General features: G+C 37.3%; 1 protein-coding gene, 1 long non-coding RNA gene and 1 other non-coding gene across 3 annotated transcripts; 2 read left to right on the top strand and 1 right to left on the bottom strand.

Moving 5' to 3' along the window:
* Window positions 1–1037: 1037 nt before the first annotated feature.
* Window positions 1038–128526, bottom strand: ASXL3 (ASXL transcriptional regulator 3). Its single transcript, XM_054058533.1, is given in 16 exon segments — window positions 1038–9713; window positions 12430–14380; window positions 19566–19671; window positions 20139–20235; window positions 42591–42754; window positions 47198–47317; window positions 48244–48361; window positions 60802–60923; window positions 71168–71279; window positions 72621–72729; window positions 104188–104270; window positions 106078–106141; window positions 128175–128226; window positions 128229–128298; window positions 128301–128421; window positions 128423–128526. Coding segments are annotated over 16 exon segments (7071 nt in total). The 3' UTR covers window positions 1038–6035.
* A 30285-nt stretch (window positions 128527–158811) lies between these two features.
* LOC128851229 (uncharacterized) lies at window positions 158812–174958 on the top strand. Its single transcript, XR_008448499.1, has 4 exons — window positions 158812–158947; window positions 168732–168876; window positions 170558–170732; window positions 173467–174958. It is a non-coding gene; the product is annotated as an uncharacterized LOC128851229 (long non-coding RNA).
* Window positions 174959–189303: 14345 nt separating this feature from the next.
* TRNAG-CCC (transfer RNA glycine (anticodon CCC)) lies at window positions 189304–189374 on the top strand. The gene has a single exon. It is a non-coding gene; the product is annotated as a tRNA-Gly (tRNA).
* The last annotated feature ends 21028 nt before the right edge of the window (window positions 189375–210402 follow it).

Here is a 210402-nt window from a genome sequence, read left to right on the forward strand (position 1 = left end):
AAAAAAAAAAGAAGGAGAAGGACTAACATTAATACTCAGCTAGTATAGATTTAACATTGTTTTGAGTTCCATTGCTTAGATGAAATATTGTGAAATCAGCTTGGAAAGCTGTTGCTTCAAGCAGAGCTGGTTCCTGATTTTGTACAGCCCCATGCAAAGACAAATATCTTTAAGTTAAGCAGAACTTAACGAGTTAAAATGATCTGCTCAGGGAGTTTGCCAGGTACGTATTGGCTATGAAAAAAAAAGTCACTGGATTATAAACTACATAGGGTGGCAGCATCTTCCTTCTGGATTTGCACAGATTTTGGCAGAAGGGGCTGCCATTTGCTGCTAACAAGACCCTCAGATGGTACCACATCTGAAATTATAATGACAGGAGGCAGGACAAAAGACAGTGTTTAGGATGTGTGGTTCTGGTATGTCTGAGCAGATCTATGAAAAAGCTATTTGTTGCTCACCCTCTAACAATTGCACCGTAACCACCAGTAGTCAAAGCTCTCTTTGCAGGTAAAATGATGTTTGCTTGTTTGTTTGTTTGTTTGTTTTAAATTTTTAATGTGATGGCTACTGAAATCCCATCTCAGGAAGGCCTTTCACTCTTCAAAAGATAACTGGTTAGAGGAATATAACTTATACTGGTTGCCTTTCATGTACCACGGATGTTAAATTTCCTCTGTTGTGAGGAGGAGAAGTAAAGAAGGTGTATCTTGCTATCGTTAATGGTGTTCCAGATGGGGCCGGAGATGGAGGCAAAGTACTAAAATACACCCAGCATTACCAAAAGCAATATAATCACTTTCTTCCACAAACTAGTCTACTTACGACAACTTATAATACAACACCTAGTTTTATTTTAATAGTATAAGATGATTGTGATACTTCGAGTTACACCAGAAGTCATTCAGACTCTCTTAAATCATTGTAATTTAAAAATCCTTTACAAAGGACTAATTTTGCTCTCACATTTCTGTTTGCTCACCAAACTGTACATATAAAGGATGTGCACAAGCAGGATCTCCTGCCTAAGGCACTGAACACAAAATAAATAAACAAGTGACAAATATTATTTTATCTCTTTATTTTTTTCAGGATATTTTAATATTGAAGCCCAAGTTGTTATTCTTAAGGGACAGGGAAGGGGAAAAGGAAAGGGAGAAGACGGAAGTTACGAAGACAAATTATTTTATTTGATTTATGGTTTTGTGAATTGTCATTTCTGTAGGCAACAAAATGTTGTTTTCTTAAAAAAACCCAAACAAACAGCACCATTAAAGAAAGCATGATCCCTGAATTCTAAACAAAACACTGTCTTGAAAGAAAAAAAATGCTCAAATGCTTGTTTCACCCAGTCACCTCTGGTGGGGTAACAATGCAAAGCGTAACAGCATTGAACTGAAGCAATCCTGCTGAAACCAACCACACCCCCTTCTGAAGATTCAGAGAACCACTTTCTGAGCTTGTCCTATGGGAATAATATTTTCTTTGGTAGAGGACTGAAGGAGGGTATTTACTTCACTGAATGCAGAGAGAAAAAAATATTTATGCACTTTTGGGATCTCCCCAATAAATCTGTATTTCTCATGCTTGTTAGGTATGTGTGGATTTCACATTGCTGTTATACTGCAGGAGTAATACTGCCCTATAAAGGCATAGAATGGCTAATGTTGAACAGATGTAAACATTCAGAATACTGACAAAAAAAATACATACACACAAAAAACCCTGTACTGAAAATGTGAATCGAGTTAAGTTTCCGTAAAGCAGAAAAAATATTTTACAGCAGTACAAGAGAATTATGGCAACAAAGTAAAGCACTTTTCTTGTAACATTCATGAACAGTACAAATACACCAAAGTTAATCTACGGACTAAATTATTCTTTAACTATCAAATATAGTACAAAGCGAAATATTATGTGCTATAAAAGAAGCAGCTCCTTAAATTAGACTAAAAAATGTTTTTTTTTTCCCATTGGTTTTACAGTGACAAAGCATGATGACCGAAGACAACAGGATTTCATAGACTCAGAAACATTTAGCTACACAGGTCCATGATAAATCCACTGAATATTTTGTTCCTTCCCCCCCAGTGTTCTGCAGAGCCACAGAAGACGAACCGCTGCGCTGCTGCCAGGAGACCGCAGAAGTCATTCAGTGTTCAGAGCAGGGCCATTCATGTGTGTCAGCTAAAATGATCCCTTCCGGTGACACTTCTCAGCTCGAGAGTTTATCCTGGTACTTCACCACACCTTGGAGAAACTGCTAAACCAGAGGCTACAATAACGATTCTGAAATTGTGCGTGTGTTTATAAGGGGAAGGGGGTGCAGCATAAGGTAATTTTACTTCAGAAATTGCATTATAAAGCACCATATGCACCAGCTTAAAAACTGTGCAAGGAATTGCAGGGCCCTGAAAAACCATCTGCACGCTCTGTAGCTTACCCTGACAACATGCACAACCCTCAAGAAGAAAGTCTATAGTACAGAGAATATACCTTTTGCTTTATGGCTCAACCTTTATTTTAGTCTCTTAAATGCTATTTCATGTACTAGACCTCAGCAGATAAATAACATGCAAACAGGGAGCATCCAGTTCACCATTTCTTAATTATTATTTTTTAAAACATTATTTCAAAGGGAGTTTCTGCTTGGAAAATTAGTTCAGAACAGAAACCCACAAACACACATACTCGAAATGCCCTAACGATATCTCCATACCTCACAGGTACGGAATTAAAACAATAAAGAGGGAGGAAAGAAAAAAAAAAGTGTGTTTCTCCCTCTCACCCAAAAGTGCTGCTCCAGGGGTAGGAGTGGGGGAACAAGTTTGGAGATTTTTATTTTTTTTTTTAAAAAGGTAAATTATACATGCTGGACATTGGGACACATACGTACGTACACTCAAACACAGAGCAGTGTGTTCTTAAGCAACTCTTCCACCATTTTTCAGTGCATAAACTATTAACACCTCATGGTGCAAACAGCATGGTCATTAGAAAACAGAAGGACATTGGGCCCAGAACCTGGACAATTAAACAAAAAAAGAAGGCATTCAAAATTAACTTCTAAATGTGATTATGTTCTTATTGAAGACCAAGGGCCACTTTCCCCCAAGCATCTGTGTGATACCAGAATTCAAGTAAGCTTTTCAGTCACATTAGGATGCATTCGGGCAGGCTCCTATATCGCCACGGTTGCTTTTGAGTATTTTAATACCCTGGATCTATAATCTGTAACAACATTTCACCACTGTTGCTAACTAGTTGGTCAAGTTTAATCCTGGTGCAACTCCAATGACTCAAGAATAAAACGAGAGGAACTGCACTACAGAAAAATTTGGTTGGTTGTGTAATATAACATAGCACCATCCAGTCTAATGCCACTTTAAGTAACATTTTATCATGACCTCACACATGCAAGTTGCAATCCTGATACAAAAATGACAATATGACATGAATGAGTTATCTACCACATTAGTCACACTCCTCCTTCAAACATAGTAAAATTATTTTGTGGCCGGAATTAATTTCTGTATCATGTGAGTCAATACAATAAGTATTTCAAGATGCAAGTACAAACAAATATTGACTTATGTGCTGCGGACAGGAAAACCTGAGCTAGAAATAAAGATTCCCAGCAGGCTTATATGAACATAGGTTATTAGGAGTCTAAGACTGCTTGCTCTCTTTATTTCAAATAAAAGTATCCTACCTCTACGAAGTATAAATAGAATGCAATACAATTCTGATACAAAGGCTCCTCAAATATGAATTTGATATGAATTAACTAACTATACTCATGCTTACTCATGAGTATTTTCCAGTCACTGCCAGCAGCTGATGTAGCACTGGATGCTAATTTTCATGTGGTTACTTTTAGGTTTTTGCTTGGCTGGCCTATTATCCTACCAGAAGACCTGAAAGTGCTGAGAAGCCATTTCTTAACTCACATGCCATACTAAGGAGCACTTTTGTATAGAAAAAATATATTATTGTATCAGCAACAAATTCATTAGTGTAATTATAAATGGCCTTTGTACCACACAGTGTCAATATCGATATGTTGGTAATTACAATAAAAGAGAACATCAAGGTGCGCCATAGAGCTTCCTATGACAGGAATGCATGTTGTAGATATTCCAGCTCACTTTTAAGACAATAAATGGCATTTATCATGTCTGTGAAAATGGTCCCACAAGAAAATAAATGTGGTTCCTCCATTCAGCAGAACCTTACTAATACGCACCCATTTCAGGGAGATCAGCTACAGCTTATGAGTAAGTATGCAAACAAAGATTATATTAAAAATGTACAGTTTAAAATGTAGTATACTTTTCATTTCCAAAATGTAGTTTTACCATTCACATTAATATTTCAAAGTGTAACAGCAAATACATTAAGAAATCCAAGCAGTATTACATCTCACACACTCTTACATTGCTTTCTGAAAACAGCAGAAGGAAAAGCAGTTTTCTTGAGTACACTGTAAGGTCTTTGGATTAGTGAGGTTCTACTGTAATGGTAAAAATAACATTTGTCTCTGATGCTGACATTTGGACAGACCCAACCACATACTGGCAGATGGATGACTTGCACTCCACATTTTGTGTTCTTGAAGTGGGAGTAAAAAAAAAACCCAAGGTATTTTCATTTCCCCAGGGACTACACACACTTTATCCCTTTACAATATTTTCCTTTTAGGTGAATAGGGCCTCAAAATATTGTTTTTCTTCTCTGCTGTCATGGTGGCTAGCACATCTGGAATGCAGCTATAGTCCTAAATGCAAATACAGTACTGGATAAATACTGAAGATTACTTTAAAGATGCAGTATCCCTTTCAAGAATGCATTTTTTCTTCCAGATTTCTAAAAGGTAGAGTAAGGGGTCTGAATTCCTTTAAGGCAAAAAAAAAGTCACTGATGTAAGTAATTCTAAGAATTACTTTAAATGGCAAAACTCTGAGCTGTGTTTTAAATAGAGTAACTCACATAAGAGGAAAACCAATTGATAATCTGATATTCAACAAATAGGCAATTAAAGTCTTTCCTTATTCATTTATCACAAGAATGCTTCATTTTTAGGCCATGGAAAGGCTAAAACATCCAGAACCAATTACATAAGCCTGATCATATATAGATATACATATATATATATATAGAGAGAGAGAGAGAGAGAGTTGGGACTGACAAACTGAGTGGACAGAAAGACAAATACAAATAAGGAATATCTGAGTGGGAAACACAAACAGAAAACAGGTTTCAAATCCCCAGAAGTTACTCTGCTGAAGAAAATGTGATTCCAGTGTTGGTCCCACTAACCCATCACATATACAAAGCTTTCTCAAGGAATCAACAAGAAGAGATGATGAGTAAGATTGAGTTCCATAGTCTCTGGCAGGCATGTAAGGGAACTCCTCTAACAATCTAAACTCTTTTTTTTTTTTTTTTTAATAAGTGAAGAGAGTATATTTTAGCCCTAGATAGTGAAAGTTAATTGAAGAAAACCATCCTATCATCATCAAAACTGCAAACTGACTTCCAAGTCACGATGGCTGATAGCCCACACCTTGCTGCTACTCCACTCAAAACAGTCACTATTCAGTGTTATTCATTCTGCATAGTTACTCCACTTTTTGCAGTTATTCTTCCACTGATCTTTAACCTACAGCTTGTATCAACTATCAAAAAGTGGAGAAAAAAAACGTGCTGCACTTTGTGCAAATAAATAGAAGGTACGAATGACAAGCATTAATGCCTTTTTTTAACACAGCAAGAGAGCTCATAGAAGCTTCAGTAACAAGGCTATTTTTTTTTTAAACTTCTTCTACGGGTTTCCTCTTCTTCCCGGAAAATGGCACTCAGGCAGGAATAACTAAATTCTGACAGTACCACATGGAAGAAAAAAATTAAAAATAATAAAAAAAATACGAATCGACTAATTGCAAACCAGTAGTGGCCTAAACTGTATCACTTTCTCCGTTCCTTTGTCCTGCTTTCCCACACTGATAAGGGATACTGCATCTTTGATTGAGTTCCTACCGTACAACCAGACAAGCTACACACAGTTTGGAAGGCCCTATGCAGTCATCATGACAGAAGGCTCCGCAGCCTTTGCACACGATCATGGCTTTCAGCCTGCAAGAGCATTTCAGTTCCAGTTCATCGGCATTGCTACTGTCAGCAAATTTCTGAACCGGGATCTGCGCGTTCTGGTTAGATAGGCCTGTGGCAGCATTTGAGCCACTTCCTAAAATCCCAATCGATTTCTCAATTGCAGATGCTGCCCTTTTGAAGCTTGTGCTACCGAAGTGTATTGTTGGGTAATTTCCACAGAGCTGCTGCTGCTGCTGCTGCTGTGGGTGCTGCGTCTGTATTTTCTGAGCAGCAAGTTGGGTAAAAGGCTTCTGTGGCTCAGAAAGTAAATAGGAAGAGAAATCTGCATTTTTTAATGCAAATGCTTTTAACTGTTCTTTCACTTCGTTCTGTTCATAGGAAGCTTGTTTCATGCCCAGTTCGCAGCTGCTGCTTAAACCTTCCTCAAAAGAAATAGGTTCAGATTTTATATTGCTACAGATGCTTGCTGGCTGAGGCCAACTAAGTCTTTTAGTGGTTTCCATAGTAACTGTCGGTTGTTTTTGATCAGAGGGGACTTCTGCATTTGGGTGAGGAGGGGGAGGAGGTGGCAGGGGCGGAGGGGGAGGAGGGGGATGCACTAATGTTTTACTCTGCAGAGTTTGAGAGGCACTGGCAATGTCATCACTTTCCTTAATTTGAATATTAGGGGAAAACACACTTCCTAGCCTCAGCTGGTGAGCTGCTGTAGAAATATTCACGTCTCCCAAGCCCTTCTGTTCCAGGTGTCTGCTAAAAGCAAATGCGTTGCAGCCAGGTGGGCCTTTTGAAGTAGTTTGCAACAAAGCTGCCGTAGGAATAGGGCCTCTTGCAGCCATGGACATTTGGTAAAAATGCTGTCTGTGTGAGGTACTAGCTTCTGCATGAAAGCTGCCATTTTTATCAACGTGAAATAAGCTCTGCTGGAAACTGCATGAAGGCAACAGCCTCTTCTGCTGCTTGATCTCTGGGCTGTGAGCAATTCGGCTCTGAATGGCGTGTTTGTTCAGCCACTCCTGCTTGAATGGCTGACCATGCCCTAACTGGTTCATGCTGGAACTAATTACACAAGGAGCCACTTTAACATCTGTGTCCACTGACACCTTCCCAGGCTCACATTTAATTTGAGCATGTTCCCCTACAGTCCTGGCCATCCTCTTTTTTGGATGGTTTTCACGCTTTCTGATTTGTATCGGGGCTATGCTGCCTGCTGTAAATCCTTTACCATCTGGATTAGGAGAGTTGGAAGGATGTTCAACAATATTTCTCTCAGTCACTGCTGTTTTACATACTGAGGTAGTTTGCAAAGGCAAGGGAAGCCTGTTAATTTCTAGTTTGGCTCCTGATCTGGGCTGCGGCAGCACTTTCTCTAAAGGCAGATTGCCTTGCAATAACTGTGTCACTAAAGGATTGTTGGCCTCCACTGACGACAAGCGACAGCTAGAGCCCCCGGCACTGGTAACTCTCTTTAGGCTTTCTGTTGTCAGGGACAGGGATTCTTCCATTGAGTCCGCAATGGATGTCTTGGAGGTCTGTGGTGGCTGTGCACTCGTGGCTATTTCTCTAGCCTGGGCAGGCATTTCAGGTCCTGTAAAATCCTCAGTGTCCATCCTGAAGCATTTGTCAGAGTCATTAGTTTCCGATTTAACAGGAACGGCAATGCTTGTCACAAGACTCCTGCACTGCAGTTCTGACATTTGCGAGTAACTGGAAGGTTCGGTTTTAACATTTTTCAAGCAGTTTTGCTCTGCGTATTCCTTATGCTTACCAGAGTTAAGGTGGCTGACCACTGGCTGGTCTGTACTCATTGCCTCTTCATCATGCCAACAAATTCTGTTGTTAGTGCTATATTGATTGGCACAGACAGCATCTGCTTCATTTTTAAATGCTGAAGGACCTCTTAATTGCTCAGCAAAACCTTGGCTTGGAGTAACCACCTCAATTAATTTATCTTGAGGAACAAGAGGCACTTCTCGAAGACTTGAACAACCTGCCTGCAAGTTCTTGCTGTCTTGCTTTGCTGTAATGCTGATAAAGCTGGAACTGTGCTCAAGGCATTCATTAGAGACCACTTCAGGCCTGCTTATGACAGACACCTGGGGACAGGCTATACTTTGTAAGGCAGCTTCTGTCCGTACAGGTCTGCTCTGCAGGTCAATGCTGTTCTCTGCATTTTCAACAGAAGAAGAAAGTGACAGACTGGAATTCATATTTGTAGTGTGGTCAACAATGACTTTGCAAGGTATAGACCTATTCATGGCAGTTTGTGTAAAACTCAACAGCTGAGATTTACCAGACAGGTCCATTCGGTTTCGTGCTCCAGAGCTTTTTTCTGAGAGATCAGTATTTAATTTAGTAGCATTATCATAAGAGCTTATTGTCACCATGTTACCAGTAAACATTGAAATGGGTGGCCTTGCAACAGAATCTACTACTGCAAGGGCCTCGCTGCAACTTAAAGCTGACCTAACGGTAGTGTGAATGGCAACAGTGCTTTGCTCGTTACACCCAGTTATGGCTATCTTATCAGAAGAAAATCTGTTGGTAGTCCCCACTGGGGGAATCAGTACAGAACTACCAGAGAGATGATTTGGCAAATTATTTGCAATAGATGAAGCTGGCACAGTGGCATAATGACTGGAGACTGCGTTATTCGCATTGCTACTTGGTATCGGCAACCTTTTGTCATCGATGGCATTTGATAAGACCATGTTGTCTACGGAGACTGGTACATTACTGTTATCAATACATTTTGGTCCAACGGTTATGCATGGAGTATCAGCCCCTTGGATGGTTTTCCGCATATTTATATTACAAGCTGAAAATGCTGTGTTTGCACTGTCAACAGACATTAAAACAGAGGATTTATCAACAGAACTTGCAAAAGAAAGTTCTTTAATTGCTCCAGACATAGCAGTGCTGCAAACAGACACAGAGACTGAACTTTTATTATAAAGCACTGGCACACTGTTACTTTCAGTAGAGGTAGATGAAATAATTTTCTCACACAATTGTGGCATAGGTATATTTTCATCAGAACTGTGCACAGATAGCTCAGTAGCAGTTTCTGGTAATGTGGCTGTGTTAAGTGACTGCTGCAATAAAGTGGTAGTCTCACGGTGATGAGCAGACTTGTTGCTAGGGGACCGGCAGTTAGGATTAACTATAATGACACCAGTAGAACCTTCAACCTTTGTATCAGTAGAAGTTGGTATCTCCAGAGATGAGGTACTTTCCTTTGTAGAGCTGAACTGTGACTTTGATTCTTTATTAGTCTGGAGTAAATGAGCTCTGGCTTGGTGCTTTGCAAATAGCTTGGCCTTTGTTTGCTCCTTGATGTGTGCCAGGGTTCTTGTTTTCCCACCTTCACACGGAGTCCCCATTGCTCCGGAGACTATGCTCGCAGCTGCTGCCACGGCTGCTGCAGCTGCAGCTTCTCTTTGGGCTCTTGCTTGCTGAGCTCTTGCTTTGATATCTGCAAGAGTTCTAGCCCCAGTGTTTCTCCCACTGCTGACCGACGTACTTGGGGAAACTCGAGGTTCTGGTTTAGAAATAGGCTGGCTCTTGATGATGAATGGTGGTCCAATTTTTGAAAGCTGAATCTAAAGGAAGAAAAAACCCAATAATTTTCATGAGATCACTGACTCGCTAAAATCAGCAGCTCTTAAAAGGGTCAGAAAAAGGTAATGAATGGAATTACTGTCCAGTGCAGCTGGACAGAAAAACGCTGAAAAGTAATGATATTTACACTGCAGTATTTTATCATCCTCCAGCATGAATAAGAGACACCTGAATTAGCCTACTCACCTTGCTCCTTCTTGACAGGAAGAAAGATTGAACTGGATGACAACATCGTGCTTATCTGATAGAATTTGTCAGACTTGTTTTATCTGTAGTGTATCTAACCAAGAAGATCAACAAGCCCGGTGCAATGATACTGGAAAGAAGCCTATAACTAAGGACTTTCTGCAAACGTGTGAAAAAATAATGATCATGTAATGATTTTGGTCCTTGGTTTCCAATGACTAAGACATGAGGAACAGCCTGTCTTTCACTTATGTATCAGACAACAAATCTTGCCTTTAGAAAGGATGTAGTGTCTCCACTGAGCCTGTTTTTCATGTTATACCACAAAGCACTTCAGAGTAGTGGTATAAAAAAAGCGAATCCCCAAAGGATACTCCTTTCTCTTCTACACTCGCAATTTTAAGATATCTGCTTTAGTACATCACTGGGATGCCTCCCACACTATTGCATTTCCAAAAAGAAGTCCTTAAGCCTACAAATATTAAAAATATAAATATTCAAGCTGTAAATGCCTAAAATTTCAAGCAAAATAATAAGATGTAAAATCACTAAGATTATTAGTATGTTTTCATTTAGGCACATATGTTTTCAGAATTTGTGATTAAGAGTCCTGGGTCCCGTTTTATAATTCATACACCCTCCCAAAATGCCCAAAGTTTTGCAAAGGAACATTTCCATTTCTTAACAGGGACATATGTTTACCGGCTGTCCACAGCAACAGGACTTAGTGGTTAATGCTGTGACTTCTCTTCTGAAAGGAACTGAGAAGAAAATTAGGTAGTATTTGTAGAAAAAATAGTCGGAAGGTATGATAGGAAGCAGGAGCCATATAGCAGAATAATTCAGGAGAACTGAGGTTCTTTTTCTTCTTTTAACAACAAAGATAGGCGTTTGTTTGCAACATGACCCAAGAGACAAATATTTGCTAAAGAATAAATGAACCAGAATTGATTGTCCAAAATTATTTTTGAAATGCTTGCCAACTATTCAGTATTCTCATTCACTGTCTCTGGCTGGAGGCTTCAGGGACATTCAATTGATAAGACTGTGCAAGACTGACAGCATCTGATTTTCCACAAGACCTCAGTGGAAATCAATAATAAGATGTTATATATTTAGATGTTATAAGATGTATATGTATATGTATATATTTAAGATGTTCTAAGATATATAGCCATTTTATATAACCATACAATTCTATGCCCATCTGGAGGGCTAGAATACTTCACTTTTCCTAGTAGTTAAATTTTTGTCTTATAAATACAGACTCGTGCCTAATATTGTGAAGTTTTAACATTTACATGAACATATTTTATAGAATATTACAGGCTTGCAATTACTGCAAAACATTTTGCTTTCTGCTTCAGTAGCAACTTTTTTCAGTTCGCACCTTGCATCACCAGAACTGCTAAAGCTCTAAGCATTTGATTATTTTTATTATTATAGTCATGACCTTTTTTATTCCTTAGTGATCTATTTTCCTTTGTGCTTAGAGAATGATTAGAATTTACTATGCTAGACAGAGACCTTCCAAATATGAAAGAATATCACTAAATTCAGAATGGGCTAACTTCCAATTGCATCACTGCTCATAAAAATAAATTAGTTGAAATACGCTGCTGCAGTAGTGATTAAAACAGTTAGCCTATTTGCCCTCCTGGCCATATTAACAATGTTCAGTGATTGCGGCAGTTAAAAATAAATGCAGAAAAGGGCATTTCTGAATAATCAGGAACTAGTATTACAAAGTCAATGGCTTAAGTTCAGCAAACTGGATCTCAAATTTGGCTGATGTCATCATGTACAAATTTAAAAGGGTCAAAATGCTGAGCCTATATATAACTAAATCTATAGATCCCTCTTTTTTTTTTTTTTTTAAGAATGCTTTCAAATGGAGTTTACTTTCTTACATAGCAGAATGATACACATAAATACGTTTGCTTAGCTGGTGTATCTTTTTTACCTCTTGCTTTGCCATTAACAAAGATACCTATACATATATCAGTAAGACACTTCCCCATGATAGCCAGGCCTCTGTTTCCAATTAATTCTACAGGGAAATCTTATGCTTCACCCTACCCCAAGCCCCGTGCTTGCAAAGTTATCTCCTACTATTCTGATTCTAGGTTCTCTTGCTGGATTAAAGCACTGCTTGTTTTCCTTAGTATTGATTATGGTAACATTTATTATTCATGCTTGTTGGAGAAGTCATCCACAGGAGAACAAGTAGATAATACAGTTGGGCAATTAGAAAAACAAGTAGCACTGTGTAAACTATGGGGAAGCTCTTGAATTAGATTAAACCATAGATCCTGGAAAACTCTGCCTCACACAAAAGCATTTTTGTAGCAAAGCCCTTGACTGAACAACTATAGGTATATTTTCATCAGAAGTAATTTGGCATGGTAGGAATGTAGTAGCGAAACCATCAGTATGTGACTGTATGCATGCAGTAGGGGGGAGACACTAAACCTTTCATTTCCAAATCATCCTATTTATTCATTACTTTACCTTAAGAGGTGGAACTCGGGGTTCTTCTCTGGGTGGCTGATCTTTATCAGATGGACTCGTTGATAAAGCACTACGGTTAGGCTGATCGTCGTCTATTCTAGCTCTCTTCTCTTTGCAGATTCCAAAACTGTGCTGTTCTGCTGTTTTCCTCTTCGGGATCTCTGGGTCTCTAATTTCAGTCCTTGGTTCAGGTGATTTTGTGGGTTCTAATGACTTGGAAGAATGTGAACTCTCTAGACGGCTTTGGATGCTGCCTGTTAGCTTGTGAGATTTACTTCTGCACACTTCAGAGAATGTAGCTTTCTCCAGAGATGAGGTATATAGTTTATCATGTGGCTTTGATGGAAGCAGTTCGATATTTTTGCCACCTGATCCTTCTGATAAGACAGCTACTTCTGATGGCAAGAGAGTAACTTTCTTGTCACCTCTATGCTGAACATTGTGATTTTTTATTTTGATCACCTCTGGAGGAGAGTGTTCTGGGATGGAAGCAACGTAGGATTTCTCAGTTTCAGATTGTGACTTACATGGCTGATGACTGAGGTTTTTGCTTTGGGGCTCTTCCAGTACTGAAGTATCAGGTATAATTGTTAGTGGAGCAACTTTTATATTTTCAGGGGCGGTCTGAAGTTGCTTTGGCTGAAGAAGATTCTCTTCTTGAACCACCTTAGGAATGGCAGAGCTTTCTTCCTTCAAAGTGGAAAGGGAGTCTTCCAACAAACATGGTGATTTCCTCTGTTGCAAAATAAGTCTTTCATTGCTTGGGGAACTAGAAACTGGAGATGTCTCCGGTGGATGAGACAAACTATTTGCCATGGACGTTTCACAAGGTAGAAGAACAGAAGATACTGAAGATGTTTCTGATGTTAAAGGCAAATCAGACATTGGGGATGTTTCTGATGTTAAAGGTAAATTAGAAGCTGGTGATGCCTCTGATGTTAAAGGTAAATTTGACATCATAGATGCTTCTGAAGTTACAGGTGAGGTGGACATTTGAGAGATTTCTGACATTAATGGTGTGTGCGAGTTTTCATCACTGGCCTTTTGCTGAATATCACCGTCAATGTTTTCAGTACTAGACACTTCAGATGAGCAAGCTGTTTCAAGAGATGCTGGAGTACAGGGTTCCTCTGAAGTCGACTGAGTGTCTCCTCCAGGAGAGGCAATACAAACACATGGTCCTTCTGGACTTTCAGAGGAAAAGGAAGTTTCAGAAACACAAGCATTCTCAGACAACTGTTCCTCAGGGTCACTTTGAAGCTCCATATCCACTGCAATGCCTCCACCAGTGAACAAGGAGCCCTCCAGAGCAGCATTTTGCATTTCAGGTGCAATTAGCTCTTTTGCAGACTCAGAATCCTTCTCCACTGTATCACCGACAGAATTTGTGGATGAAGCTGATCTTGCTGGTGATACGCAATCCTCCAGCTGATCTATCACAACTGACATCTCCTCCTGCGGGCATTCTGACTTCAACTCCACTTTAATTTCAGTATGAGCTACAGTATCAGTTACATCATTCATCATGACACAGGACTCAGTGCTGTCCGCAAGCTGCACTGCCTCTGTTTCTTCATTTGTGCCAGCTGGACTTAGTGACTCCTCCGAAAACTCGTGTTCTGTTTTATGGTTCCCTTCTTCGCATTCCAAAATACTTGTCTCAACCTCTTCAGCAACCTCCTCCTGAATGATTGACTCTTCAGGTACCAGTATATCCTCTGAGTCTGCCATTAGATCCTTGACAGGAACTTGTTCCATGTTAGAAAGAGATGGGCAATAACCTTTCTCTGGTAAAGGTGGAATTTTAGCACCTTTCTCTTCTTGGCCCTCAAAGGCTGCTTGCTTAGAAGGACCAGGTGTGCCAGAAGATCCACACAAAGAATTGCTTTCATCTTCATCATTGCTCTGCACTGCAGTGAGTTTCATCGATTCCCCCCTTGACATTCCCAATCTAAAAAAAAAAAAACACACAAATTTCCATCACAGATGCAATAAAGTCATAGGATTGTCTTTCTTGCTTGTATCTTTTATTTACAAAAAAGACATATTTTCTGATTTAGAATAGCAGTTTGGTTAAGTGGTGGCTGAAGAATTTATATGGTTATAGATATAGTTTTATATATTTTGGAAAGTAACTACCTAGACTTTCTTACCAGTGTTAAGAAACTTAAATATTTTAAAAAGTTAATCTATTACTTAGCTACTTGGCACTTCAGTGAAACAAAAAGTAAGCCACATACATTCACTACTACTCATGCTCTGTTTAAATGAGCATGCATTGCATAGGAAATGCACAACTATATCTTCTTCCATCACTAACAGTCCTAAAGGAAATCCCTTTTTTCCTCCTACACCTGCATTTAGGGTCAACAGAGCAATATGGCTTAAATGCTGCACTTTAAAGAAAAAGCTGCACCTGAAACTAATAAGGCAAACCACGTGTTTCAGTTTTGTAATTTGACAGTCATTTCAAATTTATGATGAAAATCAAAGTAACTCCACTTCAGGCTCACTTTACAGCTCAAAAGTTGACAGCTTGTGTGTTTTCACTCCATTCTTTCAGCAAACTAAATACTTCATTTAAGATAAAAAATATTGCTAAATAAATAGATCTATGTATATATTAGTCATTTGATTTGACTATAATTAAAAAGAAGTTTAACATTCTTAAGGAGCTAAAAAGACAAATAAAATCACAGAATGGTTTGAGTTGGAAGGGACCTTAAAGATCATCTAATTCCAACCCCCCTGCCATGGGCAGGGACACATCCTACTAGATCAGGCTGCTCAACGCCCCATCCACCCTGGCCTTAAACACTTCTAGGGATGGCGCACCCACAACTTCCCTGGGCAACCTGGGAAGTCAACCTATAACATATTTATAGACTATGCACTCATTCTCAGTGATAAAGTGCAAAGGAACCATTCCTACAAATACACCTCTTCTTAACATTTCTTTAACCTTTGGTCCTGAAAATATTAAACAAAATTTTGATTACTTGAACAGATTTTAAAAAACCAAACCAAACCAGACCAAAAGACAAGGGCTGTAAAAACATTTTTATCTTAAAAAACATGTGTTCTGATAGTCTCATTTATTCTAAGGACAGTGAGACTGCAGGTGTTCAGCATCTTCAGTAAGATTTTCCAAGCAGATTTTGTGCCTCAGCAATTCCATAATAGCAGAAAATACACAAAGCCTTCATTGAAAAAAATTTCATGGTCTTAAGGATTTTCAAATATAATTAACAGAAGTTTGATCTCTGTTCTCACTTCAATCAGAAAACAAAGAATAATATGGAAATAAGCGAGCATGAAACATACTCAGAAATTATGGAAGCAAGAGAACTTGTCAATGTGCAGCAAGAGGATACAGAGATCAAAAAGACAAGTACAGAATTCTGGAAGTACAGAATAAACATGTAAAAACCCAAAATCTATGGTTGCACATTTTAAAAATTGTGAACAGATGCATTACAGTGATAGCTGTAAACACACACACATAAAACCAGCCTGGCATCGGTAACTAAAAAAAAAAAAGCACTCAGGGTAATTATTAATATTGCCTACTACTAATACGCACAAAGTGCATATATGCACAAAGTGCCTACACTTAATATGCAGAAAGTCTCCCTATGGCATCAATATGCTGAGGAAGGATCCTTTACAGATTCAGAACAGTAGATTTATATCTGCCACACCGAATCCATTTCAGAAGATGTGTGTTTCTTCTAGGTATACTATAGGCTCCCTATCTCACCTAGGTTATAAGTTTAGGTGAGTAAAGTTCAGTTTACCAAGGTTTAGGTGAGTAACTTCATTCCTCTAAAATTCCTTGAGTAAACAAGCTAAGGTTACCTCAGGAAAATGAGGAGGGTAAAAGACATCCATTGCATTGGTGAAAACTAAGTCAGTGGTCTATTTTCTCTAGCTGGCTTATATCATCAAAAGATATTGCCTGATAGTTATCTTTATGGAATGAAAATCAGCAAAGGAATGAGAGACAGGCTAAAGGTGAATGCAACTGTCACAGGAACACCCCACAAACATACATATTCTAGTAACATATTGCAGAGGAAGAACTGTAAGAAAAATAACATGATGCATGATTAAAGCCAGCTGAACATGTACTGAATCTTAATTGACTTTCTGCAGTATTGGAAACACTATATTGAAGAAGATACTGCAGTGAAGAAAAATGCTTTCAAAAAGAAAAGGCTCAAGATCAGCATGTTTAAGGCAATCTCAGATTGCAAGATAAGCAGCTGATCTGTGTTCTCCCTTACAGAACCAGATACCCAAAGTTTGTAAAACAGCACAGAAACAGGAGGACATCAGTAAAGAGCCGTCAGTGAAAGTGCTGATAAGGACAGGATTAACTGATAAAGTAAGGGCAGTCAGTCATCAGATATAAAACCCCTAAAAGGCTACTCAAGGATATATGGATGCTGGTATTCTAGTGCTCTGATAAGTAGTACAAGGGGAAATAAATTAAAAAACAATAACGAATAATATGAAGGATTAAATCAGTAATGAAATTTAGAGAAGGTCTACGCAAAATTAAAGTTTTGATTTAGTGAGCTGACAGCACTATCCTAATGCATAACTCTCTCAAGAGTGGGGAAAAAAAAATATATTGAGACAATAGAGTACAATCCTTGAAATCCTGGGGCAACAAGCCAGAAGAATATGAATTCCTGGCAACATGCATCACCTGATTCTGGATAAATGACTGCAGAATGAAGTTTTCTCATTTTTAAAGAAAGTCAGAGAGAGGCAAAATGAACAACCATGAGAAAGTGGAAAGAGAGCACAAATGGATGGAAGTAAACGACAACCCGCCATCCTATGATAAATGGCCTGAGTAAAGATAAGAGCAAACACAAGAAACATAATTTGTAAAAGCCTACATGGAAGAAGCATTCTAAATCCTTTGAACACCATGAAATGGGGAAGTATGTAAAATGTTTACAAACATTCTGCATCTATGAATGGTCCCTCTCTAACTATAAGGTGGTACTTGAATTTACTTATGGAATATTAGAAGATCAAATTAACTAAAGTCAGAGGAAAAATGCCTGACTGTTAGTTAAGTAAGTTAGATTGCAAGAGAGATCTATTTTGCAGACAGCACACATGAGAAATAGCTCAGGGAACTTTCAAAATCTGCAACTAAAGTGAGAAAGGTGAGAGAACTTATACAAGGTAGAAACTAAAGCAAAAGCTACCATTCAGTCAGTAAATAATGAGAAAAAGTACTTGATGGGAAAAAGTACTTAAATCTGGCCAAGCAGCTCAGTAGTAGAATCTGCCTACAGAACTGTCAAGAAGAAGAATGCAATTGAAACAAAGCAAGCTGGGGAAAGGACAGGGGGAGACCAGATTCAGTACTGTAGTCAAAATGGAAATTATGTGCAATATGACATTTTGCACAATAATGTTGATGTCAGGAACCTATCATTGCAAATGACATGTACCACTGCAGATCGAGTAATTATCTGCCAACCATTATAGTGTCCAGCATTAAGCAAGCATGGCAGGACTGCTGGCTCTGTAAAATTATAAGTAGCATTCTCTGTGCATGTGACAATCATTTGTGACTGAGGAATTGGCTTCAGCTAGAGTGAGATGCTCATGCTTTGTTGGTACTAAACAACTTCTCGCGGAAGGCCCTCAGCCAATACCTTATATAACCCTTTCCTTCATGAAAGGTTGGTAACTGACTCTTCTCTTGACATGCATAATAAAAAGCCTTTATGTTCTTTATCTAGAAACCTAATTAATATTGTTTAATATTAAAAGGATTAACATCTAGACTATACTGAGGTCTCAAAGCTGTTAAGTAAGAATTTAAGCACTGGACAATAAGACAATCTGCTATATTAAGTCCCTAGAATTTCCATTAAGCATAAGGATAATGTGGCGTAGAAGTAGTTTTCACACTGAAAGAAAACACCTAACACGGATGTGCAAAATAAAATATTAAAATGGATCTGTCCATTTGCTGCCTTGTTTTCAGTACATTTCCCAGTGGTCTAAGGCAGTAAGTAGCAGCATTACTTCAGAATCCCTTTAGCTTCTCTCTTAATCTTTATGTTATTCACTTACATATGGAGGGTCCCCTGTGCTCTGGATTTCTTAAGTAAAAAACATGTAAAAACTAAGACATTTCACGTGATGATGGTTCCCTTGGCACCTTTTTGTCTGTTAAGTATTACCTATAATTTCCACTAAAACAGAGTTGAAAATAATAACAACGATAAAGTAATACTAAAAGAATTATTTGTAATTTATAATAATTAATACTTCTACTAAATATTTTTAAAAACAAACATGTAATTCTGAGTATTGATGGATTAACTTTTAAAACAAATTTTTATGAGGAAAATCCTTCAATTTTTCAAAGATAAGAATCTCCATAAAATTTTGATTTTTAAATAAACAGCATACAAGAACTGAAAGTTCAGCTGCTGCAGAATGACGTCTCTGTATGATCATCAATGAAATTGTGCTGACTCGCCCCAATCGTGCACCTGGAGTGATACTATTTCATTTTAGTCAGGTAAGGGCATTTATTTAGTCTGCATCTCACTTCTAAAAGTAGCCTAGTCATTGTCACTTTCAATTGTCTCTAGCCAACATGTCTTCAATTTCATGTATTCTACTCCAGCTACTGGCCATCTCAGTCAAAAAATAAAAAGCACTATTTGATTTTAGAAGCTTTGCAATGAGCTTAAAAAAATAAAATAAATATAAAGATGCTACAGAAACGTCTGTTCTGGTCTTCCAGTCTGCACAAGTTGTATTTATATTTTGCATGAGAGGAGAATTATTTTAATGCTCTCTTCTGAAAAGATAATTAGAAAACACTTGCATGCTTGGGCCTTGTGTCTTAACGTCTCCTTGGAATGAATTTTAATGATTGAGTTATGAACCTTTAAAAATGCAATTGTAAAGCAAGTGCAGACATGCACTATAATTCTACCCACAACTTCTTGTACTGAGGAATGACTGTCTTTGATAACTGCTTTATTAAGTTTTACAGCATATGATCGTGCTATGTGAAGCAGAGAATTATATTTTCATTTCTTCCTAAAAGAAAATGAAAAAAAGGTTTTATTTCCTTCAGTACTTACTTTTCACCATAAAACCTTTCAAAGAATTTTTCTTTCCAAGGTTCTGTTTTCTTTTCCTTTTCAATCTCTTGTCTGATGCGCAACTGCATTTCTGGTGTAAATTCTCCTAAAAAACAAATACTAGCATGTTGAATAAAAGTTGTCAAGCTTTAGCTTAATATGGATAATTACAAATTAAAGATACAAAGACGACAAACAGTGATTTCTGTTAGAGTCTTCCAACCATTCCAAATGAAAATAATGAAAAACAAAAGTGAGCATGACATAGCAAGGTTTAATTTACCATATAACAGCAGTATTTCAAAAGTATATTGGTGGGATTTAGTTGCATGCATTTATGTTTCCAAGGCTAACAGTGATGAAAATGGTTGGGTTTTTTTAAACTGTTGAAACAAGCTACCACAGCAACTCTAAGAATGTACACTAAATTCAAAATGGAACCAGCAATTTTTCTTTTGCTGAATTACTGGTGTTTTACATTTTCTATTCTGAAAGTATTTTTCAAAAGTAGAAACAGAGGCATTCTTCATAAAAAACATTAACTTTTGGTAAATCTGAGAAGTAGGGAGTTACCTTCTGCCAATCGCTGTTTCCACCCTTGTGCTGCATATGCAAAGAATTCATTATTTAGAGCAGAAGTACTGAGGCGCAAAACTCCATCACTTCCCATCTAGAAAACAAGCGGATAGTAGCAGAAGACAGTGTCAGAAACACTGATAACAAAGATTACATAAGAACAGAGTTCCAATTAAGGGAAGTGGGGTGAGATAGGGAGTGGGAATAACAAAGAAAATTATCTACTATTACTAAAACAGCATTGCCATTATAGTCATTCCTGTAAATGCAAGTGGGTTAATCCAGCATCAGTGTGCTCTCTTCAATAGTAACCAGTCAATGGTATTACTGATAACTCACTTTACAACTGATTGATGTGTTTTAATCACCACCTGCTATCTTGAGCCTTTGTCTAGAGCTATTGTACACAATCAAAAGTGAAGACTGTACTTGTGCATCTGCCTGGAATATAGTACAAAAAAAATTAATTAAATGTAATGAAGACAGTAACTGCTGTTTCTAAATAAACCTAACACTCATGTTAGCTAATATGCTGTACTGGCAGAAGACTGGATGACAAGTAACCTTAACAAAATAACAGTGCGAACTCAGCACTAAAACTAGCTTTTAAAACATGTAATTCTATAAGCATCAAGAATGAAAACTGTGGAACGACATGATAATTATTTTTACTTTCTACATCTGTCAAACGTTTAATCATAAAACATCATTAGAAGTCTCAATCACAATATTTTCTGCAATAATATTGAAAAGCAACCCAATTATTGAGCTTTCTTTTACTATAAAATTTAATGCTTATTTTCAGTTTGAAAGGATATGTCTGACTATTGAAGGAATTCCAATAACTGAAAATAGTAATTACAGAAAACAAATTAGCACTGTCTATCACCTCTAGCATAATAAGTAAACAGGCAATAAAATCAAATTAACAAATAAATAGACAAAGGAAGGCAATGCTGGAGGAGGTAACATTGCTAGAACAAACACTCTCGCTGCAGTTCATTTTACATTCTTTAAGGTAACTAAGAGATAAATATTTGACAACATAATTTGTGATCTAGCAGTAAAAAACAACACATTTTCCAACATATTAACCATTTTAGCTATGTAATATACCCTAATTCTCAGTTCTTGTTTTAAACTGGGGCCAGAAAGAAGCAGAGTTGTCAGAAACATTAAGTAATATTTAGCTGTATCTCCCTCTCTGAGCTACACATTTCACTGGTGATACTGGCCCTATTTTCAGAACAGATTTACTCTTTGCCTAGCTGCCCCACAATGGTCTTATAGGAGTAAACCAGAGAGATGTGAAGCTGTAAAATAAGAAATAGAATGATAAGCATGGATTCTGAAAAACAGGAAATGCTAAAGGCATTTGATTACAGCAAGAAAACTGCATGTGCATGGTACTAGGGTCCCTCAGCAGGATGCAAACCTACAGTACTGCTGCCTGTGATTTCCTGCTACGTGGCATTGTTTTGCCAACAAGTTATAGGATTTGCATTCAAGTAGAGTGCGTACGTCATGCTCTATGCTGCTCATGATGTGAGCTGTGGAACACAGGGTTATTGGTTACAGATATGCTATGACTAATACTGAAACTGGATAAAAACTGGAAAGGAACAGTGAAACGTGCAGCTGAAGCAACAAGAAAATAAAATCTTGAGACAAGAGGAAGGCCACAAAGAGAATGTATTTATTGTATAAAACAAGTTGGTATGACATATTGTCTTCTTTCTGCACAAATTAAGTTTCCCAGAAATATTTAAATTCCAGAGTTGGTTCGTTAAAGTGCTTCTTACATCCGGACAAACAAAGCAGCAGATGGTCAAAAACAGTACTCACACAATTTCCTAAAAGGTAAGATGAGAAGTCAAAAAGAAAATAATGCCAAGTTCCTAAATAAACAAGCATTTGCTTCCCACAGAAAGGTGCTGAAGCTACCTTCAGTTTTAACATAAAAGGAGATGAAATAATAACATCTACTCATGTGAACATAGGTTGACAGGTTAGATCTCATGCAAAGTTGGAATGCAGCACAAGAGGCAGAAAGAGAATGTCATTTTTCAGCAGCACTTTCAGGTTGCATTAAACATAATATGAAATTGTAGCCAAGTGTGGTTGAGCTATTTCACTAGGCTGCATAAATTAAGAGCATTATGAAGACTGCCAGGTTAGTTTACCATGTGAATACAAGAATAACAGTATCATCATCGTAACCCTGTTGTTGTAAAGAGGTGAGAAAAGCAAGCTTTGTAGGAGAAATTACTGCACCTTTTATTTTATTGGCTAATAATACTTGGAAAAAGTGCCAATTTTGGGCATGCAAAATTTCTTATACGGTGTAAAAAAGGAACTGCAAACCCTGAGCTAAATGACAGAAACACGTTCAATCAAATTCAAATGCTAACTAGTCCCCCCGAGAGAAAAGGACAGGCTACAACTTCAGTACAGAAAGTAAATGTTAGGAAGGTCATACGTAAAATTCATTATTTCTTGCAGACCAGAAAAACTGCCAAGTAGTAACTACCGGTGGAAGAAAAAAGAAGTTCAAAAATAGAAAAAAGAAGAGCAGAAATGGAGAATGGGAAGACTGCGCGGGCTACCTAAGACAAAAAATTAGTATAGGTCAACTAGAAGCAATGGAACAACAGATCATTTATGGACTGCATCGGAAAACAGATGCAGGCTTCACTGACAACTTTGGAATTAACTGTTAAAGCTTAAAAATATTAGGAAACTATGCTCACAAGATTGAAAATATCATGTTAAAAATGCTGAAGTTAAGAAAAGTAAGAACAACAAACTCAAAAAGAAGTCACTGCCTTTGATGAACTGGCAGAGGAGAGGTGGAGTTTTCCGGACATCTAAGCTCAAGGGACCACACAGCTTGTGGAAGACTTTAGCTGAAACAGCTGAAATCTAGACAGAAGAGCATATAATGATATGGAGGTGGAAACAGACTAATTAATTAGAAAGAAAGAAGCTTCCAGTGATCTGTTTTAACATGATATGAAAGAATAATTTCAGACTAAAACACTATGGAGGGGTACATGAAAGTAGTCATTATTATCTAGACTTGATACACATAATTTAGGGTAAGAGATACCAATGGAAAAAATGTAGGAAAGAAAGAGTTGTCCAGCCCCAGTGACTTCACCAAACTTGCTCAGAAATTTGAGATCAAAGAATACCTGTGCTAGGAATGGAACAGGAAAAATTTATTCAGTCAGTTAAAGCTCAAAGACAGAAGGATGACGACAAAAAAGCTAAAGGAACTCGTAATGGCCAAATTGCTGAAGTGATTGACAGAAATTTTCAGAATGTTACAAGAGAAAAAAGTACAAGGCAGAAAGCAGATCCACTAGCAAATCAGGAAAACAACCAAAACTAAACTAACAAGTTACATTGCTTCGCTATTTTTGATTCATTTAGAGGTTTCTACACGGGCAAAAAAAAGTTCTACATGGGGAAAACAAATTAGAACATAAACCGAGCAATTTTACATCTAGTTGCTTTGAAAAGAAAGAGGGAATGGAACACTTTTCCATCTACTGGAAAGGGTCTACTACAAACAACAACACTAAGACGATGTTTCAGTCCTTTTCTCAATACCCTAGTCATGTGAAATCAGGATGACATTTTTTCTGCTCTGTTAAATTTGAAAGGACTAAGAGGTCTTCCTCCTACAATATTAGCTAACAGCCTCTAATGAAATCTTCTTTTCTGATCTTGCCCAGAGAAAACATTTTCACCTAAGCCAAGAACTCAAAGTGGAAATGGAAAATTTGGAAGCCAAAGGGTGTATTAACTTCTCTACGCTCTGATGATAGAGACAGCACAATTAACCACTAGGTCTAAATTAGAATTTGAAGAAACATGCCAATAAAGCAGTTCTTAAATACACTATTAATTTTTATGGTATTTAAAATATGCTGTCCAACAGAGACAGTGTGTTAATGAATGGAAACAACAAACATTTCCTGGAAAGTTTATGTTTTATCCTGTTGAGCTTTAAATTTCTGGTTTTCTGATTAAGCACAATGGTAGAATTATGTTTTCTAATTAATACTTCTGTGCAGAATTCTCAAAGGCTTTTGAAAGTTCCTCTTTTTATTGAAAGCAACAAAAAACCGTTCCAAAACATACCTGCTAAAACACAATATCTGTTTGCGTTACAAAGCAAATGTCAAACACACTTATCAACAGAAATAGTATAATCTTTCTATGAACAACTACTTCAATTACTTTCTGCCAAGTTTGACTGAACATTCTCTTCTGACAATAAGGCAGAGATTCTTTCTTGTAGCTCACTCTGAAGATGTACACTGGTGGTTCAGTAGGGATGCAGCAAGTACTGCGTATGTCTGTATTGGTAGGTTATCTGATCTTAGCTAGAATGCCTCAAGACAAGGAATTAGCAAATCTAATATTTCTCTCTCTCTTTCAAATGGTTCAAAATTTATAAAACTAATAATGATCCACAATCTATAGCTGCTGTGAAGTGTAACATATTTCCTATGTGAAAGCTTATATATGAACATCATGCCATTTGACTATAATACCTCACAATACAACACCAAACAAAAAAATCAGCAAGAGAAGTGAAAATACATCCAAATTAAGCGCTCTGTATCACTCAAGTAATTATACACTTTCTAGGAATTGCTATTAACCCTCTTTTGTGGTTTTATACTTTAACTCAAGGGAAGAACAGTCCTATAATTGACACTTACTCAAGATGGAAAGCATGAGAAAATACATTTTGATACTTTCGTATTAAAGTGCCTAAAATATTAAAAATTTAGCAGCATTTTTAACACACAGATACAGGAAAAAAAAATTTATTTATGTATGTGAACAGACACCATTACTCTTTTGTAACACGGAACAAATGTCATTCTCCAGCACTAGGCACCAGGGTTAAACTGACCTGTGATGAATGTACAGTGCAAAATTGGCATAGGAGGATATGGAGCTGCTGGAACGGGTCCAGAGGAGGGCTACAAAGATGATCGGAGGGCTGGAGCACCTTCCCTACAAGGACAGGCTGAGGGAGTTGGGCTTGTTCAGCCTGGAGAAGAGAAGGCTCAGAGGAGACCTTCCAATACTTGAAAGGGGCCTACAGGAAAGCTGGAAAGGGGCTATTCATAAAGGCTTGTGGTGATAGGACCAGAGGGAATGGGTATGAACTGGAAGGGGGAAGTTTTAGACTAGACATTAGGAAGAATTTTTTCACTATGAGAGTGGTGAGGCACTGGCACAGGTTGCCCAGGGAGGCTGTGGATGCCCCATCCCTGAAGGTGTTCAAGGCCAGGCTGGATGGGGCCTTGGGCAGCCTTGTTTAGTGGGATGTCCCTGCCCATGGCAAGGGGTTGGAACTAGATGATCTTTAAGGTCCCTTCCAACCCTAACTATTCTATGATTCTAAATTTGTAACATATCAGAAACTGTCTTGCCCCACAAAATCCCCAACGGATTAGAAATTGTTATCAAATCTAGTAAAAAGTGACAGTAAGCTTCAGAACAGGTTGCAACAACAGAATGCGTCTCATCATGCACGAGTTTCTATGAATTCGACATCCTCTGAATGCAGATTACTGTAAACCGTGTTGACTACTTGGGAACACACACTTCAGCAACTAATTTTTGTGCTTTCCTTACACATCCATTATATTAGGTAGGCCAACCGTGTCCAAATTAATGTTTGTTCATCCTATACATTTTCAGTACTTCCTACTGGTGATCATGAAGTTTGATGCATTAATTGCTCTTTCATGCTACAGTGTCAGCAAAAACCAGATCTCACAGTACTTAATGTCCAGCATGGTTATTCATGTAATGAACTGCTTTCTCTTTTAAAAGCTTATTTAAAATAGGGTACCTACTCAGATTTCTTTAGCCACCCAAATACAGATGTAAACAATAACTATTTATAGCTCTTAACTGTCTTAATGGAAACACTGACTTTAGGTCCGACACTTTTTCAAGGCTTGTGAAGCATTATGTGGAGTGGAAGGCAGAAAGTGCAAAAAAAAGGTTTGGCACAGTTGTGCTAGTTTTGGCTGGGATAGAGCTAATTTTCTTCATAGCAGCTAGTATGGAGCTATGTTTTGGAACTGTATTCTGAATAGTGTTGCTAATACAGGGATAATTTTGTTACTGCTGAGCAGTGCTTACACAAAGTCAAGGCCTCTTCCGCTTCTCACAGCATCCCACCAGCGAGTAGGTTGAGGGTGTGCAAGAAGGTGGAAGAGGAAATAGCTGGGACATCTGACCCCAACTGACCAAAGGGATATTCTACACTTTGTAATGTCATGCTCAGCAATAAAAAGCTGGGGGAAGAAGAAGGAAGGCTGGGAGACATTCAGATTGATGGTCTTTGACTTCCCAAGTATGCGTGATGGAACCCTGCTTTCCTGGAGACGGCTGAACATATGCCTGCTGATGGGAATTAGTGAATAAATTCCTTGTTCTGCTTTGCTTGCGTGTGCAGCTTTTGCTTTAGCTATTAAATTGTCTTTATCTCAGCCCATGAGCTGTCTCACTTCTAACCTTCCAATTCTCTAACTGGACGCTTGCCACTTATCATCAGTGGCTTCAGGCCATTGCTTAAAGTGCTTTTGGGAATCTTTGAGAGTGTGAATAGAAGGAGCAACTCCTAGCAATCATAAAGCAAGCAATACCCAAACTCATACTTTACAAACATTATTTGATGACAAAGATTAACATTTGCTATTAATGCTTTCTATAATGTTAGTATCAAAGGTACACAAGCCTAGGCCCTACAGATCCATATGAGTGTAACTTAAAAAGTAATGGAGGGTGGTGGCATTCTTGGCTTGACTCTATCTTAAGATTAAAACAACTAATGTAAACGTCTAGATGTGGCCTAGGTTTCCAGTCTCTTGTTACAGCCAATGGAGATCTAGCTGAAGCAATGTTGCCTAGAGGACTATTCAGCTGACCTGCAAGTTGGCATCTACTTCACAGTGAGAAAAATAGCTCTCCAGGCTCTTTTTTCATATATTGACTCAATCTGCATCGTCTGTAATGGAAGTTTAGACACTTAGCACACTTTAGATGTCTTCATTTGGAGGTGAATCCTATCCTTCTCTGTGTCAAACAGCTCAGAAACTGGATACAGGAAAGCTACAAAGAGGTAAGGTACTGCAAACACCGAAAAGTGTAACAAGGAAAGCAAAGACCAAATTGATTCCTGTTAATGCTTACAAAGCAAAACATAAAAGGGGAGGCAATGCATTTCTGGAGGCGATCTACCTTGTCTCTTTAAAAAAGACACCCTTTGCCACACAGAGCAGAACTAGAGAAAAGGGCGGATACATTTGGACAAAACATTGCAGGTATGAGCAGTCACAAACATACTCCCCAGCACTAACAACAGACTGCTCCACTGGACACCAAAGATTATATTCCTGTTCCTCTAGAAACAGGAAGTTTAAAATGGGCACTGGTGACTAGTTTAGATGTGCAACTGTTTGGTGAGTTTGAAATTCAGATGTAACTGCACAAGACACTCAAGCACACAATCAGAGAATAAGAAGCTCTCTCCATGATAAACCTTCCAAACCTTCATATGATCTTTATATATACAGAAAGGTAATCTCCAGATTAGAACCTGTCCTGGAAACAGAAAGGAACCAATCTGCAAAATAGATTAAGAAAAGACAGTGCGCCCAGTGTCCAGCAGATTCCCCACCACTGAAGGAGATTCCAGGGGAAAAATGAAGGGGAATGAGGACAACAGAGACCACCCAAAGAACTTCAGGAAGGTCTTGGTAGGTACAATGACTGCAAAATCTACCCATTTCACTGGTTATTAAACTTTGATGTTCAGCTACCTTCACACTAAGAATACAGCCAGAAATGAGACTGAGTGGATCAGAAGTGACAAGGAGGCTCTAGAACTCATCAAGGAACCTAAGACTAAGCCAGCCTCAGAAGAACTCTGTGATCTACACATAGACAACCGATTGTTTTTTTGAGATGCCCTGGTGTGTCTTAAGACATTCCTACAGACAGATGCTGAATAGATACAACCCAGAACCCACGGGGGACCTATGTAACCTTTTGAAGAACAAGTTCGGTACTAGACTACAGACTGCAGTGTATCTCAGTTGACACAAGCATCTTATGTTTAAATATCATGCTTGCTCCCTCTGTCTTCAAGCTCTGGAAAATACGTGCAATGATTAAAGCACAAGATATTGCACTATACATAACGGCCTGGAAGCTGACAAGGAGCAGAGCAACAGCCAATACAGATTTGTCAAGAATAGGTCACATCAAGTCAGTTCATTTTCCTTGTGACAACATAAAAGGCCTTGTGATAGAAGAGACAGCACAAGTTTTACATCTTGGTTTTAACAACACTATGTCACAGACATTTTCTTCAGCAAAGATATATAAACTGTAATTAGGTGGCTACAGAACTACACAGAATTCTACTTAGGGAGCTACAGTTTATTTATTATCAACTGTGAAGCAGTATTTCAGCTGCATAATTAAAAAAACGGAAGGCATTTACAAATAACATCAGTCACAGAGGGACTGAGCACATGAAAATCTACAACTGAAACAAAAAAATTCTCTTGATGGATTTGAGAATTACTTTGGAAACAATAAGGATAAGTAGGGCATTGCAATAGTGTGAAATGCGAGCAAAGTTTCAAACTCTTGCAATACATAACCAGATAAATACAAAATGAAGAAACTGAGTAGCTATTCAATGCTTCTGTAGAAGAGCATTTGTGGCTTATGAGCACATGGGCTGATCACAAATTGAATATAAGTCAACTTTGCTATAAAATTGCAAAGAATCATAGAATCATTAAGGGCGAAAAAAACCTCCAAGATCATAAAATCCAACCTTCAACACAATACAAACATGTCTACTAAACCATGTCCCAAAGCGCCATATCTACACGTTTTTTTAACACCTCCAGGGATGGTGACTCCACCACTTCCCTGGGCAGCCTGTTCCAATGCTTCATCACTTTTTCAGTAAAGATTTTTTTCCTAATATCCAATCTTAACCTCCTCTGGTACAACTTGAGGCCAAGAAGGTGAGCACAACACTGAAGTTTTAAATGGGAATACTATGTAAAAATACAGAAATCAGTTCTGTTCTTGGTGTTACTTCTCCCTTGGGATGCAGTAATATGTCTGATTTTGATTGCTGCAACTATACAAAGTCCAAAGGAGAGAAATGAGAATGAGTGCAGATTTAAAGTCCTAGATCTACAAAGACTGCATTAATAAGGAATACTTCTCAAGAAAAAGAAACAGGGAAACGGGGAATGGGTTACTGCCTTCATGTTTGAAGGCTATTGCAAAATGAACACAGTAATCTCTATGCTGTTCATGGATATGCAGAGTAGTGAGACATATTTAGATTAGACACTGAGGAGAATACTTTCTAACAGTGAAAACAATGAAGCACTGGACTTATTCAGAAAATCTGTGAATTCTCCATCACTGACCAACCAAAAAACGTTTTGGTCAAAATCTATCAAAAAATGCAGACATTGTTGATCCTGCCTTAGCGTAGAGAAAACTGTATCCTGGGCTGCATCAAAAGAAGTGTGGCCAGCAGCTTGAAGGAGGTGATTCTGCCCCTCTATTCCTCTCTTGCGAGACCTCTTGTGGAGTTTCTGTCTAGTTCTGGAATCCTCAACATAAGAAGGATATGGAGCTGTTGGAACGGGTCCAGAGGAGGGCTACAAGGATGATCAGAGGGCTGGAGCACCTCCCATACAAGGACAGGCTGAGAGTTGAAGTTGTTCAGCCTGAAGAAGAGAAGGCCCAAAGGAGACCTTATAGTGACCCTCCAGTACCTGAAGAGGGCTACAAGAAAGCTAGGAAGGCACTGTTCACAAAGGCTTGTAGTGAGAGGACTACGGGGAATGGCTATAAAAATTGGAGAGGGGAACATTTAGACTAGACATAAGGAGGAGTTTTTTCACGATGAGAGCAGTGATGCACTGGAACAGGTTGCCCAGGGAAGTCGTGGCTGCCCCATCCCTGAAGGTGTTCAAGGCCAAGTTGGAGGTGTCCCTGCCCACGGTAGTGGGGCTGGAACTAGATGATCTCTAAAGTCCCTTCCAACTCAAACCGTTCTATGATTCTAACAATCCAGGAACCAACTATGTCAAGGAGTTCTCCACAGGTTGAGCTCTCCCTGTCCAGTAATAGTTGGCAATCATAAAACTAAACTTCCATCCACCTGAAAAATACTTTTAAGTGAACTTGCATGTATTTCACAGAATCACAGAACGATTAGGGTTGGAAGGGACCTTAAAGATCACCTGGTTGCAACCCTCCGCTGCGCAATTGCTGACCAAGTATGCCATTATCTATCTAAAAGTAGTTTTTCCACTTATGCAACTACCATTCAAAGAGACTGTGATAAATGGCACCAAACTAAAAGGATGCACTAACAGCTGGCAAGTTTATAATAGAGAATGAGCATGAATGTGCTTGGGTTAGAAAAGGAAAAGCAGCTGTAGTTGTCACAAAAATTCTGTAAGTTCTGTTAAACAACGGCTGCATTTCTGATGACAGTGTTTCTGCTACCCAACTCAATGTTAAGCAAAGATACTATATTTTTCAGCAGTCAGTAATATACGAGTGGTACCATATGGTAACTATCAGGTAAAACCAGAGGTTGATAATTGCAGGGAACAGATCATGTAGCTAAATCTTGCAAAAGATCACATAATAGCCAATTACTAGGAAAGCTGTCAAAGAAAAGATTTCTATTTCGCTTAGCTGGCATAAGACTGAAAAAAGGGATTTTTATTTTCTATAAATATTTCAGTATATTTGATATAACTATGGCTACTACTCATTTATAGGCATCCACCATTTTCTATTTATATCAGTTAAACTGTCAGCAACCAATGCTAACTTTTAGTATGCAAAAGACTTCTATGGGTTAGTTGCCTACTGCGTGAAATACACACGTTGATTGTTACCAAATCTTTGAAAACATATTTAATTTTGCTGTCAGATTAAAAATCCCCAAACCAGTAATTTTTTTTTTTTAGAATTTTTTTTTTTTTATGGCTCTTTCCAAAGCTTCTGAAGTGAACTGGTCATGCTTAATATTCAAGATGATGACTTCATACTATTAATTTATTGCAAGGTTATTTTCTGTAGGGCAGCTTCCCTGTTGCTGTTGCTTAAAGGTTGACCAAACATATGTTTCTGCTGAGCTGTCCATAATCATAACCATATCTTCTTTTGAAATCTGATTTAGAAACTAGCAATGAAATAACATACATCACTATTTCCAGATCAAAAAGGTGTATGCTTCCCTACACATCCCCTTTTTTTTTTTTTTTTCCTACAGTTTACCATTAACTAGCTGTGAATTACCATAAGATCCCCTTGCAGTTACTTCTTCTCCTGTGTGAACAAATCCAGCTCTCCCGTGCTACAGCCCCTTAAGCATCTTGGTAGTCCTCCACACTTGCTCCAATATGACAATGTCTTGAAAGAAAGGCTATCAATGATCACTTCTTTTGACCTGCTGGCTGTGTTCCTGTTCATTCAGCCCAAGATACTGCCAGCCTTCTTTACTGCCAGGGTGCTAAACTCAATCTTCGTTAATTTGCTGCCTACCAAGACCCCAAAGTTCTTCTGGCCATTTTTGAAGATGGGTGCAAGATCTCCTTTCTCTACTCATTGCAGATCTTTCCTCATCTCCAGGACCTTTCAAAGATGATAGAGAGTGGCCTTGCAAAGATATTACTCAGCACTCTCAGCACCCTTGGATGCAGTCTGTTGCATCCTATGGATTTCTATGGGTCAGGTTCTTGCAAGTAATCTTGACTTGGTCTTTATCTGCTGCTGGCAGTTCTCCTCTTTGAATGCTTTTACAAAGCTTAGGGGCTTGGGAGATTTTGTTGGTGAAAATGGAGGCAGAAAAGGCATTAAGTCAGCTGTATGTGTGTTCACAGTCATTAAATCACACACCCCCTTCAGCAATTGTCCCAAAGTTTCTTTTTTCAGTCTACTACCACTAATTCTTTGCTCCGTTCAGGATCTTGAACTCTGCTTCCCTGAGGAATGCGCTCAAAGTTGCGCCAGTGGAGTTTCAGCTTAGACATAAGGAAAAACTTCACCAAAAGGGTTATCAGGCACTGGAACAGGCTGCCCAAGGAGGTGACTGAGTCACCACCCCTGGAGGTATTTAAAAGATGGGTAGATGAAGTGCTTAGGGATATGATTTAATGGTGGACAGGTATGGTTGGACTTGATGTTCTCAAAGGCCTTTTCCTAGCAATTCTATGATTCACAGAAATAGCTATGACTAGCATGATAAGTTATTATTAATACCCAACCAGCTATTCCATGCTACTGAAAAGTAGATCTGCCTGTGCACCACCCTCATTTGCCTTCTGCATTACCAAAGTCAAGAAGTAAGTACTCTGACACTCTCCACAAATGTTCCTGTTCGCATTCAAGCAGGGTCACATACAACCAGTTCCCAAGACCACGTCCAGGCGGCTGTTAAATATCTTCAAGGATGGAGAATCCACAATCTCTCTAGGCAAACTGTGCCCTAACAAAAAAAATTTTAGCTGATGTTCACATAAGAGGCCCACTGCCTCTGGTCTTGTCACACCCTTCTTTCAGGTATTTATACACATTGGTAAAATACCCCCTTATCTTTCTCCTCTCTAGGCCCATCTGTAAAAGGAATTTCCTCATGAGAGGTGCTCCAGTTCCTTAATCCTCTCACTGGCCCTTCACTGTAGTGTCCAGTAGCTCCACCTCTCTCTACTGGTGAGCCCGTAACTGGACAGACTACTCTAGGTGTGGCCTTACCAGTGCTGAGTTAGATTGGATGGTCTAGCAAACTCCTGTAACAATGATGTCCATGACATTCAACTCTCTCCTGACCCCTAAAATTTGAACCAGACTGTAATCCACCATATAGAAGAGCTCCATACACATACACAGCCTGCCTTGAGGGCAACCACTCCCTTATCTTGTCTACCTATCCTTTCTCAAGGGAAGTAAATTTGCACCATGTTTTTCATATATATAAAAAGGAAAGAGAAACACGTACAGAGAAAGGTACAATATCATAATGGAAAGGAGGAAGAAAAGGGAGGGGAATGAATAGTAAAGGACTTGGTAATTACCAAGTTTAATACAAAACATTGATGATTCAGGTCTTGAAGACACAGATGGTAGGAATATGGAAGAAGTAATGTAGTTGGAAGCAACAAAACATTTAAAAAAGCAGATGAGGCTTGCCAAAAAATCCCAGAGACAAAAGTATAGTCACTGTTTCTTTGCCTGAAGATAAGAAATACTCATCTCAAACACAAAAAACCATGCACACATTTACACACAGTGCTATGACTTTGAAGAAAAATGTCTCCTTTCTTAAAACAGTTTCCATGTATTTAAAGCCAGGAAGTAAACAGGAATACAGGCAAATTGCTTTTGACAAGATGTAAAACAACTATCAGGACCTTTTCGCCATTGTGACCACAACATAGTTATAGTAAAACTGAGAATTACACAAATGATAAGACAGATAAAGGAATACAGTAGAGAGCAATACACGGATCTCACTTAAATGCTGCTCCCAGAAGAACAAGCTCCAGCACCCCAACTTCCTGTTCTAGGGAGCTGACATAGAAACATATGCTATTTCACTTTTCAGCAATTCTGATGCAATACAGGTTGAGTGCTAATTTTCACTGTCTATAATCTCTCTTCCACAGTCTCACCTTCTCACAGGAGAGTTTAGCCTGACCCAGAACACGGCTGAATTTTGTTTATTCCTGATTATGAAGTTATCAATCCTTATAAGAAAAACTCCTGTCATTGCCAACTAATCATTGACATAACATAAACTGTTTGTCCTCTAACACAAAATGAAAAGACAGATTCTGAAGACAGATGGTGAAAGTAAGACTGATTATTACTTTAGCCCTTTCAAAAATAACCAGACTAAACTTAGAAGTGAAACATCAAACGATGAAAAAGAAAATATCTACTACTATAGAAATAATTGCTTCAGACAAGAGGAGAAAAGGAAGAGGAGTCTTTTAAAGAAAGAAACAAAGACCTTTTCCATCTTCACTAAAGTGGAAAACATGCCGAGTAAGACTGAAGAATTGCAAACATATGTTTTCAAAATGAAATGTGACTTGTTAATTCAGACCTTGTCTAAATCAAGGAGACAAGTGGAATAGCTATATTCATTCCAATACACTGTAGTGTCAAAAAAGACAATAGAATCCAATCTGGCTGAGCTCAAATGCGAGAAATTAAATGAAGAATTTAAGGAGTATAGTAAATCTGACAAAATGAAAAGATAAAACATGCTTTAAAATGAAGCACAAAATGAGTAAAATATAAGAAAAAGTGTAATATGCAGCAAACAGTACATTCTAACTGCATTCAAATTATAGAAATTACAATTAAAATTTATTTTTCTGTTACATTCATCACACAAGTACCAACCCCAAGCATGTCAGAACACTCAACAAGCATCAAGTACTTCTAAAGGTACTAGAAGAGTCATATAAGCCTGGGGAAAAAAATATAAAATAGAAAACATATATAGACTGTGATCAAGGTACATCATGATCGTGGATGAAACATTGCAGGCTTTAAGAAAGTAAAACATTATTAAATTATCCAACAGTGCTCACATGTTGGTGAAGGTGCAGAAAAGAGATGTAAACAGACAGAATCTATTCATTTAGCTTTTGAAAAAAATAAATGACATATGCCTTTGACCCCAGGAAGCAGAGGGTGAGGGGATATTACGCACAGACATCTAAAATTAGTCATTTTTGACGAGTGTCATAAATGAAAACCCTGCATCTAATCCTGTTTATTTAGGCATTAGGGGAAAAAAAAAAAAAAAAAGTTGTATGTACTTAACACAAGAGAGAACAAGATAACGGAAATCTGAGTTTAAATAATTCAAAGATAAAGAATAGTAATGCTCTGGAATAATTATGGGAAAGCCCCTTCAACCTCTTTTCCCTTTTTCATCAGAGCAAAACAGATATACTGAATAAAGACAGTGAGAAAGAAAGAGACAGAGACAGATGAAGAGGGAGAAAGAAAGGGTGAAAAGAGAGACAGAGATTGCAGCAGAAGCATGGATGGATCACTTTGGCTTGCACCTCTTTTCACTGCACCTGCATCCAACATGCTGTTTCAAGTCCCTGGCCGTCTTCAGATTCAGAAGTGTAAGGAACATTCCTTTACCTAATTACAGTGCAGTCCTACAGTGACAACACTGGAGGCACTGCAGACCAACTCATATCACTTATTTATTAGCACTCTGCAAGGAAAGATCAGTTGAAACACTACACACTATAGTAGAGCAATGCATCCTTAATAGCCACCTAATTTGAAGCATGCCAGTCCCTTGTGTCCACATGTTACTATTTGTGTCCACATATTAGTACAGTCTCATAACAGAGCTCCTAGCACAAGGTCTTTTAAAAAGGCACTTGTGAGAGTAGTTTCATAATGGAAGGGAGCTGTTTTATCACTTCTTTTCTCTTTTTAAAGTACCAATCATTCTTTCAAACATAAATGGAAGTGGTCCTCTTTTTTTTTTTTTTTTTTTTAAGCACTAAAAGCTGCGCACTTTAATTTACAAAATTTGTTCAGGGGGGAAGGAGAAGGGAACAAAAAGTTTCACTAGTCTGCATCAAAAAGAAACCCATGAGCCCAGGGCTCCTTACACACCAGGACTTCTGAAAAAGGATGCTGCAAAGACAGCTGCAGCTCTCGTATTTTCAGCTTCCAGTGAGGACAGTGCCCTTGCCGTGTCCTGCTAGATATTCTGACGATGCTACAGACAAAAGCAATTGCAATAGTTCTGCTAACGCCTCCACAACTTGTTTGTAATGGTGAGACATGCTTTAAGTGTGACAGGAGCTTGTAGCTAGGGCTTAGAAACAAAACAAGAACTTCTACTACATGGATGCAGCATGGTGGAAAACATTGATTCACACTTCTGAAATGCAGTGATCAAGTCTGCAGATATATAAAACTATGACACAAAGAAAGATGTAAAGCTTCCTATTTACATATGTAGCAGCACTGTTATTGAGGAGGAATTCTAAGGATTATTGCAAACAAGAATCCCACTACCACATCAGTCAGAGCAGCCAGATTGTAATGCAATTGTAGTAGGGCTTACTGGACTGCACTAAGGAAGCCGAAGGAGTATTCCTTTAGCTAAAGCAACAGGGATTTTGAAGTGAAATCCTTCAGCCTTCAGGTCATGTAAAATGAAACTGATGTTTGTTGTTAATACATGACTGTGAAATGTGCAGATACACCATCCATACAGCTGCGTTTGGTAAAAAAGGTATTAAGTTGCAGCACAAGGACAAGGGGGCCAGCTGGGGGTACTAACCTTTCTGAATACCCCTAGTTAGCTGAGCTCAGGAGTCAGAGCCCAGGAATCCTACTGAAAAGGCAGCGTAAATGCTTTGGAATTTTTTCATCCATCTATAAGATAACCTGTATTAAAACTACCCTATAAGGCTGTTCAAATAAAGCACATTACAACAATGCCATGTTACCCACATTAAGCAATAAAACAACAACAAAAGTCAGTTAAAAGGAGAACTGTGACATAAAATGACCTTCAATTACTACACACACAGGGGTGCCAATTTAACAGCCTTTTAAATATGCTTAGGTGCAGAAGACATATGTTACATTTAACCTTCTACTGCAAATGTTCTCTTCTGGAGTAAGTGCTTTTGTCATAACCATAAAACTATTTCAGTGTAAAACCCAAACATTTGCAGGGACATAATAATAAATATTTGAAAGCTACTGATGAGAGAGAATTGAAAAAGGATGGCTAAAATATTGCAGTATTAGCAGAAAAGGCAGCTAAAAAGAGAAGGTAACCATTTAGCTACTACTACACCATAATTTAATGGAGAGAAACATAACACAAACATGGGAGCAAATAATACACACCAGACTAATTCCTGAAGTTTGATGTCTTATTAAGAAAATACTCAAAAACTCCAATTGCAAATACAGTCCTCAAGTATGGATAAAGTTAAGAAAGGAAACATAAAGATGGTTACACTGCTATCAAGAAGGAACTGTGAAAATAAGGCTTTGCTTACTCTCTTTTAATCTAAAACTACTAGTAAGTAAAATATACTAAATAGTGTTTATTTTATTCTTTTGATTACAAAGAACAAAAGAAACACTAAGTGTCAGAATGGCAGATATCAGACCTCTCTCCTTGTCTTTTACAGGTGTAAGAGTTTTGTGTATTATTCATTACCTGTTCCCCAATGCAGAACTCAAACTGATGTGCTTGGGAGTAGGAGTAATTTGTGCAAATCAAAAACAATGGTTACCTTTTGTTATCATTGCTCAAATGGTAGGAACAGATATTAAGCTGATTCATACTACATTAAAGCATAATGGTTTTGAAATAGAGTTTTGTGGATAACCTCCCCAAAATTACTTCCCACTATTTTAAACAGAAAAGAGATAATCAGTAGCTGACATCAACCTGTGTCTTTTTTCAAGGCAAGGTGAGAGGGAATCTTTGCAAGGTGATACAGTCAACCTGGAAATGCCAGCATCAACCTAAATTGAGTCGGCCAAGACAGAAACACAGAACCTGTGCTGACCTTAAAGGACAGGATGCTGCAGTGTTATTGCATAACAACAGTACTGGCACTGACTGAAGAGACAGTTATTATTTTGGGATTCACTGATTCAGAAATTATTTAAAAAGAGTTAAGATAGGGTTTGACCCATTTTAGAATCTTTTGATTCATAAATCATGTTTTTCTTTCTACTAGACTGGCTTGCTATAAACCTGAAATATTCACAGGCACTTCTACAACATTACATGGCTTAAGTATTTCCTTAATAATATTTAAGTTTAGGATTTTGAATTTAAGTAACTACATTGACTGTCTATAAATCCTTGATTGATTCAGAGAGTAAAAGACTGATAAATTTCTTTCATAAAACAAGTAAAGCTAAGACAAGATATAAATCCTACTAGGATATCCTCCACTGTTTTAAATGTTCTTCATGAGTAGGTTTCAGACAAAATGGCACTGCAACCTAACACACAGGTCTGAGGACACATTGAGAACCTTTGCGGGTGTTTTTTCAGGAGGAAATTCCTATTATACGTGAAATGGCCAGGCAGATGCAAACAACAAGAGGCTCAAAAAAACCAAATATCACCAGAAGAGAAAATACAGACAGAAAATTAAATTCTCAGAGATCAGAAATTTGTTGAACATTTGTAAAGTCTGGAAAGACACAATTTTTCAGACCATTCAAAAAATAATATTTTGTTTAACTCTTTAAGAATGAGTAAAATCACTTAAGCCCTCTATTCAGATAAGGCAGCATGTCTTGGAAGCTTACTTCTGGGTGTATTTCCCTTTCTTCAGCTCATACCAGTTTTAACAGCAGGAATTTGACTCCATAGTAGCAGCAACAAGGAAAGCTGGTGCAGACAAGATATTGCCAGCTGCCACTCCTTTTCAGCAACTTGTCATATAGACCAGTTACTCATTCTTCCACAATATACGTTGTTTAATTAAGATTTAAAGAGGTACTGATGCAGTATAGCAATCAAAATACAGAGAGAAACTTCTTGCTTCAAAGATGAATATTTGCTGAAGATGTGGTCAAGAAGGCTTCTGTCACACGTAATCATCATCTTGATGTATTAATATTAGAAGCAGGTATCTCTTTGATGCAAACCCTATTATTCTTCAACTATGGAATGCTCTAATTAGAGCTAAGAAAAAAATGACTTTGCTGGGATTTGTGACCACTGAAATCTTTTGTGTGGAGCCTTTGCTTTCCATATAGTTTAATATACCTACATGTTTTCCTTATTGCCAACTCAGTCATCTAGGTGTCCTAGGGAATTGCCCCACAGTCTTCTCTATTAGCTGAGCTTTAAGGTTTTTGAGCCTTTGGGTCCATACAGATTGACAGAGCTGAAAATCTGGATGTTCAAATTTCATACATGAGGTTCCCAGTATCCAGTGATGCTACATTTTGGAGCAGTTTGCTAAACAGACAAGTCTGGGTCACGGCTGCTTCCTTTAACAATGTCCACATACTATTTCACTCTGAACCCGAATGAAAGCAAATAAAATCCCTGATAAAACATATCCACCACAACTGCCAGCTTGCTCCGATCTCTTTTATAGGCAATTTGAATGCAGAGAATTACACACAGGCCTCATTTGTACTGATGTAAAATTTGAACTAATATACAAGCTGAAATAAATTTCAAGTTTGAATAACTGATGATAAATTTTTCATTTCCTAAGGAAAATAAAAGGCAATGATCCTACATCTCCACTTTGTAAAAAATCTAGCTGGAGAAAGAAAAAGGACAGCACCGATATCAGCAGAGTTGTTCTCAACTTCTTCCATTCTGGGACATCTTTCCTAAGGCCCTTTTTGATGCATGTGCTCCAATGGCTTTTGTTCCATAAGGAGCTCCCATGGCTTCCGGATAGCAACCGCAAAACTTGAAAACAAAAGAAAAATCAGAAAGCACACCCCATAAAGCTCCTGATTTGGGCCTGAACATTTTTTGGGACATATTTGACTAACCAGGGCTGAAAGAGAAGTAATTTATTTAAAATAAACACTTGTATGCAAAATAAAAAGAAAACTTCAACAACCCTAACTAATAGTTTCTAAAAATGCCTATTCAAGCTGACATATGCATGACAAGTCTCAGCTCAGTATGATTTAAGGAGGAGGAGTTATACCACCCAGAAAAATGTTGTTTATGACAGAAATGACAAAGGATCATTCATCATAGGGTTTTTCTATGTGGAGCAGTAATAAAGCCTAAATGAGACTGCACTTCATTAGTAATTTATTTCACAGATCACTATATATACACAAATAGCATAACTCTATTACATTTTTATAGTGCCATTCATTACCCTACTTCTCATACTATATCCACATGACAACACAGAAATGCAGCTTTCTCTGGGGAAGACGGCAAGAGCCAACTGCAGAGCAGTGCATGGGGAGGAAACATTTCAGAGCCAGAAGAGCAGAGGTAGGAATTCTTAGGTGAAACAGGAAAAGGACAATATAAAACACCAAAACTGAACCCTGAAAGACGGGTAGCTAAGTTAAAGAATAGTTTTACTTCATTTTAACTTGCCCGATACCCCATTTGATTTACGCAGTAGAAATAAAAGACGAAGACTGAATATCCTTGCCTTGTCCCTGATGGAGTGACCAACACGAGAGATTCCCACCAGAGCTCCCTGGCCGGAATTCTCTCTGCCCCTCACTTGATCCTTGAGCGCTACCCTGGTGTTTTCCACTTGCCACAGGAAGGAGAAGAATATTAGATCAACTCCCTTCACCAGTCCATATCAGGGATGCTACTCATTATGCACAATAAAGGACATACTATTCTCATATGTCATGAAAAGGGTTGCAATTCTTTCTACTAAGACCTCCACAAAGTGAAGATTCGGGGCAGACCACTGGTATTTCACTCCTCACCAGAAAACAATTCTCAGACTATAACACTTCAAATCACAGGTCAAATACATCCATTAATATTCTAGAGACTAATGGAGACTACTGCTTTCCAAACGCACATTTGCATATGTTACACAAACCCACAGAACATTTTGAGAAGACAACACGCAGAAGGACACCTGTAAATGTCTTTTTAAACTGCTTTTTTTGTGACTGGTCCATTTGTGAGGTAATGGTGCCCAATTATGCAGTGTTAGGCCTTCGAAATAATGTGAATGCATTATGTGAACACTTTCTGAAATAAAAATTAAAAGGAAATTAAATGCCTTACTTTTAACCAGCAAGGTATGATTAAATTTAACAAATATTCTCTTGATTTTCTTGCCAAAAACTCTGCAGTAAGAACCCTGATAAAAAGGGAAATGGCTTTTCAGTTCTAGAGTCTTCATTTTAAAAGATAAATTTTGAAGTAAGAAACTTCTAAATAAGGCCCTCGTACTTGAAATATAATTCATTAACCATCTTTGATGGTTGCAGAAAAAAAAACATGATTTTATCTGATAGATTTTTATTTTTTTTAATCTCTTCTGTCAAATTAACTAGAAAGAGAAAAAAAAATCAAAACTACGAGGAAAATATTTGCTGGGCACTAAGTTAAAATCTGTTTTAAAGCAGTCAATATTGACTTTGACTGCCTTGTGGGAACTTGAGAATAAATTAATTTACATTGTTTATCCTATGGCTCTGGTTTTTAATGTTCTTTTTCAAGTATTCCATTATCATAGGGCATAATTTTAGTCCACAACATACAGTATCTAATTTGAGAAGAGGGTAAGTAAATATACATCAGTACAATTCGTCTTTCTCCTTTTGTCTCATATTGCACTGCTTTCCCCTGTATTGCTGTTGTAGACACTAACTACTAACAATTTAAGAAATGAAACCAAGGCATTTAACATATTGATTTCAGAAGCAGGTTATAACAAGTCATTTAAATGACCTGCATTCTCTAGTTATTACATGAAAAGAGGGATCCAGACCATCTGCGAAAAATACAATGCTGTATTTGGGTAAGTTAATGTTTCTGAATTAAGTACATGAGTATTGTGCATTGAAATTGGTACAACTATTTAAATCTGGAAATGAAGCAAGTGCATAAATGAACCCGTTTTGGGCTCTCCTTGCTATTTTAACTGCTAGACATAATAGAGATGTTTTTTTCTTGCTCTAAGAAGCCTGCAATCTAACCAAGAAATGCAGGGAGGACCAAACAACGTAGGAAACAACATGAAACTGAACTTTTATTTCTATCCTGTTACTCCCTAAATCATTCTCCTCACAGAAATGATTAACAACTCATACGTGCCTACAGCCATGAGCTCAGAACAGGAACTTCCTTATCATAGGTATGAATGAATGGATTTAGCGCACTAGAGCTGAGCAGGTGCATACGTAGGCACGTGTGCAAGGCGAGGAGGAGAAGCAACTAACAGAACTAATATTGACCTGGACATTGCTGGCAGAGTGCCCAGGAGGATCACAGATGAAGAGAGGCTCAATGTAAATAAAGTCTTAAAGATGAGAAGTTTATCTTCAATGCTATAGGTAGTAAAGGTAATTAAGAGATTTGGCAAGTTCAGAAGATCTGCTGGCCAGTTTCCATTTAGACAAAATAGGGAGCTGCAGAGTTTTCAGAAAGAAAGGAAGCAGGAGCTGGTTGACGCTTAGACAAACTTTACTGTCATTCTACATCTAAAAGTTTTACCTAAGAGTGTATGGCAATTCTCTTCTTATTCTTTCCTAGAACAATTCCTAGTCAATCAAATCAGCCTATGCAAACACATTGTAAAAATTTCTCATTAAAGGAAAAAAATACTGCATGAGGCTACTTACCTGCCTGTCTACTTCTGGAAGCAAAAGCAGGAGGTATTGTTGAAAATGCTGAGGTAAAGAAGCAAAGGTGTGTTTATTTATTAAAGCCCTCAGGTTAGTGTTCACTAGAATAGATCCTGGTGTTTCTATGTCAATATCCTCAGCTTTGGTCCATTTCAAATGTCCTGGAGTAAATAAAGAGAAATAATTTAAGCATAAATAAAGGAAGAGAGTAAGAACAATAGTGGTTTTTAAGTTTTCAACTTTTTTGTATTATACAGTAATCTCCATAGAAGTGGTACTCTGAGAAGGGAAACACAGCCTTATCTAGGTGTCTTAACATCATCTTTTATACTCCCTGTATCTGTCTCTTAAGCATTTCCAGGATCCATGTTCCAGCCAACATCACAGCTGACATATTCTTACTTCCAGCTCAAGAAGCCAACTCGGCTCAGCAGCAGCAAAAAATTTTCCTGTCATGTCATCAATACAATTATAAGCATCTATTTCCAAGGAAAAGATTGCTTGATGAGGCTGATGTGAATTAATCGATACAGAGAGCTTCTCTTTCATTGTGCTCCACAACCACAGTCCACTAAGGACTACATAACTTGTCCCACAGCACCTGCTAAAAACTGTGTGAATAGACAGTGATCAGAGATGAGAACATCTAATGTGTTAAGTGTCTGAAAACATGCATTTTTCAAAATTTTTGTAGGAATCTATGATCTAAAATCATCAACACTCAGAATGTAACAGCAGGAATTATCAGAGGTTTAGAAAACGGGGCCTGTGAAGAAAAATAAACCCAGGAATGAGTAAGATAAAGACTCAGCAGAGGAAAGGGGGAATACATCAATGACTGATGTACAGGGGTAAAGAACATTGTCTGACTGTCCACAATCAAAGTGAACAGCTTAATTCTTGCGCAGTAAGAAACATTTCTGTTAAGATACTGGGAAGAGTGAGCTTTCAACTACCGAGGACAAGGAGAGGTTAGATTAGATTCATAGGAAGGCATCACAGAGTCCCATCATTGGAAATATTTAAGAATATTTTTGAAAAATACCTGTCAGGAATGATAAATGTATAACTAATTTTGCCCTATGGGTGATGAACAAACAAGATGACCACTGGAGGACCCGTCTGGTCTAATTTTGTTATTTTTTCTAGGATAATACTTAAAAGGTATTTATTAAAGCTCCTTAAAGGGCAATTACTGCTGCCTGCTTCAGGGTATATACATACTGCTACAATTCCTTTTTCCTCTCAGTCTTAATTCCATATTATGATACTTAATATGCAAATGGAAGACATGTGGAGTCCAGGTGGCCGGACAAAGTCAAAAACTCAAAAACTTCTAACCTCTCCCAGGAAACTCCTCCAGGTTTTGGTCTACTGCATTTTAGATATTTCAAAGATGCTACAAAAGGAGTCTTAGCTAAATCATGCACCAACTCCCTCAAAATCTCAAAACACAAGTGGAAAAGACTATTCCACTGCTCTGAACAGTGATGGCATTTGTTATTCACACAGAACCACTCAGCAAGGATTACTACTGACACGTTAAGAAGAATAAATATATTTTACAAATGGAGGAATTTGGGCATACTGATTATTAGGAACGTCTCAAATGCTACAAGGTACTTAACTGTAACATTAATAAAAATAATGCCATTATGCTCTGGATTTCTTGGAAGGCCTACAGTGGCCTCCCCTGAAAAGATATAAAATCACCCACAAAATGTAAAAATGAAAAAAATGCAACATACATGTAAATTCTAAAAGCTCTCCTTCACCCACAGCCTCCCAAAAACACTCTTGCAAATTTCATTTTGCTTTTCCGCAGACAATACTAACTGAAAGAGACAAGGATTACTTTGCACTCAACACAAGATAACCTTTCCCAACACATATTTCTCATGTACTGTATTTCAGTACAGCAAAGACTCTACTAGAAACAAATGAGTGTCCTGTTATAAAGAACAATTGTATGTAAGAAGCGCTCATTTTCATGAACGCATCACAATAAACTGTGCTCGCCATCTGTTCCAGCCACTAAATATAAATTCAAAAAGAACACAGTCCCCAAGCATAACACAAGTATTATGATGTATCTGATTTTAATGCCTATATGTATTCTCTTTTCTTTAATCAAATTACAGTAGACATCCCCATCTTCTAAGTGACTCCAAATTGGAGTAACTTTTTCCTCAGCTAACAACTTATATCCTACAGGAAGTCAAACGCACAGAGATGATTCAAAATAAAACAAGATGGATACGTGACCGCGAAGTCAGTAACATTCTTCAGTGGCAGATATTTTAATAGTATGAAAAGCCCATAATTCTGTGTGCCTGCGTCGCACATTTTCTGATTATTCGACCTGGTACCAATTACAGGCTACTATGGAGGTTTTATCAACTTGTAGAAGACATATGTTTTATTCCAAGATGCCAGGGCAGTAGCTCACTATGGATATACAGCATAGCCATACCTTAAAAAAAAAAAATCCGTTCAGAAGAACAACAAATTCTCTCTCCTGCACCTTTCCTATGGCTAATTTAGGAATTCTCCTGTCTGTCTCAAGTTAGTAATTAGACTTAGTGAAGTATTTGGGAGCTGTATGGAAAGCAGTCATTTTGTGGACAAGAGCATACCACTACTGCATAGCTAATTGCAACTCTGAGAGGAGTTTATGACAAAACATATGCCAAAGTTTTTAAAATTATTTTCTGCAGAGGATTACATTTTGAATCCTTATATAGCTGCTCTCAAGTCTGAGGGATCATTGGCCACATCAGAAGTAGAACCTGGAACATGAGAGAGAAACTCAAGCTTACAGACATGGAAAAGAAGAAATTAGTCTCTGACATGAGAGAATTAACCGCGAAAAGGTTAGAAGCACCATGGTTCTAAAATAAAGTATAAAAATTAAAATAGGAAAAGGATAGAAATCACTTAGTTAGTTAAAAGGGGAAAAGTCATCATATTTAAAATGTCTACCAAACACAACATGCAGTGAATACTGGGCAGCTCACCAGAGTTTCTGACAATCAAACAACATCTGGAACTGAATCGTGCACTATATAGGGCACTGGACCGATTCCCAAGAAGCTCAACAACTGTTCTATTAGAATCCCAAGAAATGTTTTGCGATAAGAGAAACATTTCATCAGGGACAAGAAAAGGAACCCTTAAATCTCAAACCAAGTTTGTGTCCACAAGAAACCTAACAAATTCACTCTATATTTGGTACCATCAGTCAACGGTTGACAAAATATCTGGGTATCGGGAGGAAAGTATACACCAAATTGTGTTACTCAGTCTTAAACGTAGAGAAAAAAAATCATGTAAAACTGAATGTATCTTTGCATAGCAAAAGTTGTAATACAGAAAGAGCACTTTTAGATAATGCCATTTGATCAACAAAGAGAACTAGCTATTCACCTGAGACTGATGAATACTCTGTAGAAAGATTATATGTGAAACCAAAGCACACTTTTATGGGAGATTGTGATACAATAAGGCCTGCAGGAACAGTTCACGAGGCATTGGCAATAGCATGTTTAACAACCAACCTATGATATTTAAGAAGTAAAGTACCTTCAAGCTATTTTAGAGAATCGTTATATATAAAAATAGGACTAGGTTGGATCATTAATAAAAAACAATCTTATCAACACAAAGACAGACATAAAAAAAATTTAGTATAAACCTGCCACTACAAAAAGCTTCTTTGCTAACTTTTCCAATATGGCTATATCGCAAAGTGCGTCTCTAAATGATTCAGCACTCTGCTGAATGCAAAAAGTCCTTTGTTAAGATAAAGAAACAGTTATGTAATTATTCCACTTTACTTTAGCCGAGACAAAAGTCTTACTAAACACTATGTTTTCTACCCCTTGGGGAACATTTCCAATTATATTTCATGCAGAGCAGGAAAATCTGCCTAGCTCATGGAGCTACTAAGAATTTACTCTTAGCGTCTCTTCAGAGAAAATTCTTCATTAATCACAGATCATCATCCATGAATCATGCTACAAAACACAGAAAATAAAACCAGAAACTGTATGTACCACCTCAAGAGATATAGCTTCAAAATAATTAAGGATCCAACTGAAGAAACAAATTCACCAAAGAGAACCAACCAAAAATAATATGCCAAATCTCTACATGACACGGAGTAATGCAAACGAAGAAAAGAGAGTTAGCTTCTAATAAGGCACGTATTTAAGCAAATATGCTATTATCTTTGGGAATAAAGGCATATTAGACTGCAAGTAAATTTACCAGGAAGAAGTACTATTTGCTATACACTGTCCCCATTTCCCAAAAAAATCATAATGCAGCAATCAGAAGCTAATTGCTAAATGGCCTCTCTGCCTGCATTTGCTTAGCTCTGTCAAACTTTAAAAGGCAACTACAGAAAAGCATGCTGGGGGAAAAAAATACCCATGGATTTTCCAGGTAGCCATAAAGAAAGATGCCTTCTTGAGAAAGGCTAAGCTGCCAAGTTTGAAAAAGGGACAGAGAAAGCAGAAAAAGAAAACTTTTTAAGAAAACAGAGTTTACAAAAACATCAGTATTACCATAACAACTAAGATATTTAATTTGCTCCTACTCACCTAAACCAGATTTTTTTAACCTCTTTAAGTGCTGGCTTGTTTGTTTTCCAGTTGGAGACTTTTGCCCATGTTTCATCTCTTTATCAGAACCATCTGCTTCACCATTTTTAGATTCAGATCCTTAGGAAAAAAAAAAAACCCAAACAGTCATGACACTGATGCACTTGTACCAAAAATCCCCCCAACAGCCCTTATATCGTAAAGAAAATAAAAACAGGATTTAAAAAAAATTAGCATGTACTTGTTGAAAGGCAATACACCTTTCTGGTTACAGCATGATTCCTCATCATCAGAGGAAATGGAAGTAAAAGCTCAATAAATCAATTAAGCGCTAAAACCTAAAGTTTACTGAACACCACAGTCAATAAAAATGTTCACTGATCTAATAAAAATAACATTTTCCTATAATGCCCAAGAGATATCTTCAAAAATATTTTAACCTGAAGTTACGGGGCAGTAAAGCGATCTAGAAGTGAAAAAAGATCATTTCTTTGTGATGAAACATTTACAGAAGAGATGTGCCTGGAAATACAATTGTCAATTTGTGTTAAACATAGACATAGAAATCTCTTAAAACGAAGCAACTTAACCACCAGAACTAAAGGTCAAGGTTATGCTGCAGTGATAAGCATGGCACCAGAAGAAGAAAAGCTAACAAAGGATCCGAGTATTGCAGTGCAGAATCAAGAAACAAATTCACATTCACAGAGAAGCTTCCTTTTTTAATCCCCCTCCCCTTTTTATGGCATTGAATACCAGCATGTGGTCCTTGATTAGAGTTCCAGAGCCAAACAAAATGTTACTGTGCATTCCTTTAAAGCTGCTGCTATTACCAATTGTCATTTTACTGCGTGCCTTCAGTTCTTTATTAAAGAAAAACCTCCATCCTTGAGACACCAGATTTGATAAGGAAATAAAAACGTTAAACAAAGCCACCACAGGGAAATATTATTTCAGCATTTCCAAATACTGTATGCTACACAGCTGATTTGGAGGAAGGCTCTGTGACTAGAGCTTATCTTGCAAACCGTCCTTTAGCTATTTACCTGAAGGTGAATCCGACTGCTCATCAGACACCTTTAATGGTGTCAAAACAACACGAGGAACAGTCTTGTTTACCATCATTGAGACTCCATTTCTTCTTTTCTGCTGTTGTCTTAAAGCCTACAAAAATGATAACAAAACATAAAAATAAAACAAAAAATAATGCTTATAAGTGAATTACACGAGACATTTCTCTATTAAATTGAATCTCTTAAAATAAGAATAATTTACATTGCTACTGACTGCCAGACTTCACACTCGTCCCCTTTATGTCATTTTCCTTTAAAATACAAAATCAACCTTTTTGTTATAGAGAAAGAAGATGCACCTTAGATCATTTTTCAATACAGTTTTGACAACAAAGAAGCACGCAACTGTTTGCTCTACCTTAACAGCACAACATGATAACCCATGGAATGTGAAACTAAGATTTCCGAGTAAAAAAATGTAAAAGAAATGTTTCGAAACCAGAATAAAAATATATATGTCTGCACATCTCTCGCAGGTGCATCCTCTCCAGTATACTGCTCAGTCAATCAAGTTAACACAGAGTGTCATCAGTATGTACAGCATGTAAGGACTACAGTATTGATGCACTCACTCAGCCGTGAGTAGTGCTGCACAAAATCACTGAACATGGCAGGAATCATTTATTTTTGTGAAGGGAATCAGTCCTAATCTTGGAAACCTTGCAGCACTTGGCTTCTGTCTGCTTGACTTTGGGCATTAACCTTCAGAACACGAACATGGTGGTGTTCTGGCAAATGTGGAGGAAAATGATACAAGAATAAATCTCTACAAATGGGAGTGCTCTGTGTTTCATAAATGCATCGAATATAGGGTTGATAATGTAATACAAAATATTTAAAGATTAGAAATTGCAAATACCTGCCAGACTGTTTTATATGGAAAATGATATCTGATTCAAAAGATCTTAAAACATACAAATATGAACACTTGCCAGTTAATACATTTGCACACATTAAAATTCCGGAATTAATCAGAATGGGCTGGGCTGAATACAGATCTCTCCTATCCCCCTGTCTATTTCTCTCCAGTCTCACTGTGCAGTCTCTTTTTATAACTGTCATTTGTGTTATGATGTTGGAGGGATTTATTAAAGTAATACTATATTAACAAGGAATATATTTGATGTGAATTATCTCTATAGGTTTATGAGCATGAATGACTGATGTCTTGTTAGGTTTAAGTCTGTAACTTCAATTAATCTGTAATATCTTTCCAAAATGTTCACATAGCTAAATAAAAAAAAAAACTCTGAAAAAAAGAAATCTATATCAATCTATTCCACTAAATAACACACTACACAACATAAAATACATCAAGCCACACAAAAGCTATTTCATCGATTAACCTCTTTTATAGTACACATCTTAAAAGACACATAAACACTGTGCAATAAAAAGCTAATTAGAACACTTGAAATCAAACAAAGAGAATAAGCTGGTCAGATCTGCACTAAACCAAAGAAGCAAGCAGAAAGTCATGAAGAATGGCCTATACTTCAGACATTTTTGAGACAGAAAAATCATACTGGTATTGCACAAACACACACAGACTTGTGGATAATTCCAAAATATTAACATTTGTCAAAAATTCCCCCAGAACTGAAAAAATGGCCCTCAGTGTACAGTCCTGCCAAGCTAAGTGTCAAATCAGGTGATCTTTATTTCACAGTAATACCACCAAGGCAATAACAAATAGTCCTCTAAAAATTAACTGAAAAGACAGTCAACCTCTATGCTAGCAGCATACCAATATAACCACAACCAAACTTTGTATTGTTGTGCCCCACAGCCAGATTTGCCTGATGAAAAGCAAGGAGAAGAAATGTCCATCCTTAGCGTCAGCCTCCCTAGATAAATGAGTAAGAGCCCAAACAACGGCTCTTCCTCCTGAGCTTTCAAGCTAGTTTCCACCTCTACCAGGGACCATTCCTTCGTCACCAGCATCCATAACGAATGTCATTCAGACAACCACTGTGACAAAGGTAGGTTCTTCGTAAAGCCTCACAGTTGATTTTCACTGCTTTACACTACCACGAAGGAGAGAAAGTAAGCAGCAGTGTGTCCACCACCAGTGACACTTTAGGTGACACGTGCTGCTGAAGCAAGGGCAGCTGTACCCAATCCTTGTCAGGCACAGCACTTACCTTCTTTCGTCTTGCAGGAAGGCCACTTGCAGACCTTAAGCACACATTTCTGCCACTGATCTGGCCCTTCCAAGAAGCACAGGCCAACTCATGCTCACAGAGCACTAATGGAAGTCAGCATGGCTCATCCCAGCACTCACAGAGACTTGGAGCCAGAAAAGCAAAGCAGGCAACAGAGCTGGGTACAGAGCTGGGAGCAGGCAAATGTCGCTACCAGAATGATTTACTTTTGAGGCACAGCCCACTTCTGCACTTCAGTCTAAGCACCTCAACGTGTGAGGATCAAGCACAGACTTTAAAGACATTTCCCTTTGACATACATTGGCTTTTCGGGGTTTCTCTTTTTCCCTAGCATTCATTGTTTCACTGTCAGTCCCTTTCCCCTCTCCTTCATTTTCAAAATGCAACTGACCACCAAGCAGGGCAGATAGTTAAGTCTGAAGATCAGCCTATACAGGATGAGTCAAGCTGACAGTAAAGGTACACACACGTGGACACCTAAAAGACAGGTTGTAGAATGGAAAAAAAAAATTAAAACCATGCAGACATCAAAAACTAAGTCAAATTTTTAACACAAAGTGCCAACGAATTATACTGTGCCCAGAGAATAAATGAATAAACTTCCCTATGCCTCTGCATCTTTTTGTTTGCCAAAGGAAAGCCACAAGGCAGGGGAGGAGGGTACAGAAGTAGCAAGTATGTAATCTAACATTTGATTTGCAGGGTAAAGAGATGGCTGAGATTTTACTGGGTCATCGTGTTTACTAGGACATATTATTCTCAGCTAATCACAATTTTGTGTTAAATTCTTCCTTGAATTGAAAGCTGCAGGGTCTGAAATTTTGGATAGACAAATCTTTGCAAGACAGCACTAGGAACAACACAGCAGAACACTAGGAACAACACTACTTACTGATGCCTAGTTAGTAGTAATGCCAAACACCATGAGGAGTTAAGCAGAAACCAAGGTCACTCTGTGCAGTCTCTGCTGAGGATGAATATATAACTTCTCTACATTGAGCCTGAGGGATATTAATTTATGATACAAGACTACTGGAGGATAAGACAAGAATCTTGTATCCCAAGATTAATTCTACTTAGCTGGGAAGTCAATGGGATTACTCAAAGTGAAACATAAACCAAACGTTTTACTATACTGCGCCTTTAACGCACCAAGCTAATTTAGTGCTTTCCTAGTCACCATAGTCAAATAAATCACTAGTTTTGGCTCTTCTGGTGAAGGGAATAAAGACAAAGGAGATAAGTCAAATTTCTAACTGCCACTGAAAAAACTGAGAAATTTTATAACTTATTTCAAAGAAAAATGGTTCCAGATCTCACTGTAGATATAGAAACAGTAACTAACACAAACTACATCAGCATGTTTTACCGACATAACCTTTTGCATCTCATCCATACTGAGAGATATATAACCCTCTAGCTAGGCTGCCAACAGATCTGCAAGAAAGAGCCAATGATTCTACCAAATGATAAGGTGTCATTTTTACTACTGGAAAGGGAGAAACACATATAGCACATATGATAGCTTACATAAAGTATATTTTCCTTTAAGAAGACTGTGTTTACATTTCAAATGTATTCAATCACTTCGTGCTAAATGTTTGAGCTAAAAAACTTCGAGTTGTAAATTCCTAAACTGATCACAGTTGATGTATTCTGTAGAACATTACTGCCATCCTACCTGTACAGCACATAAATAAAAAAGAAAGAAAATGAAAGTTCATGTGGTATATAAGTTAAACATTAAAGGCTCTCCTAAAATCACCACCAAAACATAGTACTTACATCCAGCTTTTCACATGCAGATTTGCAAAGGACATCTGTGAATCTCTTGCACATAATGGGTATGCAGAATTCCCAGTGTTTCCATTCATAAAAATGAACCTGTGACCATCTGTTGAATAACACTGCCACGGTCATTATACAGGGCTTGGTATAATTAATTTGTTTAATGAAATTATTTTTATTGCCAAAATCTTTAATTAACCTATTAATCAATTTTCATCCAAAGAACTCAAAATAACACAAAAAGATGAGTATTAAGAAAACACAATCTCTGGAGATAGATGGCAAAAGAAAAACAGCATGCAATTAACAGTGATCATCTAATTCCAAGCCATTTTTCAAAAAGAGGTGACAAGAGCAAGTCTTCTCTTTTTCAGGAGCTCATGCCTCTGCTGGAGTGTAGCACTGTGCTGGAGGTTTCATGCATGCCATAATCTGTTCTTAAGAATAATCCTTTCATATTTAGTTGATTTTAACACAGGAAAGAGCTCTTCACCCACGTGACAAAATGGTTGACTCTTCAGTAAAAATCAGTACAGTCCTCTCTGAAGTAGGAATGAAAGGAAACTATATAAACTAATAGGTAACTGGAGAGAGGGGAAAAACACATTCCCAAAAGAGCACCAAAAGCAAAATGTCAAGCTCTAAGCTCTGATTTTACTGCTGCTAGGGATATTTAAAAATTATTTTTATTTCCCACATCTTTTCAACTCAGAATGAAAAAAATGCAGCATACAGATAAACCATTAATGCAGAAAACCGCTTTCATTTGAGGTTAAATGCATGACATGCTGAGAAAGTTAAAAATTAAGTTATTAACAACAAAGATATGTAACACTTGGTTGCATTAAGCACCACAGTCCCAGATTTCTATTTGTTCCATAAATGTCAAGTCTATATTCTGAAACTCATATCATGAAACATAACCTTTGAAATTTCACACATTATGGATCAGAAATGTAAAGCTATGTAATTTTTCCATTCTACCATGTGAAAAACATGAGCTATGATACACTGAGAAAAGTCTATTGCACAAAATAAATAATAGCTCTACATCATGGTCATGGAACCCAACTTGGCAAAGATTAAATAGATTTATAGCTTATCACTGATTCACTTAACACCATCATAAAATTCAGTCTTTGTCCTCTCTCTCACTCTCATTTTGTTAGTAAAATTAAGACAGCCTTTAATTCCCATGCCTCTTGTAAATTAAAATTTCTCAGTCACAACCTGTTTCATGGACACACAGAGCAGTTAAAAATAAAGCAGTAAGCACCACAAATCATGAGGAATAAACATACTGCTGTTTTTAGAATGCCGCTACTTCTTATATTAAACATACACTAAAGGCACTCAATTACAAGCATGCCAACCCAAGATTAAAACAATGATAAAGGTATCTTATGGAAACAGCTACAAAGTGCTCTTTCCAAAGCACAGAGCAAATTAATTTACTTCCACCCGGACTTGTACACCAATCACAAACATACGTTTGGTGCCAGGTGGACACAACCAATCATTTGGAGATGAAGAGTAGTGGTAGAACAGCAGGCTGGAAGTTTAGAGACCTAGGGTTTATTTTGAAAATCTGCTAATAACTTCTTGAATAAGCATCTGTTCTTTCCTGTGCCAACCTCCTACCCTGTTGCACTTGTATCTGTATTTGGAACAAAAATAATTTTCTGCTACATAGTTGTTCTTTAGGTCCCAGTAGTGGTAAGGGTCTTTCTGTACAACTACAGTATACATTAACAACCGAACATTTATCTGTATACTAGCCAACACTGAACTAAAATGCTTGAACTTGAATGGTGCAGAGACAGAGAATGTGTGCATCTATGTGATTGTACACCTGCAGTACTATCTTTTGTCAGGGTTCAATAATGCATTCACAGCTACAGTTGCTGCAGATCACGACAGGCTCCAAAGTAAAAATTTCTGTTGCTTTCCCAACCACAGAAAGAAAGGAAGGACAAAGAACCATATGATGTGTTCAATGTCTGACTCATATATGAATGGGAATGATGATGGCATATGCATCAACTCATTGACACTTTTTTTCCAAGAGGAGAGCATTCTCTTTTTGTAAAATTGTTTGTGTGGTATTGAACTAACATCTATCAGCTGAAAAGTGCTTTATGGGCAAATCTGTTTCTTAGCACAACAAAACACATATATGTAAGGAAACAGTTTGTAGAACTTTAAAACCAAACTCAAATAAAGACATCTACGTTGATAAAAAATCTTAAAAGAGTAATCAACATTTTCCATTAGGTCTAAAGTGCAAACATACTATGTACAGGGTCCAAAGCATACAGCGGGGGCTTCAGGGATAGACTACCATTCTCCAGATAAAAAAATCCTGTCATATTACTGGTTAGAGAAACAGGTGCCCCAATTCACATCGCACCAATGAAAGCAGTCACTCTCTAATGCCTGTCTGCCAGACATCTTGTTTCACCCTGGCTTCTGCCACCTGCCCACCACACTCTAAGCACACAGCCTTCCAGGGACCTACCCAACAGCTCCCTGAACAGCATTTATAGATAACTGCTTGACAGCATTTCTTAGAAGGCTTCCTAGAGTTTTGAAGAGTTGGGAGCTGTTCCAACTCCTGTCTTTCCCTGAAAAGGCCAACCACTTCTAGGATGCAATTCAGAAATCAAGGCTTAAAGCATTTTCACCTGGGTATAATCTCATGCTATAAACTATTCAAATCAAAAGCTCTTATTTTCATATGACCCAGAAGAAGATATTCACTTAGACACCCACTGCCACTGTATGCAAAAGTCTAGCAACATCTATGGAAAAGCGTGACTGCTACGCACAGACCAAATGGAATGGGCCTCTCACCTCCAGTGATGGTATTTGTAATTAATACCATAGCAATGACCAAGCCATCTTAAATAGTTCCCCAGGCTACTTAAAGAAAAACATTATCAGACAAGTGCAATGCTTAGAACTAAGCCACTGTCATCAGCTTGACTGAGACTTGGGACAAGCAACTGCCTCTACAGAACAGAACAAAGAGAGTGCTTTTGACTTACATTTGGGAATTCCACCACGTAGCAGTGATAGATTTAACCAAGGGTAATGTTCATGTTAGGGCATATTTTAAGCGAGGGACACTGTCCTAGAGTGAAGTAGAGAGGCAACTACACTTCAACAAAGTACTGCTCTAACATTGCTTTAAAATTCTTGTTTTCTCAGAGTAAGAAACTCTGGAAAACACATTTATTAAAACAGAAAACATGCAGGAGAACTGCAAAAAGCATGCTACGCAAACAACCCCAGAGGAAAAACAAATTAGCAGAATATCCCAGCAACTGGTAGCTAGTTATTAAAAAGCGATACAAAAAGAATACAGGGATTGTGTGGTTTCCTGTCCCTTTTTTTCCATCACAGGTAAGGGCTGAGAATCAGAAGAAAGTCCCATAACATTGTCTTGCATCTTACCAAAGCACTGTGTTCAGCAGCTGGTACGTGCTGCCCATGCATAGGGACCTTTAGAGGGACATACCGTGCAGCCTGCCTTCGGGCAATGCATGTACTCCCTGAAGAGCTCCTGCTGGAACTCTTGCTCTTCCAGCTTCTTTTCCCCATTATGCAGTCTCCCTGCCATAGTTTCTCTGTCCTCTTCCCTAGACTTGTCTTGACAATCAGAAAATCAGTTTAGTTTATCATCTTCAAATTTCCATTTTTCCTGAATGCATTTTGTAAATTCCACTGTCCCCATGTCTCTCTAGAAGTGAAAAAGCAACATTTTTTCCTTGTTCTCCACTTGATGACAGGAGAATTTGTCAAGAATCATCACTTATGTTGCCAGATGTCTGATCAAGTGCTTCAGCTAGGGAGCCAGAATTCTCCAACTGTGACCTTCATAAATTTGTAGCATCTGAAATGAAACATAGGAAAACGGTTAACAAAGACATTGAGAAACAGCAGGAAAGTCTCTATACTGAGGAATTCAGTACAAAAAATACCTCTCAGTTCACAGTGGATTTTCAGAGCCTTTCAGGAAGATACCCTGTGCTCAAATTCTAAATGAGGACAACATAATCATAATAATAATTTCCTCTGTCATCTTTGTTTCTTTGGGGATGAGGAGGGAAAGGAGGGCAGGCAAATATATCAGGCTTATATCAGAACCTGTGAGTGAGCAATTGCTCAAATGAGTCAAAGGACAGACACCGCAGACAGACTCATACTGGATTACTTTCTAAGGACAGCAAAATGCTTCAACATAACCTGCATCCGGCTGTAATCAAGGAAAGAAGTCCTAACAGAATGAGTGTGGAGGGAGCAAGACTGGTGAGTTTGCTCTTGTTCTTCTCTCAAATCAAGATAAGCAGTGTGCCTGAGCTGAAGACAGGAAAGCAAATCCACACCGCTATCGGGGGGATCAGGATGCTACCTTCAGTGCCAACGTAGGCACTTGGACACCCATGTCCTTAAAAAACAAATAAATAAAGAAATCTTGATAAACTAGTCCTGTGAAATTGGGTAAATCAGGGCTAAATTACACTGTCCACCATTCTGCTCTCAAATTGAGTGTCTTGTTGCTTCAGGTTGTAGGTTGGTTTCTAATAATTACAGTTGTGCCAGAAAAGTCAGCCTGAAATGTTATTTGGAGCTGTAGAGGTCCAACATCCTATAATTTTGAAGCAACACATGAGCCAAACCGTAACTTCCCCATAGCTCTCTTACTGCTTGGGGCCTGAGAGCATCCACTGGAAAAAAAAAGGGTGTGGAGTTTCCACTTCTACTATAAGAACAAATCACAAAGATGGGTGCCTTCCTTCTTTATAAAAAACTGCATCTACCCAATTTATGAATAAAATAGTGGCACATATATGAACCCAGCCACCAAGCATGCAGACAAAGCCCAAATTTAAGAAAAACAAAACAAACCAGCGGCAATAACATACCTTGTGTAGATTCCCTTATTTCCTGAGCTTCTCTCCTCCCAAACCCACTTGGCTGCTGTCTCTGGAGTTTCTGTCTCTACAAAGAGCTCTGGATGCCCAGTACAGTCTCAGACATGTCCTGGTCTGTATTCAGATCCTGAGTCTGAATGAAGTATCCTTCTCTTCTCCCAACAGAAAATTTATGGGTACCCTTCTTGGTGCTGATTCCAAAGTGCCAAAAGTGAGGCAGGATTTTCTTCCATGTCTGGGAGTTCTACTGTCATCCCAGACATCGTTACAGTGCATCTTCAAGTTCTTTATCCTCTCTTGGTACTGCCCCAGGAAACAACTGGTACACTGATGGACAAGGTGCTCTTATACTTGGCTATCAGAGTCCGACAGACACTAATACCACCTCAATGTCCTGGATATTCACATATGCTCAGTGTTACCTATGTGAGGCCAGTTTGCAGGTATGATCGTTTCTTCTGAGAAATGTTCCAAGAACATCTTGATAGATACAGACAAATCTGTATATAGCGAAGACTTCCAAAATAAGTATCACCTCAAGTCAATGGAACAGAAATTGGACCAGAGGGGAGCATGGTAGATACTATGCCATGACTTGATGTCCGTACTTGGGTTAGACTTGTCCAGAGCAAGAATAACTCACACAGTAGTGTGACCATGCACCACTGCTAGCAGATGCAGATGTAGTTCAGTACTTTCCCAGGAAGAGGTCCTTACATGGGTCTGCATGCCAAAACTCTCGAGTGTGAAAATAAGGTAAATCAGTATGGAACTGATCAGTACTGATAAGAGAATCAGAGTGTGACAGCAGGCCATAAACCTTCTTTTCAAAGGTACAAGATCAGCAACAGCTGGGCACACATACCCAAGAACTTCCAATAGCAAAAGGGAAACAAATCTGTAAAAACTGCCAGCAGAAAGCCAAGCATAAAAGGCAGCTCTACATCATAGACTCTTGTCTAAACCCTCATGAATGGGAACTGTTTTGTTGGACATTAAACTCAGGTACCTTACAAGAGCAAAACTGAAACTGCCTCAAAAATGAAAAAGAAGCATGAAACACACACAGTGGTAAAACACTCAAAATCTTTCTCCCAACAAGGACACTATGGAAGATGGTGAAGCTAGGAAGTTTCCAGACCAAAACAGCAGCCCAGCCTCTAAAAAGTGAGCAGGTAAGGTCTGAACTCCGATACAGACCATGTGAGAGTCTACTGCAACTGCAAACCTTCTTAGCCCCCACAAAGTACCCCATATCCACCGCTACCTGAAAGAAGCCAAGACCAGGAGCCAGGGCTCAGAAAATGCCATTTCCTCCAAGCTCCTAGCATAGCTCAAGAAATGCAGTGTAGTGGCTAATTTGATTAATGCGAACATCCTAAAATGGAAGCTGTTACAAGGAAAACTGAGATTGCTCTTTGCAACCTAAACCCAGGAACATACCTCTAGAATTCATTAAAAATCAAACCATATGTAAATCCAGCACACAATGCTTTAAAGAGAATTACATACGACTAGAGTGATTCATAAGTAAATAAACAGTAGTGAAAATCTAATTCTAGCTCACATCTTCAAGAAGTCTCACTTTCATTTTAATGGGTTACAAAACAAATACACAGGAGATCAAGTTAATGTGAAAAACCCACTGGTTTTAAACAAATTGAGTAGGAAACTCTTTGAAAGACTCACTTGTATGTTTTAATTCTGTGAAGACCAATTAGCAACAGAAAATCAGAAATAGCTAATGACCCCATTATGACATATATACAGTATATTTATGTTTATATACTGCAAGCACTTGCTGAGAGCAGTTGATGGCTCATCTACTGTCACTTTAGCATGAACCAGTAAGTTACTATCAGTTGGAGAAGCGTTGCATACAACTGCCTAAAGTTTTGTATGTATTCAAAGGCACTACAGATTCTTCTTGGTACAAATTTTAGGTCTTATGTATCCATAAAAGCAATAGAAAGATCGTAAAGTGAAAGAATAAATTTCCATCAACAATTTCATAAATAAAATAATTGTTAAAGTTTAGTCACCTCTGCTACAATATCAAAGTAAATCAAATCTGCAGTAAATCTGTGGCAGTAGCCAACAACCAAAACTTTAGAGAAAACAAAGCAAAAATCCTCTACTATTCCACAATTAAATGTGCACTGGTCTAATACTGTACATACAGAAAGCATGTTACTGATAGCTGTAATAATACTCTCATATAGTGAAGTACAGGATCTAATTACCATCAACTTAATTAAAACTGATTTCTTTTTATCGATTACTTAATTTACTGATGTTGCTCTAACCCTACACCTTCGGGAATGTTTTCAAAGATTTCCATTGATGTTATGACTTTTTATGTTAATTAAGCTGTTCTGATTAGTTTGCCCTTTTAAAAATTATTCTCAATGCTCTATATCTGGCAAGTGACAAATGGTAGAGTATAAGCGGTTACACAAGTTCAAACATTTGAGGTATTGTTTTTTTTCCAACCTCCTTTTCCTTTGCCCACTCCCTCCAACCCTAAGAAAGTTCATCTATTGCAAAAGACCTGTAGAGATGAGTTTCCAAAAAGTGTCTTTTCACAACTATGCATACAGTGAGTAGGCTGCTTTGGGCCCACCGCTCAATTTTCCTGACCAAACTTGTGTGAGACCCCATTCTAACAATCCTTTCCAGCCCTCAAACCCTGTAAGTACAAGATAACTGTATGTGAATGATAAAGGCCTATTAACTAAACTCAAACCGCATGAAAAACTAAGCACAAATACTTAAGTGTTTCAAAGAAACGCAGAGAGGCTTTGTTTAACTTAAGCAAAAGAACTCTACAATAAACTACCCCATGAAATACTAGACCTCCATTAACTGTAACTGAGAGCAGTTATGAGAAAAATTAAAACATCACCTCATTATGCTGACTCTTGAAGAGCTGTATGTCATTTTTTGTAGTGTTTACAAGAGTAAAACAACTCCTACACACTCAAAATTGAGAGGAGAAAATGATAGGTTTTTTACATTATAATTTTTTAGTTTTTCTTTTTCATTTGCCCGGTTGTAGCTGAACTAATTTAACACTGTTGGAAAATAATTTTCACATTGTTAGGCTTTCAGGTAATATCTGATTCTCAATACTCATTTACTTTTGCCAAGCTTTACCAGTTACCATGCAACCTAAATCATCCAAACTGTAAGTTATTAAGAAAACCAAAAACTACCCCACTTTTATACACTGCTGTGGCAAATACGGTATGAAAGGAAAGTTAATTAACAGACCATAAAGAATAACTGAACAAGTATAGCCAGCCAGATTCTAACCTATCTCAAGAACATCGTTCAAAATCCATTTTTTTTTTTTATTTTAAGCCTCACAAAAAGTTTTCAACACAAATTCTTACATATGAAAAGCAGGGATGTGATAACATAAACAATTCTGCTTACTTGAAAAGCACTTAGAAACTCACCAAGCTCACAATAAATAGTCAGACTGCACCATCAGTTAAAAAGAAACCCAGTAGTGCACCACTAAACAAAAACCTCTAAAACCTGAGAAATGCCTTGAAATTCTGCCGAGATCTTATTTGTATAAGACTGACACACATGCTGAAGGGAAGCCAATTGATTATCAGTCAATACAAGCTTACCTGTTTAAGTGCTTTCTTTGTGTGCTGCTGGAAGGAAGATACTAGCTTGCTTTGCACTGGTGCATTAGTAAGGCTTGAATCACGATTGGAAGACATTTCTTCAGATGTCTGCTTTGGGCAAACTTTATGAAAAGAAAAAAAAGAATTAGGATAATGTTATCGGGGTTATCTTCCCTACATCTTGGGAAGTTCTGAGAAGAGGGAAAAAAAGGTAAATGCCTGGAAATCAAAATGCTTGCTCTAAGAAATTCAACCACTCTTGAGGTGCAGATGAGCTGAAAATGTGGCCATATTCTAAATAAATGCATTGCTTCACAAATATTTGGACGTCATCCTATCATTTCTATGGAGTTCTGAAAGCCTTGCATATTTTGCCTTTCAGATCCCAAAAGGTAACTGAAATCATAGTTTAACTATTGTTTTCACATAGAAGCTAGAAAAAAATTAGCTTCCTCACCAAGATGTTTTTAATGGATTATGTGTCTGAATGTGTATTTATACATGAGACACTGATGACCCTGTGTTGTAGAAATAGTAACAGATACATAACTCCATACCAGGCTGTAATGGCTTCTTAGGACCAGACTTATATATTTTCTAAGTACTTCTCGGTAAAGCTATGAACACCCACTTTGCTGTTTAACAGGTAGACTGGAATGTCCTGCAAAGAGGAATCCCGGTCTCTCAGGTAATACATACTGCTATTTGTCAGCCTTCTAAGTAATATATTTTTTTTAATGAACAAGTGCTACAGTACTTGCATTAAACAGACTCTTGAATACATCTTGACTGAAACACAAAAAGTCTCCTGGAAAATAGGAGAGGAAGTATCAGTAATTGCTTTTTTTAAAAACAGCTTTATTAAACAGATGCGAAAGCTGTAAAAATAGCTGAAGAATCCTATTTAGTCTTGGTGGTCAGCAGGTTTGACTAAAAAGGCTGTAAAAACCTTTCCCCTATTAATGCCTTGCATTACTATTACTTTCACTAGTGTCCTAAGGCAGGACAACTAAAACAGCATTAGCGTGGATCCAGAAATCAAGCAGCTCTTCTTCCACTCTTCTCTGCTGACTCAATTCAAGTCTGTCTTCCACTGCTGCTCGAAGTTTCTTTGTGTGTTGACATACCTTCTTTATAATGCTCTGCAGCTGTAAATTGTTTTGCAAGGTCTGCCCTACTTCACACACCTACCAGAACAATTTGGAGACACTCAAAACAGCTGCACAGACAGGTGCCAGAAATAATTTTAGCCCTGTGTTTCTCTTTGCCTATATTTATCTCCTCCCATCCTTCAGCAGGATAAGCAGACACCTGAAGTAGCATTCTAACTCCCTTGCCTTTAGCAATCTTTCACAGAAGAAACATTGTAATGATTTTTCTTGGCATTCATAAGAACAGAAGATGGAAGCGATGCAATTTAGTTCTAAATAATTAATGGCCACCATAAGATGCATGTGATAGTAAATATTTGTTTCACATTGAAAGAAAAAATAATTAATACTTACATCATAAACAGTGAATACACTCTGTTTTATGGCACTGGCAATATGTCTAGACAATTTTCATATTATGGTAAAAATTTTCATTAGCAGATAAGACAAATTCTACTTTGTTACAAGATCCATAACTGATACTTGTCAGTTTTTTTCCTCTTATGCTTGAAGGATTTGTAAAAATATACAATGAAGCTGCAACACAAAATAGGTTCTGAGTTTACAGCACCACCTGGCTTGGATCAATCTTTTCCACGTGATGAGCAAAGCTTACTATCAAAAAAAGACAAAGGAGCAGCGAAGTGTCAGGAGAAAACAAACAATAGCTGGTTTATATAATCTAAATCACTGCAACAACTAAGCTCCTGAGACAAAGAACACCTACACAAAAATAAAACCCTGACATTTCAAATTACCCGGCTTTTGTCTTTTCTTTCAAAGAGAATTTTTTTACTGTTTTCTGGCAAAGTCTGAGAGTCAAAGAACTGAAGAAAAAACCAGAAATTGTGTGAGCACACAAACTCCAGAGTTAAGGAGAGCTGAACAAATTTAAGAGTACCTAAAGAAATACTTAACTGTCCCTTCTAAAAGGGTACGTAACATGACCTGTCATCAAAAAAGTATTCCTGTCCTGCAGGACGACTGCAATTCCTATCACCTTATTGTTCAAATGGGAAAATCTGATTTTTATACTCTGATCTTGAAAATTGTCCAAGAGTCTCCCTTATTTATTTTGGTAATAAAGTTCACCCTGGAAATGTACAGCAACACCAACTGATGACGCTAAACACAACTGTTGATGTCAAAGTCCTGATACAGCACTGGAAAAAGAATAAACATCGCTCTGTATTAATTTTGTGCTTTCATTCACTATTTTTTTAACAATATATTCTGAAATAGGGACAGGGTCGATTAGAGGCCATACCACTTATTTGTATCATTAGTTCAATTTTACACAAGAATATTATCAGCGTATTTGTTTCTTCTCTTCTGTTTCTTTAAAGCTTTGACAAAAAGTTAGACCAAGAAACAGGGATTTTTCTAATGGGCAAAGCATTAGTTTCTAATGGAACTGAAACCCACTGAAACAATAAACAAATAAAAAAGCTTTCCATCACTGTAATCTCTTCTGCAGGTACAGAAGGAATACCTCACTCTAGGCTGGTTTGGTTTAGTGCAACCCAAACCTAGTTTTGTCAGAGTTTTGAAAGACAATTTTTTTCCTGTAATCTATGATTAAAGGAATAGGGATGCGAGGCTGAAATCCACTGCTTAAACATGTTAAAATGAAACGGTGATTAGGGAAAGTCAACTTCAACTATTAACTACAATGATACTTCCTTTCTAATATACCTTTTGCACATTATAAATATTTCCCTTTGTATATCTAGTGGCTTAAAACACTAAGAAGCTATTTTAAATATTGTTTTCCATGTCTTAATTGAATCTACATTTAAAACCAGCTTGATACAAATCATGGCTATAAACCTAACCATCTAGTAAATAAGAAATGTCATTACTGTTTTTCAAAAGAAGATACAAACATTAAAAATCTAAATACATTGTTAATTTACGTAATTGCTTAATAACTTATACAGTCTATTCACTTTATTAGTAAAAAGTAATACTAAAATTGATATAAAGGCTTGATATAGAGTGTAATCAAGGTATTGTTTACAAAACAATATAAAAGGACATTTCTGCAAGAAATTAAATACAAATATGAGACAATGAATAAATTGATTCTTTAAAACATATTCAACTACTTACTGATTTAAATCAATCTGTGCCGAAATCTTACTATACTGCAATGCCTGTGACCACAGAAAACTGTATTTGTTTATTCATTTGGATATGGATACAGTCCAGCTGCTTTTCTCTGAATGAGTCAGAAGTGAAAAAGGAGAAAATATGACAGAAATATACCTAAGTGTTTGAAGTGAGCATTGATGAATCTAGAGGAAAAAAACTGCCTTAAAAACAGAGTAGGAATTTCTGCTATGGAAACCAAAAAACACAGTAAAAGAAAACAAATTCAAGATAAGCCAGTGGTCTTTCTACATACATACAACTTTGGAAAGGTGCAACTACTTTGTCCATAAGGACTGAAGATGCATAATTATTATCAGATCTGTGTTCACTTGAAAAGCTTTAGCAGAAAAGAATGCTAAAAATAAACTTGGTGCCAGGGAATTAAGAAAGAACCCTGATAGAACACAACAGATGAAGGAAAAATATTTGGGTAGCAAATAAAGAGGATTCACCATTACTGCTACAGTAGAAAAAGAGAACAAGACAAGTTTTAAGCCAACAGGAGGTATTTCCATTTAGTGGAGAATAATTAGGCTTCATTCTTTAAATCGGCTTCTTCAAGGGCCAGGACTGTGTGAAGGAATAAAGCAAAATGCAACTATTAAGCCATAAACTGTTAGGTTATGAACTGGAAGAGCAGCTGGGTTTCTGAAGATAAGACCTCCTTAGTGAGTGTTCAGAGAGTGTTAACGTGAATGATAGAATTAGAATTATTTAGCAAAAAAGAGCATGTTAAAAATGTTTTCCACCACCTCCATTTAAAATAACCTCCTCTCTCCCATTTTTCCAAGGCCAGTTTTTGTACTTGTTATGAATGGTTATAATTTCTAAATATCAGCAATATCTTTTAATTTCAAGTTTTATAGGCTATTTTTTATTAGCTTTTACCTTCTCCACCCAAGGAACACGATACCTCCATAAAACATATTAGAAGACATGTTTCTTCAAAGAAACTATTTATATAGGAATACAACTAAAATTATTCTGCCTTATTGCCACTGGAAGTTATTAGGAATAATTATAAACAGATCTACATAACTAGATGGACAGAAAAATTCCTGCAGTGTTCCAAGGGGCTTATTTCCCCAGAATAAATGGCACAATAAATTCTGATTTCAGGCAGACTATATTGATTTAGAATCAGGCCAGTAAAATCAACAGCAGGTCACATCTTTCTTTTTTACAGAAACCATAGTTGATGAGAAGAATTGTTTACTAATGGCCACATTACAAAACACAAATTAATAATGCTACCATGTGCTAAACGCTAGAGTCTATCTCAAGCATAAAATATATTCACACCCTCTGGACATATAAGACATCACAAAGAAATCCTTTAGGAAAACATACACACAAAATATCCCTTTAAAATATCCGTAAAATTTAATATTTTCTTTGGGTGACACAGATCTATACTTGTATTGACATAAATGGTTGCACTTTGCCAACACAGATGTATCAAGTAATTCACCTCAATCATTCTCTGGTCTCTAGAGCCCAACTTGCAGAATCTGAACAATTTAGAACTCGACTGTTGCCATCAGCTCTTGAAAATGAAAAACTAGATTGGGAGTTAAGTTAATTGCACAAGTAAGCCAATGCAAGCAAAAACAGATGCATATATCAAGGGCACTGCTGTGACTGTAATATTCTTTTTGAAAAGCAATACTAGCACTGTGAAATGATAAGTAATAGTGAATAGTACTTTTTTGTAAAAAGACATCAAATACCACATCAGCTTGGTAGCTTGCACCGAATCACATTACGATCTCAGCATGCTTTTCAGCCCAAACATTTCACAAAGCCTTGAAAACTGTGAATCCTTATTCCAAATGAAGTCAACATTTTCCACTAAAAATATACAGCCTGTCATCACTAAGTCACTGGTTTCTCAGGTCTCATTAACTTTACTGTACAGCAAAAAAAGCAGATGAGAAAGATCTCTCTCTTAAGCTCCAGAGTATTTTCTTTCATTCTTATGACTCCTCTCCAGTGCCAATGCAACAAACAGAAGTTAAACTTGATCCAGGGTACATTATTTTTTTTTTTATAGCTACTTACAGCTACAAAAAAACCCCACCAAAACAAAAAAAAAAAAAAAAAAAAAGAAAAATTGTCTCTTTCTGATGTGTCATCCGAAACTCTGTATATCTGAACTGCTACTCCCTTACTGCCCTTCTGCTTTTAGAATAGCTTATGCCACATCCACATTTTGCTACATGAGGTGGACATACTCAGCAGAATCATTCAATATTATTCCCAAGAAACAAGATGCTAAGGGTAACAGGTTTCCCTGAATTGCCAGAAATTCTGTTCATGGAAAGGAGCTGAGCATCTAAATGCAGACTCAGTTTTTCAAACAATGGTGAATATTCACTCCTCACTGCAGGAGTTATCCTAGTGGCTTCCCAGTCCTATAAGTACAAGGTATTTAAAAGCACAGTAATTACAAACACAAAATCTCAGGATTCAGCATGAATGTGATCCTCTGTCACCCATCATTTCATCTACCGTCTCTAAGAAAACTGCCTAAGAAATGAATTCTGCCATTTTGTGTTCGCAGTTGAAGAACTTGCAGTTTAAGTGCTGAAAACCAAAGTGTCTCAACAGGAGATGTATATTGCTCATATTTGAGAACATCAGAACCTGTGTTTGGGTTGGGGCTGCAGAGGCAAGTCATGCTATTGTAGGAATTGCTACCTCCTCCACAGTTACATTATTGTGCATTCCACTGGCTTGCGACAATTTTTAATCAACTGCATTCCGTGGCTGATGGATTAGCTCTAGCTTCAGAAACCCTAGGGACAAATGCCTTTTGACAACAGAATACCCTATTGACGGGCAAAAGGATGTTATAGTCATCATTTTCGCAGGCAACAGTAACCATAGTATCATAGTATAGTAAGTGTTGCCACACCAGAAGAATGGGATGTCATCCAGAGGGACCTGGACAGACTAGAGAAGTGGGCCTCTGAGAACGTCATGAGGTTCAACAAGGCCAAGTGTAAGGCCCTGCACCGAGGTCGGGGCAATCCCTGTTTTCAGTACACGATGGGGGATGATGTGATTGAGAGCAGCCCTGCAGGGAAGCACTAGGGGGTGCTGGTTGATGAGAAGCTCGACATGAGCTGGCAATGTGCGCTTGCAGCCCAGAAGGCCAACTGTATGCTGGGCTGCATCAAAAGAAGTGTGGCCAGCAGGGCAAGGGAAGTGATTCTGCCCCTTTATTCCTCTCTTGTGAGACTGCATCTGGAATATCGAGTCGAGTTCTGGAATCCTCAAAGCAAGAAGGATATGGAGCTGTTGGAATGGGTCCAGAGGAGGGCTGGAGCACCTTCCCTACAAGGACAGGCTGAGACTTGGGCCTGTTCAGTCTGGAGGAGAGAAGGCTCAGAGGAGATCCTATAGCAACCTTCCAGTACCTGAAAGGGGCCTACAGGAAAGCTATTCGTAAAGGCTTGTGGGGATAGGACCAGGGGGGATGGGTATAAACTGGACAGGGGCAGATTTAGACTAGACATTAGGAAGAATTTCTTCATCGTGAGAGTGGTGAGACACTGGCACAGGTTGCCCAAGGAGGTTGTGGCTGCCCCATCCCTGGAGGTGTTCAAGGCCAGGCTGGATGGGCCCTTGGGCAGCCTGGTCTAGTGGGATGTCCCTGCCCATGGCAGGGGGGTTGGAACTAGATCATCTTTAAGGTCCCTTCCAACCCAAACTATTCTATGATTCTAAAATGAACTCTAGCATAAAGAGTTTCTTTGACATATGCCTGTGGAGAAAGTGGGGGAATAAAGATTTCTTCACAACACCTGAAAATCCTGAGGTGTGGCCATTCCAGTTGTCAGCTTTGCAATAATGATATGAAGTAATAGCTTTCGCCAAGTCATGTGTTTATAATTATGAAGGATTTTTATGTCATTATGCTAATAAATTTGCTCAGTAGCCTGCATTTGTACCAGGAAAAATGTGCCTGTTGGGACATAATGTGATTCTTCTGAGTATCAGCTGGTACTTTTTACTCCAAAAGCTGGAGACTATCATCTAAAACCCACAAACGGACTGAGGCTGTTGCTTAGGGTTTTCTCTGCTTCCAGCTAACTTTAAAGTAGCAGTTTTTAAACTCTTGCTAAATAACTTGTGATCATTCTGTCAGAACTGGGACTTCTGGATTCTATCACACTGGAAAGAAGCAAATAAAAGTGCAATCAATTGGGCAATTAAGAACACAATATGAAAACAACGTCCAATCTCATATATATACTACATAAGCTAAAGCTGAAAGGAGACCTTTTCTAAAACACAAGTCAGAGAATTTCATAAAGCATTTTGTGTACTGAATCAAATGTTAGTTTTGTGCCACAAAATGTTTTTCTAGAAAGAAACAAGCATCACAGCTTTACTGTGAGAAGTTAAATTGATAGACACCTTGTTAGGTTTGGTCTGCTAGACCAAATGTTTTCTATAGAAATCATTTTTCTCAAATATCTACAAACCGATGAAGTCACCACCTCATCTTCGATAAACTAACTAGACTGTACTCATTAAATTTCCCAGAGCAAAGGAGGCATTTGTTCACTCAGGAATTCTTATCTGTCTCTTCTAAGTTCTTTCCTATTTTTCTTAATTCTTTCTTACAGCCATAATGAATGCAGTAATCATTCAACTAGTGCTATACCCAAAGGAAACGCTGTGCCTATATTCTTTAATCAGTAGTACTAGAATTATAGTCCAAGTACTGCATTGGACTAATTAGCAAAAGCATCTCATTCATGTTGAATTCATTTTCTATTGTGATCCTTAAATGCTTTTCAGATTTACTGATTTATTGAATATGTTTCCACTGTGCAAATGTAATCTATTTTCATGACTTTAAAGTCTAAAAGAACTTACACAGTTCAACTGTAATCATTCACAAAGTAATGAAGAGAGGTCTTAACATTATAATTTATTATCAATAAATTTTATCAAGAAAGATTTTATACTTTTCAAAAATTATTAACAAAGATATTGAGCGAAGAGTGGTCAAATCACATCCTCAAGATAGCTGCAAAAATACATACTGTCGATGGTGATTCCCATGGCTTTGAAGATTTAATAATTTATAATTTTTAGTCCACTTAGAACTGGCTGCATTTCTCAGGCACAGTTTTTAAGCCCAGCATTCTACATGACAAATAAAACCATTTACAGAATTCTATGTATATATCAACAGATACCTTTAACAACAAAACTTTCAGTCTCAAGAAAAGCTATTAACAAACACGTTTGACTGACACAAGGTAAGCTGTCTTCAATTCCTCATTGAGCACATCCAGCATCAGCCTTTGCATATGCTATATAGATTCACTACTGCCATGCCATTTACTTTTTTAAAATATATCCACTGTATGACATCAAAAACATTAAAATGTCTTGTTTTCAAACAGTTAAATATATCACAGTTTTCCAAGATTTGTTAAAGATTAAATAGGAGAGAAAGTTCTCAGCCTTAAAAACAGTATAGGTGTAACTTACTGCTCTACCACAAATACTTAATATGTCTAATTTTAGCAGCTGCTCTTCTATGTCACCTTAAGTGCTAGAATTATTTTTATTACTTGAAACTGTGAAAATAGTGTGCAGCCTCCTTCTAGTCAAAACCCAGCATTTTTCTATGTCTGGCATTTACATCCTACCACTTCTAAATAATGGCCAGGTTTTTGCCATAATTTTTGTTTGTTTATAACAAGTAATACCAACATTTGCTTTCCTATCTGTAATTGTATTTTACTGCTTTTCGCTGCTGTATTCTACAGCATTGTACATCAATGAATTGTCCAAGAGTCAGACAGAAATACTGAAGAACTACAAATATGTATGTTCACTTATACATGCAGTATACAGTACATAAGCATAAAACCACTGCACATGCAGAATCTGTTAACCTACAGACATAATAAATGGAAGAAAATGAAGAAGCAGAGTAATTTCATAATTCTTGACTTTTGTTTTTCAACTGAGCTTCAAAACTTCACTATTAGATCCGCCACAGCCTGTCTTAGGTAGTTCTGTTACTCCTATTACTGTGCATTTTGTGATTTTTTTAACGCTGCTAGCAAGCAATACCAAAACAGCAGTATCAGTCCTGTACAGGTGCAGCATGGAAGCTAAGGAAGTTGCTCAAGATCAAAAAGGAAGTCTGTAGCAGAACAAGAACATGAGCTGAGCTTGTTCATGTCCTCGCCGTACAGAGGACACCCTCTCACCACATACAAAGCGAGCCAAAAAGGCAGTCTAGTAGTAGGACAGGTTGAGAGAGGGGAGCAGAAGAGAATAATTGATCCAGGAAATCTTTATTTCAGAGGTCCTGGGAAGCTTGATATTTGTATAAAGCATTAACTTTATAAGCATTACATGAATGCAGTTTTAATAAGAATACCCATTTCTATTGCTAGCAAGTAATTTTAGGTGACTAAAGAACTGTGTTTTCTTTATGAGCAATTATTCCCTCTCAAAAAGAAACATTATTTCTAAGGTTGCCATTTTCAAGTTTTTGCCACGTTTCCAGTTTGCCATTATTTCAGAGAAAAAAAAATACACAGGATTTGCAATTTCAACGTCTTTCATCAACATGACACCCAGAATAACCCCTGCTCGAAACGAAAAAAAAATACAAACCTTTATCTGTGTCCAGAACTCTACTGAAAGACCAATCCCACATGCCCACACTGAAATCAGTGAGATGTCTATCTGACACCTTCAAGTCTGAAGCCCAATACGGCAAATTACTCTTTAGCTGTGGGGCCTAAATAAAAAAAGTGTAAGCCAAAACATTTGCCTACTCAAAACACACCCAAGAGTCCACTAATAGTCTTTTACAAATATATGTCAAATAAAGGCACTTGGAGTTCCTGATTTCTTTATAAGGCCAAAAAAAAAGAGAGGGAGTCACTCAAAAATAGTTCCACTGAGTACAAAACATTACTTACACTGTTTAGAAATTCCACCATTAAAATCTTAAGTAAACAATACTTTTTCTTTTCCCCAAATATGCCCTCCAGTATCGAAATTAAAACACCTACCACCATTTTCTTCTCCATTATTATTGTTTGTCTCAGCCATTTCAGTGCCATCTAACTCAGATTCACATCCTAAATCCAATGTTCCATCAGTAGGGCACGTAGATTCTTCTTTCTACAGTTAAAAAAGAAAAAGAAAACTAAAATTAACAAGAAAAAAAATCAATCATGATCCCGCTGCATCTCTGAAAATAGATTCCTGCAGTGTACTCTCATGCTTACATTTCAAAAAAGAACAGAATAAAATAAAATATGCTTTCGCGTTACTTCAGAGAAAGATATAAAAACAGACCTTCCTGAAACAACTTGCACAGCTAAACCAAAAAAGGTATTTTGTGAAGTCATAACACACTGTTTTTTAAAAGTCAAATAAAATGCAAGATCTTACACTTTCTTTTTTTTAACAGAAACAGATTTGTTTGGCTGTTGAAAATCCTAGTTTTCCAGTTGAATGTCCACAGTGCTGCAGCAAAACGCAAATCCTTTAATGTTTCTTTTCTGCCTTTGCCTGTTTCCTGAATTCAAATAGCTGAAGCAACCTGGAGCTCACAAGCATGGAAGTGATTGTGAACACCTGGATTTGTGCCAAGAATATCTCCCGATTTAAAGAAAAACAACAGCATTTGTTTTAGTAAATTAGGAAATGGAGCTTCTGAAAACTGCTAATTCAGTCTCAGATACAGAATTTTTAATTATCAGGATCAGGCAAATCTATATAGTTTTATACTTTTTAAACCCTTATACCAAATAAGTCTGTCATAAATTACAAAAAATTCTTTCCCCCCAGCCCAAAATTTTAATTGACTACATTTAGACTGCCAAACAAATAATCTCACTTTCTTGTTTCTCACCTCTGCCTTACATTCCTCAACTCCTATTGTGAAGCCCCTCTAACTTTGATCATGTACAGCAAGAAAATATTTCCACCCACATAAATCATCATATACATACCAAAAAAGAAAAAGAAAGGGGAAAAGGAATAGAAATAGCACAAAGACAAAATTATATCTTTAGAATTATATTAATTCTCAAAAGCAACGATGCAACCTGTAAATTAAAAGCTGATTTATATTAGATTTGCAAATAATCTTGCACTAGTCAAAAACCAAACATTAATACAGTTACTTAATGAGAAAGTCACTGATTCTCCTGAGCTCACTGCTCATAAAACAAAGGACTGTCTGTGAACAACTCCGAAAAAGCAGCATTTTGGCTAAGCTACGCGTTTCTTATACCATATGCCAAATTCAAGAACATGTATATGCTTTCTAGGATAAAACATTCAATGTTTACTTTCATTATAAATCCTTTTAAAAGACATCTGAAAGCAGTTAGAAGGACTATCAGGTCATTTCCTCTCCAAAGAATCTAATCTGTTTACCTTTATATCTATTGAGACATTCATAAAATGGATTAATAGTGCTATGTACTTTCCATATACAAAATTTAAACTTACTTTGAGAGCATAGAGTCCAGACTTCCCAGGGATTTTGAAGAATGTTCCATCACCTACACGAGTGTTAGTATGAAGCATTGCATTCAGGCAAGCTAATGGAGAGGTTCCACTGAAAAATAAAATTGTGCAGTCCAAGATTGAGTGCCTCTTGTAAAACTATTCCCTTGGTCTATTTTTTTAAAAAATTCATGCTTGCCTGGGTTTTTTTTTTTTGCCTTTTTCTTTTTTTTTTTTTTTTAATTCTCTCAGCCCTGAAAACATCTACATTACAATAACAGGCCAGTTTCAAACTTAATCATATGCATCTGTCCCCTAGGCTCGAGGCAAAATGTCTGTGAATTATAATTATGCTTTTCTTCATACAGCAACCAGTTCCACATTCTAAGAGAACCAAAGTCCAAATATTTATGTGAAATTACTGCGTAAGTAACACCATGAAGCCTTATTTTTAAAATGTTACAGACAACGTGGCTGCTGCACATGAATGATCAAAACAGTACCAAGTTCAAGGGCAGCTGCATCCCATAGGATGAAAGGCAACAAAAGAATAATAAAGAGCCCAGGAAAAACACATTTAAAATTAAAAGTGATATATAGTTAAGCCTTCTTCTGGCTTAACGTAGTCAGCATGCATTACTATAAATAAATACAAGCACATTTGTACCTTCTATGAACCTTTTCTAATTAGAGTTGTTTTAGAGATTAAGAGATTTACCTACTCAAGGTGGTAATTGTAAGACCACTGTGGAATGCAGGTGAGGGCACTAAAAGAGCACTTGTACAGAGACGCCTTTGTAATAAGACCATGTTTACATCAGAAAAAGCAAGCAAATGTTTCTACCCCAGCTAAACTTAGATTATTCTGAAAAGTTGATCTAAGAAATGTTAGGGAATAAGGTAGTCATATATTGTTTTATTTCATTTTAATTTAAAAATTGAAGTACAAGATTTATAGATGTACTATCACATCTTTGTCCCCATTTACTGACTAATGTACATGGTGTACTCAGGGAATGAATCTGAAACTGTGCTTCCTCCCTGGGGTCCCTCGCCTGCACGCACGCTTATCTTTAGCCACGTAAATATATTCCACTTGGTTAAGTGGAACAATGCCTGTGCATTAAATTAAGTGTGTTGCTAAGTATTTTGGGAATAATTATACACTCAACTATAAACCAGGAACAGGGTTTCAAATATCCATCAGAAACTACTGTTCTTGTATTATGTAATATTATAAGACAACAGCCAATCTTTGTTGAAAATTGCATGACTGGTCATTTTTTTATGAATAAAACTGGACTGAAATTGTCATCTATCATGATGCTTTCTGCTGATTTCATGTCCCTTTTAGAACAAAATTAATCCACACTGTACATGTATTAATTTAATGGCAAGATGGATAGTGTGGTAATTGCTCTTCTAGTAAAAACTAAACTATAAAGCTTCCTTAATACAGGAAGTCCTGTCAAATACAATTTATTTACTATTGGTCACCTAATGCATCACATTACTACATTTGAAATAAAAAAATACAGGTAAAAATGCTGTTTGGTGATAAACACATTAGATATTTAACACATATCTTTTATGAGTATACCAAACATAATCACACAAAATGAAAATCCTGACAAGTTTTTCTTTTTTTCCCAAGCAAATAAAACTAATTTCACATCTGGTTTTGATATAAGCCTATAACAGAATAGAAAACTAAATATGGTAGAAATATAACAATACTGCTAGCAGTAGCACAAAAAAAAACACAGAGATTTCATTGAGTTTAATGATTACTTAAAACAGTTTGGGAATAAGTAGGATACTTCTCTTTACACATTTTCCTTATTGTATTAATGTTTGACAAGCAAAGACACAAAGCATTTAATAGAGCAGTTCTAGTTACATAATTTCTTCCATATGTTAACGTACATAACGTGAAGCAATTTGGACTCTCATTCTTGGATCTTTTTAGTGAAACATTATCACAGATTAAGACTTTCTCTGCAAGACAGAAAGAACTTGCTGACTCTGCAGTGGAAGACAAACTCAATATATCAAGAAGAAACAAAACTGTGCAGGCACGTATCCATGATTTCTATCCTTCTGTTCTGATATAGATATTCTGGACTCCCTACTTATTTTTAGACATCATTAACCAATTAAAAAGATACAAGATGAATGAACCCAAAATAGAGGATTTGGCAATATCTCGTGACCACTACTGTGCTCACAGCAGATATCTTAATCTTCAAAGTCTAGCCAACTGGCAAGTGGACAATAGAAACTACTCTCTGACTTACAAAGAAATCCCTATCGGCTACTGAGCCAAAGAGTACTTTTAACTACTGTTATGCTTGTTTCATACAGATATCTGCAGTTCCCAAATAATTTGGCACGCAACCAAAGAGCTACATCCACCCTTCTTGAAAACTGGAATTGAGTATATCTATAATGAGCACAAAAATCCCTACTACTTAAAACTTGAGTTATAAATGAAATAATACTCTGGAATCTGTAGGGTGGGATTTATTTTCAGCTAGCAGCTCAAACTGAAATTCCATGGTATCCTTTATGACTGCTATTTTGACCCATATTAAGCAATGACTTGCCTATTCTCCTCTCAGCAAGGGCATCCTTAAAACACCGTATTAAAATTCCCAAACATTGTCCACAAGGGATGCAGGAAAAGCTTACAATACATGCTATCATAACACATGGGACTGCAGTTAGAAAAGCCAGCAATCAAAGATTCCATGATGCAGACTGATGTCTGAATCACAGCGCAGTTTCTGAACTATCCATACTATTTATCGCATGCTTTCTAAATTCTCCTGCAGCCTGAGGACATATAAGTTCTGCTCAGAAATGCTGACATATATTAATACAGCTCCCAAGGGCTGCCAAATATATGGCTGAGTATCTTTGAATGTCAAAAATGGCACAGTTTGACCTAAGTTCTTTAAACACACCAAATCAATTCAACTTCAATTCAATTAAATCAAATTGGATACAACAATATCCTACTTTGTAACTTGATATCTGTGAATTTTAAAAGCCAGAACACATTTTAAACAAATATGCTGTAAGTTTTGTTACCACAGTCTACATACAAGGAATGTATTTACCACTTACAACCTTCAGAGGCGGTGTCCATACTATTTATTATCTTTTGTGTGAAATTGTTTTAAACCATTGTGCTATTCTAGAAGTCATTAATACATGGGAGTCACCCTCTGTAGCAGTATGTCTTTAAGACTGATAGTTTTCTGCTTGTATGTTTATTTTATATATATTCACATATATACAGACATACAAACAATATACCAATACATGACCCATATGTTTTTAAAAAATGAAGTTACTTACTTTCTATAAAGGTGATACGAAGTCACAACAACCAGCAACATAGGAAAGAGAAAGAATTACTGATTAGCCTTCCAATATAAAAGCTGTTAATACATTTTGAATATTTAAAAGACATCAAACATTAAAACATTTCATAAATACTCCTCCCTGTGCTACTATGAGTCGGTAGTAATCAATGCATCCTTCTAAACATAATCATAAAATTCCTGTATGTTATCAAAGCAAGCTTCTCACCCCAATTCCCCCACTCAAAAGAATCTCCCATATTCTGTGATTCTGGGCTCCCTCTTCTGGTCATGCAGCCCGTGTTGCCTAAATCAAAATGTTGGACTACACAGTCTCTAAACACAAAGCTCTACACACAAACATGCAGGGGGAGTACAGATTTCAGTTACTTTCTCCCCTGCCACCCACCCCAAAACTCTAGTAAAATCTATAAAAACACAAGTAAAAATACTACTTATTTTTCTGGTTTACCCTTCTCAAACACACAGTTTTGTCAGAAAAAAAAAAAAAAACCAGAAAAAAAAGAAAACGTCTATGGCTATACTTTTAATTCTAATGGTCTTTGCTAGACTGCTTGCCAAGGGGAAAAAAAAAAAAAAAAAAAAAAAAAAAAAAGTTGATCCTGTCAAAAAAAAAGTTTTAAATAGGGAATATAACCTGACTAAAGCCAAGCTGTCCAGACAATATAGCGTAGCAGACAGTGCAAGTTTCCTGACACTATGCAGACAAGGCACCACAGGTCCTGTAGCACGTGGAATTTTAGCCACAGCTCCTCTGCATACATCGTAGCCCCCTCACAGATGTTACAAGGGTTCCTAATATGTTCTCAAATCAAACAAGTGCTTTAAGTGGAGCACTTATCTGTCATATATGTGATCTTATTGTTTTAAACTTATTTGTTTTAAATCACCTCCTCATTTTATACAGATCCATAGTCACAATGTTTAGTCACTGCTGGAAACAGAGTAAAACCAAAAGACTTCACAACAAATTTCTAGACCTGATACGAAATCACGCAGAATAAAATACAGTTATGATGCATGTAATTTACATCAGTTTAGGAAGGTTTGCAAGCTCCGTGGAAGAATGGACTTTAAGTCAGAAATACTCTGATGAACTGGAAAAAGCATTTAAAATCAGCAACATGACATTCAATCAGAAGATATGTTAAGTCCTATATAATGAAATGTGAAATCAAATCCAGAAAATACATATTTTCATGGCAAGTCCAAGGGACTGACACCAGCACAGTTAAATGGATCAGAAGGTAACAGCACCAGCTAACGTGTGTGTCAACCATATTGCCAGCCAAGAGACATATAAGGTGAATATTCTCTTAACTTCTGTGCTAGTGGATACCTGTCAAATTCTGGGTGCATTTAAATAGAAATAGAGGCAAAAAGTCTAAAGCAGAACAAGAGTGATAACAGATAAAGAAAAAACTTACGAACAAAGACTGTAGGAAACACATTTGTGTGGTCCAGAGAACAGAAGAATAAAAAGAGTAATTGTAATTTTTCAGGGAAAAAAAAAGGCTGTTGGAAATAAATGGAGATAAATGTTCTTCAAGGCCACCGGTGGTAGATAAAGAAAGATCACAGATAGCCTAAATGTGTGAATGTGGCTGTTGTTGTTTTAATCAATACCTCTACAGAGCAGGGAAGTTTGTAAAATGACCTTCATCATAAGATCAAATACACAGTGGTCCTGGCTGGTACATACACTGCAACCTGTCCCGTTTGTATTGAATGACCTCGTGAGCACACGTCCAGCACTGTATCTAAATTTTGTTTGAGCCTGAGGTTAACCATATATACCTCAAGTATACTTTTTCCAACACTTACAGCAGCCAGAAATGCTGGAAACTGACTAGATGTCTAGATGTGCATGGCTTGCTCGAGTGTTTCAGAAAGCAATGCATGCAGATGCCCAGCGTGAAGCTAAAAAAGCAGCTTTCCCACGATCTTCAAGAAGCCACGTGCCCGTGGTCTTACTTCCACATGCCAGCAAAATGTCCAAACTTGCCTTTACAAGATTATAGTTGTGACCTAGCATGTGGGTGACACACAATACCACCACGAACCTAAGCATTCCTGTGAAGACAAGAAGATAGCTATCCTATAAATCAAGACAGGCACAGAGCCGCTGACTTGCTCTGGAGCTGCTCTCACCCCACAGTGAGGCCTGGCAGCCCTTAGCGCTGGGGCTGAGGCATTCTTCCAGCCTGGGCTCAGGAGGAAGAACCAGGGGAGGTCCATTGAACAGAAGACTGAAAAAAGCTCCAGACATTTTTCTGTATTCAAATGGCAGAAGCACAGGATCCCTCCCCTGGCACAAAGGGTAGTAGAGCACACAGAGAAAATGGCTGAAAACAATGCCGATAAGTGCAAGATTTCCTGACAGTCACCTACAAACTTTTCAGCAAGAAAAGCTTCAAGTTAGTCTAAACAAATCAAATCTCACAAGTATGAAGTCTCCACTATCTTCCCTGGTTATTTTGTAGATCCCTCACAGGAAGACTGCAAGCAGTGTATCTACACTCTCACTCAATGTTAAATACAGACTACGTGTTCCAGGCAAAATTTCATTCAGAGTTAACCTTCTTTCAATAGACAGAATGATCACGAACTAAACAGGTCAATCCCAAATAAAACTAATTTAAATTATCAGATGGAAAACTTGATTTGAATAATCAATTGAAATCTCGCTTTTGAATTTTTTTCATTTATTTTCCTTTTGGCAAGGTTAATTTGTTCATTGCGCGAAATGATTAAAGTACCCCAAACAACAAATTAATAGATTGTATTATTACTATTTGCTAACTGGGAGACTATAAATGCATTCAGCAATTATATAACTTAACTTAGAAAAATTAATCTAAGTCATTTTCTGATGTTAAAATAGTAATGATATCTTATTTCTAAATCACTACAAGCATACTTGTGTTAAGTCTTTGTTTTTGAAGAAACTGGAATTTGATTAAAAGATGGGCTTTTAAATGCTGTATGAAAATACATTAGACGTGTTAGATATAAAGGAAAAAAAGTGAAACTTCTCAAAATATTATATATCCAACAACTTATTAAAAAATAAAAACATTGACATTTAGTATGCGGGCACTATGTAGCTTTAAAAACATCTACTATTTTTATGTAAAGACTAGTGAAACTGTAGATTGGGCAGATCTCAGCCTCTCACACAAAGTTTTTATTCATAAATTGGAACAAGAAAAAAGCATTTTAATTTTTGAACTTCCAATTGGCCTCTTAATTTTAAAGGGACTACTAACAAGAACTACAGAAAACACTCGTAATACCTACAGTTTGTGCAACTGTCAAAAGTATTTATGTTCTGAAGTCTTAACCACTTAAATAATAAATAGTCATAATAAAATCTTAAGCCTTAAACAGTTATTTGCAGTTTTATAGCAACTGAAATGCACACGTGTAGAGTACTATTTACACAGTTGAATAAACTATACTTCAGGTTTATTCCTAATATTAGTTCTTGGATCTTTAAATGTATTTTAAAGGATTATAAGCAATTTCTTTAAAAAAATACGTTTTTTAAGTTTACTTGTAATTGATTGTATCCATATATATGTGTATCCATATATCCATATCCATATAAAATTAACAACACTTTTGTTCTCATTTGTGCAGCACCCTAAAGAAAATGTTTACATCTCCAGTCCTACTTACGCTGCCCAAGTGGCACCTGACTTCCATCAGATATTAGGCAACAAGACAGACTATTACAGCTGATTTGACCGGTCTCACAGACTGCAAAAAAAATCCCAAAAGATGGCAGGGAAAAAGACCCATTATGTATACTAGTGACATGGCTTCACACTCCATTGTCAGATTTCTTGTGTTTCTAATCCAGATGAAGATGGAGGCAAGAATATTATTAGTATGATTGAAAAAATCAAGGACCAGTACAGACATTCTAAAACATAACATATCTGGCACAAATGCCTTGCGTCTGGCTCACGAGCTAGCAGAACTTACCTATCAGCTGTTACTGAAGTTAAACAAAGCAGTGAATCCCAAATTAGATCTAAAGTGATAAACTTGAACCTTGCCTTTTATAGCTTGTGAGGGAATTACAAGCAGCTGGAATCACAGTTGACTAAATTGCCTGATATGTCACCAAGAAACTGAATCTTTTCATTGTCCTTCAAATATGAAATAATCTGGACCAGTACTGGAGAGAAATTCAACAGGGATAGAGATCGAATTTAAACAAGGTATCATGAAAGAGCATTTTTTGCATTCCTTACCAGGAAATCACATTTACAAACGGACTTAGTCTGGTGAATTCACCAAACCTTGAATCAGAGACAGAGCTGGAACTGAAGTTGCTTTATAGGGCTAAAAGGTGTCCTTCATGTCTTCTCAGACTATCTCTGAGGCATTAAACAATGTTGTCACTCCTTGGAGGAGTGGCAGAGAGACACACTAAGACTATTGAAGTCCTCTGTGAAAGGATATACATAATAAACAAATACTGGAGATTATGCCACTATCCTTAAGACCTATTCCTTCCACTTCTAGGATCCTTCTACATGAACCGAACTCCAGCTGGGCAATTTGTATATCTACATAGAGCCATTGTGTGCAGTGATTATGTGATATTAGCACATACAATAAAGCATAAATCTAATAAACCCCTAGCCATGCATCATCATGTAAAAAACAAGGCAGACAAGTGAATGAAAACACTAGCTGAGGGCAATGATAAAAAGACAGGGGACATTCGTATGAAAAAGTTGTTTTGTTTCTCTGTTAAAGAGTTTGCCAGACTGGTTGCATTCAGCCACAATCCAACTGACCACACAATCTAAGATGATACTTAGCTTTTTTGGTAAAGCAAAGCTCTCATGAACAAACATAAATTTTTATTGTCATTCTCTCTCAGTAGCTAAGAGTTTGGCTTATGTTTGCAAATGATGGCATAGACTTCGGTTTTTTTAACTTCGTAGCTGTATTGCAGCACTGTGGTTTATCTGATCTTTCTTTTTTCCCCCCTCGAAGGTAAAGACTGAAAATGCACCAGATCTGCCCTCTGCTCTGTGCAGTGTTTCTTTGATAGAAATTTCAATGAAGTTCAGCATTTCAACCCTTACCTTTAGAGCACTCTGCGGTCCGAGGCCAGGGTATAAGGAATTCTGGTACCCTACAACACGAATAATGAATCTTTTTGATACCTAGAGGAAAAACGTATTACATGTCCTGGTGCTGACAACCTGGAAAAATGTCTGATGGTGTCAAATCTGGTGGTAATAGCCACAGTAATGTTCCAGAAAGAAAAAAAAAAGTTAATCCATGGTGAAACCAGAGCTTTATTATGACTCGCCCAAAATAATAAAATTATAAGCCCTGTAAATGAAAGTTCATGACAAATCTCAGCACTCCTTAAGACAGTAAGGCTTTTTCTTCCCTTTTTTTTAAACCATTTTGTCTCAAAAGAAAGCCTTTACATACGAAAGTTCCAAAACCTGTGGAAAAGTTTTAAGTGTTCCTGAATAGAATTTTACAGATATTGCTATGGGTTTTCCCCTGAAAATAGTTTTTCTTCCAAAAAAATTGGGTTTGAAGGAAAAATTTCCTATGGAGATACAAGTTTACCCTGTGTTTATAATGTATTTGCAAACAAGATGCTAGCAGTATAAGGGTAAATTTGAGAAGAAAAAATAGAAAGCACAAAAACCATATCACGCCAATGTCACTTTATGCATTGCAGACAAAAAGATACAGACATTCTTTCCTGACATTCAAATATTCCTACCCATTACTTTAATGATTACCCTTGCCCTTTGTCAGCCATGCCTCTGAGTAGTTCTCCCCGAATATCTTTATTATTCTGAAAAGCATGCTTGAAACACCACGGCACGTCCTTAAATGATATTCACATATGGCAACAAGCATTCCTTGACCAGAAAGGAAATGAGAATACAAGTTTTATAGAGAATGTTTACTCTTTTCTGTGTTCTGTAACACCTGGAAAACCCTCAGGTTTTCCTCTTTGGTAAGGAAAAATCTCAAAGAAAGAAAATATAGTAAATGCATCTCCATACTTTGAATCCTTCCCATTTTGTTAGATACAGTACAAATAATACATGAAAAAAAGCAATTATAAGAGAAAGAAAAGAGGCATTTGAACGTGTTTTTAAAAGATACAGGCAAAGATTAAGAGCTTACCTTTTGAAATCACCCTAAAAGAAAAACGTTTCAGAACGAAAATGATCCCAAAAGAACAAGAGATCAGCCTGCGTCAGAGATGGTCAGGACAGCTAAGGTGCCCTCTGGACTGTGAACACCCTCCTCATTCAACATCATTTGAAAGAAACTTTGATTTCTTTGTGTAACATTCTTATAGTGGTCAAATAACACAGTTCTCTCTGACAGCTATTTCTTACTGAAGAACGTAAGTTTTTTTTTTCCCTTTTCTCTTTTAGTAAAATAATTCCTTTTAATAGTTTTAACTGATGTCATTAAAAAGCGGTAGCACATTTTTCATTTTCTGCTCTAATATCAATGATCATCAAGAAGGACAAAATCATAAAGAAAGGAAAAAAAACCGAATTTCTGCCACATGAAAGGAACTCTGAAGTAGATGTTAAAAATGGCTTTCTTATAGAAACCATGGTTTTGATATACATGATGTCTTATTTTAGTATCAGATTTCACAGGCCCTTGTGGGTTTTAAATACACATGTTTAGAAAAATGAAGTAATGACTGTGCAACAATCAAAAATGTACTAAACCCAAGAAAAACATTGCCACAAAACGTGCAATGTATAAAATGAAAAAAAACACCTCACCCTTCCATATATTCTTGGCTTCAAGTTGACTGAAGCTTACTCTTCAAAAATAAATTAAGGTGGAAAGTAAAGTGACTATGCTGAATAAGACATAGCCAGCAATGACTGAAGGCCTTCTGGCCTCCAAAATTCAATGATCCTACACAAGGGACCTCTGTGAAATTATCCCAAGTTCTCTTGTTTAATTTGGCTTTTTAACTGGCCAGTCTCCACAACTTTCTCTGTAGTACTTCAAGAATATCTTGAGTGTGTTTTTGAGATACAACTGGTTAGTCAAACACAAAATAAAAAATATGCCCCCCCCCAAAAAAAAGTTACAGTTATTTTTAAGAACATTCAGCTCCACCAAGGTGTGCACACTCATATAATCACAGTCTAGTTTAAACTGGAAGGAACTTCCAGAGGTCATCTAGTCCAACCTCCTGCTCAAAGCGGGGTCACTTGAACCTGGGCCTTGTCCAGTCAAGTTTTGTGCAATCTCCAAGAATGGAGACTTCACTCTGGACAACCTCCTCCCGTGATTAACTGCTCTCACTGGGAAAATATTTTTCTTAGTATCAAATTAGAATTCTCTATGTTCCGATTCATCTCCGATGCCTCTCATTCTTTGCTTCTCATGCCATCACTGTACAACCTCCAAGAAAAGCCTGGCTCTGTTTTCTCTGCGCCCTCCCGTTAATGAACTGCAGACTGCCATGGGATCCCCCAAGCCTTCTCTTCTGTGTGAACAAGCCCTGCTCTCTCACCCTTTCCTCATACATGACATGCTCCACCCATCTTGGTGAACTTCCACTGGACTCACTCTGCTATATCGATCTCTTTCCTGTACTCTTTTGCCCCTTCCCCCCCTTCCCTGTAGGAGGGCCAAAACTGGACATGGTACTCCAGATACAGTCTCACAAGTGCTGAACAGAAGGGAAGGATCAGTTCACTGCACCTGCTAGCCACACTTCTCATAACACAGCCCAATATGGGCTTGGCCTTTGCTGCAAGGGCAAATCGCTGGTTTGTTAACCATCAGCAGGCCTAGTTCCTTTACTGCAGCGCTGATTTCCAGCCAGTTCGCTCCTAACCTGTACCGCTGCATGGGTTCCTACGTCCCAGGTGAAGGAGTTTGCTTTTACCTGTGTTGAATTTCACAAGGCTCCTGTTAGTGTAATTCTCTGCTGACCTGATCTCTCTGAATAAATAGCAGCCCCAGTCTTTCAATGTACCAACCACTCCTTACGTTTGAGGATCATCCTCAAAACTGCTGCATGTGCACTCTCATTGTCCCTGGTGTCCCTGGACTCCCATTGTCCAGGTGTTTAATAGCAACATTCAACACTAACAACCACAGTATCAATGCCTGAATGACACCACTTAGTGGCCAGTCACCAATTGGAGCTAGCACCTTTGATCAAAACACTTTGCGCCCTGCAGTCCAGGCAAATTTTCAGCCACCTTGTTGTCCGTTTACTGAGTTCCTATTTATCTCATCCATTTGACTGTGAAGATACTATGGGAGATCATACCAAAGGACTTGCTAAAGTCAATGTATACAATATCCACTGCTCTCCTCTCATGAACTGGACCAGTCATTTGATCACAGAAGGCAAAGAGGCTCATCAGGCATGATTTGCCCATGCTCATTCACACAGGCTTTCTGCCACACTTGCTCAACTTTCTGCACATTGGCATAGGCCTTTCTCATTCACTAAGGAAGATAAAACAGCTTACCTGGGCCCTTTTGTCCATAGTTTGATGACCAACCATGGCCAAAATGTTCGTCGACCTTCACAACTTCAACCAGTTATTCCTTGTTCACATGTAACAAGTCCAACACAGCCCTCATTTCCCAAGCTCTGTGCATTTGTGTACAGACACTTGAAATGGACAACCCAGTCATACTGCCTGCACAAGGAAAGTGCAAAGTTTCTCCAATCATGTTGTTTCCCAGACACTTTCTCAGTATTCCCCATGCCTTCACTTCAAATTACAGCAGTCCTCATATGAAGTAGCTACTTCAAAGCCCTCCAAACAAGGTTACTGAGATTGTCAGCAAACATGCCCTTTCCACACTGCATATTGTGGATTCTGTCCCTGTTCAGCAGTCTATATTCTTGAAAGACAACCCATGGCCCTGCTTGTGACGCTAGCCATGCAGGTATTCTTAGACTTGAGTGATGTTCTCAGCCACCTGAGCATGTCCACCTCACTGGCAGGATTGAGAATACCATGTGGGCATTTGTGCCTTTCATCCTTGCACCCAGAGCTCTGCAGCATGTTTCTATATGCTTGAGCTCATCCCACTAGTACCGCAGTAGCCAGGTGAATGGACACCAAGGGGTGAAGTCTAAGCAAGCCTCACATACGTCCATCTGCAACATCTGTGATTCAAGTATCCAGCAACAAGTAAATCCCCACCTGTAGCAAGTACAGCAGGTTGGCAGATGGGTGCCTCCCTCTGTCAGGATCTGGTCTCGAATAACTGCCACCCTCCTTTTCTTCTTCATGTATACATTTTGTTGAGCCCCAGCCGCCTCTGATGTCTCCTCTGACAATCTTGCTCTTCTGCTTCCAGGGCACTATGCTTATCCTTCTCTGTAGGCAGAAAATCTTCCTTGTATTTCCAGAAGTCATAATTTTCCAACTTTCCAATCTTAGGAGTCTTTATCCATGGCTCATTTGTATATAATCTCTGGCTGCCTCTACTTCATAATGCAGAATTTGAGGTTTTGCCTCTGCAAAGATCTGTTCATGACCTGTTTTCTTCTCTCATGCTGCAGTCTACTCGTTTCCTCCTAGAGCACCTTCACCTGGCAACTAAGCACCTTGACCAGAGCATAATTCCCATGGCTGAGGCCACAACCATCCCTAGTGAGAATCCTAGATGAGAAAACACAGTCCAGGGCCTGCAGTTCTCTTTGGTGTGCCAGTTGGTGGTGACCATGCCCTACAGAACATCAGTACCATCACTGCACATTCCTATGCAGTCCAACATTGTCCTGCGCTAATTTCTGCACCCAGTTGTGCCCCTCTTGTACTTAACTGCTGTGGTAACCGCTAGGTCTTAGGTCTCTTTGTTCCCTCTGTTTCCTGTGCTCCGGGAGCTGCGCTGTTGTCCATCAGTCATACAGCTGCTCCTCAAGCACTCACCAAACAGGTGCTTGACTCTGCTTAATTAATTGTCAGCTGAAAACAAAATGCACAGAGAACTCACAACCAGCAAGCATCAAACAAAAACTGTCTGTAAGAGCTGACGGAAGCAAATGCCTTCATAGCATGGTCCTGATCTGTAGCAAAAAGTCACTAAAGTTCCCAGAATCAGGAGCTCCCAGATTTTCTCTGAAGCTTCCCGAAGCAGCAGCTTTTAAACAACTGCAACAGCTAGATCTCTGATTAGCTGCCTCTGTTGGAGATCTGAAACAGTGACAAAATGTAGTGCAAAAAACCAAGACTTCTGAGCTGCTGCACCACCCACAGAGGAAGCCCATGCAGCATTTGACAGTGGCTTCATTAACTTTGTTCCACAGTGAAAAAGGGAAAATAAGGCAGAACAAACTGTTTCCAGAAAATCACTGTGGGTCTGGTGTAGTTCAGAAGGCTGTGTAGGACTCCTACTTTATCATGGTATACCAGGAACATAATCCTGGTGCAACCACAGCTTCCAGCCACACTCCTCCCCTGATTGATAACAAAGGCTGGAGATTTTTCCAATCATCCACAGCAGGAGCTTTTGTTACTGCAGCTGTGTCAGTGACAAACACCACCCTGCAGTCATGCCAGTTGTAGCTCATCTGTGTACCTGAATGCAAGAGTAGTTTCTGCTTTCATGAACATACTTTGCACCAAGATTAATATCTGGCTGATGTCACTTCCAGACAGCTCTGCCACTCAAACCAGCATCCTAACTTCCCTTTAAGGCAAACCACATGTTCCTGCCTCCACACTATCTTACCCCTGAAGCTCCTCCCACCCCTTGCCTTTTTGGTTTTCCTCTAAATCTTGATTATTCCCCCAAACAGCCATGTGAATGCTTGTGCCAGCACCCAGGGAGGTGGGCAGCCCAGAACAGGAAAAGCAGCTTGGAGAGAGTGGGATTATTCTTTCTGCTGCAATATTGGTTTACAGTAACTAGAGAAGGATGGCCTCACACTGACACAACTGGTTCCCATTTCAGACTCCTCAGAGCAAGGCCTGTATTTCACCCTTTGTCAGTAATGCAACATGTTCCCTCCAGCCACTCCTGAACCTACATGCCAGATGCAGCTGGCTGGCCTGAGCTGTAACCCTTTGGCTTGCTACATCTGGCACCAGAAGATGTAGAGGAGGGGAGAGGTGGAGGTACCACCCTGCTGAGAGAAAGTAGAATTACCAAGCTTGAAGAGGACCCCCACCCCTTTACATTTTTCCACTAAAGCCTAATGTCACGTCCCTGCTCTCTTGATGTGATTACAGTAGAGTTTTCCAGTTGCTGGCATTAAAACCAATTGCAACTAAACTTAGACAATTAGAATGGGTGTTTACATACAGACATCTCCTTCCACCTTCCCCCAGTAATGAAAACACAAAAAGCGAAACACAACACGGTCTTAAGAGCGATTATAAATAAAGTTTAAAAGGTAAGCATATTTCAGAGAAAAGAATTAAACTGTGGCAATATTTAACCATTTAAAAGAAACAATCCAAGCATTGCTGAGCAAAGTTCACTAGCTACTGTAGCATTTAAAACTATTGTTTATGTTTTATGACAACTATGGCTTTTTTTTTACCACAGAAATCTTTAAACCTTCAATATGTTACTCATTGTTGAGCTACCAGACTGTAATACGAGATTACAAGATAATACTTCTCCCTGGTAGAAAGGACATCATTAAAGCAAATCGCTGTGCTGAACTTAAAAGTGATTTATTTTTCTTTCTTTCCTCTCGCTACCAAAATTTTATTAAGTTTGAGTTATCCTAATTAGATTGTTTTATTAACAGTCCCCATGCCTAAAAATTGTCACATGCCAACATGCTGGCCTGATGGAGTTTGTTAGCCATACCCAAGTTCTAAATTTTCCCAATCAGTAAGGAAGTTCTTAATACTTATCACAATTTCTATGGAATTTTTTACCTGGAAAGAATGTATCTATTCATTGAACAGCAATGCTGAAACCACCAAAGCCGAGTTATTTTAATATAAAGATTTTACAGGTTTTACTTAGTGGACAGTAATCTCCTGGGTCTTGGTTATCACATATCAATATCACATACAACCTCTTCCAGTCAGTTAAAAATTTTAACTTTGCTGCTAGCAGCATTCAGATACAGATTTCTCAACAATAGTGGACTTGTCTCCTTTATATTCTTTCTTTGCTCTCATTTCTTTTTCTGTCCCCATTTCTTTCTCTTTTCTTTATCTTCTCTCTTCACTTTCCTTTTTTCTTCTTTTCACCTACTTTTCTTACGCCTTTCTTTTTCTTCCCCCTTTCTCTTTTGTTTTCTTATATTCTCTCCCTCCTTCTGTTCTTTTCCTCCCCCTTCTCTCCTGTTCTCTATTCCTTTATTTTCCCTTGATTTCTCTTTTCTTTCCATGTATTTATGCTCTTTCACCCATCTTTTTCTTTCCTCTTTTCATTCTTTCATCTTTTCTTTCCTTTTTTCCTTTTCTTTTTTCTCTTCCTTCTCCTCTCCTCTCCTGTCTCTTTTCCTCTCCTCCTCCTTCTCCTCTCCCTTTCCTTTTCTCCTCCTCTTTCCTTCTCTCCTTTCTTTTTTCCTTTTCCTTCCCATTTTTCTTCTTTTTTCCTCTTCCTTTTCTTTCTCTTACCTCTTTTCTTCCTTTCTCTCCCTTGCTTTCTCTTTCTTCCCTCTTGTGGTGGGTTGGCCTCTGCATGTAGTCAAATGCTCACCCAGCCACTCACCCCCTCTCATCAACATGAAATAGGGAGAAAAGGGGATGAAAATGCTTGTAGTTTGGGATAAAGGCTGAGATTGCTTACCAGTTGCCATAAGAGACAAAACAGATTCAACCTGAGGAAAATTAATTTATTGCATATTAAAACAGATCTGGGTAGAGAGAAACAAAGACAAAGCAAAAAAAAACAACTGCCCCCCATTTCCAGGCTCAACTTTCCTCTTTCATTCCCGAATCCTCTACAAGCCCCTCACTGAGCACTGCTGGAAAGATGGAGAGGTTTCAGTTGGTCCATAACAGCTCCTCTCTAATGCTGCTTTCTCCTCACACATTTTGTCTGCTCCAGTTTGGGGTTTCTGCATGGGCTGCAGTCCTTTAGGGAAATTTGCTCCAGTATAGGCTCTCCCACAGGCTGCAGATCCTGGGCAACAGCTCCTTCTGGACATATCCAATTGTTCCAATGTGGGGTCCTCCACAGGCTGCAGTGTGGATACCTGATCCAGCGCAGTCCTCCAAGGGCTGCAGGGGAAATCTCTGCTCTGACACCTAAAGCACCTCCTCCCCTCCTTCTTCTCTCACCTTGGTGTTCACACTACTGTTTCACAATCTCTTTATTTACCTTTCTTTATGCCCAAGCAGTGGGTTTGCCCTTTCTTGAATATGTCACCACAGAGACACCACCATCTTGGCAGCTGAGGGCAGCAGTTCCCTGCAGTGGGGCCACCGGAGCCAGCTAAAAGCAGCTGTGTGGGCATGGGGCAGCCCCAGCCTCTCCTCACAGCGGCTGCTGCTGCATCACCTACTGCCAGCACATTGTCATACGTCTGCTTTTTTCCTCTCTTTTCTTTTTCTTTCTTTTCCCTTTCTTCTTTCCTTCTCTCCATTTTCTCTCCATCTTCTATCTCTATCTCTTCTCTCTTCCTCTGCTCTCTTTTGCACTCTTCTCTTTCTTTCTCTCCTCTCAGTCTCTTTCTATCTCTCTCATCCTCCTCTCCATCCCATAATATCCTTTTCCTATAAAAGAATCATGCTTCTTTTAAATCAGAAATACAAAACAATAATAAACCTCTTTATGAAACATCAACAACTGAAATCACTACATTTCATTTTATTTTTGTCATTACTGTTCAAAACAAAGGAAGTGTATCATATCTCATTCCTTCTCACTGACAAAACAATCAGGGCAACAAAGAAAAAAAAAAGCCGCGGAGATTTTTTTCTCCCCAGTTTTCAATTGGCGCCTGACTTCTCACTGAAGGAATTTAGAATTTTGAAACTAAATGTCAAATTCTGGGGTAATGCAAAAGTGTCATCCTTATTTTAAACATCCAAAACACGGTGTCCAAACCAAAAAGTGAAAAAGGAAATCAGAACATATGAGAATAACCTATTTCTATATCTTCAGTTCACACTCAATTGACAAAAAAAAAAACCAAATTCTAAAATCTATTGTATCATGTGAAAAAACAAATGATCAAACAGAAACATTTCTTTCCCTTCAGAAGATTTTTCTCAATATGTAATTCAGTACTTGGGAATGTTTTACTCAACCATCAACAGAGGCAGTAAAATCAAACCGATATAAAGAATAAGGAAGCTGGGAGTAATCACAAATAAATAAAGGCTAGATCCAAAAATCAAATTACTGTTTTCTAGTAATATTTATTCCTTTGAAAATACTTCCACAAGCAAGATGATATTTCCACACTTCATATTAAAATAAAAGTAACTACTATAATTTTGCTGACTAATAAGTGCCATGTATTCTAAGTAACTACATGTGAATAAAGGCTTGTGGTTTTAAAGGTCTTAAAGGCTTGTGGGGATGGGAACAGGTATAAACTGGAGAGGGGCAGATTTAGACTAGACATTAGGAAGAATTTTTTCACTATGAGAGTGGTGAGGCACTGGCACAGGTTGCCCAGGGAGGTTGTGGATGCCCCATCCCTGGAGGTGCTCAAGGCCAGGTTGGATGGGGCCTTGGGCAGCCTGATCTGGTGGGACGTGTCCCTGCCCATGGCAGGGGGGTTGATCTTTACAGTCCCTTCCCAACCCTAACTATTCTATGATTCTATGAATATCCTTAAAATAGTTTCATTATGAGCTCTTACCTCTAAGGAAAGCCTGAAAATACGTATAGAACAGGCAATCACAGTACATTCTGTACCTTTAAAAATATAGTAACATGTGATTTATTGTGTTGGTTCAAATTAAAATACTTGGGTGGATGTGAAATGTTTAAGTTATACTTGCTGTACATAAGGGAGTTTAACTTGGCAAAACAGCATAGAAAAAGGTTCTTTTTTTCCCTCAAAGGACTGAGCAAATACTTTTATTTTTCTGTCTTAACTTAATCCAGCTGTTCCAGTTCATACTGTTAGTAGATCTCCTTATTCTTTTTTTACTTACAACAGCTCATTAAGTCTGGAACTGAGAGACTAAAGTTTCTATTTAACTTATAACTAAAAGTCAATCTAATTTCAAATGTCACAGGCAATGTTTTAAAATTGTATCAACAGTAACCATCAAACAGCTTGTAAAAACAAAGCACTGATAACTAAAATTAAAGTTTTAGACTGGCCACACTTGATAGATACATCATTCCATCTGAAAGGAAGCTTGATTCTGCTAGAGTTTATTAATAAGTCTCTTTGAATGTAGAGCAGCTGATTTTCACTGGCCAAGAAAAGATTCTCTGACCTCAGGCAAGCAGTCTTTAAAAAAAAAAACAAACCAAAATAACAAAACAACAGAGCTTCCTGCTTGTTATATATTCTTAAAGATTTCTTCTCAAAAAGTGCCTTGCTGTCCCTTATAATTTACAGGTTTTTCCTTTTATGCTGATTATAGGCTACACATGTTATTTTTGACAGAATGATTCCATATTTGATAACGGCTACCTAAAGTATTTAGCAGTCTACACAACAAAAACTCCAGGTGTATTGGTAACATAGGAAAAAGAATGGAAGGAAGCAATAACAAGTGATGGGGGCTATTTGTAAGAGAAAATAATAGTTGTCTAGATCCTACACTTGTTATAATTTATTTGTAAGTGAAATATAAAAACACACAAGAGAAACTCTCTTAGGCAAAGGTACAGAACGGTATATCTTTATAGACTCCTGGTAACAGATAAACATATCTTAAGCAATCTTGTTGAAACAAATAAAAGATACAGGAGTAGCTATGGATGGTAGAAGATGCTAAATAGGGTGACTACATTAGCTATTTCTGATTGTTTTTTCCTTATTAAGTACTACCTTACAGCAAAAGAGCTACTAGATCCCATTTTCTTTCTCTTATATTAAATGGGGAAAAAAATCTAATTTGTCCTCTTTTTTAGTTATTGAGGGCAAACAGCAGAACATTTCTTAGGAATCTTTTCAGTTCTTCCCTATAGTCTCTGCTATTAGAATAACTGAGCAAAGCATATATTTAAGCATAATTTTGTGATTTACAACTTTTTAAGCATATAAGCATACATGTATATACACAAAGGTTTATGTTTGTAGATGTATTTACGCACCCAAGCACATAAACACTTCCATAAATACATTATTACAGTTCTTTTATTTATACTTTACTTTGATATATTATCTTTTGGTTCTTAGTTCTGTTTATACTGTAAATACTTGCCAGCCACACAATTACTGGTTCTAACATACAGCTATCATAAACCAGCCTCACTGACAAATGTAGAGTTAACTGGGCTTGCAAAGAGCAGATGCAAGCTGTCTGTACCACTGAAAGAAAATCACATCCTGCGTAAAACATATTTTTCCTTTACATGATAGTACATAAGTAAGCAAAAGATGTTTAGGCACCTTTAAAATTCTGTTTTGAAATAAAAGTGTGCATGTAATTTGATTTCACTGTAATTAAAATGACTCCCTATGAGACTCAAAAAAGATAAAATGGAATTCCTATCAGCTAGCCTTAGACAGAAATTCACATCTGTAATGAATTTTCTGATGTTAAATCCCATATATTTCATACTACTTGGACAGTGAAATTCTGGGGCTTTTTCTGGTCTCGATTCTATAAAAACATACTTCAAAATGTTGAATTAAATATGCCAGTGCATGGCTGTAAGAGAGCTAGTAAATTTCTCAGCTTGTGCAGTACAAATTAAAAAGAAAAAAAAAAAAAAGGATAAAAGACTTAGTTCCATATTTATTTTCCCTTAAGAAATGGTTTAATTACAGGTACACTGAAACACACCCATAGAAACATAAAGACATCCACAGCAAACTGTTCTAGAAAATAAATTATTACTAGAAAATGATGCTTTCATAGAAAGTCTGACAATGTTTTCTTCCTTCACATTCAAGTAAAACACATTTAATTCAGTCTGCCAGAAATGGCTACGCTTCTGTTCTGTGAAAAATATGCTAATGATGAAAATATGGACTTGACAATTTACTGAATGCTGAGTGGAAAAATCTGTAATGAATTGCCTGTGTTGTAGTGTTCAGTTTAGGCTCTTTTTTTTTTCCCCCAGTTGCTATGGTATAAAAGAAATAACATAAAAAAAGATTATACCATTTTGTGGCATATTATACATGTCCCTTCAGACAGTGTGCTTAGAAATAAAGACAAAAGTCAGCTGTGGGATAAATGAAATTCAAAGCAGTAATAAATAATAGGCTTAAATACTAACTTTTCAATGCAAAAGAGAAATACAGAGAACAAAACAGAAATGCCAGAAAAATCCAACCCCGACGAATAAATCTCAATCAGCAGCTAGCAAGTTGAAACCTAGAATAATTCATTTTACACCTGCAAGAAAAAGCATCTTCTTAGGTTACTTGGATATTGCAACAAAAGCTCATAAATCCATTAAACCAGCCATGTCTTCATGTTCCTAGCCAGACTTCAATTTTCACTGCAGGTTTTAAGTCTTCAACGGATTAGACTCTTTTCCTAAGAATATTTTACCAGAGTGTTCATTCAAAAGGTGACTCCTTCTGGCTAAAGCCTCCATATCATTCTGTGTTTGAAATTTTGATATATATGACTGTTCCCAACAGGCTTATGTGTTGAATCACATTTACCCAAATACTTCCTAAAGGAAATACAGTAGATTATCCCAGCCTTTTCTGAACACAAGAGATCTGAATAAGGTTACTGGCTACTCAGCAACAGTTCTCACATTTTCCCCCCTACCTAGCAAACACTGATATTAAGCTCTCCTGCAGATCTTCTTTCTGACTTTAATTTAAAATACTAGTTTATTACATATGTATTTTAATAATGGAATCATAGGTTCATTCAGGTTAGAAAAGACCTTTAAGATTATTGAGTCCAACCATAAACCTTACGCTGCCAAGTCCACCACTAACCATGTCCCATCTATGTATATTTTAAATACCTCGAGGGATGGTGACTTAACCACTTCCCTGGGCAGCGTCCTCCAATGCTTGGCAACTCTCTCAGTGAAAAAGTATTTCCTAATATCCACTTTAAACCTTCCCTGGTGAAACTGAACACCATTTCCTCTGGTCCTATCACTTGTTATTTGGGACTTGTTAATATGTGACAGATCTTCATTTCAGAACACTGACAGAAAGAGAACATACTCTGTTAAATCTCAATTTCCCAGATGTCTGTTTGAAAGTTTTGGCTCTGGACAACAACAAACAACTACTCCTGGAAAGCTCTTCTTAAGATGCTGGCAAAGCAGGCTGATAAAGGTAGTAAAATCAAAGAACATATATATGTCTACCTGCCTTACACACAGCCAAGATTCAGTTTATAGAATTGCAGGCAGACTTCAGATAAAAGAATAGGAAAACACTCAGTAGACTGTGCAAGGTCTCATCTCTTTGGTCATTTGTAAAAAGAAATTAGGCTTATTAAAACACTACATTATAAGAAGCATACGATATACAACTTACAAAAAATCAGCCACCAAACAAAAAAAAAAAAACCCTCCACTCCAAGAAAACCAACAAAAAGCCTTGCACTGCTGGGACAATTGATTAAAAATGGGCTGAAACTTTCCTAATCTAACTTCTGTGAGTATCTGATTGTTTTTAATGTGCTTAGATCTCTTCGTTATCCTTATTTAATTTCTCTTTCTGAAAGAGGCACACACTAATGCAGAATTACTCTTTGAAATACAGAAACATTAAAGGAAAAAGATCTGTAGCATACTTAAAATATTGATAAAAGAGAAGTTACACTTTCTAGGAGAAATGTGGGAAGACAGTTATCACACCATATATGCTTTAGGATAATGCTAAATAAATGGTAACACAGATTTATAAAGCGAGGAGTTTCTCTTTTCATGAGCCTGAACTACTTTACCACTATTCAGTCTCTTTCAATAGCAAACTGAGTGCACTAAGAAACACAACAAAGGAATGAGAAAATACAACTTAAAATTCTTACATAAAACAAAATATATTGATAAAGGAATTATTACACTATGCCAAAAAACCCCAATACTGAATACATTGATGAATTTACAGTATTTAGTCACTGCTGGTGCCCATCTCCTACTTCAAAATAAGACATCCTTTAACAGGAATTGTTGTCATCACTACACAAAATAACTAGTAAATCCTATAAGATCATCAGTATCTGCACTGCTATCCATTATTTGTTACATTTAAGTGGCTGGATTTCCTCTTGTAAGAAAAAAGGAATACCTTTAATATGATGCTGACATATTGCGGGGGGGGTGTCTTAATTTCAGTAAAGTAGACTGTGATATACTATGGGGGTCTTAATTTCAGTAAAGTAGACTGTGATAAAAAGGACTTGGGCATGCATTCAAAGATAAAATATTTTTGCTATACAGATCTTCAGAAGTTGAAACATGTTTATCATAAAATTCAGCCACCTTCATTTCTCCTATTGCAGTTACATAGATTTGCCTTTAATTTTTTCACACATCCCCTTAATTATTTCAACTCGAATTTCAAATGTTCATAAGGCCCTTACCAATAAAGCAGCAAACAAATAAAAAAAAGCTTTACACACTACACTAGTACAACATTCTTTGAGAAAATGTAGGTTAGGCTTGGGTGGGAGGAGTAGAAACCTAAGCAACTGCACAAGTAAAATAAAAGTATTTTAAAAGCACCAAGGAAGCAAGCATGTCACAGACTGGGTTACTGTTTTCCCTATCTGTGCAGACACATTTTGCAGAGCTACTAATAGATTTAAAGCAAACAATTTTTCAGAAGAAAACAAAAAATAACCAAACAACCAAAAATGGCATGCAGCACTATTTCCCATTCCTGCCATGAAAGGTGGAAAGGTGGTTGTTATGTATGTTTTACCACCTAGACTCAGAATCATTGTACTAAAAATGAAAAAGGAACACTAGATGAGCAAAAATGTATATAGAGAAGTAACAGTAATAGAATAACCTTAAGAAAAAAGAATCAACTGTTCTGAAATCTCAGTTCACCCAAGCATATAGGAAAAGACTTCATTCACTACGATGACAAATTGGAGGCAAAGTACAAAAAAGGGAGCCATATGAACTTTTCAAAACTGTTGTAAATCATCTGTTGAAGGTCCCAGACACGATAAAATCATGGGATTGTGTTTTTATTTCCTCTTAATTAGTCCTAGAACCAAGAAGAAAGCTTGGTTGGTACTGAACTAACCACGTGAAACAAATGCTGAAATCTGGGATGTCTGCATTGTATTACTTAAGAAAATTTCAGACACACAGAATGGGCAAATGAATGGTGTGTAAGTCCTTATATATGGGAAGGGTAAAAGGATGACAGCAGACTGAGGTAACTGGAGGCCATGAGATTGGTGACCCAGTCTAAGAAAGAGGGAAGATTCACTTAGCAGAAACTCTTGGGACAAGGGATTGCATGTAGACAGGAACAACTAGTGATTCTACACTAAGAACACCAATTTGATGGACAGGATATTGGTGGTGGAGAAGCAGAAGACCAAGACATATTCTTAACTCTGCATTTAGCTTTGAAAAAAAATTACTTTGTGTCTGTCTCCACTCTCTTTTACATATGCTCAATTAATATTCTTAAGAGCAGTATCCTCCAAAGTATTCCTAGGCATACTCAAAAGAGTACTATTTACATTGTGCCATTTACCATCCAAAATATTTCCAAAGTTAAATCCACACCTTAATAAAAATAACAAAGGCATTTGCATCTGTGATCCAAGCATGATTTCTAGTCTGCCTGTAACAGCCAGAGCGCCTGCAACTACATGCACCGTGCACATAAACAAGAACCCCAAAACCCCAAAAAACAATCCCCAAACAAATAAGTAATTTTATCAGAAATGCTGACACGCAGATTGATTTTACTGTCCCTAGACAGAGACTCCATTGTCCCGTGAAAGGAAGAAGCACTAAAAAAAAAATATATCCCAGATGATTTCTAAAAATTGAAATATGGAGCAAAAAAAGATAACGTGGTTCAGGCAAAAAAAAAAAGATACAAGGCACTTAATGTCTTATATTGAAACATATATTTAATAGTATACACAATGGAAGAAGCACCATCACTAACAAATAAAAATTCTGTTGTCTTTGCAACTGGCTGAGGGAAGACATTTGAGGTTTTACTCTTCTACATCTATTGCATTAGCATCCAAACCTAATTTCCAAAACAATACAAGACAGGATTACCATTGTACAGATATAAGCAAGCTAGGCTAAAACTAACAGTAGGGAATCACAACGCAGCAACCTGGAGTCAGGAATAACAACCTTGCTCTTAAGATCAAGTTAAGACCATCGTTGGTTTAGGGCTATGTCACTATCAAACCCCGAAACAATTATAAGAGAGGTGACACGGTGTGATAATGCAAGTTACAGTTCCAACGCTGGAATGCAATTATGTAGGTAACCTATCAGGTTTTACCAGGTTAGACTGCACTGTGGCATTAACCATGCTGGGAATGCCTAGGCAAGAAGGAGCAAGCCTGAGATTTTTCAGCTGGTGAACTGCTATCACAACTGCCTACCAAATTAGGCAGTTTGTTGTTACACTGGGAAGAATAGCACTTCAAAGAGGTGTCTGAAGTGAATTTATGTAGAAAGACAGGTTGTACTGAAAGCTCGTTTCTTTCACTGCTCTACAGCCAAAAGCCACATCTGTAGAGGCATAAAAATCAACCTAATAATGCCAGGCAAAAGAATGCGAATAGCTTTCTCTCTCTTTCCATCAAGGCTTTCTTTTAGTCCGTTGAAGGGAATAACTACCTTCAAGACAAAACAATGCACTCCTTCAGCTGAAGAGGCTCCCAAATAAATTCTAATGAGACATATGCAACCACAGAAGCCTTTTAACTTCCTGTGCTCTTCCACTAACAACCAGAGCCTTAAGACAAAAACTGCGGTCCTTCCTGTGACATTTTCAAGCTTAGAGGGCACTTGCTTTTTTTTTTTTTTTTTATGTGTGTGAAGATAAAAACTATGACTTGTTAATAATTATGAATCACAAAGACATCTTGAAACTACAGTGAAAGGAAGTAAAAAATTCTCTGTCTACATGCATACACAATAAAACAAGGAACTTTAAAAAGCTAAATAACAGAAGACAGTTGCCAGATCACTTAGCCTATTTACAGAAACAGCAGCATTCAGAAAAGGTTTTAAGTCAACAGCTCCAAGGATGAAGTATGCAGAGGCTTAAAGAGACACTGTCAAAAAGATCAAAGGATGCAGAAGTGACAGTAATATTTTCAGGAGTACCATCTCACTTCAGAGCTAAAGACAGATCGTGCAAGGATCATGTGTTTTATTCTATTGATGACTCCACTCAGCAGTTCAAAGTGGGTTTAAGTTTAGATAACCCAGTAGCTTAGTATTTCTGCACAAAGCCTGTGAATCTAATACGAGTGTCTTGAGATTTATTAGTCATACTTTGCTTCCTTACGAGGCTCAGAAGACTTAATAAGTTATGATATCATCCATGATAGATATTATCAACACTGTACAGTGCAGAAGACACAGCACTATTGCCAGTGCCAGTGGCAAGCATCTCAGTCTTCTGAAAGACTACTGCCACAACAACAAATCAATAGATAGCTTAATCTGGCATAGCAAATGACAAAATATACCGAGAAAAAAAGGAGGAGTTAGGACTGATGCTATGATTCTCACAGTTGAAATGAAGATCAACAAAGAAACATCAAATGAAAGATGTTTAAGATTCCTACTGGAATGGAAAAATGAAAAATGGAACAAAAAGAAGGGACTTTTTTTAACCTCATCCGTGAATTACCTGAACAGAAAAAAGTTACTTGACAGTACAGAGGTCAGTTGCTCTAGTTGAACAGCCAAAAAACCTACATTATCCCATTCCAGAGCTCATAGTCCTGAATCTAACGGAGGAGGAAAGTAAACTAGTATAGCTGTGGGATGAAGTTGCACTCCAAAAATCAAGCATTGTTTATCCCATTTTGAAAGTTCGTTGGCTTTTAACTTGTAATGAGAATCTTCAGCTTTAACTGTTTCCAGACAAGTCAATTTCCCAGCCTCACCAAGCAAAGGAGAAAGGGAACCATAGAAAGTGAAGGCTTATTAGGGTTATTAGCATCAAACATTTATCAGAATTTGGCTGGTTCTCCTCTCCCGGGACTCAACCAATATGTATGGCCCAAGTACTGCAAACTGATCTAAAGAAAAATCACAGAAAAGTATGGATGAGACTACATTAGTTTGTTCTCCTAGTTGAGGGCAGGATCAACCAAATCTACATAAATTCTGACAGACACAGACCAAAATAGTTTTTAGAGATCTCTCACATCTCTCCCACAGCTCATGACAAGAACCAGTTATACCTGTTAAAACCGAAAATCTTGGTGTTATCTAATTGGAATCTTTTTCTTGCTACAATTTAAAGGCCTGATTTCTTGTGATATCCATATCAGACATGCAGGGTAACTTATTCCCTTATTTTTTGCCCATCTTTTATGTGATGGAAGACTTCTATGTCTAAACTCAATCTTCTCTTTCTTAATCCAAACACCTAATTCATACCAACTTCTTTTACAACTTTTACAACTTACTTTTACAGCCCTGATAAGTTTAAAGAGACTTCAATTGGCTCTATCATTCATGAAGGTGTAGTGCCTCAAACAGAAGGGAATAGATAGCTTATTCCTGATGGTCCAACAGGCAGTTCCTGGGTAATGACAATAAGAGGGTAAAACCAAGGATGGTATTAGGGTCAGAGTTGAATATAGCAAGAAACTAGGAGAATTAGAATGAAGCTTTTTTCCGTGAGAATTAGGAAAAATTTTTAAAACACATGACCTATTTAAATATTCCTATTATGACCATGCAGACACCTCTAGGGAAAAAAAAAGACAAGGGCACAAAAATCATCTGGCAAAGTTCCTGAGACTATGTTAGGAACAAAAATCCTTACACAGAAGGCGTAAAAAGCAATTAGGAAGAAGGGCAGTACTAGGTTTGACTTGAACCAGTGGCAAAGAAGCAGCTGAAAACATGGACTATCCATGAAGGGACGATTCTTCAATTTTAGGAAAATACAGCACCGACCATGCACAAAGACATTTCTGTAAGTACACTGACAAATTGGAAACTGGCTTGCTCCTCCATGAAGGGGTGGCACTGAGCACTTACACCAAAAGCACGGGAATGCTAGTGCCTATTTTTGTTGGCATCTAATTAGAAAGATGTGTAATCAGACTAAAACCAACACCAGGAACAATTACGGAAAAAAACAGATTGGGTGATAAATAAATGAGATGTTCTCAAATAAGCTAAATCCATTGAAATTCCCCATAAGGTATTTAGAGCCGACTAGATCAGTCTCGGGACTATTAACAGTTGTTTTTGAGAATTTGTAGAGGGCATCAGTGATTCCAAAAGACTGGAAAACATCTAGTGACTAGCTTTAAAAAAAATGAAAAAAGGCAAGGCCAAGGAAGTAGAGATGCAGCAACTGCATTTCAATTCCCCCAAAACATGGAATAAAAAAATACTTGGAAGTATTTAGCAGATAAGAAATCGAGTTGAGTAATACACAGATCTGTCAAGAACAAGTTACTTCAAATCTATCAATTTATCCTTTATGGTGCAGTATCAGACCTTGAGGTTAGAGAAGCAGCAGTGGGTGTCTATAGCCTGACTTAATGAGTATTCGGACATTGTTTCTCATGGGACTTTCATAAGCAAACGAGAGAAATATAATGCTGCAAAAGGAAACAAATTCTAATAAGCAGATGACATTAAACTTGGGAGTCTGCATGCATGCTGAAAGACAAGACCACAAGTTAAAGCAATCTTAATAAATTTGAGAAATGGTCTGCAGAAGACCTGAATACAGTTCAATAAGGGGAATTCTAGACCTTAACAGTAATAATGAAAGCAGACATACAAGATGGAGAACAACTAGCAAGGCAGTAGAACAGTGAAAAAGGAGAACTGAGGCTAGAGTACACCATACTCTGACTAGTAGTCTAGTCTCTCAATACTACCTCCAGAAAAAAACCCAGGTATTTTCTACATCCCTATAAAGGTCTGCCTTAAAATTTTAACTCCTACTAGGTAGCAGAAGAATTGCCTGCAGGCTGACCATTTTACAACCAACCCTTTTAACAAGAAAGATATTTAAAAAACAAAATTGAGGTGTACATCCCGCAAAATATATAAAATTGGGTAGGTGCATAACCTCTCAGAGGACATCTCAGAAAGAATTTATTTTAATTTGTAATATATATATATATATGCTTTGTAACTTTGGAATTTTCCTTATATGGTATTTAATTACTTGAGTAATAAAAAATTAAATGTGTAATTTGATGTCTTTACTACAAATAAAGACAGGAAGAGGCTGAGTAGTCTGACAGTGTCTTTTTAAAGATTACATAGTGACTACAATGAGAGAGCTGAAAATCATATGTTATTCATTCAGATTTACTACCACAGCAAAAAGCTTTACATTAATTAAAGCTGCAATATATTTGAAAAATGACTAGCCAATTAATTTTAATCATCTATAAATGGAACAGTAGAGAGAAAAATTAGTGAAGAACTTCATTTAGTACTGCCAAGGTTCTACCAACAATCAGTATAAAGGAATAAGTAAAGTCTATTGAAGTAGTAACATAGTGCTGGTACAATTTCAGACTTGAAGAATACACAAATCAATACAAAATGAAATAAGCTGCTGTCATCCTACTGCTTATGACCAGGTAATTGCACATCAGAAATTTACATCCCCTCCTCATCTTGGGCCGCTGCAGCACAGAGAACAGCAAGATTCATCTTTAGTAATGGCAAAGGTACCATACTGGCAGAAAGGCACTGAAAGAAACTGCAGAGCTGGATGAAGTAAACGGGAGACTCTAAATAAAAGAATTGTGAAAGCAAAATATCATTCAAGCACTGAGGCTCAATCAATGAATAAGCGTATGAAGTCAAATATCTTACTGACTCCCATTAAGAATTAGGGACTCGGATAACTTTGCAGGTTTGTTCCTAATGAATATTAAAAAGTAGCAGAAACAGAACTTTTACATTAAAACAAAAGACAAATGAGGATCCAAAAAGGTTTCAAAAAAATCAACACAGAATCAACAGTTTTTGGTTTTACAACTGCAGAATTTGGACTGTTTTGACTAACCCGTTCAGGATGACCTAGCCTAAAATGTAGTACAATGCTTCAAGTAAGAAGTAAAGGACATTGAATTTTATCCTTATTTACGTAGATACTCATGACCACATATGACATGTTGCAATCTACTACGCATTCACACATAACTGCACATACCATAGCATGAATAAAAATCATAACGAAACTATACTTCCTTCCTATTTCCCTTCAATTTTGTTTCTTAGTAACTGAAGAAATGAAAGATTTAGCTTTAAAACCTCTTTAAACAACCTTTCTCTTACTATTAATTCTACAGCAACTAAAAAGTGCTTCCACATTTTCTATATTTAAATCTTATAAAAACGCTGCCTTCACTCCCTCCCATAGGTTTTGCACACAAAATTTTATTCATATACTTTTCAGGGAAATGAGAATTTTTAAAATTACAAAGAAATGCTATTATCAGCCACGCGAGCCTCTCCCATGCAGTTATCTCATATCATGAAATGCAAGAAGGAAAAAGCAATCTATTCACTGCTGTGAGAAACAGTATCTTAATAAAACCAGATTTTCAAAGTTGGGTTTTCTTGCTTTTTTGTTGTTGTTGTATGCAAATCCTTGCAGCATAACACACAGTTGGACATGCATTTTCAAAAGTTTTCACCCTCTTGCTTCCTTGGCATCATTGCCAAATACACTTCAGGAATTTTTTGACAGGAACTAAAGCATTTTATATCTGTAAAAGGTGGCAAATTCAACTCTGTCTTGCACACCATATCTTTTGCAATTTTACCAAAATACAGCTACTATAAGCATGTTAGAGGGTACCAACAAAGCAGTGCATGGTTATGCAGTGCAAACAATCGCACAGAGTGTTCTGTTTATTAGGAACAAGAGTGATTACAGTCAAAATATGTTGCATGGTTACTTCTGGTTCACAACAATAAACTCAGAAGTAACAGACACAATGTGTTACTCCTCCTCTACACAGGCTTTGAAGTTCTATTGTCTCAGATTTTAGGTTCCACACTAAAAGAACATAATAAAAATGAACGTGGATTTCCCCCTTTGCTTTGAGACAGCAACAAACATTAAAACAATTTATTAGAACAGAAATTTTTTACTATAACATTTGGAGAAGAGGAAACTGCATCTTGTAGGAGACCTCTACCAATCAACCAGTTTTTCCTTATTTTATTTCCTGCCCAAGTTTCTATCTGGAGGTTACTAGAAAACCTACCAAGTAGTCAGCAACCCTTGAGGAACAAGAAGTTCCACGCCCATCCGAATAAGCTGTCAATGGAAGATTTCCATAGGATCTAGATAACCTACCTATTCCATAATAGCTTAATGATTATATTTGAAATCTGCATCTAAAGTACATCGCTATTAAGCAACTCAATATCCAACCTCTGCAGCCACCCAGACTAGCTCCCAGTGTTCAAATACCCCTTTGCTGCCATTCCCAATTCTTTACTGGTAACCTTTGTTACCTTAGGCAACACTAGCATGTTGAAACAGTTATTTAAGTGTCAAACCACAAACCCATGCAAGAGGAGGAGTGCATGCAGCTCCATCCCCATGCACATGGTGGCAGAGGCAATCAAGTTGTCAAGCTTCAGTCCTTAAGCAAAACTGAGAAGTAGCACTGGGCTGTCTAAGCAGACTGCACTGTCTTTCTAAAAAACGGCCACTGGACCTGTGTCAGCCCACAGACTCCTTTCGGAAGACACAAAGTCAGGCCACTCACTAACCATTTTAAAAGCCTTGAACTAACAAATAGACAAAACCCATCAGCTATTTTTCCCACCTTGGTACTGGAGATCAATTCAACCGTTAACCAGCAATTTATGATTTGTAAAAACTATATACCAATCCTAGATGGTTTTCAAAGGGGAACAAAAATAGAGGACATATAAACACTGACCTTGTTTCCTTTAACCCTTCTTTCTGAATGACTTCCAGTATTTGTTTTGCAGTCATTGGTGAGTTGGGGTACTTTTCCAATGCCTGAAAAGAAATAATGAATGTGTAAGAGACAAGACACAGCAGTCCTGTGAATCGGAAAGGTTATGCGATCATGCAGTTTTTATGTAATCATTTGTGAAAGGGAGGGAGCAGTAGAATTGAGACTGGAGTCCTCTGTCTGGTGGAAAGCCAGATACAATCCAGGAAACTGCAGCAAGAATAAGATTTACATGCTTCTTTTATGCATTATCTGCTACCTCTGCCTGGGAAAAATTCTTACCAGGTTCCAAATGAAAGAGTTGAAATATGTAAATAATTTTATGACACAGCAATGGAGTTCCTTTCAGGCAGGAGGGAAAAAAATAACCACAAAGCAAAACAAAAAGAAAGAGACAGCTAGTCTTCTGTTTTGCTTTTTATTACTTTAGAATTATTTGAGGTCATTTGAATAGTCTACACTTCGCATTTGACGTGACCTCAGGAATAAAATTGGCTTAAACCATTCCATTTGTAGAGCAGGAGCTACTGTGAGAATTTACACAGATAGGTTTCAATTTTGAAATGCTTTTTGTTTCTAAAAACAATGAAAAATGAAGTAGTCGGAACAGTTACAGTACACAAGATACTACATGACAGAGTGCAGTATATTTTTCCAGTTCAGCTCAGTTTTCCACTCCTTTGCCTTTTCCAATTAGCCCAAAGTAACCCACTCCTCTTTCCAGATACAACCATCTTGTACAGATTTTTCTGGTTTTCCACTTCCTTTTTGTCCCCATCAGTTTTAAGCTTTTAAACAAATAGCCACTCTTTTTGCTCATGTGGAGTGCCAGACTGATAGCCCTGGAAAATGAAACCTTTCTGTCAGCAGTATAAGGTGCAGTACAGTCCACGGCAATCAAGCCTCCCGGAGCATCTTGCCAACAAATCTCAGCCAGAACTTGCATTTCTGCTCTGGGTAAGTAAGCAATCAGCTTGGTCTCCAAATTCATCCGATCCTGAGCTTCTATCTAGTAGTTACCAAATTATGGCAACTGGCAAAGTAGCTACTACTACATGGATACCTGCCCACTAGGAACTATAGACATCACCACATCGTATCATGCAAGTCACCAGACTGTGAAGGGTGCTAGTCAGTGCTGCAATTCAAACAGTCCACCTAATGCCAAAGCCTCCCTACTCACTACAACTTGACCAGTTCAGCCCTCTCCTGCCATTTTACAGCTCTGATTTACTGCCTGTTCTTCCCTTTTGCAGCCAAAACACAGTCCACCAAATCTTTCATTTCTTTGTTACGTATAAGCTTTGTATCCTTTATCTTTCGGTTCCAGTGAGGGCTGCACTAGAAAGGTCTGGGAGCTGAGCTGAGCTTATCTCGTGTACATCAATAGGCAAGATTCAAAAGGGACCTGCCAGGAAAGGAAAACCGAAACGTGATTTGAAAGAAGAAAGAAGAGTGGGTAGGAAAGAGTACAGCAATGAGTAAGGACAGAAGGAACTGCACAGGGCTGGGAAAAGGGCCACTGCACAGCAAGGGAACAGAAATGATACGATGTTTTAGTGACAGAACCACAATGACACATTGGAAAAATGACAAAGTGTATAAAGATTAAGAGTAGGATGAGCAAAGATTAATGATGTGAAGAGCCAAAAAATGGAAATTTTAACCTTCAGAAAGAAGACAAAGAAAAAGAACAAGTTAAAATGAGAATACACAAAAATAAAGGGAAAAGAAGGCAATTGAACTGGGAACATTCCACATGGTAAATTGGAAAGGACAGAAGAGGAAACTACACTGTACTGGACATGGCTATGAAGGAAACTGTGTGCACTTGAAAGTGGGGTTACTCACTGTGGAGGATTCCCTGTTTCTCTTCCTGAGTACAGACCCCTCAGCACACCTGGGCAGCTCCTCCCTGCAATTGAGAAAATTTGGGTAGCCCTTTCCCTTCTCTACGACATCACATCCTACTCTATAAAGTCAGTAAAGGTGGCAAGTATTACCACGTGATTATGACAGTAATGGGAAGGAAACAGTAAAGCTACACAAACATCAAGTCACCCTGTCCTGGACAATGGGAGAAGGGAGAGCAGTTTGTGCTGAGGAAGCTGCACTGAACTAGCTGTGGAAACAATGGCCAGACATACAGATACAGAAGATCATCTTCACCGAACAACAATGAAACCAACAAGCAGGATGCATAACACCACTACAGAAAGTTTAATCAAACCCACAAGGCAAATTTCAAATACCACAGTATGAAGTGAACACATTCAGGGTATAATGACAAACTGTAATGCAGAGTATGTCAGACAGGCTGAAAGTGCTGGAGCAAACAATTGCCCATTGTGTGGACTTTTTTTATGCCGGACATGCAGCATGGGCTGCAGTTCATACAATCCATGAATTTCATTCTGTTCATCTAACCCTTTAAAGTCTTTTATTCAGAGAATTGTTCATATCCTTACTGAAAAGAAACAATTTTCCAGTTAAAGCACTGCTTAAGATGAAAAACCTGTTATAGTCTACCTGATTTGTTTTCTTTATCAGAATGATTAATTTAGCAGACAGCCTCAGCAAGGACGTTTTTTCCTGCCCCCCCAATGCTGTGCGTCCTCCCTTCCAAATTTTAAGCTAATAATTTATCACAGTAAGAAAACAAAATAATTACTTGTAAAAACATTTTAATGTTAATCGCATTTTCTTCTTCCAGTAATGGAAAATAGCATCAGAATATTATTTAAGAGTCTATGTGCTAATGAATACACTGAACTGATAATTGAACTAGTGCCTCTTTCCTCTGTATCTCACCATTAACACTGCTAAAAGCCCGCAATCCATTTTGCATTTGCAAGACTTTTAAAAATATTATTAGAAATTCGAACTGAATTACTAACTGTGCCTAAAGGCAAATAAAATACTAAAATGCAGTAGCACAGTTCTCATAGACTTCTTGGTCAGAAAAAGTAACGCACATCAGGGGAGCAAGCCCCTATCTGTTTTAAATATCCTTCTCCTTCCCCCGACTCCATCCACCAACACTCATATCGTACATGGGCAGTGACTAATAATGCCAAAATTAAAACATCCCAAAGTACTGTTATGAAGAGTATGATTGTTTTGATGTATTTTAAGAAGGACAATGGCAGAAGAATGGTTTACGCTGACTGCAACCTCTGTCACAGAGGATCAAATATGCTCTATTTATTCCTGCCATTCAACTACAGAGCCTTAAAAAGGGACAGCCACTCAATAACTGGGACAAATAATTTGATACCCATCAGGACAATGTGGAAGAGACAAGAAGTAGTCACTGCACTGAACACATTCCTGATGTTCATTCAAACCCTGGTTAATAGCTCAAAGACAAAACAACTCATCCCAACCAGGGACAGTGGAAATGAAATCTCCAAGCAAATGGTAGCAGCCTGACAAATTCTGAGGTTTGTACCACCTACACATATCAACCCACAACCTCAGAGATATTAAATAATTACACAGATGCCACAAACACATACATTCCCAGTTTAATTGGAAAAGTCATGTCAGTCATACAGGACAAGAAGAAATTCAAACTGTTTTTTTCACCAGGGCATATATCATCTTCTGTGCATTGACAACTGCTCAAAAAAAATCAGTTGCCACCTTGGGGAAAAAAACATTTTTCAGTCAACTGTTAACAAGAAAACTCCAGATTAAAGTCAAGACTCTTAGCTTTAGGTAAGACAGAAATCCTGATTGCTCAGTTTGTCTACAAAAGCAGAAGCAAACCTCTACATAATTGATGGAATGATTAGTTTTATGAATATACACAGCTGCTGGGACTACCTGAATCAGATCTGCACGGTCATTTGCGTTTCAGCCACTAGAGGGACAGTGAAGAAAGGCAAACTACAAAGTTGGCCTTCCAGCCACCTATAAATATTCCTGCAGAAAGCTTTACCAGAAAAGCAGCCTTTACTCCTGCAGCTATCAGTTATTATGCTGACAGAAACCGATTCTTCTAAAGAACCAAGTGTAATCTGATACTGCAGTCCAAAAGCAGCAGGCAGATGAGTCTAATGGTCTTGAGTACAGTTAGCTGGAACTGGCCAGATCCTTTTCCATTTCTGCAATCTGCCCGCAGGGATCTGAAGGTCAGGTAGCTGACAAAAAAATCAAGATCATTTTATTACATCCGCTTGGTCAAACTATAGGCTAAGCCACTACTCACTAACTGAAGTAATAATCTTTAGAACATTATTTAAATAATTCGGGAGGAGAAAAAGGAACAGTACAGTTTTTGCCAGTGCTCCCACTCAACAGCTCATATACAAGTCAGGCTGAACTGCACAACAAGACAATCTTTACTGCCCAAAGACAGCAAGGTGAATAAAAGAACAGAAAAATAACTTTCCTTCTGCCAAGCAGAAAATATATGTTATCATCTAGCCACCCATTACTAAAGTAGTGAATTGAAAGATGGAGTCCCGAACAGAGTACAAGAACAGCTCCCTACAAAAAAAAAAGCATTGTCTTTTCCAGCTGCTTGTGTGAGGTTAACAGGAGGACTGACTTCTATTGTGGCAAATGCCCCACTCAAATCTTTTGTATTCATTTTTGATTAACGGCTTTAGTCATTGGGGAATTATCAGCAGCCTGGCAAAAGTTCAAAGCCCTTTGTGTGAAGAAAGATGGGTAAATGGTTAGGAGAGGAGGGTAGAGCAGGGTACAGAGTGAGGGAAGAAAGGAAGTGCAGAGAGATAACTGAAGAGGAGAAAATAGCAAGAAGATTGAGAAGAGGGAGGGGACATGATATATGAAAAAAGAGGAAAGAGGGATTGAAATAAGAAGGGAAGATGCTCTACAATCTATTTTAATGTAAGTTTTCAAATAGATATTCACAAAGCTCTTTCAGATGGCAGTTAAGAGAAAGATAAAGATTAGTTTCCAACGACAAAAATATTTAGAGAAGTCAAAATAGGAGTAATAATTGTCATAACAGGAATTCTGCCTTTGAGTAGTTGCAGTTATAGGAAGTTGTAAAATCTGAGTAGAAGAAGGTGCGTTTCCTAAGACGTCTTTTGTAGTGTGCTCCGTACTATGAAATTGTTTCTGTAATCCATGCATCACTCCAGATAAGAAAGAAAAGTAAAATCAAGCAAGGAAAGGAACAAAGATGTAACATGAACAAGAAATCAACACATTAAAATACCTAAATCTGCTGAAATACATTAATAATTTTTAATCAGTTATGTGCATGCTTCCTAGTCCACACACATTTTTAGGGTTTGAGGTAATACTGACCTGTAGACTTCAGATGATTTGACATACACCAAACCTATTTTTTCCCCAGCCCTCTTTCAGTCAAAAGCATCTTACAGGTCAGTAGTATGAACTGTAGAGAACAACTGGAGAGTGTTTCCTACAACAGAATTTCTACTATAGAATTTGTTTGCAAGTTGGTCTGAAACTGCCCAGCTTGTCTAACCTGTCAGATACATAAGGTCTTGGCATCTCCTAAAATACTGAATACAAGGGAAAACCAAGAAAGAAGCTGAATGATTTTGTTTGTTCATTCCATTGCTTTTACTGGCTGTTCTGAGGCTTGTTCTGATGTCTTAACCCCTTTATTGGTTTTTAGTTGCTTTGTTTTGTTTTTTTTAATTTGTTCTGATACAAATGCAGTAACAGTGCTTTGGAAATTCCAGATAAAACTGTACACTTGGCATTTTGAATTCAAAAGAAATTGGATTATAATTCAATTAAAATTAAACTTACGACTGTGTTATTCCTTTTAAAGGCACAAGCTCTAGCAGCAATGACATCTTGCCATTGCTAGTGGCCTCATACATCACACCAGAAAATGCAGGGTAAAGTTCTCAGTGACTGACTTATAATAACTTATTGATCTGGTCTGACATACTGAAACAAAAGGAAACCTTCATATTTCTTTACTAATACAATCAGCCCATCTGAGCAACCAGGAAGTTCACTTAAAGGCTCTGTCAGCATAGATAAACACTTCAGTGACTGTAACAGCATCAATTGCAGTGAGCACACAGAATCCTATCAGATTTCTGTAAGATGAGGATCAAAGATACATACTCCAGTGAGCAGGATGTCAAGCCTGCTACCCCGGCATGGTTTCCATTATTAGCAGCAGGATTACTAGCGATTACTTCAGTTCAAGCCATGCAGCATCCAGATTTTCAGAGTAACTGCTCAATTCTGACAGTGCAGTCCAGCCTGCAGACTTCTGTTTAGCCATGCAAGCCATATCTCTTCTTGCTTTCTATCACCATACCCCATTGCTCCTCACTCCGCCCAGCCTTTTTCTACTCTCCAAGTGGCACTCTTTTTTTTTCGAGGTGTTGCAATAGCCCTATTTCTGTATCTCCCACGTTTCCACATCCCTACTGAAATACCTTTCCTCCCTCAACCTTACAACAGTACACTCCCACAGCACATTCCTATGTATTCTAACTCCTGAAACATCAGCACATCCATACAGATGCAGTCCATTTCCATGGGTTCCCTTACCCCTCATTCCACCACAGGTAGACAAGTGCCACCAAGGCAGTTGATACTGAACAGTTAGTGAGCAGCACACTGTAGCTCTTAGGCGCTGACAGGACAAATCATATTGTGAACCTCCTGTTGTTCGTAGACCATATTCTACTGTAAACTAAATGGGCAGAGAAGCTTCAATTTCTGTATCAGTGCACCCAGCTGAAAAACATGGGTCAAAGCTGATTACAACTATGAATTGGTATTCCAGGAGCAAAACACAGCTCTGACACCCAAAACTATACTGAAATCTGTACTCATTCAGTGATCACATAGGCCACGATACTGAAATGCCTTCAATTCCAGCAGGGATGAAAATTCCCCTTGGGCACCTACCCTTGTATAAAATGAAGAGAGGCCATGCTTAGGTGACTGGAACTAATGGAGTGGAATGGATCTGAGTGCCCTGTCATCTGCCTTTATATTACATATAACACAGGAAAGAACTACCACCAGGGTAATACATTCATCATTACTAAGGGAACAAGAAAAAAAAAAAATACTAAGAAGCACCTAACTCCAAACATATTTGCTTCCATATATGCTGTTCTTTCTGCCGAAACCTGATACACATTTTTTTCTGAGACTGTAGCTAGCTGTATAACTTATATTTCAGTAACAAAAAAAAAAAATAAAATCAACAATGAGTATGTGTTTGTTTAAATAGCTTTCATTGCTTTATTTCCTCAGGCAAATGTAATGTGTAAGGGTTACTTTTAATGTGAGAAATAAGATTCCTACTGGCTATTCTCTGAATCTACCAAATTTAACAGGAGGTGACAGTTATGCCGGTTTTCTTGCCCTTGCTTTACTACCAGAGCTTATCTTGTTAGACAGTGTCCTAAAGACACAGACCTAACATTTCCAGATGGCAAAAAAAAAACCAGAAAAAAAAAAAGGGGGACACACACAACACGATAGCAGAATACAAACAGAATAATTTAAACCATGCACTCTACCTAAATATTCTTACATATTAATTTTGGCCATTTTAAGTATTTAATCCAGGTAAAACTCACCCACCAAAGAGGTAAAGAGGGTAAGAAAAGCTTCATGCTCCAAATTACATAGATTCTATTGACCATGAATATATTTAACCAAAAAAAGCATTTCTATCCATGTTACTATGGTTAACGACAGCAAACATAAAGATAAAACCGTAAAAATTATACCTCCATTTTGATTCTACCAGAGAAATGGCATGAAACTATCTCATGAAATTGACAGCACATTTTGATGCTTAAGTGAAAAGCAGTACAAGTCACATTGATTCTCTTAACCTCACAAGGGAAGTCTACAAACTTAACAACTCAGTTGTTTGCTCTATTTCTTACAAGATGATATATAGCATTGGTCCCTTTGAATTAATAAGCAAGAAGATATGCAGTAAATTTCTAAGGCTATTTCTTAGTAATTTTATCCCAGAAAGAAAAGACCAGAATGTGTCTAATGCATGGAAAATCTGGAAAGAAATTCCAGACAGGTCTACAGCAAGAGATAAAGCCAGAAAAATTAGAAGTCCCTTGCAATCATAGACACAACAAAAATCTACTTTCCATTCCTTGAGCCCACCTGTTCAAGTACTGATGGCAAAATGGAAAACATAAATCTCCACAAAATGAAAAATTATGAAAGCTTTGGGTCTGTTGTCTTTGGGTTCTCATGCTTGCCTGTTTGTTTTATATAGGACTTATTCTTTCGTGTCAAAACAGACAATATAAAAGAGTAGTCTTAAGAGTCCTTGGGTGTCATGCAGTTTTTTTCTTCCAAAACTTGCACAATTTTTCACGTCAGTTTTCATTAGTCTGAATCATGACATCATTGTATACAGAATAGAGTTCACTGGCATGATCCAGATCTACTGCTTAAATTGCTCTGAGAGCAGATATGGTAAGTCCTGGTTTTGAACTAAAGAAATACAGCCTTCCCATAGAATGTGTAAAGAGAGAATTAAAACTTTTGTTATCTGTCAGTGGGATTTTGCTATCTCTGTTAAATATATAATGGTTAGTGTCATAACAAAGATCAGCTATCATGTTACAGCATTTATCTTCACGAGTGAAGAGAGGAAGGGCTGCCATGATTTATTCCATCTCTCATCATGAGACGATTAATGTCATAAGAGATTAGTCTTCAGTACTGACTTGTACACAGAATAAAACACAGGGCTGGAGTGGGATGCTAGGCAGTTTTAATTGCCACAAATTTGGAAGCCCAAATTACTTACAGATGGCACAGTTGACAATTACTCATCTAAGATTTTCAAAAATAGGAGAATATTTTGTGGTTCACCAACTCACATCCATTTTATGTCATTTAATTGTTCAGTCCTTCTTATCAGCCGTTCCACATAGTCCTTTCCTCCATCTCACCACCTAAGTCCACCCACGCCTGTCCTGTTAAAATACACCATTTACTGCAGAACTGGAGTCTATAACTGGTGGTTTATAGTGATATTTAGTAGCATCTGTTTAATGGTTTCAAAAATACACTACTTCACAACAATTACTAAGAAACATTTGTCAAAATACAGGCAGATTAGAAAGAACATATAACGGCTCTGAATTTGTGTTTGTATTCATATTTAAATACATAAACAAAACTGGGGATAGAAAGAGCAGCTTTCCTCAAGCTCTGAGAAAAGTTACATGCTTTCTTCTTCCCAGAGAACTTGTAAAATAATCTGATCATTCTAAACTGGAGTTAATAATTTTTCAAAAGCTTTGTTTCCACATCTTACACTCTTTATGAAGGAAAATACTGCAGCCAATACTGCAGTAAAAAAAAAAACCAAAACAACACGATAACCAAAATTACTGTTAAAGAGGGAAGAACTGTTTTTCCCCTAAAATGGAATACAAATTGTCAGTATTTTCTTACATTCTTCTGTTCTGGATACTGCTAAATCATGCCAAGCTAGATGAACCTTAATCCTTGATAGTAAAGTGTTTTCTGTTAAAAACAGCAATTCTTTACCATTAGTTTACATCAAATAGAAGACATCATTAAAAAACTCTCACCACAAAACATTATCTTTATTTAGGCTGCTCAAGTATTGACTTGAGACTTTTTATCGAGCTATTCATCTGCATATAACGTGATCAGCAACTGAGACCAGCCCTGACAGTAAGACCAGCCAGGTAACAAGGCAACATTGTGGCAGGGAAGAAGTATCATGAAAGCTAAGGACATTTCTTATTGATAGTAAGTGGATATATGAGAAAAATCAATGGATCCTCATCAATACAACTGTCTAACAGCTGGACACTGATTTCCCTGAGAGATTTAAGCCAATAAGAGCAATCACTTGGCACAGGTCAACAAATTCAATAGGACCTCCGGCCTATAAAATAGAATAGGTGAACTGAACTTCAAAACTGGAGCTTGTAAGGAGACAAAATGCTGATTGTTAAACCATGTTTTGTAATCACATCTCAAATCAAAATACAGAACATGTCTTCCTCCAGAGGAGAAAAACTTGGAAATGTTCAGGATAATCTGGAACTGTTGTGGAGGCTCTTAAGTCCTGACACTGCAAGGCGTTATTCTGAGCTACAAGACTGTTCCAAGTCTATCTGGACAAACACTGACCACGTTACACTGAGAAATTACCACCTTCCATTTCTCTCAAAAAAATAACTTGCAGTAAGTGAAGAGAAAAATTAAAACTGTTTCATGGAAAAGTTACACTGCCTCAACCTGGGCTTCCAGTGTAACTAGTGAGCTCATACTGTACTTTTGGAACAATGAGAATTAGTAACGAAATTACTCTTAAGATTTCAAATCCAGGAATGCAACCTTCCTTTAACTGTCAAACAATCTCATTCAAAGGTATAAAATTATATTTAGGAGACTTACATGCCTCTGAGGTTAAAACAGAAATAAATAAAGGTGTCCAGAATCACAACAAGAAATCTACCCTAGTCTCATATTCAAGCATCATGTCAGACAGACTTTTGGACATGAGAAATTTTAGGAGATTTGCATTTTTTTGTTGCTTCAGAAATAACCCAGGCAAAATAATTTGAAAAATTCCAATATGAGATGTTATTATCAAATGGATGAGGGAATATTTTGGAAGACAAATTGTTTTGGGGTTTTTTTTTTATTATTTCAAAGGGATTACTTATAATTTCAATAATACTCCTGTGGCTGAGATAGCCCATAATCAAACTTGTTTTAAAAATAAACAGAACACAAAATAATCAAAACATAGTATTTCATTTCCAAGACAAAGGCCCTGCCTTTTACAGAAGAGAGAAGACAGAATATTTTTCCCCTTGGTGTTTAATTGCGACCCATCTACTACCGAGGTCTGAGAAGAATCCAAACTTTAAGGATGCAGTTTGGGGGACTTTAGCTGGTTATCCAATTAAGCAAAATGGTAGGAAAAATAAATGAATAAACAAATGAAATGCAATTTTATCCTAGAAAAAACAAGGTTGCGTTCCCCCCCCCCCATTTCTTTGACTGTCATAGATGTTCTTTTTTTCCCCCTCCCATCATTAAATTTGCTATTCTACTACTCGTTGGTGCAAGACCACCTCCATCTCTTCTTCACTGCTTCCTAATGCCAGACTATCATTTTTCTCCTCAGGATTACATCAATGTCACCCAGGCACACAAGTTTTCACCATGTGACATGCCAGCAGATATAAACCCAGTTTCATTCTCATCTACTAATCCCAGAAAATGTATGCAAGTACTAAACGCAATAAGCTTCATAACTATTATATATGTATGTAGCACTTAAAAGCTCATTTTTTTCAGAACATTAATCCTCAGAATGCTTTCCTTACATCACTTCCCTTTCCCTCTACACATGTATTTTTATCTAAAATTAACTCCAATATTTAACTAACACATAAAGCTTCTTGCTATAACAGCTCCATGAATGCTGACATCTCCAAACAGGTGCAGTGATTTAAAAAAAATTTTTAAACCTCTCATTCTCTCTGCAGCTCTTTCAGTAGCATTTTCCAGCCACTATGTGTATATACCAGTCTCAGTTATCTAGGCTGCCACTTTTGTAGATTTTACTCAGAATGAGGACAGGAACATATTTTACTTTACTTAACATTATTTTAAAGATCTTGAAACATCCTACAACAGTGCAAATACTAATGCAATAACTTAGCACATGAAAATTACAGTATGAAACTGAGTCTGTCCTCATTAAGGATAGTTAAAATTGTCTACACCAACAGAGGTTTTCTTTTGTTGATGGTTTTTAATTTAATGGAAGTTTTAAAGATTTTCAGAATTATAGTAAGACAAGAATGTTTTGATAATGTGTCAAACAATCTACCTCCAAGCAAAGTAGGCAACTCTACAAATTAATGGAGATAAGTGTTCTCTTTTGCCACATATTAATTATTTCTTTAGACATTAATCTACAAAAAATTCTAACTGGTCCCTAAAAAAAAACTGGTCCCATTTTGGTCATACCAATTTGAAAGACTAAGATATCTCAGAATTTTTTGGTTTTTTTTTTTTTTTTTTTTTGTCCTAAGCTGATTCAAAGACAATAAGACAATGGTGATTTTCTGATCTAACTTCCAAAATCCACACAAAACATTCCTGACCAATTGTTTTGACTGTATTAGTCCTTCCCTCCACCACCCCCCCCCCCTTTCCCATCTTCTACCGAAGTTTTCAATCTGTAGTTCATGGACCAACTGAAAGACTATCTTTTTGGATTCCATGGAACGCAATAGCTCAGATGATTGCTCAGACCCTAACTTTACCCTCAAAACCTCTCACTTTGCTTGCTCCTCTTACCGCCTATCTCTTGCACTGTACTCTGCAACCTTCAGTCAGTCAAGCATCTGTTTGTTTACTTCTCCCACACTTACGATGTCTTTCATTGGAAAAATCCCCAGACAGCCCTATATGATTTCTGCAGTTTCTTCTCCAAGTGCCGCTGCTGCTGTGAGCCTGGAGGCTAAATTTACAACCCACAATCATTACAGTAAACATCAAACACTTAATGCAAAGGACTGATAGTAGCTATGAAGAAGTTCCTGTGGTGGTACTTAGTAAATGGAACAATCACCAGCAATGCATGCATATAGCACTGCAGTAATTTGCACGGCCAGACTGATAAAAATCTCCAAATTTACCTTCTAAAGCCACAGCCCTCTAGTTCTTAAGTGCTTCTACAAAAAATAACGTATTTTAACATCGCTATCTCACTGCATTGGAACACTGCATCACAAAAAGCAGGAAAGATCATTCTTCACAAGACTGCAGTGTTCAAGCTAGCTTAAAGCAGTAATTCCATTCTCTTCCAGTATCTCTTCTTTGGGGCTGATCCCATGCTCTAGAAATCATCACAGTACTTACTATCAGACTTTTACTAAGGACAAGGAGTAAGTCCAAGACAAAGATGAAGACACAGGTTTGGTTACCACTGACAAGTTCCACTCAAATGGATAGCGCTCATTCCAAAAGCAACAGAGGAAATAGGCAGTAAGTCAGTTGATCCCTGAACACTCACTGGAGAAAAAGCATTTTAGCATGAATTATTTTGGTTTGCAAGATGCAACAGTCACACAACTGGACCAGTCCAAGAAGTGGGAGCATCGGCCATTGCTTGCTAATGACTTACCCAAAGGATGCTAGGGCTCCTTATGGGCAGATCAAATATCCCAGGCACTGAGATTTATTCCTATGATTCTCCCAGTCAGTATCACAGGACTGTAGCCCAACACTTGACATGAGATAAATATATATAAATATATAAAAATGAAAGATTTGGGCTGCTAAGTGTGGAATTCAAGCAACCACATGCACTCTGTCCTCCAACCAAATATTTCCTGCTGGAGTACCTGGCAAGCACTTCAGCTAGTGTACTATGGTCTGTATTCAAAGTCTCCAGCTGCACAGATGTACTGGTCAGGGTGAAACAAATCATCACAAGTGTCTCCACCATTACTTTAAAAGATTAGTAGCCTTACAAAAGACAACTCATGCTTTCTACTAGTGCTTCTCCTTTCTCTTCTATGATCTGGATTGATGGACCCAAGCACTTGATGAACTGCCCAGCCATTTGTCTCACATGTGCTTAACAGACAGGAGATGTTTAATAATGCAACACAACTTGACAGTACAGCATCACAGGAACAGGACAAAAAGAAGAAAAGAAGACAAACAACCTGTTTGATGTGGATTGCCAACATACCAAAACTGGCTACACAGATTTTTCTTATTCTTGGCCAAAAAAAAAAAAAATGTTTAAAATGGAGAGACCTCAGTACAAGAATAATGTGGGCAAACGCTTGTCAGTCCCTGACATCTTCAGGAAGGTAAACACTTGAGGAGACATGCGTCATCTTGAAATCAGTAACAAAAAGTATTACCATATCTTCCACAGTAACTTATTTGAAAGTGTCTTCAACAGTGATTTACTCAGTTTATTCCATAACTAGACAGCGAGTCCCACTAAGTTATTTTTTGTTTAAGACAGATGAGTGCTTGCAAGAAAAACTTGCATAATGAAACAAATTATGAAACAGATTAGAATGCATGAAGCACTACTGCTCTAAGTATGAACCTGCAGCATTGTTATATCAAACTGCTGAAAAAATCTAGAGACTAAGTCCAAAAAAGCAGAAAATATGAATGAGCATCATTACATGGATAGAGAATTCTCAGTCTGTACAATAAAAACAATGATTTCTGTCTAGTCATTGTAAGAAAAAAGAGGTAATAATGCATTTTAATTCTAAACCATACCAATTGGCCAACTTTTCATAATCGTTTTACTCTCCTAGTTCTCCAGTTTCTTAAAACAGGATATGAAATTCCACAAAAAGACCAGATTCTGGCAAAGGCCAGATAAGTCCTAGATCCTCCAGGCAATGAAATTTACCAAGTGATCTTACTGATTGCACGGAACTAAAACTAATTTGGCGGGTGTGAATTACTTTCAAGTCTAAACAGACAAGGTGACCCTAGGCCCTTTCCAACTTCATCTCCTATGACTAACAGTTCTATGATTATCAAACTAATACTCTAATTAAGATGCTTTTCCTGCTCTAAACACTGCATTCCAAACTGGTTCTCATTGGTCTTAACTGTCTAGAACTTCTAAGTCACAGAAATGACAAATCAGATGAAAAAAGCCGGTGTGATCAGAATGTGTCAAATTTGAGATAGCTGCCAGAATCGTAGTCCAGAAGAATGACAACAGGCTATGGCAAAGAAGGGTCTATTTTCTCCCCTTACCCTGGCTAGGAGATGTTGGCAGATAGGTGTAGTGACATGGGATGTTACATGCTTCTCTGATACAGCAATGGCAATAGATGTTCCAGCAGCTGCTGGATAACTGGGAATTCTGAGACATAAGAAGAATTAACATTTATCCAAAACCAGATATGAATACATGCACTGAAATATCTGCATGCAGAATTTGTTCAATTAAAACTGATGGAAGTGAAAGTTATCACTTACTGAATGATGAAGTTAAGCATTTTAGCAATACAATGATAGTGCTAGAGCCTGATCTTATATAAAGAAGGTTCAAGCCATAAAGACAAGAAAAAATCGTATGGGACATGAAGACTGACTGTGATTTACAACTCTGTAGACATTTTGCAAGGCACCTCACTAACTATAGTGAACTACTACACACAGTGAGGCAGGTTCTCTGGACTGCTAACAGTCAGCTGAAATGGAGCAAAACTGACCTTCAAATGGTTGATGTATACTTTGCTTAAGGCTTTTTTTCCTCTCTAGACATGAAGTTATACAAGAACCCAATCAGGATAAAGCAATATAAACCTTGGCTGGAATGACTGCTTCACTAAATTCCTGATACTATATATACTTAAGCAAGATCACAACAGGAAAGAGAGAAAATAGCTTTGACACCAAGTTCTCCAAACAAGATTATCTACTAGCTCAACACACTTGTCAAAAAACACTTCTGAAGTTGCAGATGTTTTGAAAAACGTTGTTGTCTGTAGTCAGACCATGCTTTTTAGGATGCGACTGTCACCCACAGCAAAACAGTCTTTAAAGTGGAGCCTCTGCAGGCAATAAAAAAGGAGATTCTCATCATCATAGCCTCAGGCAGACCAAACTATGCATATAGGAGAACAAGTTTTAAAACAGAATGTGTAATGTGTGCCTTCTAAACAAATTTCTGATGCTTCAAAATCATGAACAATAACCTAGCACATAACCTGGAATGTCTCCTACAAAAAGCTATAGCCCATTCCTCTTAATAAGTCTGTGAATGCTGCTAATGGTTCTAGAGCACAGACTGAACTGTGGTTGCTGATCCTGGCCAAGGTTGTCAGACAAACCAAACTCAATGCTACGCTACAAAAAAGAAGTCTTCTCAAACACCTGAGGTACAGGATGCCACATCAGACTTAGAACATGCAAGATAACAGCTGGATCCCATATATTATTATACAAACCTCATCTAAAAGGCACTCCCTTTGAGCAAAAGCTACATGCTAGGGTCCACACAGACTTTACCCTGCTGAGCTCAAGCCATTAGAGAGAGGTAAACTCTTAACATTGAAAGGATGAAAGCATCAGATCCCCTTAGTTTCCTGTTCCAATGACAGAAACCCTAAAGCTTGCTTAGACCAAAGTGAATGGTATTGCTCTAGATCCCTCCAACACTAAGTGCAATCCCCAGTCCCAACCAGTGCTCTGACACTGAAAAAGGTTCTAGGAAGGCGGCATGCACTGCCAGATGGCTTCCTAACTGTCCCTTGATATTCATGATGTCTATGCTAAAGTACTAGTCATAAGTGGATATATTTAGGTAGTGGTCTCTTTAAGGTATGATATTCAGAAATACATAGGTCATCCCTTCAAACCAAGATTAGCTGCTAGTGAGAAGGTGCCCCTCCACCGTCTTTACATTCCCAGAAGGTACACCTCCTCCCAAGAAAGTAACTGCAGCAACAGGAAACTATCTAGCAGGATCTCACAAAGACAGAGTGACATCAGAGGGGCAGTACATCAATGAATTGGGTTTCTTTTGGGAGTGCGATTGTCATCTGAAGTTGATATTGGCCACCTGTGGCCAATCTGTTGTCCTTCAGCATGAGGATTTGCTGCCTGACCTAACAGAATCAGTAAATGGGCTGAACCAGTATGTGTTGCTTAGTGGTGTCTCTGTTCCAGGCTGTTCTTCTGCCTTTGCATTGGAAGCTGACTGTTCCAGAGTGAAGGCTAAGATATTTGATTCCTTCGGTCTGTAAGTTCCTTAAAAAGAGGATTTGGTCAGTTTCAAGTGGTACCCACAGAAACGCAACGAAATTATTTCCACTAATCACATCTTCTCCCAAGTCTTGATAGCAGAAAAGGAGTCCACTATTTAGTAACTGCTATTTACATGGAATGCAAGATTATCATCATGACACCCAAGAAAAGCCAAAACATTTTGAAGCTTACAGTGTTTAAAAAAACACTATTACTCCAAAGCCACAAAGTCCAGTTTAGCGAATTACTCTCCAAGTGACTGTAATCCAGTATTCATGGTATAAAGAACCAAGAAAGGCTCTGGCATGAAACACGGTAAGTTTGGCTTTTCACCTTGAGGACAGCATGCTACCTGTTCCAGGCTAGGATGTTGCAATGGTGCAGTTTGATCCAGAGAATTGGTGAACTGGGATAACAGATCCAGAGCAACCTAGCTGTGAAGGGTGGTAGGGCTTTGGTTGTGGTTAGTGAAAATTATTTCACTGTCATCCCACCAATTCCATGTGCAACTGACCAAATCTTGTTTGTGACACACTCATCAGCTGCTGGAAGAAACAAAACCAGATCAGTTATTTCAAAAGAAACATGCAGAATGACAGGAAAATATCAGTTCTTCTACAGAGGAAGGTAAGCCAGGAGCGACTGAAAGCATTCACTATAAAAGTGAGCATTAAACTGTACCTTAAGGCACCGAGAACACAATCACATTACTGAGGAATGCTAAAAATTAGGTTCCTGCAAGGGTTCTCTCCTATGTTACCCTGCTTTGATAGAAGTAAAGTGAAATTACAGACAAGAGGTCCCGTTCCCATGTTGGGTTCCTGCCTTTGTAAAGGTCTGTGATGCCAAGGGTTAAAGGGCTGTCTCAAGATAAATGGTTGGAATTCTCTTCCTCTCAATCTGCTCTAGAAGAATGCAAGAGTTGAGGCTGAATAGACTGAATTTATATTTTATTTGTAGATCACCTTTTAAAATAAAAAAAAAAAACAGTAATTTCTGCATTATTTCATACTAACAAAATAAAATACTGACATTTAAAACACAGTCACGGAATGTAAAAAATAAATAAGTGCTTGCTCAACCTTGTTTAACAACTGCAAAAATTACTTTGAATAAAAAACTTGGAGGAAACCCTAGAGCAAACCAAAATAAAATAGAGCTCTTCAAAGCAGCATTGATTGTGAATCAAAGGGAAAAGGCCATCAAAACTTCCCAAGCCACAATGTTTCTGCATGTCTGAAAAAGAATTAACTCAGAACAAATATGGAAATAATAGTAGGTCTCTGTTAAGCCAACTACAAAGAAATCCTTAATAACATAAAACAAAGTTATGTCAAATCACCCATTTTTAAAGATACATGAAGCTCCTTTCACACAATGCTTTACAGTGTTATTTATAGTAACAAAATTAAAGACTTAAGACAAAAGTCAAAGGGATTATCATTAACGGTTTAGCTACACAGAAGTTACTCTTCTGATTTTTTTGGTTTCATTTATGGTCTTCAAATATGAAGACAAAATGCAAAAATACTTTCGTACTGCTATACAATCTGTTTCAACTATACTATCTCAGCAGACCAGACAAAGCAACAATCAGCTTTTGGACAGCCAGCCACATTGAATAGTAACATGCAAGCTAACACGCCAACGCGCTTTTGTTGCTTTTCATGTTTTTCTTTCAGCATGGGTTTCCTTAATTAATTAGTACAATTTTCTTAAAGTTTACAGGAGTAAGAGAACAACTCTTAATTAAGAGCTGGATCCTGTCAGAAAACTAGTGCAAGAAATACTAGAATTAAGTTACGAACATTACTCACCCAATATACACACATCACCTGAACTATGAGGACTCTCCAGAGCACCATAAAGCACAGTCTTCCATGATGCATGGCAAACTTTCTTTCAGAATGAAATTTGGAGAAGAAAGAGCAAAAATACTGGAGAGGAGATCCAACACACAAATGACTCAACAAGCAGCACTGTCCCTATTCTTGTGATTTTCTTCTGCTTTATTGTCAACCAGTGGTAGAGACTTAACTGTGTTTCAAAACACCACTTACAGGAAAGAGAAGAGGCAAATAAAAAAAAGCAAGCTACTCATAAAAATACCCTTTTAAGATGTTACCATAAACTACCTCCCTTCATAGGCAGATGTTCTATGCTTCATACTTATGCTGAGCTCTGCATTCCCAAAGTAGCAGTCTCCACTTGTTTTGTTCAGGCCTCTTTAACCTCTCTGTATCACAAATAACAAAGGATGGTGCCTGGCAGTCAAACGATAAGAATTGGATCACTGCTACCTATTTAAAACTGCTATCATTTCTCATGAGGCAGAGATTCATGGGACATGTTTTGTTCTCAGTATTTTTCATTTCAATATTTTTATACAGTATCTCTCAGCGCGAAATTATTAAGAGGCAGCAGTCACTATTTCAAGACTTTCAGCAACTGCTTGAGAGTCTTGGTGAGTTTAACAGCTGAAACAAAATGGACACAATTTTTTCAGCTGAAAGGAAACATTACAAATTGCTTCAACTACTCAAGTGTTTAATCGTTCTATTCAATTTTTATGAGTTCCAGGTATGAGGAGAAAACAACAATATGGCTTCATCAATTGAGGATCAGCTGAAGACACAGGAAAGACAGGATGTTTCTCCCCCTTCCTTTGAAGATTTTCTTTTGTTCTCATTCTTGTAAGTGTTCTATCTTAGTTTATCAGACACAAAAAGCAGAATACTGGTATGGAGATAATACTCAGGTTGTATATAAGCATTGCTGTAATCTGCTACAAAGTACAAAGTGAGTTGACATATCAGGTCTACATCAAAGATATGTCCTTTGGCACATTGTAAAGACAGGTTGCAATTTCGTCCATAAAAATGTGTTCTACAAAATGGGTTCTGTAATATGAACTGTTAGTACGCCACCATTACACTGATCCTGCACATGCATGCATTTCTTTGGAATGCTTGTAAGCAGGGCCATGCCTTGCCCTAAGATAAGCAGACTTGCATATGGAAAAGAAACAGTGTCGCAGACAGAAAGATACAACTGTCTGCAGGAGATGTATTCTACAAAATATACATTTCAATACAGGACATGCCAGTGGCTACTGTTTTACTGCCTGTATCACATATGCAGTATTTACAGCAAGAGCTGAATATAACAGGAGCTCTTTCCTGCTAACGTTTTAAAAATTACGGGAACAGCCTGAGAAAACACTGCATCACAGAAACTTAAGTTTTTAAAGAACCTTTAATTAAATATCAAAAATCAGTAAGCTGCAACATTAACTGTCAGTTTGGAGCTTCACCACTTAAGACTTACATGCTGCAGTGTATTTTAAGACTGTCAAGTAATGTATTTTTCTAAAGTACTCCTGCTTCTTTCATTGTGAATGTGGGAAATGGAGAGCTGTGTAATGATTTCAGGCTTCAATCCAGTTTTTGTACTCCTTTTTTATCCATAACTATTACACGGTGCATTATGAGTTTCAGTATAGATTGAACACAGAAGAGACATGACCATATCCATTTCTCTCATAATTACTGTGAGAGAAAGGGTAATAGTGAATGAATGAGGCAAAAGTGTAGCCACAGAAGGAAGATCATTTTATGACTATGAAGCAGAACTACCATGGAGACACTCTTGGTACCGTAACTCTCTCTCCTACAGACTTCCTGCACAGCTTTGAGTAAGATACTTAATCTTTCCATGTATGGGTAAAGCTGAGGTAAAAATACTTAACTTCATAGGCATTTTGTAAGTATAGAAACATTTGCATTTGGGAAGCTCCTCTGTGTGGCTAATAGTAACTATGTATGTATGACTGAAATATAAAAGAAAATTATGTTTTGTATACAAAATTAAGTATGGCACCTCACATCAAACAAAGAAAATAAAATGAAAAATCAGCAGCTCTAGTAAGTGAACCTGAAGTACCTGGGGATACTAACATACGTTATCTGAAGTCTAGAGTGCAAGATATGGACATGCATAACAAGAGTGAAAAAGCAATGCCCGCAATGTTACCTCTGTCATTTCTTATTCTTTAGCGCTTCACTTTGAAAGCCCAATATGGTTGTAATGCAAGGGTTTTGTAGAAAATTTAACACATAAATATCCATACTTTTGCTGTGTGTATTAATTCACCCTCTTGTTCCTAAAAATAATTCAGCAGCATACTACTTTACAACGTATTGATCTAGGTAACTCATGAGTTGTTTTGTGTGAGTAGATATCAATCACTTCATTGTTTACTTGTCGTTGGAAAGAAATTGATTTAATCAAACCTTGTGGTAATACATTATTGATGTATCCCAAGAAAATGAAGTCATAACAAACCATCAGGGTCCTAACTTAAAACACTGTAAGGACTGGTAGTTTTGGCTTGAGTCTTTCATCGTGATTTGCAAACATATGTCACTATAAAAAGTAAAGCCCGGTGCAAGAGTGTAGTGGGTCTGAACTGCACTACATATTCACATAACAGACGTAGGACAAGTTCTCCACAACTCAGCGAACCCAGGAGGCTAGACAAAAAACACACTGTAGCCCTTGTCTATCTCCACGACTCACAGACAGCAAAGTACCATTTTTACTTAATTTTAGCAAATCACACCCCTTTTGGGGGGACCGTGAGGTGATATGACATCATGAAAATAAGTGTCTTAGCCCTTCTCTTCAGTACTGGCTCAGCCTTTATCCTCCTGAGGCTTTAAACTTTTTCATATAGTGGGCCACATAGGAACAGCAATTTTCCTTGACACAAAATAAAATTCCTTTATGCATATTTGTCAAACAAAACACAGCTTATAGCGGCAACTGCAGCAGCAACTTGAAAGAGCAAAGCTAGAATAGCATTTAATGTATTTTACAGACTTTTGAATACACATTGCCAGTTTAAAGCACAGAGAAAAAAAGTACTGTAGCAACACTCACTGTCAAAACTATTTGGCAAAGGAGCGTGCTTTACTACAGTTGAACTTTTGTTACAATCGCAAGAAATAAGAGAGGACAGTAACAACACCATACTAGAACATCTTCACTAAAGTCTCATTATTACAAAACAGTTGTAGGATGTACAAGAAGCCATATCAGAATTTAGCACTGACCAAGCATACCAAAATAACTCGGTACAGCTCATAGGGACATCTACAGGTAGTGTTTGTCTAATACCTTATGAGTATTTATGCAGCAGCAAGAGGCTGAATTTTCCACATAGAAATTCACAGAACAAGGTGAAAACATTTTTACAAGAAATGTGCTTCCCAACTAAACAAATAATAGCAATAAGATATCAATATCCATTACCAAGAACAGATGTACCATTGGCACAGACAAGTCACTTAAGCAATTAAGTCTGTATCAGGGATGAATAAAAGACCAAGTTGGTGTAAACAAAAAAAAAGCAGCAGCCTATCACAATAGCTTTGTCATCTTTCTACACGCCCAACTGAAGCTGAACCAGACCCAACTTAGCAGAAAACAGACAAACATGTACAATCATACGTGCTATGTTGTCCATAACTATAAAATTCCAAGAATGGAGAGAACCCGTACGTACTCTCAAACTGGAAAACATAAACAATATGCTCTATTACACTTAGAAAATGATAATACGGAATCATGAAAACAGATACAGTAGGGCAAGGGAAACGGTTTGTTAACAAAGTGGGAATGGACTAGGTTTCCAGAGTCACAGCGCCTTTCCAGAAGTGGGTTTGATTGCCCTTCGTACTTCCCTGCTCAGCAGGGGAAGCAGAGAGGGGTGAAGGGAAATCCCAGGACAGAGTACTCTCTAACATCTTCACCCCAGTCCTCCTGTCCGCACTGAAAAGATGAAAAGGCATTCCTAGGTATTTCGCTTTTCTCTAGAAATTATAAGGAAGGATTTTCATGGGATATCTGATGCATCAACTTGCAGATAGAAACAATTCCTGGGCATTTACACACGCACATGCAAAAGAAAAGAATAGACATTTCCTCACACACACACAGAAGAAAGGGCGTAGCTATTTCTCCACTCCAGGCGGGGACCGGAGAGGAGCGGGGGGCTGCCCGTACCGCCCCAGCTCGGGGCTCAGCCGCGCTCGGAGCGGGCTGCCCTGCCCCGCACCGCCGACGGGAGGGGAGGCTCCTCCCCAAAACACACACAAGCACACGAACAACCCCGACACGCACACAGAGGCACGACCGAGCTCCCGCACGCCGGGGCACCTCGAGCCTTCCCTTCACGCACTAACTCCCCTCGCATATACTCCCTCACACTCTCTCCTCCAAAGCCTCTCACACACAGACTCACTCCTTCACGCTCCCTCACATGAACACATTCGCCCTCCTTCTCCCTCTCACAGAATCACACACACAACCTCCCCTCCTTCTCCCTCTCACACAGAGTCCCTAACGCACTCTCCCTCACACACTTTCCCTCCTCGCTCTCACAAGGAGTCCTTCACACGCTCTTCCTCACACAAACTCCCTCCTTCTCCCTCTCGGAGTCCCTCACGCACTCTTCCTCACACACAGACTGACTCCCTCACGCTCTCTCTCGCACAAACAGAGACTTACTCTCTCACAGACTCACTTACGCCTTCACGCTCCCTCACACACAATCCTCCCTAATAGTCCTGTCCCTTAGACACACTCTCCCTCCTTCTCCCTCTCAGTCCCTCACACATTTTCCTTCTCCCTCTCTCACAGTCCCTCACATACACATACATTTTCCTTCTCCCTCTCTCAGTCCCTCCCACAAACATTTTCCTTCTCCCTCAGTCGCTCACACACATTTTGCTTCTCCCCGTCCCTCACACACTCTCCTCCCTCTCACTATCCCTCACACACACTCTCTCTCCTTCCCCCTCTCAGTCCCTCACGCTCACTCTCTCCCTCACCGAGTCCCTCACGCACTCTCTCTCACACAGTCACTCATTCCCTCACACGCACTCTTTCCCTCTTCAGGCTCTTTCCCTCACGCACACGCTCCTGCCTCAGAGCCCCCCGCACACTCTCGCTCTCTCCCCCGTCCCTCACGCGCCCACTCGCCCCAACGGTCCCAACCGCTGGCAACAAAGCGCGGGGCTGGCGGCGGGGCGCGCGCGGCGCGTACGCGCGCACACTCTCTCACACACACAGACACACTCGCACACACTCAGCGCTGCCGCGGCACCTACCAGGCGCGCAGCCTCGGCCCAGGTGCGGTCCTTCTTCTTCCTCTTGTCTTTCATGTTTGCATCTCATTGAGGTGGTTCTAGGGGGGGGCCGAGATGGGGGCGGGCCGGGAGGGGGAGGCGGGGGGGGCCCGCAGGGGTTCCGCACGGACAATGATACGGTGACACCGAGCTCTGGAGCCCCCGGGGCGGGAGGGGCGGGGGAAGAGGAGGAGGAGGAGGAGGAGGGGAGAGGGGGCCGGCTCGGCTCGGCTCCCCGCGGCGGCGGCACAGCTGACAGCTTGAGGGATGCTCCGCTACGCTCACAACAATGCACTATGACGTCACGCGGGGGAATGGCGCCTGCACCGAACATCCCCGCGGCGGCGGCGGCCGCCCTCGCGAGGAGGAGGCCGCCCGGCAGCGCTGCCGCCCTCAAGCCTCGCGAGAGCGGCAGCGGCGCCGCTCTGTCCCCGGGCTGGGGGCGGTGGAGAGGGGGGCGAGGCGGGAGGGAAGCGGGGGCGGGGAATCGTACTACAACTCCCGTGGTGCAGCGCGGCGGGAGGGCAGTGGGGGTGTTGGACTACAACTCCCGTGGTGCAGCGCGGCAGGAGGGCAGCAGGGGCGGCTGGACTACAACTCCCGTGGTGCAGCGCGGCGGGCGGGGCACCTCCCCGGGGATGCGGCGCTGGGGGCGCTGCGGGGTGGGGGCCGCGCGGGTCGTAGCGGCTGCAGCGAGCGGGGAGTGGGTGGTCCTCTTTTCCCCACCACCACCTCTTGTCGCCGCTCTCCCCGTTTCCCGTCCGACCCCCGTTCGGTAAACCCAGCCGAAAACGGGGCCCTTGCTCTCCTCTCGCCTCGCTGGCGCTTACCTCCGTCCGGGGCAGCCCGCGGCCTCGGGGGCGGCTGCGGCCTGAGCCCTCCTGGCCTTCTTTCCACCCGCGTGCCGGGATGTGACAAACCCAGCCCCGCAGGTGCCAGGTCGGAGGGATCCTGCGGTAGCGTTGTAACCCCTTTTCGTGTCGGAACAGGAAAGAACATCTCCTTGTTCCAGGGTAAACAAAGGAGCTGGTGTGCCGCACTCCTGGATCTGCTGAAGGATGTTTTCTTTTATTGGATGAGCTGGGATTAAGATACGAAATCGAAGCGAAGGACTTCGCGCACCTTCCCGAGTTACTGGATATTGTGTGTTAATTGCGGCTTGTCGCCTTTGTTTCCTTACTGCCCCCATATATTAAGTTGTTTTTGGAATACTGTGGAATACATTTGGCATTTTGTGTTCAGACCAAAATGAGTTAGAAATTATTCAGGCTTTTGTGTATCCGTTAACTCCCTGCTTCCTCCTTTCATGCTGTCTTGGAAGTAGTCCTGTTCTGCTTTCCCTTTTCGTCTTTGGTAGCATTAAACCTCATTTCCCCACAAATATGCAGTTTAGTGGGGGAAAAAAACAAAACAAAACACAACCCAAACCATCATTCCCAGCTACTGCAATGCTCAGTCTTCTATTTAGAATAGGACAAAGTCATCCCTGGAGGAAGCAGAAGTGCTGACCTGATTGCACTCCCAAAACTTTCCCCAGCTCTGAAAGAGGCTCAAGTGGTGTACAGTGTTCCAGCTACAAACTAAGCCCACTTGTCTTCCTCATCTTTGTGTTCTAATTGGAAATGATACATGGGAGATAGTTCTTCACCATGACACCTTTCTAGATTTCATAATTTGTTGATACTTCAAATAAAAAAATTAATCTGCTGCTAAATTTAATTTTGGTTCTAGACTGTGCACTATTGATCAGAGGGTTTGAATATGCCTCAGAAATGTTCTTGAGATAAATGTTGCAACTGGAATACTTCAGGTTCTGCAGAGTTTGTGTAAAAATTTTTACAATCGTTCAGCGGTCAGAACAGCTACATATTCCTTTGTTTACTGAATACATTCTTTGTCACCCTAGTAACATTTAGAAAGGATATGTTTGCTACTAGGATCACTTATTTGGTCACGTGTTGTTTCTTTGACTTTTTTTCCCGCCTTTTATGTCCTGCATCCTTCTTCCTTTTGCATTTCTATGCCTTTAGTATTTCTGTTGCTACACCATATTGGCTTCATTCATGTCTCATTCTGCATAGTAGAAGTCTAAATCTTTAAGTACCTCATTAAAACTGCCTTCAAAATACTCTCAATGTTTTCAGTGTTGGAACTACAACAAAACAAAAAAGCTTAGGGAGGTTTATCAGTCACTTCTATCATAAGTGGCTGTTTTAAGACTGAAAGAAATGTTCTGCATTAGTTCCCCATCTCTTGATAGGTAGATGATGATCCAGTTGTTGATCCAGTTGTTTCACATACAAAACGTGAACTGAACTTACATTACTCTGGAGAGTTCTGATGTTGGACAGAGGAAGACTTTTGTCAGGTAAAGAGAAATTCAGTAACCTTCTAAAGCTAGTCTGCCTTTGTGAGGGGTGGTTTTTTTTTGATTGGTTTCATTGGTTTCTGTTATAATATTGCCTGTTTCAGTCAGGATCAGACTTTGATCTGGTATTTCTGTGGACACATGCAATAATATTTTTTGTATCACATCCTTTCTGTTCGGCTGGTGAATAAATGAGTGTCTGTGCTACCATTTAATTCATTTGCATCATTCCTGTGAAATCCAAGTGTTCCTAAATTCCTTCTGTTGTTCACATGCAAATGATTGGAAATCCTATACTTAACAGTTAAATGCACTGACTTTGCTGAAGAAAGAAAATGACTTATGCTGTTTACTGTGTCACAGCAGAGAGCCAGGATGCTTTCTCTATGCTTTCATGATAAAGAAAGAATTTGTTTTCCTGGAATGAAAGATATTTTTTATTTCTGCAAAACAGTTTCAGCTGAATCCTATAAAAGACATTATGCCAGCATACACTGAAACCAAGTGACTCAACAGAAGATTACATTGCTGCTTTAAGGGAGTTAAAAACCATGTCTAAATCTAGAAACAGAGCAGAAAAAGGTCAAGTTGAGCTTGCGGAAGAAAGTAGTTCCTATTGATTATAGACAGTATTTGCTAGACAGTATTTGCTAGACCTGACACTACAAGAGATCATAACTGTTGCTATTCTAACTGAATTGACGAGTGCAAAATTGGGAAATGGTGAACGACGTTCAAACTGCAGTCACTGGGACTACAGCTAAAATCTCAGCATACGTAACACGTGTGTGTGTGTATATGTGTGTGTGTATAGATATACTGCTGCTATCTCCACAGCACACTATAAACCAGTTTGGATAACCTGCAAATAGTGCAGAAAGATGTTCTATTAAAATAGATGATGAAATTCTAGGTGAGCAATATTTATGTGGTGTTACAGTGCCAGATGTTACTGTTTTGATCACAGAGAGAAGCAGTTATCATGGATGCATTTGTGTCCGGTTACTTTTTCTTGCATCAGAATAAACTGCGACAAAAATAACATTGGACACTGGGTTCTGAGCTTCACTACTCGATGAAGGCATTTACCTGCAATGCTATAGAAGTTTGATACCTGACACATCTACCTTTCAAGAACATTCTGCTTGTTTCCTGCATAGAAAAAATAATTTTGATATGTGCTGCATATCAAATATCTTTATTGTATACAGGAATATTCCTGTTAAGCAGAAATCTGTGATCTGCACTACATATTCAAATATATATAAAAGTATTGCTTAAATACAATGAAACTCTGCTGTAGTACAAATTCCAGTTTTGTCTGTTAGAAAAGACATAATGTCAGCTGCTACATGGAAATGCCATGTGTGCAGAAGGATTTATTCACAGCTTGACAATTCAATCTAAGGTGCCGGTTTTACAACGAAAATCACATTCTCTATGATTGAATGAGAGATGCTGAGTCACAAGATAATAAAAAACAAAATAGCCCAGAATTATACTAATGGAAACATTGCGTTTTCGGAATTAGCACAGTGGTGAAAAAAAGCGAACCAGAATACTTGTTTTTATGTGGACTTAGGGAAGCCAAACAAAGCCATTGTGAGTGGCAGTTAACCATTTACAACTACTGATGTTGTAGTTGCAGAGTATATTTCTATTCTTGATTTAAAGAGTGCATATTACCAGTTTTTCAGACAGCATGAGTTTCCCAGCATTTATTACACTCAATGGACTTCTATTTTTTAGTCATACACCATATGGACCTGAATCAACATCCAGAGCTTTTCAAATGTATTAGTAATTCTTACTAACAAGCCTGGAATCTAGTATTATCAGAATGATGTTACTGTTTTTGGAAAGACTCCTGAAGCTCATGAAAAAAATCTAGAGGCTGTACTTCAGTGTGTCAGTGCAGTGGGGCTGAAGCTGAATTTTGCTAAATACTAAATCAGATGCACAGACTAGTCTTTTCCTGAGCATGTCATCTCTCCACTGGGACTGAAAAAGGCTGTAAAACGAGTAGAAGAGTTCACCCTTCACAGAAAACAAAAATTACAACCATATTTTTCAGGTCTCAGATATGGATGAAATTTGCCAGTTCCTCACTGGACAATGCTTACAGAACTATTAATAACAGTACATTGTAAAATCTAAAATTTACCTGAGACATAGCTCGCAATAGCGAATTTTCAATCAATGAAAGCTCTGTCTGTGAATAGCCAGTGTTTATACTGTTGACTTCAATGTTCACCTCAATTGTCATTACTTTCTTCTCAGACCAGGAATGGCCAAATACTGCAGCTAGCCTGAGATCCACTTTGCCCTCCCAAAAGATGAGCAGTGGTACACCCTGTGTGGCTAGCCTACAAAGCAGTCACACTGCCTCCAGGCAGCACTTCCCTCCACCACGCTGGCCATCGCTTACTACGATGGATGCTGGACACCTATGCTATGAGTACGGAGCCACTTTTCCCCAAATCCATGGGGACAATTTCTATGAGAAGACCATTATATTTGAACCAAGAACAGTTTACAGGATACCATAAAAGTGTTGGAAAGGAAACGTGTCTTTGTGCGTATACTACAGAAGAGGAGGGAGCCCTCCCCTCAGGCATTACACTCCAACTGCATACAGATCACACCTCCTGGCAGTTTTGCAAATGACAGAAAGACTCGAACAGGAACTGTCTGCAGATGGCTAGCAAGATTACTTTCATTTTTATATGACACAGTTTAGTAAAATCAAGCTGATATTTTCTCTCATCTGCTCTTTTTTAGATGCTTGTCTATTCGACTATATAGAAGTTATATGGATTATAAATGTTTGCTGCAATTGCAGGAGAAAAGTGGGGAAGTGTCTACAGGAAAGATGAGGACAGCTCTTTATCAGGGACTGTAGTCATAGGACAAGGGGTGATGGTTTTAAATTCAAAAAGGTTAGATTTAGATCAGAGATTAGGAAGATTTTCTTACTGTGAGGATGATGAGGCACTGGAACAGGTTGCCTAGAGAAGTCACAGAAGCCCCATCCCTGGAGGTGTGCAAGGCCAGGCTGGATGAGGCTTTGAGCAACCTGACCTAGAGGGAGGTGACCCTACTTATGGCAGGGGGGTTGTAACTAGATGATCCTTAGGGTCCCTTCCAACCCAAGCCATTCTATGAAAAAGTTAAAGCTGTTTGCTTGTGGTGTCTGTGACTTATTCAGTACCATTACTGCCCACCTGTTACCACCTGTTTTTTCTCTATGAATGACTGACATCACAGACCATCTGGGCAGCCACTTTAGCTATCTAGCTGTCTTTCTGTGATAGACAACATCACAAAATGACCAAACAGAGCATTTATATTGTGTAGCATCTGCTGCTATAATCACTTTCTTGTCTGTTTTTAGCCAAGAATGAAATATGTAAGAATTTGTGCCATTTAACTTCTTTCACTGTGCCATTTTTTTCTGGAAATAGATATAAAAGGTCATCATCAAGTTCTCTTAAAGCTGATGAAGAACTAGAATGTTAAGGAAATTTTTGAAAGAGGCCTCATTGCTAACCTGGAAAGAAAAGCTTGGAAGACCTTTTAAATGGACTACTTTCAAATTTGAAGAGTAACATGACATGTAATCCCATAAATCACTTCCTAAACTAATGCCTGGAGCACTGTACACACGGTTGAATGCTGCTAGGTTGAGGATCTCTCAACCTGTTGTAGTAACCCAATCAGATACAGAGCACATAGTCCAATAGCAAGAAAATTAATAACGATCATTGTTGGACTTAGGATCTGCAATACAAATTTGGCTGTGTAAAATCCTAGCATTGTCTGAAAAGGGGTGTCAGAGTTTATATTGTCTCTCAAGATTTTTTGGGGGAAAATGACTACATATGTATAAGTAATCTTTGGGGTAAGTACACACCTGCTTACACCTGCTTGCCAAGGGCAACTTCGAAATATTTTGAATTGTTTGTGCATACTGCATGATTTTCACTTACCTTCTCTGCATTACAAGAAAAGTGACAGAGGATACTCTGGCCAGCCTTCTGCTAGCTATCAGGAACTTTTAGATAAAAAAAAAAAATAGCAAAGAGATAAAAAGTTAGTTTATTAGTACCACAGACTTCTTAAGAAAGAGAATATGGTGAGGGGGTATTGGTGATAAATGGCAGAGGACGTTTCTCAAGTGTACTGATGTGAAAAAGCGCATTCAGACTGGGGAATCTCTTTGTGTGTTTGGTCTAAGGCTCTTGCTGCAGACGTGGTGGTTTTTCTCCTTTGCTGCTCCTTTATGGCTATGGAAACAAATATCAGTTATACCACACAGTATATGTTACTTCAGGGCAGGTCAATAAACAACACTGGTTTGGGTGTACTGCCTCAATTTTTTCTATTTGAGCTGTGGTGACTGGAGGAACAATAACCGTCTTCTCTCACGGAGTTAGCAGAGGAATCTATGCTGACTTGGAACAACTCTGCTGATTAAGGCCCTGGGTCTTTGAGAGACCCTATTTATACCAATATTTGCCCCATCAGTGCCATTTTACACAATGACTTGTGTTAGCTATTTAAATCTAAAAATCTTAAAAGCCAAATAATGGCCAAATAAAATGATTATTAAAATGACAGTATTTTCTTATTATCAGTAAAAATGTAAGTGTTGTAATCTGGGGCAGGGACTGATCTTTGACAGCATGTTTATAGTGTGACCGCCACATCAAACAATGGTTTGTAGTCATCACAGCAGCAATAAATATTAAGATAAAGTGAGGCACTTTACTTTTATATTCTTTTTAAACTGTTAAATCATAAGTTTATAAATTCTATGAATGTCACACAAGAAACTGAGAGACTTAGTTAAAAACATACTGGTCAGAACAATGAGGTTAAAAATCTTAATGTGAGAGTATTTGGTGCCTGTTTTCTTCAGCCAGCTTCTGTTTTTATCCTTAGCTGCCCTCTGCTATATCTCTCGGATAAACTTATATTCACATTAGATCATCCCAAGTCCTGTTCTTGTGAGCCTTCCATTTTCTATAGTCCAGCCATTCAACCACAGATCACTTATATTCAGACTTTTAATAAAAAAATAAATATTTGATATCATCCTTTGCTTTTTCTAAGAAGGAATTTCCTACTATAGCCAACAAGTAAATCTTTAATTTCTATTCTTTGTATACAGTTCACCATTTTCATTATATGCTACAAAATCAATACTGAATGTATGACATCACATATATTGGCTCAATGATGTTTCAAAGTTTAAGGCAAAGTGAAGTCTAAAACCCTTACTATTCCCACTATTATGTTGGTACTGCAAGTTACCTACATAGAATCATAGAATGATAGAATAGCTTGGGTTGGAAGGGACCTTTAGAAGAGCCACCTATCAAACCTCCCTGCAATAAGCAGAGACATCTTTAACTAGATTAGACTGCTCAGAGCCCCATCCAACCCAACCGTGAATTTTTTTCAGGGACTGGGCCATCTACTGCCTCTCTGGGCAACCTGTTCCAGTGTTTCACCACCCTCATTATAAAAAGTTTCTGCCTTATATCTAGTCTAAATCTACCCTCTTTTAGTTTAAAACCATCACCCCTTGTCCTACTGCAACAGGTCCTGCTAAGAAGTTTGTCCCCATTATTCCAATAAGCCCCCATTAAGTACTGAAAGGCTGTAGTAAGATCTTCTCAGAGATGCCTCTTCTCCAGGATGAACAACTCCAACTCTCTCAGCCTTTCTTCGTAGGAGAGGTGTTCCATCTCTCTAAGCATTTTTGTGGCCCTCCTCTAGACCCACTCTAACAGGTCCGTGTCTTTCCTGTGCTGATGACTGAGTGCAGTACCCCAGGTGGGATCTCACCAGAGTGGAATAGAGGGGGAGAATCACCTTCTTTGACCTGCTGGCCATGCTTCTTTTGATGGAGACCAGGGTAGAGTTGGCCTTCTGGGCTGGAAGCATGCATTGCTGGCTCATGTCCAGCTTTCTATCCACCAGTACCCCCAAGTCCTGCTCAGCGGGGCTGCTCGCAGTCCCTTCATCTCCCAGCCTGTATTGATGCTGGGGGTTGCCCCAACCCATGTACAAGACCATGCACTTGGCCTTGTTGAACCTCATGAGGTTCGTATGGGCCCCCTTTTCAAGCTTGTCCTGGTCTAACTGTACTTGGTTTTATATGACCATTGTGAAGTTTATGGATTGGAAAAGCTTTCACTGAATTAGGACAAGATACTGGAAGGCTAATTTGGAAAATTTAAGGATGTGCATGGCAGATGACTCTTCATTTTAGAACTTGAGGTTAGGACAGGGACAGGAATTAAAGGTTACAAGGCAGATTGTAACTAAGTGTGCAATGTATAATAAAGGTTTGTGAACTGTGAGCTTTTTAGATCGATCACTTCAAATAGCTGGCTTTTAGGTTATACTCAACAATTATAAGAGGGAAAGCCTGTAAGGAAGTTATTTTGGGAAATGGAAGAATCTGACACACGTTATTAACAAGAGAATATCACTTCTGATCAACTGCTTTTATAGCTGACTAGGTTGGTCTACTCAATTTGCATTTAAGAGATGATTCAAATGATCATAATTTTCTGCATTCATCTTGCTAGAATTTATGGGAAGGAATTAAAATAGTTATGCATAATTACTGAAAATGGTTGCAAAAGAATAATGTGCTGCATGCAGAGCATCTACCCTGCCTTTATCAAGGCCAGGCATTTACATACACGTGGGAGAAGAAACTAAGACTTTTTATACAAAAAGGAGAAATTGCCTTTCTTGATTTGATTTAAAATATCTAAATTGGTTATTTATAAAAAACAAAGTAACTGGTACAAGGAGTGCATTATAAGCAGTTTTTCAGTGCATACAACACTGTTCTATATTAATAAGCACTGTGGGAATGAAAACATCACTTATACTAATTCAGATATAATGATGTTTCAGGTAGATAAAGTGGAGTGTTACAGCTCAACAGCAAAAGATCTTCCTTAAACAGAGCACTACGTATGCTGACTTAATTCATAGGTAGAACCGAGGGGCCAGCTCACAACCTACACATCATTTACATGGTAGTATATGACAGTTATTATGCAACAGAATTCTATAGCAAAAATGTAAAGGTGTGGTTTTAATCTACTACCTGACAGAGATTACTGCTATTTTTCCGATGATCAGTACTCACTTAGCAGCCCACACTGCAGCTGCATCCAGTCCCAGGTCCATTTAACGTATCATAAGTGTGTCCTTGCAATTTCAAAGAAAAATCATGTGTTTTCCAAATCAGAAGTAATCTAAAGTTACTAAGAAGTATACAACACTGTTCCTCTAATTAACTCTTTTGAAGACTAGTTCTGTAAACTTTTACATGGGGGATTCATTTCATGCATCCATGAGGTGATCGTAAGAAATACTTGCGCTTACAGGGCAAAAAGAGGCTGAGATGCCCGAGTTAGGCTTAGGCAGAAAAGCTTTAATCCAAAGTCACAAACCACAAAGCTTTTCCCCAAGCTTTCTCTTTGCCCAGAAGTGCTTGGAAAGTCCCGTGGAGCCTGCCTATTGTGCTGCCCATTCCATGCATGCTTGCAACCACCCTGCTTCTGTGCATACTTTCTGTAAGCAGCCACTCAAGGCGCCTAAAACTCTACCTTAAAGACAATGAGGAGAGTATAATGGGACTCCTGGTTGCATTTAATGATGTACTGAAAGAAAAGTCTACTTGTAATCAAAGTATTTACGGAGGTTCCTAGTACTCCATCTCTACTCCTGAAAAATAGGAAGGTATTGTTTTCTTTACTTACTTTTAAAAGAGTGAACAAGCTAGCCAGAATATAAAGATTTTCTTTGATAAGATCACATTTCACTTAAAATTGCTCTAGCTGTACTCTTGTGGTTATCCATACATTATTAAAGCATTTTTTTCTTTTGGTATGTCCTTTGTGGGGAAGAGATTGGAACAAGAGTCTTGGGTTCCAAAATAAATGGAGGATGGTTATTCTGGTCTGAACAAGAAAAACTGTGGTTTCTGTAGTCAGGATTGCAGACCAGATTTGGTTTAAAAGAATCATATGTGAAATACCATGAGGCACAGAAGAAGGATAATGTTGAAATCAAGCTGCTGCACTGTTACAGAAATTCAGAACACAGATCCTGGCTCTGCTCTTTCGATGAATTTCTGCAAGTCAGTTGCTTTTTTTCCTAGCACAGTTCTCTGTCTCTAACTAGAGATATTAATATTTCATTCCTTCCTCCATTTGTCTTCCTTGCTTATTCAAACTGAAAGCTTGTCAGAACAGGGACTAAAAACCTCTTGGTATGTATACATCATGAAATAAAGTAGAAACCTGATCTTGGTTTGGTCTCTCTGGCTACTATATGAAAGAATTTTTATATATATTTGTGTATGTATTAACATAAATAGCAGTTGCATGATATTTGAAAGATAGAATTTTCCCGGTGTAAAATTATTGCTCACTTTTTTTTTATCAAATAGATATCTAGGGAAAGCTGAATGTTGACATGTGGCGTTTGAATAGTCCACTCTGTCAGACTGAGTGGGAGAAAATTGTCAGCTTGGCAGTGACAGCAGCTTTCTGGATATTTTGCACAACTGGAACACAGCAATAATTTTATCATACTGCAAAACTGACTGAATTTGGCATTTCTATACAAAGGAGTTTTCAGCACAGATGCAGACGTAGGGATAAATTATTTTACTAGTGGCTGTATACCTTTTCTAAGGAGAATTCTCTTCCTCTATTTTTAAATAAGAAATATTAATTGTATGGCTGGATTTTTTTCTTTTCTAATAATTCCATTTTCTGAGGAGTTCAAGACTCTGAGAATAGCAAGGTAAATTATCATACCTCTGTTCAGTTTCAGAGGGCCCCTTAAACTCAGCTGCCACAATTTCATGACTGAAAACCACAAAACCAAACATTGTTAAATATAGTCAAAAGGTTTAAATTCAGGTGAAGCTGGTAAGGTCTAACCTGAAGAGGTCTAACTTGAAGAAAATTACTCTCCATAAAGCTTAAAATATAAGATACTGAAGAGAAATTCAGCTATTAGATTTAGTCATACTTTCATTACCAGAAGCTGTGGAGCCAATGTTTTGCCTTACTTATGTAACTCCTAACCTCCATTTTCCAATATTAAGACCACACAAACTGATTTCAAAGTCCAGAGGTAATTAATAGGTCTACATAATTTTCATATGATTCCAGGGAGAGATACACAACACTGTTCATGCTGTTCACTTTGTTCCTAAATATATATATGCACTTTTCTATGCAGAGAGGTGGGATTTTTTCATCAGCAGTCAGAGGGAAAAAGGGAAGAGGACACTTGCCAGATTAAATAACTTTGTGATCAAAAAAGGAGGAATAAAAAAAATTGCATGTAAAATGCAATGTGTCGACTCTTTTAGCTGCCACTGTTCCATTTTTTTTCCAGATTATTATTCTTTTAAAATTAAAATTCTCAGTATTTTTTGGATGCTGGCAGTAGTGTTCTGTCTTCTCCATTTGGGGATTTCAGCTTTCAGAATATTATTCCATCTGGAACTTGCAGGTTTTGACCTTTTTTCCTAAAGGCTAGATTTCAATAGCTTTTCAGAATTCATTAATCCACATGGTATATTTCTTCCATATTTTAACAGTCTCACTGCATTCCATAATTGGTTGATTAAAAATGTGAAAAGGTTGACATGCAGAACATTTTGCATTTATGCACCTATGATATTTATACTTCAAATAGTTTCCTGACATTTTATTTGGAAACTGATATGTTCTTCTTCGAAATAAATAATTCAGAGAATGTATTACATTTTTGTAACTCAGGAATAAAAGTCAATACTATTCATAGTGCTGTTGACATGCCTTCTAGTAATTTATGGAATAATTATGACCATATTTGGAGAATGTCTATTCTCTGCATTTCTGACTTGCCCTTCTCCAATACATCTCGACAATGTTGTAATTCATGTATATTGTACAGACTGAATATAATTAAAAACAGACAGTTTGATCCAGATAAATACATCAAAAATATAACACCACTATTCGGAGCTCACTTTCTCCAAGGGACCTTTACAGTAGATATTTGATTAGTAATGGAAGAATTCTGCAGTTCTGCCCTTTATTCTTAGTCTATGAGACCACAAATGATAATTTCCACTGAATCAATATGTAAATAGGTAAGTCTCTAAAGAATTCAGATGATACATATATGAAGTGCTTTATTTCAGGAAGTGGGTGGTAGGCAGCATTGTACATATATGGAAACTATTCGTAAATAGCTTAGCAAAACATTATACAAACATCTAGCTTTACTTCCTTATCACACTTTCCTCAGATTTTAATTTTCTTAGCTAGAAAAACTTCACAAAGGTATAAAGTTACTTCCTCCTTAGGGCTTTTAATAATTCTTCTTACAACTGTGTTTTTTTTACACGTACTTTAATCTAAAAGACTATCATTCATGTTGAAGAAGAGAAAACATTTTAAAGAACAACACAGAGAACTTTTAGCTGATGTTAATGCAAATTTAAAAATGTGAAGAAGAAAGAGAAGAAAATTGGTGGGCATTTTGCCACTGACTTGGTAAGGTCATGAATTTTTCCAGCCCCCACTATATAACCTGAGAATGTTGATTTTATACATCTTGTTGAAATTCATGTTTCTGTAGTACATAGCTCATGGCTATCATTCTGTTAGTCTGAAAATTTGCGAGGGCAGCAATATTAACAAGTAAAAAGCACAACTAATGCTTGTCAACACGTGTAACATTTTATATGCATGTTGTGATTCATTATCATCTGAAAGCAGAGTTCCATCAGAAGTGACATGGCTATTCTCTTCGTGGAAACAGCTTGTTTTAAAAATTTCATTAGAAAGTAACAGATTTGTCATGTTCTCTGAACTGAGTAACCAAAAATATAATTAATATATCACTGGTTTATCGAGAGTAAGAAACTCAATTAACAGACTCCCTTTTGTTTAAATTAACAATTTTCTTTAAGAGACCATTGATAATTTATTTAAACTAATTCCTCATGAAAACTAAGTATTAATTATGAAATTACTATTTCATAATGGTGCTATAAAAATGCAGATCAGATGCAGATGAATATTGGCATTTTAAATTGGTTTTGTGTGCTATTCATTTTCTTTCATCATAAATAAAGACTGGATTATTTTCAGTGATTAATAAGAATAGTCCAATATTATGAGAGCATTTTAAAACCTTGACTGTTGCTAAAATGTATCTTGTCACAGTTACGTGATTATTCACAGAATTAAGGAAATAATCGGTCTTCAAATGTTTATCAAAAACTCGGCCCAGAGAAAACATGTTTAAAAGAATCAGAGGTAAACTACTGTCCTAATTACATACCATTTGGTAAGTAGGACTGTTATTAAATCCAGAGTGGCAGAATAGCGAATGTTGATGAAATTTACTGTAATTATTTCACATAATAGTTACATGGTGGAAAGTGTTTATATTTCATATTTTCTCTCATAGAAAGCCATAGAAGGTACTCTCTGATTTGGGAGGATGTTCATTATTTAAATGCAACAGAAATATAGCTGTGCTTCATGCATCAAATATATAAATATATAAATATATAAATATATAAATATATAAACTTTCAGTACCAGTGAATGTTTTAAATAATTTCCATGTATATAACAGCTCTAAAAATTACCAGGGGCAATGTTATTATGGGAACACTAGCCATTTTTAGAAACAAACTGCAGAACAAATGTTAGTCATAAATTGTGAGACCTGCAAATGAAGATGTGATCGGTAATGTATTTCTTTTTGAACGCTCACATAACCAACAGAACATTACTTTGTATAGATTTTGTTTTTGTAGACTGAAATCATTACAGAAGAGCTCTTCAGAGAAATGAAAAGATAAATTTGGAATGGAATATTTTTGGGTATGGAAAATATAAATTTGGTATCAAAGGAGAGGAGGCCTACATAATCAGCAGGAAATAATAGATATTATTAAGGGAAAAGTTTTCACTATATCATGAGTCTTTTAAAATATCATATTTCTGAAAATATGAACACTGCATTTGTAGATTCTCATTCAAAATGGCATTGTCCCTCCTCTAATTTACACTTTATTTGAAGTAAAAATTTTGTATTCCAAGTGCGTCTACTTCCACATTTTATTTCAGGTAACTCCTTCAATGGCCAAGCAGTTCATCCCAAGACTCTGCTGTGCTTCCTGTGGATCTTCAGGATCCCTCTGGATTCCCACTTGTGCTCTAACAAAGCTCGTAGAATTCAAATGATAAAATAGTGAATCTTAAAAAGAATTAAAATTCTAGCTAGACCACTACTGCACTTCTGGAAAAATATTTCCACCGTCAAGGTTGAAGTAATGTTAGTTCTTTCTGAAAACTCCTAAGCTGTATGTTAGTTCTATTTTACTTCATCTCTAACAGCTTTTATTTTAATCTGTATCTGCTGCAGTATTTTTTTAAATGAAACATCCTAGCAGTATCTTGCTATGGAACTTTTTTATCTAGAAAAGGAATTCTGTTTGAAATATGGGGATACTAAAAGCTGCAGCAGTAGAGATATCCAAACTACTAAGTGCTTTTTTAATTACTGTTAATAAATGAAACATTTCTTTAGAATGTTTTTTTAAAAAATATTCTTGCCAAGAATTGCTTTTTCTTGACAAGATCATATGGCTTCATTTTCACCTTTAAAATAAAGACATTTTCTTTCTTCTGAATGTATGTAACAAGTTTAGCAATTATTAAAAGTAAGAGAGAAAGGTAGTAGTTTACATGCTTGGACAGACCGATATGAATAGGGAATCGGAATTTCCTTATTCTTTCATTGTATATACTTCTAGGTAATTTAGCGGCTAAAATCATTCATGAGCATAATAGTCAAAATAAATCAAAGAAAATTCTGCTGCTGGTTTTCCACAATGTAATGAAAACCTTTAGAATGCTTTCTCAAAATCTGTTACATATATATTATTTAGTCTTCTGTACCATGAAAATATACTAGATTTTAAAATAGAAGAATATAATTCTTCTATTAAATAGAAGAATATAATAAATATTCTTCTATAAATAGAAGAATATATTTCTATAAATAGAAATAAATAGAAGAATATAATTTTGTAGTTCAGTAATATCCATGCTGATAATGATGTAAAGTAAGAATGCCACTATCTCCAACAAAAAAATGTTATCAAACACTCTGCCTTTTATGAAATGGTAACTAGATTAAAAATGCACTACATTAATTGCAGAGATTTCTGAAATTCAGAAAAAAATCTCTTTCACTATTGGTTTCCTTCAAACTTTTCCATTGAGGGCTACTTTGGTAAGAGTTCAAACTATAAAATGTAATTAAGGGCATAAGAGCATCACTGCTGTGAGTACCCAAGCTGTTCTCAGTATGAATAATTTTAGTCTTTGCATCATCTAGGAAACATGCCGATAGTTAGAAAGCACAACTGCCTTCTCACAAGGCACTGAGGTGTAATATGTTCAATCGTTCTTTCTAAATTTTTTTCAATTTTAAGACATTAGACCTTTGGTGTCAGAAGTTTTAAATGACAGTTCAAACAGGGCAGATGTGTATTTGAGTATCAGCTGCAGTCTGAAGAAACTGAAGAATCGCAGAATCATTTAGGTTGGGAAGGACCCTTAAGGTCAGAAAGTTATGAAAACAATTAATCTTTTTACCTATTTTTAAGTATTGTCCCGAAGCTTTATTTAAGCTATGTAATAAACAATTTAAAATTGTTATCACTTGCTGTATGTCAGAGTTAATACAAAATTATTGGCAAGAATTCAGCTTTTAGACAGATTCCAAGTTATTAAACACTTTTTGTTGCCAGGAGTACACTTTGGAAAATATTTATATTGGCTGTTTCTCTCATTGTTAAGTCTATTGTGAATTCTCTTTAAAAAAAATTGAAAAAGTGTCTCAAGTTTACACTACTATTTTCTGCTGCTCTTATTATTATATTGTGTATAAATATAATGGCAATCTAAGATATATTCAAGAGCCTGTCCTGGTTCAGTATCATTTCACAGGAGTGCTTATGTAAGCAAGGACTCTTAGGGAAAAAAACTGCTGTTATAGTAGACAGCACATTAGATTGTGAATATCAAAGTGAGTCCAAAATACATCTTTTGTCAAAACATTTGAAATAATTTTTAGAACAAAAAACTGAGGTATTATTTTTGTAATTTGCACATTTTTCATCTTGACATTTTTAGGATAGTGTTTTCTGTTTGAAAAGTAAAAACACTAAACAACATTTTAAGCATTTCTAAAGGAACTGCCAGTGGAACAGGTAGAAGGAAACTCCTCCAAAATGAAAAGAAAACCAAAACAGAAAGAATTTTTGCTTATTTGTGTCCTGGTGTGTAAAAAATGAATGAAACAGAATCACACAATTATTTAGGTTGGAAAAGACCTGTAAGACTGTCAAGTGCAGTCATAAACTTAACAGTGACAAGTCCAACACTTAACCATGCCCCCATACACTACATCTGCAGTCTTATAAACACCTCCAGGGATGGAGATGCCACTATTTCCCGGGACAGCCTATTCTAGTGCTTGACAATCCTTTCATTTCCTTATATCTAGCCTAAACCTCACCTGGCACAACTCAAGGTCAAATCAGACATTTTCTCTTGTCTGATCGCTTGTTACTTGGGAGAAGAGACCAACACTCACCGCACTACAAGCTCCTTTCAAGTAGCTGTGAAAATCAATGAAGTCTCCTTTAAGCCTCTTTTTCTCCAGGCTAAACATCCCCTGCTCCCTCTGCTCTCTAGAACCTTCACCAGCTTCGTTGCCATTCTTTGCACGTACTCCGGCACCTCAACATCCTTCTTGTAGATAGGGGCCAAACTATTTGAAGTGCAACCCCCCCCCCCGGTCCTTTTCTGCAGGGCAGATTTGCAGCCGTTCAGCTCCAGGTCTGTAGCACTGCATGGGGTTGTGGTCCAAGTACAGGACCTGACGCTTAGCCTTGTTGAACCCCACACAGCTGGCATCAGCCCATCGATCCAGCCTGTCCAGATCCTTCTGACTGGCTGCCAGCTGGATTTAACTCCATTCACTACAACTCTTGAGGCCCAGTCATCCAGCCAGTTTTTTACTCAGTGAAGGCCATGCCTATCCAAGCCTTGAGCATCCAGTTTTTCTAGGAGAATGCAGTAGAAAACACTGTCAAAGGCTTTACTAAAGTCTAGGTGTACAACATCCACAGGCTTTTGCTCATTCACTTAGTGGGTCACCTGGTTATAGGAGACAGTTAGTCAAGCAGGACCTGCCTTTCCTAAACCCGTGCTGATGGAGCCTTATCACCTGGTTATCCTGCATGTGCTGCATGGTGGCACTCAGGATAATCTGTTCCATAACTTTTCTCAGCCCCAAGGTCAGGCTGACAGGCTTGCAGTCCCCTGGATCCTCCTGGCCTTTCTTGTAGATGGATGCCACATTTGCCAATCTCCAGTCAACTGGGACCTCCCCAGTTAGTCAGGACCGCAGATGAGTGATGGAAAGTGGCTTAGTGAGAACCTCCACCAGTTTCTTAAGTACTCTTGGGTGGATCTCATCCAGCCCCACAGACGTGTGTATCTAGGTGGTATAGCAGGAAACACTGAGTGAATGAACCATACAGATGACTCATAGAATAATTTAGGTTAAAGGAGGTCTCTGGAAGTCACCTCATCCAACCCACTGCTCAAAGCAGGGCCAACTTCAAAGTTATACCATGTCATAGCTAGCTGAGTTTTGTGCATTCATGAACATACACTAAATATAATATTAACATGGGAGGGAGGACAGCGGGAGGGAATAACTGTGAACAAACTCATCACACATATAACTCATTTGAAAAACTTCAGTACACTGGGCTTGGTAGCACCAGTATTCAAAGGCCAGGCAGGGAGAGTCTTTCAGAAGCCTATGTTTGGTAAAGCAGACCCAGTATCACAATGTACAGCCATGAGGTGTTTCTTGGTTGTGAAACAAATAGGAAAGAATATATGCTTTTCTGTCTTAATTGTAACAAAATCTTCTACGTTAAAAAACTGTGATATGCATTCTTTTTATGTGTGGGGGTTTGTATGCGTTAATTCACACCTTAGTCTCAACTAAAGCTCGTGGAAGGTTTGTCTTTGTCCTTTGTGGACTTTGGATGCTGCTCTGGATAAAGGTTGATGATATTACATTGTTGCAAAGAAGAATTTTAAAAAGGGACGTAATGACACTGAGTTAGTGGGATAGCAACTGGTAGTGGTTCTGCTAATGAGTAGTTACTAGTTATGAGTGTTGACAATCATATTAATGTACGTATTTCTGGATTATGTAGAAACACAGATCCATATTTTAATGTTTCTTGTACACAGCTGTATTTCTTGGGAAATCCACGTCCTCAGTTGGTTTAAATCCATGTCTTGGTTTTGCTTATTTCCCTAAAATTGATTTTTACATCATTTTTAAGTCTGAAGTTCAGAATTTTCCAATCCATAACATACCTTTAAATGACTATAAAGTCAACCCTAGTTTTACAAGCAGTATTATGTCCTTCTACAAAGCAATGCATTTCCATATCTGTTATTAGTGCTTTGGTTGCTTTGTGTTGCTGTAGCACGTGTTTATGTGGATTGTATTCACATGCCTCATCTTGTTTTCCTGCTCTAGTCTGAGTAGGGAACTTTTCTATTTGAATTCAAGGGAGCAGCTTCTGAGTTATTAACAACTCTGTCATAAGAATTCACATCTCCTACCTTATAATGGTAAGAAGACGATGCTTGTCTTTCTATACAATGTATTTTGATGCCAGATATGACCTTTATCAGTTTTTATCAGTTCAATACAAACTAACTAGACTCAAATGAAAAACTGTATTCCTTTACCGACAGTTTCTTTTAGACTTATTGGAATCAACAAAAATCGATTAGATAGAAGGAGGTATAAAAGTATCATGCAGAATTCCTGTTACAGTTATAGTATGCAACAGAGATGGCTTTTATAAGCATAGACAAGAGAACCCTACAAAATAGTTTCTGTTGGTCATGGGATGTGCATTTTAGCACAGAAAATGTTACAGTTTTGTGAGAGTCTATAATAGTTGTCATGTGCAAGAATATTAGTTTAGGTAGCCAAGACACCATATATAAGCATAATATTTGGCTTTCCAGCATTGTCATAGTTGCAGTCTGCTCTAAAGAGAATTGCATGAATAATTGAATATTTGCCTCCTCAGCCAAAGTGAAAAATATATTTGGTGGGAAAGAGTCATAAAGAACCAAATTTGTGGCTTTTCACACAAGGAAAAAAAATGTTTTATGCTAAATTTAACACACTGTTTGTTCTGTAACACAATTTTTATTTTCAAGCACTTGAAAGGAAAGAAAAGCATATAGACATCCACATACACCAAACTGCTTCTATTCAGTAACCCAGTAATGAAGCAGCCAACCCAGATGCAAGAAATATCTAGTATTTCCTTCTACCCTGAGGAGCTCTAACTCACATTTTCAATCCCATGAGGGACTAAAACTATGCCTCACCAGATCTGACTGAAATACTTCAGCTTTTCACACAGAATCATAGAATAATTGAGGTTGTAAGGGACCTCTGGTGGTCATCTGGTCCAGCCTCCTTGCCGAAGCAGGGCTAAATAGAGCATACTTGAGACCATAATAAAAACATGAGTTTTATAACTTGCTGTAAAATACACTCCCTCCAGTTTTCATACAAAGCTCTTCTCCATTGCTAGAGAAATGATCTGAAGTGGCTTGTTTTGATTGCGTTTGACTTGCCTTTTTCAGTTACTAGTGTAAGTAATTACAGCACACCATTATAAAATTGGCAAATACATTTCATAGAATAGTCTATAAGGTCCAATAAAAAATCCTTCAAAAAATCTCCTCAGTGTTCTTCCACGAACTTCTGTAAAACACTCTGATTGTTAAGTGCCCTTTCAAATGATACAGGTGCTTTGGGTTGTTGCTCATACTTTGCCCTGAAATATAATAGCAACATCTGGGGATGGGGCAGCAGCACTGCATTTTCTACCACTCTACATATTACACAATGAACTATAAGTGTGATATAGAAAGAACTTGAACTTTCCTCCATCACATTAAGAGTTTCTTAAAGTTGCAGAATGGACAACTGATCATGATAAATATAATTAATTTTGCACTGCTTGATTCTTCAAAAGCAGACGTGAAGTGCATCTGGGGCGCAGATTCTATTTTCCCACATAAGACAATACTGTATTATTAGAATTTTGCATAAAAGCTGAAAATGTTAAACCTGTTTAAAAGGCAAAGTGAGGATTTGGTTTTGTTCTGAAAATGTACTTAATGAAAGTGGAAAGAGAGGGTCAGCTTTGTATATTCCTGTTAGCATTACAGGGTGAATTGGACTGTCTTACTGCTTACATATCGCCAAAATTTGCGTTAAGCTATAGTCAGTTACACTTTGCACATATATAATTAAGGATGCAACTTGGACAGCTAACAATTTATTAGTGATGGAGTATGAAAAAGAAGGGAAAAAGAAGGGAATAAATGCTGCTTTATGTAACCAATATTTTGGTTCAAGACAGTTTCAGGCACTTAGACAAATCAGACTGGGCAACTCCATTTCATTTCTTGAGATGCAGCCAGAGAGGTACTACAGGAGAGGGTAGGTTGTTTAATGTAAACTCAGAGGTTGAAACTTTGAATTGTGAATTATTTTAGGCGCTTTATTCTAAATGAAAGCATTGGGTTAAGTTCCTAGTTACCAGTTGGATGCAGAAACACTGTTGTGAATGCTGACCTGATGCCAGACATGGCTTAACAACTCTTGAATATTTGTCCTTTCATCTTCTCCACTAGTGGAGAAGATACATAGCACAGGTTTTGCCTCTGTAAGTTTTTTTTGTGATTCATGTACAAATTTCTCACTTACTTTGCAGAAGAGAAGATTAAAGAATTGGACCCTCAATTTCAATATCACAATTCAGCATTCAGTGCTGAGCTTGGCTTCTTACATCTTCTGTACGCTTTGGTGGAGTGTATGGAAGAAATGGCACAATTGGTACCACAGTTTCAAGTTTTCCTCTTTCTGAAACATGCACCATGCAGACCATCTGCCCTTCCTTTATGGATTAATCTAGCATATATCTACTGATAATAATAAATAAAAAAATAAATTTAAAAAAGGGGCAGTTTTTCACCAGGGAAGAAGCCTCCAGAAAAATAAAATAATATCTGTTTTAGAGTATGATGCCTTTTTGCAATATTCCCTATTGTGTCAGTTTACAGTTAACTGGGTTATAAGGTAAATATTTGAAAAATTCACAAAAAGCAACACATAGAATATAACTTCAAGATTTGTCTTATTCTGTTAAGGTCCTAATTAGTCTTTAATGAGGGAAAAAGGTTATAAGAAAGGTGTAAAGTGATGTTTACTGGAAATAATTAGTTGGTATCTCTAACTAGCAGTTGATGATCTCCATTTTTTTTACCTATTTTGCATACACCTACAATTCCATAACTGTTAAACCTAAAACTGTTTCTTAATATATCTATACATGAATAAAACATTATGTAGTTAGTCCTGCTTCTTTTGAGCAACTTTTAAATCCCAACTTTTAAAGCATTTAAGAATAATCTTCATGCTATTCTAAGAAAAAAAGGCAGCAGGCAAAGCTTTCTATGAGATTAATGAATATATCCATACACTCTTGAAGCTTTATTTCCATTTATGAATAAATGATGCAGCTAACTACAAAAACACTCTGTTTTGGGGTAAATCTAGTTTGTATTAATACCATGTAAATTTTTCAAATGTATCAGATAGCTAGCAGCCATCTAAATGATTTTTTTCTTAATTTGTAAAAGAAATTTGCAACTAAGGATGACCACAGTGCTCTTACCACAGCAATCAAAAGATTAGGTGACATGTTCTTTGTCTCACAATAATTACCAAGATCAGTAACTACTCCACAAGATCAAATACAGTAATGGTGAAACTTGTCATATATCTGTGGCTCAAAAAAGTTCCTTTTATTGTTTCAAGAGATGTTTACTTTTTCCTTGGAAAAGCCTAGAAGAAGGCATAAACTGTGCATGGCCAAATAAATAATGAGAAATGAAAATCTGAGAAATAAGTGCAACATCTTGGGGGTCAGAAGCCCTGGATTCAGCCTGGAAAAGTTAAGATGCAGTATCTATCACCTTTACCTATCTTCTTTCTTCGGTATTGGTAAAAATAACTGGCTCAAGGTTATCAATGTGAATTGTGAATTCAAAGTCTATAAATACCTATGAATATGGTATTTCTTCTCCTGATAACTGCTGCCCAACAGCTTTCTTGAGTACTGAAGGTTATTCACTTGTTCTCTGTAAAAGGGCTTTTATTTTTAGGTATCTATCTCAATGCAACATCATTAGGGAGATACGAGTAGTTTTTAATTCCACAGAGTGCCATTGCTATTAATTTCCCTCATTGCATGGATCATAGAATGGTTGAGATTGAAAGGGACTTCTGGAGGTCATCCAGTCTCACCTCCTACTCAACCTAGAGCCAGTGTCCACGACTGTTTCCAAACATCTTTTGAATATCTCCAAGAATGGAGAGACCACAACCTCCCTGGGCAACCTTCAGAGTAAAGAAGTGTTTCCTGATGTTGAGAGGAAACCTCTTGTGTTTCAGTTTGTGCACATTGCCTCCAGTTCTGTAACTGGGCACCACTGAAAAGAGCCTGGCTCCATCCTCTTTACCCTCCCATAAGATTTTTAGACATTGATGAGATGTCCCCTGAGCCTTCTCCAAGCTGAATAGTCCCAGGTCCCAGCCCTTCCTTATGTCTCTCTTCTACTGGGGAGCCCAGAACTGGACACAGTACTCTAGGTGTGGCCTCACCAGTGCAGAGCAGAGGGGAATGATCACCCCTGTCCACATGCTTGCAACACATCTCCTAATTCGGCACATCCAGTTCTTCCCAAAGCACTCCGTGGTCATGATGGAATAAGCCAGAAGTGAAGGTCTTTGTCTTCAGGAGGCTGCACTTTTGGAGGTGTCCAACAGAAGCCTGGGAAAACACCAGTGAAGAGGACATACCCTGCTGAGGAAGCGTTCAGGCATCTCTGCTCTGGGAAAAGGTAGTCAGAACGGCTTCTTGGGGGTTCCAGATTTAATCCCGTTTTCTTCTAGTAGTGGTTGATGCATCACCCCATCCCTGGAGGTGTTCAAGGCCAGGTTGGATGGGGCCTTGAGCAGCCTGATCTAGTGGGAGGTGTCCCTGTCCATGGCAGGGGGGTTGGAACTGGATGATCTTTAAGGTCCCTTCCAGCCCAAACTATTCTATGACTCTATAATTCTATGATTCTATGCAGCAGCTAAAGCACCTTTGGGAGATCTGATTTTTCAACTTATATGCCTAAATAAGTGCTGTCCTCTTATTCCTGAGTTTTTCTTAATCTATGCAAAGAATGTAATAAACATTCTAAACTAGAACTTACAACAATTTTAAGGGTTCCTTTGCCAAGTTTCATATACATAACAAATATTTTGCACAGTCTTGGGAATGTGATGAGTCACTACTCAAGAGGAGACTAATTAAAAATTAGATTTTTTTTTTCCCCATCACAAGGTATAGTAATTATCCTGTCTCTTAGCTCTTTGTCTCTTCAAAAGGCAAAATGCATAAGGCTAGAAAACATGGAAGGACTTGATATGGGAGCTATTATTACCTTCCAAAAGCTCTCGAGTTGTTTTTTTAAAGAATGAAATCTGTTAGTTTTGCTCCATAGCACCACGCCAAAGCAGAATGGACTTTGAAGAAACCGTATGGAAGGAAGAGATGGCTGTTACTACAATGATGATGGTTCAACTCTAATTTCTGTCTTGTTAGTACTTTGAGAGTATAGTTAACAAGGAAGGGAGAAATTTGTGTCAGACAAGGTTTAGTGGACTTGTTCTAACAGCTTAGAATCATAGAATCATTTAGGTTGGAAAGGTTATCAAGTCCAACCATACCCTAAGACTGCCAAGTCCAACACTAAACCATGTCCCTGAGCACCACATCTACACAGCTTTTGAATACCTTGAGGGATAGTGACTCAACCACTTCCCTGGGCAGCCTGTTCCAGTACTTGACATGACTTTCAGTGAAGAAATTTTCCTTCTATCCAGTCTAAAACTCCCCTGGCACAACTTGAAGCCATTTCCTCTTGTCCATATCACTTGTTAATGCATCAGAAGAGACCAACATCTGCCTCACTACAACCTCCTTTCAGGTAGCTGTAAAGAGCAGTAACGTCTGCTCTCAGCCTCCTTTTCTGCAGCCTAAACAACCCCAGTTTCCTCAGCTGCTCCTCATGAGACTTCTCCCTTCGTGTTTTTCTGGTCATATTGAGATGCATATTTGAGGCTGAGGAGTTGGTCGTGATCCCAAATGAAAATCCGGCATGGGAACATTTTGAGACCGATTTTGTTCTTTCACTGGAAAAATGAATATATTTGCTAACACAAAGAGATCCTTTTTGAGTATGTTCTTGGGAATTCAGAGCTTGACTAAGGGTTTGGAGGTGTTTGATTTGCAGTCCTTTAAGATTGTTCCTTATGGTGTTGCAGTTAGTGTCACTATTAAATAAAGAAATCTACAAAGTCAATACACGTCTCTCTTAAGCCTTCTTCCCTACTGAGGGGCTCTGAATTTTTGTAAATGCTTTCATCTTTTCAGAGCATACAGCCTATGTGAGATTAGAGTTTTCTGATGGTAAAATATTGGACTTTAAGTTGTGGTATTATGATATATATTTATGGTCTGCATTATCAGTAGTCTTGTAAGCCTTTTTGTAAAGAGCTTTCAGATGGAATTAAACAAAAGGAGGATGTGGTAGCACTAACTGCACTCTAGATGATTGTTTCAGGTTTGATATCTTCTGTAATGAGACAGGTAGATCTGAAACTGTTGATGTGAAGACAAAATGAAGGACAAAATTTGGTCATGAGACAGATTATTTTCTTATTCCTGTTTCAGTAGTTGGTGCAGTTTTGGATGATTTTATCATTTGGAAGATTGTTATCCACACTGACCTCAAAAGTTAATATTGCAATAATGGCCCCCAAATATTTGCTATCATATTTTAAGATCTCATAGAAGTTCAAGTGAAATCGACAGTATGATTATTTCCCCTGATACTTAGACGTTTCCTGCTGAAGCATAGATGATGTTAAAACAGCATTTGGAGTAGGAATAAAAATTGAATTATTAAAAATGTTCACTATTTGTAAAGTGATAAAATCTCCTAATATAGAGAAGTCTACTTACCTGTTCCTCTTTTTTGTGGAATTCCTGGTTTTAATGAGGTAGAGAGTAGTAATTCTAATACTATGCTAACTATATTTATCTGAAAGGAATTTGTACCAGCATAGTTGATCACTCTCATTAAGCAGAGTGAAGATATTAAAGAATATACAAGTCTGTGCATAAGGATAAGAAATTAAAGTCCCTCTCTAGCAAAAAAAAGGGGCATTTATGTGACCTTTGAACTGCATACATGGTGTGAATTATTATATTTGAGAACAATTCTCTGGTAAAGAAATTTAGAGACAGAGTAAATCTAGCCAAACAACTCCTCCCCCAGCATTCTTTTTGCTCAAATATGTAATAAAATATCACATAAAGCTTTTTTTAAAAAAATATTTTTTTCTTCATTTTACTGTGTGTTTTTACCTTTGTGTGAAAACAAGTTGAATGACTGAGTCATGGAGCACAAACACAGAGTAAAGGTAACAATCTGGTTTCCCAGATAAACAGTGTTACAGATTAGGAAGTCTCACTTTGGAGGGTAGGTAGTGAGAAGGATTTAGCTTCAGTGAGCAGCAGCTCCAGTCGCTTTGATGCTATTGTTGAGTTCTTAATTATTGTTACCTTTATAGTTTTTTTTCCGTTGGTAGTGGTGTTTTTTCCTGTCACTCAGAGCTTTGTCTTGAAGCTGTCATCTTCTGAGTCTGTATTGCTGAACAGGTACAAGAATGTACTCTTAATGTAGCTACATAAAGTTGTAACATTTAATCCTTATAAAAAACAGTCTGAGAATGTACAATCTAAAAATTTTCATTTTTTACTGATTTTCTTTTTTAACAAGACTTCTCTATAGCATCAATAATTAATTAGCTACTAAGATCTTAGCAGTGGCACAAAACGCACCTCAGTCCAGCTGAAGAAGAATATGTATATAGTTATTCATCCCTCGATTTAGAATTTGGCAAGATCTTCTCTTCAAACTAGAAAGCACACAGATGCAATTTCTTATAATTTAGTAGTGTGTTGTGTGCCTTCTTTTATTTTAAATTGATCATATGATCCTGCCAAATTTTCAACTCATCTTGTTTCTCTAACCTTTGCAACCAAACTATTTATGTAATATACATAATGGCTAGAATAACTATTTCATTTCAGTCCCTCTGAAACATAAGGTAAAAAAATACATACAGATTAAATTGGAAATCAAAGAGATGAATCGGCATTTTAAAATGTTTATTTCTCCATTTTTTTTTTTTTTTGAAAGGGCATAGTATTGTCATGTTAGGCACAAACCATGTCTTCTTATTCATGGTGCTGTAGAACAGTGGAGACACTGTGTGAACAGTACTGATGGCAAGGGCAGGGTTCTTTCTCAATTTGAACACAATGTCTTGCTGGGAGGAGCCACAAGCACTCTGGAGGACAAGATCATTTGGAATTTGAAATTATCTTGAAAAGTCAGAGGAGAGGATGTAAATCAGTAAGAACAAGTACAAAATACTATCCATAAGCAGAAATAATGTGTACAGAGGAGAAGAAAATGCTAGCTAAGGTAGCAAAAGGGCTGTAGGTTGGAGTGCTAAACATGAAAACCAGTATCATGCTGTCATGATAGAAGGAAGGGTTGTATCAGAATACAAAACCAAAAACATTTCATAGTACTTCCGTTCTTAATACTGGTGAGGCATCAGCTGGAAGGCTGTGGCCTCTTTAGGATATATGTCTGGAAAAACTAGGACCAACTGGGGAGAACTTGGAGGAAGAGTGGAAAAATAGTAGGAAAGTATAATCTTTGGGAAGGGGTGTGCTTGTGTAAAAGGTTAGAGGGATTTGGTCTGTTCAGTATTGAGAAGGAAAGAGAGAGCAGTTCTCAAATGTTTAAGACATTGTTTAGAAGATGAAGACAATTATTATTTCTTTTGTCTGTACGGATATGACAGGGTGATTATGGCATACACTAGGATGGCAAACTAATGGCAAGGATGGTTAAATTTGGTGTAGGTTTGCTTAGGCATCTGTTAGAAACTGTCACTAAAAGATTTTAAAACAAATTTGACAAGCACTTGTCAGAAATGGTTTAGATTTAGTTGAAACTGCCTTGAATCCTTAAATCTATGGAGACATTATGTTGCAAATGGAATCTGTTTTCACATTCTCCTACACTTCTGTCACTACTAAAGAGAAAATGAAGTTTCTACCTACTTGGACCCCTTCTGTTCTATCATGGAACTTTCTAAGTCCTTAATTAAATAATCTATTTATTTTTTTCTTTTACAGATCCTCTGTCATTTTTAATTGCATTATCTCATTCCAGTTTTGGCAGCTAGGCTTGTCAGTCTCTTTTTTTTTACCCTTAGCTCTCTTCTACTTTGTCATCTTTGTCTCTTTTTACTAACTCCCTTTCCCTACTACGTAATGTATGTTTTCCAACTTTGCCTTACAGGCACCTTTCATTCCTTAAACTCCAATTAGACTCCAATCAAAGAAGTTGTTTTGGTATATCTAAGAAAAAAAGTGTGTGTTGTCACTGTACATGGTCTGCCAGTGCCTATCCTCCAGTAGCTTTTTCTGTTCCAACCAGATCTGACAGGTGGGTAGGAGTCTCAAAGTTGTTAAGTTCTTCCAAGTTTCATGAAAACTGTCAGATAACTAATGGGAAGAAAGACCCAAATTATTTCCTTATCTGAAAGAAGGAGTTAAATTAGCCCTTTACATATTCTATAAGGTAGTAGTCAGCTAAGTAATCAATTTGTGTCTTGATTAGCCAGCCAAGCTCCAAACCAGACCGATGCACCGCCCAGAAGGGGACACCTAAGGATGCAGGGTTTGTCATGCTGAGTGACACAGAGGGAAGCAAGACTTCTGTGAGAGAATGTTTTTTGCAACCTATTAGTCTCTTACAATATTGCACAAAAATCTGTGGAAAACCAGACTTTACTGACTCTAATAGTCATAGAAATGCTACGGTGGGATGCTTTTTTTTTTTTAGCAGTTTGTCTTTGTTCTTTGTGACCTTATTGAGACCATAAAAAAATTCCGCAGGTTCTTTAAGACCTTGAGCCATTCATGCCAGGAAAGTGTGAAAAGGTGCGGTAAGCGAAAATGGTATTGTTGGTAATTCAAGGTAGAATTATGATACTGTATGATAAACAAATTATTGGACTTTTACTTTGCATTTCTTGCTGCAGTGTATTGGCTGATTAGATTTTTGTGCTTTGTATGTGGCAGCTTAAGAAAATGCCTTAAAGTTTCCAAGTCTTAAAGCCTTCAAGTAGACATGATGTCTCTGTGATGTTTTTAACTACAATTTATTTGTCTGTTCATCTCTTCTGTATTACCATTTCTGAAACTGTTTGTATTTCTGAATATTAAAATGAAAGGTACTCATGGTAATGAACTTGTTAAGTATAAGGTATCTCTGAAAGAAATTAATCTGAATTAAATGTTTGGGCAATCAAAGACAGAGAAGGGAAAGAATGAAAGAATTCTAGTGTTGAAGTAACAACATCAAAATCCAACTGTCCTGCTGTTCATCTGACCTATGGGGTTGTGGGTTTGTTTTGGGGCTGATTTATTTTGGAGACATTTAAGATTCATTCTTGGAGCTGATAAGGAAATGAAGAGGAGTTGGTAACTAATTCACAGGCTGGTTGAATTGAGTTACTTTGTTCCTGCTGAATGCCTGTTTTTTAATGCTGCTGAGAAAATTATGCTGTTGTAAGACTGAGTATCAGCATGCCTACAGTGCTTTTTCCTTCCCTACTATTTCTTGAAAATAAAGAAACAAATAAATATGCCCTTATTCAACGTGAACCTCACTGCAACTGAAAAAAAACAAAATAAGCATATCACAGACTGTTGAGGGTGTTTATTTTTGGTTATGTTTCTTTAGCTGTTTCTGGATGTTTGACATTATTATTCTAAAATACTATTTTGAATTTGATGACAACAACAGAACTGGCTTAATTATAAATAAGTAGAAAGATAACTTAAACAGTACTTAAATAAATGGTTTAATAGGACAGAAGAAAATATACTCTAATTATGAAAGAAAAGTGAATGAGTGAATTAAACAAGAATACGTTGTGTTATGTCTATAAATGCTTGATCTAATTTTTTGTTTCTTCATTACTCTATTTTTAAAAAATGGAGTTCAAAAGTGTTTTCATTTCTGATGTTCACAATAAAAGATGTGATTTGTATGAACATATGCAGCAATTTTGCCAAAACTAAATTTCTTCAGTTCTGTAGTTACTATGGTAACCAATATTCACTGTATTTCATTTAGACATATACAACAGAATGGAGAATGGTAGGTTTAAGATTTAATATTCTTTGCAATAATATTGTACTCTATTACGTGATATTTTAATTATGTGAAAGGGGACAGATCAAATAACTAACATGCTTAGTAGCATGAACATTGCTAGTAATCATCTTTAAAACATATTTGGATGATTCTTATGGTAATAGAATCTTGGATGCTCTTTTCTAACAGTTGAATTGAATTAATTTTTTGCTTGAGTGAGGCGATTGTTCCTACTACTGTCAGGTCCCTTTGACTTCCCAGAAGAGAATAGTAATTCTCCTGTTGTTTTCCTTCTGGCCTTGGAATGTGTGAGGAGGGGCACTGAAACTATAGATTGGTAGCACCTTTACCCCGAGATAGTTATGTTTTATATGAACCCATGCCACAGAATGTGAGCAGCTCTTGAGGTATTTATTTTCTCAATGCTGCTTGGTAGAAGTATAATTCCTCTTTTCTGATTCAAATCAGAAAGAAGGAACTCAAGAATATATATAGAAAGACAAAGGCCATCATTCATGTTTATGGCACAGAGTATCTGGATTTAATTCCCTTACCTATTATGGATTTCCAGTGTCCTTGTTCTTCCTCCTATTTAAGTGCCTGTGGATTTTTTTGTTTGTTCTAGAGTTCATATCTGCAGTAAGGTCTGTGGAGGGAGAATAGAGATTATTTGAGCTGCAAACTGTCTGGATGGAATAAACCACAAGACTAGGGGAACACTGGAGAAAAATCAAGTTGATTTTGATACAGAACTATGTCAGGTATTTACATGATAGTACTGAAATCTCAGCTGTAATATTTTTAAGTTTGGATACCATTAGAAGTTTGTGAGAGTTGTATTTGATCTTAATTTTCTTTGTGAAGCTTAATGTGGCTGGTATAATGGACTGGTTCATGGGATCTTGTTCCTGTGAAAGGAACAAAAAACCTAAGGAAGCCTTCCTGTCTTCTGTTGCTTTTAATAATAATTGTAATCCTTATATTAGAGTAAGTGGTTTATATTAGCCAACCTATAAAGTTCTTGCCTTGCTTTCAAGTGTCACAATAACACATTTTAATTCTGGAAACTGCAATTCAAACTACACTGTGAACTATTTTGAAACATCTACAGTAATTGTAGCTTTAGGGAATAATCTCAGGGACATTAATCCCTTTCTGCATCTTCTAAAGCAAACCAGGGCTGCATTTCAGTGATTAAAAGGATTCACTGCATCACTTGAAGACAGGAAGAAATTGTGCAAGAAATTCTAGGATCCTAAAACTAAATGCTGCATTTTCAGAAAATGAAAACTTGGAGTTTGGGAAATGGTAGAATATGATTAAGACTGTTCACAGAATGTTAGCTCCTTTTAACTGTGGATTAATTTATAGTTTTTATTTATTCTGACTGCATTTCGTAGAAGGAGAGAAAATTTCAGCACAAAAGGAACAGTACGGTGAAGCAGGAATCAATAAGAACATTTTAAAAAAAAATCTTCTGTGATTTGGCCATATCTGTTGTGCCTCTGAGGTAGATAATCTCAAGTTGCACCTTGTGTATTTAATAATGAGTTAGAATTTTGATGAAGAGGAAAGTATGGGAGTTGATGAGAAAAAGATTTTCATAGAACGAGTTTCTTATGAAACATATTTGTGACTATCACAAATCTCTGCCTGGGAAATAGTTTATAATGAGAAATGGTAGTAGTAGCTGATGTTATGTTATGTATTCTGTTCACTTTCACTGAAAAAAAACTTTGTTGAGGGTTTTGCTTTTAACAAAAGTTTTGTTAGTTCCACACTGTTCTATTTGAGATATTGGTATTCAAAATTTCTTATTAGCATCAGACAAATAATTTCTGTTAAGTACCAAGAAAGGAGTTAAAATGTTTTATGTGTTTACTTCGGCTTTAGTCACATTTAATACTATATGCAATGTACCTATATTTTTTTTTTAAAAAATATATGTATAAATACCTGATGAAATATTCACAATGTTTTTTATTTCTTCTTTGTTTTCAGTAGCCTACAATGACTTTTAAAAGTTATGCTGTAGTAGTAAGGCTAAGGTACTGATTATCTTTGTCAGATTGAGAAAGTTAGTTTGGATTGTGTAAAACAATTTGTACAGAATAATACCTCCTGAAGGTCACAGGAGTGTATTGCAGGATTGTGAGTGCTAACTCGCTGTATTTAATTTATTTCTTCCGGATAGGACAATATAAAATAATCTTTTTCATTTGTAGTTTGACAGCTACAGCTGTGAACATAGTCTCATATTTATTTATTTGGGCTAAGATTTTCAACAGATACTGGATGAACTACATGCTGACTAAGTGTTTTCCAGTCCTCAGATTGAAATTATATTTTTGTCATGAACCGTGGATTTGTCTGATATTTTTTTTTCAGTGGGTTGCCGTGCACAGTGGAATATGTCTTTTGTGTTGTGTATATGATTCCTTATCAGGCAAATTGAAATCTTTTCTTCATTTTTTTTTCTGATTTTCATCCTTTTGTATATAGTATTTTTCTTGTGTTTCCTCCTTTCTCTAGAGCTATTCTGTCTGTCAACACTTTTTTTTACTTACTAAGAGTTTCAGATTCTTTTGTGCTCCTTGTTGGAGCTAATGTGGTCCATCTAGTCTGATCAGTCTGATTGTCGGAGTTAGCTTGTAGGAGAGTAGAGTATCGCCTTGCAAAGTCCAAGAAGCTGACATCCTGTCGAAGATATAGTTAAAAATTCCTGCTTGCCAAATCAGCATATTTCTTTGAACAACATTCAGGCCCGCCACTGGAAATAACTGATTCATAAAATTAAAAAAGGCACTAAACTTCAAAAAAAAAGTGTTAATGTGCAGATGACATGCAGGAATTGCTCATATAATACATTTGCCATGCATTTCCTAAGGAGAATTGCATAGCTGAAAATACGGTGACTCGAAACTTTATATGTACCACGAACTTTATTTAATTTTAAAAAATCTTTTCCATAGCTTTAGTTTGAAAAGTTTTGTTGATACTGTTCACAGTTTCCAAGTTAATTACTTTAATAAGTTTGTTATGGTAACAGAGCAATAATGCTGTCTGCGTTGCAGTGCATTGTTGTCCATGTAGAAGACCAGCTGTGGATTCAGTGTTTCTTTTGTCAAGCTTGGTACACTTATATTCTTATAACATCTCTTTGGAACAGACCTGAGTTTGGTGGATCAATAATCAGAGGTGTGAAGAGGTTATTTTGGTCTTCCTCTATTTTAATCTGTCCGTCTATCCATTTGGACTCTTAGGCAACTATTTTCTATTTCAGAGAATTTGGAATAAATGTATCTCTATTTTCTAATGGTACTGCTTACAACAATATGGAATCTATTATCTATGCAGTATTTGTTTCCATTATTTTGTATTGATGAAGACTGTAATATAGGTATTGGATTTTTTTTGCTTTTTTACTAGTCAGGTTCTGTAGGTTGATAGTAGCTGGAAACCACAATTTACTGTGAGCTTCTTATATGTCAGTTGGATAAGTTGGGAATGGGGGGGAGATGGGTAAGTGTACACCTTGATCTCTGTAGGGAAATACAGTTATTTGCCAAGTATGCAAATTTTAAGGATGATAAAATATTTTGGTAAATCATCTGAACTTGATGTCCTTAGGCTTAATTACCTATGTTTTCAATCAGTATTGGTTTTCTGAATTATGTAAATTATAAATAAATAAGATTTGTTTTGTTTGTTGCAGTGAATCCAAGTTATAAGTTAATACACAAGTAAGTACATTATTTTCCTCTCTTACCCTGTCCATTGAGACAGTGGTGTTTCAGACTACAGGTTTAGTAGTCTGTCTCTTCCACTGGGAGTTTATTAAAATTCATCTCTTAAGTTATCCATTTTATTTTCCAGTTTGTGTTGCTTACCACAGCCGTGACAGGATCCAAATAACCTTTATAATTTGAAAAGCCAGGCCACATAGGTTGAAATTTGGCTGTCTGGTTTTCTATTTGCTTTTCAACTCTAATTTCATTACTCAACTTGGATTCACTGTGGGAATTGTAATATCATCAACTGTTTCATTGCTGCTTTTCTCCTAGTAGGAGAAGTGAAAATGAATACTGTAGATATGTCACTGATGGAATAAGGCTTTTTGCTTATGAAAATTAGATTTTTTTAAATGTGTATAAGTGTATGTATATATATATGTGGATTATTATTTTTCTAATCATTAGGCTGAAAAGTACTACCAGCAATAATGTTTGAAACGCAGTCATTTTCCACTTCTAAGGACAGTAATGAGCCATCCTAAGGTACATCAGATATGTCTTCTATTATAGAGTATTCAAATAGTTTGATGAAGGACTTAAATTTAAGGCATAAGAAATTACTTTATATTATGTAACAGTAGTCCTTTTTCTTGGCTCTTCTCTGTCATGCTGCTTGAAAAACTTTCATACAAATTATGCACTTGGAGACTTCGAGTGTCACTCATAGACTTACTGGTGTCACTCCATCTACAAATGATAGTTCCGTTTCCTATCTGAAAACAGAATTGTCTGTATTTCACTTGTCATTTAAATTTAATTTTTAGATTTTAAGAAAATGGTAAATAATTCCACTTCCTTACTGCTATATTCCTAGCTTTCTTTTACAAGGACTTACATGTACAAATGTGTACATTTGCCAAGGAAGACCAAAGCAGTGAGAGAGCAATCTTTTTTTATGAAAGCTATTTAAAAATTTCAGGTTTTTTTAAATGGTGTTGTTGTTAGTTGCATTAGTGATGTAAAGAACATAAACATAATTTTTACAACTTTAATATTAACTTAGTATAATGCAAGAATAATAGGAGTAGAAGCAATTAAGATTAAGATTAAGAAGCAATAAAGTAAGGTTGATCTCAAAATCTGAACTTCTGTATTGTGCTTCAGAGTACAAGGAGGGAACAGTCTATATATGCTTTGTTAGGATTGTGCTGTGTAGGCATCCTCTGAAGTTTTCAGGCTCTACAAACAGGCAGAGCAAGATACTATGAAATAGGGTCTGATATCTGCTTTGGTGGGCTGTCTTTCAAACAAAATCTTGCAAAACGTCTTTTCCATTCTAGTAAGGCTATTTACAATAAACTAAAGTTAAAAGAATCTTATATAACCTACAGGATCTTAATGTTTTAGGCTGACACTTTAATTAAGACACTAAGAGGTTATTCTTTGTTTTAAAAAACACCAAGTCCACAGACTATATGTGAAGTTTGCCTGGCTGTATTTTACAGTTTAATCCCTATTACCGTTATTATTATTTTTGGTTCATCTCCAAGGCACATTAAAGCACCATATCCCCCTGAACATAATTAGGTTAGTGTTTCATGTTTGTAGGACAGCTTCTTAGGCTCTTTAAATAACTCTACTTCTAGATTTCAGTGTCTTGTTCTGGTTCCTGACATCTTTCATTAGTGACCTCTGCAGTCAGATTCCCATTCTGTGCATTAATTAAATAGTTAACATTCAGTAGTGTGCCACAGTATCATTTATTTATATTGTTATAAGACTAACTGAGTTTAAAGAAAATATAACTGTGAAATCTGCATGTTCTTGTAAAACAGTCCATTTATGTCATGTAGCTTTAAATTCCCAGCACAGAACCTACCGTTCTGGAACTTCACCCCTTCATAAGGTTGAAGCAAACATTTGCTGGAACTAAGTATTGTATACATAAGAGTAGTCAAAGCTTGCCTCTAAGGCTCTGTGACCTTTTCTGTTTTGCTCTGAGCATTTCTGTAGTAGCTGCCACTTTTGCCATTTTGGGTTCGGATATTATATATTCTGTTTCGACAAAATCCTTACTGAGGACTAGCATAAAATCATCACATTTGATTCATTTGGGATTAATTACGTAAAATTAATGAAAGCAAATTGTGTTTTGACCCTAGCTCCCTTTGTCATATTCCATCTCTTTAAATTTATTCCTTTATATAATTCAAGCATTTTTTAATCCCTCTCCTTGTACTTGAGACTGCATTAAAAAATTAACGTTCTGTGCAAAAAGCGTGCATAGTAATAGGTGTAGCTGTTACATTCTCTTAGTCAATTTCAGGACCAAAGCTTACCAAGTTCCAAATTAAAGGAAGAAAATAAGATATAAGAAAATCTGGTATCTGCCCACACATGAAGTTTAGCAGCCTTCTGTATTCTCTTTCTTTTTCCTCATAAGAATGAGTGGATCACCACAAGGCAAGATAGCTATGCTTTTGAAAATATTTCTTTACCCTGTATTAACAAAGCTATTCATCCCGTTCAAGAGCTGGAATCAAATATGGAGAAGTGCTTTCAACAGGTATATTTGTGTTTGAAAATGGCCAAGTGCTTTTTATCTTTATAGGAATAGGAATATTTTCTAAATAGGATTACTATGTTCATTTTAATAAAAAATTAACTTTGTATCATATATACTGTCCAAAATAATGCCAGAGAGGTTCATTTACTTGTCGTGGTGTGGTTTTCATCTACTTAACAATTTGTCAAATCAAACTAGCGTATTAAAATCAATATACCACAATATCGTAATGTCATCAATATATCATAAACATTAGTAAATTCCTGTATGACAATCCAGATGCGCACAATCAAGTTGCTTCAAGGATATCAATTGTCTGCAAAATAGTTTTTGATGCTAATCTTGACTAAGTAATCAAACTGAGGAGTGTTCCATTTTCTGTCATTTTTAGTAAGCAATGTTTTTTTCCATATTTAATAATTCCTTGACTAAAAAGTTTCTTTACTCTCAGATTGAGAGACACAAATTTGAAAATGTTATGGTTCTTTCTTTAGCATTATGTAGTATTTTCATGCCAATATACTTTTTGTGCAAATAGAAACAGGAATTAGGGGAAACTAAAAAAACAGGCAGGTAGATGAAGAAAAAATGCAATATGTGATATTTTAAGGTATAGTAAAATCTTCCCATTAACTTATTTGAGAACATGATTAGTATCATTTAAATAATTCACTTTTACTGGAGAAGTGTTTTCCAAACGTTAATAAATTTTGCATATGCCTACATTGCAGTAAGAAGATCTCATCGCTGCTTGTACAGACAAGCTATATTTAAATAATTTATCTCTAGTGCTAACAATAATGTCGTCATAGCAGCACATCAGGAAAAATATCTTAGATCAGTATTCCACAAACGCTGTTAAATACTCTGCAGGGAGATTTCTACCAACTACAGCATAGACACTAGAAGAATCCGGGATGCATGAACTACAGTTATATCTTACAGTATAGACTGATATATGATTTACAGTATAGACATTAATTTGACAGGAATTTTTTTATATTGCTTTTTTCACCTTTATTTAAAATAATGTAAGAACAGTGAAATTATTTTAATGTCATTGCTTTGACATCAATATACATGAACTAGATGGATAAACGTTGTCATGTTCATATGTTTGTTCATTATAATGTCAGCTTAAATTATTTGTTTAAGTCTTGTGCATGTTTTCCACATCTTTTCCAAGTTCTTATCACTTAATAAACAGAGAGTCAAAATAATCCAAGGCGTCTAGATGATTATATCATTATAACCGTGAGTTAAGAGGAGAAAAGGTGAGGTTGCTGTAGTAAGACCTTTTTGTTAATGCTCTCAAGAACCAAAATTACGTATATGACAGAAATGAGTATACTACAAATATAGGGAGTCTGGATTTTACTTGTCTGCGTATTAGTTTATTTAAACGTCTGCTAGTAAGTTAAGTATGACCAGAAATGTGTCCAGTTGACATGAAAAGCCTCATGTCCATACCTTTCAATTCTTACCCTCCAAAACAAGATAGACATTATTCACACTGCTTTTGAGGAATGTTCTCTGACCCTTTACAGTTCCTGAACTGTGCTTGGGAACAGTTCATGAATGGTTTGGGAATGTGGTGATGTCCCTTACCACAGGCTATACCAGTAAGATTTAGTAACAATGAATGGTGTAGGTGATCAAGTTGCTGGGCCCAGAAAACTTCTCTGGCCCTGTTTAATTTACTGTTGTAAATATAGCCTGATAATGAAAAAGCATGTGTAGTTTAGACAGGATCTCTGCTGTAGTTTTGAGATTAAAAACAAAGTACAGAGGTTAGTCAAAATAGAGTTGGCAATGTTACGGGATTTTTGAAAATCATTCTACAAAATTGAGTAATACATAACATATACGTTCAAAACCTGTGTTTTATTGCCAACCAGCTGGAGATGCATCATTTTCAGGAATTCGAAAACTTTCTTATTATTTTAAAATGTTAAAAACATTCTTCTGCATGTACACTAGTTAGATCCTCTTATAATACAAAATCCAATGGCCCAATATGCTTTTTGCTAGGAATCAGAAAAAGTGTACAACATCTGAAATGTATAATGGCATTTTAAGTTTGGCTTTTGCAGTATGATTAAGTGTTTAAGGAGGAGAAAAAACTATGATAAGAAACATACATACAAAATCATACAAATCATACAAAAGAATGCATTTGTTTTAATGTCAGGAAATGTCAGCAGAGACTTCATAAAGCCTGCTCTGTGAACTTTAGACTTTACCAAGGTCTTGTGTAATGTAGATACATCTAAAATAAGCATTTTTGTGTCTGCAGGATCTAGTTGCTTCAGAAGATCGAAAGTCTTTATGTAGTATTTCTCATATCGTTCCTGTTCAGTGTTTTCAAAGATCCAAGATGATCACAGGTCTCAGGATCCACCTAAGTGATGAATTTCTGTTGGCAACTGTTGTTCAGTTATTGATACTTCTGAAGTTGTGCCAGTTGCATTTATCTCAGGTACCTAAATAAGAGTAAAAGTCCTTATTTTAGGCTCTCATTGCTTTAAGTTTTGGGTTGGAACGTGATGTATAAACATTCTGAATGGTTCTGCACACTTAACTGTGACGTTACAGTTCTCTGAATGCTGTGTACAGTTTTCTGAATTTACACAGAGTCAAATTTACTCTCATTTCAGTTTGGCTAGACACAGGGAAGGGAAAAGTGGTTAAAAATGTTTGAATGGAACAGCCATTTTTTCATCATATACTGTAATAAGAAGAGGAAAACCCCCAGAATTTATTGGTTTTTCTTTCTCAGTTTTCCTATACTGCATACTGCTAAGATTTTTATTAAATCATATTTGTGCCTTCAGTGTACTTTTTAAGTTAAAGAAACCTCTTGTATATTTGAATGATAAAATTGCCTTGAATTACACTACAGTGTTTGCAACTAAGTATCTTTAAAATTAGTGGTGCTTGTGAAAATTCAACAGTTGTGAAAATCAAACCAGACTATAAGTCCTAAATTACAAAATACAAGTTGAAGAATTGTTTTTTCTCATTATGTTTGCACTGGAGATAGTTAGAATATATACAGACTTGTTTATAAATTTAAAGTGTAATTGTAAATGTAAATTTAAAATATAATTTTAAAGCACAATACTAATGCATTTTTTTTTCCTAATTTTTTTTATTTTACATATTGGCTACATTTATTTTGAAATATTCTAAAGAACTCAGACTTTTCCTAAGCCTGGGATACAGTACATTACAATGGAATTATACTTCAAAGCCAAGGACTCAGAAAGTACACTAAATAAGTCTGAATGTGTCATGTTAAATAGTATTACTCATGATGCAGGCTACGTTATGAAGTACTTCTAGTTACAAAGATTAAAAGAGGAATTTGAAGAACAGGAAGTATCTCATGCACTGAGCTTGTTGACCTGGTTGTTTGCTCAACAAACCCTGTATTTTCCTGTGTATTTTTACTTCATATCAGCGACACCTGTTGAGTTATTTTGTGTTTGCCTACTTATCTAACTCCTGTTTATCAAAGTCCTGCTTCCGTATCTAATTTGATATCTCTTCCATCATCAGGTCTCAGTTTTCTTGTCCAATTTCTTACTATTTTCCATTACTGCACAGATTTTCTTTCCTATTCCCTGTATTTAGATATATTTTCTGTTGATCTAGGAAGTCTTCAGTAATGTTTATTTCAGTCTAGTTTTGACATAAGCTTTTAGTCTGTGATTTCTTCATGGGAAAAAGAACTTTTTTGTGCAGTTGTTTCAAATGTATACATTTATATTTTGCATGTAAGTGTGATGTGAAGCTGTCCAGATTTCATTTTATCTTAGCTGCCTGTGAGGGACCTGGATGTGTCTTTAAGCCACATATGTGGGCGTAAGTGGGTGGTGGTGGTTAACCTTCATCCCCTTGTTCTCAACTCCAGTAGGCTAATGGGCCTCTTAAGTTCATGAGGGCTATGATGTACTTGTGCTTTCTTTGACTGTTTGTTACTTCTTTCCTCCTGTCTGTTGTGGGTTAAATTTGTCATGAATTCATTTTAACAAGCTCTTCTCATCTCTGCTTTTGAGTCTCCCAGATTTCAAAAGCTTGTCTGTTGGAAAACTGATTACGCCTTATGCCTTGATAATTTTTCTTTTGTATCTTTAAAAGATCTTTTTTCTTCACTGTTGACCTTCAAGTGATGGCTTCCCTTAAAAGTGATAAAAATGAAACTATATCTGACCTGCAATGGCAATGTATCTGTGTCTGCAGATATAGCACTAAATGCTTCTGCCACTTGGAAGAGTCTGGAAACTGTAGCGTATATCACTCCTCTGCCTTCTGAACTTGGAAAGAGTAACAGCTTTTCTACAACAGTTTCTCCTTGGCACACCCTTTGGCAAAACTGAGGATCTGTGTAAGTACACGTAAAGAAATCTGTTTCTTGTATATATGAGAAGAAATATGAGAAAAGCATTTATATGGGAATTGTGTAATTAATAATTCTGCTGTATGACTTGCAGTAATTTTAACTATTATTCCATTTAACTAATGAGCATTTAAACGTGTAAGAGTCAAGACATGAATTTTTGACCTAGTGAAAGCAATATTTACTTAATTTAAATTCAGTCTAGAATTTGTTAGTGACAGGATAACAAAACAGGTCAGTATTGAATCTATTGAAGATGTCTGGTTATCATTATCCACTAAATTGGATATTAAAGAAGTTGATGTAGCTTGTGAAGGTAAAATTATTTCTTAGTACTCAGTCAGAGTGGTAAAAATTACGTATCTTCATTTAATATATACTTTGCGTTTGTGATAATAGTTGCTTTTTGCCTGCTCTGTGACTTGTAAACAATGTGAGTATTCTTTGAAATGTGCGATTCATCTGTCAAGCCGAAAGACACATACGTTTTAAATGTTATATTAAGTACTATTAAATCATCCTGTTTGCAAGAAGATTATTTACATTTCTGTATTTAGATTCATACTACATTTTAACCCATCTAGGATTTGAACCAGTTAAACTAGTAATGTTGGTTGTTGGAAATGCCAGGCATTTTTTTTCATATAGTTTCTATAAAACAAATAACTGCATTGCAGTTATGGGATATTCATAGTGTACTCCCAATGTAGAGTTCTGCTTTTTTATAGTTTGCATCTTTACTAAGGTATACATTTTTCAATTAAGTTTTAAATATTAAAGGGTTTGTGTGCAATTTTTTTAAGCCAGCGTGCAGTCTTTTAAGTACTACTAGCCTGAGGCGATCCTGTCTGCAGTAAATTGTGTGATAAAATCTCTGTTGATGGCAGTGAAGCAAAAATTTCACTGCAGATTTTAAGTACTACAATTGTCCTTCTTTTCAATGCTTACAGTTTTTAATCAAAGTAATTTAAGGAACTATTGACTATGGAATCAAAATCAAAATGTCGTGGACTCTGTAGCTTATATAATTCTCTATTTTATAGATCAGGTTAATGGATGATGGCCTCAAAGAATCTTTTATGAAAACAAATAACTGAGACATTTTTGATAGCTAAATTTCACAGAATAAAATGTCGATGATTTCTGTGTATGTTGAGATTTTACACTGAATATTCTTAGAACTCCAAATACTTTAATGAAGTCATTGAAAATTACTTAGGAAAAAATATGAAATAAGTATTCTTTAAAAAATTGAGATAATTAGGATCTTGTAGTATTAATTAGATGCTTACTGATCTAAGCAATGAAGCAAAGATGAAAATTTTGTACCATCTATATTAATACATTTTTGTCGCGTTCTACGTGGGAAATAAGCTGGAGGAAAATGCTATTGAACATGAAAGTTTTATTTGTAACCAGTTGTGCTTGTCTTGAGAGATGTGAGGAGGCTAGCTTTGTATTGAGAAAGAAGCTTGAATAAAGAGTGTATGTTTAAGCCTTCATAAGAAGTAATTATAATGTATTTTTAAAGACAGCAGTGTAACCAGTTGTGCTTACTGTGATACATGTGAACAGGCCAACTTTGTGTTGAGAATGAAGCTTGAATAGAAAGCATTTGATTAAGCTTTCATAAAGATATATTTTTTCATGTATTTTTAAATATGGCAAGGCATTAACCTTGAAGGAGGAAACAGAAGCTTTGTTATTGGGAGTTACTGAACTAATTAAGCAGCTGAAGGGTGGTTGTAAGGAGGCATTAAAAGCGTGGAGGAGAAAGATTGGCATGAAAATTGATTGTATGTCACTTTGGAGACCTCAGCAGCTCCCCACAGCCATGCAAAAAGGTATTCGTATTGAAACTAAGAATATTTTTTATTTTTCAGTTAATTAATTACCAAGTGTAGCAATTATTATATGACTGTTGTTGTGTTTACTATAATAGGAGTAAAATTCCAGAAAAAAACATATGAAAAGTGCTATTGAATTTTCAACATTGTTTCAGAAATAGGCTAAGAGTGGACAAGACACTTCTAAGATGATAATCAAGGCTCAGTTAGGGGCAAGGAATGAGAAGATAAACAGAATTATATCAAAATGCATTTGAATTAAGCCATAGATTAAAACACAAGTAAAAAGTATAAATTTGTTTTGAGAAAAAATAAAATGTGATAAACTTGAATACAGTTGGTACTGTAGTGCTTGTCCTGGTGCACATCATCCTGATATCTTTGACAAATACTTCACAATCCTGAGTGTAGTGAAGGTGCAAGAGTCTTCCATAACTGTGATGGGTAAACACTGTGTGAAAAATTGGTGTATAATGGAGGGAAGCCAGGAGCCAATTAGCCCTAAATGCTTTCTCTTTCTCTTTCTCTTTCCCTTTCTCTTTCTCTTTCTCTTTCTCTTTCTCTTTCTCTTTCTCTTTCTCTTTCTCTTTCTCTTTCTCTTTCTCTTTCTCTCTTTCTCTTTCTCTCTTTTTCTTTTTTTTTTTTTTTTCCTTAGGAAGGCAAAATGTGAAACAGCTCACAGCCCTAAAAGTATATGCTAATAATGTATGGTTTTTTATTTTCCCCAATAGCTAACTCTTCACTTGGAAAACAGAAACCCATGTTAAGGTGTTACCAGTTTGTAGAGACCGTTTTCCTTAAAAGCAGTTGCCTTAGAAAGACGATCTATGATGATCTGAAAACGGAAGACAGGATTGAATAAAGAATGAGAATTAAAATTCATTGAGGAAACTGCTTTCAAGAGAAAATTCTCTGGCAATTGAAAGGTCAGTTTTACAGAAGCAAAGGACTGCAAGAAGAGAAAGTTGTTAATATAATATTATCTTCATTCTTTCTACAGTACTTTAGGATTTCAGCTTTTTGATGATACAGTGATGGAGCTGTACATAATTTTTGTGTTGCTACACATTCCTGTTGCTTTTACTTTGATGTTTAGCATTCGCTATAAATATTGAAATTTTGGAAGAATGGAATATAATTGACACATTTTCAATTCTGTTAATATATGCAATGATACAGTATTTAAAAGAATAAAAAATGCAAATTAAACCAGCATGAAGTTTGGCTGTGACAATTAATCAACTCTTTTCCCTTGATTTATCAGTGGGCTATGTCAATATGAAGTTGTTCCCTTGGAGTAAATTTGTAATTTATAACTTTTATATATTTTACATGATAACTTTCATAGTATAGTAGTATATATTTTTAGATTATAACTTTTCGTAGTATTATATATAAGACAAAAATAGAATTTAGTATAAAGGGAGAAAAACCTTGCAGATATTGTAATAATCCCTAATCTAAGTATTACAAACACAGGAGATTCTTAATTAAGAGTCTGCATGACACCTTTGGAATAGACACTGCATCCTGTTATTTTGACAGACTTCCCTTGAATTCCAGTGTTGCTAGCTCCTGATGCATCTGTGTCCTGCGGGACACTCAGGTAATTGCAGTGACATAACCTATCTTTAGAAATTACCTTCTCTGAAATATAACAAAAATCCAATGTAAACCATATTTTATTCATCTTAATTTTAGTTATCACTTTGTATAATGTAGAAAGCCACTTATTCATACAATGTCTCTTTAACTTTTAGTACCAGTGAAATAATAATTTTTTAATTTGTGATTTACATCCTGTTAACACAGCAAAATTTATCATCTGTTAAAGACCTGCATTTAATATTCCACAGCTACTTTTCAGAGCTAGAGAGATTTTTTCCTTAAAATGTGCTTCTGTCTCTCAAATTTATGGCAGCATTTACTGCTTTTGAGACATTTTCAGGTTTTTTTTCTTACCTGGAAATCTTACTCTACTTCTCCTAGTATCATATCAATATTTTTTCCGTATAGAACATCAGCTGCTGCAGGACGTCTCTAATAAGCTTTTTGTTTCTGAGCAAAAATAAAATACATGTTGTCGTTCGGTGACCGATGGTCTAGTCACGTATTTTCTTGGACTCATAGGAAATGTATGCCAAAGTCAGCAAAGTAAATGCAGCAAACTAAATTGAATTAAGACTGACATGCTTCTGTGTGGCAACATAAACATGTTTCATCTGTTGGCTTTGAGTTTGTATCTTTAGTTTAGCTTTCTTGAAGACACACTTAGTTCAGGAAGCGTCCCTGGACTGAAAGTAGCTGGCATATTAGAAGCATGTGGAATTTGTGGGATATATACTTGCTCTGCTCTTCCTCTGCTTCCACATTATCCGTTGCTGGAGATTAGAAAGCTCAGCAGAGCTTTTCTTGTGTTACAGCAGCCTCCTCTAGATATGCATTAAGGCTAGATTTTTAATTTCCTCCATAAAAACACAACCATCTCTTACCTTACTTTGAAGATCTGCTTGAATGATGTACTAGGATTAAGTGAGTTTAAAAACAGTTTCACTGCTAATGCAGTATTTGGTGATGTCTTTTGTAACCAAAGTTACAAAAGCCTTCAAAGTAGTTAACAGCAAAATTTTGCAAGTCTCAGTATTATGACTACATATTTCCTGAGCTCACTACGTGTTCATGATGTCATTCAAGTACTCACATTTTGTTATGTTAATTATCTTTTTAATAGAATATGAAATGTGTGTTCAAGATACCTTGGAGCTAGAACAGCATTTTGATCATAAAAGGCATCAGATATGACAAGTACAAAACCAAATACTTCTGACAGAAACAATCAACAGAAAGATTCAGGAGGATATAGACTTCATGAAGAAACACAGCCCTCTGCTGGAAGAAAAGCTGAATCTATAGAGTGAAGCTGTGAAGGATGCATTACAGGCTTGTGAAGAGGTACATACCAACAGTACTAAGATGTTTCTTTTAGAACCTTTTCCCTACACAGGTAAATACCCTTTCCTTTAGAGAACAGCAGTCTTCTGGAAGTACCAAATCCTGGTATAAATTTTGTGCACAAAGACTGTGAATTGTGTGCCCATACAGCTGCATACAGGCACTCAGAGCAAACTGAATCAAGGAAGGGTAATGCTGTTGGCCATTAATAAAAGTCTCATGAGCATATATGGAATGTAATTCTAACTCTGTAAGTTGATTTCATGAGGGATTTTTCAGAAGAAAGGTAGAAGGCACATATCTGATATTTGCATAGATTCTTCTCAGGTTTCTCACAGACAGCAGCATTTGTGCCAGAATATGGAGATGTTAGAAGCTGTCAAAAAATGTTTGGGAGATTTAATTATTTTTAAGTGTTGATGGATATTTTTCCTAATTTATTTGTTAATATTATTTATTAACAACAATATTGATAATGATTTATTATTTGGTGATAATAAATGCCTAATGTGGATAATGTCAGACTGAATAATCGAAGTGTTTCAAAGTTGTAGGCAGCTTAAGACTGATGTCCAAAAAGAGAAGGATGCTGTGTTACTTCAAATACAGATTTAAATACTAATTATTGTGTTTTATATCTATTTACTATAGTAACCTTTAAGTAAAAATCTAGAGATTAATCTATTCTTCAAGGTAGTTACAACCTAAAAATGGTCTTCTGTTTGTAGGTGATTCTTAATAAATATTGCTTCTTTTAGTTCGTTTTATTTTGAACTCATATTTTAAGGACTCAACAGTCATATCAAAATACTTATAAAATTAAAAAGTTACATGCCAATTACACAAATAATATGAGAATTATCATGAAGTAGATCTGATCCGTGAAATAGCTCACAGTTCTATGGATATTATGAGATACGTTCAAAATACCAGCTAATTAAAAATCAAGTTGGTTATTTGGAGTTTTATTTTATATCCTTTTTTTCTTTTTAATGTCTTAGAATATAATGCAGGCAAAATATTGATATATACTAAAATACAGCTCAGTAAGTAGATTTAAAATACTTTTTTATGGACTGTTTTAAATAAATACCTTTTTTCAGGGTTTTTTTTCCTCCTTTCGAAAAAGTGACACTATATACGATAAGAACGTAGATTTGATGTTACTGTAACTTATGTATTTCATTTCCACAAAATTTCTAATTGCCAGATAAATTATTTAATACTTCCACTGTACTCTAATCTGTATGCTGTTTGTTACTTATGTTTGTTTTTTCCTCCCATGGCCTTAATAAAAGCAGCTGATGCTTAATTTTCTTTGCAATTAAATCAATTATTTAATTTTGAATCTCTAGCTTTTAATATCCAGGGAACTACTTTGAGCAGTGAGGTGCTAGGTTATAATAAAGATTTTCTATCATGTTATTTGATTGTATTTGTAATGTTTTAAAAAGGAGAAGTGCATATCTCTATTTGGGAGTGGTTAGGAACTGAGTATCCCAACACTGTTTATGTCATTGAGAACTGTGTTCATTGTCTGCATTGTCTCAGGCCCGTTTTTTGCATAGGTGACGGCAGGGCTTGCACATCCTCTAGGAGATGTTTAAGTAATCGTTCTGTCAGATTACTGAGTGAAACTTCAGTGGCTTCTTTCAACATTATTTCTTTCTTTCTGCTCCAGAGGTCACTATCTTCCCGTGGAAGTAGTCACCTTTTCACAATAATTTCCACGTTTTGTAGCCTGAATGAAAGCCCACTTGCTGACATTTCTTTATGTCATGCAGTTTTACAGCACACATTCTGTTGTCTTTCACTGGTAGCGAATCTATCGCTGACCGTGCAGAATTTGTTAAGTTGTATGACATCACAAAGTACAACTTCGGCTTTAAACTCCAATTTTTAAACTGCAACAAATCAGACAAATCTTGAAATACTATTTTATTTTAAGCATTATGTATGATTTTTATGTAACGTCTTTCAGAAAACTTGTTTTATTTTCTTAGATATCAAAAATACATAGTGATGTTCATTATGAACTCATGGAAATCCAAAAGACAGTGAAAAGAATTGATAAATCTGAAAGGGCAATAAAATCTATGTATGAGAAAACTATTATGCTGAGATGCTACTGCATCAATCCAATAAGATCTATTCAGTATGGTATTATAATGTCCTGTTAGTTTTAATAATGGCAATCAAGCTATTGAAAATTTGCTTTTAAAAATCTTTTTAAATTCTGATTTTTGTAAAATAAAAAATAATAATAAGATTATGTATAAAATAAGTATTTGCCATGTTTACCTTAGCTTGCGTTAGCAGAATAAGGAAGGGATGATGTCCAGCACTATAACCAAATTCAAAGTTCCATTAATAGACTCCTAAAGCATACCATTTTTACCGTATTTTACTTACTTATGAATTTTTAATCTCTTTGAAAGAAATTTTTGCTATTATTCTTCTTGACTGCACAGATGACTTGCATTGAACATATTGTAGTACCATAGTTATAACTTCATTTTGAACTTGCATATTAATGAGAACAACTCTAGCCAACAACACATACTTTGGAACTCATAAAAATACCTCATCTTTCTTTTGTTTAGCAAACAAACAAAATTACTGTAACTTAATTGGATTGCAAGGTAGCTTCTGTATGGTGATGACTTCTGTCGGAGTCCTCACTGTAAATTCTTGTGAGGTTGTCAGCCCCTGAATTTCTAAGTAGAGCTATAGTAACAGCAGGCCAGTCACTGACAGGTAGTGTTTCCTTTCTGTCACTGAACATAAAGACAAAAAGTCAACACCAAAAATAACTATGCCAAAAGAACAAGAATACCAAGTACTTTCATGTTGGGTTGGAGGTTGCGCTTGACTTTGACGCATAAGGCCGTTGTTTGTTGCCAGGTCTTATTTGTTAAAGTAGCAAGAGACACAGTTACTCTTCACTGGAGAAGAGGGAACCTTACAAGCATAACTGAAATACATCAGTAAATTTTTGAGATAACCTTACTGGCAGTAACAGATGTTTCCATGTTGTGCCCATGTAACAGTATCTGTTCTTCAAATATCAGGTATTTAAAAAACTGTACATAGCAATTATAAAGCATTTGCATTCTGTAGTAAGTCATCAAATTCGTTCCATCCTGTCCATTCAGAACTACCTAGATCCACTAGGAATTTGTATGCTACATTGATGTGCTATATACTATCTGAGTACTGTTTTGCTATTCCAGAGAGTCAAAGTTAGAAAGTGTCTGATGTACTGTAGTGGCTGTAAACCTGTGATACTCACTGATGCTTCATTGAAGGCAGGAAGACTAATGCTAATGGTTGCTATATATGTGCAATCTCCTGTCCTTAGTAACCTCATTTCAGTAGATGTTACTTTCCCATCCAGCAAAGCCATTACCAGGGACTGTCCCATCTAACTCCTGTTCCCTGTTGCATTTCAGGGATCATTCTCGTGACAATTCACTATAGAGTTGGCTTCATTTGTTTACCTAAGAGCAGCAAAGGAGCAACTACAGAGCTGAAGAGAAGTTTCCAGTTACAGAATTCCTTAATTTCTAAAGAAATGAGGGGTTTAGAAGGGTGTATGTTATCTAAAGATCTATGTATCTTCTCAAGTTAGTGCCGTATCTCTTCTGCAATCGCTCTGTCTCTTCAAAATTAAGACACTCTGTTCTTTTACTGCAGATGTCTGTGTTCATACACTGATCTATTCAGCTTGCAGGAAGTACTACAAACATAAAATACTTCCTGATTATTTCTAAAGGAGGATTATGTTTATTGGACTGGCAGTGGAATTACACTTCACAAAGTTCCTGGCAGTAGTGTCAGGTCCCTCAAAGAGATTTCTGTATCTACTAGATACATTTGTATCTGCTAAATAACTGGATGTTTCTAGAACTGTGTGGGAGTCTTTACCTACATGTCCAAATCTGATTGAACTACAAGAGTTATTCCTCGCACCAGCACAGACATAATACGTAAGAGCTGTTATTCACTTCTGCTCAGTGAAAGCCTATTTGCCAAAGGTGATTCTCATCAGTATGTATCTAAGAATCTCATGCCACATGTCAACCCATCTTTGTCAAGGAAACATCAAACTTCTCAGAAGAGAAGTAAACTTGAGATTTTGCATGTTTACAGACCAGCAGCACACTGCCTGAATTTCTAAAAAAGACAGAAAGTATGCAATTATTGTCATGGTTTAACACCGGGAGGCAGCTGAGCCCCACACAGAAGCCCAATCACTCTCCCACAATGGGGTGGAGAATCAGAAGGGTAAAAGTGAGGCAACTCATGGATTGAAATAAGAACAATTTAATAGGTAAAGCAAAAGCTGCACGCGCAAGCAAAGTGAAATAAGGAATTCATTGCATACTTCCAATTGGCAGTCAGGTGTTCAGCCATCTCCAGGAAATCAGAGCACCGTCAGGTGTAATAGTTACTTGGGAAGACAACTGCCATAACTCCAAATGAACTGCCTCCTTCCTGCCTGTAGCTTTTATTGATTGAGAGTCACATCATATGGTATGGGATCATTTGGAATCAGCTGTTCTGACTGTGTCTGCTCCGAACTTCTTGTGCACCCCCAGCCTACTTGCTGGTGGGATGAGGTGAGAAACAAGAAAGGCATTGATGCTGTGCAAGCACTGGTCAGCAGTAGCTGAAACATCCCTGTGTTATCAGCACTGTATCCAGCATAAATCCAATCTGTAGCCCCATACTAGCTATGAATAAGAAAATCAACTCTATCCAAGCCAAAACCAGTGGTATGTTTATATACAAGCCTGTTGTGATTCCTGCATTCTGTCAGTGAAATATCTTTTGTAGACTGATCTACCATGGAGACCAACACCAAATCCTCAAATAACTGAGTAGTCGTGAGAGCTTAGGGTACTGTGAGTGACGTTTTTATTTGAGGTATCAAATAGGAAGAATTGTTATACTTTGTAGCCTGTTTTATTAATATGTAAAAAACTAAATCAAGGCACACAGTAGAATTTGGGTGAAAGGTGTTTCGGTCCCCTCTGTGATGGCACTCACTCTCAGAGGGATATAAACAAGAGGTCACAGCTGCTGTAGCTGCTTTCTGCTGGTTTTAGATTTTATTTTCCTTTCTTTGTTCAAGAAATATTGCAATTATTAAGTGCAGTTGTTTTGCATACTGTTCATGGTGATCAGTAGGCCATGGTAAAGAGATGCACCTGATTAAAAAAATGGAACTTGGTTGTATGATTTCCAGTTTCTTTAGATTATAGGACCTCAGCAACTTCATTTCAAAAACTAATTAGTGCTCAGGAACTTGAAGCACCTTTTTCAGTCCCACAGAAGGAGTGCTTACTGCCTTCCTCAGAACCTTACAAGTTGTTAAGCCTGCAGCACAAAGTAACACTGACTTTTGCAAATCAGTGCTCTTAACAGTGTATTTTGGGGTAGATACCAACCTCAGGAAGTCATTACTTTGGCTAATGTGGCCGGTGCTTTTGACGTCTTCTACCAAGCGAGATCTGTGCTTGCCAGTCAGCTAGAGCAGAAGGGAGGTTATTTAGATAGAATATGTTTCAGATACCATATCACTGTGGATCTCTGCTGTTGGCATTAAACTGCAGAATTAAAGAAAGATCATAGAACTTCCTGTAAGATGTTTACGCTTTGTGGGAGCTGGGGGTATCCTGGTAACCTGTGTTTACTCAAGTGACGTTGCTGCTTGAGAAGTTCCAGTCTTGCACTCTTAAAGTGCCTGTGCACTGCTAATGACATCCAAACTGTCTATGTCTTGGTAAGGTTGAGTCAGTGTAGGAGAAAAAAAATGTATTTTTCTGTAAGTTGGATAGCTTAGCAATATTGGAGAAATAAGTGTCTCTCTCTGATGTTTTTCTATTAACAGCATGTTTGACTTCTTGATTTTTTGAGCCTAACCTCTACAGTGAATTTCTTGGTCTTGTTTTTCTTGAGTTCAGAATTATTTTGACACTGTATTTAGAGGTATTTGTGTTAATTATATTTTATTACCTCTAAGATTAAAATGATTGACATACAACGTGCTTATGTTTAATTATCTAAATCTTAAGTTTTTATCATTCCAGAGCCTAGTTTGCGATCTGGAAAGAATAGTATATGCAAATTAAAACTATAGTCAGAAATACAGCTAAATACAAAGTATTTTATTATACAAAACTGAGACCAGAATTCTGTAATACTTGTCAAAGCTGTAGTGACTTCTGGAAATTACTATGTGGTTCTCCAATTAAAGTCACTACATGTGTCTAAACAAAGAAAGAAGTGAGTGAAGGGTAGGAGATAATACTTACTTTTGATGGATATGAGCCTGTGAATGCAAGCTTCACAATGTCTTCACAATGTTTGGAATTTTAATTATAGCTTAAATATGTGTATAGAAATGATCTGATCAAATACTCATTAGCTCTTCCATGGGTTCCAGCTGAGAGAAATCAGACAGCACGGACTCTGATTCCGTAACTGGTTAAGTTCATTGCAAACCTCATGTTGACTTTAATTACGAGAAAGATCAGGTCCTGAGTAAGAAGTATTACCAAAAATGTAATGTGATTTATTAATATGTATTCAGATACTCTGCGAATCAGCTTAGTGTTTCACTAGCCTATTTAGTGTTCTGTCAACTTGTCTGAATTACTAGCTGCTGGGAAGATTTGTTTACGATGATTATAGTGATCCATTGCTGGAGGTGATTTTATCTGTAATGTCAGAATAAATAAAGTTAAAAGTCTATTATTTACATGTACCTACTATTAAACTTTATTCCATATCAATTCATACTTTCAAAGTGTGGTCAGCAGTGATTCGTTATTGACCTCTTGTAGGCAAATTGCTGTAACCAAGGAGTCTAAGCATTAAGATGTATGCAGTGATAAATATTTCTCTGTGTTGTGATCCTTCTTCACTAGCCTGTATCCCCTTGTGACTTTGGATTTTTACTTTGTTCCTTTTTCCTATCTGTCTTCTAATGCAACTTCCATTATTTTCGATGTGCTTTCAGAAATCTTTTGTGTTTTATGACCTTTCCAGGATGTCTTCTGACTCCTTTCCACTCTGTAATGTACTTTTCTGAAGTGGGTTGGAAGGTAATGCAAACTGTGTGAATGGCTTGTAACAGGGATGCCTCCTTAGCTTCTTTAACTGTTCTAAATGTTGAGTAGACTTTCCAAGTGTTTGTGCAAATATGTACATGTCTTTCTCAGTTTGATACACTTAATTCAGAATTTTAAAATGTACTTAATCTTTCTGATTTTATACTTCTTTTGACTTTGGACACTAAACGGTACCTGCTGTTGTGTTCCACAGTTACTTAGTTTGTCTTGAAATTTTATTTGAGTTTCCTAGTTCTTTTTGGCCTTGTGAATTGTAATCATATTATATGCACTTTTAATTCCACTACTCCTTGCCCTTTCAGAGCATCTGTGACTGTATCAAAGCAACAGATATGGGATTTTGAGAATATCAGAATTTTTCATCTCACCTTCTGACTACTTAACTTTTTATAGGCATTTTATGCAGGATTTTGTTCATTTCCCTTAGAATTCTGTCATTGCGTTGCAGCTGTTGGCTTGCTTAGCAGTTGTAGGGCAGTGTGGGCAGTTTTTCTGTTTTGCTTTTGTAGTCTTGGTGGAAATCAAGGCTCTGGAGTTAGTTACACGTGCAGTAAAGAAAGTGTGATGTTTTCCTTTAAGAAGCCTTTGTTTTGAGGTGCATTAAAACTGCTTTACAGGAACTCTTTTTTTCTTTTGAAACAAGTCACAATGTAAGTAAAATCCCCATGGTAATAGTAATAGGTAGCTAATACCAGAAATTCATCATCTGTACTGAAAGGAATATGCCATGTGTGTTTTCTGTGTCACCTGGTTATTTCCTGTTCATAATACTTGACAGTGATGAAGACTGTTGTGCACCTTGCAACCTGTTTGTTTGTGTGAATGTAAAGTAAGCAAAAAGTGCTAATGATGCAAGTGTTTTTAGGAATATCGGCATTTATGGGAAAAAGTGGAATAGAAGATTTTTTTTTCTACCCCTCAGTGAAGAAATTAATTTTTTCTGCCTACTGTAACTCCCGCCCCCCCCAGCCATTTGCTAGACTGGTAATTAAAGTCATGCTTAAATTACAGAGGAAATAGACCCTTCAGCTGTCATCTGAGGAGAACTAAAATAACCTGTGGTATTGATAGGTGTGACAGAGGCAGATTTGTGATGATGCAGACTTGAAAGACTGTTCTGCAGTTGATAGTCTTTTCTTTAAGCTCAGTGTCATCAGTGAAAAAATGATGAAGACTGCATGAAACTTGAAATACTGAGTACAGTCTGTTACGTTTACACAGTTTTGCTGTGGCTGGTAGCACTGTATTTTCCCATGAGATAATACTCAGAAGGTTGTAGGTGATAGGCAATATGAGAAAATTAAAGTCTATGCCCTTTATGTGTCTGTCATTAGAATAATTTCAAGTATAATTTTTACGTTTCTTTCATGGGTGGTGGGACCTAAGAATGTAGAGGTGTTCAAAGTGTTAGGTTTCGTGCTCTTGTTATAACTATACTATGACAGTTGGAATGTGACAGTGCAAAATACCTTTTCCCCATCACTAGATGGAAATTTTGGAAACAAATAAAGGAAGATTGTCTATCAAATAATCTGGTAGGAACAGCTCTTGAATTAGTGATGAAGTCTCTTCATTATTGTTTTCTGTTGTTTTACTGTGTTTAGGTATGCAAAACTTGTTCAGGTTTTATTTGGGTTGTAATGCAGTAGATGTCTCTAAAATTCAGCTACTGTTGGTCTTAGTTCTGCTGCAGTGGATTCATTTTGCCATTTAAGGCATGCTTCAGAATATGTTATTGACCAAGATAATTCTCTGGGGAGAATGGGGGAAACTCCTCTTTTCTGCCTGCTGAAACAATAATAAAAATAATGCCCAAGCACTAGCAGTCATTGTAAAATTTTAACCTGATGTGCCTCTATTTCTTCTGGCTTTCACCAAATCCATTCTCATACATAGATGTAACAAAAGACCTGTGCACAATCTGTAACGAGGCCTGGCAGTGTCTCATGGAAGTGCTTTCCTGATGATTGTTTTAGTTATTACCTCTTTCTGTAATTATGGCCAGTTTTCCTTCTTATAATGCTGATAAGTCTGCTATTCAGAGTGACTGTCAAGTCTTCCCTCCTTTGACCTCGTCTCCTGTCTGCAGGTTGCTTTTTACATGAGGGATTGATGTCAGTGAAAAAATGCACTTCATAAATGACATTTGTCCACAAGATGACAGTGCAGAGGATTGATTAAGTGAAGATGGCCCTGGACTAGGTTCAGCCACCAGCAGAGAAAGAAGTTGACTCCTATTTTGTTTAGTTAACATGTGAGGTATGAAACAAAGTGTTGTGCTTAACTACACCAATACCTGTTGAGAGGTCCGACTGGAAGCTGTAATGTTGGCAGGCTGTTTGAGTGCAAGTGAACTGATAGCATGAGTAGTTTTGATATCTGGCTCAAATTGCATGAACCTGCCAGGGTAGGTATTCCTTCATGCATACCTGTCCAAGAAACAAAGTAGAGAATCAAAATAAATCTTTACTAATTCAGATCTGCTTTACATTTTCCTTTATGGAGAGGGACTACCTTGGAATATTTCCAAATAGATGGATTCACTTCGTGTGTATTTCTATTAGGAATGAGTTAAGGCATTCTGAATTTATTTGGACCGAATACTGTATGAAGTTAAAAGAAACAGAGGAGAAGATTATAAAGGATGAAAAACACCTTGAGGAGTTAGTGAAGCAAAAAGCAGAAATCCAGGAAGATGCAAAATGTTGGAACAGCAAAGTGAGTCTTGAATATTTATAAACAAACAAGTAAATGAGTTTCTTTTATTGAAAAGTACATGAATGCCTGAATATTTTGTATGTTTAAGAGTTAAGGTCCTCTATAAAAGTAAAAATACAGATACTGATTTTAAAATAAATATTGTTAGATTCTGTAGAACTCTTATGTTCATTCTTCTGTTGTGTTATTATTTTTCAGCTTTATTTATTGAAAATATCATGATCATAATCCTCTTACATTCTTATAAGTGACATGGATATTTTTTGCTGTTGGATGCATATCTGTTTAATATTGCTTACCTTCTTAAATCATCTAGAAAAAAGTGTGCACTTAGTAGGACAGTGTAAATGTTCTCTTGAATTAGTAGTTTTTTTCATCTGAGATAGCATGTGATGCACTGTTACAGCATGCAGACTGATAGCCTATTTTACTTAAAATTCCCATTTTTGGCTATATTTGTCTAACATTCATTTCAAAATCTTGTTGCACTTGCCAACTTAAAATCCGAATTGGAGTTCCTCACGCTGCCTGACTAGGAGTTTTCAATTAAATCACATCTCCACATGTGGAACCAGTAGAAAATTCCAGTAGACAGCCACAACAGAGCTTGGGATTTTTTTTACGTGTAGGAGTATGTATATATATGTATAATAAAGTATGAAATTTATACTCTTGTACATGCCCAGTGCAGTTGTGGTTTGTGGGTCTAGGCAACTAGTTCCTGATGAGGATCCACTGGGATCCAGAATCTGGATGGAGTGTTTCTGAGAAGATGAATCTACCAGGCATGCCCAGAACTTAACAAAAAACGCAAAGCACACCCCTCTCCAAAGTAAAGTTACAGTTATATGGGACACCAACCAGTAGGCATGTTCTTGCTTTGTGTTTCCAACTGTGTATTACAGTTTTCTTCCTGTTATTGGCACCAGCAATTCAGCAATTGCAACCAACTGGTATCTGGAAAACCACTCTTTTCAAATAAAGCCCATACTTACTAATGAACTTTTTCTTTCCTTTTTTTCTTTTTTCTTTCTGGATATGTTTCTAGCTGGGTTTGCCTGACCTGATATACATTAGTAGGTACTGCTTGGGTATTAAGAGCAACACAAGGGAAAAGGAGAAACATGCAACAGGGATAAGTTGGTGTATGGAACTGCTACTTTCAGTGACGACCTCTGGTTTGATTAGCTTATGCTAAAGGTGAGCCAGAGTTAAGTTTATCATAAAGCTGATCTGCTGTTGTCAATTTCCTTCAAAAATATGGTTAAAACAACTAACTGAAAAAGTCTTTATAATTAATAGTGGATTTTCAGAAAGCTCAAAATGATTCTTCTGATCATCTTAGGTACTGGGATAATGGAGTCATTTCGAGAAATGGCAAAATATTGAGATTATTGTCAGTGACCTCAGTAGGGTTTGAATTCAGTCCAAATTATAACAGGACAATTGGCATGTATATCAAGTTTGAAGACAAAATTAGTGATGTGAACTGATATTTTTCTGCATTTTTTTTCCTGGCCTTTCCCCCTTCTTTTAATTCATGCTGGCTTTTAAATTTTATATACGACTTATTTGAAATGTTACAAGTTTGACACTGTAAGGACAACTCTGAGTTTTCTTTTTTCTGCGTTACCCAGATTTGCATTACAAAAGGTATCTGTTCGCATTAAATCAGTTTTCTGTATCTACATGGCCTTGCACTTCAGGTATTAGAAGAAACCCCTCTTGCAAAATTAATTTCATACTTAACTATTCCCCCTTTATTCTTTTGTCTTCATTAATTATCTGCGCAGTGTGGCAGTATTTCAGGTCATTCCTGTCAAAATGCTTGTTATAAAAATGTTCAAAGAGGATAAAACATTTCTGAATCATGCTTTTTCCTGTATACTAGCATTTTAAAAACTGGCACATTTTGCTTATACTTAATCCACTGAGGTTTTTTCCTCTGTAGATGTAACCAATTTCTCTTTGTCTTTCTCACAGTTCCCCTAAACTCTATTTCTTGGAATATTTTACATATTGAGAGACTTAACAATTTGCTTTTTTATCTCATTTTTCTAGGTCAGTAAAGGCACTTCTTTGCAGTTTTTCTTCACAGATCATCTTTTATAATCCCTAACCATACAGGTTAGGAGCTTCAGTCCCCATCTAGTTAGGAAAGTACATCCATACAAGGACAATTGCTAGAATCCTGGAGAAGTACAACAGAGCTATGACATTCTGGACAAGGTATCAGGACAAAGTCTGTATTGTTTCCCTCCTATGCTGCTGGGACAAAGTCACAAAGTATCTTATGTAAATCTACTCTTCATCAGGCTCTTAAGGTAGCAGTAGGAAATTACATGCCACTTAAAATGTCTGTGTCCTAATTCTGTCCTGATCTTCTCACATGTATTTTTTACGTTTATGCTAGCATTCTTATCAAACCTTGGACACATTTGTTGTCTGGTCATATTTTGGTTAGATCCGTATTTCTGTGGAGATCGTATAGGTAAGTTCTGCAAGGATAGCTATGTTGTTTCAGCATTTGCAGAGGAAGAAGCAGCTAAGGAAACAAAGTTCATCAGGCTCAGTGGGACCAGGTATGCCTTTATCTATCTGAAGGCACTCTAGATGTTCCCCTTCTCCTATAGATTCTTGTTTCTCTTACATCCTCATTTTTCCTTAAGCTCTGACAATTGATTCATCATTGAATCTCTGTATGAATCTGTTTTAAGTCAATAGATACATTAAGATACTAAGAAAAGTCTTGAAGCTGAGAGGAACTTAAGATGTTCTGCTCAATTATACCACGTATGTCATGTATGAATTTTCAGACTGTGAGTGTGTGCTTACTGATAATGTGAAGCCTAAGATTCTGCTAGGATACATCACAATGTCAACGAGCATATGAATAATGTAGCACGAAATATCTTTGCTTAATTTTAAATAGCCTTCCTTTTAATTTTTGTTTATATTTTTTAATTATTACAAAGAAATATAGGAGGCATTTGTATTGCTTTATGAAATATTTTCTAGATAGAAGATTTGAATAATAAAATAGCTAACTGAAGAGACAAAAGCGTAAATACCTGAAGAGACAAAAGCGTAAATACCAGATGCTTCTTTTAAGTGATTAAAATTGTGGGAGAATTAGTCAGATTTTTTATTGTTTTTATATAAATGAAATGAAAATGCTTACATACCTGCATCTTCTGTGTTGGCCTGAAATAATTTGAGCCTATGCTAAAGGTGTCTTAATATTTTAATGTTCGTTAGAAATCCACTGGGGATCTGAAAAAAAAAAAAAGTTTCTGAAAATAATTACATTCTTACACATTTTGTAGAAATTGATGACTGAGTTGTGTAGACATCCTGTCAGCATGAAAACATTCCTTACTATCTCCCAAAGCTTCCATACAAGATATGTGGTAAAAGGGAGGGAATAAAAAGATGAAAGGAAGGAGGAGATATGTGCGTACTTCTTATTAATGCTCCAAGTTGGTCTTCATACCTTTCATACCAAAGTAAATCAATGATGGGACACAAATGGGTAAGAAACTAGGCTTCATTAGTTCTGACGTTGATGGAACTACTTATTAGGATTATTAGAACATTTTAGAATTAGTGCTGTAGCTTTCCAAATTTATTATTTTCACTTTAGTTGATGACTTTTTTGATGGATTAAGTGTTTTATTGCTTTATACGTGTAAGACAATTGAGAGAGATCTTGCCTATCTCGGAACTATTAACTTAAAGGCTGAAAAAGGAAACTTAGATTTGTAAGAACATGCACAGGCAAATGTGTATCATCAGGAGAGAGAGGAGTTCTCCGAAAACAGATTTGGGAAGCATTGTTGCTTGAGATCATTTTGTGCGTTAAAACTTTATGGGGATGCTAGAAAGACTGGACAAGTTCACAAGATAAATCCTTTGAGCATTATCTATTTCATATATAATTCGTATTGTTGTGAGTGTGTCTGTGATTATTCCCTCCATATGTTCAGGAGTTCAAGAAATGCATATGAAAGTTCAGATTCAAGACAAAGGAAATGCTTATGACAAGTTCGTATTAATGAAGGATTCCAGGACCTCAGTCTATTTGTGTCTTCAAAGGATGATCTGAAGACATCCTGTATAGCAGGACAGATCTGAAGATATCCTTTGAAGGGGAAATATCTTTTCAAACTACTATTTATTCTAGTCTCAGGCACAGTGAGTGGAGACTGAATGTAGAATTCAAATTTGAGTATTTTCCTTTGAAGAAAATTACTAAATCAAAAGAATTATCTTTTAAATCTTGTTTCAGTGGAAAACCAGGATTATTAGCCAGCATGATAAAATCCTAGATTTGTGCTGATTGCTTTTTTGTTGTAATTTAACTTAGAAGAACTTTCTGGAATGGCATAATATCAGAAGCATATTTCAAGTTATATTGATGATATTGATGAAGAGCTCTTCTCACACACCGATACTGAGTGCTATGCAAAGGCACCCTGAAATAGTGTTACCTTTGACAGAATTGTCTTGAATTAATTTTTTTAACTATTCCAAGATCTGTCTCTGGGTAACTTGTGATTGAGCTTAGAAGGATCTAAAATACAAAGCTTATGCAAACAAGACATTCTGTGGGTACTCAGCTTCATGAGCCAGAAGACACTGAGAGAGAGCAGAACAAAGCTCCGATGATCGAAGAGGAAATGGCTAGAGACCTGCTCAGCCAATTAGAGATTCACAAGTCTATGGGTCCAGATGGGATCCACTCAAGAGTATTGAGGGAGATGGTGGAAGTGATCACCAAATCCCTTTCTGACATTTACCAGCAGTCCTGGCTGACTGGTGAAGCTCCACTTGACTGGAGATTGGCAAATGTGACGCACATTTACAAGAAGGGTTGGAGGACGGATCCAGGCAACTACAGACCTGTCAGTCTGACCTCAGTGCTGAGGAGGATCATGGAACAGGTCATCTTGAGTGCTATCACACAGCACACATGAGACAACTGGGTGATCAGGCCCAGTCAGCGTGGGTTTCTGAAAGGCAGGTCCTGCCAAACTATTGTGATATTTTGAAATTTAAGTATTTTTGTAATCATAGGTGTTTTTGATGGAATTGTGAAGCCATTTAGTCACTATGTTCCCAAAGAGATGGTTATCTAATCTTATACTCATTTTAATAAATAGTCAGGTGAATTTTTTAAGGGTTCTGGTGTTGGCTGTTTCGAAACTTTCTTGGGCAAAATGAGTAGTTAATTGCCCAATGACCTTTTGTCAACTGTGTCTATCTCATTGCTAACTTCACTGATGTGCAAGAAACTCTAATCAGTAGAGGTGATAGAGACAGACCTGTGAAAGCCTAAAGAATAGAACTGTTATTACTGTCTAATGAGCTGACTCCTAACTAAATGGTCTTAGACTTGGAAATACCAAAGTGCGTCTGCTTTTATATTGCCTCCCTTTAGCCAAAAAAAAAAAAATCTCTGCTGCTCTTTCTTCTTATCATCTTTGAATTTTATAATCTAGGGAAGATTTGGGCCATTCACATGAGTACTCTTGGCTATGTTTTCCCTAACATGCTTGTAGCAGATCTTGATAATCTCTAGTGTTTTAATTCACAAGGAATAAGATCTTTTAAATCTATGCAAGATTCTTTTGTCTCAACAGCTAAAAAGAAGGTCTAGGAATCCTTTGTATTTAAGAACTACCTAAACTGCTGACTATGCAGCACTTTGTACCTTGGTAGAACACAGGGTAATCTGATTAAAGAGAAGTTTTAGGGAAGCACCAGTGGTGTAGTGGTATCATGCAAGATTCCCATTCTTGCGACCCGGGTTCGATTCCCGGCTGGTGCAAAACAAGCTCTGGCTAACTTACCCGGTGTACTAGCTGTGTGTGTACTGATGGTTAATAGCAAAGCTCAGTTGCTACTGGAGTTAAATGGGATTTGTGTTTTATGTAGAGCTCATTTTGTTACTAAGGCTGTTACAGCTCCTACAGTATCTTTGAAAAAACTTGTATGTGAATTTTTGTAAAGTAGTTAGTCATTACTTTAAATACAGGGTCTTACAGATGTGTGTTATTACTAAGGTCTTTTTTTTGAAGTTTGGAAAGATCATGTTGCAGTTTCAGTTCTTTGGGGCAGAGTTCTTGTCTCCATTAGATTGGTCAGCTGCTTGGGAATCACAGTAAATTGAGCCCAGCTATTGACAATCTGTTAGCAGAGAAAGGACAATTGTAATACACATTCCATCCATGGTATACATGAGGTATAGGTCATCCAGGTGTACATAGGCAATGTTTTCTGTACTCTTGCTTTGTGCTTCTGTGTTACTTGAATTTTGGGAAGGGAAATTATGTTGCTGTGGGCTTGCACCATCTTACGGGGTTTTCAAGGACTATAAGATACTGCTGACTGTAAGCCTGTATTCTTAAGAACCAGCAGTTCACAGGCACTGAAAGCAGAATCATAGAATCATAGAATCACTAGGTTAGAAAGGACCCACTGGATCATCGAGTCTAACCATTCCTAACACTCCCTTAAACCACGTCCCTAAGCGCTTCATCCACCCATTCCTTAAACACCTCCAGGGAAGGGGACTCGACCACCTCCCTGGGCAGCCTGTTCCAGTGCCTGATGACTCTTTCTGTGAAAATTTTTTTTCTGATATCCAGCCTGAACCTTCCCTGGTGGAGCTTGAGGCCATTCCCCCTTGTCCTGTCCTCTGTCACTTGTGAGAAGAAGCCAGCTCCCTCCTCTCCACAACCTCCTTTCAGGTGCTTGTAGAGAGTAATAAGGTCTCCCCTCAGCCTCCTCTTCTCCAGGCTAAACAACCCCAGCTCTCTCAGCCGCTCCTCATAAGACTTGTTCTCCAGCCCCCTCACCAGCTTCGTGGCTCTTCTCTGGACAATGTGCAGACTCTGTGTGTGTGTGTACCTGTATTAAATAATCCATGAAGTTCAGTCCTTGTGCAGTTAGATGTCTTTGGGTTTTGTAAGGTAAATTATGTTTCCTTCCTTTAACTAGGTAAATGACGCCCTGTATTAAAGAAGTTGATCTTTGAGAGAAATATGGCCACTAATTCAGCTAAAGAAATGTGTGATCAGTGCCAGCCTGTTGTGTGTTTGCAGATTTACTATCAAAACCAATGTTACCTGTTCTGTGAAGATCCTTACAATACTATTTAGGTTTGTCATTCTAAGTCTGCAGATACTCACTGGTAGTAAACAGTTTATTTTCCAGTGCCCTCTTTCTTCTGCAAAGAAACATTGAAAAATATTAAGGTCTAATGGTACAGAGGTTGCATGCTGTCAGTCAGGGCAATATCAATGTTGAACTGCAGGTTTTCTTATTTGATTCAGTTTTGTTTTTTCTGTGCAATCCGATAGTCTAATTGAGTGATATTTTAAGTGCACTTCTGTTAAACAGTTCACTTATACGAAGTTTGATTGTATGCAAATAAACTAAATTGTTTTATATGACCTAGGAATCCTACAAATTGCACCGTACTTAGGAATTTGAATTCATCGGCTGTATGACTAACCTGTACTACCATACTGGTATGATGTACCTTAGACATGGCCATTTATTATAAGATAGATGAACTGAGACTCTGTGACCAATTTTAAAACTTTCGGATAAAAGGGCTGTTCTTGCCACTTTCTTCTCTTCCAAAATTGATAGTTTTACATTATATTTGGGAAAAGGGGCCCAAGCAAGCTGTTTAATATTCAAGGATCACCTTCTTCAAGCTCGAGAGCAGTCCATTCCACTGAGTAGGAAGTCAAGCAAAAATGCCAGTAGGCTTGCATGGATGAACAAGGAACTCCTGGAAAAACTGAGACACAGAAAGAAGATGTACAGAAGGTGGAAGCTGGGACAGGTATACCAGGGAATACAGAGAATTATCTGAGCATGCAGAGATGCAGCTAGGAAAGCAAAAGCCCAAATGGAATTGAATCTGCAAAACATATTAAAGGCAACAAGAAGGGCTTCTATAAATGCATAGATCACAAAAGGGAGACTATGTAAAATATGGGCCTATTGCTGAATGAGGCAGGGAACCTGACAACACAGGACATAGAAAAGGCTGAAGCCCTGAATGCCTTTTTTTGCTCTGGTTTTTAATAGCAAGAGCCAGCCTTCAAGAATCCCAAGTCCTAGAGACCAAGGGGAAGGGCTGAAACAAGGAAGACATACCCTTGGTGGAAGAAGACCAGAACAGGGAATATTTAAGCAAACTGGACATACCTAAATCCATGGGCACTGATGGGATGCCCCCACAAGTGCTGAGGAAGCTGGCAGATGTCATTGTGAAGCCACTCTCAATAATCTTTGAGTGACTGCGAGAAGTGTTTGAGGACGCAGAGGAAAGCAAATGTCACTCCTAGGTTCAAGAAAGGCAAGAAGGAGGACCCAGAGAGCTACATGCTAGTCAGCCTTAGTCCTGTCCCTGGGGAGGTGATAGAACAGCCAATCCTGGAAATCTTTTTCCAGGCACATTTCACAAGGACAAGAAAGTTATCTGGAGTATTCATCAAAGGGACGTCATGCTTGACCAGGTTTATAACCTTCTATGGTGAAATGACTAGCCTCGTAGATGAGGGCAGGGCCGTGGATATTGTCTACCTGAACATCAGTAAGGTTTCTGATGCTGTCTCCTATTAACGTCCTAATAGACAGTCGGATCATGTATGGGATAGATGAGCGGACAGTGAGGTGGACTGAAAAATGAATGGTCAAGTCCAGAGGGTGCTGCTCAGTGCAACTAAGTCTAGTAACTAGTGGTGTACCCCAGGGGTCAATATTGTGTCCAGTGCTGTTTATAGAATCATAGAATCACAGAATAGTTTGGTTTGGAAGAGACCTTAAAGATTGTCTAGTTCCAACCCCTCTGCCATGGGCAGGGACTTCTCACTAAATCAGGCTGCCCAAGGCCCCATCCAGCCTGGCCATGAACAACTCCACGACTTCCATGGGCAACCTGTGCCAGTGTCTCACCATTCTCATGTTGAAGAAATTCTCCCTAATGTCTAGCCTAAAACTGCCCTTCTTCAGTTTATACCTGTTCCCCCTCATCCTATCACCTCAAGCCTTTATGAATAGTCACTCTCCAGCTTTCCTGTAGGCCCCCTTCAGGTACTGGAAGGTCACTGTAAGATCTCCTCTGAGCCTTCTCTTCTCCAGGCTGAACAAGCCCAACTCTTTCAGCCTGTCCTCGTAGGGAAGGTGCTCCAGCCCTCCAATCATCTTTGTAGCCCTCCTCTGGACCCATTCCAACAGCTCCATATCCTTCTTATGTTGAGGATTACAGAACTGGACACAGTATTCCAGATGCAGTCTCATAAGCGAGGAATAGAGGGGCAGAATCACCTCCCTCGGACCTGCTGGCCACACTTCTTTTGATGCAGCCCAGGATATGGTTGGCCTTCCGGGCTACGAGCGCACATTGCCGGCTCATGTCGAGCTTCTCACTGACCTGCACCCCCAAGTCCTTCTCTGCAGGGCTGCTCTCAATCACATCATCTCCCATCGTGTACTGAAAATGGGGATTGCCCCGACCCAGGTGCAGGACCTTACACTTGGCCTTGTTGAACCTCATGAGGTTCTCACAGGCCCACTTCTCCAGTCTGTCCAGGTCCCTCTGGATGACATCCCATCCTTCCGGTGTGGCGACTATCCCACTCAGCTCAGTGTCATCTGCAAATTTGCTGGGGGTGCACTCAATCTCGCTGTCAATATCGTTGATAAAGGTATTGAACAGCACCAGTCCCAGTACAGACCCCTGAGGGACACCACTCGTCACGGATCTCCATCTGGACTTTGAGACGTTGACCACTACTCTTTGAATACGACCATCCAACCAGTTTCTTATCCACCATACCGTGCACTCATCAAATCCATATGTCTCCAATTTAGAGAGAAGGATGTTGTGGGGGACTGTGTCAAAGGCTTTACAGAAGTCTAGATAGATCACATCCGTCAGTTTACCCATGTCCACTGCTGTGGTTACCCCATCATAGAAAGCCACCAAGTTGGTCATAGAGGACTTGCCCCTGCTGAAGCCATGCTGGCTGCCATTAATCACCTCCCTGTCCTCCATGTGCTTTAGCATAGCTTCTAGGAGGATCTGTTCCATGATCTTCCCAGGCACAGTGGTGAGGCTGACAGGCCAGTAGTTCTCAGGGTTGTCTTTTCTACCCTTTTTAAAAATGGGCACAATGTTACCCTTTTTCCAGTCACCAGGGACTTCTCCTGACTGCCATGACTCTTCAAATATCATGGAGAGTGGCTTGGCAACCACATCTGCCAATTCCCTCAGGACTCTGGGATGCATCTCATCAGGTCCCATGGACTTCTATATGTTCAGGTTCCTCAGGTGGTCATGAAGCTGATTCTCCTCTACTGTGGGAGGGGGTTTACCCCTCTGGTCACCATCTTGCTTTCCCACGACCCAGGAGGGGTGAGGAAAGTGGTTATCGGTGAAGACTGAGGCAAAAAAGTTGTTAAGTACCTCAGCCTTCTCCTCATCTGTTGATACGTGATCCCCATTTCCAACCATCAGTGGGGGTGCATTCTCTTTGACCTTCCTCTTTTGATTGGTGTACCTTTAAAAGCCCTTCTTGTTAGTCTTTGCTTCCCTCTCCATACTTCCCTTATTTTCATTGATGGTCTGGATAATGGGACAGCCCATACCCTCAAAAAGTTTGCTGATGACACCAAACTGGGAGGAGTGGCTGCTATGCTGTAGGGCCATGCTGTCATCCAGAGAGACCTCAAAAGGCTGGAGAACTGAGACAAAAGGAACCTCATGAAGTTTAGCAAGGACTGCAAAGTCCTTCTCCTGGGGAGGGGCAACACTAGGCATCAATATATAATCCGGGGATCACCCAACTGGAAAACAGCTTGGCAGAGGAGGCCCTGGAGGTCCTTGTGGACACCAAGTTGAACGTGAGCCAGCAATGTGCCTTTGCCTTTGACATCCTCAGCTGCATTAAGAAGAATGTTGCCAGCAAGTTGAGGGAGGTTATCCGTTTCTTCTACTCGATACTGGTGAGCTTGCACTTGGAGTGCTGAGTCCAATTCTGGGCTTCCCGCTGGAAGAAGGACACGGTTGTACTGCAGAGTCCAGCAAAGGACTATTAAGTTGATGAAGGGACTAGAGGATCTCTCCTATGAGGAAAGACTCAGAGAGCTGGAACTGTTCAGCCTGGAGAAGAGAAGGCTCAGGGGCAATCTTAATAACGTATGTAAATACCCAAAGGGAAAGCTCAAAATGGATAGAGCCAAGTTCTTTTCCATGGTGCCTGGTGGCAGGACCAGAGGCAGTGGGCAAAAAGCCAAAACACAGGAGGTTTTGTAAGAGCGTCAGGAAACACTTTTTCAATGTGAGGGTTACTGAGCACTGGCAGAGGCTGCTGATGCAGATTGTGGATTCTCCATCCTAGGAGATATTAAAAAACCATGTGGACACAGTCCTGGACAATTGTTCCCAGGTGGCCTTGCTTGAGCAGGATAGTTGGACCAGATGACCAGTTCATTGCAACTTCAACCATTCTGTGATGCTGTGATACAAGTTAACAATGTAGATATAGAGGAAAACAAAAAAATGATGCATAAAATTGTTTGATATTTATGACCTATCAGGGCTTATACTCATGAATAAAAAGACTTTGAAGTTTTGAGGAAGACCCTGGTGTATTCAGCATCAAAAAGCAGGGTGATAACTGCTTTTGCCTTTAAAATGTTTTCACTTTGCTTATTCAATAATGGGTGTTAGTTTTATAGTAATTAATATACTTCATAAAATTAAATGCAAGATTGACTGTTTTATTTCAACAGTTTAAGGAATAAAGGAGGGGTGCATCTGTCAGAAATGAAAACTATATGTAAAAGTATGAGTAATATTAAACAGCAAATAGACTAATTGAAGTTTTCTATAATGCTGAATATGCTGATTTGTGCTACATTAAAAAAATCGAGAAAGTGTGAGGACGTAAAAAAACAGAAAATTGTGGAAAAAGTCTCTTACAAGATATAATATTTAATTAAATTCACCTTTTAGAGTGGAATAGTCAAAAATAATGATCTTTGTGTCAGAGAATTATTGGGCAAGCAACCTAATATCTTAAAAACGATAATTTAGGACTTATTATTCTAACTGCATTTTTTAAAACACTTGAAAATAGCTAATAACAGTAGTCTCTGGAAGAGAAAATGAATTGGATCACAGGTCACGGCAGGATAAAAAGTAAAGTTAACACCTTAAATATTGTCAACCATACCAAAATATTGTTATGCCTAGGAGATTTAAAATGAATACTAACAAATAACAATCTAATTTTATGTAACTAAAGAATTTGTAAATCAATATAGTTTAAATTGATGCTAAATGTAAACATTACAAATGAAATACTACATTAAAAATTTACTTGTCCTTTGCATTGCCAGGTAGATGATGATTTCTTTAAGTGATGCTGATAGTTGTACGTCTCCCTGCCACCTCAGCAAACATCTGTAGAAACAGACTTTATTGTTCTGAGATGATGTGGAAATATTCAAAATCTGAACTGCAGTTTATAACGTCTGTACGTTATCTTGAAGCAAAACCCTCAAACAAAACCATGCAATCTTTTGCAGATCTGTTTAGAATGTTATTTATTTACAGATTTTGTTTGTTTGGGTTTTTTTTTTTAGTTAAGAGCATTTCCATAGCTTTGCTTTATCCTTTTTGTACGTCTTTTTCTTGAGCAGGTGCTTATTCTTTTTCGTTTTGGGAAATGGATCTGAAAATGACTGGAAACGTGAAAAAATTCAATTGTTTCCAGTCTTCTATCATAAGTGAAACCGAGTTGGGCTTTCACACTGGTAGTTATACAAATCAGCAACTCTGAAACTGAGGGCTGTCCTTCTGTCATTACACTTAAATTAAGCTTTGCATACTACTCAAAGCCTTTGTTTTATATTCCACCATGAAATATGTGTAAATATTGCAGATGAGTTCTTCCAAATATGATCTGCCCCACACTGCATGAAGAGGTGGGCACACATTGGTCAGTGTAACAAGCGGTGCTAAAATCTAGGGAAGGTATTTGAAGCTTCCCTTTTTTTGGCAAAGGGAATAAGTGTCTTTCTTAGGAACCAGAACAGACAATACAGTAATCAGTGTGAAAGAAGTAATTATTTCTTAAGTGTCTGAAAGAAGAGGGATATCACTGGATATTAGTGCTGAAAAGAAAAAGCAAAATGCCTTCATTTTTCCAAATCACTAGGAAACAGAACGGGCTGTTGATGGTTTATGTCCAGAATTAAGGCAAGGAGTTTTCAATAAGCTATATACTTGTTGCAGAACATTCTCACAGTCGAGTAAGATCAACGTCCTTTGAGCCTGTTCAGTTTTGAAACAGGTTTTTTTATTTTTGCCCAAGTTCCAGGTACAAGAATTTCTGCTGCCTCAGCAAGAAGGAGGTTTTTTGTTTCAGAATCAGTCTGTGGGTTCATAGGTCTGTTATCTGACTACTAGTAAAAAGCTTGTCATGGGGGATTGTCTTCTTCAGCTTTTTAGTGTTATTCTATTTGCAGAGGTCTTGACCTAGTCTGCATGTAGCAATACTTCATTTTTGGAGGAGAGGTGGAGGATGCTGAATATTTTGAGTTCAGGTCATGGATTATGTGATAGTTTATTTTTGATGAGAGTTTAATAAGTCAAATTGAAAAATTAAAAAAAAAAAAGAAGATTCCTCTAATAGCTAATAGTATTTTCAAAACAAGGCATGAATGTCAGTGACTAATGTTGTTAGCCCTTCCCCAACTAAAACTAAGTAGAAACAATGTGACAAAGATCACATCATTAGTTTCCTGGAAACCTAGAGAGGTGTGGTGTGAGTTATACATCATGGTCTATAGTTATGCATTTGCTTCTGTTTTAAAAGCTTGGAAACAGAGTTTCCACAAGCAGATTTGTTTGTGAATGGTCTACAAAAGATATTGGTAATTTCAAGGAAGATGTTTCTCATTGATTAAAGGTTTAAAATTGTTGCTTCAGAATGGAAATATTAGTACTTATTTTAATATTTTGTTATATAGTCTAAATGAAATCCAAAGCTTTGAATAATATATTACACAATTTAGATAAGTACATTTAGTAATATATATTTTTTCTTAATGTATTAATACCAATGTCTGACATTTAATATTTGACACTCATACTAATGATGCAAATGAAATTAATACAGCAGACAAGATCTCTTGTTTTTCTTGAGGGGATAATTAATGAAAAATTTAAAATTTGATATCCCAATATTTTATTTTCTTTCTTCTTCCTCCTCTTGTTAGCTGTCCTTAGTTGTGTATTTAATGAGTTAGTGATAATAAGTAATAAATATTTATTTTGCTCTTTATACAGATTCCATGGAAGCTATTCCAAATATGGGTTTTGATTCCAAATATATTTTTTTTTATTTCAGAACTCTATTTGTAACTTCCTTGAATGAAAGAAAGTACAGAAGCATGGAGAGGAGAGTAAGCAGTAATATTTTGCTGTAAGATGATAAACACTCTATGAAGCAGCAGAGATATATTCTATTTTAAATGTGCATTTTTTCATTCAAGGAATAGAGTATACAAACATACATGATGGAATAATGAATATGGAAAGGAAAACAAAAATAAGGTAAAGAATGGTAACTGTTAAAATTTTAATGACTAATATATTTTCTAATTTCTGTAGAATGCAGGACAATGACTTTTGAATACTAACACTTCTGTTTATTTATAAAATCTCCAGAAGCTCTTCTATTTAGATTAGAAAGTAAAAAAAAGCTGTATAAACAGCAGAAGCAAACTGAACAACAACTGGAACAAGAAAAAAGGTATTATGCAGCAACAATTAAGTGATATACAGGTGAAGTATGTTTAATCTCAAAGATTAGGATGTCATTTCTACATGCTTGTCTTGGAAGTGTATACATACATACAGTGTGTGTACTATTTTCTGTCTCTTGCTTGAACTAACCTATGAGTTCCATAGCCTTGAGATAGGGTAAAATACAACACAGAATTGATATTGGGGTCATTGAGAAGTCCTTTGCTTTCTTCATTTGCTACACTGGCTCAGATTGCTTGAGGGGCTTTAGAAATGCAATGGAGAAAATCAATAAAGGACAGATTCTAGTGTAATAGGAAGTGCCTGCTGATTGCATGTTTGCTCAGCAGATGGCATCTTTTTGTAAATGATGGCTTATATCTGCTGTATCAGTTACTAAACTGTATAATCCACCAAAGGGAATTATTGAATTTCATTGCTGAAGAATGTGCTTTATATAAACACAGTTATAAACATTAGAAGAAACAAGCATTTTCTTTCTAAGGTTCTGTTTATTATTCTTTCATTTGCATACTGTATAAACTTAAGTTAGCTATTACAACATCAGAGTCATATATATTTAAAAAAAAAGCTTTTGTGTTGTTCACAGTAGCTTTTATGAATCTAGTAATTTCTGTTGAAAAACTGGGACTTCCTATATATGACAGAATCTTAAATTGAGTGTTAGGAAATTCATTAATTCACTTAGGTTTCTAAATTTGGCATGGAAGACAGAGTTATGCATCCTTTCTGCTAAAGACTGTGCTCTGCCAATCTGCAGATTTACCAGTAGATCTTAGAGCATGAGGAAATGACTGATTAGCCAGCATACAGATAATCAGTAATTCTATAATGTTTTTCAGTGTATGTTTCCTACACTTTTTTATTATTATTTTTAATGCTACCTTTCCTGGTAAATGTAACTGTATCCATTACTTACTTGGGCAATATTTGAGTTGGTATTCTGGAGGAGTGTTAGAAGAGTGTTCTGGGTAACTGGAATAAAGCAACACACAAAGCCTATTTTATGAGATCTGTGGAGCTCTGAACTGGTAACAATATTTGCATATCTTGAATCATAGAATGGTAGAGGAGTTTGGGTTGGAAGGGGCCTTAAATGTCCAGTTCCACCCCACTCTGCCATGGACAGGGATACCTCCCACCAGACCAGGCTGCCCAATGCCCCATCCAACCTGGCCTTGAACACCTCCAGGGATGGGGCAGCCACAACTTCGTTGGGCAACCTGTTCCAATGCCTCACCGCTCTCATAGTGAAGAAATTCTTCCTTAAGTCTAGTCTAAATCTGCCCCTTTCCAGTTTGTAACCATTGCCCCTAGACCTATTACTACAGACCTTTGTAAACAGTCCCTCCCCAGCTTTCTTGTAGGCTCTCTTGCGTTCTTAGAGCCTCACACAATTCCTTCATTGTAGCAATTAAATTTTTGTAAAAGGAGGGCTTTATAAAAGAGTCTGTCTTATTTTTAACAACAACTCATATTTCTAGCTGTTTCAGGTGACACTGTATGATTCTTTCAATCATGTTCCATTGTTTTCAACAGAAAGTTATTTAATCTTGTATTCAGAGGTTTTGGTTCTCTCCCATGATTAAGACATTGGCTTGTTTAAAGCTTGTCCGGTATGTAGCTTAAATTATGTTATGGAAGAAATGGCTATGATTCCATAGTATTCTTAGTACAGGAGTAATATAGAGTCTCCACTTTCCAACTGATCAAGCAATTTACCTAATTCTTCATAAGTTTACCTATTTTATGACAAGTTGAATAACAACCTGGAGGCTTCTGCGTCTCACCAGTGAATATGAAGTGACTTAGTTTCATCTGCTGACAATTAAATGTCTAAAAGCTAGGTAACCTGATAACAGTGTATGAATTCTACCCCATAGTACACCAGCAGTCTTGTTCAGCTGTTAAGAAGAGTGAAGAATATTGTTCATGTATTGAACAGCCAAATGACCAAATGCCAAGGAGCTCACTCAGCTTAGGCGGGATACTGGACAGTTATCCACTACATCAACCCATAAGGAGTGGATATTCAAGTCTATCAATATTTGGATCACAGAATGTAGAGTATCTCACCATTTTTGTTTGTTCTAAAACCTGACTGTAAATTCTTCTGTAATAGGTACCAGTTTGCACTGACTCAATGGCTAGCATTACATATGCTTGGAAGTCAGCATTTTCAGGTTTTATCTGCCTTCTTAGTTAAAAAGTCCTGGGGAAAAATGTGCAGGAAGTCAAAGAGAGAAAATATCTTAATTATCTCAGATTTCATTATTTGTAAAGTTTAAGGCCGGAATAGATCGTACAAACATCCTGTATGTGATGGGCTATCACATTCTCCTGGTACTGAGCCTGAAACTAACATTCCCTCGAATGTTTGACACTCTCTGAGAGTGGTTCAATTGCATTAATCATGCATTAATTACCATATCTCCATTTTCTTTCTATGTTCCTGCAAAAAACCTGAAATTACCACCTAATGCTATACAGATGCATTTCACACTTTTATGAAGTTTATACACCTTAAGAATGTCATTTTCCTGTGGTACCTTCCACACCTTCATTTCTGCACTAACATCTGTTAAAAAAGCTTTGATTCTTCACTTTTTTACAGATACGTTTTAGGGGTATCTCAAAGCACTTCTCATGTAAGGAAAAAGATCATTAGACTATGCATCAGGCCGATGCTTCAGAGAAATCGTGCTGTATGTAAAGAAGAATTTTTTTAAATACTGTTCTTTCTTTAAATACTGCAATGAATTCTTTGCCTTTTGAATTGTGAGGTCTTAAAATCTGTTAATTATACATGTCCACACTTTAATGATATGTGTATACTTCAGAATAATCAAAAGGTATTTTCCTCCCTCTTAATTTAACCCATTTACATAGCTGCTTGTAGCCCATTAGTATGGGTTACAAAATCTAATGCAGCAAGACCGCTTTAGAAGTATCACCCAAATAGAAGACTCCCACCTGTTTATTGCTATTGAACTGCTACAGTGCTTTATGTTTACCCTGTTCATTGTGAGGAAACTGCAGCTTTGTTTACCAGATACTGTTGCTCTTGAAAGTGAAGTTTGCTTATGTCATGAATCCTTACACTTTTTTGGGTCCTGTGACTGTCAGTCACTTCAGATATAAAAAAGATATTTAATCTCTCATCTGTGGAACAGGAAATTTAGTGAAAACATGTTTTAGTTAAGATTTATTTTTTCTTTTAAGATTTTCAGCAGCTTAACATCAGCATCTCTGTGAGTTGTGAACTCGTAGCTGAGGAAATTAGACAGGTGTTCGGGAATCTTGTTCCCTGTGCTTTAATCTTCCAATCCCTGGAGTACAGGACAACTACGTTACAAAACACTTGGCGTCTGAAAGAGGATATTTCTCTATTTAGGCAACTAAAGGAATAATGCCAGTTTTCAGAGACAGCAAGTAAGCCATGTTCTGCTTGGAGAACATAGTATAAAAATACTGTTTTTTCCTGAAACTCAATTGTTCTGGGTATCTGCCTAAAACAGTATTACCTTTTGTAAGTACTTTGATGGTCTAGCGATAAAAGATCCCAGTTAAGACATTGACCCTGTATACACTGAAACAAATAGGCCCAGACTTAGGTCATACATGGAAATTGTTACTTTTCATTATCATTAATAACATTCCTGCTGTATGGGCTTATTTGCAAAACTTTTACATGTGAGAGCATAAATAAAAGAGAATGTATCTTTTATGAAGACAGGGATCTACAAACATGCATACGTCCCTATGTGGCATAGGCAACAGTAGAAATAAAAGTGCCATAATAAAATTCGTGGATATGTAGTAGAAGAATAGTGCAACAAGTTAGACAACTGTAACTGGATGTGCAAAGATGTGCTCTAATAGAAATGCAATTATTCAAGTTGCACTAAGCACTTCAACTGCCCTTTCTGAAAGAAGTTCTGATTCTTCGGGTATGCAATTTTATGAATAATCATGTGTTTAAAACAGAGTATTTTGAAACCTGGCCCTGCCTTGTTTATATGCTATGTATGTTTTAATTCCCAGGAAAAAAAAAAAATCATTTTCTTCCTTTCAAATTGCTACAAAGGGTCCCACTGCAGAAAATTTAAAAGAGAAAACTTGAAAAACCAAATGAATTATGGAACCTGAAGCAAATACAGATGGAAAATGCAGGAAAAATTATTTCATTTATTTGCGGTAAGACCTAGCTATTATATAAATTTTTAAAGAGAGTTTATTACTTTTACTAAAGTAATTTAGTAATTCTATATTATTAAAGATAGCTTTAATATTTTACAGTATTATTTCTAGGAAATATGATACACTTTTTGTCCATGATTTGAGAGTATTTTTGTCTGATCACTGCTTGTAGTTTTAATGCATCTGTAGAAGTTATTAATGATAAGTCATCTGCCTACAAAATTGAATTTCAGGCATCAGAATTACTTCTGGAAATCTGATAATGTTCATGGTCAGTTGCATCCTTAATTAATGGAAGATTCCATGCACTCTGTGTTTTCTCTGGTTTGGTAAGTGTGGACCTACACTTGCTGTGACTGACAAGTCCTGAAAATAGTCTCAAAAGGCTCTACCAAACTGATAATGCAGGCTGCCTTCTAGGACACGCAAGCCTTGAAGGGCTGTATATGCTGATTACACAGCAGGCTTACTCTTCAAGGATAAAGGTGAACCTGCTGTGCAATGTCAGAGAAAGCAGCTTGGATTGTTGAGTTGTGCAGGACTGAATAGTGAAAAAGCGATCCTTACATCATTATGCTACAGCTCCCTCTCTCTGATCTCATTCAGTTATGTGCTGTCGCTGTTGAAAGAGCTTTGAAAGATTATTCTGTGCAATTCTTGACTGGAGAAAAGTATATGTACCCTTTTCTGTAAATATTTTAGCTGAATAAGTTGGACTGGATGTGGGTTTTTTCCAACTCTTAACTCAAACAGAATGATTTAGAGGGACCCAATGTGCAGTGGAACTTACTGAACTTTAGGAACAGAAGGCATCTTTCCATAACTAAATATCTTCTTGTTTTCTAGAGTTCTTTAGCCAGTATTTTCATATCAGTGACATGTTATTCAGACTCAGAGAAGAAAGAGGGAGTATCAACACAAAATGGTACTGAAAGTTAATTCCAGCGAATCATTGATTCAGTATAGCTTAGAAGTCCACCTCTCTTTCAGAGAGGAATTTTCTTGTGAATTCTCCAGCTTCTAGACCTAAAATAGATAGTAACGAAAACTTGGTATTTTTCTTGAGAACATGCTCTTAGAGATCCCATCTAGTAGAAAGAACTGTAAAGTCAAAAAGCCCTCAGAAAAAAACGCTCTGACTTCCGAAGTAAACTTCACAATGCCTACTATAATCCTTCTTCCTTTTCGTAATTCTTTGGACACAGAAGGTACAGCACACAGGAACTTCTCCATCACGTGACTTGCTGAAAACTGACAGCAAGCCTATGCCTTCTGGTTGTCAAAATATTCAGTCTTTCTGCGCTTGAGCGGCAAAGGAGAACAAGGGTTTGGAGTTGGTGTTTTTTATTGCTTACTGTTTCTCATTAGTGAAGATTAATGGTGACGATATTTAGAAAAAAAATTTCTTTCAGGCTAATCTACCTTCTTCTATTAATGTTTCCAATTATCTGACATATCACATGGCATTTCATCAATCTATCTTAAGAAAGACTGCTCTAGCTACTTCCTGTTATATTTTGTGTTATGCATATAGTTCAATATTAAATGTACTTATCTCTTTGAAATGATCTTTCTTCTTTATGTAAGAGCTCTGATACTTGCCTGACTTTGTAAAAAAACTGGGAATAAAGGATTAACTGTTATTACTTTCAGCTATTATTATTGCCGGTTTTTGGCATGTCAGCAGGCTAATTCTAGCCTGATCTGTTGGAGAAACTTGAGGTAAAAGAGTCCATACTTTCAGTCTTCACTACTGTCCTTTTGTAGGTCCTTCCTAGCATCATTCTCTGAATAACATCTCTTTGACTTATTATTGCTTATCATTAAAACAATAAAAAGACTGAATAATAGGTACGAGAGTGAAATAGAACTATTGACACAATGTTATCAGTAATTTGAAATAAATACCTTTCCACCAATAAAATTGATTAGAAAAACTGAAGTCTACTGCAAAATTAACCTAACTGAGGGGAAATTATATGTAAGAGCAGGAAGCAAGTTAAGAGCATGTACTGGACATTAGGAAGGCTGGAAGGGTGTTTCAGTGAAGAGGTACTCTATGTAATTTCTGATGGATGCTTTAGCCCCTCTTTAGAGAGGTTTTTGTAGACACCAATTTAGAGGTGGCCTTGGATGCTCTAATTATCTGCAGAGAGCATTGTTATACTGCTAGGAGTCTCAAAAGACAGTGAGGAGGATCATGTGACTTCCAGAATTTGGAGCTAAATTCGAAAACTCTTAAATACATGTGTTCTGTCAAGTACCAGCTAATCAATAAGAAGGATAACAGCTTAATATTGTTCCCAGCTGTTCTTAGCTTGACAGCATAAATGACTCCTGAGTGATCAGCGTAATCTTTACATGACAGATTTTTCCCTTTTTCAGACTGTTTGATTTGTATTAAAATCTAAAAAAAAAAAATAATTAACTTTTAAACTAACATTGAGTTTAAAATCAGAACAAGTAGGCTTAAACGTGTCTCTTAAGCTCTCTTTTTTTTTTTGTGTGCGCATTGCAGTGCACTATTACACAACAGTTACATTACCGAAAAGGTTCTAATTTAGGTTATCTTGCAGGAAATCTGTTAGAAATACCTTTTTTAAAATATGATTCTGTCTAGAAGTGACTGAAATACAGACCCTGGGAGAACAAAATGTTGCTACAAAGTGAAAAAAAACTCTGAAAATTGCTTAGCTTTACATATTTTGCATGTACAACTTAAAGAAACCATACTAGGTATAGATAGAGACAGAAACGAAATATTTCACAAATGGTGTGAAGCTCCCACTTCCAGTGCCACTAAACAATAAAATAGTGGTACCCAATATACATGGCACTGGTCATGGGCTCATACTGTGTCTCAGAATACACTTGAAGCAGATACTTTACATATGGGAGTGAACAAGACTGTTCTCTAGAAAGGTGTTTTAAAAATGCAAGCTGTTTTTTTTTTTAAATGGAATGAGTTACGTATCTCAATAGACTCATTGGATATGAATTGATAGACAGAGTATCATTAAGTGATCTAAACATTCATGGTAAACTCCATCATATAACTCTTATAACATCATATAAATAGCAGAATTTCTCGATTTCTTCATTTAATATTTTTTTTTCTATCAAAAGAAAAAATTAAGTGCTGTGATGTTTAAGCAGCAAAATGTTCAGATGGTATTTAATCATCTCCAATATGAGCTATCAGAATATGAGAAAAGGTTAAAGCACGAAGAAAGTCATGTGGAGAATTACTACAGATTAGAGAGAAAACCCTGAAAGATTCAGAGGTGAGTGTTTTCAGAGCTGAGTTTCTTTCTGTGAGAAGTGATACAGCTATTTGGTTAGTTCTGGCTCTTTTTAGGTCTAAAAAGGGTATCTCTTATGAAAAATTTGAAATCGGCAGTGTCTTCTTGTTCATATGCAAGAGTTTCTAGTGAAATAAATTGCTGTTTTTCTATAGCAGAACTCCTTAAAGAAGTAACTCTAGGAAAATTATAAAACTGTTCACTTTCCTGTTTTCTTCTGCTTCGATTTGTGGATACCTCTGGGAACGAAAAGACAAAGCATTGCTTTTGCTGACTTGAAAATATTTTTCTCCTTTTCACCAGGTGCTCAGTAACAAATAAATCTCAGATAATTTCAGACTATGAACAGCATCAAAAAGCTTCCTTTCATTTTTATTTACTGAAGTATAAAAATAGTGCTCAGTGAATGCAATCTTCTTGACTGTGCAGCAGTCAAACTTTGGTCTTTTAAATAAAGCTGTTTCTGAACTGTCAGGCTTGTTCCGTAACAGAACCCTCATCTGGATCTTGGATGCTGTGGTTGATACCAGGCAGATGGCAGCCAGAATTTGTGTGGGTGTAACTAAGGAATCAGAGCTATCTGAAATGATAGCATAAAATACAGAGTGGTAGTAACCACTTCTTCAAAGAAATCAGATGCAAGTAGAATTCGCCAAGTTCTTTTCAGTATTATTTCTGTATCTAATCTTTTATTCCTAAGAAGATGGATAATTGCCTAGTTCTTCATGTGTCGTTTTCTTTGTTTTTTCATGAAAATGAAGAGCTGTTACATACTTCGGTTCGTTCAGGCCCAGATTTAAGCAGGAAAACAAACTCTTGACTCTGAAAAAGTCATATTTCCTTTCACTTAAAAGAAATGCAGATGTACATGTCAATACAAAATTGTGTGAGGTGCACAGGAAGCAGTACCGGTTAGAGGTTAGAATTACCAGACATCCTCATTATCTTATTTTTAAGTTGGGCAGGTCTGAGCCATTGTACCTTATGCAGAAGTGAATGAGGCAGTAATAAATGGAAAGACCAGTGAGGTTGAAAATCCCAGTCTGAGATCCATGAAAAGGTCCAATAAAATCTCCTTTTTTTTGGTGACTTGTAGATTTTTTGAGGATAAGTAAAAGCCTAGAGGAAGGAAAAAAATTGCCAAGAAGAAATGGTTTGAATAGCTTGACAGTAATTGGATCGAATGTGATGTTTTTATTCTGGGGAGGAGTCCCACTCACCTGGATGCTTGGTGGGATGGTTAAATCCATAAAGAAGATTGAGCAATCTCTTATTGAGTGATAAACTGGCCAGAAACTAGAGGAGATGTTTGGTGAGAAAACAAGGAAACCTTGTTGTCAGCATTGTGAAGGGAAATGGCATTGGAAAGTCAAGGAAAATGGAGTTGAAGAATGGTCCTGATATGGGAGAATCTGCATAAGAAAATAGTGGCTTCAGTTTACATGCAGACAGAGAAAGAAATTTTGTGGGGTGACTCTTGCAGTGGACTGAGGGATAGAAACCATCTATTCGTGATTGGGACTGACTAGGATGAGAAGCTGAAGAATCTGTGTGCCTGGTCTTCACCGGACCACACACCATGTGTGATTTGTCTGGAGAGATGAGTCACTGATTTGCAGACTTTCTAGATTCCATCTTCTCCCAGGACAAACGGCTACTTAACGATAAGACTATGATCTGTGAATGTAACAAATGTCACAGCTAAATACAAGGTGTGACTTTTGTTTTACTCACCTGCATGCTGCTAAATGTGATGAAATTTGCATGTATCCTGATGAAGTTATACCTTATAGGCATATTTTATCATTTGTAACTACCGTTATAGCATCTCATTACCTTACATCCCGAAAGTATCATATTGCTGTTTGGTTCAGTGCTGATATGTGCTGTATTAAACACACAGATAAGAATTCTTTGACATAACAGTTCATAATGAGTGTTGGATCATGTTCAGAATGATTATGTTGTGTCTTGTTTTCTTAACCTGAAAGGAAGCCTGCTTGCTCTTATTTTCTGCTGCTAATGTGATTATTGTACTTTCAATTAAAGTAACTGTAAAAACAATTACTGTGATTTTTGAAGACTGAGCAAGATATTTCAAATGACCGAATCTTTCTTGAAACGTGAAAATTTGTCCTCATTAGAATTTGCTGTTGGACACATGATGTGTTTCTGAAGTGCAGATGTGTAAATATTTCAATTCAGACGTGTGTATACAGACTTGTACCTTGGATAAACACGTTAAATACTGTTAATACCCAAAGCGTTAACAAATATACTGATACTATGACATTCTTTTTGCTTTGAAACAGTAGCAACATCATGAATTCCTAATTCTATTAATTAACATTAGTCTTCTGCTACAACACCTTACCACCCAATAATGTTTCTAGATTTTCTATGAATTTATTTCACTGTTGCACGATACTGAAAAGATGGTAATAAATCGGTATTTCCTTAGCATTGTACCTTAAAATTGCACCAAGTTCAGCAATGTTTCATCTGAAACTGAATGAGATTTTCTCAAATACATATAAAGACTTTTGGAAATTCCTTTAATGGAATGACAATATTATCTCCTTACCACAGTGAAAAAAAGTTTAAAAGAAGGGGAACACATTTAAAAAAAAATACTTTAAATTTTATAGATATTAAAATAAGTTTTAAATCAGTCATTGATTAAAAAATGTTTAATCTACAATTTTTTGATCAAAATGTTTTTACCTTGTATGTTTTTCACTTTAAAATAAATTGGCATTTTTCTAAGAGCACATTCTTTTTTATAGAAAAGCATTTTCCATTTGGAGAATGATGTATCAGAAAATCCGGTTGTAACAGCTTGTCATGATATGTTGTTTCATCAGATATTGAAGGTATTACTAATGAAATAATCATTATCATGTAGGAACATGATAATATATTGCTAAAACATGAATTAAGAAATAGGGGGAAATGGGGTTAGATCCAGGGGGCTGTTTATCATCACTGTATTAGGTAAAATCCACTGGGTGTCTTTTATCATTTACTCTGCATCTATTTAGGTTATCTTTTCTTCTAGTCATTCTTTTCAGTCTTGCTGCACTAATACCTTCGGAGCAGTTTCCATGTCTTACTTCCAAAAACTGCTGTTAATCAGTATTAATGTTACTGAAGAGCTTTGTTACAGCATACCCATGTAAACACAAGAGTTACATTTGAAGATATATGACAAAAGAGGTTTTTTTTAAAAGCTAGAGAGCCGTTGCTCCCTTTAGGCTATTTCGTGTGTGTGCAGGGTAAGGATAACAAATAGTCTGGCTATAAAATTGTCTTTAATTAGTTGACTCAGTGGCTTCCAACAGCGTGCTACGCTAGTATGTGGGACTCCCATGTTACAAGATAGGCTTTTGAATCTTACTCCATGCTCCTGGGTAGTCTTAGCTTATCGACTTACATGCTGTCCTGTGGGAAGTGCTGGCAGTATTACCCAAATAACCATCCCACTGATTTTATTGGCTCACGGGGAAGTCATATACCTTCTCTTCTGAGGAACATGCATAGCTAGAGGTTGGGTGCCACGCGAGCAATAATACTCAGAGTGAAAATCAAAGGGATGTAAAAGTGGAAGGTTAGTAGAAATTTTAAATGATAGTTTTATGTTTCTTCAATGAAAACCAAGCCATATCCTTAATAATTAAAAGCAAATCAACCTCACTGTATTTTAAACAGCATCAATGACAAATACTGTAATGGTTGAAAGTTATTTCTTAAAAATTAAAACAGTTTTTTATTATTCTGTTTATAAACACAAAGACTATGATTTTACACCAGTTTTGATTTGACTCATAATACTTCAAAAATACTTTGATTTTTGCCCAGAGTGCTATTTTAATTTGGAAAAAAACTATTTTCTGCATTTTCTATTAGGGATGTGGGAATTAAAAAAAAAAAAAAATCCCACAATTTGTTTTCACATAATCTGAAGTCTAGTGCAAATCTGAAATTAGTATATTGAAAAAATGTGATTAATGCCTGAAAGTGCAGCTGCTTGGAGTAGTAGGAGGAAGTGTGTAGGCTTGGAAGCCGAAGAGTTAAATGAAAAATTTCAGACACAAGACGTTATATTTCGTTAAGATACATTTTCTAGTCCTACAATTCATTTCACATGTTTCCTTATGTCTTCTTTTCCCATATAATGACACAAAATTCAAAATGTAGTAATAGGTGCTTTGTGGTATTCGACTTAGAATGTCTTAAGTGTCTATGTTTTTTTACTTTCTTAAGATGAAGTATTTGTACTTATACGGCCATAAATGACTTCTTAAATTTTCAGTTGAAATGACTGAAATCCAGTGCACAACACGAAGTATGCAAACTCTTATCAGTTAAAAAATGTTGCTGTTTTTGTTGTTCTGCAATCTGTATGACTCCACTGATAAAATACGGTATCTGCTGTTAACTCACAAGGTGTGCTACGTCTCCAATTCAGTGAAAGCAACAGCCGAGATGTCTACATT

The sequence above is a fragment of the Cuculus canorus genome, chromosome 2 (genome assembly GCF_017976375.1).
Source record: "Cuculus canorus isolate bCucCan1 chromosome 2, bCucCan1.pri, whole genome shotgun sequence".
Taxonomy (NCBI): Eukaryota; Metazoa; Chordata; class Aves; order Cuculiformes; family Cuculidae; genus Cuculus; species Cuculus canorus.